The sequence below is a fragment of the Mesoplodon densirostris genome, chromosome 1 (genome assembly GCF_025265405.1).
Source record: "Mesoplodon densirostris isolate mMesDen1 chromosome 1, mMesDen1 primary haplotype, whole genome shotgun sequence".
NCBI lineage: Eukaryota > Metazoa > Chordata > Mammalia > Artiodactyla > Ziphiidae > Mesoplodon > Mesoplodon densirostris.
In genome coordinates this window covers 220,413,398-220,701,755 of record NC_082661.1, presented here as the reverse complement: position 1 = coordinate 220,701,755, position 288,358 = coordinate 220,413,398, and the positions used below count along the sequence as shown (strand labels likewise).

The 288,358-nt window shown below is 38.6% G+C and overlaps 4 protein-coding genes, 1 non-coding gene and 2 pseudogenes across 5 annotated transcripts; 4 read left to right on the top strand and 3 right to left on the bottom strand.

Moving 5' to 3' along the window:
* Window positions 1-23,011: 23,011 nt before the first annotated feature.
* On the top strand, window positions 23,012-43,935 carry LOC132489100 (all-trans-retinol dehydrogenase [NAD(+)] ADH4-like). The gene is given in 9 exon segments (XM_060098046.1): window positions 23,012-23,029; window positions 25,761-25,868; window positions 27,055-27,196; window positions 28,720-28,807; window positions 30,473-30,704; window positions 33,331-33,367; window positions 33,370-33,465; window positions 33,957-34,095; window positions 43,911-43,935. Coding segments are annotated over 9 exon segments (885 nt in total).
* On the top strand, window positions 34,476-42,257 carry LOC132483347 (DNA (cytosine-5)-methyltransferase 1-like; annotated as a pseudogene).
* Window positions 43,936-51,067: 7,132 nt separating the features above from the next.
* On the top strand, window positions 51,068-63,347 carry LOC132500330 (alcohol dehydrogenase class-3). The gene is made up of 9 exons (XM_060115296.1): window positions 51,068-51,175; window positions 53,907-54,008; window positions 55,657-55,798; window positions 56,670-56,757; window positions 59,111-59,330; window positions 59,481-59,741; window positions 60,454-60,589; window positions 62,760-62,898; window positions 63,037-63,347. Exons 1-9 carry the CDS (start codon window positions 51,164-51,166, stop codon window positions 63,059-63,061), a joined length of 1,125 nt encoding a protein of 374 aa, XP_059971279.1. The 5' UTR covers window positions 51,068-51,163; the 3' UTR covers window positions 63,062-63,347.
* A 1,298-nt stretch (window positions 63,348-64,645) lies between these two features.
* On the bottom strand, window positions 64,646-65,780 carry LOC132489091 (macrophage migration inhibitory factor-like; annotated as a pseudogene).
* Window positions 65,781-71,323: 5,543 nt separating this feature from the next.
* On the bottom strand, window positions 71,324-136,187 carry METAP1 (methionyl aminopeptidase 1). The gene is made up of 11 exons (XM_060115284.1): window positions 135,999-136,187; window positions 102,193-102,244; window positions 96,448-96,563; window positions 95,056-95,116; window positions 90,808-90,899; window positions 89,991-90,074; window positions 87,173-87,311; window positions 85,504-85,635; window positions 81,623-81,766; window positions 76,609-76,674; window positions 71,324-73,110 (listed from the first exon to the last, which is right to left on the bottom strand). The coding sequence occupies exons 1-11, from the start codon at window positions 136,110-136,112 to the stop codon at window positions 72,947-72,949; spliced, it is 1,164 nt and encodes a 387-aa protein (XP_059971267.1). The 5' UTR covers window positions 136,113-136,187; the 3' UTR covers window positions 71,324-72,946.
* On the top strand, window positions 135,700-232,123 carry EIF4E (eukaryotic translation initiation factor 4E). The gene is given in 9 exon segments (XM_060115320.1): window positions 135,700-135,830; window positions 135,832-135,920; window positions 184,313-184,359; window positions 213,811-213,917; window positions 220,419-220,514; window positions 222,765-222,828; window positions 224,535-224,648; window positions 226,542-226,681; window positions 231,787-232,123. Coding segments are annotated over 9 exon segments (903 nt in total). The 3' UTR covers window positions 231,902-232,123.
* A 47,586-nt stretch (window positions 232,124-279,709) lies between these two features.
* Window positions 279,710-279,816, bottom strand: LOC132501231 (U6 spliceosomal RNA). Its single transcript, XR_009534200.1, has one exon. It is a non-coding gene; the product is annotated as a U6 spliceosomal RNA (small nuclear RNA).
* Between the last annotated feature and the right edge of the window lie 8,542 nt (window positions 279,817-288,358).

The following is a 288,358-nucleotide window of genomic DNA, read 5'->3' as shown; positions in this document are numbered from 1 at the left end:
GTACTCCTAACTTGGCCTGGCTTCACAGAGAAGGTGACATCTAAGAGGAAACTTACAAATGTAAGAATTCACCAGGTAAAGGAGGAGACAATTGTACAGGCAGATGAAACAACATGAGGAGAATCTCCAGAATATTTTTTGTGCCTGGAAGTGACCAGAAATAAGGTTGGAGAGACTGACAGGAAGAAGATCATGGAGAGCCTTGTAGACCATGTCGACAGATTCTGACAAACAACTGGTGGCAATATCATTTTTAGGTAGGGAAAGAGCATGATCAGAATTATAGTTGAGATAGCAATTCTATAGAAGATGGACTTGAAGGTGATGAACCCAAGCCAGGTGAAAGGGAATGAGGACTGGAGCACACAGGAGCAGCAGGAATGGAGAAGGAGGGACAGGTTACAGAAACTTTTAGATTGTGGAGACTGAGGGAAAGAGAAAAATTAAGGCTACTTCCCAGGTTTCTTGCTTGGATGAGTGAGTGGGTTCCATGGCCACTCACTGAAACAGAGAATAAAGTAAAGAGTAAAGAACAGATTGCGTGTTAGGTCCACCACTGGGCAGGGGGAGGGGGGTGGCTGAAGAAAGAAATAATGGTGTGTATATGTTTTACCATGTGGAGTTTGAGGTACCTGTAGGACATTCAAGTAGCTGATGAATAGAATCTAAAGCTTAGGGACAAGTCTATCCATAGATACAGATTGTGAACGTCATCTACATAAAAGTAGTAGCTGAATCTATAAAAATAGGTGAGACCACATAAGAAGAGAATTTATCATGAGAACAGTGGTGGGCTGAAATCAGAACCCCTAAGAACTACCTTACCACCAACAACCTCGTCAATCTCAATCTGCCAGTGACCACCACCATTTGATGAATTGCCACAACTAGATGGTCTCCATCCCTGCCTCCACCCTAAAACTGATTCTCTCCCATACCTAAGATCACAAAAAAACTCCTACACTGCAAAGTCATTTCTACCCTGACACTGGACAACTTCATTCATGGTAAGATCAAAAGTATGACATCTATCCTCTTGGTTGTGTAGCATTATGTAAATATAGTTAGAATTGCAAGACTAATTTGAATACAGAGACTGATAGTACAAGAAAAGTTGAATTGAGGTTCAAGAGGCTACATTCAGCGTATATTTAAGCGATGGTTTCTTTTTTTTTTTTTTGGCTTGAGTGCAGAAGAATTGGATTCAACCTTCAAATAATCATTAATACAGGATTTCTCCAACTCCCAAGCCTAAGGAGTTTCCTTTTCTGCCCCCATATTCTTTTTCCCAGGTTATCAGGTGCAGAGCAGCCATACTCTGGAAGCCTGGTGGACCATTTTCCATTGAGAAGGTAGAAGTGGTTCCACCAAAGGCAAAGGAAGTTCACATAAAGTTCGCATAAAGGTAAAAAAAAAAAAATCCACAACATTTCCACACCAAAATTCAGAGCTGTTCACTGTAAGTTATACATTATTTTCAATGTTCAATTCAAAAAGAAAACTATACACTCTCCTATTTCTTTTTTATTAAAAATTTCCATCCATCTTTAAATCTAGCCAGAGAAAAGTTTAGGGAGGTATGGCATAGGCTACATATCCAAAGGATACCTATTTATAACTATTACTATTTACTAATTAAAAGAAGTTTCTACCCACAAACCATATTTTAATCTGTACTTTCAACTTTCTTTATGATATTCCTCATGATATTTAAGTTATCTTGAAATACAGTCCTCCCTCTGTATCTGCAGGGGATTGGTACCAAGACCACTCCCACTCCATATCAAAATCCTAGGATGCTCAAGTCCCTTATATAAAACGCTGTGGTATTTGCATATAACTACACACATTCTCCCGTATACTTTAAATCATCTCTAGGTTACTTAAAATAGCTAATACAAGATAAATGCTATGTAAATTGTTGTAAATACAATGTAAATGACATGTAAATAGTTGCCAGCATGCAGCAAATTCAAGTTTTGCTTTTGGGGACTTTCTGGAATTTTTAAAAATAATTTCAATCCCTTGCTGGTTGAATCCGTGCATGCGGAACCCACGGATAAGGAAGGCTGACTGTATATTGTATGAAAGTTTGTTTGATTATAGATAAATCAAACAAAGTCTGAATCCTTGGAATTCAGGTTAGAGCTGGAAGGGACTTAGGGATACCTGTTATTTTACAGATGAGAAGATTGAAATCCAGTAAGGTGCAGTAACTGTTCAAACGGCTAAGTAAGAACACAGACTTCAACAGTATTTCTCAACCTTGCTTATACATTTGGAATCACCCAGGAGCTTTGAAAAATGCTGATAACTGAGTCCCATCCTCAGGCATTTTGAATTTGTGATTTAATTGGTGTGGAGTGCAGTCTGGTCATGAGAGTTTTTAAATCTCCCCCAGGTGATTCTAATAAGAGGCTACCAGCCCAGAAGGTAGTTCACCTGACTTCTCATTCAGGTTTTTGAAATTGTCATTATTTAATTTTAACAATGATGAATAAGTACTGTTTATTAATGGATTACAGAGAGTCATTTTCTTGCACAGTTACCTTGCCTGTGCAATCCATGCCCTCTTTTCAGAGGGTCTTCTCTGGTCTATATCCCCTGCTGAGTGCACAGAAGTCCATTTGGCTATCCCCATCCACTCTCCACCCACAGACTCACAACTCATACAACGAGATTTGGACACTAACTCAAAGACATCTCCAACCATTATCTGATAAGCTACAAATCTGAATCTCTCATCCGTGCATTTGAACAAGATACAGAGAGACTGAGCAAGGCAGGGGATGGTGGAAACCAGAGAGGCTGGAGGGGCTCAGGGCTGGTGGCCATTTTAACGATCACGACGAATAAGAGAAAGCCTGTCTGCAAAGAGTAATAGGAAAATGCAGCTATGTACACAATGAATCAAAGTAGAGAGATGAAGACAAAGGCTGCTTGATGGATTTCTAGCTCCATTAGGTCTGACTGCACTTCCTACAATAAAGTTACAAGCAATTTTATGGTATTCTTCCAATAATCCCCCTTTTACATGGGCAAATTTCAATAGATTTCAATTCTTGACTTAGTTCTGTATGTGTGTGTGTGCACATGTGTGACAAACCCATGCCCATTTGACAGATGAAGAAACTGAGACTTGGAAGGATAATTTATCCCCAGGTCACACAGCTAAGAAGGAGGGGTGGGGACAGAGCCAGGATTCCAGCTTTGAACTCTTTCTTAACCACTGCTTTGAGAGTCTCCACTTTAAACTATCTGCCTGATTTACAACAAAAAATGGGACTATGACTTGTACCAATAACACAACTATAAAGCCCTAATGTGAAATAAATTAAGGCCTCAATTATAATAGGAGACATTATCCTTTTCCTTCTGGTGTTCCAATTCCTTCATTTCTATAACTGGTCCTTCTCCTCCACACTCCCACCCACAAGCTCCAATGAAGCACAAAGTGAGACCTTTGATGTCACACTGTGGTTTTACAACCGTCTCTTCTGAACTCATCCTGCCCTCTCCAGTAGGTTTTCTTTTTCTTTTTTTTTTTTTGCGGTATGTGGGCCTCTCATTGTTGTGGCCTCTCCCGTTGCGAAGCACAGGTTCCAGACGCGCAGGCTCAGCAGCCATGGCTCACAGGCCCAGCCGCTCCGCGGCATGCGGGATCCTCCCAGACCGGGGCACGAACCCGTGTCCCCCGCATCGGCAGGCGGACTCTCAACCACTGCGCCACCAGGGAAGCCCCCCCAGTAGGTTTTAAAACCATCATTTTGATTCCAAAAGTAGCTAATGAAAAACACTGCATTGCTTTAAACAAATTACTGACCCCTGTCTGAATTAAAAGTAAGAAATGAATGCATTAATATTAATGCAGCATATGAAATTAGCAAAAAGGTTTAAAACATTAACAATTCTAGAACACGTTTATCTGAGACAGAGAAAACTATATTACTTTTGCCTCCCATACAGATCGTGGTCACGGGGCTCTGTGGTACAGAGATGAAAATGTTGAAGGATTAAAAGGATTAAAACCCTTCACCACCATCATTATTCTATCATGGTGGACCATGAAGGGGCTGGAAATAGTCGAGAGTGTGGGAGAAGGAGTGAGCACAGTGAAAACAGGTATGAATTGGCACCTGCAGTTAGGAAATAGCAGCGACTTAGAACCCACCTCAGGAAATTTAAAAAAGCATCCCTTAAATATGTTAAGATTAAGTGAAATAAAAGGTAAAATGTTGCCCATTTCTTAGAAAAGGAGGGATAATTATTCATAAGTTACACAAAAATACTAAATGTATTCTTTGCATTTATATTTGATATTAATAAGAACAAAAAATAGAATGCACTGAAACTGAACCTGAAAGTGCAAACGAGACAACAATTTCCCAAAAAAAAGGTCAACCAAGGGAAGCTGTTGAACAATTATTTAAATGAAGCATATGATAAATAGTTGAACACATTAGTGGAACCAAATAGGGAAGGAGTCTAGAACTGGACCAAATATATACAGGAATGTACTATAGGATTAGGTTTACCTTTCTAATTTGAGGGGGAAACATTGATTATTCAATATATGATGTTGAAACAACTGGATAGTTATCTGGGGAAAAAAGGTAAGTTGAGTTGCTATTGCATTCTTTATACAAAAAAAAAATTCTATATGAATCCAAGAATTAAATGTGAAAAGTGAAATCACAGAAGTGCTATAAAGTACCATAAGAGAACATTGTAGGAATGGAAGGAAAGGAAGGAAAGGAGAAGGAAAGGAAATTTTAACCAATAAAAAATCCGTAAGATGTAAAATAACATATAGAATAAATTTGAAAAGTCTTTTAAAATTCAGAGAAGGAAAGGAAATTTTAACCAATACAAAAATCCATAAGATATAAAATAACATATAGATAAATTTGAAAAGTTTTTTAAAATTCAGAGAAGGAAATTTTAACCAATACAAAAATCCATAAGATATAAAACATATAGATAAATTTGAAAAGTTTTTAAAAATTCCATATATAAAAAATATCCCCCCAAAAATCAACAAAACAATATGACAATAGGCAAATTTCCTCACTATATAAAGAATTCTTTAAAAGCAATTTACAAAAATTGGCAAAGAGGGCCTCCCTGGTGGCGCAAGTGGTTGAGAGTCCGCCTGCTGATGCAGGGGATACGGGTTCGTGCCCCGGTCTGGGAGGATCCCATATGCCGCGGAGCGGCTGGGCCCGTGAGCCATGGCCGCTGAGCCTGCGCGTCCGGAGCCTGCGTGTCCGGAGCCTGTGCTCCGCAACGGGGGAGGCCACAACAGTGAGAGGCCCGCATACCGCAAAAAAAAAAAAAAAAAAAAAAAAAAAAAAAAAAAAATTGGCAAAGAAAATACATATCTAGTTTGGAGGGAAATATACAGATAGATAGATACAGATATATACACACACACACAAATGCTTTTAAGCATGTGAGAAGATGCCCAACCTCAAACCCTCAAATGTTAAATAAATAAGTGGGGGAGGGATGGATTGGGAGTTAGGTATTAGCAGATGCAAACTATTATATATAGAATGGATAAACAACAAGGTCCTATTATATAGCACACCAAACTATATTCAATATCCTGTGATAAACCATAGTGGAAAAGAATATGAGAAAGAATGTATATATATATATATGTGTGTGTGTGTAAACGAATCACTTTGCTGTACAGTAGAAATTAACACAACATTGTAAATCAACTATACTTCAATAAAATAAAATTTTTTAAAAATATAGTGGAAAAACACTGTTTACCTAAGAGATTAGCAAAGACTTAAAAGTATGATAATATATAGGGCTTACGAGCCTTGAGGTTGTAGGACTGGAGTTCTCAACCTCAGCTGATGGGCTGTCAGCTGGGGCTGCTGCCCTTAGCTCCTTGAAGCTGCTCACATTTCTTCTCACGGGGCTCCTTCACCCCCTTCCAGCTTCAAAGCAGCAGTGACACGTCAAATCCTTCCTGTCCTTTGAATCACTATATCTTTCTCATCTGCTTTCCTCTTGTCTCCTTTCAAGGGCTCCTTTCATGAACTTTTGGTCTACCTAAATAATCCAAGATAATCTCCTATTTTTAATGTTAATTGATTAGTAACCTTAATTACATCTGCAAAGCCCCTCTTCTTTCCATGTAATGTATTCACAGGCATGATAACTTGACATATTCTGTTTCTGAGGACTAGGATAGGACATCTTCGGGGAGCCATTTTAGAAATTCTGCCTAACACAGCCCATGTGCGCCCAAAATATTCATTTCATTGTTGTTTTTCATGTCAGGGAGAAAAAAATCATAAAAACAGGAAACAACCTAAATGTCTACTGGTGTCCAGGGGACTGGTTAAATAAATTATGATATATTTATACAACAGAATACTATGCAACTATTAAACAAAATGATAGAATGCTACATGTACTAAAATGAGAGATCTCCAGAATCTATTGTTAAGTAAAAAAGCAAGGCCTAAGACAGGGTAAATAATATGCAGCCTTTGTATTTTTAAAGGGGTTATATCTCTGAAAGATACTGACAAGAGTAATTGTCTCTAGGGTGGGGTAAGGAAGACTGGAGACTAAGATGTCGGTTTTCACTTGTGCAGTTTAAATTTTTACCGTATGCGTATGTGTTACTTTTTAAAAAATGAAAATAAGTGAAACAGAAGAGTCTAAATCCTACAAAGATGCTTTTAACTGAAAATATGAAGAAAATTGCTCTGGTTTACAGCAGTAGACAATGGGACAGTCAGTAAGTCCATCACAGGCAAGTTATTCTAATGTTCTCCTTACACTTTGAACATTACTAGAGAAAAACATTACTAGAGAAAACTGCCTACCACTGGTCTCCATGGCCAAAGAGAAAGGGCTGGTGTAAAACCCAGAAGACAGCATGGAGACAATCCTTTCTCCCTGATGATTTTTTAAAAGAAGAGTAGAACCAGGAGTAAGACCTCTAGAGTGAGGTTTTTCAAAGGTACTTGTATATTGTAAATATTTGAGTAAATATTTGAGGAGGGCACAAAAGGAGACAGATGCAGACCTGGGACTGCAGGAGCTAAAGGGCCTCTCTAAAGAAACTTTCATAAAGAGCTTTCCCTTTGGCTCTTTAGAAATATTTTCCATTTCTTCACATTTTCTTAACCCCTCTGAAAATATTTTGATAATAAATGAAACTGTATTAACAAAACAGAAAGAGAACTCTAGCAAACAGCAGAACCCATGGAGCACTGCCTCGTTTATATTGCTTAAAATCATGACAAGATTTAACTTACAATAAAAACAAAAGACTTCTTTGGTAGAAAAAGAAACCTCGGATTTTATCTGTGTAGTCCAGATATTTGTCGTGCGTGTGTGTCCCCACATTCCATTCACTATCCCCCCTCCAAAAAAATGGCTGGGGTCCCCATGACAATTACTGAAGTACATACTCCCTCCATGTTTTCTGAGCATCCCCAGGAGCTAACATTCATGTGGTCTGAATTCCTGCTCCTGCTGAATTGTTTTTGAATCATCCCACTGGTCAGTTGTCTTCCTGGAGCTACTGTTACCTGGGCTACTTCACTATATGCTGCACTTTCCCTCTTCCTGTAGTTCCCAAAGCACTACCAACACAAAGCCCTAATGGAGAGCAGACTTTGCTGATGATTTAGGAAAGATAGATTATAGTACAATGTGACATGAACAGACAACATGAAGTTTAATGTTAGGCTCTGCTGCCCTCATGTCCTCTGGCCACCCCCACTCATGGAATTTTACATGAGCTGTCTCTTTTCTCACTCATATCTCATACAAGCTGATTCTTGCCCTTCTCTACACTCTTCCTCCAAGAACCGGTACTTCTGTTGTACCCACCCACAAGCTAAAGACCCAAAATTCCTCCTATTTTATTACTTACACTAATATAATTCTTATTTGTCTATACCTCTTCCACCTAAGCTCTAACCAGAACCCTTGCCCTACGTTACCACCCACACCATTAAGGCATTTTCCCCATACCAATCTGAAACTTTCATTTTCCCTTGGCCAATTGTCACAAACTGTAGCCAGATTCTAAAATAACACTTTTTCAGGAGAGGGATCAACATGGCAGAGCAGGAGGACACGGAGCTCACTGTCCCTGAAAAACACATCAAAAATACATCTACATGTGGAGCAATTCTCACTGAAAACAAACTGGAGACTGGCGAACAGACTCTTGTACAGCCAAGGCTGTATGAAAGACCCACACAGAATCAGGTAGGAAGGGAAGAGAAGTGGTCAGGTCAGGACCTGCACATCTAGGAGGGGACACAGAAGAGGAGGAGGATTACATGGGATCAGAGATCTTCCCTGTGGAGTGAGCAGTGCGAGCCACATACTGGGCACCCCAGCTTGCAGGGGCAAGTCCCCTTAGCTGGTTTGAAAACCAGTGGGACTGACAGTGGAGCTGCAAGAAACCTAGACTCTGCTCATGAAGAACGTGCACACACACTTGCTCACTCCTGAAACAAGGTAGAGGAAGCAAAATGAGATTGTCTGGGACTCTGACAAGTTCCCTACAACTGCCCCAGCACGCGCCCCAGCCTGAGCCCCAGCCTGAGCCAAGTGTCCGCTCCAGGCCCTCTTGTTCCATGGCACAGCTCCACACTAGTGCAAGGGCTGATGGAACCAGGGGGAGTGCACGGTTGTGCAGGATGGAGCCGACTCGGACCCAACATGGCATCATAACAGGGTGACGGTGGCCATTGCTGGCACCCATGGGAGCAACAGATCTAGAACTCTGACTGGGTCCAGGACTGCCACAGCCCATTCCCTGACCCATGTTGAACATCCACACCAGCCTCTCTTGCTCAAGCACTGCTCCTCTCTGGGGCGAGGGTGCAGGCGCTGGGAGTGGGGAAAGCACACAATTAGAGGGATTGGAACCAGCTCAGATCCGACCCTTAGAGCTTTTGCTCCAGCAACTAAGGACCTGACCCCACTCCCAAAAGAGTCCTGTTGGCCACTGAGCAGTAGAGAAGCCCCAGCTCACGCCTGGCTCTGGTACTAGCCCCTCTCTCTCCAGCCCCACCTCCTACCAAGGTGACAGCTGCCAGCACACCCTTGGGGAAGATATGACTCATGCTCATGTCAGATACAGCTCTCCCCCCAAAGCCACTGGGCACACACAGACTGTACAGGGATGTTCCCACACAAGCACACCCCTTCAAGACCAGAATAGGTAACTGTTTCACATAATATCATAGAGACAAGAAAGTTAAGCAAAATGAAAACACAGAGGAATTTATTTCAAATGAAAGAACAAGAGAAAACCCCTGAAAAAGCAACTAATGAAACAGAAATAATTTACCAGATAAAGAGTTCAAAGCATTTGTAATAAGACTGCTAACTGAATTAAGGAAAAGAATCAATGAACATAATGAGAATTTTAACAAGGAACTAGAAAATATAAAAAGAACCAGTCATAACTGAACACAATAACTGAAATAACTAGGAATTAACAGCAAACTAGGTGATACAGAAGAATGTATAAGTGATCTGGAAGACAGAATAATGAAAATCACCTAATCAGAACAGCAAAAAACAAACAAAAATTTTAATGAGAACAGTTTAAGGGACCTCTGGAACAACATCAAGTATACCAGCATTTTCATTAAAGGGGTCCTGGAATGAGAAGAAAGAGAAAAAGGTAGAAAATATAGTTGATGAAATTATGACTGAAAACTTCCCAAACATGAAGAAGGAAACAGATATCCAGGTACACAAAGCACAGATAATCCCAGATGAGATGAACCCAAACAGGCCCACACCAAGACATATCATAATTAAGATGGAAAAAGTTAGAGATAAAGAGAGGATTCTAAAGGCAGCAAGAGAAAAACAAAGAGTCATATACAAGAGAATCCTGATAAGGCTATCAGCTGATTTCTCTGCAGAAACTTTGTAGGACACAAGGGAGCGGCATGATATATTTAAAGTGTTGCATGATATACTTAAAATGCTAAAAGGGAAAAACCTGCAACCTAGGATACTCTACCAAGCAAGATTATCATTTAGATAAAGAACTTCTCAGACAAGCAAAAACTAAGAGTTCATCAATACTAAACCTACCCTAAAAGCAATGTTTAAAAGTCTTCTCTAAGTAGAAAAGAAAAAGCTACAGCAATCAAGAAGTAAGAATCCCTAGGAAAGGAAAAAATAATCCCACTAGTAAAGGCAAATATGTAGTAAAGACTATGGATCAACCGCTTAAATAAACTAGTACAAAGATAAAAAGACAAAAAACTGTAAAATAAACTATAACTAGAATAAACAGTGAAGAGATAAACATGAAGATGTGAAATATGACATCAAAAACAAAACATGGGAGAGAGGAGTAAAAGAATGCAGCTCTTTTAGAATATGTTTGAACTTAAATGACTACCAGTTTAAAACAAGTAGGTAAAGTTATACCTCAACATATATAAACCCCATGGTGACCACAAATCAAAAACCTACAACAGATACATAAAAAGTAGAGAGAAAGGAACACAGGCATATCACTAAAGAAAATCATCAACCCACAAGGGAAGAAACTAAGAAACTAAAAGAACAGAGAAGAACTACAAAAACAACAGAAAACAAGTAACGAAATGGCGATAAGTACATACCTATCAATAATCACTTTAAATGTCAAAGGACTAAATGCTCCAATCAAAACACCTAGGGTTATACACTGATGTGTATAAAATGGATGACTAATAAGAACCTGCTGTATAAAAAATAAATAAAATTAAATTAAAAAAAAAACCACCTAGGGTGGCTGATTGGATAAAAAAAAAATCCATCTATATGCTGCTTACAAGAGACTCACTTCAGAGTTAAATACACATAGAAACTAAATTGAGGAGATGGAAAAAAGATATTTCATGCAAATGGAAATGACAAGAAAGCTGGGGTAGCAATACTCATATCAGACAAAATAGACCTTAAAACAAAGTCTGTAACAATAAAATAACACTTTTTCTTTCTGTTATATAAGTATATATTTGTCTAAATAATGTATATAAATGCACCTAAGGAAACTGCATCTGAAGCAAAAAGTCATGATTCCTTAACAAGGAGTGATAAAGACTCTCTCCTTGACTGAACTTGAGTCAGGCTGTTCCGAGCCCTCTTCTGACTAGGCTCTGACCTTGGGTTCTGTCCTTAGCCTGCTTAGTCTAGTTTTACCAATAAACCTGCTGGGTCAGTTTAGCAAAACTCCTCCACCCTCAATAACTGATCAAAGTCCTCCACCCGCAATAACTGATCAAAGTCCTCAACCCTCACCCTTTACATCTTATCACCCTAGCATGACTCCATCAAGAATCTATTGAATTGGTCTAGCAAGAATCACCCTTATCTTAATGTTTCCTTGACTATAAATCTCCACATGTCCTTGCTGTATTCAGAGTTGAGCCAGATCTCTCTCCCCATTGCAAAACCTCCATTGCAGCAGTACCTCTTGAATAGTCTTCCTTACCATCTTTAATTAGTGTCATGAATAATTTTTTCTTTAATAGGAGTCAACTGCAACTGAAGGTGATTAGAAAGTGAAAGCAGCCCAAGAAAATGACTTGTGTGTTTTCATTGAATCATCAAAATATTCTTAGTTTTTAAAAAAACATGAAAGAACATAAAGTTTGTTGGACTTAAATTCAGTATTTAAAGAGAAATTAAGACAAGAATTAATGGCATGTTGTTCTTCAAAAAAGTTAATGTCATGAAAGATAAAGCCTAAGAAACTGTTCACAATTAAAGGAGACAAATGAGATATAGCAACTAAATGCAATACATGATCCTGGGCTGGATTTTGCACTCATAGGGGAAAACATGCCATAAACGGCATTATTGGAAAATGGTTAAAACTAGAATATGGACTGTAGTTTTTTTCTTATACTTTAAAAAAAAATTGCTATTTTGAAACAACCCCAACTTACAAAAAAGTAGCAAGTACAGAACAAAGAATTTATCTTTCTGAACTATTCAAGAATAAGTTGACAATATAATATCCCACAGTCCCCAAATACTTTAATGCATATTTTGTACACATTCTTACAGTAAAAAAAATATAAATCAGGAAATTAATATTGATATTTTATGACCATTTAATCCTCAGACCTATTTTAATTTCTTTTTTTAAATTAATTTTTATTGGAGTATAGTTGATTTACAATGTTGTGTTAGTTTTTGCTGTAGAGCAAAGTGAATCAGTTATACATTTACATAGACATGTATCCACTCTTTTTTAGATTCTTTTCCGGTATAGGTCATTACAGAGTACTAAGTAGAGTTCCCTGTGCTATACAGTAGGTCCTTATTAGTTATCTGTTTTATATATAGCAGTGTGTATATGTCAATCCCAATCTCCCAATCCCTCCACGCTTCCTCCCTTGGTAACACTAAGTTTGTTTTCTATTTCTATTTGAGTTTCTTAACTCTCCCAATAATGTCCTTAGAGCAAAAGGATCCAATTTGGAATCACAAGTTGCATTTAGTTATCGTGTCTCTTTAGTTTCTTAACTCCTCCATCTTTCCTTGACTTTTATGGCCTTGGTACTTTTCTGTAACTTAAAAATGTTTTTTAGGGCCTCCCTGGTGGCGCAAGTGGTTGAGAGTCCGCCTGCCGATGCAGGGGATACGGGTTCGTGCCCCAGTCTGGGAGGATCCCATATGCTGCGGAGCGGCTGGGCCCGTGAGCCATGGCCGCTGAGCCTGCGCGTCCGGAGCCTGCGCGTCCGGAGCCTGTGCTCCGCAACGGGGGAGGCCACAACAGTGAGAGGCCCGCATACCGCAAAAAAAAAAAAAAAAAAAAGTTTTTTAAAAGAACAAGGTTTTAAAAAAAAAATCAATGGCATTACTAGAAATTTTGTGACCTTAGGCAAAATTTCATTAAGAGCTCCCTCTTCAAGTTTGAGAGGATGTAACTAAAGCAGCAATTACATATAGTCACAGTGTTTTATAGAACCATTGAGAGTTCTGTAATAATCTATAAAAAGTAGATTAGGTATCAAACTTCTGTTTTATAGTTACCCTTACTAATTAACCCAGGCCTTGCATAGGTGGTTCCTACTGGATGCCTTTCCCATACTGGGATTTCTAAATTGATTTCTTAGGACTGGTTTATGAGCTCCATGCAAGGCTCGGGTTCAGAAACCAGTGCTAGGATATCAATTTGTAAGCTTCAAATGAAACTAACTCCATAATAGACAACAACAAAGAAAAACCAAGGAGCGTAAAAAGAAAAACTTCTAATTAGAGACACCAGTGGTATACATTTTGGGATTTCAGAACGAAATTATAAAAGGAAATAAATGTCTAAAGTTTAAAAATATGCCACGAGTGGAAAAATTCAAATGAAAACAGCTCCGTAGTTGGATATGTTAACTACATTATAATATGTAAATGTTCTTTCCAGCTTCAAATTGTTGAAATAACAAAAGATCAGAAAGTAAGGATTCTTGTAGTATCAACCCAAGAATCTGGGATTTCTACCCAGATGGTTGGTTCTACCAGATGAAACCCAGATGGTTGGTTCTACCAGATGAAACATTTCTTCTTCCAACATAGTTTCTTAAATTACCTGGCTTTAGAACTGGAAGGGATATTTAAAAGACAAGATCTAGTTCAAGTCCTTCACTTTAAAGATGATGAAATCTAGGCACATGGGTAACAATTTTTGCTCAAGAGTACATAATAAATGGCTGAGTCAGGACTTGATCCAAGGTCTCCTGACTCTCAGTACAGTACTTTACCCCTACACAGAAAATTAAGTCATTGATTTTGTGATGGAAAGGGAAATCCTATCCCCATGTAAATATAGGAATGAAAATTATTTGAGCAATTTACTATAGGTCAACTTAAAAGAATGAACATCTACGAGATTATGTATCTAGTTCATCTCTTCACTAGGTTCTGCCTCTTCCTTAAATTTCTAAGATCCTAGGAGTCATCCTTGTTGATGGGACCAGGTTTGGTCACAAAACTCCCTGGAAATTGAGAATCTAGACCAAAGAAATTGTGCTGATTCAGGCTCTTTCTAAGAGTCTGGCCTAGGAATATGTGACCTGGGGAAACAGTAATCATAATTTCAACCAAATGAACAGCGATCAAAAGAAAGCCAGTCTGCAGCAAGAGGAACGAAGATGCACAGAAAGAAGCAGAGAAGAGAAATGGAGAAGTTCTTGGGGAGGTCTAGTGCCTAGTTCCAGTTCCTTCCTGAGGCCAATATGCCTCTGCTTTGGGATTCCATGATACGTCCCTGTATATTTATAAATAAATCTCTGGCCAAAAGCCAGCTCAAGTGAGATACTGCAACCAAACACTCCCAAATAATTCTATAGCCTTTGCAATACAAAGTAAAGTACACTTCAAGTAGCCCTTTATCTGTGTAAGGTGATATGCACCAAAGCAAACCCATCTTTTTTCTCATTAGCCGTAATATATTTACTTTGATCTATTAATATTTTCTCATCCAATCCTCTTTGTAATGCTTTGAGACAAACATTAGCAATTTAACAATTTGCTCTAAAATCCTGGAACAGAGAAAATCTAATTAACCCACAGGAGTTGAACAAATGACGGTGACATAGCACAGTTACTCAACCTACTGGCTAACAGAGAGAAGCATGTGTAATTGATACACACATGAAATATATACACATGGAAGAGGAAAATCATAAAAGTAGAAGGTGCCAATGTTTTTCCATGTCTATTCATGGGAGATATTGTTTTGACTTTAAGCCATTAATTTTCTTTAAGTAAATATGTACCTAGAGTAGAGAGTAAAGAGCATTCATTCAGGTTGTGATACTGTTTGGTTCCCCAACATTAGTCTTCTCCCAGATGATGAAACTAAGCCTAACAGCAGTTTTTAACATTTTCCCTTGCAATTGTTATTGGCTTAGAAATGAGCATGTGATTTGAGTTGGCCTAATTAGTTTATAATCTCCCATGAGTTTAAATGGGTTATATCTGGCTTTGTTTGTTTTTCAGGACCACCTCACCCTGGGTGAGATGACATTTTTTTTTTCTGGAACTGCAAATCTAGTAATCAAATTCAAACCAGTTTCTTCTCTCTCCCTCTTCCTTCTTCCCTCTCCCCATCTCTCAATCTCATGTGAACAAGGAAGCATGTAGTACCAATCAGGGACTGTCATCAAAAGGAGAAACAGCCCTTGATGAATTCAAGTGACCGCAGAGCAGAGAACAAGATAAAATCGGGGTTCTTACTAACATCACTGAACCGCTAAGTCAACCAACTCCAGAGCCAGTCCTGCCCCTGGAAATCTGATTAAAGCCATAATGATCTCATGAAGCTAGTTTGAGTCAGAGATTTCTATCATTTTCTGCCAAAAACGTCTTAAATAATTTAAACTCCACTTAGTCTATTCAAAATAACCCAACTTTCTTTCGAGTTCTCAAAAGCCATCTGACTTGTCTGAACTCTGAATTCTAATTTGAGTTTCATAAATGGACCTACTGATCAGAAAGGAATGCATTTCTGACAGGCCGTATATCTCCTATGATAAATGAACTATTTGGCATTACAGTGTGCAGTCACCTATGAGTTTAATTTTATGCCTCTTTTCTTGGAACTATCTTATCCTTGGACAAAGAAAGTTCCTGTTTTTTAGAACTTTAAAATTACTAAGAGGGGCTTCCCTGGTGGCGCAGTGGTTGAGAGTCCACCTGCTGATGCAGGGGACACGGGTTCGTGCCCCGGTCCGGGAAGATCCCACATGCGGCGGAGCGGCTAGGCCCGTGAGCCATGGCCGCTGAGCCTGTGCGTCCAGAGCCTGTGCTCCGCAACAGGAGAGGCCACAACAGTGAGAGGCCTGTGTACCGCAAAAAAAAAAAAAATTACTAAGAGAATCATGGGCCAGAGGTTTATGACATGCTGTATGAATATATTAATCTGTATTCCAAAATATACTTTAAAAAGATGAATCACATAAACTTAAAGTGTAAGAGTAATCATCTCTGGAAATACACAAATCACTAATTTTCAGTAATTTTTACAACTTTCTAATTATTCTATCCCACCACCACCCCTACCCTCAATCAAGAAAAAAATGAAACAGTTAATATGCTTTCAAAAAACACATTGACCTCAGAGAGTAACTCTTCTGTCTTAACCCAAACTATCTCAGAAGTATCTTTCTTTTTATTCAATAGCCTTGACTGTAACATTATGAGAAAAACTGCAGCAGTGCAGAGCAACAGTGGTCTGGGGCTGGGAGAGCTCCCCCATTCCTCCTGGGGAGTGTCCCAATCTCCCCTTGGCAAAAGAATCAGGGAATCAGCCACACACGCACATCTTGTTAGCCAGATTCACTGCCCTCAGAAAAGGTCACCCTTTCACGGCAAAACTGCTTTCACCACCAGCAAATGCTCTGTCATTTGGTTGTTATTACTTTAGTATCTTAATTTAGTATCTCTCACTGGCATAAAATTAAACTATCTTTATAAAATCATCACCTCAGCCCTGCCTGCTCTGTAAAACCCCTCTGGGAAAACAAAAGTCTCTTAACAACGTGGGTCATTGAATTTCTAAGCCACTTAACAGATGACATTGGAAACACAGGTGAACAAAATTATAATCAACTAATAAGACATTTGCTAAACTTGAAACAATTTACTAGATTTACTGCAGAAACTGTCTTTTTTCTATTGTGCTCCAGCTCTCCCAAATAATACTGTCCTTTAAATTACTGTTTCAGGTCAACTTCCAGGAATCTGCTCTTATTCCACCCACCGTTTTTCCAATTCATCAGCACAATTCCTCCCTTTCTTTTTTGGCTGCGCTGGGCCTTCATTGCTGTGTGCAGGTTTTCTCTAGTTGCGGCGAGCGGGGGCTACTCTTCGTTGCGGTCCACAGGATTTTCATTGTGGTGACTTCTCTTGTGGAGCACGGGCTCTAGGCACGTGGGCTTCCTTAGTTGCAGCATGCAGGCTCAGTAATTGCGTCACGTGGGCCCCAGAGTACACAGGCTTCAGTAGTTGTGGTGCACAGGCTTAGCTGCCCTGCGACATGTGGGATCTTCCCAGACCAGGGATGGAACCCATGTCTCTTGCATTGGTTGGTGGATTCCTAACCACTGGACCACCAGGGAAGTCTTGATTCCTCCCTTTCAAGCCAGGTTTAAAATTATTATATTCATGGATACATATTTCTATAGGTTTCATATGTCAGTCCTGTTTCTCTGATTAGATTGAAGACAGGGTGATTCTCTTTTCCCTAATACATAACCCAAGTACACAGTACTGTAACCAGAAGTGGGGTCCAGCTGCTCACCGCTCAAAAGCCAATAAAGAGGCAAGGCTGATGGAAAGGAAAGTTTGCTTTATTTTGGATGCTGGCAACCAGGGCAGGGGGGCAGGGGGGAGCAACTCCCCACCCCCAATGACAACCAGTGGGCAAGAGCTTTTATAGACGGAGGGAGGGGGCTACATGCAGAAACAGCACAGCCAGCTCTGAAAGTCATCTTGAAATTGGTCAGCAGTGGTCTGACCAGCATCATCTTGATTGTTTTAAGTACAGTTAATCTTTAGTTCCAGGGTTGTTCCCATTTCTTTGAGGCCAATTCTCAGAATTGTAGCAGCTTATGTCATGGCTTCAGTCTGGTCATCATGTACTTAACGTCTTCCACCTGGTGGAGGTTTCAGTATGGATAAGACAGCTCACAGGATATGGCTCAGAACATTACCTATGACCCTTGAGGAGAAACTAAATGTCCTTAACTATGCTTAATGACTAAACTATTAGTATTTAGTCTTGTTGGACTGTTTTTCTTTGTTTCTGCATTTTCTCACTTCTCTGATTAAACTTATTCTTTGGCTAAAGCTTTTCCACAGAAAAAGGCAGGCAGAGGACATGGGGGGAAAGCACCATAGGGTCCTGCTCCATTTCAGTACCACACAGCACACTATACCTCAAAAAGTTAATCTGCTATCTGTGAATATTTGAATAATTTCAAATTCAAATTAGTTAATAATTTTTAAATAGTTTGTAAGGCACTGCAGGGACACAAGATGAGTAAGGAGGAAAGTCAAGAAAAGAACTCAGTGTTTCAGATTACAAGGCAGAATAAGATGGATGATATAAAAAACATACCAATTTCTCTGGATGCTCAAAAGAAGGAAAATAATGGAAGGATGGAAGAATCAGGAGAGGCTTCACTTGGAAGAAGATTTCTGAGATGAACCCTGAATGAAAAGGAGTAATTTCACCTGTGGAAGTGGAGGTATAGGAAACAAAATTAACAAAGGCAGGTAAAAGGATAGTATAAGAGAGAGTCTAGTGACAGCTGAATTTTCCAGATTTGTTGAAACCTAACGCCCCAGTAGTGAAGGAGTGAAATACTAGCAAGCAAAATGTATGGAGAGATAGATTAAAAATCCTTGAGTTCCAGTATAACAAATTCATACCTAATTTGACAGGTTTGATATGGAAACATTGAAGATTTTTTAATAGGAAAGTATATGACTTTAACTTCCCTTTGGAAATCTATTCTGAAAAAGGAAGAGACCAGAAGGTCAATGAGGAAGTTATGAGAGAAATACCATTTAAGAAACAGTGAGGACTCAGGGCTTCCCTGGTGGCGCAGTGGTTGAGAGTCCGCCTGCTGATGCAGGGGACACGGGTTCGTGCCCCAGTCCAGGAAGATCCCACATGCCGCGGAGCGGCTGGGCCCGTGAGCCATGGCCGCTGAGCCTGCGCGTCCGGAGCCTGTGCTCTGCAACGGGAGAGGCCACAACAGTGAGAGGCCCGCGTACCGCAAAAAAAAAAAAAAAAGAAAGAAACAGTGAGGACTCAACCAGGCATAATTTCACCCCTCAGAGGAGAGCTGGCAATGCCTGGAGACTCTTTAGATGGTCACCACTGTAGCGGGGAGTGTGACTGGCCAGGGGTGCTGCCAAATATCCTACAATAGACAGAACAGCCTCTCCAACAGAGAGTTATCCAGTTTAAAATATCAGCTGTTCTAAGGTTGAGAAACTGTAATTAAGACAAATTAATTTACAGAAAAGTTTACATAGTACAATTTTTTTAAAAAATAAAGTTTTCTACTTAAAAAAAAAACAGTGAGAATACCATTTCACACCTTCTAGTATGGCTGTAATGAAAGAACAAAAAAAGGAGAATAGCAAGTGTTGATGAAGAGTAGAGAAAATGGAAGCCTCATACATTGCTAATAAAAAAGTAAAATGGTACAACCACGTAGAAAAATTTGGCAGTTCCTCAAAAGTTAAACAAAGAGTTATCACAATTTAGCAATTTCATTCCTAGTTATATATTCAAAAGAATTGAAAAGATGTTTTCTACACAAAAATTTGCACATGAATATTTATAGCAGCATTATTCATAATAGCCAAGAAGTGAAAAAAAAATTCATTAACTGAAAAAATATAAACGAATTGTGGTATATTCATACAATATAATATTACTTGGCAATAAAAAGGAATGATGTACTGATGCATGTTATAATATGGATGAACCTTGAAAATGTTATAAGTGAAAACACAAAAGGCCATACACTACATGATTCCATTTAAATAAAATTTCCAGCATAGGCAAATCCACAGAGACAGAAAGTGGATTACTGGTTGCCAGAAGATAGGCAAAGGGAGAAATTGGGAAGTATGGGGTTTCTTTTTGGGGTGAGAGAAATATTCTGAAATTAACATTGGTGATGGTTGCATAATATTGTGAATATATTTAACAGTCACTAAACCGTATACTTTAAAATGGTCAAAATATTGAATTTTATGCTAAGTGAATTTATCTCAATTTTTAACAAAACAAACCAAAAAAGAAATAGTGAAGAAAAGAAGTACAATGGTGGTCATGTGACTAGAAAGACAAATGAGGGAAATTTTAAGGAATTACAATCTACATGTTTTTACAACTAACATATTTCATCAGAACTAAGACACCATCAATTTTAAGATACACCATAGGGGCTTCCCTGGTGGCGCAGTGGTTGGGAATCTACCTGCCAATGCAAGGAACATGGGTTCAAGCCCTGGTCCAGGAAGATCCCACATGCTGCAGAGCAACTAAGCTCATGCGCCACAACTACTGAGCCTGCACTCTAGAGCCCACGAGCCACAACTACTGAAGCCCACACGCCTAGAGCCCGTGCTCTGCAACAAGAGAAGCCACTGCAATGAGAAGCCCACTCACCACAACTAGAGAAAGCCCATGCGCAGCAACCAAGACCCAACGCAGCCTAAAATAAATTTAAAAAAATTTTTAATAAAAAAAGATACACCATAATTTTATATACCGCTAAGAAAGAAAAACACAGCCAATTAAACTATAAAATCCCAAAGATGGCAAGAAGCAACTGATATCAGAGATTTTAACTTGTAAAAAAAGTGCTTTAGAATCAAAGAAATGTGTAATTGGATATAGGAAATAAAGGAAACATGCAGTTAAAAACAAGATGATCTAGTTTGTGCAGAAACACAATGAATTCAGTTTGAAGCACCATGGGTCCCAAATATGTTGTTTGGGTATTTATACTGAGAATAATGAATTATTATTTAAAATACTGTATATACTAATTCAATGGGTGGGAAATTATACCTTTAAACATATATAACATTGGGAATTTTAAGAACAACTACAAGCCTGAAAATCAACAGTCAGAAAAGGTAAAGCCATTCTCATGGAAAGACTCCATGACCTTATTTTTAGCATTAGGAGACACCCTCACATTCAAAAGCCCAGGGTTCCACCATTCTGAAATCTCTTCTCCAGCTTTCTCTCAAAACACTTCTTAGCAGGTTGTTTATGAAAGAAAATAAAAGACAGCCCCTATTTTTAAAGAAGCTCATCAAAATGCACCACAGAAAGAAAGGCAGAAAGAAGGCACATACCAAGCATTCAGAAGAATGTTAATGCGTATTGTTTCCAAGGTACTCAATTTGACCATCATTTATTAAGCACTTAGTATCTTTCAGGACTATGAAGTGCTCTCTGCAGGATACAAAATGAAAGTAAATACAATCATTATTGTAAGGAGGCTGGAGGTTGGAGCGGGGGTGTCAAAAAAGGACACAAATAATAGATATGAGACAGAATAAGTTTTGCTTCATGTAGCTATCTATGTGTGAGGAGTAAGGGGATGGAAACACAGTGAGTGCTGTGGGGATTCAAAGACGGTAAAGATCATCCTGGATATAAGAGCTGGAAATGGCAAGATAGGTATCCGAAAATGGACCTTAAGAATATGTTAGTTTAGTAGGCAGAACAGGCAGCAGTAGGTGTTCTAATCAGGGGAAACAATTCAAATAAAGCATGGAGGCAGGAAGGCACACAGTGCATTGGAGAAAGGTCTATCTTAGGTTGATATGAGACCACAAATAGGGAAACCTGGAAGATAAGGTTTGAAACACAGGTTGGGTTGTAGATAAATGGTCTTGAATGCCAGAGTGAGCTCAGTAGGGATTAGAGAGTTCTTAATGGTTTTAGACTAAGAGAATAATACAATAAAAGCTGTTAAGAATACTAATCTAACAACATTTTGAAACACTGACTGGCAGAGGGAGCTCTGCAAATAGGAAAACTAGTAAAAAGGCTACTGTGAGTGTTAGCAAGTAGTAAGAAGGTGACTACACTTATCTACAGTGTAATAATAAAAACAGAAGGAAGGAAATGAAAGGCACATGGCAGGTAGAATACACAAAGCTTGTAAACAATGCAAAAAGCAAGGTAAAGGGAGGTTTCAGAACAATAAAAAAAGAATGGAGATGCTAGTGTCAAAACAGGGAAGTCCAAGAAAGGAGTCTGGAGCTGTGAAAGAAGATGAGGTTGTTCTGTGAACATGAACACTATTAAAATAGAAACGTCTAGGAGCAAATGGAAACTCCTGCCTAAAGTTTGGATTAAAGGGAAAGAAATCATAAAAATATGATAAGAAAGCCTAGAAAATCAAATGCTAGATGGAAATTTTTTAAAGGTCATTTTTTAAAAAATTAGGCCACTAACAACTTTCCAAAAAAGTTTCAATTAAAAGATAGAGATGGAAACCAGACAAGTAAAGAAGTGAAATGTGGGTAGTGAGAAAGTGGAAACAGAGTATAAATCATACTTCTAAAAAGTGTAATAGAACAACTTAAATATTCAATAATAAAATATTAGTTAAAGCCTGGAGGAGATAATAGAATACTATGGCTTTTTACCAACAGGATCAGAAGTATTTCAATATTTTAACAATTGGCATCACCTTAATAGGGTGTATTAGCTGCATATAAGCCCTGAATTTTCCCTAAGGAAAAGCACAAGTACAAAAGGATACATGAAAAGACTTTTTATGCAATTCTGATTCATCACAAAACAGAAAATGGATGAAAAAAAATGTGGTCAATTCATACAATGGAATACTCCACGGTAATGAAAATAAACAAAGTACAGCTACAGGCAATGTGGATGAATCTCACAAAAATAGAGTTGAGAGGATAAAAAGACATGAAAGAACACATACACTATGACTCCATTTGTATAAAGCTTTTAATCAGTAAAACTAAACTATATTGTGTAGAGAAGCATAAATCATAAAAGAAATGCAAGGAAATTATTATTAGGATTGTGAAAGAGACGGATGGATATAGGAGGGATTCTGGGTCAGTGGAAATGTCCTTCACTTTATAATTATTTGTTAACTTGTCTAATAGGTTTAATGACCTTTTCTCTGTTACCTTATATTTTGCAATAACAAAACAAGTAAACAGAAATCCCCAAATAGCAGTTGGAAGCAATGAGGGTTTGCAGCTGAAATATGACACCACAAATGATGATGTGGAGAGAGATGGGCAAAGTTGCAGATTACGGCAACAAAAAAGGAGAGAAAATAACTGGAGAATAGAAGAGCAGAAATGGTATTTATTCAACGACAATTCTACACAGGACACAGAGCACCCTGGATAGAAGAAGAAGAACTTCTTAAATCAGAAAGAAACTTCCAAGGCAAGTTTCCCAAAGAAAATGGGCACCAAGGGCAAAGTAAGCAAATATACTGTTTCTTTGTTCAATTCGTGTTTTGTGTGTGTGTGTCTTTATACATTTGTTAAAAGAAGCGTCCTTGGGAATTACTCTCAGAAAGCAGCAGTTTAAAGTTGATCAAAAGCTAAGTCCCCATCAACAGATGTATGGATAAAGAAGACATGGTATATATATACTCATATAGGTACTTCCCTGGTGGTGCAGTGGTTAAGAATCCACCTGCCAATGCAGGGGACATGGGTTCAAGCCCTGGTCTGGGAAGATCCCACATGCCTCGGAGCAACCAAGCCCGTGTGCCACAACTACTGAGCCTGTGCTCTAGAGCCCGTGAGCCACAACTACTGAAGCCCGCGTGCCTAGAGCCCGTGCTCCACAAGAGAAGCCACCGCAATGAGAAGCCCCCGCACCGCAACAAAGAGTAGCTCCCGCTCGCCGCAACTAGAGAAAAGCCCACGCTCAGCAGCGAAGACCCAACACAGCCAAAAATAAAATGAATAAAATTTAAAAATATATATATATACACATATGTACATACACACTCACAACGAAATATTACTCAGTCATAAAAAAGAATGAAATCTTGCCATTTGTGACAACATCGGTAGACCTAGAGGGTATTAAGCTAAGTGAAATAAGTCATACAGAGAAAGACAAATATTGTATGATTTCACTTATATGTGGACTCTAAAAAACAAAAACAGATGAACAAACATAACAAAACAGAAACAAAATCACAGATACAGAGAACAGGTGATTGCCCGGGGGTGGGGGTGGGGAGCTGGGAAGATGAGAGAAATAAGTGAGGGAAATTAAGGGATACAAACTACCAGTTATAAAATAAACGAGTCACAAGTATGAAATGTACAGCATAGGGAATATAGTCAATAATTAGTACCTTTATATGGTGACAGATGATAACTAGACTTTTCATGATGAGCATTTGAAATGTATGGAATTAGCGAATCACTATGTTGTGTGCCAGAAACTAACATAGTGCTGTAGGCCAATTATACTTCAAAAACAAACGAACTCATAGAAAAAGAGATTGGGTTTAGTAGTTACCAGAGGCGGGAGGGCGGGGCAGGGAGGAATTGCATGAAGTTAGTCATAAGGTACAAACTTCCAGTTATAAGACAGATAAGTAGTAGGGATGTAACGTACAACATGGTAAATATAACCAACACTGCTGTATGTTATATATGAAAGTTGTTAAGAGAGTAAATCCTGAGTTCTCATCACAAGGAAAAACATTCTTTTTCTATTTCTTTAATTTTATGTCTATATGAGATGATGGATGTTCACTAAACTTATTGTGGTAATCATTTCATGATGTATTTAAGTCAAATCATTATTCTATACACTCCTTAAACTTATACAGGGCTGTATATCAATTATATCTTAATAAAACTAGAAGACAAAATAAAGATGATCAAAAGGATATGAGTGACCCTCATGCTAGTTATTTACTCTAGGAAATAACTGTGAATTTGCCAAAATGCTTACTACAAAGGTGATCAATTAAATATTATTTATAATGGCTAAAAAAAAAGAGACATTTGAGTAACTGTGCCATAATCATAAAATAAAATTTGTATTCATTAGAAATAATGTTAGAGAATATGGAAAATATTCATTGTATATTAATAAGTAGAAAAAAGTAGATTATAAAATATTACATACAATATGGTCCCATGTGAAAAAAACTCAAATGATTTACCTCAAAATCCTAAAGTGGGAGATAAAATTACAGATGGGTTTTGTTTCTTTTTTCATATTTTCATTTTGAAACTTTCCATAATTAGCCCATGTTGCATCTATAAGACATGATATTTAAAATACAATTCAAAACTGCATAACAGGTATCAAAAAATATGTATTCATGTGGAAAAAGACTGGGAAAATCTTACCAAAAGTAAAAATAGTAGCACTAGAATGAAGGAGTATAGGTTTGTTTCTTCCCACTTTCCTTCAATGTTACTTACATTTAAATTAAAAATATAATTTTAAGAGGCTAAAAGTTTTTAAATCTGGGGATTATAAAATTTTTAATGCTTAATTTCTTTTCGTACATCTTTACCCAAATTCTTTCAAAGGGACAAAATTTTTATTTAATGTATATTCTACTGATAAATTTAATAATTATGTAAGCCTCACTTCTCAAACTTTTATGTGCATATGAATCACATGGGGATCTTGTTCAAACACAGATTTTGATTCAGTGGATTTTGGACAGGGCTTATAGCTCTAGCAAATTCTCAGGTGATGTCGATAACTGCTGGTGGCAGGGAGGTCCACATTTTGAGCAGTGAAGATGTAAAACGCATCTGCTCTAGCAATAAGGATTCAGGTAATGCAGAGCTGATAACAAATCGTTCGATCAACAAACACATACTGGCCAGCTACCCTGCCCAAATCCTGTAAATTTATCCTCTTTATTCTGGAGAGAAAAAAATCAAGGCTTTATAATAAGGTAAACTTTAATACACCTGTTCTTTTCGAAAAGTAAAAGTGCAATGACTACAATGTAGAATTTGACTTCTTATTTTCAATTAAGGTCCCTTGTCTTTAGAATAATATAATTATATATAACATCCAGCCACAAACTCCAAAACTCTCTTTCATGAAATAATAGTATCAACACGTTCGTTCATTTTTTTTCCATGATATTCTTTCTTTCTCTCTCCTTCTCTCTTCCTCCCTCCTATCCTTTCCCCCTCTCCCTCTTTCTCAGGTTATTAAATGCAAAGCAGCTATCGCCTGGAAAGCAAACAAGCCCCTCAGCGTTGAAGAGGTTGAGGGAGCTCCCCTCAAGGCTCATGAAGTTCGAATTCAGTTGTGTGTGGACTTTCCCATGGCGGGACAGGCAAGACACCAAATGCAGACTCGGCTTCGGTCAGGTCAAGCCTATGTAGTGTATCTGGGAGTCCCAGGAGTTCTCACTATGGGGGAATTACATATTTAGGTTCACATTAAAAACAGGTATTATCCCCAGGAGGGGTAAATTGTAAGAATCAGACAAAGGAATTCCTTTTAGATTAGAATTAGGTAGGTTTTCTTTTTGTTTTCCAGTTGCCAGTTATTGAAAAGGGTTATTAAAAGAAAGATTGAGAGTTTGGTTCAAAGCAAGGAAAGATCTGATGCTAAGGGTCCTGGGTGCCCAGAGGAGGGCACAGAAGTGAGACAGCAGGGAGAAGACATGGCACTGAGCAGAGAGGGATCACAGGCGACAAGTTGAGTCCATTTCTCCATTTTCTCTGCAGCTGACCTGGCTTATGTTTTTCCTCAGGATCACCACAGTAAGAGTTTATGCATGAGAATGAATGAGATATCCTCACGAACAGAATCCTGAAAAATAATACTGGGACACTTCGTAATTAATTAAGACAATCCTTTATTTGATAGCTCTCTTTTAACTATAAAAGTTTTATTACCTCTATTGTATTTCATATAGTTTCAACAAAATTTGAACAAGCCCTAGAAACCTGTGTTCCCCCTCCACTCCCTCTAACAGAGTTTAACTTTTCCCTGTTACCTTTGATTTCTCCTCTCCTAGAGACAGTGACTGCCAATTCTCTCTCTTTGTGTGATTTTTCAGTGACAGTGAAAGGAAGAAAATAAAGATGCATTAAGAGGAAAGAATATATCGTAACTTTTTTTTTTTTTTTTTGCGGTACGTGGGCCTCTCACCGTTGTGGCCTCTCCCGTTGCGGAGCACAGGCTCCAGACGCGCAGGCTCAGCGGCCATGGCTCACGGGCCCAGCCGCTCCACGGCATGTGGGATCTTCCCGGACCGGGGCACGAACCCGTGTCCCCTGCATCAGCAGGCGGACCCTCAACCACTGCACCACCAGGGAAGCCCCGTAACGTATTTTTAATTGTTCTTTTTTTTTTCAAAATACAATTCTTTTATTGAGCTCAATGAGTGTTGTTAAGTTTCAAGGTGTCATTGGGCCTAAAATTATCCTCCTAACTACCCCAATGATATAATTACAGAAACAGGACTCAAGTCTGCGGTTGCTTTGTAGATAATCACCACCACCTTGTGCCATACTGATGCCCATGTCATCCATCCTCAATTTGAGGAGGCTTTTTTCCCAGTGATCCTTGGCCATGAGGCTGCAGGACTGGTGGAAAGTGTCGGGCCAGGAGTGACCAACTTCAAACCAGGTATTTTAATTTCTGATTCCAACTCAATGGAAATGTCAGGATATTTCAGGGATAATACCTGATACAGTCCTGGCTTTGCATGCTATAACTGATCTCTGTTTACATAAGGGGACCATGTTTTCCAAAGCAAAACTGAAACACACAGTCTATCAGAGTCTAGCAATGAGACACAATATTTCCAATGAGAACTACCTAGAGACTTCCCTGGCAGTCCAGTGGTTAAGACTCTGCACTTCCACTGCAGGGGGTGCAAGTTTGATCCCTGGTCTGGGAAATAAAAAAAAAAAGAACTGTCTAATAAAACCTGGGAAATACGGTCACTTTATTGACATATAGCACTGCGAAACTGTCCTATGATGCAAAGGTACAAGGTGAGCTTACACTGAGCTTCCAAGGGGGAACAGATGACAATTTAAACCTCCTCTAAATAAAACAGAAAACTATTTTAATATTATAAAGAATTTAAAGAATGATGACTTATAGGTAGCTTAAGCGAGAAATATTATGCATATGTCAATGTTAGCTTAAATGTCTTCTTGGAAGTTTGTAAGATAAACATGTATATGAAGCATGCCAATAGTCGAATTATTTACTTTACATTTTGTAACAGATCCATCAAATACTGCAATATGAGCTATGCAATTGCCACTTATCAGACAGGATGAACTGTATCATTCTTTCCTCCTTTAATGAGGATGCTCCAAAGTGAGAAGTATATTAGTATCTTTCCATTCAAAACAAGATTATAGAAACAAATTGCTCTCCAAAATTTGGCATCCACAAACAAGTCTGGCCAATGTAGTCCCAGCTCTACCACTTACTGGCTGTGTGACCTTAACCAGTTAAGTCACTTTTCTGTGACTCAGCTCAGATTTCCATTTTCTAACATGGGGACAATAACAGTACCCATCTCAAAGGGTTGTCCTGAGAATTAAATGAGATAATACATGCAAGCAGTTAGAATGGTGGCTGACACGTACTAAATGTTGAACAAACGTTAATCATCATTATTGGACCTTGGTCATCAGAGGATAGAAATCATTATTGAAATTGAATAAAAAGCAGAAAATGTGGAATTTGAGAGTGAACTAAATGATGAAACTTGAAGATGATATATAGTTTACTCTCCACATCTAGCCTATTGCCCACCTCCCCTATTATATAAGGATGTTCTGTTCCATGCAGGATGTTTAGAAATGTAATAAATAAAGTCATTATGTAATAAATAATAGTCATAATGCAGAGTGTTGCAATGACAGCAGAGTCTCATAAAGGACTCTGCACCTGATAGTATAATACAGATGTGTTGCTTGACTGCCCAGCAGAGAAAAAATGAAAAAGAAAAAAAGACAGTATATACAATACTTGGGAGAATCAGCAATCTTGTAGGTTAATAAAATACTGTAGCCACCTATACTTCCTACTGAACATAAAATGTATACCATAAAGAATGGTGTTTTCCACCAATTCACCTGGTAGAAACTATAAGTACACATCATCTAACACATGGTCTTTTTTTCTAGGTAACAAAGTAATTCCACTCTACACAACTCAATGTGGAAAATGCAAGTTCTGTCTGAGTTCACGCACAAATTTTTGTGGAAAAATCAAGTAAGCTCTATAAACTATTAGTAAGAGTATAAATTGTTACAAATATTTTGGGCAGTACATTGGCATACCTAAATGGAGTTGAAGATGTGGATACTTTGTACCCACCAATTCTAGATGTGTACAAGAAACTTGTAAAATCACCCAAACAGACATGCACGATAATGATCATTGCAACATTGTAATAACAAGCAATTGAAAATAGGGTAAATGTCCTTCAATAAGAAATAGATTAACAAATTGCTATGTAGTAACACAATGGAATTACTATATAACAATGAGAATGGCTAAACTTGCTCTAAATGTATCAACATAGAATAATCTCACACATATAATGTTAAGGGAAAGAAGCAAGTTTCTCACAGATAAATTTAGTCATATACAATAACAATACCATATATTGTTTATGGTTCATGTGTATGTAGTAAAGGGAATGATAAATGCCACATTCAGAATAATAGCTACTTCTACAGAGGATGAGAGAGGAATGCAATGAGTCACAGTAATTTATTCAAAGACCACACAGATATAAGTCTTGGAGCTAGATTTTGAACCTAGGCAGTCTGGCTCCAGAGTCAAAAATTTTAATTGCCTTATTCTCTACTGAGACTATAGAAAGATCTGTTTATGCTTAATGCTAATTTAAACTAGTTATTTTAGAAGCTAAAATTTTACTATTCTTACATAGATTACCGTGCCTCAATTTCCTCATCTATAAAATGGGGACAATAATAATGCCTACTTCACAGGGTTTTGCAGATATTTAAAGAATGAATACACTCTTTTGCAAACCTTTAATAATAGATTTTGACAATGACCATCAATTCTTTCTAACATCACAAAAACAGAGATAAGGTATTATATGCCTCCAGATGAAAATACATAACACTATTTTAGCAATATTCCTACAAAAAACAAAACCTGAATCAGATCAAGCACTTAGATCAAAAATACTAGTTTAGAGGAAATACAGTGATGGAGAAACATGTTAAACCAGATTACAAGAGTGTAATCAGAAAAATCTAGAGTGAAGAATTCTGTAGGCCAAATGACTGTTTCTTCAACAAATAAATGGCAGGGAAAAAACAAGGGGTGGGGCGAGAACCTATAAATTAAAAGAGACTTAAGAGACATATCAACCAAATGCAATGTGTGGAACTAAAAGAATCTTTATCTTTTAGAGACACATACTGAAATATTTACAGATGAAATAGCGATGTCTAGGATTTACTTCAAAATGGTCCAAAGTTGGGAGGATAGGTGCTGGTGTTGGGGAAGCAGGTAGGTAATAGATGAAACTAGATCAGTCATGAATTGATAATTGCCAAAGCTGGGAGATGGTTACATGAGGATTCATTTTGCTATTCTTTCTACTTTTATATGTGCTTGAGTTTTCCATAATACAATTTTTTTAAAGAAATACATGTAAAGCCCTTAAAAGAGTTTCTGGCACATAAGAAGTATACAATCCAAAGTGTATTATTATTATCATTATTACCTTTAGACCGCTTCTGACTATATATTTAGGTGAAAATTCTCAAGCCATTTTTTTTCAATTTTTCCATCTAATAAAATTATCACAACGAATACACAACGCCTAATTTTTTTCTTCAGGAAAGTAATCAGTGGTCCATCTACTTTCTCTTTTTTGGTATCTTTTTCCCCTAGGCATTTCAAAAATCCTATGGGTGATAAAAAATTAATGGAAGACAAAACTAGCAGGTTTACCTGCAGAGGAAAACCAATTTACCATTTCATGGGAACAAGTACCTTCAGTCAGTACACTGTAGTGTCAGATGTTAACCTTGCCAAAGTTGATGATGATGCCAATTTAGAGAGAGTTTGTCTGCTTGGATGTGCATTGTCAACTGGCTGTGGTGCTGTAGTCAACATTGCCAAGGTAAAATAGTTAATCACCAGGTGGTGTAAAATAGACATTACTAGGAGGCAGCATGATAAAGCAGCCAGGTTTATCTTCAAAACCTGCCTCTGCCATTTATTACCTCTGTGATTTTAGGCAAGTTATTTAACCTGTCTACTCCTATCTCTCTACCATAATATCTACTACAAATAGTTGTGGGGATAATTAAATCATATTACATATGTAAGACATCTGGCCCAGAGGCTAGCATATAGCTGGCACCCAGTTCATGTTCATTTCTTTTCCTTTACTCATATGTTAGATTGTAGACTGTCCCTGATTTAAATACAGTCTGCTAAATATGTCCCCTAAATACGAATGCTGTCCTGGGACAGCAGACCCAGTCAAGAGACAACAGAAACCTCCACCCATCTCCATAGAGCTACCCTACTTTCTCCCTGACAGCAGATTCCTCTCTCTCAAACTGTAGTAATTCATCTCTGCTTCTCACCCTGTGCCTTTGTGGCTTCAGGGGAAGGTCTCAGATGGCAGCCCTGATGATGGTAAGATGCGTCCCTGGAATTCCATGTTAGAATTTAGAAGCTTTTACAAAGCTCTTCAACTGAGAGATTAGAGAGATGTCAATATCACTTGGACGCTTCACACAACCTCCTTATTTGAACCTGCTTGACATCAATCGTTTTCCCTTGACTCTAAACTGCAAAATGCAACCAGAGTGATCTTCCTAAACAAAAAACTAAAGATTTTATTCCCCTTTAATTATTCCCCTTTTCTTTCAATATGCTATAGTCATTCTTTCTCTTTCTTCCTTTTGTGGCTCTCTGTTCTCCTGGGCCTGACCCTCAGTCTCTGGGCTCTGGACTGTGCCTCTGGACTTTTCACACCTGGCTCCCACCAACACTGCCTGGAAAGCTCCCCCACTTCTGGCTGACTCCATTTATTTATCCCTTCCTGTTGGAAGCCTACTCCACCCTCCCAGGCATGCATGAGGTACCCCTCCCTCCCACTTTCCCCTAAAGTTTCTGTATTTAACCCTGTCTTCCTTCTTATCACACTATGAAGAAATTTCCCATTTATTTCTCCTTCCTATTAGATGATTTGCTCTGTAAAGGCAAGAATTCTCTCTTCTTCATTGTGATAGCTCCAGAGCCTAGCCCTGTGCCTGGCACATAATATGAGCTTGATAATTTTTCAGCAAATGAATGAATAAAGCCAGGTTCATGTGAAACACCTAAAATGCCTTGGTGAGGCTTGGTCCTCAGCTTTGCCATCCAAATATTCTTTTTTATCAGATTACTTAGAGTTGTTCAGTGCCAAGGAAACAAAGGCAACCTAACCAAAATAAGAGGCTGATCTAGAGCTGCTATTTAGAAATGTTAGAAATTCTCAAAACTATAAATAAACACATATTCAAATAAAGATTTCAAAACACATTCTAAAAGTTCTAGGTCATTGCATTGTCCATCCCCAGTAAGACAGACAGAGAGAAGAGGGAAAGAATTTACTGTACTTCAGATTGCTTCTTTCATATAATGATCAGTGATGAACAGGAATGGTATTCCTATTGGGACTTCTGTAGAAGTAAAAGTTGCCTCAACAGGTGAGAACCAAGTTAACCACTGGCTATGGCAAACGATATGATGGGGCAAGTTTATATTTTTCTTGTATAATATTAGTCTCAAAAGATTTTAAATGTTCAACTATAACATAGGGCTTCTATGTGGAATGGCCATCCACAAGTTTATATCTTTCTTAAACTTATTTACATTTTCAATCTTGGCATTTTTATATTAACTCCAAACCTGCAGTAGGTTAAGGTAATATTTTCTCTTTCTCTCATGCAAAGATCAATGCAAATCCCCTGGGCCCCTGCCTTCCAAGTGGTGACTCAGCAATGAAGGAAGTTCAAATTTGTGGCTTTACAATCTCGACATGAGGTCCTCTTGGTTGTTAGAGCAGAAGGGACAGCTGACGGGTTGTACACTGGCTTTTTTATTTGGGCTAGGAAATGGCACACGTCACTCCTGCCCATAGCCCAGAACTAGTCACATGACTCTACTTAACTGCAAGAGAGCTAAAAAATATAGGGAAGCAGATGAAATGTTTGATGAGCAGCAGCCACTGTTATTTTCTGTTTAACTGTTTTGCCTTCTGTTTTAAATAGCATTTCTTTTAAATTATCCTACATTGAGATCTGCTAAGTTTACAGTTATATGCCTCATTTTTAGACTCTAGTGAATACTCATTCGCCCTCTGTTTGTGACTTAATTTTGATCCTATGTCCCTAGAATTGCAAATATCTTCATATATACCATTGTACCTGGTCAAAAACTTGTTGACTAGAGTTTATAATATCTTCTATAGATCTTTCTTTACCTTCATGTATGTATATAACAGAGTAAAATATGTTTTGTTTATTTTCAATATCTTTTTTGATGACATTCAAAATTTTATTGGATGTTCTATCTGAAATAGAACACTGGTGCCTCAAGTCTCAATCTACAATATTACAACCTTATTAGCTGGAATCCCATTATCTTGTATGCAGAGTTGTGTAAATTTTCCCTAAACTATTGTACAAACCCACATTGGAGGTCATGTTCTACTTATCTTACTCAGCTAATCTTTCTGTTTGACCTTCCAGAGAGCAGCCCTTGACAGCATAACAGTAGGTTGGGGAGTACGTACATCATTGGAGTAAACGTTGGTGACAACAGATTGAATGTTTCTGCAGTGGAGCTAATAATGGGCCATACTCTAAATGGAACAAGCTTTGGTGGTCAGTTTTTTTTTTCTTTTAATTTTCTTCATAGTAGTACTCAAATTATCATAATTAGGATTATTGAAAGGAAAGGAAAATAATTTATTTTTTGAATATTGAGTGCCTAGAATATACCTGAAGACTACATGAAAGCTGTTTATTCTATTAGTTACTTGAAAGTAAACAGAGTTTCTTTATAGAAGGATAACTATAATTTGCAAATTGAAATTCAGTTTGCATTAAAATGGACCAACATAGGGGAACAAAAGGTAGACGGTGATCAAATTGAGATACTTCCTTATGTAGAAATAGAAAATAATCTTGAATTTTTCTTTTGAAGAAAAAAAATTTAACAGATAAAAGTACAAAAAATTAAAGATGGCAGGGAGATAACCTATTTGAAGCAACCCAAATCTGACCTGATAATTTCATTCATTCGACAAACACTGGTTAAACTACCTTTTCATGTCAAGCACCATGTCTTTATTTGGCATTTTGGCCAATTACAGTCTGGAAAGGTATCGATTCTGTCCCAAAGCTGGCTGCTGACTACAAGAATTAGAAATTCGATCTGGATGCATTGGTGTCCCATACCCGTGCTTTTGACAAAGTTAATGAGGCATTTGACCTAATGTACCAAGGAAAAAGGTAAATTACCAAAGAGATGAGTGAGCAGTTTGAAAAACCTTTATGATGATTCTATTTTCATTTGATGTTGAAAACTAACCAGTGTGTCTTTTCTGACACTTTCCACATCATCAGAAGCACCCGATGTCCTTAAAAGATTAAATAGTGGCCATTTGCAAAAAAGAAAAGTTCCTACTCTATTTCCATAATGTACATGGACATACACTGTTCCAACATAGAGTGGTGATATAAACTGACACATATTTTCCCCTTCACAAACAATTGTTAACTCAGTTGGGGCTGCTCCATAGAAAGAGAGTTTTCTAGAGTATAATGGCAGGCTCAATATAGTACAATATAGCCCTGAGTCTGGAATCATTGTGGTCTGCAACTGACACAGAATGCCCACTCCAGGCCTTTCATTATCAGGCTCAGGTGAAAACCATGAAGATGTGAGTAGTGAGTGGCAGGTAACAGATACTTAAAGCGTTCCCCGCTTGCCTCATTCTCTTGCTTTGTCATGGTTGTCTTATAAGTGATTCAAGTCTACAATTTTAGCTACATTGTGCTCTCTTGGCATAGACCCTGAGAAATGATTTATAAAAATGTCCCAATCAGGGGATCCCTGGTAACTGGGGAGTGGGTAAGACTAGGATCAATGATTTTGGTTAAAATAGTCAACCACAGTGTTGGTCAATAGAAGCAAAGGCCAAAACATCAGGAACAGTGTTACACAGAAGAGATGCAAAAAGGCAACAAAAAGAATTGAAAGGGGGAAACTATATAGTTAAATGACAGAACTTTGAAGCAGAGAACAAATGTTGCAAAAGAAGAAAATAGGTCCACAGTGTGAGGACCAAGGATACTTCCTGGGAAAGAAATCTGAGAAAATATCCCTACTCATATTAACTCCCTAATTTGCAAAAGTGTTAACTGCAACATATCAAAAAGAGGTTCAATAAAAAGAAAAGAACAATTAAGAAAATGGTAATAGGAACATACATATCGATAATTACCTTAAATGTAAATGGATTAAATGCTCCCACCAAAAGACATAAAATGGTTGAATGGATACAAAAACAAGACCCATAAATATGCTGTCTGTAGAGACCCACCTCAGACCTAGGGACACATACAGACTGAAAGTGAGGGGATGGAAAAAGATATTCCATGCAAAAGGGAATCAAAAGAAAGCTGGAGTAGCAATTCTCATATCAGACAAAATAGACTTTAAAATAAAGACTATTACAAGAGACAAAAAAGGACACTACATAATGATCAAGGGATTAATCCAAGAAGAAGTTATAACAATCCTAAATATTTATGTACCCAACATAGGAGCACCTCAATACACAAGGCAAATGCTAACAGCCATAAAAGGGGAAATCGACAGTAACACAATCATAGTAGGGGACTTTAACACCCCACCTTCACCAATGGACAGATCATCCAAAATAAAAATAAATAAGGAAACACAAGCTTTAAATGATACATTAAACAAGATGGACTTAACTGATATTTATAGGACATTTCATCCAAAAAAAACAGAATACACTTTCTCCTCAAGTGCTCAGGGAACAGTCTCCAAGATAGATTATATCTTGGGTCACACATCACGCCTTGGTAAATTTAAGAAAATTGAAATTGTATCAAGTATCTTCTCTGACCACAGCGCTATGAGACAAGATATCAATTACAGGAAAAAATCTGTAAAAAATACAAACACATGGAGGCTAAACAATACACTACTTAATAACCAAGAGATCACTGAAGAGATAAAACAGAAAATCAAAAAATACCTAGAAACAAATGACAATGCAAACACAACAACCCAAAACCTATGGGATGCAGCAAAAGCAGTTCAAAGAGGCAAGTTTATAGCAATACAATCCTAACTCAAGAAACAAGAAACATCTCAAAAAAACAACCTAACCTTACACCTAAAGCAATCAGAGAAAGAAGAACAAAAAACCCCAAGTTGGCAGAAGGAAAGAAATCATAAAGATCAGATCAGTTGTAAATGAAAAAGAAATGAAGGAAACGATTGCAAAGGTCAATAAAACTAAAAGCTGGTTCGTTGAGATGATAAACAAAATTGATAAACCATTAGCCAGACTCATCAACAAAAAAGGGAAAAGACTCAAAACAATAGAATTAGAAATGAAAAAGGAGAAGTAACAAGTGACACTGCAGAAATACAAAGGATCATGAGAGATTACTACAAGCAACTATATGCCAATAAAATGGACAACCTGGAAGAAATTTTTAGAAAAGCACAACCTTCTGAGACTGAACCAGGAAGAAACAGAAAATATGAACAGACCATTCACAAGGACTGAAATTGAGACTGTGATTAAAAATCTTCCAACAAACAAAAGCCCAGGATGAGATGGCTTCACAGGCGAATTCCAACAAACATTTAGAGAAGAGCTAACACCTAACCTTCTCCAACTCTTCCAAAATATAGCAGAGAGAGAAACACTCCCAAACTCATTCTACGACCCACCATCACTCTGATACCAAAACCAGACAAAGATGTCACAAAAGAAGAAAACTACAGACCAATATCACTGATGAATATAGAGGCAAAAATCCTCAACAAAATACTAGCAAACAATCCAACAACACATTAAGAGGATCATACACCATGATCAAGTGGGGTTTATCCCAGGAATGCAAGGATTCTTCAATATATGGAAATCAATCAATGTGATACACCATATTAACAAATGGAAGGAGAAAAACCATATGATCGCCTCAATAGATGCAGAAAAAGCTTTTGAGAAAATTCAGCACCCATTTATGATAAAAACCCTCCAGAAAGTAGGCATAGAGGGAACTTACCTCTACATAATAAAGGCCGTATATGACAAACCCACAGCCAACATCATTCTCAATGGTGAAAAACTGAAACCATTCCCACTAAGATCAGTAGCAAGACAAGGTTGTCCCCTCTCACCATTATTACTGAACATAGTTTTGGAAGTTTTAGCCACAGCAATCAGAGAAGAAAAAGAAATAAAAGGAATACAAATCGGAAAAGAAGAAGTAAAGCTGTTACTGTTTGCAGATTACATGAGACTATACATAGAGAATCCTAAAGATGCTACCAGAAAACTACTAGAGCTAATCAATGAATTTGGTAAAGTAGCAGGATACAATATTAACACACAGAAATCTCTTGCATACCTATAAACTAATGATGAAAAATCTGAAAGAGAAATTAAGGAAACACTCCCATTTACCACTGCAACAAAAAGAATAAAATACCTAGGAATAAACCTACCTAAGGAGACAAAAGACCTGTATGCAGAAAACTATAAGACACTGATGGAAGAAATTAAAGATGATACAAACAGATGGAGAGATATACCATGTTCTTGGATTGGAAGAATCAACATTGTGAAAATGACTATACTACCCAAAGCAATCTATAGATTCAATGCAATCCCTATCAAACAACCAATGGCATTTTTCACAGAACTAGAACAAAAGATTTCACAAGTTGTATGGAAACACAAAACACCAGGAATAGCCAAAGCAATCTTGAGAAGGAAAAATGGAGCTGGAGGAATCAGGCTCCCTGACTTCAGAATATACTACAAAGCTACAGTAATCAAGACAGTATGGTACTGACACAAAAACAGAAATATAGATCAATGGAACAGGATAGAAAGCCCAGAGATAAACCCATGCACATATGGTCACCTAATATATGACAAAGTAGGCAAGAACATACATTGGAGAAACATAGCCTCTTCCATAAGTGGTGCTGGGAAAACTGGACAGCTACATGTAAAGGAATGAAATTAGAACACTCCCTAACACCATACACAAATATAAACTCAAAATGGATTAAAGACCTAAATGTAAGGCCAGTCACTATAAAACTCTTAGAGGAAAACATAGGCAGAACACTCTATGACATACATCACAGCAAGATTCTTTTTGACCCACCTCCCAGAGAAATGGAAATAAAAACAAAAATAAACAAATGGAACCTAATGAAACTTAAAAGCTTTTGCACAGCAAAGGAAACCATAAACAAGATGAAAAGACAACCCTCAGAATGGGAGAAAATATTTGCAAATGAAGCAACTGACAAAGGATTAATCTCCAAAATTTACAAGCAGCTCATGCAGCTCAATATCAAAAAAACAAACAACCCAATCCAAAAATGGGAAGAATACCTAAATAGACATTTCTCCAAAGAAGATATACAGATAGCCAACAAACACATGAAAGAATGCTCAACATCACTAATCATTAGAGAAATGCAAATCAAAACTACAATGAGGTATCACCTCACACCAGTCAGAATGGCCATCAAAAAATCTACAAACAGTAAATGCTAGAGAGGGTGTGGAGAAAAGGGAACCCTCCTGCACTGTTGGTGGGAATGTAAATTGATACAGCCACTATGGAGAACAGTATGGAGGTTCCTTAAAAAACTAAAAATAGAACTACCATATGACCCAGCAATCCCACTACTGGGCATATACCCTGAGAAAACCATACTTCAAAAAGAGTCATGTACCACAATGTTCATTGCAGCTCTATTTACAATAGCCAGGACGTGGAAGCAACCGAAGTGTCCATCAACAGATGAATGGATAAAGAAGATGTGGCACATATATACAATGGAATATTACTCAGCCATAAAAAGAAACAAAATTGAGTTATTTGTAGTGACATGGATGGACCTAGAGTCTGTTATACAGTGTGAAGTTAGTCAGAAAGAGAAAAACAAATACCGTATGCTAACACATATATATGGAATCTGAAAAAAAAAAAGGTTCTGAAGAACCTAGGGGCAGGACAGGAATAAAGACACAGACGTAGAGAATGGACTTGAGGACACGGGGAGGGGGAAGGGTAAGCTGGGACGAAGTGAGAGAGTGGCATGGACATATATACACTACCAAATGTAAAACAGATAGCTAGTGGGATGCAGCCACATAGCACGGGGAGATCAGCTCGTTTTTTTGTGACCACCTAGAGGGGTGGGATAAGGAGGGTGGGAGAGAGAAGCAAGAGGGAGGGGATATGGGGATATATGTATACGTATAGCTGATTCACTTTGTTATAAAGCAGAAACTAACACACCATTGTAAAGCAATTATACTCCAATAAAGATGTTTAAAAAAAAAAAGAAGAAAAGAAATGATCCCTGCTCATTGTGGTGAGGATGATTTTCTTTGCAGTTCAGGAGCAGACTCCATGTGTTTTCAGATAGCTTAACAGAAAGGGAATGTGTGAAGGAGAAATTGAACCCCTTGCATGAATTTCTGCAAACAAAATTAAAAAATCAGTTGTGTGACTTTATATAAAATACATAAAGAAGAATTATCAGTGGAGGGCTACCTGGCTAAAATCAAATCCCTTTAAGTAAAGATTTATCCTTGGAGAACAGATCTCAGGCTTTCAGTTGGGAAGTGAATGGATGTCTAGAAAACAAGTGGTAAGGACCACAGTGTGGGAATGGTAGAGGAAAACAAGTGTCCCAAACCCGTTTCTAAACTTCGCATACCCAGAAGATGCAAGTCTGATGGAGAAACAAAGTCTGAAGTCTCATCTAGGCCCAGGATTATAAAGGCAAACTACCAGTCAGACCACCGTCACATCTCATTTCGCAAGGAAATCTGAGGAAGAACTTGAAAGACCGAAATTGGATGACTCTATCAATGAAGAAGAAAAAGACTAGGAGGAAAAGAGACATAAAGTCACATCCAGAGAACCAGTTGCTAGACCACTCCCTGCAGAAGAACCAGAAAGAGTAAAACCATAAACACACACAGAGGAAGAAGAACAAAGAGATGAAAAAGAAGAGATTCAGAGGTCAAACTAAAGAACAAGCACCTAAACAGAAATCTAAGGAGCCAGGCAGAACAGGGAGTTCAAGATAAAATTCAGGATGAAGGAGATAAGAAAGATGAAAAGAGGCACAGAAGACAACCCAAAGATTCTAGCTGCCAGAGACGTGAGGAAAAAGAACCTGAAAGAGTAATATCACAAGTTTCCGATTAGAAAGAGAAGGATGAAAAGTTTGGAGACGGAAAGTCCAAGATTAAAGTGCCAGCAGGGAGAAGAGGTGCAAAACTATATCCAAGGACCCAACTGAGAAAAAAGTTGCTCAAACCAAAATAGTTGTGTCCTCCAAGACCCATCCTCCAAGGTGCATTCAATGCAGACAGTACCTGGATGACACTGAACTAGGATATGAAGAGCATCCTCCTGATGCAGTGGATGAGATGCAGTTGCTAACAAATGGGAGAATGTCTATCTTCAAAGCCAATGAACCTGGCTTTGAGAGGCTCTTCCCCAACCAAACTGACATGCTTCAGCATGTACTGTAAAAGTGGTCACCTGTGCCCGATCAACACCTGCCTAATTAAGAAGAATGTCAAACTCTTCTTTTCTGATTCAGCAAAATCAATATAAAATGATGACCGATCTCTTGAAAGTGGTGTTAATGGCAAAATTCTTGGCCCCATAAGTGAATGGTGGATCACTGGCTTTGACAGAGGTGAAAAGGCTCTCATGAGCTTCAGCACCTCATTTGTCAAATGTATTATGATGGCTCCCAAAGCAGAGAATGCACTGATGTTCAGCATGATGCAAGAGAAGATCTACACAAGTAAGGCAGTAGTTGAGTTCCTGCAGAACAACCTGACTCAGCCTATGAAGACCGGATCAATAAGACTGAAGTTACTGTTTCTCCTCTGTGCTCAACCTAAGTCAATTCACTGCCCAGTTTGTGGTGGAACAAGTAGAGAATTATGATGAGACTGGGGATAGTGACAAGCAGCCCATCTTCCTGACCCACTACATGAGGGACCTGATCAAGTCGGCAGGGGTCATTCTGGGAAAAAGGCAAGCTGAAAGATGTCAGACCATTGGGCATTCTACCAAGAAGAAGGACAAAGGCCTCACTAAAGCCACCACTACCAAGCTGCTCTACCAGACCTCTGACACTTTCTTCACAGAGCAAATTGAAAAGGATGACAAAGACAAGAAGAATGCTTTTAAACGCCGACTGTGTGGCATTTGCAAGATTTGTCAACAGCCCAAATGTGGAAAGTGTAAAGCCTGTAAGGATACGGTTAAATTTGGTGGTAGGGAATGGAGCAAACAGGCTTGCCAACAGAGGTGTCCCAATATGGTCGTGAAGGAGGCAGATCACAACAATGTCAATGGCAATATCCTGGAGATGCCATCACTCCAAAAAAATGTATCAGGAGAAAAGAAAGTACAAGAATTTGATCTATTGGGTTGGAGAAGCCATCAAGACTGCTGGGAAGAAGAGTTACCATAAGAAAGTATACATTGCCTCAGAAACCCTGCAAGTGGGGAACTGTGTCTCTGTTAGTCCAGATAATTCCTCAAAACCACTGTCATGGCACTGTGGGAGGACAGCAGCAAAGGCAGAGCTTGCATACCCACTGGTTCTGTGTTGGGACACACAACGTCCTCGGGGCCACATCAGACCCCTTGGAGCTGTTCCTGGTGGACAAATGTGAGAACATGCAGCTTTTCATACACTCACAGCAAAGTGAAGGTCTATAAAGTTCTGTCATAAAACTGGGCCTTGGAGGGAGGCGTGGATTCTGAGGCCCTGATGGCAGAGGATGATGGGATGGGAAGTCCTATCTCTACCAGCTGTGGTATGATCAAAACAATGTGAGATTTAAGTCCCCTCCAAAAACTCAGCCAATGGAGGAAAAGTATAAACTCTGCACAAGCTATGTTCATCTGGCTGGAATGAGGCAAAAAGAAATTCCCAGGACCACAGAGCAGCTCAAGGATCTGGATGGCCGGGTTCTCTACAGCTCAGCCACCAAGAATGGCATCCAGTATCGAGTGGGAGATGGTGTGTACCTCCTCCCTAAGGCCTTCAAGCTGTCCAGTCCTGTAAAACACCCACAGAAGGAGCCTATCAATGAAGATCTGAATCCAGAACACTACCAGAAATACTCCAACTACATCAAAGGCAGCAACCTGGATGCCTGTGAGCCACACCAAATTGGCCGCATAAGAGATCTTCTGTATCAAGAAGAGTAATGGCAGGCCCTGTGAGACAGATATCAAGATCAGACAACAAGTTCTACAGGTTGGCAAAGGCCTCTGCTCTGCCAGGAGGCAGCAGACTCTTCCAGAAAACTGTGCCTGAAGTGGGGTTGTAACACACGGTGGTGTTTTAAGAGTTAGGTAGAGGTGGCTGTTTTTCCAAGTGTTTCTGATTTTCTGTGGGTACTGACAATGACTATAACTATGTCATAGTCCTTGCTTTTAGACCTCTATTTTAAAGTTGCAGCGTTTCAGAATTCTCCAAAAGAAATCCATGAGCGGAAGTCCAGGGTGTGACAAAAACAGGGGTGGAGTGCTGTGGGCTCTGCCTGAGGCACCCCCAGAGATCCTTGGGTTCTGTTTACGACGGTCTGCATTCTGCTCCTTCCCAGGAGTCCCTCCCCACTCCCGATCCTCCTGTTCTTCATGGGCACCCCCTTTCCTCCCTTTTTCTAGGGTTTCTCTCTGTCCACACTTTTCCCAAGGTCTTGGCTTCACTCAGTCTTTTTCTGGGATCCTAACAGTAGTTAGGAGCTAACCTGAAACTATACAGATAGGTATAAAGTTGCTTCACTTCTTAGCTATTGCACATCAAAGATTTTCTAAAGAAAACAAGAAAAGCAAAAGTAAACATTATTTTTTAAGCTACACAAAGTAACTTAGTGTGTAAGCCCTAAAATATCTTGTACAATCTCAATATTCCCATAAGCAGTATTCCTCAAGTTAGGAGTCAGGTTAGGGTTTACGGCCTTAGACCCTGGCGCTCATAGCTCCTCCACAACTACCCTTTTTCTCATTCACGGAATATACCCACAACGGCTGCTAAGTGGCAGCCAAATGGAAAATGCTGCACTACTTTATTAATAGCTGGGCAAGTCTTTCATACTATCCCATGTAGGCCTGGTAGTCAGTGGTAGAATGGAGGCTTAAGGGTAGACACCTGAATGAGGCCTCCCACTTCCCCCTGGCCTACTGAGAAGACCACCTGACTGCCCACACACCTGGAAAGGTGGCAGCAGAGAAGGCAGAGGATGGACCTCCCCAGGGATGCTGACCATACGGGAACATGAAGCACAACTGAGGGTAGGCCCTCCTGCCATACCAACTGCACAGAAGCAAGGAACTGGAGGGAACAAAACACGCAGGTGGCCTGTTAAGGTGTAGTGACCCTGACTCATGGTGAGGAAAGGCCACAGAAGTTCTCCCTCCATAGGTAGGTGTAGCTCCAGGTCCTGGGTGAAGAAAATATTTGTGCATGGCAACCTGCTGATGCCAGGGATTCCACAGCTCCAGCAGTAAGGTCCAAGATTCTCTGCCTTTGAGGCTTATCCCCCTCCTTGCTTCCACATGTTGAAGGAGTAGGAATTTTTGAGTTCTCCGGAAGCAGTATTGCAACACACCAACCACCCCTTCTTTCGATGCCCAATTTTCCCTAAGCTACAGGAGAGCCAAGAGCAGTGACTATTCCAAGACGAAAATCTCACGACAACCTCAACATGCTCTACTTCTCTATAACACCACTGGGCCACAAGGATCTTGCCCAGAATCAAGTGAGGGTCCCCAATTTTTCCCCAGCTTACTAACACCATGAATAAAGTATTAGTAATGTCATGAATGGAAGTGGATGACAAGATAAAAGAAATTAGACTTAGCAAAGTGGGTATCTATAAAGAAATATTAAGACAAATCTTGAAACAAAAATTATTCACGGGTTTTGGTGAAATTTGTCATGCAAATTATACTGATTGTTGTTTTATTATTATTAACAGCATTAGGACAGTCCTGCTCTTTTGACAACACCAGGAACGATTTGTAATACTAGCTGACTAAATCTGAACCTGTCTGGTTAATTCATTATCTAATATGATGAACAATGATAACTGTGAAGTTAAACAGATATTTAGTTAATATGTCAATATCAAACAGCTATAGAGATTACAGCATTTTTATCCATAAAATATGTTAGTATTTCCTATGCTATTACTATGATCATTTATGTGTTTATGGAATCATAAGATGTTTGGGCATTGTTTAAAACTAGTTCTGGAGAGGTGGGAGTGGGGAATGAAGGGATCATAAATAAAACTAGATTGCCTATATGTTTATAATTTTTTAGGTGGGGTGATAAATATATGGGGTTTCATTAAACTGCTCTGTCTACTATTGTATACATTTAAACTTTTCCATAATAAAAAGCTTTTTAACAGAAAAAATCACTATTAATATGTAGAATGTAATAAGATACATATATCTTTAAATCTTGTGTTACATATATATGTAACACAAGCTACAATAAGTTACAAGCTACTCTTCTTTAACAAGCTGCTAAATAATTTCCTTTTTAACATTTGTTCATTTCTCTTACCCCCACTTTACTACTGTGAACTATAATCACTAGTACTGGGATATCAGAAACTGTATAAATGAATATATACACATATATATAAAGATTTTTTAAAAGAAAATACATCTACTCCCAAATTTCCATTTTTATTAAATAATTGCCCTTTTCATCTTTGATAATTATCGCAATGTATAATGTTTAGAGATTAACAGAGCTAAACATCTGTAATTTGCACTAAGTAATCTATTTTCTATATTCAACTAGAAATGACAAAGAACAATGTACCTATAATAAATGTAGTAAGTAAAACTATTTATAGTTGCAAGATATAACAGACAATAAGATTTATATGAAAAGCAAAATGAGCATTTTCAAACTATTATACTAATAGATGCTACAATGGGCAGTTTAAGAATAAGACATAATAATTTAGATTAGAGTAACAAAGACTAGATCTCGGTTTAGCATAATTTCTGAAATCCACCAGTTTGGGGTTATTTTTAATGTTTACCACATGTCTAACTCTGAGAGAAGATAAACTCTGAAACTTTGGCTGAGGAAGGTAGTAATATCTCAAAGCAGAAACTTATATTCCTGCTTATTTAAGATTCTCTTTCATTAGAAATGGAAGCCAGTTAATCCATCTGTAAAGGCTTCCTTTGTTGGCACTGTGGGGAATAGGACGCACCCCTCAGGTGGTTGGCCTTTCTCATGTTATTCTCTATATCAGTTGGGTTCTTTCTCTTCATGCCCTCCCCACCTCTCCTTGGGTTCCTCAATCCTTCCCAGGTCCAGCTTGAGACCCACCTCCTTTTCAGATCTTGGCAACCATAAAGCTGTTTTCCTTCCCTGATATCCTTTGGCTCTTAGTATCTTTACCACAATCTTAGGACATGCTGTTTCCATTGCTAGTTTTTCAAGTATATGTTTGTAAGTTCCTTGAAGGCAGAACAATCCTTGAATCCACCCTTCTGTCTGTTAGAGATGCTCAATAGATATGTGTTGTCTGATACCAACGTTTACCTTCACAAGTGTCCAAATAGTTTATATCAGCCTTTTTTTTTTTTTTTGGCGGTACGCGGGCCTCTCACTGTTGTGGCCTCTCCCGTTGCGGAGCACAGGCTCCGGATGCACAGGCTCAGCGGCCATGGCTCACGGGCCTAGCTGCTCCATGGCATGTGGGATCTTCCCGGACCGGGGCATGAACCCGTGTCCCCTGCATTGGCCAGCGGATTCTCAACCACTGCGCCACCAGGGAAGCCCTGTATCAGCCCTTTTGAGTGAAATTTTTCCAAAATATTCCTATACTCCTCTTTTTTCCTATATAATCACAAATCTAATCCTAATAACTCAGAATAGTCATTACGAGCATTATTTTTATTAATAACATTAATCAATAAAAACTATTAATTAGTAAAATTAATAACTAAGTTAATACTAAATTATTAACTAAGTTGTGAGGCAGTAGTTTCCCTCTCTCCCCCTCTCCTTTGAATCTGCTTTGAATCTCCTTTGACTCTGCTTTGAATCTGCTGTCTGAAATTAATACAGCTGCTCTTTCTTTGGAGTAGCGTTAGCATGGTATATCTTTCTCCATCCTCTTACTTTTAACCTATATGTATCTTTATATTTAAAGTTGGTTTTTTGTATATAAAATATATTTGGGACTTGTTTTTTGATTCATACTGACAGTCTCTATCTTTTAATTGGTTCATTTAGACTACTGACATTTTTTTTTTTTTTTTTTTTTTGCAGTACGTGGGCCTCTCCTGTTGTGGAGCACAGGCTCCAGACGTGCAGGCTCAGCAGCCATGGCTCACGGGCCCAGCCGCTCCGTGGCATGGGGGATCTTCCTGGACCGGGACCCGAACCTGTGTCCCCTGCATCGGCAGGTGGACTCTCAACCACTGCGCCACCGGGGAAGCCCTAGACTACTGACATTTAAAGTGATTACTGATATAGGTGGATTACTATCTATCATATTTGTTACTGTTTCCTATTTGTTGTCCTTCTTCTTTGTTACCGTTTTTGTCTTCTCCTTTTCTACCTTCTCTGGTGTTAATCCAGTATATTACATGATTCCATGTTTCCTTCTCAGCATGTCACCTATACTTCTTTATTATTTTTTTACATCTTTATTGGAATATAATTGCTTTACAATGGTGTGTTAGTTTCTGCTTTATAACAAAGTGAATCAGTTATACATATACATATGGTCCCATATACTTCTTAAAAAAATTTAGTGGTTGCCCTAGAGTTTGCAATACATATTTACAGCTAATCCAAGTTCACTTTCAGATAGCACTATATGGATTCATTGGTAGTACTAATACTTTACAATAACAATATAATCCTAATTCCGCCCTCTAATCCCTTGTATCATTGCTGTCATCCACTTCAATTATACATAACTATAATCATCAAATGTTTTTGCTGTTATTACTTTTTTTAATGAGAAGATGGAATTGGAGCTAGGTTATTTTCTGCATTATTTTTAACTATTTATTTATTCGGCTGCATCGGGTCTTAGTTGCAGCCCGCGGGATCTTTTGTTGCCGCATGCAGAATCTTTCATTGCGGCACACAGGCTCTTCATTGCAGTGAACGGGCTTCTTTCTAGTTGTGGCGCATGGGCTCCAGAATGTGTGGGCTCAGTAGCTGCAGCGCACAGGCTCTCCAGTTGTGGCATGCAGGCTCCAGAGTGTGCGGGCTCAGTAGTTGAGGCTCACAGGCTCTCTAGTTGTGGCACACGAGCTTAGCTGCCCTGCAGCATGTGGGATATTAGCTCCCTGTCCAGGGATCGAACCTGTGTCCCCTGCATTGGAAGGCAGATTCTTAACCACTGGACCACCAGGGAAATCCCACTATTATTATTTCGAACAAACTGTTATCTGTTAAATCAATAAAGAAAAATAAAAGTTTTTATTCTACCTTCACTTATTCATTCCCTATTGCCCTTCCTTCTCTATTTGGATCTGAGTTTCTGACCTGACTCACTTTCCTTCTCTCTGAAGAACTTCTTTTAACACTTGTAAGACAGGTCTTCTGGCAACAAATTTCCTCAATGGTTCTCTGTCTAAGAAAGTCTTTATCTCTCCTTCACTTTTAAAGGATAAAGTCACAGGACACAGAATTCTAGATTGGAAGGTTTTTTCCCTCAACACTTATATACTTCAGTTCACTATGTTTTTGCATAGGTGATTTCTGAGGAGAAATTGGTTGTAATTCTTATCTTTGCTCCTCTTTTGGTAAGGTGTTTTTTTCCCTCCGGCTTCTTTCAAGATTTTTTCATCTCTGATTTTCTGTCATTTGAATATGTTATGCTTAGGTGTAGTTTTTTTGTTTGTTTATTTTTGTTTTGTTTTTTGGCATTAGCCTCCTTGGTGTTCTCTGAGCTTCTTCAATCTGTGGTTCAGTGTTTGACATTAACTTGAGGAAATTATCAATCATTATTGCTCTAAATATTGCTTCTGTTTCTTTCTCTTCCTTCTTCTGGCATTCTCATTATGTACACGTTATGCCTTTTGTAGTTATCTCATAGCTCCTAGATATTCTTTTCCATTTATTTCAGTTTTTTTTTCTCTTTGCTTTTCAGTTTAGCAAGTTTCTACTGACATATCTTCAACCTCGAACATCTTTTCCTCAGCTATGTACAATCTACAAATAAACCCACTGGCACTTCCCTGGTGGCTCAGTGGTTAAGAATCCGCCTGCCAATGTAGGGGACACGGGTTCAACCCCTGTTCTGGGAAGATCCCACATGCTGCGGAGCAACTAAGCCCTTGCAGCACAACTACTGAGCCTGCACTCTAGAGCCCATGAGCCACAACTACTGAGCCCGTGTGCCGCAACTACTGAAGCCGTGTGCCTAGAGCCCGTGCTCCGCAAGAGAAGCCACTGCAATGAGGAGCCCATGCACTGTAACGAAGAGTAGCCCCCACTCACCGCAACTAGGGAAAAGCCTGTGTGCAGCAACAAAGACCCAATGCAGCCAAAATTAATTAATTAATTAATTTTTTTTTTAAAGAAAGGGCTTCCCTGGTGGCGCAGTGGTTGAGAGTCCACCTGCCGATGCGGGGGACGCGGGTTCGTGCCCCGGTCCGGGAAGATCCCACATGCCGCGGAGAGGCTAGGCCCGTGAGCCATGGCCACTGAGCCTGCGCGTCCGGAGCCTGTGCTCCACAACGGGAGAGGCCATGACAGTGAGAGACCCGCGTACCGCAAAAAAACAAACAAACAAAAAAAAGCCCACCAAAGACATTCTTCATTTCCATTTCAGTGATTTTAATTTCTAGCATTTCTTTTTGTTTCTTTCTTAGAATTTCCATCTTTCTGCTTACATTATCCATCTGTTCTTGCATACTGTCTATTTTTTCCATTAGCGCCCTTAGCATATTAATCATAGTTATTTTAAATTCCTGATAATGTCAACATCACTGCGATATCAAAGTCTGGTTCTAATGCTTGCTCTGTCTCTTCAAACTGTGTTTTTTGCCTTTTAGTACACCTTGTTATTTTTTGTTGAAAGGCACATATGATATACTTATTGGGTAAAAAGGTGGTAAATAGGCCTTTAGTAACGTAATGGTAAGGTGTAGGAGAAGGGGAAGGTTTCTGTAGTCTTATGATTAGATCTCAGTCCTTCAGTGATCCACACAAAGACAGAAAAAAGAGCACCTTTAAGGAAAAAGGATGACAGGATGAGTTTGGGACAAGTTGAGTCTGAGATAATTGTGAGATATCCTAATGGAGGCAGAGGTCTAGAAGGCAGTTGTGTGCCCAAGTCTGGAGTTTACTGGGAGCCATCCTGATTCATAATCTAGAAGTGGTCCTTATATAAATAGAAGTTAAAAGCCATGGTGTAGATGAGTGGGTGGAGTGAAAGGAAAGACTTCGGACAAACTTTTTGGGAGCACTAACCCTTAAGGTATATACTGAGGGAAAGGAGCCATTAAAAAGCCATTAAAGGGCTTCCCTGATGGCGCAGTGGTTGAGAGTCCGTCTGCCGATGCAGGGAACACAGGTTCGTGCCCCGGTCCGGGAAGATCCCACAGGCCACGGAGCGGCTGGGCCTGTGAGCCATGGCTGCTGAGCCTGCGTGTCCGGAGCCTGTGCTCCGCAAGGGGAGAGGCCACAACAGTGAGAGGCCCGCGTACCGCAAAAAAAAAAAAAAAAAAAAAAAGCCATTAAAAAGACTGAGCAGCAAGGAAGAAGAGTGGTCTGTTCAGTAGAGCCATTTTAATAAAACTCAGCATCCATAACAGAGTTTAAGAGTAAACTGGCAAACACCTCAGCCTCCCTCTCTCTACACTCTGGTCCACTCTTAAAACACATCAAATGCATCCATGTTTCAGAGGTTTTTCCCTGCCCCCTTCTCCTCGCAGTTCTCTCCCATGTCCTATCGACCACCATCAGAAATCCTACTCACCCCTCAGCAGCAGCTGGCATAGGAGCCTGGTGTAAAATGAAGGATGTTGCCCACCATCCAGTTCTGCAAGGACTGAGTCACTGGCCACTGCAGTCTCTGACCTACAGTGCACCCTGAAAGGAATTAGGGTGAAGATCAGGAAAGCGGCACTCCGTGCTCTGGGAAAACAGGAGAAACAGGCCCTTAGATAGTGAGAAATATTTTTCAAGAGAAACTTTTTTATGAACCTGGATTCTCACACCTTCCCATGCACGAAAATCATTCACTTAAGATACCTGGGGCTTCCCTGGTGGCGCAGTGGTTAGGAGTCCGCCTGCCGAAGCAGGGGACACGGTTTCGTGCCCCGGTCCAGGAAGATCCCACGTGCCGCGGAGCGGCTGGGCCCGTGAGCCATGGCCGCTGAGCCTGCGCATCCGGAGCCTGTGCTCCGCAACGGGAGAGGCCACAACAGTGAGAGGCCCGAAAAAAGATACCTGTTCCTCGGGACTAGCAATAACCTTCTAGGAGATAACACGCTGGATTACATGGACCTCCCTCCTCCAAATCACATATCTACTGGCCTCCCAAGACAACTCTTCTGAGCTATCTGAGAGGCTGTCTCCCACGCCACAGTCCCCAGCAGGACACTGAATAAAGTCACTGGTCATCCCTTGCGCGTTTTTTTCAAGTTGATGCTGGGAAGTTTCCTGAAGGAGCCTCCGTTTGGGGGGGTGCCCTTTATCCTTCGCACAGCTCAGCTGACGGAGACTCCCTCGAACAACTGCACCTTGCTCGCCTTGCGCCCTCAAGATGTGCCCACAAAGTGTGTAGAAGGAGCACAAAGACACTGCAGTCCTCTCACGGTTTCTCACATGCTTCCAGAGAACTTTAATTCCTGGGTCCTCACCTTCCACAACTCTCCTTTATAAGCTTTATCGACGCTGCCTGGGCTACAGTCACACGGGGAAACCCTTTCCTGACAGATATAGTGCAGGGAGCCTGTCACGTGGCTCACGAAGCGGCCGCCGCCAACCAGCCTCCTTGAAACCCCTGCAGCTCCCCGCGAGACCACCTGGGCCTCCGCTGGCGCGTTGGCCGGGCCGCACCGCAGGCCCCGCCCCTCACGTCCCGACCCCCGCAAACCCCGCCTTCACGCTCTCCCCGGCGCAGTCGGGACCCAGCCGGACGCACGCCCCGCCTACATCCTCGATCTTTCGTTGTGGTGGGACCCCTCCCGAGTCCTCGCTTCGCGCTGACCGGAATCCGAGGAGATGGCGAGCCAGGTATTGTCAGTTGCTACGCTGGCTGAGTCCAGAAAAGGAAGGGAGGGAGGGAAACCATGGAGCAGGACCGGGCCTCTGGCCGGGGGTGGGGGGTCGGGGGTCGGGGGGGCCGGGGTGGGTAGGCAGGAGGTGAGGGGGAGACGCGCGGGGCTTGGCCCGGAGACGGCCTCCGGCTGCCGGAGCTGAAACGGGGCTTCGGGCGAGCGGTTCAGCAAGAAGGGAGGGAGGAAGCTTTGTTTCGGCTCCGTTCGTGGGAGGGTTTTTGCTGCTTCTTTCTGGGGCAGCCCAAGCGGGGTGGAGGTGGGGAGAACCGGAGAGTGGAGGTGGGGGGGGAGTCGGTCTCTAGCCTGGTGTCCTGGGGGTGGCTTAGGGGCCGCCACGCCTTGCGTACACAAAAATAAGTAACTTGCCCGGGGCCATACTTTCGGGTGGCAAAGCTGCAGCCAGAGCCCGTGCTCCTAACCACTACGTTGCCTGTTTTTCACGATAGTTGTTCATAATTGAGCTATTACTGTGCCCCCAAGGAATGTATTTTTGGAAGGCTCCTAAGGGCCCTTTCGGTAACGTTTTGGAGCACTTGGGCACCAGAGCTTTATACATACCCTACTTTAATCCTCACATAACAGCTGTGCAAGGTAGTAGCCCATTTTACAGACCAAAAACTTGAGGCTTAGTGGTTGGTCGTGCTTAGTGATAACACTAAACATAGTGAGCCGGGGTTCCGAACCCTGTGCCACAGGCAATTATTGCAAGTTCCGGAGATACACATTAGACAATAAAGGCAGAAATATATGAGTAATATGATTAATCCATCTAAAGTTGCTGATTGTTTTAATGCTTTGCAAACAAGAGATTTTCTAAAAAGACTTGTACTTGAATAGAAATGGTAAATTCTAAACTATCTTTCAGATTTAACAAGTTGGCAGGTTTTTTGCCTTATTACCAAGTGTCTTCAGCGGAGAATGTGAAAAATTATAATTCCTGTGATAGTTCAGATGTTGAAGGAGAGCAATTGCGTGTGGATTTAGCGTGGGGCTTTGCTTTGTTTAGAATTGTCGTTGACAGGAAAAGGTTAAACTCCTTTCACATTGCTTTAAAAGGGTGGAGGAGGGACTTAAAAGATTAGATTATGGATGATTTATTCTTGTTGCTTCAGATCTCTAGAATATATGACTTCGTTGTTAGTATTCTGAATTTTACCTTCGGAGTTTTGTTTTGAGATTTATGGTACATTGAGGTGAAAAAAGATTCTAATGCAGTGTATGAATTTTTTTTACCAGATTGATTGATTGATTGATCAGATTTAATATCTACATTTTAATTTTAAAAGTGATCATTTCCAGCCTCGCCAATTAACACAAGCCACTCATCCTTCTACATAGTTCAGTTCTTTTCCTCTACTCTATGTTCTCTTGCTACTAATAACTACCACCTTATTTCTGCAGAGCTACACTGTGTCAAGGACTATATAAGGGGCTTCATATTCACCATTCACAGTCACTCTATATGTAGATATTTTATCTTTATGTAACTAACTCTTTCTCATCTTTCCGCATCCCAGTTAAAAGTGACGCTTTCCTAAACCCACCAACCAAAGTTACACTCTGTCTGCACATTTTGCATTCTGTAGCACTTTGTGCCTATCCCTTTAAATCACACTTTTTGTAATTGTTGGCTTTTGAGTCTGTCTCCTATAAACCCAGTGCAATCTTTATTCTGTGAACATGTTTCATAAGGATTATGTGAACGAATCAAAACCTTCCTCGTTACACTTCATTCTCTGGTAAAGGAGGAGTGTACTGACTAGACTCTGAAGTAGCACTATACTATAGAAATACAGTATGAGTCACATAGATAATTTTAAGTTTTCTATTAGCCACAATAAAACGGTATTAAATTGGATTAAAACTTAACCCAATGTAGTCAAAATACTATCGCAACATGTAATCAATATTTTTTTAATATTATTGAAATATTTTAATTTTTTTATACTAACTCTTCAAAATCTGGGTATATTTTCTACTTACAGCTTATCTCAGTTCAGACTGGCCATTTTTCAAGCGCTCAAAAGCCACACGTGGCAAGTGGCTACTGTGTTGGATAGCACAATTGAAAGGGATAGATGTAGGTTTTTTAAATTCCCCCATTCTGATACTTTTCCTTACGCTCCTTCCCACCGTGCAGTTTTGCACTAAACCAGTGTTACTTAAACCGGCCTGAGCAAAAGAATTTCGTAGGGCACATCTTAAGCATTCAGATTCCTTGGACCCTGTACCCAGACTGCTGAATCAGATTTTCTTGGAACCTGTATTGTTAACCAGCTCCTGTTTATGCATTGTAGAGGGTCATTAAATATTTGATGAGTGAAACTTTATTTTTTTTATGGGGGGGGGGTGCCATGCGGTTTGCAGGGATCTTAGTTTCCCTGGAACAGGGATTGAACCTGGGCCCCAGCAGTGAAAGCGCCGAGTTCTAACCACGGGACTTTCAGGGAATTCCCGAATTAAACTTCTTCATGTGGTCATCTCAATTAAATCTTTATAATGAATATCATTTATACGAAGTATAAACACGTGCCAGACAGTGCTCCATATCACTTAGAGTTATATGTATCTTTGTGAATTGTGATATACTTTCTAAGATTAGCATTCACCAGCATCTAAATTAACTAATAAGTAGTTTGTTACTAGTTCAGGAGGATAAACATCTTGCTCTGTTTTCCCCATTTCAGGTTATCAAATGCAAGGCTGCGGTTGCCTGGGAGGCTAGAAAGCCTCTCTCCATAGAGGAGATAGAGGTGGCACCCCCAAAGGCTCATGAAGTTCGAATAAAGGTAATGAAACATCTAAGGCACTGGGGAAAAAAGGCTTACAATTAGGTCTCTGGATAGATGAGTCCTCTGAGGTCTGCAGAAGAGAAATCCCAAAGGACAGTGTCAAGGAGAAGTTACTAAAAGTCATCCAACCTTGGAATCACAGCCTCTTATTTTATCCCTCTCACCTTTGCAGCACTCTTCTCCATCTTTTTAGCTTTGGTGTTGCGCTGAGCAGCCTTCTCCATGGATCATTGGATTACTGCAGTTTATCTTCTGTAGCCTGGGTTTAAGGTGGCTTTGTAGGATGCTCCCCCTTTCTGTTGATCCCATGAGTTAAAATGTATGATGACACATTAGAAACAAAAAAAGAAAGAAATGGCCTTTGGATTGTTAGAAGAAACTTCAAATAAGATTTGGGAAGAGGTTCCTAATTGATTAGACCAACAAGCAAGTGAAGTAAGCTTGCTAAGAGAGCTTTAAAATGTACTGAACCTTGCAGACAAGGCCAGGGTTCAGGGGATTCATTATTCCAGTGCTTCTCAACCTCTGCTGTGGCAGAGAAATTGAAGTTACCCCTGGAGAGAGTCATATTGCACAAGGCAGCCAGCTGCATATTCTGGCATTCTCCTCTGTACTTGTTCTGATATAAAATCAGTGCTTTAAAGTAGTGAACATTGAATAAAACTAACCTCTAGAAAAAAATAAGCGTTTTTTGCTGTGAATTGGAGTATACTTCCCCCATCCCACCTCCAATTCTCATGTTCCCAGGAGTCACACTTAACAGGTCGAGAAGCCAGAGCCAAATAACTTTTTCAGATCCTTTCAACCCAGGCCCAGGAATCTGAAATCTTAGACTAGTGTGTATGTTTTTCTTTAAGTTCAGAAATCAGCCTGATTGTGATTTTGCTACTAAAAAAGAAAATGTTGGTCCTGGATCTACTAAAATGAGACGTATGGGGCACACTGAGTTCAGCAGTCTTTCTTGGGAAACTGCTAACAAACAGCTAAGAATGTTACATTGTAATCGGATGTATTTGTGAGAAGCATAGAAGCATAAATACAGACACCCCCAAGACTTTTCCTTTCTATGCTTTTGGTAGTTTGGAAAACTGAGAGATGCTTGAAGGCTAGAGAAATCGGGATAAAGGGCTTATTTAAGTAGACATTGTGTGTGGCTGCTAAAAGGGGAGTTGGTTCCAATGAAAGCTCTGAGTTTTGGCCCAGACCAAGCAGGCTGACTTATTTCAGAAATAGCGAATACCTTTTTAGAAATCGCATTCCCCAACAGTTAGGAGGAGGCCAGCAGTGAGATGGGCTCCACCTGCTTTTGCACACAGGTGGTGTTCCTCTCCACACCAGAAGGCACAGTGCCCGAAACATCACCTTGTTTACCTTCTCCTGCTAACATGCACTGAAAAGGAGAATAGATGTACCATGTTTCATTGCCTATAAATGCACTGTTACTTTTAAGTACCACTAAGAAAATGCTGCCAGTTCTAATTAAGATGCCAGAGTATAAGCATATGCTGATTTTAGAGAGGTTAAAATATGAAAGAATTGTATCTTCTAATCAATAAAATATGTTATTAAAGTAAAAGTGCCTCCACCTATGCCTCACTCTGAATCGCATGCACACACACTTAGACACTCTTTAATACCCTGTTAGATTATTGCCACTGCAGTTTGCCACACTGATGCCTATACCCTGAGTGGGGCTGATCCTGAAGGGAGTTTTCCAGTGATCTTGGGACATGAAGGTGCTGGAATTGTGGAAAGTGTTGGTGAAGGAGTTACTAAGCTGAAGGCAGGTAAGGAGAGTATTTGAATCACTTATTTTACAATTTTGGCTTATTTCTCTAGGGAAATTATGTTTCTGATAAATTATACATTGTTTAGTTGTGAATAAGTTATCGCCTAAGTAAGTTGTCAAGATTGATTTTATACACCTCATCTGGAAAGCACAAATATTTCAGAGTTTCTTTCTCTCTGATTATGCAGACTGCTGTTTATCTGAAATGGTTTAAGTACATCTCCAAAGCAAATTTTGCCCAATTAAGCGAGAATTTTTGAAGATGCATTGAGTCAGTGTTTTGAAGCACATGACCTCCTTGTTCTCCACTTACTGTTTTAAAAGTTTCACTTAGACAAAAATTTGAAGCTTGTATTTTTTGCATAGTCAGGCAGTGTCTGAATGATGTCATGTAGGTAAAGTTCTAGGTCCTAAAGTTGTTAACTTTGCAAAGCTGCAAATGGGAATTTGGGGGACTTCCCTGGTGGAGCAGTGGTTAAGAATCTGCCTGCCAGTGCAAGGGACAAGGGTTCGAGCCCTGGTCCAGGAAGATCCCACATGCTGCAGAGCAGCTAAGCCTGTGTGCCACAACTACTGAGCCTGTGCTCTAGAGCCCGCGAGCCACAACTACTGAAACCCGCGGGCCTAGAGCCCATGCTCCACAACAAGAAACGCCACCACGATGAGAAGCCCATGCACCGCAACGAAGAGTAGTCCCCGCTAGTCACTATTAGAGAAAGCCTGCACACAGCAACCAAGACCCAACGCAGCCAAAAATAAAAAAATAATTTTTTTAAATTAAAAAAAAGTGGGAATTTACAGGGGCTGATAGATTCATTTAGAATCAGATGCTACCTATTCAGGATAATGTCATTGCATTTGTTCTCCAGGTGATACTGTCATCCCACTTTACATCCCACAGTGTGGAGAGTGCAAATTTTGTCTAAATCCTAAAACGAACCTTTGCCAGAAGATAAGGTTAGTATCTTTTTGTTTTATTCTTAAAACAAGAGGTAACACTAATCATGATCATATCATGAAAATAAGTAATTACGTGGCAATTTATACAGGGCATTTTACATGAATTATTTCATTCCATCTTAAGGGCAACCTGTCATTATCACTGCTATCACTATATTCATAGATGAGAAAATTTAGACCCAGAAATTAAGTGGTGTGCTCAGCATCATCAGCTGTTAAGAGGTACCTCACAAATTTCTGAACCCGTTCTCTTTCCATAACACTAGGCTAAATTTGCCAAAATACATAGTAAGGAGGGACATGCTTATGAAATTAAATGAAGTCATTTTTATGAGCCATTTTATTGTCCATGAAATCGAAGTAATAAAACTTAGCTCATAAGGTTTGGGGACGACTACAAGAGATAACCTTTTGACACAGAAAAGGTGGTTATTTGATTGTAGCAAGGTAACTTAAAGAACTTCGAGGCATTTAAGATCTTGTGTCTGTTCGCCCCTTTTTTGTCTTTTTTATTGAAGTAGAACATATAATGAAGTAATTAAAGTATACAAAATCTTAAGTGTACAGCTCCATGAATTTTTATACATATACACACCTAATAGTTATAACCATCACCCAGATCAAGATAGAGAACGCTTCCAGCAGCCCACAAAGTTCTTCATGTCCCATACAAGTCAACACCTGCCTCCCTCAAAGCTCACCACTATTTTGGTATCTTTCACTGTAGAGCTTCGTATGAACAGAATTACGCAATATGTGCTCTTTCGTCAGGCTTCCTTCATTCATAGTGTCTGTGCAATGTATCCAGGTTGCTCTGTGCATCAGTGGTTTTCTTTTGTTTCTTTCACATTCCATTCCAAATAATCACTGTTAATCCATTCTCCTGTTCATGGACATTTTACGTTGCTGCCAGTTTGGACCTGTTGTGATTAATGCCACTCTAAGCATTCATATGTGTCTCTTGATGGACACATACACAACTTTCTCTTGGGTATTTCCCTAGGATTGAAATTGCTGTGTCATGGGATATACTCCCACCAGCAGTGTTTGGGAGATCTGTTTTTGCATTTTTTTGTAATGCCATTGACAAAATTAGTTTCTATTTTTGGAAATAAGGTTCCATTTATTTTATCACGTAAATCCAGTTAAAAAGCTAGAACCAAAAAAAGAAAAAAAAACTAGTCATTTTGAAAGGGAATTCCAAACACGGTCTGAAAAAATTTTGACACGTCAGATATATAATAACAGTAATAGGTTTTTTTGTGGCTGTCTGTAACCTTTTAGAAGGACAAGTCCTTTCAAAGCTTAAAATACATCCCATATCACCTTTTGTTCAAGAAACTCTTCTGGGACAGGAGCAATTTCTCACATTCAGAGCTAAACAAACTTAACTTGCTCTCATAAAGATACAGGTTATTTATGGTAGAGCTTTGTCACTATTTGTTCTTTGTTTCGGATCATATTTTTGTTTTTGTCTCAAAGGAAATGTACTTATTCTTGAATCCAGAGGCAATCCATTTTTCTTCATCTATATATATTTATTTATTCACGTATATTCCAAAGGATTTGTCCAAGAATGTACATCAAATTGTAGTGTTTATTTTTGTTAAAATAACATACATATTAAGCACTCTGTGCCAGGCACAGTGCTAATGCTTTACATAACCTCATTTGATCTTTATAGCAATGTCTAAGAAAGATAGGTTTCTCTGATTTTCTGGTGAGGAAACTAAGGCACAAAAGTTAATTCACTTGCCCAGGAGCACGTGGGATTTGAGCACAAGTGTGTCTGCCTTTAGGGCCCATGTTCCTAAGCAAGATGCTACATCACCTATTTAGGATATCAAAAATAATTTTTGTTACCATGTATCATATCAGTGGTGAGAGCTACACTTTTGAAATAGGCCTCCTGAAAGATCTAAATCAGCCAGTGTGGACATCTACTTTCATCAGCTGATGTGGATAGTTGCTTGTAATCTTTGCTGTGTAGATGCTGGTTTTGGCTTTATGAAGTTATATTTGCTCACAGAGTTTTATGATGGAATTTTAAAATCATTTCATCTGATCCATAAATTGTACCTGTTAAAATTATTTCAGTACTCTGACAGTATAATCCAGAAGCATATTGAATGTTGGAAAAGATAGGTAAGATTATAATTCTTTTATAAGTTTTCCTAATAAGTCATTGCTGAAAGGTGCTAAATTATTAATGAATATATTAGAAATTAGACTTTTGGTCTTAGCACATTCTTCTGTTTACTGGTCATTATTTTTAAAATTGATTTCTTTTTCCTGTGCATTTTAGGAAACTTGATTCTACCCTACCTTCTTCCTTTTTTATTTTCTTTAGAGTCACTCAAGGGAAAGGATTAATGCCAGATGGCACTAGCAGATTTACTTGTAAAGGAAAGACAATTTTACATTACATGGGAACCAGCACATTTTCTGAATACACAGTTGTGGCTGATATCTCTGTTGCTAAAATTGATCCTTTAGCCCCTTTGGATAAAGTCTGCCTTCTGGGTTGTGGCATTTCAACTGGTTATGGTGCTGCTGTGAACACTGCCAAGGTAAGTGTTGGCCTGGGTTTTAGCATCCACCTTCTAATTTCATACAAGAAAGCCTTGCTGGAATAGTGAAATTGGCCCAAACAGTAAGAAACCTAATGATTTCCTTGACTCTTGTGAAATGAGTACCTTATAGACTATCTTTACTATTAGGTGGAGCCTGGCTCTACTTGTGCCGTCTTTGGCCTGGGAGGAGTTGGATTGGCAGTTATCATGGGCTGTAAGGTGGCTGGTGCATCCCGGATCATTGGTGTGGACATCAATAAAGATAAATTCACACGGGCTAAGGAGTTTGGGGCCTCTGAGTGTATTAACCCCCAGGACTTCAGTAAACCTATCCAGGAAGTGCTCGTTGAGATGACTGATGGGGGAGTGGACTATTCCTTTGAGTGTATTGGTAACGTTAAAGTCATGGTGAGTATGCTTGGCTTCATTCCAAGTGGGGCGGGAGGGAGGCTGATTTTTTTAATGTAATTTCCTTAATTAAGGTCAAAAATTGTTTTGGAAAGGAAAAGTCTTGAATTCCCTGATAAGAATTATTAGAAGGGAAAATGACTACTTGAACTAGAAATTGGAAATGATACAAGGGAAAGATGAAGGGAAATGTTTCTTTGCCTTTCAGTGTACACTTAAATCTCAGAGTGTGTTTCATTAAATGAAAAGGCAAAATGATGCAGCTGTAGAGAACATGGGCTTTGGAATTAGATATATGTCCATTTACTAACTCAGTGACCTTGAGCAACTACTTAACTTCTCTAAACCTGTTTCCTCGTGTAAAATGCAGATAGTAACCGTAGGTACCTGACATAAAGTAGACACTCAGCAGAAGTATAACTGTTACTTCTCTGCCTGCTGCCTTTAGAATTTTGAGCTAAGATTTACTTTTTAAAATAACAAATGAAAGCTTTAAATTCTTTCAATTTGTGTCAGTGTTGAGCCAAGTTCGTAAATTTTTTTAAATACCTGTTAAAATTGTTCAATAAAATTAAACTTACTAAATACTCACTTTGGTCGTTTTGTTGCCATTTTTCTAATAAAGCTCTGTACCACCACCCTCTCCCCTGGAAGTTTCTGGGGAAGCAGATATTCTCAGCACAATGCACTGACTTCTGTGATTTGCCTGCAGAGAGCAGCACTGGAGGCCTGCCACAAAGGCTGGGGCGTCAGCGTGGTGGTTGGAGTAGCTGCCTCAGGTGAAGAAATTGCCACTCGTCCATTCCAGCTGGTAACAGGCCGCACGTGGAAAGGCACTGCCTTTGGAGGTAATTTGGTGGATGAGATGAGTACATTTTCTCTTTTGTTACTTCCATTGGCAGAATTTTAATCCCACTCAGTATTTACCCCTGGGACGGGGGAGGTGCTCAGCTTCTCCTGAAACACAAGGCTACTTCTTACACATTGAAAAAAATATTAATATTCCGTTAATGAAATAGTTGAGGGTAGGTCAGGAGTGAGAAGCTGCTTACAGGATAAGCAAACAACAGTATCAGCCACCCTGTGCCATGTTGTAGACTTACATAGGTTATTGGCATTTTTTACTCATTTTTCCAGAGAATGCAGTGATCCCTGGATGTGATCATACTTCCGTCTGAATAGTACTGATTTCAGCAGTAACCAATACTAAGTCTTAAACTGAAAATATTAAATTTGACAAAACCTTACAACAAAATTGAAAAGCTGCCAGACTGATAATTTTTCCCTTGTATGATCCTAAAAGTACATGGTTCTTTGGGGTTGCCTAACTACCAGCAGAATGCTGAGAAAGTTTCCACCTTTTTCAAGGTTGCTCAGCTAGAGAAGAGAAAAGACATCAAAACATGTTTGTATATCCCAACTGTTGTGAATAAATGAAATCTAAAGTTTTTCATAGATTTTTTAAAAATATATTTATATCCTTACCATCCTCCTAAGGAAAGAGAATTACATAGCATGAGGTTTTTTTTCCCCAAGAATTTGCCTTTCTTTTTTTTTTAACATCTTTATTGGAGTATAATTGCTTTACAATGCTGTGTTAGTTTCTGCTGTATAACAAAGTGAATCAGCTATGCATATACATATATCCCCACCCTCTTTCGTCTCCCTCCCACCCTCCCTATCCCACCCCTCTAGTTGGTCACAAAGCACGGAGCTGATCTCCTGTGCTATGCGGCTGCTTCCACTAGCTATCTACTTTACATTTGGTAGTGTGTATATGTCCATGCCACTCTCTCACTTCGTCCCAGCTTACCCTTCCCCCTCCCCGTGTCCTCAAGTCCGTTCTCTAATAGCATGAGTTTTTAATGATCTATGTTTAACAAAGTGTCCCCTGCCTCATATTATGCCAGCTTTTTTTTCAAGGCCAGAAGAAAAGATTAGGAAAGTATGAAAAATGAGGGGTTTGGCCACAGTTCTCCTTCTTTATACGACAGAATTTGTCAAGGCAAATGTCAAGCTGACTAAACCCCTCTTTTCCAAAGTGCTACACGTATGCCGCACTTGGGTATTTTAGAACAGACTTTCAGAGCCATACATGTAGCTCAGGGGCATCATCTCAGGGTCCATAGCTGTATTTGAAAGGGTGTTCTTCATCCGGGAGACTGAGCCAGGGGGGTTGGTAGTCACCTCTCACTGAAGCCTCATCCAAGCACATGCTTGTTGGGAAATAAGCTGGAGCCTTGGGGCCCCCTGGGTGTTGCTAAAATATGAATCACAAATGTAAACAGAAGTTTTAGTTTAGGGAATGGCAGTGGCTGTGGTTGTCTCAGTTACCAGGAGATTTAAAGGAGAAAAAAAAAGCACTGCAGTTTGGAAGGAAAGGGTAACTGGTAGAGGACACAAGAAGGGAGATTTGGGAAAGGCTCAAAAGAGGTTTGAAATGTAGTCCAAAGACTCCCTGGTTTAAAAGGTGGGAAGGCTTCTTTGTTGGTTTACTGCTGCTTTCAATACAAGTGAGAAATTGAAGGATCTGATTTTGTTTAAAATCGTAACCTGTAACTAAAGATCACCTACTTTGCTTTTCAATTTCAGTTTTCTCTTCTGAGATGGTATCCTTATTGTTGAAATTAAAACCACAGAAATAGTCATGTATCACATCAGTTTTTTTCTTCCTTGAATTTCACGATTACAGAAATCTTTGCTGTTGTGGACTTAAATAAGCTTATTCTGAGACTTCTAGAGTTCTATCCTGTATGGTTTAAAAATCTCCATTAAGATTTAATGAGATTTTAGTAAACCTTAATACAGAAAAAGGCAAGTGCTCAAAAGGCATTTACTTTTTTCTTAATTAAAGATGTGCATTTCTTCTTCCTCTCTATGCTGATTTTGAAGTTTTTCATTCCTCTTTAGTTCGTGAAAAAATTCATTCTCTTAAATGTCTTTGTCACCCACTAAGTAATAAGCATACTGTAGAGATTTGTTGGAAAAATTAATGAATAGATGTATGATTTCTTTTAGGATGGAAGAGTGTAGAAAGCATCCCAAAGTTGGTGTCTGAATATATGTCCAAAAAAATAAAGATTGATGAATTTGTGACTCACAATTTGCCTTTTGACCAAATTAACAAAGCCTTTGAACTGTTGCATGCAGGAAAGAGGTGAGCTTTCTCTTTAGCTGTGTAGTGTAGAATGTGGTAATGATTTGGGGCTTATGGAGGGAGAAGGGTAAAAAAAACAGTTTTAGTGGTCTTCAAAGAAATCATTCAGAACCTGTTTATTGCTTTCTTCTCTTACAGCATCCGAACTGTTTTAAAGCTTTAAATTCAAAAGAGAAAAATTCTTCCATCCTTGTAACTTAAGTCTTGTGGTCTGATTGGAGCAGCCAGATAAGCAGGAAGGAGCTCTTTCAAGTTCACAGCTTCTTAGACCTTCATTAACTGACTGGGGAATAATGTTTTCTGTATAAATTCATAAATGTCTAATCAAGGACAAGGCTAATACTGTCATAAGTCTGTTTTCTGGACTCTTCGCATAAATAATTGCTGGCTCATTAAGGAATATTTTTAACCTAATAAAAGGAACTTCTGCATATGTGTGGAAGTTGTCAGCTCTGTTGTATGTCAAATTCTTTCTCATGGTTTCTCTCCCCATTATCTTCATTCTTTTAAGGAAAGATGGAGGAAGAAGGGTGGTGGTGAGTATCTGAACCTTGTCTTCTACTGTCCTTGGTAACTTTCGCTTAACTTTTAAGGGTCTCAGGCCCATTTACTGAAGAACAGGTTCCTCCAGTCAGCAGTGGCACAGTTAATCAGAACCCAGATCTGCTTCTGTGAGATTATCTTCTTGTGGGCGGTACCATGCATTGTTCAGACTTAGACTCCTAATTCCTAGTATGACATCTGGCCCACAAATTCATCATTGAAACTACCTTCCGAGCTTAAGTAGGTATATATGTGTTGTTGGTCACTCTGAACTATTTCAAGCATATGGAAAATATTTATATACTGAATACCCGAATTTCCAGCACTTTGTCAAATCTTAACATCTTACTCTTCCAGACCACTTTGCCTTTCCTCTCCTGCGGTATAGTCGCATCCAGAATCGGGTGTTTATCACTCCCATGCACATTGCCATACTTTGTCTACACGTATCCGTAAACCCTTTAGTCTTCAGTGTCGTCATACGTGTTTTAAACCTGATACTGTCTCATTCTGAAGCTTTCATTTTTCACTCATTATTTTGTGATTAATCCCTGTTGTAGGTGATGCTCCCATACATTAATTTTAGTACTGTGCAGTAGTAGTCAATTATACGAACTACCATAATTTATCTGTCTCCAGTTGATGGCATATAGTAGTTGCCCAAATTGTTTCTGTATTGCCAACAACACTGTGGTGGAACATCCTTGTACATTGTGCTCAGTGCGTTAGTTACGGAGGATGTGTACCATAGGATAAACACATTTTAAACCTTACTAGAAATTGTCAAATTGCTCTTAAATGTGGTTGGACATTTTTGCAAATCAGATGGGTGTGAAATGACCTTAATTTGCATTTCCCTTAATGACTAAAGTCTTTTTTTTTTTTTTTTTTTGGCCGTGGCACACAGCATGGTGGGATCTTAGTTCCCCGACCAGGGGTGGAACCTGAGCCCCCTGCACTGGGAGTGCAGAGTCTTAACCACTGGACCGCCAGGGAGGTCCCAAGTCTTTCATTCTTTTGGCCATTTGTATTTCCTTTTTTGTGAGGCATCTGTTCACATCCTTTGCCCATTTTTCTGTTGGATTACTTCTCATTTTCTGAGTAATTTTTAGGGGTTCTTTATTCTAGATGCCAATCCTTTGTAAGTTTTATATTTTAATATATTTTATATTTCTTAATTTTTATTTTAATATAGTCAAATCTATCAGCCTTTTCCTGGTGCTGTTGTTAAGTAACACTTAGGTTTCTTTACCCTGAGCAGAATAAAGAAGCAAACGAAAATGATGCATAGTCTTACCATCCAGGTGATCCATTAACACAAAAATAAATACATGAAGGCAATACATCCAAGAGTTAGAACATTCAAATAGAGAAAATTGCATGAGAAAGGAAAGCTACACTTCCCTCTCCCCCCAAAAAATAGGTGACCACTATTCAGTTTATGTATCTTCCCAGAAGTTTCTATGAATAGCATTTATACATATACTTTAAATTAACACAAAGGAATACTATTAACACTATTCTGTGCCTTTTTTTTTTTTTTTTTTTTTTTTTTTTTTCCCTTCTCTATACCGTTTATTTCTCCGTCCCGGGAGGTGGGGTCGCTGGGGGCGGGGTGCGCGGGCTGCGGGCCTGGGGCAGGGGAGTCCGGAGCACGACGTGCAGATGAAGGTGGTGCCGTTCCTGCCCACGTTGCCCGCGTTCATGTAGTAGTTGATGTAGATGCTGCCCGGGCTGACGCGCAGGCGTCACAGCAGCTTGCTGTCGGAGCGGTTCTGCGCTCCGCCGATCTTGCCAATGCTATGCAGGCTGCAGAGCGCGCACGGCTCGCTGGAGCCCCCGAAAGCCAGGAGCTGGTCCGGGACCACGTGCACCGCGATGTACTGCGCCGGCTTGCCCGTGCCCTGCGCCAGCTGCTGGGTGAGATCGGAGAGGAGCCCGTCCGGCACAGAGGCGCGGGGCACGTAGGTGTTCTCCAGGAATATCGACAGGACGGCGAGGAAGGCGGGGACAGGGATACAGGAACCAACCGACTCTCGTGTGAACGGCGCCCCGCCTATTCTGTGCTTTTCTTCTTTCTACATCATAGCATAGTTTAGACTGTTTTTGTATCAGGACATCAGATATGCCATGCACATATCTTTTGGTTGGATTGAAACCATGTGCTTTTTTCTTGTTTTAATTCTTTTGACTGATGTAGCTTAATTACTCCCAAAGTTTGTGTTCCTGAGCAATTTTAGTTGACTGAAAACCGGAAAAGTGGCAGTTATGGTCAGGACTTCTTTTTTGGATCTCTGGTGCATCTGAAGGACTAGGCAGTATGACCTAGCTTCTCTCATTTTACCGAGAGGGCTGGAGACCCAGTCGGAGCCCAGATGGCTCCAACCTATTGTTCTGGGTGAACTGGAAGAACAGGAGAACAAAAATAGCTTCTACCCTAGCTGTAGGAAGTGTGCTTTAATCTGGTTTGTTTTAGCTCAGCCTTCCAGGAACAAAGTATATTATTGCCGTAACAGAATAGGTATATAGGGTAATAATGGAGGAGAACTAATAATTTTTCCCCTTTATTTTTCTTCTCATACATGAGTTATACTTGAATGAGAATGGCAAACATTATGTTCGCCAATAATGAGAAAATAATTTTAAGATAGTAAAGTAATGTAACTCCAATTCTTGTAGCTGGCCAATTAGGGAGTTTACTTTTCTGTCACAGTCATGTACATAGTCTTGAGCCAGCTAATTCAGTTTAACAAGTATGAGCATTTCCTGGCTGAAAACACAATTGTCTCTTTCAAAGAACCAGTATTAAGAATCAATTTTACAAGATCCTTAATATAAAGATTCTTGGAACATGGAACTATAGGTATAAAGTATTTCTTGTTAAGATACTTTTAATACATCCTCTTGGATGGCATCTAGGTTGTTATGTATATTGCAGAACCAAATATTTTTTGGAAGAACATACACAACATAGGGCTAAAAAACATTCACTATGTGCGTGTCAGCAAATCTATCCTGGTTGTCCAAAATTAGGACTCTACCACCTTAGAAGTATTGTCGGGAATTTTTTGAAGTTATGTTTAAACTGCTTTCTTGGATAAAAGGTATATAATTTTAACACAAGTCGCTAACCTCTGCTGTATATTTCATGAAAGGTAGTAAAAAAAAAATTTTTAAGGATCCAAAATTTTGCAATATTAGGATGCATCTTTTAACAGCTTTTTGTTTTTCATTGAAAATGCTGGTATACTTGGCATTTTTCAAATCTTTCCTGCTTTTCCATTTTCAGCATGTTGGGCTATTCTGCTTTCTATTTAACCCACCTAGTGATGTTCACTGTAAAAAGACAGTCCATATACAGGCTGACTTGGAATTCCATGTCTGACTTGGAATGAGTTCTTTATTACATGCACAGAGAACTAACATAAGGTAGAACCTGTGGAATGATGAGGTTATTGAGATGAGGGGAAAAACTGCATTATATCCAAACTTTGTTACAGTGGAGCCAGTTAATGTGTATACAGCTTAAACAAAAACAGCTCCAAAAGATAAACACGATGCTACTTCCATTTATCCCACTTCAAAGCAAAATTAAATGTAGCTCATGATTCTCAAAATGTTTCGTTGATCTGGGAAAGAGGGAACATATTTTTACATGCACAGATGCTTCAGAACATTTTCTGCATGGCTACCAATCTCCCAAGTAGGTTGATGATCAAAGTTCTAAAGCAACTGACAGTTCTTTGGGCCTAGAGATACTTTGTGACCCAGGAAAAAACCAACTTTGCACTCAGCCAATTTTGTTTCAATTAACATGCAAGATCAGATTCTCTGTCAGCAAATACCCTGTAGAAAAAACAGACAGAAAACACATTTGGAAAACATTAAGTATATTTAAACAGTTACTTAGATAATAAGTACATAGAACTATACCAAGGAAGTCATATCTTTAAAGAAACAACTAGGAAGTAAACCAGCACAGTGAACCGGTACGTACAAAGTCCTCCATTATACAAACTTCTTTTGGTGGAACTTTATAGGAACAGAGCAAGTAGGATGGGCTTTTAAGCAGATTGATTTTTATCAAACTGGACATCATAACAGAATTCATTAAGAGGTAATATGTACATGCTCCCTTCAGGAAAGGAGCGCTAATCCACCACAGAACTACCCAGAGTTTAGACATGGACTGAAATATTCCTGACTACCAAAAATATCTAGATGTTAAACAAGATAAAACAGTGGAAATTTGCTTTAAAATACCTGTTGTTCTCTTTCTTAAATCTACATCTTAATACTAAAAGTTCTTATCCTTGGCTATTTTGTTTTCTCAGAATCACCCAGGGCTCAGATTTACTGGTAAAGTTTGAAAAATTCTATTCTGAATTTTCTGTTGATGTCTGACCCAAGTACTGAAATAAAGCAAATTCGCTTTATAGTCACATTATATATAGAATAAAACAGTTGATAAGTTGTGGTGTCATTACACAAATAGGATACCTCCATAGAGAAATACGGTGATTTGTCCAAGCCATTCAACTAGTTTAAAAAAATCAGAGAACTCAGAGCCCTAGTGTCCTGATTGTTGATCTCGTGATCGTCTCATGACACCACAGTGCAAATGTGCCTACAAGTTTGGCATGTGTTTGTTGTTGGGAGTTGAATGAGGAGGCTGGAGTAATAGTAAAAGGGCCAAGCACCCAGGAGATGGAAACAATTATTCTACTAAAAGCTTCGCAATAGTAAAAAGGCTGGACACTCGCAAGAAAAATTATTAAAATACTTTGAACTCCAACAAACATCAGTGGTAAGTGAAAATCTTTCCAGGAAGCCCTTCTTGAATGCTCCGCATATTGACTTTTGGGCACACTTTAGTGAGATAAAAACCAGTGTTGACACATTTTAATGTAATCACAGAATTACCATATACAGACAGTTCTGTTGTTGCTCACCACAGTCCCCAAAATGAAAAGCAGCAGGTAACAGGTAGCCAAGGCCATCTGACTCCTGGCTTTTTTTTTTTTTGCAAAATAACCAAATGCAAACCACTGTTTTTCTTTTTCATACTTAGCACCAAAAGGAAAAAGAGGTAAGGAAGGAGGCTGCCACCAAAGGCTGCTTGTGAGTTCAAACACAGTGGGACCACAGAATTTCGATGCATGGAACCTGTGCTGCCTTTCTTTAGATGTTCATTTTTTAAATGAAGCAAAACACATTAATAACTTTTAGAATATCAGCATAATGCAGCCTATGTTGTGAAACAATCTGTTCCTAAAACAATGTCCAGATGTTTTTTCCTACTCTATACTGAAAATAGGCTACACACCCACATTACAAGTGGTATAATTTGCTCCTCTGGTAGCTAGAGAACTTGGTAGAAGCCACACACCATCAAATGTAGACAGAATCACATCACACTATCTCAATTGATTCCAGTATTTCTAACTCCCAGACCGCTAAAACATCTTCCCCACCTGTATAGCATGCTTTGCCCCCAAGATTCACTGCATTTACTGTTGAAAAGTAACTTCCTGGTTTATGAAATTTAGAATACTGCAGGATCAAAATTAATTACTTCAAATAGCTTTTAAACCAATACTCTGTACCCCCTTAGTGAAATATGTTCCAAGAATAAGAACAATCACAACTTTTACACTTAAATTTTTGGTAGTGATTTTAGTAATTTAGTATTTAGTAATAATAGTAATTCTAAAATAATTTTACACATCATGTAGAATCAAGCAAATCAGTAAATATTAATGTTCAGAACCAAAGTTCTCACCATGGGAGAAGGAAGATACAAATATGGAACAGGGAAGGGTGAGGAAGATTAGTGTTAAATTTGAAATCAAAGTATCAGAATGAATTCATGATTTATAAAAAATGCATTTGCTGGCTCTGTTCCCTGAACGGCCCTAGGAGCAATGACACCCCAGCAGCACCCAGATCTTGATTTCCAAATACCATTCCCCATGAAAAGAAACTAGGGCTCCTTGGAGAAGTAGCCAATTCCCAGGCTGGGGCAGGAAAAGTGTATGATAAATCTAGAACATCTTGATATGGCAAAAAGCAAGAATGTGCTCAAAGACTAATAGGCACAGAACAAAATGACCCATAAATAAGCTTAAAGGTGCTTCCACTGGCCAAATACAGACCATTTAGAGTAATTAATTGAATTTTTAAAAACAATGAGCCCACACTGATACTCAAAAAAGTGCTTCTTAGTAAAAGAGTGCCAGCCAATAAATGCAGACAGAATGCTAGATTTAGAAAGTCCCAATTTGCAGCCACCAATGTAACAAAATAATGGATTCCGGCAAGGATTATTAATGAATGCTAAAATCATTAAGTGAACAGGATATCCAAATGGTCTCCAAGTATCTCCTCCCAAATTATTTGCTTAAGAAAGGGATCTTGAAATAGAACATCTGAGAGAAACCTAGTGAGCAAACATATTGGCAATAATGTGACAATGACAGTATGTGCCTTGTGATGTGATGCGATGCGATGCGATGAATGGGACACACCACATGCCATCTATGGAGTCTTCTGCCAAAACATTTATCCTGAACCTACTCATGAGGAACAATCAGGGAAACACAGAATTCTACAAGCTAACTGGCCTGCTTTTTCAAGTCAGTTTCATAAAAGATAAAAAAAGGTGGAAGGATTGTTCTAGAGTTAAAAAAAAACCTACAGATGACAACCAAATGCCATGGGTTTGGATTCTGCATTTTAAACAAGACGAACGCTTTAAAGTACACTTGGGGGGAAACTGAGCCTCAGGTTTGAATGTATACTATACATTAGATAACTCTATGAATATTCAATTCCTTGGGTGTGACAAGAGTATTATGATTGTGTAGGAAATGTCCTTATGTTTTAAGAGAGACACACTGCAACAGTAGCAGGTGAAGTACGACAATGCCATTTCTCTCAAAAGAAAAATGCTTTTTATATAGAGAGATGTGACGCAATAACAATTGCTGAATACAGGGAAAGGATATATGGTTATTTCACTGTACCATCAACTTTTCTGTAAATTTGAAATTTTCAAAATTAAAAGTTGGAAGTAAAAAAAAAAAAAAAAAAAAAAAAAAAACGGGGGGTGGGTGGGTAGGACAGAAATAGCTTACAGATACCAGGAGGGTGCATTTGGGAGCTTTAGCAAACTGGAGCATCCCACTCTCAAATTGAACCAAACTCAATGAAAAGCCAGAAGTGGTGACAGGACAAACTGAGGAATCAAGCTAAGATGGCAAATTCCTGAACACCCTCTTCCTGTTAATTTAGACATGTGGATGGCAAGTAATATAAAGGTGTTGGTGAACGGGTTCTAATGTACCTTTATACATTTTACCAGCAAAAGACATAAAATGAAAATAAAAGGCAAACACCTTTCCCTTCTAAATTATAATTCCAAGGGGGATGAATGACTGTCAGGGGAAAAAAAGGATTATTTTAAAGTTAATACAAAAAATAAAAAGTTAACACACTGACACTTTTGAGAAGTTGCCAGAATGATGAAACTACCCTAGATGTTTTCTCATCTAAACCTGGTAAACAAACATTTGTAATCAGACATATACAATTAGACTAGAGGACATATTGTTTTAAAATCTCCCAAACCGAGAAAAGCACCATCACCAGTGTGGTGTTTATCTTTTAACAGCAACAACAAAAAAAACTACCCACCAAGACTTTTTTTCCTTGAGCTTATTTTCTAATAGTAGACACTGAGTAAGCCCACACTGTTAATTCCACTATCACTACATAAAATGCTGCCTTACATATGCAGCAATCTCCGCCTTAAACTATCTCAGAAATATGGTTGCATCTCAAATACTGCTGGTAGACTGCTGAAATAAACACAGTACTGGAATTTGTATATAGACATTCAACTTAAAAAAGTATTTTTACTCAAATTTTATTTTAGATTATGAAATTAGCCTCCCCATTCCCACCACTTCCTTCTGAAATCCCCAACAAATGCAGCAAAGTTAACGACTACATGGTGGGATAGTCATTCAAACTTTTTAATCTCCCTTTACACATTATATTAACATTCATATTGCAAGGCATTCCATTCACAAATATTACAGTTTGATAAAAAACTTCACACACATACCAGATTCAGCCACTTTACTAAATCATTAAAATAATAAAAGTAATGAAAACATTATCATAATTCCTTTAAAGCAATAAAGGTCTGAGGCACTCTGGGAAAGATGTTCTCATACAAATGTAACATGTCAGTGGTATCAAATTATCTTAGAATAAACTTACCAGATACCTAGTAATCAAGTACACTCTAATGACAATGACTTTGATCTGATATGTCTTCACTGGATGCACTCCCATTTGGACTGAACTACTGAAAGGAACACAGGTGTTGGGCAGCTGAGGTCATTTCTAATGAGGTTCCCAACTACGTAAAGGAGAATTGTGGTAGCACACCAAGGACAGCTGCATCCCTGCAAGGCAACAGTCCAATTTCAAAGAAGCTCCTTTCTCATCCCCACCAGGTTTATTAAACATTAGAACTTCCAGACTCTGCTCACTGCTGGAGAGATTTCAGAACTGTCTTTCCCCATCAGCCTCCACAGTGCAGCCTCCACCCTTCTCTGAATATCTCCAAGGTATGCCTTTGAAATAAGAGAGAGCGGGGAAGGGAGTGTTTTTCCTACCATTATGACCAAACAGAGGTCTGAAATAGCAACGTATTACACAAATCCCCTTCTCTGCAACAGCCAGCTCCCGCTTGGAGTGTGGCTATTTTTGCCATAAACCAGATTTTTTAAAACCTGATCATCTTTTTCCAAAGTGAATTTCGCCATAGCCATTCACGCACACAGAGTCCACACTGGAAAGTCTCACTGACCGAGTGCTTCCTTACACACAATTACGAGGGTAAATTAGCAGGGGAGGAGGGAGGCTGATTCCCAGCTGGGAATTAAATCACTGCAAATGATGGGTCCATTTACGACAGCATAGAACCCTGTCAGAATCAACACAAACCCCAGGTCACATAGTGTTTGGTAATTACATATATGGAATTTAAAATGTGTACATATATATTTCCATACATATATAATTTAAAAAAATCGGGAACAAAATATGTTGCTAAAGTTTCAGGGATTCTCATCTCCAACATTCACCTGGAAAGCAGGTGGCTCTGACGGCCCGGTTGTGGCAGTGATAAAAGCAACCAGAAGCAGGTTTACGTAAAAGTGCTCAAAGGGCAAATGAGAAAACAGGGGTGCAGAGATTTTTTTGTGTGGGGAGAGGGGAGCATTGAAAGGAGTTGAGAAAGCGTCCTTTATTCTTCTTGGCTTTTTCAGACCCAAGACAAGTTCTTGAGGACACACATCAAATGCTGTAGTCCTTCCTTATCTATAGTCGAAACAAAACAAGTTATAAAAAATTTCCTCTTCCATCCTGTACTCTCAATAAAATGCAGAGTACAGCCAGAAGGTATCACTGAGATGCGCCATCTCGGGAGAAATTAAAATTGGGACATGAAGTGAGGCCGCGCGCTATCGAGTCGCCGGGTTAGGATTTCGCAGCCAGTGTCCGTGACCAGCAGGGTGTGCTCGAACTGGGCAGACCGTTTCCCATCTCTCGTCACTGCTGTCCAGCCATCCGGCCAGGTTTCATCCTGCCATCCGCCTTAAACAAACAAACACCAGTTCTTAATTCTATCACTCAGCTTGTTTTCTTAATAAACTCTCTAGGCAAGTGTACTGGCCTGTACGCCTATATCCTTGGATATCTCAGAAAACTAATTTTAAAATTCACTATTAAGATTCCTATTTACACTTCAACTGTTTAAGCTAAAGCCTTTTCAATTTCATTTTGGTCTGTAGTCCAACGAAGTAATAATAATGTTTAAATTTTAAAACTTCACATTTTGTATGCTTCCCAAATATTAAATCAAGTTGGTATTTCCAAAAGAAAGGCACTCAGTTTCATTTTCAGAAACGTTAACTGATAACCACTCATCACAGAACGACAAATAAGAAACTGAATTAATGAATTTAGCTCTCTCCTGGTATAACTTTGGAATCTGACTGAACTATAGCCGATGTATATTGTGAAGGAAATAGAGTAACTTCTTATACTTTTATTATAGCATTTAACTCCTGATATAATTTTTAAATGGCAGGCACAAAGATGGTGAGAACAGATTATACTGTGAAACTTTTATAGGCCACACCCCGAAAGAGGGCAGAAAGAGGGCAGAGAAAAAGAGAGATTGGTGAGAAAATTTAAAAATTACTGGGAGTTCCCCGGTGGCCCGGTGGTTAGGATTCCAGGCTTTCACTGCTGTGGCCCAGGTTCAATCCCTGGTTGAGGAACTGAGATCCTCAAGCTGTGCAGCGTGGCCAAAAAAAAAAAAAAATTTATGATGAGGGAGAATGGGTTAGAGAGAGGCTTAGAAAGGAAATGAAGGGACAATGAAAAAAGCTGGGAGACGACACAGGAAAAAGAGAATGGGGGGAGGAGTGGGGCAGGGGAGGAGAGGCAACAGTGGAATGACAAAGTTCTGCAATTCCAGATACTGCTATAAAAATGTGTTTGCAGAGACTTTCTTATCTCCAAATTAGATGTAAAAAAAAAATCAATATCCTTCATTCTGAATAATCTTTTTTGCCTTGAGGATGGGGGGCCCACACCTCACAGCTTGTAGGACCTTAGTTCCCTGACCAGGGATGGAACCCAGGCCCATGGCAGTGAAAGCGCCGAGTCCTAACCACTGGACCGCCAGGGAATTCCCATTTTGAGTAATCTTTACCAAAGATTAGGTCTTACTGCCTCAGACACATCCCAGAGTACAAAGTCTGCAGTGAAGTAACCTACTTTTGCAATATTAAACCCCAGTCTAAAAAGAAAATATGAGGTAGCTTAAACAAAGTTAACTCATGCTTTGTCAACCATCTAAAGATGAGTAAACAGATATTTCTCAATGTAACGAATGATCTTTTCACAAACGGATTTAAGATATAATACATCTTTTTTTATATATAAATTTATTTTTATTTATTTTGGGGCTGCGTTGGGTCTTTGTTGCTGTGCGTGGGCTTTCTCTAGTTGCGGCGAGCGGGGGCTACTCTTTGTTGTGGTGCGCGGGCTTCTCATTGCGGTGGCCTCTCTTGTTGTGGAGCATGGGCTCTAGAGCACGCAGGCTTCAGCAGATGCGGTGTGTGGGCTCAGTAGTTGTGGTGCACGGGCTTAGTTGCTCCACAGCATGTGGGATCTTCCCAGAGCAGGGCTCAAACCCGTGTCCCCTGCATTGGCAGGTGGATTCTCAACCACTGCACCACCAGGGAAGCCCGACATAAATACATCTTTAATTTTATCGTCATCTGCTAAAACAGATACTTTACTAATGTCAAGTTAAATACATTAGACTACTATTCTAAGGAAATTCAAATTCTTCTTTGGATTAGAGACTTTCCACTAAGAAGCTGGGATTTAACCTAGCTGAGTTACACTGAAGTATATTTGTTATAATCTGACAGTTATCTGAACCAGCTCAACACTGTGTTATTTGCTTACTCCCGAAATACCACTTCATGTCTCACCAACTAAGTGCCAGTTAATGGAAATAGGTATGTAACCAAAATGACACTTTCCTCTCACTGTCTTGCCTTTCTCTGCTAATATACTCAATGCTCTTGCAATTGGTTACATATGATCATTATTCTTATTCCAGGGAATGACAAAACAATACCTTACATTTGTACAGCCCTTTAAAGGTACTTTGTGTTACTACAAATCATCTCACTTAATTCTTACAGCAGCCCTGGGGATTCAGCGGGATAAAGATTGTAACTTCCATTTTACAGAAAAGGGAACGAAGGACCAGGTTAAGAAGGCAGCCTCTAAAACCACCTCCAGTGGTCCTCTCCCCCTGAGTGTGGGCTGGATTTAGGGACTCACTTCTAAGGAAGAAAATCTGGTAGAAGTGATGGGATAACACTCCGAAGATTAGGTTATAAAAAAGACTGGAAGGATCCCAAGGGGATGCAGCCTGTGACACAGGGACCAGGACACAAGAGCCCTACTACTGTTGCCCCACTCTGCATCCCCTAATCCCAGCGAAGAACTGGCAGAAAGCAAAGGTGAAGGCCTCATGAAGGAGGCCCCAGTGATTACCCTGACAGCCTCAGTGGGGGGCTCCAATCATGACACCAACCATTACTGCCACGTGCCCGTCAGAGTGACCAACAACAGCGAGGTCATAAAACTGCCAGTGCTAAGCGTGTCTATGCTGTGCTTTTTCCATAGTAGTTGTATGACACCACCTGACGGTATGAGTGCAGACCCTCAAGCGGCAGAATGGCTCATGAGTTTAGAGTCCCACAAATTCTGCCACATAACTAGCTAAGTGACTTTGGGCAAGTTACTTAACCTCTTCAAAAATCAGTTTGCTCTCCTGTATAATGGGGATAGCACCTACCTCATAAGTTGTGGAGAATTAAATTATATAACTCTGCCGCAAAACGAATAGCTCGGACTTCCCTGGTGGCGCAGTGGTTAAGAATCTGCCTGCCAATGCAGGGGACACGGGTTCGAGCCCTGGTCCAGGAAGATTCCACATGCTGCAGAGCAACTAAGCCCGTGCGCCACAACTACTGAGCCTGCATGCCTAGAGCCCATGCTCCGCAACAAGAGAAGCCACCGCAATCAGAAGCCCACTCACTGCAACGAAGACCCAATGCAGCCAAAAAATAAATAAATAAAAATTAATCAATTAATTTAAAAAACAAAAAGACAAAAAAAAAAAAAAACCAAATAGCTCTAACTTCTTTTTTCCTCCTCTTCCTCACCCCCATCAAGACAAGCAAGAATTTCTACACAGGCTTCAGGGAGGCACCTAATTATTACAATGCACCCTTTGACAGGATCTTTATGAAAAGGGACCAGGATTCAAGTACTTCAGCATCTACTGACAGCAGGCAAATTACCGTGGAGAAGGTATTGCTTTCTTGCCAACCCTTACAATTTTCAGTTCTCTAACATGATACTGAATCAAGTTAGAGATAAGACGGGGAGTGGAAATGAAGCAAAAAGAAAGTAGAGCAGACTACTAATCTGATCATGAGTAACCAAAAGTATAGAAAAATTCAATTAAAGAATGTTACAGCATCCCTTTTTCCTCACCTTCACAAATCATTGGCTCAATTGTAAATACGTGGCCGGCCTTCATCACTCCAACTGCTTTATTTTCTGAAATTAAAGAAAAAAATCTCAGAACACAGCAAAAAACCTACAGCATGTTGTTAAGCAGCTCCCTGGGAAAAGTACACAACTTATATTCCCATGAGTGATTCTTAAATTAGTGACTTTCTCCCCTCCTGATTACCCTTTCTTAAAGCAGATCATTCAACAAACAGGGATTTTACTGAAAACCACCTACTCTGGGGCAGATATTGTCCTAAGCATATTTCATTTTGTTTACGTCTTCCCTAGGAAAATACAGAGATGCCCTAGGCTGGATCTCAGATGTGGTTATCACTTCTATAAAAGGAAAAGTGCCCCCATTTATGTTATAGCAGGGTTAGAATTGCAATCATGCAACCAAGCAAAGTGCCACACTCATGGAGGTATGACGCTTTAAAGAAGAAGACATTTCAAATCCCACCAGAAGCCTCCTACCTCTTGGGTGCATGTAGGGGTGTGGATGCGGGTGGAGATGCGGGCACAGCCCAGAGAAACAACTGCACCATTTTTAAAAAGTTTTGTAAATTGTCTTATTTTCGGAGGGGAACAAAGCCCCACACACTAACCTACTTTTCTTTAATGCTGACACGATTATTCCTTTCTATTGGAAACAAAAATTCCATTTCTCCCTCCAAAGACTTTTTGTCCAAGTTCACCAATACAAAAGTATTTTTCAGGATCATTGTGAGAAACTCAACTATCAGTGCCCAGACGTGCCATCTCCCCAAGAAGGCCAAAAATTTTAAACAGGGATAGGCCTTTTTAGAGAATCTCAGACGAAAATGGAGAACCAGTTTAAAGTTCAAACTGTCAATAAAAACCAAAAACTGATAAGAGCATCGGTAAACAGGTGACTGCACTTTCTCTGTCTGACCACCAGGTGGCGAAAGCACCGGCTTTCAGGGGTTTTCTGCGTAAGGCTGCGGTTCTTCCGGATGGCAACCCATGTGTCGACGGAGACAGACCCTGCTCAAGCTGCCCTGTCTATGTATGGTCTAACCTCACCGGCACGTTTACACTCCTGCAAGCCCTTCCTTGTGAATAGCTATCACGTTGCTTTCCGCTATCTTAGGTATTGCCAAAATACACTTATTCTACAGATTCCAAATCAGGAGTTTCTAAATTATTATAAAACTCTGAGGGGCAAAAATAATCTTTACTTTTTATTTCTAATTTCATGAACTTTCTCTCCAAATGACATTCAATTTACTACATATATAGACTGGTCATATTCCCTTGCGGATATCAAACAGAAAATGTCAAAGAGAGTCAGTGTGGCGTCATGGAAAGAAAAAAGGATAAAGGAATTGATAGCTGTGCTGTCCAGTACGGCAGCAACTGGGTGCATGAAGCTAAGCACTTGAAAAATGGCAAGTCAGAATGTACATATAAAAAATATGCCGATTTCAAAGACAAAAAAAGCATGTAATATATCACAATGTTTTTTTACACTGATTAAATGCTGAAATGCTAATATTTCTAATGTAATGGATTAAATAAAATATAAAATTAACTCCATCTGTCTCTTTTTACTTTTTCAATATGACCACTAGAAATCTTAGTATTACATATGTGCCTCATATATATTTCCACTGGACAGCTCAATACAGAGAATCCAAGTTCCACTCCTGTTTCTGCCATTGATTCATTGTTGTAGAAGTTACAACTCCCAGCTAACCTTGACTCATAGTTTCAGCTTCTCAACAAGGCTCACTCGAACAAACATACATCGTCGTCTAGCGACTACACTATAGCAGATACTACTGCTGAGTGCTTTTACAGAAGTGTGTACCTGCTCTACCGTCTGGCTCCCAGAATTACCGTGATATATATTCTAAAGATAGGGTAGTATCACCTTTACTTCTGAACCATAATGACAAAGAAGCACACTAAACTCTCATCCAACAAGGACTTCTCTTACACGGAAGGAGGTGGAGGGAATTGTTGTTACACAACAATTTCCTGGTTCCGTGCTCAGGTGCTCAGGAATATGAAGTTACAAGCCAAAGCAGGGATCGTTTACATTTCAAAAGGCCTCTGCAGTACAGAGACTCAGCAGCTTCCTTGAACACGTCCCTAAAGGGACCACACATATTTTGTTTTATCTAAACCCGATTAACACTTGACTTTTCAAAAACATATCAATTGGATGAAATGAAGTATACCTGGGTCCTTGTTTCTTTTTTCAGAATTCTTATTTCTAATTAAATAGTTTAACATGAAACTCAAGTGCCATCTCTTGTGTATGGGTGGTATGGCATTTTGCTGACACCATCATCACTGACCCGTATCTCCGTCTCCCATAAATTCTATTTCCTTCAAAAAAATCTCTCTTTATGACATATGCACACTACTGTGTATTGATATAAAATAGATAACTCCTAAGAGCCTACTGAATAGCACAGGGAACTCTACTCAATACTCTGTAATGGCCTATATGAGAAAAGAATCTAAAAAAGAGTGGATATATGTATATGTATAACTGATTCACTTTGCTGCACAGCAGAAACACAACAATGTAAGTCAACTCCACTCCAATAAAAATTAATAGACATAGACAGACAAAAAGTCTCTATCTAGTCCATACCTAAACCTAAGTTTGTTACCTCTGCAAGTTAAGGGTGCTTTTTTCATTCCCTCCCTTGCACACTCTTGTTCCACACACAAAACACACACACGTACACGTGTGGCATATGCCAGTGTCATCAGAATAGCTACTTCCATTCTGTTAAAGGCAATGCACATCAGGTGATCACAGGGCCTACCAGGAAGGAATGAAGTTGGCTACCCATCTTCTATTGCTAGCTTTTATTTCAAGCACAATTCCAGCTGAAATAAAAAGGACTATGTGGTCTGCTAATAAACGCTTATTGATTTATGTCAAATGCTGTGCCTTAAGTGACTTCTCTAGCTTCTGTTGAGACGTTTCTCACTCATTTCCCTTTCTCTTCACAACTACTGACGTCTTAGATTTTACCACCTCACATGTGGATTACGACAACTGTGCATCAGGCTGACTGACAAGTCTGGCTAACTCACATCGGCAATACATTCTAGACACCACTGCTAAATTTTCTTCCCCAAATGGCAATTTCACCTTGCCATTCTTCTGCCAAAAAATGTTCCACAAATGCCTAAAATGAAGTCAAATATCCTCGATCTGGCACTGCCCATTTCTAGTCCTTAACACATAATTCTCAGCCCAAGCTTATCTTGTCTCTGTTCAGTCTCAACTTGAAGCACCTATTTATGCTTCCCCACCGCCTGGAATGCTCTTCCTCATCTCTCCAGCAAACCAAAATCTCAATCTTTATTTCTCCCACAGGACCCAGCGCCAAACTGCTTCAGTCCTTCCTAGGCAGCACGGGAAAGACTGACTCTAGAAAGCCAGACAGAACCTAGGTATCAATCCTACACCTGACGTTTATTTACTAGTTTGTGTGGACTTGAATAAATACATCACTTCCCTAAACACAGAATCTGCTTTTTAAAAATAGGGCTAAGAGGGCTTCCCTGGTGGCGCAGTGGTTGAGAGTCCACCTGCCGATGCAGGGGACATGGGTTCATGCCCCGGTCCGGGAAGATCCCACATGCCGCGGAGCGGCTGGGCCAGTGAGCCATGGCCGCTGAGCCTGCACGTCCGGAGCCTGGGCTCCGCAACGGGAGAGGCCAGAACACTGAGAGGCCCGCGTACCGCAAAAAAAAAAAAAAAAAAAAAAAAAATAGGGCTAAGAAATTATTCATAGAGTTGTGATGATCAAATGAGATAATGTATATCACACCATCATCATTACCATCACTCTAAAAGTTACCATGCATTATCTCACTTAATCCTAGTAACAGTTCTAGGGTAGGTACCATTCCCTGCTATTGTGCATATGAGGAAAAACGTAAGCACAAGGAGGTACATGAAAGTGTCTACGTAGCAGTGGCTCCTATATATTTGTTAAATTCCTTCTTAGGTCACTTATTGTGGACGGCTTTCCTTTCTAGCACTAAATAACAGACTCACCCCTGCATGTCTTAACTCTCCAAGAGAAAGGTTTCTGTAAGACATTAATCGCCTAAAACTTCCTTTGTTAATCTATCAGACAGCACTCAATTTGAGAAAAGGTACTTTTTTTTTTTTTTTTTTTTTTTTGCGGTACGCAAGCCTCTTATTGTTGTGGCCTCTCCCGTTGCGGAGCACAGGCTCCGGACATGCAGGCTCAGCGGCCATGGCTCACGGGCCCAGCCGCTCCGCGGCATGTGGGATCTTCCCTGACCGGGGCACGAACCCGAGTCCCCTGCATCAGCAGGCAGACTCTCAACCACTGCGCCACCAGGGAAGCCCGAGAAAAGGTACTTTGTCGATTCCCGTCTATACCAACAAAGAATACAGTAGCTGACACGTACTGAGAATTCAAATCAAACCCAGCTGAACCAATTTCATTTAAGGAATCAGAATACATGTGGCAGAGAGTATTGGCTGTTCACCAAAATTACTAGTCTCCTTTTCTTCCCGAGTACTCAGCTGGATTACAGTTCCCCACCTCCCTTTCAGTTAGTGTAGCCATGTGACTGAATTCCTGCCAATGAAAAGTAAATGTAAGTGACTTATGCCAAGTCCAGGATAGCCCATTAAAACCTCCCAAGCATACCCCTCCATGCTTCTCCCCTCGTCCCCAGTATCTGTACGACTAGGAGGGGAACCCCCAAAGTGACCTTGAAAGCTACAGGTTGAAAGTGACAAGAGCCTGCGTCAAAGAATAACTGTCCCACCCCACCACCCCAGAGTGACCAAACACATATGCTGTGGACTGTTATGTAACTTGTGTATACATTTTGGGGGGTCTATTTATAACAGCTAATAGATTACTCTAATAAATACAAAATAGTAGGTCCTGTTAAATGTTTGAATAAATATTTGTTGAATAAATAGTTAGCAAATACCAAATCTTTGGACAGTACTTACTGGCATAGTGGGGTACATTGGGGGCCGTATGAAAAAGCTTGTGGATTCCATGCCCACAATAGCTTCGAACAACTGAAAATCCATTTGCTTGGGCATGCTTCTGAATAATGTTTCCCAATTCTCTGTATCGAACACCAGGTTTCACTGAAAGGAAAAGAGAAGACTCATGACAAAGAGAAAGAAAAACTAATAATTACTAAGCAATCACTGTCTATGCCAGGAACCTTTCTGAAGGCTTTACACACCTACATTCTGAGACTTTCAAGATGAGGAAACTGAAGCACAAAGAGGCTATACTGCCAGGAAACGGCAAAGCTGAGATCCAAGCCAGCAGCACCTGGGTTTCCTCCTTTGCTGCAGAAGAAGAAGGCATGTGCAGCGGTAAGGGGTTGGGAGAGGCACCGCTTGCTCTCTGAATAAACAAGAGAATGGAACACACACTTCTCTTCCTCGCCTTCCCTAAGGTCAGCATGCTTTCCATTAAAGCGAGCAGAAGAGATAAGAGCATCAGGAGAAAAAGGAATGTCCAAAAAAGGAACTTGACTTGTCCTCACAGTTTTAGTCTGGTCAATTTCTCAAAGAATTACTTCCCCTGGGCTTCTTTATCCCCATAAAAGTGGTTCTCAAATTATTCATAGTTGCCTCTGCAGAAGGTCTTAGGAGTAGGATGTAGAAAGGTACTTCTCACTGTATACTTCCAGCCCTGTTTAATCTTTATGACTTTTACCACCGTTTAAATAAAAACCCAAAGAAGCGGTTCTTATTGCTGCTACAGCTCTCCTAGCATGGAGACTCCTAGGGAACCCAGCCACGGCTCTGGGGGTCCTCCCACGCCCTACAGTCCTCTACTGTGCCTCTCTCATCTCCAACCTGAGGCGCAGGCACAACACATCCTCTCCAGTCCATCAAATTTCCAGGTGAATGGCTCAAGGCATCATTTTCATAACATTTACTTGCTCTTAACCACATGTTCCAGCTTGACTTTTTTGGGGGGGTGGGAGGTTAATGATTTTTGAGGAACATGTGGACTTGCATAACGATTTTCTTGCATTCCCATCCAAGTTGTCCTATCAGCCCCAGTGAGCAGAGAGGAAAGGAAAATTTTAACCATGGTGCACAACACACAAGAAACTATCCAACAACAAGGACGGAGGGTGAGAAAGGAGACTTGTCCCCTAATTCTCAAGCCAGAGGGAACTCTGGTCCCAGGGAAGTACACTTCATAATATCTGGAGACATTTCTGGTTGTCACAACAAGGAGTGGTGGTGCAAACGGCCTCTAGTGGGTAGAGACCAGGAATGCTGCTAAGCATCCTACAGTACACGGGACAGGCTCCCACAGCAAAGAATTATCAGACTCAAAATGCCATTGGCATGTACACTGAGAAGCCCTATTCTAGAAGGCTAATTCCACAGCTGGTCCAGCTCTCTCATGCTCTGCACCAGGGTGGGCGGCCAAATTACTGGAAAACAAGAGGCAGGAATGATACATACAGAAGTGTTAATAGCACTTTCCAGAGATGAAGCAACTTCTATTCTTTCCTGTCTACTGTAATGAAGACTTTGGTTTCTTGTAGTTTCTTAGCAACTTTTATTCCTGTGTCACTGTAAAACAACATTCCAGCTGTCTGGTTATTTCAATCAACTCACAGAGAAGCAAAAGGGACATAAACATTGAACACAGAAACCCTAAAAATGATTTAAAACTAAAGCTTCCAAAATGAGAAACTAAATATTAAAGTCCTCATCTCACAATACCACAGAGAATATCAAAGTTTTTAAGTATAATCAACAGTGAAAAATAAGGAAAAGAATATCTCACATATTGATATATAAAAAATAATCACATGCTTTCATTTTTCATTCCTCTGACTTCATTAAATGAGTAAAAATTGCATCATATCCTATATGTTTGCCTAAGAACCCTGTCCTGTCCAATACACTGTTGATGATATATCAGATTTATTTAACAGGGGGTGGGGGGGGTGGATAACACACTGAACAATAAGGTTGAAATGCTGTGGATTTTAACTGAAAAGTTATTTGCCCTCAAACTGTCCTTTGTAATAGTCCGTTAACATTTGCAACAAGACTCTCCTTCTCTTTCCTCACAAGATATGGCATAAATTTTTAAAAACCTGGATGAACTGTTGTATGTGAGAAAAATCCCACAGAAATACACCTCTACCCAAATATATTATTCACTGCAATAGCAAGATATATGGAAAACACCAAAATCCAGTAGGGGAATAGTTGTAGAAATTTTTATACTGTGGAATATAATATACAGCCATTAAAAGAATGGAGATCTATGCATGCAGGTACGTACGTATTCTAATATGAAAAGACCTCTAAGGTATTACTGGTTGAAAAGTACCAAATTATAGAGTAGCGCAAATCTTATGATTCCATTTAACCTAACTAAACACATACATACAGTTATGTGTGTTTCTGTATGTGTATTAACGTACTGCAGAGAAAAAAACCTAAATGTTAAAAGTGGACACCTCTGGGGGCTTCCCTTGTGGTGCAGTGGTTAAGAATCCACCTGCCAGGGCCTCCCTGGTGGCGCAGTGGTTGAGAGTCCGCCTGCCGATGCAGGGGATACGGGTTCGTGCCCCGGTCTGGGAGGATCCCATATGCCGCAGAGCGGCTGGGCCCGTGAGCCATGGCCGCTGGGCCTGCGCGTCCGGAGCCTGTGCTCCGCAACGGGAGAGGCCACAACAGTGAGAGGCCCGCATACCGAAAAAAAAAAAAAAAAAAAAAGAATCCACCTGCCAATGCAGGGGACACGGGTTCAAGCCCTGGTCCGGGAAGATCCCACATGACACAGAGCAATTAAGCCCGTGCGCCACAACTACTGAGCCTGCACTCTACAGCCCGCAAGCCACAACTACTGAGCCCGTGTGACTAGAGCCCGTGCTCCTCAACAAGAGAAGCCACCACAATGAGAAGCCCGCGCACCGCAATGAAGAGTAGCCCCCGCTCGCCGCAGCTAGAGAAAGCCTATGTGCAGCAACAGACCCAACGCAGCCAAAAATAAGTAAATTTATTAAAAAAAAAAAAGTGGACACCTCTGGAGAAGAGAGATTAAAAAAAAAAAGGAGAGGCAAGCGTAAAGGAAGATCACTTTTTTCTCTTATAATCTAACGCACTCTTCCACAAAATAATTAAAAAGTAGGAGAAAAGTTGCACTCGAGAACTATCCACAAGTCAGAAAAAGAAAAACAAATACTGTATGTTAACACATATATATGGAATCTAAAAAAAAATGGTTCTGATGAACCTAGGGGCAGGACAGGAATAAAGACGCAGACATAGAGAATGGACTTGAGGACACAGGGAGGGGGAAAGGGAACCTGGGACGAAGTAAGAGAGTAGCACTGACATATATACACTACCAAATGTAAAACAGATAGCTAGTGGGAAGCAGCTGCATAGCACAGGGAGATCAGCTCAGTGCTTTGTGACCACCTAGAGGGGTGGGAGGGAGACGCAAGAGGGAGGAGATACGGGGATATATGTATATGTATAGCTGATTCACTTTGTTTTACAGCAGAAACTAATACAACATTGTAAAGCAATTATATTCCAATAAAGATGTTAAAAAAAAGTATCCAAGCGTTCCTCCTCATTTATCAGCCAGAGAAAAGGAAGATAAATCATAGAAGAGTCAAAGGAATAAGCAATAATCCAGTCCATCCTCATCAAGGGATTCCCAAATCATCCTTAAACCTACTACTGCCAAACCCAAAGCTAACTCAGGCAGGGTAGAGTCACAGCTGGGAGGGATGAGGCATGCACAGCATAGTGATACTGACAGGCCACTCAAGGCCCACACCACACAGTAGCTCCACCGGGTGCCCAGCACTGAGCCTGACCTGCATCAATGGCTTGCATCAGGCACTCATACGTGGTCTGAACCAGTTTCCGAGCTCCCTCATCCACGTCTCCAACAAAAAACGTCTCATTCAGGTCCCCATGATAACCATTGCGATAAAGAGTGATGTCCACTGCAAAAGAATGTGCAAACATAAAGACCACACTTGTTTTTTTATTTCAAAATTGAAGTTAACTTTCGCCAACATGACAGAATCAAGCAGCTTAATGAGAAAGATAACTTCTGCATTCGCAAGTGACACCAATGAATACACACTTAATGCCCAAGAGACACTTCTTGTCTGTAATGCAACTGAACTCACTGTGGAAAACAGGTCCGTGGTCTCGCAGCACAAGCCAGACGGTGGGCTTTAATACTCTTACAGCAGTGGTTAGATCATTTATGGCAGAAGAAAAATGTATCCCCGGATACATTCATCCAAGATCAATGACCCAAGTTAAGAACATTAAGTGAAGGACTTTGCCACATTTTGACATTAAACAGGAAATACTGCTTTCATTCGTTATCTTTAACGACTTTTTCCTCATCCTAGTGCATCAATAAATAGAAATATTTACACTATTCTACACTTATTTTTCAAAGACTCATTTGTCTTTCACTTATTTGTGACTATTCCCATGTTTAAAAATAGAGATTACCACTACACCACTACACTACACTAAATGTATCCTACGGAGCACATTAAATGAGTATTCTTAAACCATGAATTTTCAATCCATTTAAAATATCGCAATATAGGTGTGTTGGCTCTAGCACAACACTCACGTTCCTGAAAAACCTCACACATTATGTGTGTAATAAAAATAATAAGGCTTATATATGAAAAACAGCATTGGGCAGCCCCCTCAAAACTTATGGAACTTTATAAACAGATACTCTAACTGAAGCAAAAACAATTCATATAAAAACAGTGTTGGTCAAGTCCCCACTACCATTCACAGCCAGCATCACAGTTGGTCCATTCTCTGTAGCCTTTAACACCTGGGCTCAGGCTTCCTTGTTTGATATATAGATCCTTGAAGATATCTGATTACTAAAGAGACCAAGTTCATCAATATTAAAAATACCATCGAGGGGAGCCTAATTCATCAACATTTTTTCAGTCACAGAGGAAAATGTTTTTTGCAGCTTCTTTCTCTGCACTTGGAGTTTCCCAAAATAGCTTAACACAGGGGCCCCTAAAGTCACTTTCTGAACTCCTTACATCAAGGACAACACTTCTGCAGAATTTTTAGCTTTTTTTCTTAATAGCTTCATATATTACTAATGATTTCTCTTTATCTGTAAGAAAGCCTGCCCTGATTTCTTCAAAACCAATAGTGGACTAAAAGGAATAAGAAAAAAAAAATCCCACTTGAATCAACATTACTTCCACACTTCACTGACATCTTTCCCTATTTACCAATCACATAATGATCATCTGCATTAAAGAACCTGTATCAAGCCCATCATACTAGAAGCCCCTTGAAAGCAGTTAAATATCTTAAAACTATAAAATAGGTTTCCAGAGATTTTCAATTTATTTTAAGTTTTAAATATGAAAAAAGTAAAAGACAGGAAGCAAGTGAAGAAAATGCAAGTCACTATTAGACTCCCAAAGCCTTGCTGTTTCTTTGCTAACAGTGACAAAAGTCACACTTATTTCTTACCATTAACAATATCACCTTCTTGCAAGGGCCGTCTGTCTGGAATTCCATGGCAGATCACTTCATTCACTGAAGTACAACAAGACTTTGGGAAATTATAATAATTCAGGGGAGAAGGATAGCAATTTCTTGCAATGCATGCCTATAATAAATTAAAAATACGGAGAGAATAATCTGGAATGTGCAAAAGAAAAAGTTAATCTGTATACAATTAATCAGATTTTCAAATTTGAAAAATGTGGAAAATTTTGTTGTACAAATGCTCCCAATGAAGAACTTATTTAAGATTTTACTTTAGAAATACTAGTAGCTATTACCTTAAACAGTAGATAAATAGTAGGGTTTGTAAGTCAGACCACAGGCAAACCAATTTACTTGATAATCGCAAAGGAAAAGAAAATTCACATATTTCATATAATTACAAACAAATACAGACGTCACTATATGAAGATTTTATTTTAGAATTACCTACTCCTTATGAAAAACATATTATTTAAATTTAAAATTAATGTGCACATTTAATGTAATTATAATTTCTTACATAGAAACAAGCCTCTATCCCTAATAATAAAATAAAAGTAATAAAAACAAAAATAAATACTAGTAATAATTAAGAGATGGTAAAGTATTCCCTGAGACATTTTAACCACTACATTCATGTGGAACAACAAAGGAACCTCTAAGAAAATGATCTGGTTCTCCAAAAATAAGTCTTATTTTACTTGGATGTTTTTATACAGTGGTAGTCATAGCATACACAATTTCTCTTTCCACATTGCCACAGTCTTCATACTAATAATTTTAAAATAGTTGCCTAAAATACAATTTGTGGAATGTACTATAATTTTATTGGCAATTCTAATATTGAAAATTTATATTAGTTTCCTCAATTACAAAAAAAATTATGATCAATAACTACATGCCTATCATTTTTCCTTATATTTAACGATATGCTTCTGTATTTCTTACAGCAGTATAAATACTAGTTAAGAGCACACAGAAGCAGATTGTATTGACTGAAAACGCCAACTCCATTACTTACAAGTTGTGTAACCCTGGGCAACTTAACCTCTCTCTGCCTCAGTTTCCTTATCTATAAGATGGAGATGACAGTAGCTTCTATCTCATTGAGTTGCTGGGGAAATTAAATGAGTTAATAAAAGAAGCACGTAAAAGAGCACCTGGCCTATAGGAAGCATTCAAACTGCTATTAATGCATACCACATACAGCTGACACTTGAACAACCTGGGGCCACAGGGGGTGGGGGAGGGGGGAGGAGGAGGGAGAGGGGCACTGACCCCCTGCGCAGTCCAAATTCCACATATAACTTGACTTCCCCAAAACTTTACTAATACCCTACTGTTGACCTTACTAATACAGACAGTTTAACACATATTTTGTATGTGTTATATACTGTATTCTTTATATTATATAATTCTTTGTATTATATACTGTACTCTTACAATAAAGTAAGCTAGAGAAAAGAAAATACTATTCTAAAAATCATAAGAAAAAAAAGAATGCTACGTGGTGAGGCCAAAGAATTTTTTTTAATTTTTAATTAAATTTTAAAAAATCGAAAGGAAGAGAAAATACATTTACAGTAGATATATATATTTATTGAAAAAAATTCACACATGAGAAGATCCATGCAGGGACTTCCCTGGTGGCACAGTGGATAAGACTCTACACTCCCAATGTAGGCAGCCCAGGCTCGATCCCTGGTCAGGGAACTAGATCCCACATACATGCCACAACTAAGGAGCTCACCTGCCACAACTAAGGAGCTGGTGAGCAGCAACTAAGGAGCCCTGGAACTGCAACTAAGGAGCCCACTGCAACTAAGACCTGGTGCAACCAAATAAATAAATACTAAAAAAAAAAAAAAGATCCATGCAGTTCAAACCTGTGTTGTTCAAGGGTCAACTATACTTTATAACATGGAACAATACCCAAAAATCAGGATTTATAAAATTCCAAATAAAAAAAGTTCTAAACATTTTTATAGCTCAAGACACTGTCAAATTTTCTTCCAAAAGGATAGCTCCAATTTACAATACCACCACCAGGCAAAGGAGTACCAATTTCACCATCTTCTCGTAGGCAATGGACATAAACATCTTTAAAATACTTACTAATTTAGTAGGCCTTTATGACTTGCATTTGTTTGATTACCAGAGCAGGTTTAATTAGTTTTCCATGTGATTTATTAACTAATTATTGCTCTTCTACTGTGAACAATCTAATCATATCATATGTTGTACTCATCTACTGTAGGGTATTTTTTTTTGTTTTTTTTTATGATCATGAATATTTATTTACTAAAGGGTTTTAAGGTCTCTCTTTGGTGGATAAGCAATCTTTATTTTAAAAGTATACCTATACCATATTTACTACAAACATGTATCTGGTCTGTTCGTGGCCTTGTTATTACAGATATAAAAAGGAAGATTTTTTCCTACTAATCTAGTTTCAGAAGTTATATTCTTTTTTATTTCAAATTATTTGATGCATGTGGTAGCATGCGTTACTTAAAGCGCTAATAAGCTAATCATCTTATAAAAGCTAAACTAAAATGTTATGAAATGTGAGGTTTCAGAAACAAGGTATTTCAAGCTTACCTCAGACCCCAATATCACAGATACTTAAAGACGGGAATAATGACTGTTGAATACTTTCTATATTTGAAACAAAGTGAAAACTTTGCTTTCAAATTAGCCAAGTGTAGATATTCAGAACTTAGTTTTACTTAATTCTTAGAAGTCTAAAACATATAACAGTATGAAAAATTTTTTCAAAGCATAAAATTAAAATTCTTACTAAGTGTACAGCATGATCTATTTCTTCAGTAGTTACACCTGGTTTAATCATATTAGCAGCAATGTCCAGTACTTCTCTGGCAAGCTGTAAGAGAAACACTTCACACATTCAAGAAGAAATGAAATAGAAATAGAAATAGAAATCTGTACTGTTTGGACTAATAGATTTTGTAGGATATTGATAAGACGAACCTCACCTTGCATATTATAATCCTGAATTTTCATTTTACAACCATTTGTATGTATTTCTAACACCCATTAATAAAAGTGTATGCATGTGTGTGTAAACATATAAATACAATTGGGCTAACTAGAAAATAGCTTAATAAGTACGTCTGACTGATTTCTATGTGAAAATGTACATCCTAAGTAATCTAAACAATAATGAACTGATGAAGTTTGAGGCTTCTCACAATTCTACAATGGGGAAGGGAAGGGAGGGAAATAAAAGAAGAGATGAATGATTTTCCTCAAAGAACCACAGAAAATAACTATTACACGTAGAATGGATAAACAACAAGGTCCTACTGTACAGCACAGGGAACTATATTTAATATCCTGGAATAAACCATAATGGAAAAGAATATAAAAAAGAATGTATGTATAACTGAGTCACTTTGCTGTACAGCAGAAATTAACACAACATTGTAAATCAACTATACTTCAAAAAGTAAATAAATTTAAAAATAAAGTAAATATGGCTAGTCACAGTTTTACTATGTAACATTTGCTACCTTTATAAATGAGCAAATCATTGACTTCATGTGTTATAACTACTTAAACATGTTCTATCCCTTGGGGGGAGAAAAAACTCTTACCCTACATACGAGTCGCATCCCTTCTATATCTTCAGATGAGAGTAACTTAATTTGAGAAGTACCTTTAAGAGCCTGCTCAGATTCAGACATTCCTGGTAAAGAAAATCAGTAAGTAAAACCAAAATGAACAAAAAGATGTAGTATGTATTAGCATAATTATTCCCTTGATGATATAATAATAGTCAGGTCTCACTATTTCACACAATGGTATTTCATAATATGGGAGGGTCCAGGTCAGGTTTTCTGAAAAAATACTTTCAACATGAAATTTGCTACACAAACTGAAAGAACAATTTTAAAGAACAAATTTCCAAATCTATGAGAAATCATTCAAGATGGAGTACTTATTATTTGACAGGGAGTGTGTTAATAAGGTCAGTAAATGATTCACATTTGAAGAGCACCATACAATTTCTAACTGTTTTCATGATCACCATCTCATGAAGCAAGTATATTATCAACAACTGATAAATTAATTACATTCATTTATTTTTTGAAACTGGAACCTAAGTCAGTGTTTTTTAAACAGCAGCTTGTGACCCTTTAGCGGCTATTAGTGGGCTATGACTAATATTTTTTTATAGTAAATAAATGGAATAGAAAATAATAGACTATATCATACAGGGTAAGTAAGTAAGCAAGTAAGTGCTGTTGTAAAATGTTTGACTGTTAATTTATACACACACACATATACACAGATCATGTTATAAAATACAGTTCTCTGGGTCACAGTCAAAAAAGTTTGAAAAATACTGCCCTAAGAATTTTCCCTAATAAAATTAGCTTAATTGAAGTTATTCATACATTTAAAAGCATTAAAGCCAGTATAATAATTATTTCAAAATCTGACAAAAAGAATATAACCATAAACTACTCTTTTTATAAATGCTGATATAACAATACCAAATAAAATATTATCAAACAGAATCCAAAAAACATAGTACACCATGACTTCAGTGAGATCCATATTGGAAAGGCAAGGATAGTTCAATATTAAACTATTAATATAACTCATCATAGCCACAGATTAAGTAATGAAAAATAAATGATCATCTAGAAAGATAATTCTGATGACATAGCCAGCTACCACTTTTACATGATAAATATAAATCTCAAGCCAAGAACCAACATCATGGAATGCCCACTATCAGCACTAGTATTTTTAGCACTGTTCTGACAATACTAGCAGATGTATTAAATGAGAGAAAGAAACAAGACATATAAAATTAGAAAGAAAAGGAAAAAGTCCTTATCAATTTCAGAGATTATATATTCCTATAACAAGGGAATACCTGGTAAATGACTAGAAATAAGAATTCGGCAAGTTGGCAGATAAGAAAAATACATAAAAATCAATAACTTTCCCATATACAAACAAGCAAAAAATATAGAAGATACTATATGCACAAGAATAACTTAAAAAGATAAAGTATCCAGGAATAACTTAACATTAAAAGGCCTAATGAAGGAAAGAAAAACATACCCTGTTCTTGGATAGGAAGACTCAATATTGTAAAGGTGTCAATTCTTCCAAAATTAGTCTATAAATTTAATACTATCCCAATAAAAAATGGCAACAGGACATTTTGGGAGCCAGACAAGCTGATTCTAAATTTCACATGGAAAAACAAACATACAAGAATAGCCAGGAAAATTCTGAAAAAGAGGAAAGGCGGGGGCAACAAGGCCTATCAAGTATTAAACATGATATAGCTGTAATAATTGAGAGTTTGGCAATGGCATATGATTAGACAGATGGGTTAATGAAATAGAACAGAATCCAAAAACCTAAAGACGTGAAGATTTAATATAGTGATACAGGTTGCATTTTAAATCAGTAAGAAAAAGACTAATTTTTAAAAATAACTCGTGATGCGACAACCAGATATTCTGCTGGGAAAAAAATTAAGTTGCATCCCTACTTAACTCCTAAAGATAAATAAGTTTCAGATGGACCAAAAATTTTATCACACACACAAGAAGAGTAAAACCATAGAAATAGAAAAAAACATGGGAAAATATTTTTTATAATCTCTGAACCCAAAAGGTCTTTCTAGGTCATAAAGCCATAGGCACCTTATAAGAAAACACTGATAAATTTTACTACAGAAGAATGTTGAAAGTTTGTCATAAACGTAATGTTACAAAGACAAAAATATAACTGCTTGGTTGGGAGAAAACATTTTATAGTACATACATCAAGAGATTATTTTCCTTAATATAGAAAAAGCATTTATAAGTCAGTATGGAAAAAACTAAGTTATCTAACTGGGGGGGAAAAATGTCTAAGGATATGAATAGACAGTTCAAAAGGAAAAAAAATACAAATGATTTTTAAAAATATAGAGATGCTCAACCTTACTCGTAACTTAAAAATGCAAATTAAAAAAACTGCAAAATACCATCTTTCATCTTTCAAATTAGCACAGATCGCAAAACTTGATAACATTCTAAGCCACTTCCCAGGTGGCTCAGTGGTTAAAAATCCGCCTGCCAATGCAGGGGACATGGGTTTGAGCCCTGGTCTGTGAAGATCCACATGCCAGGGAGCAACTAAGCCCATGTGCCACAACTACTGAAGCTGCGCTCTAAAGCCCGCGAGCCACAACTACTGAGCCCGCGTGCCACAACTACTGAAACCCACGTGCCTAGAGCCTGTGCTCCGCAACAGAAGCCACCGCAATGAGAAGCCCACGCACTGCAATGAAGAGTAGCCCCTGCTCACAGCAACTAGAGAAAGCCCGTGTGCAGCAACGAAGACCCAATGTAGCCAAAAATAAATAAATTTACTTAAAAAAGAAAAAAAGATACAGGGAAAGCAACTCTCATATGTTTTTATCTGGCAAAAAAAATCTCTGAGATTTGTAATACCTCTCAAAATTTTTAAAAATGCATGTATCCTGTGATTTAGCTATTTCACTTTAGGCAATTAACCTACAGAAATACTCTCAACATGTGCACAAATATGTAATTATAAGAACAGTTCCTGCAGTCAAATTGTTAGAGGTAAAAACCTGGAAATAATCTAAACATACATTAGTAGGAGTCTGATTTAATAAATTATAACATGTCCACATAATGGAATACTTCAGTCATTAAAAAGAAAGAAACGGTTTTATATCGGATTATATGGAATATTTACAACATAAAATATAACAGAGCAAGGTGAAAAGGTGTATATAGTTTGTTCGTTTTGTGTATAATTGGGTGGGGGGGTGTTAATGTGTGTACACACAACAAATATCTCTGAAAAGTTCTACAAGAAATCATTAATAGTGATTACTTCCGGGGAAAAGTACTCACTTTTCACTGTGCAACATTTTATCCTATTAAAATTTACCTTATCTATGTACTCTTTAAAAATACAATTTAAAACTATGTTCAAGAATATTAAATACAGTGTAATTAAATTATACATCCTCAACAGTATTCTATCATTCAGACTCTTTTCCTTCAATTTATCTGAAATAGTGGAGTTTAACTAAATTTTCAAATTACATTCGTAAGGACTTAATACAGTTACCTATTTTTCTTCAAGAAAAAAGCAAAGGTAGCTTAGCTCAGTAGATTAAACCACATTCAACCATTTTTGACAAGCAAACTCAGTAATTTCACATAATCCAACTTTAGCCTATGCTGTAAAGTACCTATCTTCTCTGCATGTCTCACTATCATTAACCATAAAGGGAAAAGACAATAGAACCCACCTCAGGAGTGTTGAAAGTATTAAATGGAGTAATACATGTAAAGAGGTTGGCACAGTGCCTGACACACAGTTATGAAAAAATATCAGTTATAGAATCATCAGCATCACCATTACTACTATTATCATCACCATTACTACTATTTCTATTACCGCTACAGTCCAGTCTTTAGTTAGGCATGCATTCAAGGCCTCCACCATCTGTTTTTCCCTAAATGGATATTATTTAATTAAGGTTGGAGAACATGCTAAAATCAAAACTTTTTTTAAAATCTAGAATTTGATATAACAACACAAAATACAATATTATGTTGAATGTAGCCTTTAACAGCCACATAAACAATGTTTTCAGAACTGATTAGATTTCTAATGAGAGGAAAGAATCTTTAATTCTCTCAAATGTTCTAGTGTGCCTTGAAAAAACATATTTACATTTATTAGAAATCCAGCACTGAAACTTTTCTACTAAAAAAGCACTCTTTTCCTCTGTAGTAGTCATCAAGCCCACAAATTGAAATATGAAGAAACAGCATAGCAGAATTTACCTAAAGGGTGATCAGCATAATCTGGTCTTTGAATATAACTTGGCACTGGCCTTGTTGGCATCTGAAAAAAACAAAGAGGTTAGATGGATCCGATTCAAACAAGAAAGTAACTATCATTATTAAAATCTACTAACAAAGAAAATAAAAGTGGGGGAATAAACACCAAATTCAAAAGTTCATTCATTTCATTTAAATCAGGGGTCCCCAACACCTGGCCACAGACCCGTACTGCACAGCAGGAGGTGAGCGGTGAAGCTTCACCTGCCGCTCCCCATCACTCACAGAAGCGCCTGAACCACCCCCAGACCCCGTACCATGGAAAAACTGTCTTCCATGAAACCAGTCCCTGGTGCCAAAAAGGCTGGGGACCGCTGACTTAAATGAAAAGTTTTAAATGACATCTTAAATATCACAACATATCTGTTTTGTGAAGATCGAGCCTAGTGCTAATGCCACCCCCTTTCCCAGGATATGTAAGGAATGGGGAGAGTGACAGAAGCCATTAAAGATTTAAGATTACACGCAGACAAGGAAGGTGCCCGTGTTGTCCCAAACAAATTGGTGAACCACGATCAGTAACAAAATGATGTCTCAAAGTAAATGTACACCAATATGTTCCTGGACATTATCTCTGGGAGCTACAATTAAACTTTCTTATATTTTTGATATTTTGCCAAATTTTAAAAATTAAAGATGTATCTCTTTTATAAAAAGAAAACAACAGTCAAAAGAATTTAAGTATTTGAGAATGACAAATAAATTTCAACTTAAGTCAATTCCTAGGTTAAGACTCTGAAGTCAGTCTGCCAAGAACGCAGGAAGGAACAGGAGTGGCAGAAAAGCCATATCAAACTTAAGGTAGGACTTCCCTGGTGGCGCAGTGGTTGGGAATCTGCCTGCCGATGCAGGGGACACGGGTTCGTGCCCCGGTTGAGGAAGATCCCACATGCCGCGGAGCGGCTGGACCCGTGAGCCATGGCCGCTGAGCCTGCGCGTCTGGAGCCTGTGCTCCACAACGGGAGAGGCCACAACAGTGAGAGGCCCGCGTACCGCAAAAAAAAAAACAAAAAAACTTAAGGTAGAAGAATATCACACTGAAAAAATTTTGGAGAAGTAGTAATATACACTACCATTATGTTGGCCTAAAAATATCTATTCTACCTCATTCTTTTTTAAATATTAAAGAATCCTTCATCTAAAATTTTTCTACTTCATCCATGATTGCCAATTATCCCGACTAACTTCTAAATAATGTACCATAAAAGTTAAAAAGCTAGAATGTAAACTTAATCCTGATCACATGATTCATAATTGGAATTCATTTTTAGGAAAGTGAAAATTATGAAAATTGGTTTAAAAGAACGTTAAATTTTTATTACCTTATTTACTCACCAGTGGATAATGTGGTCTGAGTTTACCAGTATATCGATAACCTGCCCATGGGTCAGTGTTGATATCACCTTCCACAGTCCAGGGAGACACAGATTCTCGCTTGGCCTTTTCATCTTCTGGAAGATGGACAGATGAACGAGAGAAAGAAACGCCTCAGTGATCAAGCTACTGAGCAGCAGCATACTTTAACTATCACTATTTGAAAGCCAAACCAAAGAGCCCAGGCACAAAATCCAGCAAACTTCTACCCTAAGCTAAGTCACCAAAGCTACCGCTTTCTTGCCATGTCCACAGCCCTTTGACTCCTCAAAGATCTAAGTGTCTTGGGAGAAAAAGCCCAAACTAAACACATTCTCATTTTTTACACAATGTTGAATAGGAACAGCTCATAGCTGAACTCCTTTTCTCAGGTAAATACTAAATGTATTCTCTCTACAATGTCAATTTATAGGAAGCCTGTTTTTTGAAATACAAAATTTGAGCCTGGGGAAAACTTCCCAACTGAGAGCAGATATTACAAATGGATTCTGTGCTTTTACTAAAAGAACATATTCTAAATAATCCCAAAGCAAATTTAAAGTAAAAAACAAAAACTTCTCACTTAGCTGATGAATGACTTTCAAGTCAACATTTTAAGTTGCTTAGAAAAGTTTATGAGTATCATTTGCCTTTTTTCAGGAAGGAGGTAACAGAAAGAAGTAGATAATAGAAGGAAGTAGGAAAAGGCAAAGATAAGGGGAGGGAACAATCAATTGAAAGTTACTGAAAATTCATTAGAAAAATTAAGAATCAAACACACACCTTACTACCAGGTTAGTTAATAATATATAATGTTGTATTTACTGAAATACACCTAAAAATCTTCACACAGAACCTACCCTTGATGGTATCTGAGCACATTAACTGCAGTTCTTATCCAAAAACCAAAATAAAACTACTAACCTAAGACTTTAAATAGCAGGAATTCAAATCCCTCCTACACCAAGTAGCAGCCTATACACCTCCCAATGCACACCAGCGTTTTCCTGATTATTGTAATGCTATCACAGGTTTTAAAAGGCAAGCTTCAAATAATTTTAGAAGTGTACAAGGAAAAAACTCCCCCCTTTAAGCAATCTATTTAAAATTGATTTTGGACAGATGGAATTATATCATCTTAAGCTAAAGAGGAATGGTGAAATGGGTGAAGGTGATCAAAAGGTACAAAATTCCAGTCATATGATAAATAAGTCCAGGGGATATAAAGTACAGCATGGTGACTAAAGTTATCAACAACAAGAAAAAGACAATCTAATCTCATTTTCTCATTTTACACATGAGGAAACTGAGGCAATGTGGTTCACATGGGCACAGAAATGTGGAAATGCTGCTTCCCAGTCCAGTACTCTCTCCAAAGAGCATGTGGTCAACTTGGGATTGAAAGGCCCTTGAGGGGCAATTGAAAAGAATGCAAAAATACAACCAATCCATTCACATTATTTTGGAAGAAAATACAATTATAATATTACATATCAAGTAAAGGAATATAGGGGACTTCCCTGGTGGTCCAGTGGTTAAGACTCTGAACTCCCAATCAGGGGGCATGGGTTCAAACCCTGGTCGGGGAACTAATAAGATTCCCTCATGCCACATGGCGCAGCCAAAAGAAAAAAAAGTAAAGGAATAGAAAAAGAGAAAGGAAAGCTCTACTACACTGCTAAATTTTAGATATCTTTCTCCCCTATGAAATTCAGGAAAGTTTTCCTATTGACATTAACATTCACACGAAGCTGTTTCTCATTCCATGACAGAAATGGACTCCATTCACCGCCACTAGGGTCAAACATGATAGAAAATAGTTTAAAATGCAGGCCAACTTACACCTGCTTTAGCTGTGATTGCATCAAGTGCTTCTGTCTGAATCATGAACTTCAAGAATAATGTTCACCAGAAACAGGACAGAACAGCAATCAAGATACAGGCTTTTTGCTTTAACATAATCCAAGGGAGGGCGCAGGGAAAACGAAGGATGTAAAATCTTTCAGAGCTTCCTACTGCTCTGGATTCTGAACCTTCCACAATCGAGTTTCAAGAGAATTGAAAGCAGACCTCCAACAAATAATATAACCCAAAAGATATCTAAATAAGAATGAAATATGGCAAGCTCTTTTCTAGTATCTAGGTATCATTTACTTAGGGAAAGTTTCTCTTCCGAAGTAAGTTTTACTTAATGTAAACTATTTACGGATCAATTGATCTAAGCCCCTAAGTCCCAGACACATACGTAATAGAAACCTAATAAATATGAATTGGACTGGGGGTCGGTAACAAAATTGCATACTAACAGGTCTTTTTCAAATGACCGTGAAAGCATAGGACAGCATAAACAAACATTTGTAAGCTGTCTTTCAAACATCACAATGTAACAGGGCCAGGTAAGCTGCAGGTGGTGTCAAAGAGTACCTGATATGTGCAAGATCAGGTACCAAGTACAGCACACCTTTCTTTCTTTCCTCTTTAAAAGGTTTTGTGCAGGTAGCCTCAGCTGCCACAAAAGAACTGCCCATATCTAAGCTTTGCCTGGAACAGAATTTTCTGATCACAATCTTGACTCAGTTCTCCCTGAGGTGATTATTAAATGGCTACTGAGCACTTACTATGCACTGTACACACGCCAAGCACTTTACATAGATTTGTTTATTTAACACTCACAATAAATGCATGATTTCGGCCGTTTGGAAGTGAGGCTTAAAGTAATCCGTGCTCACAAAGCTTGGTGGAACCAGTTCTGAAATATTATCTAGTACCTTCCCTCCGCAATCCAAAACTCAAGCACACTAATTTGTAAGGGTAGAAGAGTAGAATAAAAAGTATTATTTAGAGTTGTGGTGGTTTTTTTTTTTTGGCCACGCTGCGCGGCTTGTAGGATCTTATTTCCCTGACCAGGGATTGAATCCGGTCCACGGCAGTGAAAGCGCCAAGTCCTAACCACTGGACTGCCAGGAAATCCCACAAAGGTTTTTCTTTCGTGTGGTTTTTTTTTTAATGAGTTTTTATATCATATCTTTGGCTATTCAAAAGATACTTGTCAACCATGTCCACCTTTTACTTTAGGAAAATGGGAGGCAAAGAAACACACTGAGTATATCAGTGGTGAGTGTAAAAAGTGTAGAATAATATAGTATTGAGATGTGAAGTGCTACAACTTTTACAGATCAAAGGCAATGGTACTGTGTAAACTCTGGCAGTAGATATGTGTAAGAAATATGCACCCAAGCATCAGCATTACATGCATTTAAGGGCTTGACAATCTAACTGGTCTTCTTTACTATGACACATAAAACGTAAATTCTGCTCTTGAGTCATTTAACTCACACTTGAAATATTCCTAAGGCCTGATTAGCTTCTGCAACCAAGAAAACTCCAGGTCCAAATGATTTCACTGGTGAATTCTACCAAACATTTACAGAAGAAAAAATACCAATTCTACACAACCTCTTCCAGAAAATAGAAGCGGAGGAAATGTTTCCCATTCTGTGAGTCCAGGATTACTCTAATGCCAGATCCAGTCAAAGACATTAAAAGCAAATTACAGACCAATATCCCTCATGAACATAAATATAAATCAGTCATCTTTAATTAGAGATCAGTTCACATGAACTGTGTGCTACATTAGTTCACTATTATTTCTTGGAATGAGGTGCTATCTTTTAAGATGCCCTGGTTCCTTCCCAGCCCAACATTCTTTTCCCCTAATCCCTTTCTCAATACTCTTCTTAGCCCTGGAGATCACCTTTCCCCACACCATTCCCTCCTCTAGGACTGTCATCCACAATGGGAGTTGGGGTCAATTTATTAGGGCATGAAAGACACAGGGCTGGCAGCTGAGGGCTGACTCTACCTAACACAGCCCAAAGTGATCAAGAATATTAAGCTCACCCACTGAAGAAATCATCCCCTAAGATCCAAGAGGGCACAATCTGAAACATGGCACCATACTAAACTCTAGAGGTATAAGTAAAACACAAACCGTCTTAGTCCAATGCAGTAACAACTACTTAGGAAACACGAGCTGTTTAATTCTCTTGCAGTGTAAGTCATAATGAAATAGCTCTATCCTTAGAAACCCAATATTGAAGAAACAAGCACACTTCAATGAGTTGGCAAACACTTGCAGTAGAGACCCATTCTTTCTTTCTTTCTTTCTTTATGGCTGCATTGGGTCTTCGTTGCTACACGTGGGCTTTCTCTAGTTGCCTCAAGTGGGAGCTACTCTTCATTGCGGTGCATGGGCTTCTCATTGCAGTGGCTTCTCTTGTTGCGGAGCACAGGCTCTAGGCACACAGGCTTCAGTAGTGTGGTACGTGGGCTCAGCAGTTGTGGCTTGCGGGCTCTAGAGCACAGGCTCAGTAGTTGTGGCACACGGGCTTAGCTGCTCTGTGGCACGTGGGATGTTCCCAGACCAGGGCTCGAACCCGTGTCCCCTGCATTGGCAGGCAGATTCTTAACCACTGCACCACCAGGGAAGCCCCAAGTTCTTTTAGTAACATACTCTTTCACCTCAATTCTTCAGTTCCCTGTGCTTTAAGTTCCTGAATATAAAATGTTAATAACTGGCTCAAAGAGCTCTAAAAATACCTAGCACATTTGATATACAGTATTTAAAGTATAAGTGACTAAAATAAAATGGCATATTTAAACCTATCTCTATACTTTGGAGGTAGCAAATCCTGTCATTTATGCTTTTTAAACTCATTTATTCACATCATTTTTCCTCATCTCTAACCACATTTCCTCCCACAATAGCCTAGCATTTCCATTAAATGTAGACTTCGCTATATACAACCACAGAATATATGTCTTTTTAAATTTTTATTTCCTTTTCCTTGAAATGGTAGTTAAACTGACCTCAATGAGATTTTTAAGGTATATACACATATAAAACAATCTACCAAACTTTATTAAATCAGCAAATTCCTTAAAAATATATAAAGTAGATGAACTAAAAATACCAAGATCAGTAAGTTGAAAGAAAACCTTATACCAAGAACCATGTACTATCTGCCAATCCACCCATAAGGATGGCAATGCTATAAGAAAAAAAGCCCTTTTCAATTTTCAAGTAATTGTGACGAGTTGTCGTGAGCTAGCCACACTAACGGCTTGAATTTATAGGATGAGTCGCGAAAGCAGGAAAGACCATTCGAATCAGCAATAGATCAGTGTGGTTGACAGCAATAGCTAAAAAGCAGCCAATAGTTTCACTTTGTGGTGTCTCAAAAAGGAAAATTAAACATTAGACTGTAAGTAATAACATTAAAACACCCAAAAAACAAAGCGATATAATTTTGAGTTAGACAAAGCAACTGAAATTGAAACTAAACAAGAACAAAAGCGATTTGATTAAATGAAGCCAGATAGCTCGTGCGCCCTTGCCTACAACACAGAAACGCTTCTAGCAAAGGAAAGAGGGTGCCAGATGCCAAAAGTTTAGGACGTCCTCTGGTACTGCTCAAGCCAGATCCCACTCGTGGCAGCCATCTCATGTTTTCATGTTACATATGTGAAACAAGATTAACAGAGATATTAGCCACGTTTTATTTAAATGATTACATACCACAAAGAACAAAAAATGTCCTAATTCTAGCTTTTGGGATTATACTGTCAGAACACTCAAATATACGCTTTCAGAGCTGGAAGAATTCTTGTCTTCTACACAAAGCCACTTCTAAGAAAAATGGTATAGAGATGTGTGACTTTACTTACTTGCTTTCTTATGTAGTAACTTGTGAGTAGCCCAGCTTCCTTTAAAACATTCCTAAGAGGAAAAACATGAAAATTAGTGTCAGGCTTTCCTTTTTTTTTTTTTTTTTTAAATAAATTTATTATTTTATTTATTTATTTTTGGCTGTGCTGGGTCTTCGTTGCTGAACACGGGCTTTCTCTAGTTGCGGTGAGCGAGGGCTACACTTCATTGCGGGCTTCACATTGCGGTGGCTTCTCTCGTTGTGGAGCACGGGCTTCAGTAGTTGCGGCACGCGGGCTCAGCAGTTGTAGCTCACGGGCTCTAGAGCACAGGCTCAGTAGTTGTGGCGCACGGGCTTACTTGCTCCACGGCATGTGGTATCTTCCCGGACTAGGGATCGAACCCGTGTCCCCTGCATTAGAAGGCAGATTCTCAACCACTGCATCACCAGGGAAGCCCCCAGGCTTTCCTTAATTAGAAATATTTTAAAGAACGTTATATATAAGAAATAGTTATTGGAAACTTTATTTGCAAAAATCAACATCTGTAACTTCACTACATTAAATATTTGGAAAAGCTTAAAAATGATAATGCCTATTTTAAAACTCATCTCATAAAGCAGCCTAATGGATTAGAGACCTAAATGTAAGACCAGACACTATAAAACTCTTAGAGGAAAACACAGGAAGAACACTCTTTGACATAAATCACAGCAAGATCTTTTTTGATCCACCTCCTAGAGTAATGGATATAAAAACAAAAATAAACAAATGGGACCTAAAGAAACTTAAAAGCTTTTGCAAAGTAAAGGAAACTGCAAACAAGCTGAAAAGATAACCCTCAGAATGGGAGAACATATTTACAAATGAATCAACGGACAAAGGATTAATCTCCAAAATTTACAAGCAGCTCATGCAGCTCAATAACAAAAAAACAAACAACCCAATCCAAAAATGGGCAGAAGACCTAAATAGACATTTCTCCAAAGAAGACATACAGATGGCTAAGAAGTACATGAAAAGCTGCTCAACATCACTAATTATTAGAGAAATGCAAATCAAAATGACAATGAGGTATCACCTCACAACAGTTAGAAAAGGCATCATCAGAAAATCTATAAACAACAAATGCTGGAGAGGGTGTGGAGAAAAGGGAACCCTCTTGCACTGTTGGTGGGAATGTAAACTGATACAGCCACTATGGAGAACAGTATGGAGGTTCCTTAAAAAACTAAAAATAGAATTACCACATGATCCAGCAATCCCACTACTGGGCATATACCTTAAGAAAAACCATAATTCAAAAAGACACATGCACCCCAATGTTCATTGCAGCACTATTTACAATAGCCAGGTCATGGAAGCAACCTAAATGCCCATCGACAGATGAATGGATAAAGAAGATGTGGTACATATATACAATGGAATATTACTCAGCCATAAAAAGGAACAAAATTGGATCATTTGTAGAGATGTGGATGGATCTAGAGACTGTCCTACAGAGTGAAGTAAGTCAGAAAGAGAAAAACAAGTATTGTATATTAACACATATATGTGGAACCTAGAAAAATGGTACAGGTGTACGAGTTTGCAGGCCGGAAATTGAGACACAGATGTAGAGAACAAATGTATGGACACCAAAGGGGGTAAGTGGTGGGTGTTGGTGGGTGGTGGTGTGATGAATTGGGAGACTGGGATTGACATATATATACTAATATGTATAAAATAGATAACTAATAAGAACCTGCTGTATAAAGAAATAAATAAAATAAAATTCAAAAAAAAAATAAATTAAATAAAGCAACCTAAACTTCAGATTACATACTTCAAACAAGCCAAAAAACATTAGTCAATATTGTAAATAGTAGCCAAGGTTATATTTCAATTTTATGTCATCAAATCATTTTGAAGTAGTTGAAAAGAACTCTGAACCAATGAAGTAATCATACACTGGGGGAAATAAAAATAAGGAAAATTTTGCAGATTCTTCCATGATTTATAGCAGTTTGACTCCCAGTTAGTCATATCCACTTTGTTTACTATGTGCTGACAGCCCTACTAGACTAGACTGTAAGCTCCGTGAGGGAAGGGACTATGTCAAGTTTACCACTATATCTCCAGAGCCAAGCAGAGCGCCTGGCACATGGAGGAGTTTCAGTGAACACCTGCATATTGATCAGAATGGATAAATAAATAACTAGAAAGACTAGACTTTTCAGTTGGGAAAATACGTTCGTGTGACATAATTCAGACACCAGTAAGTAGTACTGAATTGGGAAAATGAATTCAAGTAATGAACTCAAGTAATAAATTAGAAAAATGAATTCAACCATAGATTTTATTTATAGAAACTGAAAAGAGCAAATAACAGATTCTCCTAGAGTCTCCAGAAAGGAATGCCAACCTGCCAACACCTGCTTTTAGCCCTGAGACCTGTGTCAGACATACTGAACTGCAAGATAACAAATCTGTTGTTTTAAGCCACCAAGTTTGTTGTAATTTGTTTTGGCAGCTATAGAAAACTAATCCAGGAAGGAAACTAGAGTTACCCCTATCTGTTGTCACTGCAAAAACCACTCACAACTGGCACAAAAATCAATTCCTCCCCACCATGGAGTTATAGGAAATTGGTAGAAAAACAAATATTTTTCTATGATTTTACCACAAAAGAGGATTATTAAGATTAATCAAAAAGTCCCAAGAACTAAAAAGGAATAAATTATTTCTTCAGTATTAACCTATTACATCAGGGGTCGCCAAGCCCCGAGCCACGGACCAGTACTGGTCTGTGGCCTGTTAGGAACCAGGCTGCACAGCAGGAGGTGAGCAGGGGGCGGGTGAGCGAATGAAGCTTCATCTGTATTTACAGCCGCTCCCCATCGCTCGCATTACCGCCTGAGCTCCACCTCCTGTCAGATCAGTAGCATTAGACTCTCACATGAGCGCGAACGCTACTGTGAACTGCGCATGCAAGGGATCTAGGTTGTGCGCTCATGAGAATCTGATGCCTGATGATCTGAGGTAGAGCTGAAGAGACGAGGCTAGGCTAGCGCTGGGGAGCGGCTGCTAATACAGATTGTCATTAGCAGAGAGGTTTGACTGCACAGAGACCGTAATCAATCAATTGCTTGCAGACTCACATCAAAACCCTATCAGTGAGTGGCAAGTGAAAATGAGCTCAGGGCTCCCACTGATTCTGCATTATGGGGAGTTGTATAATTACTTCATTATATATTACAATGTAATAATAATAGAAATAAAGTGCACAATAGACGTAACATGCTTGAATCATCCCAAAACCATACCCCCCACCCCCCCCGTCCATGGAAAAATTGTCTTCCACGAAAGCAATCCCTGGTGCCAACAAGGTTGGAGACCGCTGCATTCCATAAGAAAGGAGAAGTCAATGTTGAATTATAATAGGAAGACAACCATAGTAAAAACTGTAAATTATCATTTACTAAATATATGTGCACTATACACCTATATCTCATTTCATCCTCACAAAAACCCTGCGAGGAAGACGGCACTGTCCCCATTTTACAAATGATAAAACTGAAGCACAGATAAACTAGATAATTTGTCTATCACATAACAGAACCGTACCTGGCCAAAGGAGGACTCAAAACCAGGATTACCTGACTACAGGTCATGCTTTCTCACTGGTTTACAGTGTGTGAATGGGCTGGGCGGGGCGGGGGGAGGGGTGTTTTGCGCATACTCAATGCAAAGCACTGATTTAGCACCAAACCTGGAACTAGAAAACACAGGTGTGATTAAGCTATACCATGTATTAGCTATACCATTATAAGCTCTAAAATTTTACCTTTAAATCTAGGAAATGATGATACTTACTACCAGTTTAATGGATCCTCAGTTGCTCCACCTATAAAGTGGGTTGATTTTCTCCAGGAGAAGATCACATAGCGGATTAAAGGAGATAATGCAACTAACATATATAAAAGTAGTTAAAGTGTCTAGCACATAGCAAGTATCAACATATGACATCTTAATGCTTACCAACATACCCAGCATTAAGCAGGTTTTCTCCACAACCGTTAGGGAAGAAACAAAGATAATGTGATCATATACACAAAAGCCTTCTAGGGGATTCCCTGGCGGCCCAGTGGTTAGGTCTCCACGCCCTTTCACTGCCGAGGGCCTGGGTTCAATCCCTGGTTAGGGAACTAAGATCCCTCATGCTGCACAGTGCAGCCAAAAAAAAAAAAAAAAAAAGCCTTGTAGCTGTAGAAGGAAATGTGAACTGGTTTCATCACTTTCCAGGACAGACTGCAAGCTGCCTGCTTCATAGCCATCCTCCCCTTTCCCCAACAGCCAAAGAACCCTGCTAGAGTGGAGTTGTGGGAACACTGCTAAAAACATTCCCAGCCTCCTTGAAGCTGCAGGTGGACACGTGACCCAGTCTGGCCAACCAAGTGTAAGCCCAGTTGTTGGGTGGGGCTTCTGCAAAGCTTCTGAGAAAAGAAACACCTATCTGTTACTCTTTGCCCTTTCCCCTCTTCAAACCCGGAGATGTTGCCTGAAGTGAAGTAGCAGTGCTGTGCCTGCAAAACGACAAGCACACCTCAAGAAGCCTGGGTCCCTAATGACTTTGTGGAGCTGCTGTTCCAAGTCTCAACACATCCACCTCCAGACTCCTCATCATAGTAGAAAAACAATAACAGAGATGTCAGTAAAAAAACTCCACAACTTTAGTTTTGGTGGATATACTGGTTAGAAATTGCATTGGATTATGAGGTACGAAAACTCAAAGAACACTGGGATAAACAATCACTCACCTGTTTAATAAAAGACAAAAAGGAGGCTGGAGGAGTGATGGGTGAAAGCAGCAATAATAAAATCCCTGGAACCTGTAAAATGTTACCTTATTCGGGAAAGGGGCTGCTGCATATGTGATTAAATTAAGGATTTCATGAAAGGGAAATTATCCTGGATTATGCAGGTTGGCCCTAAATGCCATCATCACGAGTGTCCTTGTAAGAAGGAGGAAGGGGGGGGCGGTCCACACACAGAGAAAAGGAAAAAGGAATGTGCCTAGGAGGGCAGAGATCAGAGTGATGTGGTAGAGCCCCTGGAGGGAGCGCAGCCCTGCCAGCACCTTGATTTAGGTTCAGTGAAACTGATTTTGGACTTCTGGCCTCCAGAACTAAAAGAGGATAAATGTCTGTTGTTTTAAGCCACTCAGTTTGGGGGATTTGTTACAGTGGCCACAGGAAACTAATACAGTGACTTAACAAGACATCAGGGCACACACTAAAACAGGGTGAGGGACTTACTCCAGTCTTTCTGAAGCTTTTTCCACTTACATGTACTTATTTATGGACTCAACTCCCAATCATCCACGGTAATTTTTAAATGGGGCAAGCAAAGGCACATGACGGTACTTTAAGAAACCTAACTTCAGTCAGCAATTTCAACCTCTTCTCTTCCTTCCCTGCAAACTATTCCTCCTCACAGACATGATTGGCGAGAGTGACGAGACAGACCGGAGCTTCTTGTTTTCCTTCCTCCAGTCTAGCCTACGGCAGAGATGTTTACGGTAGTGAGACTGTCAGCAAGGAAAAGGTCAGGGATGGAAGGAAGGGAGTGAGGGGAGAAGTTCAGGGCAGGTCCTAGGACCGCAGTCTGAGTCCACCAAGCCCAGAGGCGAAAACCCCACCATGGCAGCATGGCAGGCATGCTACGGCCACCCTTCACTTCCAGGCCTTAACTCCAATGTCTCCTTAACACCAGGCCAACCATCTGCATACCAACTGTGCTTTGTACAATGTTCAATTCATTTTAATTACGGCAGCTCAGAATAAAGCAACTGAATGTCTGCCCAATGAGAACTAAGTATGGCTAAAGTGGCTTACATGTCTCCTAGGTACTGATATAGCCAATACTACAGCAATACTGTGAATAGTCTTCCCTGAAAAAAATCAAAGATTCCAGCTAAATAAACCCCTTTAAAGAACCTTAAGATATAACTGAATCAGGATCCAAAAAAAAAAAAAAATCAACAGGTAATTTGAAAAGGAAAACAGTTTGAAAACTAGAAGAAGTTTACAATTTTCTAGAAGATGAAATCTGCCAAGCAGCCGATTTCCCACCCAATAGCAACTCTACTCTGTCTTATATCTTATGTAAAATTGATAGAGATTTTTAAAATGCTATTATATTAATATATCCCAACACAAATAACCATTTTTAAAATGAATTTTGTCTTCTACAATGTAATAATTTTAAATGCTTGCTCAGGGCCATATATAATATCTTGTATGTCCAAATATTCAAATGCAGATTGGAAAGTGAACATCTTTAATGTTTAATGATACCATCTAGGCTTGAGTATACATTTCACTGTATCAATTCCTATAGTACAATACTTAACATTTTCAGACCACTGAAGCCTTTGAGAATCTTGGGAAAGCAATCATTCCCCTCCACAGAAAAAAAAATATATCCATGCACATATAAAATACAGAGTGCCATGTGGTTGTAACGTGCACTCTGTACTTGTATGTATGAATGAATGAATGAACAGACTTGTATGCACATGTTTACATGCGTATAGGTGCTGGGCATTCAGCAGTGAACAATATAGGCCTATTCTAGACAAATATTACATGGCTAATCACACAATTTACTACATAGTTTAAGTCATAAGGGCTAAACAGAAAAAATACACAGTGCTGTGAGAAGAGGTGGAAGACAAGAGCTAAAGACAGAGGCAGAGATCAGAGCCTGTTAAAAATTCTGGTCTATTCTAATGACAACAGAAAAAGCCATTAAAGGGTTTTAAATGAAGAAACAACCTGATGGAGACTTGAGTTTATAGCATCCCTGATCTCCATCCACAAACCCCAAATTAAAACTTTAATACACAGAATGGTCCTGAAGAACTCCATAAAACTGATTTTTAATACAGGCAGTCCTTGCTTTGCATAGTAGTAAACAACCATACAAGCTGTAACCGTAAAAAGCAATCCTCATAATCAACAGGGAAAATCACAATTGTTCCATGACCTTTAAAACTTTTTATCAAAATATTAAAAATTCTCTTGGGCTTCCCTGGTCGTGCAGTGGTTAAGAATCCGCCTGCTAATGCAGGGAACATGGGTTCAATCCCTGGTCCGGGAAGATCCCACATGCCGTAGAGCAATTAAGCCCATGTGCCACAACTACTGAGCCTGCAGTCTAGAGCTCACGAGCCACAACTACTGAGCCCACGTGCCACAACTACTGAAGCCCGCGTGCGTAGAGCCCGTGCTCTGCAACAAGAGAAGCCACTGCAGTGAGAAGCCCACGCACCGCAACGAAGAGCAGCCCCGACTCGCTGCAACTAGAGGAGCCTGTGCACAGCAACGAAGACCCGACACAGTCAAAAATAAATAAATAATTAAACAAGATGTTTAAAAAAAATTCTCATACTATAGGTTATAAATGTACAGGAAACTGAAAAAGTAAAACTAATATTTGTTTAGTATACTGTAATTTAAAACATTAGATGTATTGAAAATTAGAGTATTTTATTTCTTCATTTAAAAACTTATCAAGACTAATTTGAACACGTGTGCCTTCTTCCCACTGTATAACTCAGTAAACAGAGTGAATATCTTTGTTAGGCTTGGCAGATTGTCATACTCCTTTTTAGGTTTAAAACAGCTTCCAAATTTTATCCTTGGCACTCTCAATACCTCTGAGAGTTCTTTTAATGTAAAGTTTTTTGTTGGTGTCACTTCCCCTGAGACACCATCAATCTTTTCATCACAACCATTTTCCTCATCTATGTCAACAAGTCTGTCCGACTTCCTCTGGCTGCACATCTATAGAGTCTCTAGAAAGGTGGGCAATGTCAACATTCCCCTGGGTCAGCTGTCTCTTCCACAACTCCAGTTATGTTCCATTTAGATTTCACTTCCAGCATTAACACTTAGCACTTCTTTGTTGCACTTCCATCTGTTAGCCAATTCCTTCTTTCAATGATCCATTTTTGTAAAATGTCACATAAGTTTATCATTGGGAAACAAGAAAGCTAGACAACTACAGGCTCTGCTGTCTGCAAGAGAACCGAGTGACAGATGCACAGGCACCAGTCACTGACAGGCTTTGAAAGAAGCGGAGGGACTGGTCACTCACTGATCAAGACGCACAGCTGTGATTTACGCAGTGATCTGAGGACTGAAGAGCTAGCAGTGAAGTCTTATGAACTTCATGTCATTACTCATGTTGTTGGGAGACTGGTTTAACTACTCTGTGGTAACTAGATTCATGCATATCAAAATTGCAAAATAAGATCTGCCTTTATATAGTTGGCAACCCGACACAACCTATTTATAAAACTTTTCTAAATAGGTTATGTGAACACAATACTTTTGCCTCACCCAGCATCTCTTTTTACCCTCACAGAAGCTGACACATATTTCCTTAAACAAAATAACATCTCTATCCCAACTGATTCATTTAGAGAACGCGGAAGTTCACACACCAATTTAAATCAAGAAGGGGAAGGGGAAGAACGAACCATCAGCGAGGAGAGATAAAAGGAGCATTTAAAATGTTAAAGAAGGGCTTCCCTGGTGGCGCAGTGGTTGAGAGTCCGCCTGCCGATGCAGGGGACACGGGTTCGTGCCCCGGTCTGGGAAGATCCCACATGCCATGGAGCGGCTGGGCCCGTGAGCCATGGCCGCTGAGCCTGAGCGTCCGAAGCCTGTGCTCCGCAACGGGAGAGGCCACAACAGTGAGAGGCCCGCGTACCGCAAAAAATAAATAAATAAATAAAATAAAATAAAAATGTTAAAGAAAATTAATATTTTCACCTAATTTTTTAACACTACAAAAAAATCCATTGCCTACTTACTACTAAGGATAATTCATAATTCATAAAGGGTTTATAGGTAGGGACAACTCAAAACTCACATGATTTTCTAAATTAAGTTTAGGACAGCAGCTAAAATCATGGACTTTGAAGTCAGACAGACTTGTCCCATAGCTTGATCATTTATTAGCTGTAAGGGGAAAAAAATCTTAATATCTCTACGTTCCACTTTCCTCAACTGCAATGTAGGGAAAACTGTAAAAATGTGTGGCCAATAACAGTTTTATCAATTTTATTATTTTTTTAATAAATTTATTTATTTTTGGCTGTGTTGGGTCTTCATTGCTGCGCGCGGGGCTTTCTCTAGTTGCGGCGAGCGGGGGCTACTCTTCGTTGAGGCGTGCGGGCTTCTCATTGCGGTGGCTTCTCTTGTTGCGGAGCACAGGCTCTACGTGCACGGGCTTCAGTAGTTGTGGCTCGCAGGCTCAGTAGTTGTGGCTCACGGGCTCTAGAGCGCAGGCTCAGTAGTTGTGGCGCACGGGCTTAGCTGCTCCGCGGCATGTGGGATCCTCCCAGACCAGGGATTGAACCCATGTTCCCTGCACTGGCAGGCGGATTCTTAACAACTGCACCACCAGGAAAGTCCCTCAATCTTATTATTTTTAAAAGCAATTTAAACTTGAAATTTGAAAAGATGATGCACCTGTATATTTTTAACATGTCTGTGTCAACCCTGCCCTGAATTCTTAGCTTATGAAAGCTTATGGCAGTTAGGCAGCTAGTGTTGACTGTGGCCTTTGTAGCTGACTAGTATCACTGTCCACAGAACCTGCGCATTGGGGAAGGGGATGCAAGAGGCGGGAAGAGGGACTTCCCTGGTGGCACTGTGGTTAAGCATCTGCCTGCCAGTGCAGGGGACACGGGTTCGATCCCTGGTCCGGGAAGATCCCACACATGCCTCAGAGTAACTAAGCCCATGCACACTGCAACTACTGAGCCCGCATGCTGCAACTACTGAAGCCCACTCACCTAGAGCCCATGCCCCTCAACAAGAGAAGCCACCGCAATGAGAAGCCCATGCACCGCAACGAAGAGTAGCCCCCGCTTGCCGCAACTAGAGAAAGCCCACGCACAGCAACGAAGACCCAAGGCAGCCAAAAATAAATAAAATTAAAAAAAAAAAAAGAGTCGGGAAGAACCTTAGGTTTGAACAGGCTCTCCAGCCAACACAGAGACCATCACAGAGAACAGCGTGCCAGCTCAAGGTGTGTGATCACAACCTGTGACTAACCTTTGGCAGAATTCTAAGCTATTCAGACAAAAAAGCAAACCTTAGGAAGCCAGGTTTTAGGGTTGTTTTTTTTTTAATTTTTTAAATTAAAGAAACATTGAGCAGAGACATCAGTAGCCACTGTAAAGGGGACAAAAATCAGAGGTTCACTGATTTAGTCCAACTACAAAACCCAAACAGAATGTATGGCACAGCTATTTGAGGAACCACTGAACTGGTGATGAGTCTACCATCCTCCCCCACCAAAATCACCAGGGGCAACATGGAAGTGACCACCAGGGCACAAACACAGAGCAGTCCAGAAGCCCTCTAATTCTGGCTCAAGGAACAGGAAAGGGAACTCCTAGTGCTCAGAATACAGTCCACCTTCTTTTCTCGTTTCTCTCTTCTCACACCGCAAACCCCAAGTGATCCTGAGGCGACCCACAACGTGAGCTCATAGGAGTCAAAGTTCTGAGGAAGAGGCATCTCCTCTCTCATCAGTGAAGCTGTGGTTCAGCGAGGGGGGGGCCAAACCCCCTTACTTTCTTCTCTCTGTGTCCTCCTGTCATTTGGCCCAGACAAAGGCACCGTCATGAAGTATGCAGCAAAGCAGGTAACTAAACCCCAGCTTTCTGGCCAGAGGACCAAAAATGAGGATTCCCAAGGAACCGTAAAGTACCAGGAAGGAGCTCCAGAAAGTGACCCCATAAAGTTGCTCATAATACAATACTGATGTGTGTGAGAACAGAATAGAGAGACCATCGTCCAGGTCTCAGGGACAGATCTGAATGGCACTGCTAGGTTTTGAAAACTGAACTGACACTGGACCCAAAGAAGGCATGTTAGAACTTGCAGGCTGAACCTAACCAGATTAGTAGCCAGCGAAAATTTAAAATATCAACATTCTTCACAAGATTTAAACAAGACTCAAGATCTCATAATATTCAAAATCTCTAGGATACAATCTAAAATTATTCAGCATATAAAGAACCTAGACAATTTCAATTTACAAGGGAAGTGAGTCAACAGACACCAATGCTAAGATGACAGCAATGCTGGCATTAACTGACAAAGACTTTAAAGCAGCTATTATTAAAACATTCCAACAATCAAAACACTCTTCAATCAATGGAAAAAAACAAAATCTTCACAAAGAAGATGTAAAGAAAAACCAAATGAAAATTTTAAAATTGAAAAATACAATGCCAAACTAAAAAAGTAATTGGATGTACTCAATAGCATAATGAAGATGTCAAAGGAAAGATGCAGTGAACTAAAAGACTGAAAGAAATTATCCCATTTGAACGCAGAAATTTAAAAAAAAATGAACAGAGCCTCAGGACCTATATGACATAACAAAGAAAATTATTAAGGGCAAAGAGGAAAATTACAGAATTTTTTTTAAAGGTCAATTAACTAAGATGATGTAACAGTCTAAATTGTATATATCAAACAACAGAGCTTCAAAATACATGAAGCAGAAAGTAACAGAAGTGCAAGAAGAAAAAGAAGAATCCACAATATAGTTGGAAACAAAAATCAACAACCATTCATGATAAAAACTCTCAGTAAACTAGAAGAGAATTTCCTCAACTTGATAACGATCATCTACAAAAAGTCTACAGATTATATCATATTTAATGTGAAAGACACAGTGCTTTCTCCCTAAGATCAGAACCAGACAAGGATGTCCACTTTCAACATGCATATTTCAACATCACACTGGAAGTCTTACAATGCAACAAGGTAAGAAAAATATAAAATGCATACAGACCGGAAAGGAAGAAATTAAACTGTCCCCATTCAAAGCTGACATAATTACCTATATAAAAATACCAAGGGAGGGCTTCCCTGGTGGCGCAGTGGTTGAGAGTCCGCCTGCCGATGCAGGGGACACGGGTTCGTGCCCCGGTCCGGGAAGATCCCACATGCCGCGGAGCAGCTGGGCCCGTGAGCCATGGCCGCTGAGCCTGAGTGTCCGCTCCGCAACGGGAGAGGCCACAACAGTGAGAGGCCCGCATACCGCAAAAAAAAAAAAAAAAAATACCAAAGGAAAAAAATCTCCCAGAACTAAAATATCAGTTTAGCAAGGCCACAAACACAAGATCAACACACAAAAACTCACCATATTTCTATATACTGGCCATGTGTAATTGGAAATACACAATGTAACACCATTTACAATCACTCCTCCCAATATTAAATAAATAGTATAAATATAACAAAAGATGTACAGGAGCTGTATGCTGAAAACTAAGAAACAATGATAAAAGAAATCAAGTAAGAATTAAATAGACATCCTGTGCTCTTGAAGTAGAAGACTAAATACAGGAAAGATGTTAATTCTCCCCAAATTCATTTATAAGTTTCAAGCAATTCCAATCAAAATCCCAACAGGAGGGGACTTCCCTGGCGGTCCAGTGGTTAAGACTCCACACTCCCCATGCAGGGGGCTCAGGTTCAATCCCTGGTCAGGGAACAAGATCCCACATGCCGCAACTAAAAATCCCGCATGCCACAAGGAAGATCCTGCGTGCTGCAACTAAGACCCGGCACAGCCAAATAAATAAATAATAAATAAATAATTTTTTTTTTAAATCCCAACAGGATTTTTTTAACATAGAAAGGCATGATTCTAAAGTTTATATGCAAAGGCAAACTAGAATAGCTAAAACAATTTTGAAAAAGAATAAAACTGGGGCCTCCCTGGTGGCGCAAGTGGTTGGGAGTCCGTCTGCCAATGCAGGGGATACGGGTTCGTGCCCCGGTCTGGGAGGATCCCATATGCCGCGGAGCGGCTGGGCCCGTGAGCCGTGGCCGCTGGGCCTGCGCGTCCGGAGCCTGCGCGTCCGGAGCCTGTGCTCCGCAGCAGGGGAGGCCACAACAGTGAGAGGCCCGCATACCGCAAAAAAAAAAAAAAAAAAAAAGAATAAAACTGGAGGTATCTTATACTTTTTCTTATATTAAGGACATAATTTTTTCTATTTCTACTCTTAAAATAATGTTATTAGGAACTGGTATTGAATCCTATCAAATTCATTTTAAGCATCTTCATAAGCAATTTTTTGTATCTGATGTAATGATTTGATGTATTATATTAATAGCTTCACTTATTATTTAATGATTTCTACCTCCCTGAAATAAACTAGCTGACTATGGTGGATTATTCCTTTACATACTGCATAATGCAACTTAGTAATATTTGTTATACAAAGTTGTAGGCATTTTATGTCTCTCGATATATACTGCTGGATATTTTAATCCAGGGTTTTCTTGCTGCTCTTTCTTCCCTTTCCTGTCTACCTGCCATTTCACTATTACTACCAACCCTTATTATTACTGGCCAACAGATAATAGGGAAGGATAATACTCTGCTTCAAAATCTTGTCTCAAAAATAAAAATAGCTCTGTCATCATCTTAATGAGTAAAAAGGACCAAGTGGTGAGTATCTATAAAGGAAGGTTCCCATCAAGCTGGGTTAGCACGACATCACCTTCCATTATAGATAAAATCCTGTCCAGCCTTGACATTTGCTAATGGAAACTACCATTTGGCGAGGACCTTTTTCATGCCAGCACCTTACATGTACTATATCACTAAAACTTCACACTAATCCTAGGAACTGCATATTAATATTCCCATTTTACAGATGGGGAAACTAAAGCAGGAAAGGGGTAAATAATATGAGCCAGTTCAAACAGCTGTTGGGTGGCAGAGCTGGAACTGCAACACAGGGCTCTCTGGCTCCAAAGTCTACTACTCTCTATCTAGCTACGAGGCTCACAGGACAGTGCTCTGAAGAAGCAACGGCTCAGTAAAAGGGATAAGATACAGCTCTGCACCACAATCTCCCACCCCAACCCCTTGCCCTATGCATCTCCTCCATCTGGCTGTCCCTGAGTTGTATCCTCTATAATAAACTGGTAAACATAAATAAAAGCAAAAACAATCTAGCAGCGTATAGAGGAGAGAGGAAGAAGCAGGTGAGATCTGGGTAAAAGGAAACAGATTAAAGAAAAAAGGTTAAATGAAAATTTTTAACTTAAAAAATTTTTTTATACAAATATGAAAAATACATCAACATTTCTTAGTGTATACTAAGAATTGGCAAAGGACAAAGACAAAGAAGAAATGAAAGACTGGTCTCAAACAGAATCATACTTACCACTTATTAAACATTCTATAATGAAATGTTTTCATCCACAGAGCTTATATTACTGTATGTTAATTCTCTTACCGTTAGTAATTATTTTCCTACTAGACAGTATAATAAACCATGTTATCAAGAAAGTTTCTTATTGAATTCTGTTGACCAATATGCTGATTAAGAGATGCACCACGTTCTTTGAAAACACCTTGGGATACATAGCAAACTGTTAAGATTTAATAGAGATCCTGGGGATTTAGAGATAAATTTGGGGAGAAGGCACCCATCACTTTAAATTCTCTACAACTACCATGTATTATCATTTTTAATAAACAAAATATAATATTACTATAATAAAATAATTTCTGAGATTTTCATGGAATTAAAATCATCAAAGCTTCTTGAATTCTAAATAAAGATCTTCGATTCTATTTGTTAATGCTTGCCATCTGGAGTGTATCAGAGTAGATGCCAAGTTTTTCTTTTTACCATTACTGATCACAGAACTCTTGTAAAAAGAAATCTAGAGCAACCTTTAGTATTTAAAACAGAACAAAGAGCTGCTCTGAGACAGGAGCAGCGAGGGGGAGCCACTCTCACCTGTGCCCCATTTCATATCTTCTCTTTCAAAGCAATTAAGCTTAAATAATCAGATGCCCTCCTCTCCTCCATCCAAAACTTACCTTCCTGCAAGAGTTCAGAAGATAACAAATGATTTTAAATACCACCTTCTCTGTAAAACTCCTCCTGTCCCCCAGTGACAAATGACACTTCTTCTAAACCCTTTAGCAACTATTGCCTCTACAATTGAATTAATAATCTATTTCATTGTAATCTCTGTTGATTTGATCTCGGGTAAACTTTGAACAAACTAAAAGCAGTATAAGTTTTTTAAAGGAACTATATTTCACAACGCTTCTCCTCTACTGTCACTTCAAAGTAAAAAGCCCAAGATAACGTGTAAAGACCAACATTTGAGTATTGGTACACACCTTAAGTTAAGGTACACACCATAAGAATTCATGGTAAACTATTTTTTTCATATCTATTCTAAAAAGTCATAAGCTATGGAGCAATTACCAAGATTTTAAAATAATCCTCCTTGATTCTATTTCAGCAAAAAAAAAAAACACTTTCAACAAGATTATGAACATACTCTTAGAAAAGCAGAACATGCTTCACATTTTTCAGACTACTTGGTATTCTGAAGAAGTTTACAATACACTGGGAATCAACGCTATACCACATCGATTTTTCTCCCAACTATATTTTCAATGTAGCTATCATCACTAACCTTTTGAAATTCATCACATTCATTGAAAAGTAGCTATCCAAATAAATAGCCTTGTACTTCCCTCAGAGGATTTCATAGTGTTTTATACTTGGTTCATGAAACTTACATCAAATCCCAGCTTTAATAAGAGGACTAATAGGATTATTCTCATTAAATAAACTGAGGAACTGTCTCACAAAACAGCTTACTTAGCTAAAGGCTTGTATTTCAAAATACATGAAGATTTGAGTAAATGAAGAAACCAAAGTATTCATAATAAATATCTCTCACCTGTATAAAGACACCCACCTTCCTCTTACTTGCTGAGGCCATGAAGCAATCAGGTCATGGTCTTCAAAATCCCTGATGGCATCAAGAACATTCCTGGATCTCCTGATAACTCTTGAAGACTGAACAGTGCTCCTTCCTTACACCACAATCTCATTCTTTTTCTTCCCCATTCATTACCTGATGAGCACCACTCAAAAACCTGAGTGACTTATTCTCCACACCCTGCAGAATCAACCCCTGACTCTTAGCTGGGCAATCTTTCTTTCCCTAACCCTGAAAAATGTACCAACGACCTAACTAAACTAGGGCTGGAGTTTCCCAGAGAACACCGTGCTCTCCTTTCCCTTGCACATCCTGGTCTACCTGCTCCGGACACTCACACCGTTACCTCTTGTCCTCAGAAGCTTTACCTATCCCTTCAGGTCTGCTACAAACGCCACCTTCTCCATAAAGCATCCACACCATGCCCCAACCCACTTGAAGCTGAATAGGACACATGTACTTACTCAGTACTCCTTTGAGAGCACTTTGTCTCATTGCCCTACTTTCCACCTATTTTGCTGCACCAAAGCACTGTCTATTGATAACCTACTATAACTAGTAGGTAAAGCTTGAGTTTTCAGCCCAAGAGAACACACTTTTTCTTTAGCACCAACGTATGTCTACCAGTTTTAGGGGCTGATATGGGGTAGTATGGTTCTCATTCCCGAACAGGTTTTAGAATCACCTGGAAAGCTTTGCTTTAAAAATACTCATGCTATTCCCCACCTCAAATTAAGTAGAATGGTGGTTATCAGGGCTGGATGGAGTTGTTTAATAAGTTGTTTCAGGGGCTTCCCTGGTGACGTAGTGGTTGAGCATCGACCTGCCAATGCAGGGGACACGGGTTCGAGCCCTGGTCCAGGAAGATCCCATATGCCGTGGAGCAACTAGGCCCGTGCGCCACAACTACTGACCCTGCGCTCTGGAGCCTTCGAGCCACAACTACTGAGGCCGACACACCTAGAGGCCGTGCTCCGCAACAAGAGCAGCCAACACAATGAGAGGCCCATGCACTGCAGCGAAGAGTGGCCCCCACTTGCCACAACTAGAGAAAAGCCCGCATGCAGCAACGAAGACCCAATGCAGCCAAAAGTAGAAATAAAATAATTAATTAATTTAAAAAAAAATAAGTTCTTTCACTTCTGCAAGATTAAAAAAGTTCTGGAGATTTGTTCCACAACAATGTAAAAATAATAAACACCACTGAACTGTACCTTAAAAATGCTTAAGATGGGGCTTCCCTAGTGGCGCAGTGGTTGAGAGCCCACCTGCTGATGCAGGGGACATGGGTTCGCACCCCAGTCCGGGAAGATCCCACATGCCACGGAGCAGCTAGGCCTGTGAGCCATGGCTGCTGAGCTTGTGCATCCAGAGCCTGTGCTCCACGACAGGAGAGGCCACAACAGTGAGAGGCCCGTGTACCACAAAAAAAAAAAAAAAAAAAAAAAAAGCTTAAGGTGGTAACGCCTCTCTGTCTTTTTTAACCACAGTAAGAAAGAAATTCATTTTTTTAAAAATTACAAAACTGTATACCTGTATATAATAAAGAACAATGATCCTGTTTTTGTTTTCAAAAGATAAAAACAACAGGTAACATTTAAATGTGTACTACATGCCAAGCACTGATTTAGTGATTTACTATGCATTAACTGTTAATCCTTACAACTCTAAAGGGTAGGTACTATTATTTCCCATTCTACAGATGAGGAAACTGAAGCACAGAGATTAGTTAACATGTAAAAGAACCACACAGCTAATTAATCACAAAGCCAGGATTTAAATGCAGGCCCTCTGGACACAGTATCCGTGCTCTAACCTCTATGTAATATATACATAAAAGTCTGAAAAGACAATAAACTAAACTGTTAACACTCTTAGTATATAATCATGACACAGTTTTCACTTTATACACTTCTGTTTTAAATTTATGCAAAGATCATGTACTGCTTTTTATACTGAAAATACAAATGAAGGTATTTACATTTTGAAAAAATACACTCAATGGAACAGCAAGGTCTCTACCCTGCTAACAATCATTTTATTTCCTTATATTTCTGTACTGAGACTCTTTACCACCGTAAAGCTAATCTACCTGCCATAACACACGTCTCGGCTTGCTCCTGCTTCCATAAACAAATCCTTCCCCTGGAGAGAATGTCCTCTCCTTTGCAGTGATACACACCTTTTCACTTACCTTTTTTTTTTTTTCTTTCAATTTATCCAAAGCCAGTTTTTTTTTCTTTTACATTTTTATTGGAGTATAATTGCTTTACAATGCCGTGTTACTTTCTGCTGTAGAACAAAGTGAATCAGCTATACATATACATATATCCCCATATCCCCTCCCTCTTGAGACTCCCTCCCACCCTCCCTATCTTCCACCTCTAGGTGGTCACAAAGCACCGAGCTGATTTCCCTGTGCTATGCAGCTACTTCTCACTAGCTATTTTACATGTGGTAGTGTATATGTCAATACTACCCTCTTGCTTCATCCCAGCTTCCCATTCCCCACACCATCTCAAGTCCATTCTCTAATGTCTGCGTCTTTATTCCTGTCCTGCCCCTAGGTTCATCAGAACCATTTTATTTTGAATTCCATATATATGTATTAGCACACGGTAATTGTTTTTCTCTGACTTACTTCCCTCTGCATGACTGACAGACTCTAGGTTCATCTACCTCAGTTCAAATAACACAATTCCGTTTCATTTTATGGCTGAGTAATATTCCACTGTATGTATGTGCCACATCTTCTTTATCCATTCATCTGTCGATGCATACTTAGGTTACTTCCATGTCCTGGCTATGGTAAACAGTGCTGCAATGAACATTGTGGTACATGTCACTTTTTGAATTTCTTAGGGTATATGCCCAGTAGTGGGATTGCTGAGTCATATGGTACTACTATTTTTAGTTCGTTAAGGAACCTCCATACTGTTCTCCATAGTGGCTGTATCAATTTACATTCCCACCAACAGTGCAAGAGAGTTCTCTTATCTCCACACGCTCTTCAGCATTTATTGTTTCTAGATTTTTTTATGATGACCATTCTGACCAGGGTGAGGTGATACCTCATCGTGGTTTTGACTTGCATTTCTCTAATGATTACTGATGTTGAGCATCCTTTCATGTGTTTGTTGGCAATCTGTATATCTTCGTTGGAGAAAAGTCTATCTAGGTCTTCCACCCATTTTTGGACTGTTTTTTTGATATTGAGCTGCCTGAGCTGCTTATAAATTTTGGAGATTAATCCTTTGTCAGTTGCTTCATTTGCAAATATTTTCTCTCATTCTGAGGGTTATCTTTTCGTCTTGTTTGTGGTCTCTTTGCTGTGCAAAAGCTTTTAAGTTTTATTAGGTCCCATTTGTTTATTTTTGATCTTATTTCCATTTCTCTAGGAGATGGGTCAAAGAGGATCTTGCTGTGATTTATGTCATAGAATGTTCTGCCTATGTTTTCCTCTAAGAGTTTTATAGTGTCTGGCCTTAAGTTTAGGTCTTTAATCCATTTTGAGTTTATTTTTGTGTATGGTGTTAGGAAGTGTTCTAATTTCATTCTTTTATATATAGCTGTCCAGTTTTACCAGCACCACTTATAGAAGAGGCTGTCTTTTCACCATCATATATTCTTGCCTCCTTTGTCAAAGATAAGGCAACCATATGTGAGTGGGTTTATCTCTAGGCTTTCTATCCTGTTTCATTGATCTACATTTCTGTTTTTGTGCCAGTACCATACTGTCTTGATTACTGTAGCTCTGCAGTATAGTCTAAAGTCAGTGAGCCTGGTTCCTCCAGCTCCATTTTTCATTCTCAAGATTGCTTTGACTATCAGGGTCTTTTCTGTTTCCACACAAACTGTACAATTTTTTGTTCTAGTTCTGTGAAAAATGCCAGTGGTAGTTTGATAGGGATTGCACTGAATCTGTAGATTGCTTTGGGTAGTAGAGTCATTTTCACAATGTTGATTCTTCCAATCCAAGAACATGCTATATCTCTACATCTGTTTGTATCATCTTTGATTTCTTTCATCAGTGTCTTATAGTTTTCTGCATACAGGTTTTTGTCTCCTTAGGTTGGTTTATTCATAGGTTGGTTTATTTTATTCTATTTGTTGCAATGGTAAATGGGAGCTTCCTTAATTTCTATTTCAGCTTTTTGTTGTTAGTAATAGGAATGCAAGGGATTTCTGTGTGTTAGTACTGTATCCTGCTACTTTACCAAATTCATTGATTAGCTCTAGTAGTTTTCTGGTAGCATCTTTAGGATTCTCTATGTATAGTATCATGTCATCTGCAAACAGTGACAGTTTTACTTCTTCTTTTCCGATTTGTATTCCTTTTATTTCTTTTTCTTCTCTGATTGCTGTGGCTAAAACTTCCAAAACTATGTTGAGTAATAGTGGTGAGAGAGTGGGCAACCTTGTCTTGTTCCTGATCTTACAGAAAACGGTTTCAGTTTTTCACCACTGAAAATGATGTTGGCTGTGGGGTTTTCTTATATGGCCTTTATTATGTTGAGGTAGGTTTCCTCTATGCCCACTTTCTGGAGAGTTTTTATCATAAATGGGTGTTGAATTTTATCAAAAGCTTTTTCTGCATCTATTGAAATTATCACATGGTTTTTATCCTTCAATTTGTTAATATGGTTTTTCACATTGATTGATTTGTGTATATTGAAGAATCCTTGCATTCCTGGGATAAACCCCACTTGATCGTGGTGTATGATCCTTTTAATGTGTTGTTGGATTCTGTTTGCTAGTGTTTGGTTGAGGATTTCTGTATATTTATCAGTGATTGGCCTGTAGTTTTCTTTTTTGTAACATCTTTGTCTGGTTTTGGTATCAGGGTGATGGTGGCCTCGTAGAATGAGTTTGGGAGTGTTCCTCCCTCTGCTATATTTTGGAAGAGTTTGAGAAGGACAGGGGTTAACTCTTCTCTAAATGTTGATAGAATTCACTTGTGAAGCCATCCAGTCCTGGGCTTTTGTTTGTTGGAAGATTTTTAATCAAGTTTCAATTTCAGTGCTTGTAACTGGTCTGTTCACATTTCCTATTTCTTCCTGGTTCAGTCTTGGAAGGTTGTGCTTTTCTAAGAATTTGTCCATTTCTTCCAGGTTGTCCATTTTATTGGCATACAGTTGCTTGTAGTAGTCTCTCATGATCCTTTGTATTTCTGCAGTGTCAGTTGTTACTTCTCCTTTTTCATTTCTAATTCTGTAGATTTAAGTCTTCTCCCTTTTTTTCTTGATGAGTCTAATGGTTTATCAATTTTGTTTAACTCACAAGAAACTAGCTTTTGGTTTTATTGATCTTTGCCACTGTTTCCTTCATTTCTTTTTCATTTATTTCTGATCTGATCTTTATGATTTCTTCCCTTCTGCCAACTTTGGGTTTTTCTTGTTCTTCTTTCTCTAATTGCTTCAGGTGTAAGGTTAGGTTGTTTATTTGAGATTTTTCTTGTTTCTTGAGGTAGGATTGTATTGCTATAAACTTCCATCTTAAAACTGCTTTTGCTGCATGCCATAAGCTTTCAGTCATTGTGTTTTCATTGTCATCTGTTTCTAGGTATTTTTTTATTTCCTCTTTGGTTTCTTCAATAATCTCTTGGTTATTTAGTAGTGTATTGTTTAGCTTCCATATGTTTGTATTTTTTACAGATTTTTTCCTGTAATTGATATCTAGTCTCATAGCGTTGCGGTCAGAAAAGATACTTGATACGATTTCAATTTTCTTAAATTTACCAAGGCTGATTTGTGACCCAAGATATGATCTATCCTGGAGTATGTTCCACGTACACTTAAGAAAGTGTATTCTGTTGTTTTTGGATGGAATGTCCTATAAATATCAATTAAGCCCATCTACTCTAATGTGTCATTTAAAGCTGGTGTTTCCACATTTATTTTCATTTTGGATGATCTCTGTCCATTGGTGAAAGTGGGGTGTTAAAGTCCCCTACTATTATTGTGATCCTGTGACTGTCCCCTTTTATGGCTGTTAGTATTTGCCTTATGTATTGAGGTGCTCCTATGTTGGGGGCATGAATATTTACAATTGTTGTATTCTCTTCTTGGATTGATCCCTTGATCATTATGTAGTGTCCTTGTTTGTCTCTTGTAATAGTCTTTATTTTAAAGTCTATTTTATCTGATATGATTATTTCTACTCAGCTTTTTTTTGATTTCCATTTGCAAGGAATATCTTTTTCCATCCCCTCACTTTCAGTCTGTATGTGTCCCTAGGTCTGAAGTGGGTCTCTTGTAGACAGCATATATACGGGTCTTGTTTTTGTATCCATTCAGTCAGTCTGTGTCTTTTGGTTGGAGCTTTTAATCCATTCACATTTAAGGTAATTATCGATATGTGTGTTCCTATTACCATTTTCTTAATTGTTTTTGTTTTGGTTTTGTAGGCCTTTTCCTTCTTTTGTGTTTCCTGCCTAGAGAAGTTCCTTTAGCATTTTTTGTAAAGCTGGTTTGGTGGTGCTGAATTCTCTTAGCTTTTGCTTGTCTGAAAAGCTTTTGATTTCTCCGTCGAATCTGAGTGAGATCCTTGCTGGGTACAGTAATCTTGGTTGTAGGTTTTTCTCTTTCATCACTTTAAGTATATCCTGCCACTCCCTTCTGGCCTACAGAGTTTCTGCTGAAAACTGAGCTGATAACTTTGTGGGGACTCCTTTGTATATTATTTGTTACTTTTCCCTTGCTGCTTTTAATACTTTTTCTTTGAATTTAATTTTTGTTAGTTTGATTAATATGTGTCTTGATGTGTTTCTCCTATGGTTTATCCTGTATGGGATTCTCTGTGCTTACTAGACTTGGGTGACTATTTCCTTTCCCATGTTAGGGAAGTTTCTGACTATAATCTCTTCAAATATTTTCTCAGACCCTTTCTTTTTCTCTTCTTCTTCTGGGACTCCTGTAATTTGAATGTTGGTGCATTTAGTGTTGTCCCAGAGGTCTCTGAGATTGTCTTCAAGTTTTTTCATTCTTTTTTCTTTATTCTGCTCCTCGGCTGTTATTTCCACCATTTTGTCTTCCAGCTCATTTATTTGTTCTTCTGCCTCAGTTATTCTGTTATTGATTCCTTCTAGTGTATTTTTCATTTCAGTTATTGTTGTTCATCTCTGTTTGTTTGCTCTTTAGTTCTTCTAGGTCCTTGTTAAACGTTTCTTGTATTTTCTCCATTCTTTTTCCAAGATTTTGGATCATCTTTACTATCATTACTCTGAATTCTTTTTCAGGAAGACTATTTCCTCTTCATTTGTTTGGTCTGTTGGGTTTTTACCTTGCTCCATCACCTGCTGCGTATTTCTCTGTCTTCTCATTTTTTTAAATTTACTGTGCTTGGGGTCTCCTTTTCGTAGGCTGCATGTTCATAGTTCCTATTATTTCTGGTGTCTGCCCCCAGTGGGTGAAGTTGGTTCAGTGGCTTGTGTAGGCTTCCTGGTTAGGGGGACTGGTGCCTGTGTTCTGGTAGATGGGGCTGGATTTTGTCCCTCTGGTGGGCAGGGCCACGTCAGGTGGTGTGTTTTGGGGTGTCTGTAAACTAAGTATGACTTTAGGCAGCCTCTCTGCTAATGGGTGGGGTTGTGTTCCCGTCTTGCTAGTTGTTTGGCATGGGTCATCCAGCACTAGAGCTTGCTGGCCGTTGGGTGGAGGTGGGTCTTAGTGTTGAGACGGAGATCTTTGGGAGAGCTCTTGCTGATTAATACTACATGGGGCTGGGAGGCCTCTGGTCGTCCAACATCCTGGACTCGGCTCTCCCACCTTGGAAGGTCAGGCCCGAATCCCAGCCTGAGCACCAAGACCCTGCCAGCCACACGGCTCGGAAGAAAAGGAGAAAAAGTAAATAAATAAATAAATAAACGAACAGGGCTTCCGTGGTGGCACAGTGGTTAAGAATCCACCTGACAATGCAGGGGACATGGGTTCAAGCCCTTGTCCAGGAAGCTACCACATGCCACGGAGCAACTAAGCCCGTGAGCCACAACTACTGAGCCTGAGCTCTAGAGCCCACGAGCCACAACTACTGAAGCCTGCGTGCCGAGAGCCCGTGCTCTGCAATGAGAAGCCATCACAGTGAGAAGCCACGCACCACAACGAAGAGTAGCCCCCACTCGCTGCAACTAGAGAAAGCCCATGAGCAGCAATGAAGACCCAATGCAGCCAAAAGTAAATAAATAAATAAATTTATTTATTTAAAAAAAAATGGACAGAGCCTCAAAACAAATGGTAAAAGCAGATGAAATCACACAAAGAAAGATACACACACGCACACTCACAAAAAGAGGAGAAAGAAAAAAAAAGGAAGAGAGCAACCAAATATATAAACAAATCCACCAATGATAACAAGCACTTAAAACTAAACTAAAATAAAACCAAAAAGCAAAATAGACATAAAACCAAAAACAAATTTGACACAGAAAGCAAACTCCAAGTCTACAGCTGCTCCCCAAAGTCCGCCTTTTTTGGGGAGCATTCATTGTCTATTCAGGTATTCCACATATACAGGGTTTACCAAGCCAATTGCAGGCATTTAGTCCGCTGCTCCTGAGGCTACACAGAGAAATTTCCCTTTCTATTCTTTGTTTGCACAGCTCCTGGGGTTCAGCTTTAGTTTTGGTCCCACCTCTGCGTGTAGGCCGCCCTCAGGCATCTGTTTCCTGCCCAGATAGGAGGGGGTTAAAGCAGTGGCTGATTAGAGCTCTCTTGCTCACTCAGGCCGAGGAGAGGGAGGAGGAGAGGGAGGGGTACGGCAGTCACAGATGGAATGCGGGGCGTGTCTGTGGCAGCAAAGGCCAGAGTGACACTGCAACAGCCTGAGGTGCACCATGTGTTCTCCTGGGGAAGTTGTCCCTGAATCACAGGACCCTGGCAGTGGCGAGCTGCACAGGCTCCCAGGAGGGTGTGGGTAGTGACCTGCGCTTGCAAACAGGATCCTTGGTGGCAGCAGCAGCCCGTGCCTGCCTCTGGGGTCCGAGGTGATAGCCGCAGCTCGTGCCCATCTCTGGAGCTCACTTAGGTGGTGCTCTGTCACCTGTGGGAACACAGAGCAGGAAGCCCCTCTCCTCGCGCACTCCAAGACAATGGTCTTTTGCCTCTTCAGCAGGTCCAGACTTTTTCCCAGACTCCCTCCCTGCTAGCTGTGGTGCACTAGCCCCCTTCAGGCTGTGTTCACGCAGCCAACCCCAGTCCTCTCCCTGGGGTCTGACCACCAAAGCCTGAGCCTCAGCTCCCAGCCCCCCCACTATGTTGCACTCCTAGGTGCAAGACAGGAGCACCTCAATACATAAAGCAAGTTTTAGAAGAATACTTGCAGTGATTTCATTTATAAAAATCTCAAAAACATCAAAACTAAACAATGTATTATCTAAGGAATCAAACATGGAAAAGCAAATGAATGATAAACACAAAATTCAGAATAGGGAGTTCCACTTGGGTGAGAGACACATAAGAGCCTTCTGGTTTTACTTGCTTTACTAATAATGTTCTTTTTAATAACTTAGGTGGTTAAGTGTAGAGGCATTTACTGTATCATGTTTCTTTAGATCCTACGGATGACTTACTGTTAGTTTTTTATTCTATTCAACATCTAATAAAAACAAATGAGTAAAAAAAAAAAAAACAACTTATAAATCCTGACTTTAAGGTACTTAAAAACCTCAATTCAAAAGCAATACTAAATCACATAACTGCATTTATATTTTTCTCTACATATTAGTAGTGAAAAAGGCAGAGTTATCAGTATTCAAATAGTTAAACCCATTACTAGCACCAATTAGTGAAATAATCAGTAAGAAAATAAATCCCCATTCAGAGGAGGGAAAAAAAAAAAGCCATGCCATGTCTAAAACCTAATGGCACTTACATTTACCTATTTTACTGAATGATTTGAGCTCATAGCTTGATCGATAAAGCAGGATAACCTTCAGAATCTGATGCAAAGGGCTGCCCTTTTGTTCCTTTTATCAAGGCAGAACAAATAAATACAAGTTCAAAATATGGAAAAGTCTCTGTTGCCTCCTACTATATGATGATAAGGAAACTGTTAAAGTCACAAAATTTCACTTATACCCAAACCACTCTTTAGAGGCCTGAGCCTATGACCCAGATAAATGTCACACTAGCCAACTCCAGCTGACAGGGATTTTAGGAATGCTTTCCAACAGACATGGCACAGCCCTGGTGTATCAGGAAGAAGTCCCCACTGAACTTAACTATAAAACAGATAGGTTACTAGAGACAAAAACAGGAAAGAACTTTTTTTTTTTTAATGGTAAGAAGACTTTAACATGAGATCTACCCTCTTAACAATTGTTAAGTGTCAATAATAATTTACATTGGGACTTCCCTGGCAGTCCAGTGGTTAAGGCTCCACACTTCCAATGCAGGGGGCACGGGTTCAAGCCATGGTTGGGGAACTAAGATCCCACATGCCAGAGGGCACAGCGAAAAAATTTATATATATATATATATATAATTTACATTGTTGTGGGTACAATGGTAAAGAGCAGATCTCTAGAGCTTATCCATCTTACTTGACTGAAATTTTATGCCTACTGATTAGTAACTCCCCATTTCCCCCTTCACCCAACCCCTGGCAACCACCCTTTGAGTGTCTGATTTTGACTATTTCAGGTACCTTTTGTAAGTGGAATCACACAGTACTTGTCTTTCCGTGACTGACTTATTTCACTCTGCACAATGTCCTCCAGATGCATCCATGTTGTGGCACATTGCAAAATTCCCTTCTTTGTTAACATTGAATAGTATTCTGTTATATATTTATACCACATTTTGTTTATTCATTCATCCATCCATGGATATGTAGGTTGTTTCCACAACTTAGCTATTGTGAATGGTGCACAAAGAGAAAACTCATTTGCAATGAATAATTGAGGGGAATTTTCAGAGGGCCCCCTTTCCTAGGTTCAACTATAGCTGCTAAATACACACATTGAGAAAGGCAGGCCTAGCTTACAGGGTGTGTTGAATTGTTCTTTATTCAAAGCCAGATCCGAGACTGATATCAATCAAAGAAAAAAAAGATTTATAATTGTTGAGCTGCCCAAGCATGAATAAGCAAATGCTTCATGTTAAAACTGTGAGGTCAAGAGAAGTTCAGGATCAAGCAGAAAGGATAATTATATTTATATTTGGTTACATTAAAACTTTAATATGGAGAGAATCCCAATGGTTGCTCTATAGAGTATTCCTGCCTATATTACATCAACTAAATGGATTTGCTATTAATACCAAAGACAATTCTTCATTTATAGAGAAGGAGCTACCATGCTAAAGCTCCTCCCTCCTGGCTAGAGCTGAGTATGTGTTTAGCAATGGGCTTATGTGTCTGTCATCCCCACCAAATTACTAAGACCAAACTAAAAATGTTGTAAGTATGCCAAATCTGAAACAGACTCACCCCCCCCCAAAAAAAGTGACTAAAACTTCTACCACAAGCTATATGAATAGTATAAGATCACATATACTTCCAATAGTCCTTCAATCTCTAAAACAGTAATTCAGAGTTAAAGATTTGTTCAACTTTTGATTATCTACCAACCAAATGTTGCTTGCTTTTCACAAGTTCTACTGGAATAAAAGTATAATTCATGACAAGCACTCATAATACAAACATGTCAATAAAAGGAGATCTCCATTCACCACCAGAAGTTTCTCAAACTAGTAACAATCCATTGACTACACTGTGAGAACTACTAGCAGCTTGGGGTGGTTCAATCCTTGGTTCCTGGGTTCCTGTACTAGTCTTACTATTATCCTATACTCCCGAGTAAATCAAAATGATTTAAATTTCACAAGAACATTTATTGAAGAGCAGTTAAACAGTAGCTAAAAAAATTGAAAAGAAAGTAAATTCAACCATAAGTGAGTAAATAAAGGACGGTACACCTATCACGTTGTATATGAGTCCAGCCACTACAAAGGATAATGTAAATGTAGCTATTACGGACATTCCCAATGTATTAGTTGAGACATAAAAGTAAGCAAATCCCCTAAGATTATGTATATTATGGTACCATTCTGACAAAAACACATACAAGTATATGCACATAAATGTATATAAGAAAATATAAATGTGTTTGTAAGAATACCCATCAAAAACCTCACAGAAATAATCACTGGGTAACTTTTCACCTGCATTTTCTAATTTTTTCTACAGCGAAAGTTATTTTTCCTTAAAAAAAATCACAACCTCTCTAGACCTTCATCCTATTCATTTTTTAATAAGAAGCTAAGACAGTTGTACCCAAACACCTATCTTACAGCAATATCTAGGCATAGTGTGAGGTAATGTGAGGAATTTAAAGAAAATCCCTAGAAATAAAAAGTATAATATGGTAATACCTCCAAGGAGGATGAAGATGAGTTCCAGAAACACTCTGCATTCTCAGGAACTTAGTTACCAAAGGAGAAAGCGTTTTAGAGGGCAGGTCTGCATTTCAAAGATGCTACATGTTGGAAGGGCAATTCCTTCCTCACTTTCCAACTCCAACATACAAGATGCCCACCCACTCACTTTCTTACTGAAGACCCAATCAGTCACCTTACATCACCACTGCTTCCTTGAAAGAAGCTATTGCAAGAATTTGTTCAAAATGTTCATAACAAACGATGCTTCTCCTTAAACACTTTTTCTGTATTTCATAGAATATGTTTATTTACTGCTTATATTTTTATTTTTTTAAATACATCTTTATTGGAGTATAATTGCTTCACAATGCTGGGTTAGTTTCTGTTGTACAACAAAGTGAATCAGCCATATGCATACATATATCCCCATATCCCCTCCCTCTTGAGCCTCCCTCCCACCCTCCCTATCCCACCCCTCTAGGTGGTGCAAAGCAAAGAGCTGATCTCCCTGTGCTATGCTGCTGCTTCCCACTAGCTAGCTATTTTACATTTGGTAGTGTATATATGTCAATGCTACTCTCACTTTCTCCCAGCTTCCCCCTCTCCCCACACCATGTCAAATCCATTCTCTATATCTACGTCTTTATTCCTGCCCTGCCACTAGGTTCATCAGTACCATTTCTATTTTTTTTTAGATTCCATATATATGCGTTAGCACATGGTATTTGTTTTTCTTTCTGACTTACTTCCCTCTGCATGACAGACTCTAGGTCCATCCACCTCACTACAAATAACTCAATTTCATTTCTTTTTATGGCTGAGTAATTGCGTTAGCACATGGTATTTGTTTTTCTTTCTGACTTACTTCCCTCTGCATGACAGACTCTAGGTCCATCCACCTCACTACAAATAACTCAATTTCATTTCTTTTTATGGCTGAGTAATATTACATTGTATATTTGTGCCACATCTTTATCCATTCATCTGTTGATGGACATTTAGGTTGCTTCCATGTCCTGGCTATTGTAAATAGTGCTGCAATGAACATTGTGGTACATGTCTCTTTTTGAATTATGGTTTTCTCAGGGTATATGCCCAGTAGTGGGATTGCTGGGTCATATGGCACTTCTGTTTTTGGTTTTTTAAGGAACCTCCATACTGTTCTCCATAGTGGTTGTATCAATTCACATTCCCACCAAGAGTGCAGCATTCCACCACACCCTTTCCAGCATTTATTGTTTCTAGATTTTTTGATAATGGCCATTCTGACCAGTGTGAGCTGATACCTCACTGTAGTTTTGATTTGCATTTCTCTAATGATTAGTAATGTTGAGCACCTTTTCATGTGCCTCTTGGCCATCTGTATGTCTTCTTTGGTGAAATGTCTATTTAGGTCTTCTACCCATTTTTTGATTGGGTTGCTTATTTTTTTTGATATTGAGCTCCATGAGCAGTTTGTATATTTTGGAGATTAATCCTTTATCCGATGTTTCATTTGCAAATATTATCTCCCATTCTGAGGGTTGTCTTTTCATCTTGTTTATGGTTTCTTTTGCTATGCAAAAGCTTTTAAGTTTAATTAGGGCCCATTTGTTTATTTTTATTTTCATCACTCTAGGAGTCCTTAAAACCTTTTAAACCTTCCTTATATCTGACTGTAATAGTATTAGACATAAGGTTATATGTGTAATAAAACTATTTACTGAACACTGTGTGAGGAACTTCACATGCTCTTATTCACCTTCACCTCAGCTCCATAAAGAGGGTGTACCATTAGCCCTCTCATAAAATAGGAGATGGCTTACCCAAGGACATGGTCACAAAAATTTTAAACGCAGGTCAGACTCCAAACCCAGGCAGGCTCCTTCCACTTATACTATACTACCTTTTAAGTTCTTATGCCTTATAAAGGGCTGCAAATCACTCAGGTCCTTCTCAGCAGATCCTTCAACTAAGGACAAGATAGCATCTGCCCTGGGGTGTTCACTAAGGGCTTGATTGCTCTTTGCTTTTCCTTCTCAGGCCCAATGACCTTTCTTCTTTCATTTAATGAACTGAGTGCCTGTGTACAAGGCACCTAAAAGAAATACAAAAATGAGTACAGCACAGCCTCCATCCTCAAAAAACTCTTACGAACTGTTAGGGACTACAAGTAAACTCCTGAACTACTATTAAAATTGGTCAACTAGGGTTTCCCTGGTGGCGCAGTGGTTGAGAGTCCGCCTGCCGATGCAGGGGACACAGGTTCGTGTCCCGGTCCGGGAGGATCCCACATGCCGCAGAGCGGCTGGGCCCGTGAGCCATGGCTGCTGAGCCTGCGCGTCTGAAGCCTGTGCTCCGCAACGGGAGAGGCCACAACAGTGAGAGGCCCGTGTACCACAAAAAAAGGAAAAAAAAAAAAAATTGGTCAACTACTATTGAATAAGATGGATATATCTATAAAGAAATACCATCAAACATCAAGAACTCCTGAAAAGCTCGATTTCAAGTAAAACGGGTTTTACTCATTAAAGGACCAAAATTTTTCTTAAAATTAAGCATCCTAAATAAAAATATTTCTATCTTCTTAAGCATAAACTCAGTATAACAATTAAAAGAGCTAACACTGATGAAATGCACTGCTATGCTAAGTGTTTTACATACACTTAGTATTTAGTCTTTAGTATTTAGTACCAACCCTGAGGTTGGTACTATTCATAGACCCATTTTAAAAGGCTATAACAAAAAACAAAGGTTATCTACCTAAAGCACACAGCTAGTAAGTAATGGAGCTGTGATTCAAATGCAGTAGTCTACCTCTTTATTCTGCCTTTTGATACAATGACTCAAGCATTTATCAACCACCTATTGCATAGAGCATTGTGTTGAGAAATGAGCATAGGGAAGTGAACAAGAGAGCTTCTTCATGACCTCACCTTCTGATTAAAAGATAAACAAGAACAAAAATGAAATAATTACAGATTGTATAAAATATTATAAAGGGAATAAGGTGGTGTGACAGGGTAACCGGGAAAGGCTTACTTCTGTTACGGCTCTTGTAGTTTTGTTCGGTTTGTTCCCAAAGACAAGCTGGCCAGATAGGCAGGCTGGGGACCAGAGGAGCAAGGAGAAGAGAAAAGACAGACCACTGCTAGTGAAGATGATCAGAGAAGTGGCACGAAGCCCTAGTTTCATCACAAATGTGGAAACTGGCTTAGGAGGAGTTAATGATTGATCAAGGTCTCAAGCTGGGACTGAAAGAATAGCTGTGATTTCAGAAGACAGGTGACATTCTGGGTAAAGGAAAGAGTATAAATACAGCCTCTGGTTAGAGCAAGAGAATAAAGGTGGACTCAGAAGAGGTGCCCTGACTATGGGGCTAGAATCCTGCAAGTAATGGTAACTCCATTTGTTATAGGTGGTGGTAAGCATAGTCAGACTGTGCTATGCTAGGGGAGAAATAACTTCTGTACAAAAGGTTTTCTTCCTTTGATTTTTTTTTGTGTGGGTGTGGGTGTTTATTTGCAAGGTGGGAAACTACAGCAGGGAAATGAACTAAGAGAAACTGGTGAGAAATTTTTTAAACTGACTAAAGGAGGTAGTAACAGAAATGAAGAAAGAGACAGCTTCGAGTACCAGTCAGGATATGTTTGACTACAGGTATAACAATGGGACTAGAAATATACCTGCAGAACCCAACATGAAATACCTACCGTACTGAATAAACCCTGCGTGTTTTCACAAATGTGTTGTCATTTTTCCATAAACCCCAATGAGCCAATGTTCTTTCTACTGAATAATACCATGCCTAAGAGAATATCACCCATCCCTGATGAATATGGCTTCATAGTATCTTTTAAAAATCCCAGCAGGTAAGTCTGTGTACATATTAATTCACTTAACATTACCAAATGCCAACTAAATTTAAGCACAACATAAACCACATTAGTCTACTCATGCGGTACACAATTTCCAAAGATAAACTACTGTTTTTTTGTTTTAAGTCCAGGTCCCACACAGGCCTCAACAAATTATAGAATTTGAAAATTATTTTAAAGAAACAAAAGGACTCAGACCAGTTTTAGCATGTTGAGTAGTCCCAATGCTATTTTTAAAATGAGCAACACTTCTCCATATGCAACTTTTTCCAAATAATACTAACAAGGCCAAGGATCATATCCTATCTGAAAACAGCACCTGTACAACATAGCTAGGATCTCTTCCAACAGCTTATCTACAAGTGCCAGACCTTAAGGGTTTTATTTATACGTTAATTTTACATACATCTTTATGTTTACACAGTTTATATTTGAAATATTTATATTATTGCTCTTATATATTTGTGTTCCTTCTATTCGTTTATATTTTTATATATAACAGTGCTACAGTGTACTGACGGCCTTTAAAAAGAACCTCCTTAGGTTTTACCAAGATTTCACATTCATTGGATAATTTGGGCCTCAGAACAACCTTGTGAAATATGCAAGTAAAAGTATCATCTTCCCCTCTGCACAGAGGTGCTCAAAAAGATTAAGTAACTTGACTACTTCAAGATCTCACAGTCGGCGGCAAGGGCAGGGCCCTGACCGTGCCTTCAGACTCTTTGTTCATGCTCTCCTCCCCGCGGGACACTACCGATTTAGTACCTGAATATTCACGTGCCTCTCTTCAACAAATCCGGACTGTAACTAAAAGCCGTACCAATGCCGCCGGGCCAATACTCCGGGCGTCTAAATGCAGCCGGAACACTAGTGCTCTTCAGTAAACATAAACACCAGCACACGTTGCAGTCCGGACCCCATTCAGTGCTGGCTTTGCTCCACCGCACAAAACTTGTTAAAATACACTACGGCTTTAAAGCATAACTCTTAATGGAACTGTCTTTTTCACTCAGTGGTAAATTCAGTAAATCAGAGGTGACTCATACTGTTAACTTATGGTTTTGTAAATTAATAATTTTGGATGCCAAAGGAAAAGAATGAATTACACAGATCCCTCTCCATCCCCAACCCCAAAGTTGCCGAAGTGTCAATGCGCAGCAGTAAAAGCTACGGACAGAGGTGGGTGGGGCTGGAGCTAGTATACCTCCTCTCTGCGACCCCCACCGTCCCAGGTAACTCACTCTTCAAAGGCCAACGGGTCTCTTCCGACCCCCAATTCCGTAGGGACCAGAGTGACTACCCGGCCCCGCAGCCCCCAGCGACCAAGACCAGAGCCCTGCCGGGAGCTGCAGCTGTGACGACTCGCACAGCTGGGGCTGCCCCCTTCCCCCGGCGTCCCCACCTGTCCCGGGTAGCCCGCACACCTGGCAGCCCCAGCCCAGGCAGAGGATGCGCGGTGAGAACCGGCCCCTCAACGCGGGGCCCCAGCGCGGCCGAGCGACCCAGGGCAAGTCCGCTTCCGCCCCCAGCCCACATGGCCGCGGCCGCCCGCGCCCGTACCCAGCGTGCGCCCCGCGCGGCCGTCCCCCGGAGGAGAGAGGGGGCGGCGGCGCTTCAGACTGTGGAGAGGAGGAAGCGCGGCCGGCGCGACCGCGGGGGGAAGAGGAGGAGCGTGTCCCGACCGGCCGCGAGGTCAGGCGGAGAGGGGAGGGGGGCGGCGGCGGCGCCGCTGGGAAGCGGGAGTCTACCTGCGAGCAGAAGTACGAGCCCTGTATCCCCAGCTTGATGCAGGTGGGACACTGGAGCTTGGCCTCACTGCTGCAACCGTCCGTCTCACACACACGCGTCTCCACGGCCGCCATGCTGGCTGGCTGATGGAGGAGCACCTCACCGAGGAAGAGGGGGAGGAGGGAAGGAGGAACTGCTGGGCAGAAGGAGGGCAGGGGTGGGGAGAGAGGCCGAGCCAGGGGAGGAGCTCGGCCCGCCAGGCCTGGGCGCGGGAGGAGGAGGAGCGCCGGACCTGCCCAGACCACGCTGCGCGCCCCGCCCCCGCCCCGCGCGCGCAGCTGGAGCCCCGCCCCACGGCCTTGGCCCCGCCCCCGCCCGAGGCCCCAGCCTTTTCGCGGCCCGCGTGCACGTGGGGGCCGTAAGGGTACCAGGCAGAGCGTTCGGCTCCTCCGTGCTGTCCTGCTTGTAGCCGCGGCCAGCGCGACCTCTCGGCGCCCGGCGGAGAAGGCCCGGTGCGGCCAACTGGGAGAGGCCCTCTCAGTGCCTAGAGAGCTCCCCAGTCGTCCCTTACTGACTGGATCCCAGGGTCTTGAACGTCTCCCATACTCTCAGGCGGTTGGAAAGGGCGCTCCATTCCTCTGTGTTGGTCCACCTGGCAACTCCTTGGAAAAGGAAAGTAATTCCCTTTTTAAAGTTCTGTTTCTCGCGGATAGTGTCTGATCTGAGGCCTGAGGACCACCGCTCATTCACAAAAAAAGGAAGCCAGGGAACTGTCAATGGAGAGGTGGGCTGGGACTTGCGTCTGGCTTCCCTCGTGCCGGATTTTTTTTCACGCCACCGCCCCTCCATTCACAATGTACAGTGCTACTGTTGGTAACACAACTACTAGGTAGTCAATACAAACCGTAGTTTTTTGTATTATCCCAGTTGATAGTTTAAGAGGTAAATAGGGGAAAATTGTGTTTATCATGAAATATCAGAGTTGAAGGGAGCTTTAGAGTTCATCTAATGCTAACCTCTTGCCTAAATCTCTTCAACTACATCCCGGATCTGCCATTTTCTAATTTGTGCTTGAATACCTCCTGTCACCAGGGAAGAGAGAGGAACTAGTATTTTTTTTCTGATAAATTTTTGTAATAATTTTTATTGAAGTTTAGTTGCTTTACGATGTTTTGTTAGTTTCAGCTGTACCGTAAAATGAATCAGTTATATGTATACATATATCCACTCTTTTTTAGATTTTCTTCCCATTTAGGAAGTATTTATTGATTATCAACTTGTTAGGGCAAGTTCGTGTACCCAACGCACAGTGAGGAGGAACAAACCAAAACGTGGGCGTTTGGAGCAGAGAAAGGTTTATTGCAGGGCCACTAAGGAGACAGGTGACTCATTGCTCTAAAAAAAAAACCCAGGGCTTCCCTGGTGGCGCAGTGGTTGAGAGTCCGCCTGCCGATGCAGGGGACACGGGTTCGTGCCCCGGTCTGGGAAGCTCCCACATGCCGCGGAGTGGCTGGGCCCGTGAGCCATGGCCGCTGAGCCTGCGCGTCCGGAGCCTGTGCTCCGCAACGGGAGAGGCCACAACAGTGAGAGGCCCGCGTACCGGAAAAAAAAAAACAACAAAAAAAACCCCAAACTCCTTGAAGGGTTTCAGCAAAGCATTTTTTTAAAAGCCAGGTGGGGGGGGGGCTGGGGGAGGAGTTGCAAGGTATGTGATCAGCTCATGCACAATTCTCTGATTGGCTGAAGGTGCAGGCAACAGGGAGGTGTCACAGGGATTAACATTATCAGTCCTTAGGCTATGGGGAGGCCTGGGGCTATGTGCTCATGGTCATCAAGTAGTTAATACCTTCCTTTCAGTGGGGGGTTTTCACATCTGTAAAACAACTCCGAAAATGTGCATGAAATGCTGTTATCTAGGTACTTCAGAGAGGAACTAAAGAAGAGGATATGAGAAAAGGCCTGTCCCAGGAAGGCCCCATAGGGTCCTGCTCCATTACAAACTAAGTGCTGTGAACTTTGTGTTATCTAATCCATATTTTTAAAAAACTTTCCATATGTGATAGATGAGAAAAGCTCTTTTTTTTGTTTGTTTTGGGTTTTTTTTGGCTGTGTTGGGTCTTCGTTGCTGTGCGCAAGCTTTCTCTAGTTGCGGTGAGCAGGAGCTACTCTTCATTGCGGTGCGTGGGCTTCTCATTGTCGTGGCTTCTCTTGTTGCAGAGCACAGGCTCTAGGCGCGTAGGCTTCAGTAGTTGTGGCACGTGGGCTCAGTAGTTGTAGCTTGTGGGCTGTAGAGTGCAGGCTCAGTAGTTGTGGCGCACGGGCTTAGTTGCTCCGCGGCATGTGGGATCTTCCCGGACCAGGGCTCGAACCCGTGTCCCCTGCATTGGCAGGCAGATTCTTAACCAGTGCATCACCAGGGGAGCCCTCATATTTTATTTTTAATTGCTTTGTTTTGTTATATAAGCAATAAAATAATGTAATAAAATCAAATAATAAATTTTAAAATGTTATATACACATAAGCAAAAAAGAAATCAAGCACCAAATATATGTATATATGTATATGTATGTGTATATGCTATGTGTATATGCACATATAGTACATATATATAGAATATTTTTAAACAAAAACTGGACCGTACTATGCAGAGTATTTAGTTACCTGTTTGTTCAAGTTGTGAACTTCCTTTATTGCCATCAGATATACATTTTTCCAGGGAATTCCCTGGTGGTCCAGTGGTTAGGACTCCACACTTCCACTGCAGGGGTCATGGTTTGATCCCTGGTTGGGGAACTAAGACCCCATATGCTGCGCAGTGCTACCAAATATATATATATATGTACTTTCTGCACATAATTTTAATTTCTGCATAATAGTCTATTGTATAATTTACTGAGCCAGATTAACTAATAATAGACATTTAGGTTATTTTTATTTGTTATGGATTATAAACAAGGCCTCTGTGAGTACCTTTTTAGTTCGAACTTTACATAAATCTTTACTTACTTAGGATATAGTCTTAAAAGTGGAATTGCTGCATCAAAAGATTGTCACTGTTGTTTATTCTTTTTTATATAGTTTGCCAAATTTTTCCTCAGAAAGTGTGTACAAATTTACACTCTGGTCAGAACTGTATTAGAGATCTTATTTCCTGAGACCTTACTAGTGCTAGGTATTATCTATTTTTAATGTTTTTCATTTTGATAAATATGTAAATCTATTTGTTTTTAGATTATAGTAAGGCTGAACATTTTTCTATGATTATAGCACTTCCATTTCTTCTTTTATGTGTTTGCTTTTATTTGTTAAAATTTCTTTTTTGCAGAACAATACTAAAAAAAGAGTCGACACAAATTGACCACAGTACCATCACCTAAACACATCAATGTTTCATCTGTCCTAGTTACCTTCAATCCTTATTCACTTGCATATTAAATGTTTACATATTTGCAGTCATTGATGGAATATTTTGCTCTGCATTTTCACATAGCACTATGCCATGGATTACTCTTAGATTTAGAGAAACAGTAAGTCCCATTCCTTTTCTATACGATAGCTCTTTATGTATTTGGTACATCATGTCTTATGGTTTGTTAGTTCTTACAATATTCCCTTGTATTTTATAGTATGTTTAGATCCCTTGTAATCTTTGTCCATCTACTCTGGAGGAATTCCAGTTTGTTGACCTCTGATGGGTTGTGTCCAGGACTGAGCTAATCAAATAGAGGAACAGGAATTTCTGAAAATTCTAGTTCAAAAGACCCTCAGGGTTCTTCGCAGGCACAGAGAGACTAGAAACTCTCCTGTTCTTGCTGGCCATCTCCTCTGGAGGCTGCTGCTTCCTTGCATCTTTAGGAAAGCAGTGTTTGGGGCAGTTAAGAGCCCAGATGTTGTATTAAGATAGGCACATCTGGGTTGAAACCTCTACCTACATACCCCCATCCTTAGTCATGTTTCCATGGGCCACTTGTTTAACCTCGTTTTCCATATCAGAAAAATACAGATTAGAGTACCTACCTCATAGAGTTTTGTCATAATTAATTTGGAAAGACTTTCTGAAGTGCTTAAGAGACCAATAAGTTATAATTATTATCAATACTAGTTAGCCTTGCCATCAGCTCCTCTTTCTTTGGTCCCCTTCACCCCCACAAGACAAGCTATTGAGTGTTATAAACTTCTTAAGACCACCTTTATGGCTGGTTTTGGTTTTGGGTTGGGTTTTTTTTTTTGAGTTTTTTTGGCTGTGTTGGGTCTCTTTGCTGTGCGCGGGCTTTCTCTAGTTGCGTTGAGCGGGGGCTACTCTTTGTTGCAGTGCGCGAGCTTCTCATTTCGGTGGCTTCTCTTGTTGCAGAGCACGGGCTCTAGGCACACGGCTTCAGTAGTTGTGTCACATGGGCTCAGTAGTTGTGGCTCGTGGGCTCTAGAGCACAGGCTCAGTAGTTACGGCACACGGGCTTAGTTGCTCCACGGCATGTGGGATCTTCCCAGACCAGGGCTTGAACCCGTTGTCCCCTGCATTGGCAGGTGGATTCTTAACCACTGTGCCTCCAGGGAAGTCCCTGGCTGTTCTTAAGATCAGCAATTTTATGCTTTTGTTTAAGCCTGAAAAAGTGACAAAACATAGATTTTTATAAAATCATGTCAGACATGGTCCTATTTTATTCTTCTCTTCCTCCTTCTTCTGAGATTTTTAAGTCAAAATCCCCATGGACATCGGTTTCTGTTTTAATTTCCTTGGGCAAAGTTCAGCAAACCCACTTACAGGCAGCAGAATGGACTTCAGAGTCTCAGATGGGAATTTGGCATTTCTGAGAGTCCTTTGGCCCTGGAGGCACTTGTTTCCCTGGACTTTTGTGCAGAGAAAAAGCATTTTTCAGGTAGTATCTAAGCACATGCCCAAAGCCATCTGCCCAATTTGCTATTCTGCTTCAAGTGTCCACGGACAGTTCACGTTCAACCTGGTCAAAAATAAACAATTGTCCTCTATTTGGCGCTTTTGCCACCCCCTTTAAATCTGCTTTTTCTCCTGAATTTCCTATTTTGTTCAGTGACATCCTTTCTACTGTTATCTCCCAAGTTAAAAATTAGGCTCTCTCAGGAGTTCCCTGGTGGTCTAGTGGTTAGGATTTGGTACTTTCACTGCCATGGCCTGGGTTCAATCCCGGGTCGGGGAACTGAGATCCTGCAAGCCATGCAGTGTGGCCAAAATAAAAAATTAGGCTCTCTCTCCTTCCGTATGCCCCTACATCAAATTAATTACTCAATCCTATAGGTTTTATCTTCTAAAGATTTGTTTTATGTGTTCTCTCTATACTTTGGCTTTAGTTTTAGTTGAGGCCGTTTTAAGCCTAAGCTTTACAGTAGCCTCTTAACTACCTCTAATTCCATTGAATCTGATCCCTGCCATCAAACTGATTGTTCTGAGACACATCTGATCATGCCTTTCCCCTGCTTAACATCTTTCACTAATATGGGGCCTATGGAGCTGGAGCCAGGGTCAGAGAGGTGACCAGAGCTTGCAGAATTGGGGCCAATGAAACAGTCAGAGCTAAGGGGATCTGTGGGACCACCAAGGCCAAAGCTAAGGAGATAATCAAGGATCAGAGGCTTGGTACATAAAGGGGAAATAAGAAAATAAGTAATTAAATTAAAGATACTGAGAGTCAAATTTTTCACTGTCTAAGGAGGGAGTTCAAAATATGGAATGGCTGAAGGTTAGAATGAATCATGTAGTGTTGTACTGGAATTAGAAGTATCAGTGTGAACTCAAATTTTGATAGATAGATAATATAGACGTGTGTGTGTGTGTGTGTGTGTGTGTGTGTGTGTGTGTGTGTGTTTGTAAGTAACGCTTTACCCACTGAGAGGGCCTAATGGTAATGAGCACATCTGATTTCCAGATCTTGGTTTCTAAATACCATTCCCCACTAAAAGTAATCAGAGCTCCTTGGACAACTGGCTCATTCCAGGAGCAGGGGAAGTACAAGATAAGTCTGTAAAGTCTCATTGTACCAGAACATAAACTAAAGCTCAAAAATTATGGAGACCCCTGCAACTAAGACCCAATGCAGCCAAAAATGTAAATTAACAAATAAATATTTTTTTAATAAATAAAAATAAATAAATGATGGAAAGTATAAAAAAGACATAGTAGCCAATTTGAAGGAGCTCCCACTGGCCAAACTGGAGACAATCTGAGCATCAGAATAAATAATGATAGTATCAGATTATAACCCATTTAAAAAATGGTCATCCATGAGCCCATACTGATAAAAACATGTAAATAAACACATAAATGAGGGGCAAAAGTAAGCACTTCTTTATAATAGAATGTCAGATAATAAGTGTGGAAGAAATGAAGTCATTTGAAAATCACTGTTTGGCAACCATTATAGTAATACTTTTTTTAGGCAGGAGCCATCAATGGGTGCTAAAACGATTGGGGGGGAATTTGTTAAGGAACAGGATATTTACATAGCCTCAGTGTAACTCCCTACAAAATATTTATCATTTAAGAAGGCAAAATGGTAACTTCACAGCTGAGAAACATTGCAGGTGCTTTCTTAACTATGTTATCAAAGTTAAAATCACCAGGAAGAGGACAAATCAACTTTGTGCACATCCTAATATGAAACACTGAGAACATGGTATATCTTTTGTGGTGTTCTTGCCAGAAATGCATAATTGATTCTAATCATGAGGAAACATAAGACAAATCCAAACAGAAGACAATCAACAGTATAATTGACCTGTACTCTTCAAAATGCCAATGACCCAACAGGGAAAGATTTGAGGAACTATTCCAGATCAAAAGAGACTAAAGAGACATAACAATTAAATGTAACACTTGAAACTGGGTTGGATCTTGGACCAAAAGAAAAAAAAAATGTTTTTGCTGTAAAGGAAATGGGTTATGTTTGATCCCTATTTGATCTCTTGGTGAAATTATGATTCTGTTTCTTCGAGATCCAGCTCAGATATCACTTTACCCATTAAATTTTTGCCGACCTCCACAGCTCTAGTTAATCAGTGGCTTCCACTGTGCTACCTCTAAACCAGGTACAAGGTGCTATTGTTGCCATTAAGGATAATTTTAAGTAACATTTATTAAGAACTTACTATATGCTAAGCATATGCTCATATGCTTATAAGAAAATACAGATACTAATGGGTTTACTTTTAACCCACATAAGGACCCTATGAGGAAGGTACTAGTCCTAATCCCATTTTTATCTCTCTAGCGCAAGTTCACATAACCAGTAGGTGGCTGAGCCTGGACTTGAGTTCAAGTCTGTCTGACTACAAATCCCATGCTCTTAACCACTGTACTCATTACCTTTAATCTTTCACCTGTCTCTCCTACTAGACTGTAACTTTCTGTGACAAGAGGGTTATATCTTATTTTTCTCTCTATTCCCAACCATTAACCCTATCACAATTCTTGACATATAAGTGCTCAGTAAATGTTTTTCCTTCTTAAGTTTTTTGCAAATATGAATTATGTCAAATGTTCAAAAAAGAAGAAAGATATGTGTACATGTTGATTGAAAGAGAGAGAGAGTTGGGGGTGATGGGGAGAATACCTGTTCTATCAGAATGCAGAAAGAAGTAGAAGACACTCTCAAGCTGGGTAATTTGAGAAGAGTGAAGAATTTAATAAAGGAACTAGGGACTTCCCTGGTGGTCCAGTGGTTAAGACTCCGAGCTTCCACTGCAGGAGACACAGGTTCAGTCCCTGGTCAGGGAAGTTTCACAAGCCACAGGCGCTGCCCAAAAAAGAGACAGACTGTATACTAAGGCATGGACAGTGTCTTGGAAAACCAAAAGAAATACTACAATAACTGAGAGTTAACAATGAGGCAATATTTACATTTCTTGGTCTGAAGGAATAAAGGGAATGGACAGTAAGTTGCAACTGCCCTCGAAAATCAAAGCCACAAGTTTCTGTATTCAGATTCAGTGGAAAATGGAGCAACTATATTTCCTCTTTCTGTAGTAGCATTTTCACTGATGGATGCTAAAGAATGCTTTGTGCCTGCTGAAGAAATATTTCTAGCCAAAATTGAGAAGTTTATTAACATTCAGCAAGATAGTTTTTTGGTTCTGTCTGCTACCCTACATGGGGCCCGAGGAATGGAAACTGATGTTCAGGATTCAGCGGAGACTTCTGGGTGGTAACTTATTGGATACTTCCAGTACACTACACAATAAATGCAAATAAATGCAAAACCCGGAGTCAGCTGAGAGGAGAGGGCCTCCTAGCAGGAGCTGTGGCTTTTGGTTAAGAGACCTAGCCAACCCAAAGCCACCCCAAAATCAGGAATCTGGGACCTCATTCTCCTCCTCCCTTTCAATCCTCTAAAAGCTACAAGGATAAGGAGCCCATTGATCTACAGTGAAGCATACAAGTCAGCCTCAAAGGGCAGAGGGCCAGATTGAGAAGGGTGGAAAATGGATCCAGAGGGGCAAATAGAAGATCACCCAGAATAATGCTGTACCCACCACCTCTCTTAAGAAATGGAATACGGCCAATACGGTTGAAGTCCTCAGTGTACCCCTCCCCAGTCACATCCCTCTACTTCCTCTCCTCCAGTGCTGCCATAAAGATTCTTAGACTTTTGCATAATATGTTATTTTTAAAATAAAATTGAAAAAAAGAATTTTCTGAAAAGGACTAACACCTTCCTTGCTCTGTCATATTTTTATACTTGAGAAGCATCATGGTATTATCAATGGGCTGGGAGTCAGAAAACTCTGATCCATGTGTCTAGTTCCAAACCCTTTGTCTTGTGCAAAGCAATTAAAATCTTTCAGCTTTTGTTTCCTCATCTATAGAACATTGTTATGAAAATCAAATGAATTGGTGCCTATGAAATCATTTCGTAAACTGGAAAGCACCAATGAAAGTAAACGATCGCTGTGTATGTCTGCCCCCCTTCTATATATAACATATCCTGTAAGAGCAAGAACCTTGTCTCTCTTGTTTGTTTGCTGTTGTGTCCCTAGTACCCAGAATGGGGGCTGGCACAGTATAGGCATTGCATTAGTATTAACCAGGGAAGGCTGACTGCTGTAACAGACAATCCCAAAACACTCAGTGGCTTAAGAAAATCAGAATTTATATCTCCCTATGTCAGCATCAGTTGTAGGTCAGTCAGGGAAGCCTTGCTCTCTTAGTCAATCAGAGATTCCGGATCAATCATTTATCTCTACCACATCCTAGGTCCTTGAAATCCTTACCCAAGGATAGGCTGGCACAGGAGCTTTCCTGTGCATGAGATTTAACAGGCCACTGCTGGGAGTGGTGTAGTTCACTTTAGCCCATCCCATCGGCCAGAAGTCAGTCACTGGCCACATCCAAGGGATCCTAAAAAAACATAGTTTACCTGTAGCTTCAAAATAAGAGAAAATGAGTTTGATCAGCATCTAGCCAGTCATTGCTATGGCTTTCACTAAATATCTGTAGAATAAATACATGAAAAATTAATGAAATATATACAAATGAATGTAGCCTAAGATCCACTTTTGTTTTTTAGCTTCTCAGTAATGGCTTAATTTTTTTAAATTGAGATATAGTTGATTAACAATGTTGTGTTAGTTCAGGTATACAGCAAAGTGATTCATATATGTGTGTGTGTGTGTGTATATATACACACACACATGTATATACACATATATATATTCTTTTTCAGATTCTTTTCCATTATAGGTTATTACAAGGTATTGAATATAGTTCCCTGTGCTATACAGTAGGTCCTTGTTTTTTATCTATTTTATCTATAATAGTGTATATCTGTTAATCCCAAACTCCTAATTTATCCCTCCCCCAACCCCTTTCCCCTTTGGTAACCATAAATTTGTTTTCTATGTCTGTGAGTCTGTTTCTGTTTTGGAAATAAGTTCACTTGTATCATTTTTTTAGATTCCACATATGTGATATCATATGTTTGTCTTTCTCTGTCTGACTTACTTCAGCTAGAATGATGATCTCTAGGTCCATCCATGTTGCAGCAAATGGCATTATTTCATTCTTTTATGGTTGAGTAGTATTCCATTGTATATGTCTTCTTTATCCATTCACCTGTCGGTGGATATTTAGGTTGCTTCTGTGTCTTGGCAATTGTAAATAGTGCTGCTATTGAACATTGGGGTGCATGTATCTTTTCAAATTAGAGTTTTCATCTTTTTCAGATCTATGCCCAGGAGTGGGATTGCTGGATCATATGGTAGTTCTATTTTTAGTTTATTAAGAAACCTCCATACTGTTCTCCATAGTGGCTGCACCAATTTACATCCCCACCAGCAATGTAGGAGGGTTCCCTTTTCTCCACACCCTCTCCAGCATTTGTTATTTGTAGAATTTTTATGATGGCCATTCTGACAGGTGTGAGGTGAAATGTCATTGTAGTTTTGATTTGCATTTCCCTGATGATTAGAGATGTTGAGCATCTTTTCATGTGCCTGTTGCCCATCTCAATTTCCTTTTTGGAAAAGTACCTGTTTGGGTCTGCTGTCCATTTTTTGATTGGGTTGTTTGGTTTTGTTTGTTTCTTTTAATACTGAGCTCTATGAGCTGTTTGTATATTTTGGAAATTATGCCCTTGTTGGTCGCATTGTTGGCAAATAATTTCTCCCAGTCCCTAAGTTGTCTTTTTGTTTTGTTTACAGTTTCCTTTGCTGTGCAAAAGCTTTGAAGTTTAGTTAGGTCCCATTTGTTTATTTTTGTTTTTACTTCCATTATTCTAGGAGATGGATCTAAAAAAGTATTGCTTCTATTTATATCAAAGAGTGTTCTGCCTATGTTTTCCTCTAGGTTTTATAGTATACGGTCTTACATTTAGGTCTTTAATCCATTTTGAGTTTATTTTTGTATATAGTGTTAGAAAATGTTCTAATTTCATTCTTTTACATGTAGCTGCCCAGTTTTCCCAGCACCACCTTTTTTTTTTTTTTGCCGCACAGCATGCAGGATCTTAGTTCCCTGACCAGAGATCAAACCCGTGCCCCATGCAGTGGAAGCGCAGATTCTTAACCACTGAACCACCAGGACAGTCACCAGCACCACTTATTGAAGAGACTGTCTTTTCTCCACTGTGTGTTCTTCCCTTCTTTGCTGTAGATTGACCATAAGCGTGTGGGTTTTTTTCTGGGCTTTGATCTATGTGTTCATAGATCTGTTCCATTGATCTATGTGTCTGTTTTTGTGCCAGTACCATGCTGTTTTGATTACTGTAGCTTTGCTAGTTAATTTTTCTAATGCATAGTATGATAAATTTTTTTTTTAGTTATAGGCAGAGCCACTGCTTGACCTACAGGTATTTTAAAAATTGCCTGACCTATTTTGAGGAGACAGCTTGACCTTTATTACAATGCTTTAATTTTAGCATGTACACATTTTAATTCTACTAGAAAGTGCTTTCTACAATTAATATTAATATTGTACACACTTGTGTGTGTTTTTATGTGTATATGTACACAGAGTAGCAAAATAACAGAAGGACGAGGTTACACAAATTCACATTTCAGCCAAGAATGACGTAAAACATATCCCTGGGGCTTCCCTGGTGGTGCAGTGGTTGAGAGTCCACCTGCCGATGCAGGGGGCATGGGTTCGTGCCCCGGTCCGAGAAGATCCCACATGCCACGGAGCGGCTGGGCCCGTGAGGCATGGCCGCTGGGCCCGCACGTCCAGAGCCTGTGCTCCACAACAGGAGGGGCCACAACAGTGAGAGGCCCACGTACTGCAAAAAAAAGAAAAAGAAACCTATCCCTGTGTGCTTCTATACAATATGTATGTGTTCATCAGATGATATTGTAAATTATATCTCCAATAATGATTTTTATTCATGAAATGAAATAGAATTAGCATGTTTTGCTAAAAACCTCTCTAAAAGTCAGTATATTCTTTACTGTGTTGCTGTAGATAGCTTTTCTGCAATATTCTTTTTCAATTTATAAATAACCAGATTATAACAGGCTGTTTACAATTCTAAGCAATGACATCTTTTCCTTCTTATTAAATTATAAACCACCCAATGCATTTTAATAGTTGCTTCGATTAAGTTATGAGTATGAATAACAAAATTTCTGTTAGTCCTGGTTTGCAACCAATCAGGATGGGGGAAAAATTCCCACACCTACCTTGTACGTAAATACAGAGGCTCTTAAAATATTAAAAATGAGACATTTGTATTTAAAACCGTATTTTAAATAGACACAATAAATATTATTTGATAAATATTTGTTAATACTTTTAAGAGGGTGTTTTTCTCACTTTATCAATAAACCTACTAGAGATAAACTAGAAAATATAATTAAAATATTTCTTTTATAAACCCAGTTTTAAAACTACCAGCAAGTAGCTTACTGAGAAAAGTGTTAATATCAACAGGAAGAAATTTAGAAAATTTTATTGAGAGACATAAATAAATATAAAGACAATATTTATATATAGGAAGACAAACTTGTTTTTAATTGACATATAGTTGATTTACGATTTGTGTTAGTTTCAAGTGTACAAACTTTTTTTTTAAATGTCAGTTTATCCCAAGTTAATATATAAGTTAGTTATCATTACAGTTAAAATCAGTGAGATGTTATTATTGTTTTGTTAATTGTTGAAATGATTTTTAATTTTATTTATTTATTTTAAAACAGTCAAGGATAGGCACAAGATTATGGAAGAGAAATAATAAATTAAAAGGGAAGCCTAATTTTACCATATATAAAACAACATATGGTACCAGTATAATAATATAGTCCCATGGGACAAAATAGTCTAGAGAGTAGAATGATAGAGTCCAAAAAATAAGAATAACTGAGTTCAAATTCTGATTAATCACTTTTCTAGTTAGTTTCTCCTTGCCTGCCTTTTACATAAGAGAATTTATTCACATATGATGGATGAAAGTATTACAAATCAATATAAAGGGGAAGAATATTTGACTAAATAATCTAAGGAAAATTAGGTGGCAATTTGGAAAAAAAATTTTTAATGATAAATCAAGAACAAAAGTAAAGGGCTTGCCTGGTGGCACAGTGGTTAAGAATCCACCTGCCAATTTAGGGGACATGGGTTCGAGCCATGGTCCAAGAAGATCCCACATGCCATGGGGCAACTAAGCCCGTGTGCCACAACTACTGAAGCCCACACACCTAGAGCCCGTGCTCCACAACAAGAGAAGCCACCACAATGAGAAGCCCAAGCACTGCAACGAAGAGTAGCCCCCACTCACCACAACTAGAGAAAATCCCGCACGCAGAAACAAAGACCCAACTCAACCAAAAATAAAATTATAAAATAATAATAAAATAAATTAAACAACAAAAGTAAAAAATTAAAGGTAATAAAATTAGCCAAAGAATAACTGAAAGAAACAAAATTGGATATTTAGAAAACCTCTGAGAGATTTTCTATGTCTATGTTTAGAAATTATTTAAAAAAGAAGACTAAGTCCATATTCAACTCTATCATGTACTTATTGAGCACCTACCATATCCTAAGCATTATTATAGAATCTCAGGCTAGATCAGTAAGCAGCAGACAACACAGAGTTTGTATTCTTGAAGATTCCAGCAAGAATCAAATAAATATCAAGGATAAACAACTTCTTTCAAGAAAAATAAAGAACTGTGTGGTTACTGGCTACAGACAGATGTATAAATCAGTGGAATAGAATTGAGAGTCCAGAAAAAAACCCATACATTTATCTTCCAAAAAGTTGGAAACCACACAAATGTCCACCTACTGCTGAAGGAATTTTTTAATGTGTTGTATCTGTATAATGGGATAGTATTCAGCCATAAAAAGAGTGAAGTACATGCTACAACATGGGTGAGCCTCAAAAGCATTATGCTAAGTGAAAGAAGACAAACACAAAAAGCCACATATTGTATGATTTCATTTATATGAAATGTCCAGAATAGGCAAAACCATAGAGATAGAAATTAAGTTAGTGGTTTCCAGGGGACAGGGACAAGAGAGAATGGGGAGTGACTGAGTGTTTCTTTTCAGGTGATGAAAATGTTCTGGAATTAGTGGTGATAGTCTTATTGTTGTTCTTTTGAAAGTGATTTTTTTTTCCCTGTGAATGCTTTTAAGATTTCCCTCTTTGTCTTTGGTGTTCATTGGCTTTGCTATGATGTGCCAGACATGATTTTCTTTCTGTTTGCTAGAGTCTAGAGTTTATTGACTGTATGCCTTGATATCTCTTGTTGGATTTTGAAAATTCTTAGTATCTCATTACACATATGTTAAAAGTAAATTTCAGTTACACATATATTCAGTTCCTTATCAGTGTCCCATATGATTCTTACGCTCATTTTAATATTTTCTATTCTTCCTCTTCTCTAACTTTCTGTCTGAATACAAGCCAACCCTTGTGCTAGGAACCCAAAATGTTATTATTTGGTGGTTTTTTTCTCCTGATCTTAAATCATTCAAGAAAATTGTCCTCCTATCTCCTGCCAAAGAGGTGTGTATATCTGACTGCCTCAATGCCCAGGAAAGAGTCGTCATATTTTCAATTTTTTTAACATCTTTACTGGAGTATAATTGCTTTACAATGTTGTATTACTTTCTACTGTATATGCATATTTTCACTTTTTTCTCCCAGTCAGCTCCTCGAGGCACAGCTTCCTCTTGTGCAAATCTCATGTTTTCTTTCCCATTTTCTTTGATCTTGTGGGTTTTGATATATATTTTATGCTTTTACTGCCCCTTTAATGAAGCTTTGAGTAAAAGAAAAAATAAGGGGTCACTCTGCCATGTTGAACAGGAAGTCATATGTACAGTACTATTCATTGCTGGCGAGAGTGTCATAAAACAAAGCATTCTAATAGATTTCTGATGCTAGTGTCCTTTTCAAAAAAGGTCTTTAAATCTGATCTCTCTTCTGAGAAGAAAACCTAAATAAATCGCCTAAAATTCAAAATTAAGAATATTTTCTATGCAGAAGGATATTCACAGTAGCATACTTACTGAAAGATAAAATCTAGATTAACCTAAATATCTAATGATCTGGTAAATAGATAGATAAATTAAAAAACTAGATAAATAAATCATGGAGTCTACATTTAATAGGAAATTGTACAGCCCTTTAAAATTGTTTATAAAGATACATGTTAACATAGATAAATGCTATTACATTATGTTAACTGAAAAGGACAGAATTTTTTAAAACTTTACAGAAACAAGCACAACTCAAAACAGAAGCATAGGGACTTCCCTAGTGGCACAGTAGTTAAGAATCCACCTACCAAAGCAGGGAACATGGGTTCGAGTCCTGAGCCATGAAGATACCACATGCCACGGAGCAACTAAGCCCGTGCACCACAACTACTGAGCCTGCACTCTAGAGCCCGCAAGCCACAACTGCTGAAGCCCATGTGCCACAACTACGGAAGCCTGTGTGCTTAGAGCCCGTGCTCCACAACAAGAGAAGCCACCTCAATGAGAAGCCCGTGCACCTCAACGAAGAGTAGCCCCCACTCACTGCAACTAGAGAGAGCCCGCACTCAGCAACGAAGACCCAAAGCAGCCAAAAATAAATAAATAAATAGATAGATAAATAAACAAATAAATTTTTTTAAAAACAACTACAGTTCTGCAGCCTGTAGAAGGAAAACCACATTCAAAGAAAGATAGACAAAATGTAAAGGCAGAAGACTTTGTACCAGATGAAGGAACACGATAAGAAGAACAACTAAATGAAGTGGAGATAGGCAACCTTCCAGAAAAAGAATTCAGAATAATGATAGTGAAGATGGTCCAGGACCTTGGAAAAAGAATGGAGGCAAAGATCGAGAAGATGCAAAAAATATTTGACAAAGACCCAGAAGAATTAAAGAACAAACACCTAGAAAAATTAAACAACAAACACCTGGAAGAATTAAAGAACAAACAAAGAGAGATGAACAATACAATAACTGAAATGAAAAATACACTAGAAGGAATCAATAGCAGAATAACTGAGGCAGAAGAACAGATAAGTGACATAGAAGACAATGATGGAATTCACTGCCACGAAACAGAATAAAGAAAAAAGAATGAAAAGAAATGAAGGCAGCCTAAGACACCTCTGGGACAACAATAAGCACAGCAACATTTGCATTATAGGGGTCCCAGAAGGAGAAGAGAGAAAGAAAGGACCTGAGAAAATGTTTGAAGAGATTATTGTCGAAAACTTCCCTAACATGGGAAAGGAAATAGCCACCCAAGTCCAGGAAGTGTAGACAGTCCCAGGCAGAATAAACCCAAGGAGAAACACACCAAGACACATAGTAATCAAACTGACAAACATTAAAAACAAAGAAAAAATATTGAAAGCAGCAAGGGAAAAATGACAAATAACATACAAAGGAATGCCCATAAGGTTAACAGCTGATTTCTCAACAGAAACTCTACAAGCCAGAAGGGAGTGGCACGATATACTTAAAGTGATGAAACGGAAGAACCTACAACCAAGATTACTCTACCCTGCAAGGATCTCATTCAGATTCGATGGAGAAATCGAAAATTTTATAGACAAGCAAAAGCTAAGAGAATTCAGCACCCCCAAACCAGCTCTACAACAAATGCTAAAGGAACTTCTCTAAATGGGAAACACAAGAGAAGAATAGGACCTACAAAAACAAACCCATAACAATTAAGACAATGGTAATAGGAACATACATATCAATAATTACCTTAAATGTGAATGGATTAAATGCTCCAACCAAAGGACACAGGCTCGCTGAATGTATACAGAAACAAGACCCATATATATGCTGTCTACAAGAGACTGACTTCAGACTTAGGGACACATACAGACTGAAAATGAGAGGGTGGAAAAAGATATTCCATGCAAATCTAAATCAAAAGCAAGCTTGGAGTAGCAATATTCATATCAGATAAAATAGACTTTAAAATAAAGAATGTTACAAGAGACAAGGAAGGACACTACATAATGATCAAGGGATCAATCCAAGAAGAAGATATAACAATTATAAATATATACGCTCCCAACATAGGAGCACCTTAATACATAAGGCAACTGCTAACAGCTAAAAAAGAGGAAATCAACAGTAACACAATAATAGTGGGGGACTTTAACACCTCACTTACACCAATGGGCTGATCATCCAGACAGAAAACTAGTAAGGAAACACAAACTTTAAATGACACAATAGACCAGATAGATTTAATTGATATTTATAGGACATTCCATCCAAAAACAGCAGATTACACTTCCTTCTCAAGTGCTCACAGAACATTCTCCAGGATAGTTCACATCCTGGGTCACAAATCAAGCCTCAGTAAATTTAAGGAAATTGAAATCATATCAAGCATCTTTTTTGACCACAGCACTATGAGACTAGAAATGAATTACCGGGAAAAAATGTAAAAAACACAAACACATGTAGGCTAAACAATATGTTACTAAATAACCAAGAGATCACTGAAGAAATCAAAAAGGAAATAAAAAAATACCTAGAGACAAATTGCAATGAAAACACAACCATCCAAAACCTATGGGATGCATCAAAAGCAGTTCTAAGAGGGAAGTTTATAGCAATACAAGCCTACCTCAAGAAACAAGAAAAATCTCAAATAAATAATCTAACCTTACACCTAAAGGAACTAGAGAAAGAAGAACAAACAAAACCCAAAGTTAGCAGAAGGAAAGAAATCATAAAGATCAGAGCTGGAATAAATGAAATAGAAACAAAGAACACAATAGCAAAGATCAATAAAACTAAAAGCTGATTCTTTGAGAAGATAAACAAAATTGATAAACCTTTAGCCAGACTCATCAAGAAGAGGGAGAGGACTCAAATCAATGAAATTAGAAACAAAAAAGGAAAAGTTTCAACAGACACTGCAGAAATGCAAAGCATCATAATAGACTACTACAAGCAACTCTATGCCGATAAAATGGACAATCTGGAAGAAATGGACAAATTCTTAGAAAAGAACGTTACAAGACTCAACCAGGAAGAAATAGAAAAAATGAACAGAGCTATCACAAGTAATGAAATTGAAACTGTGTTTTAAAATTTTCCAACGGGGCCTCCCTGGTGGCACAGTGGTTGAGAGTCCGCCTGCCGATGCAGGGGACACGGGTTCGTGCCCTGGTCCGGGAAGATCCCACATGCCGCGGAGCGGCTGGGCCCGTGAGCCATGGCCACTGAGCCTGCACGTCCGTCCGGAGCCTGTGCTCCACAACGGGAGAGGCCACGGCAGTGAGAGGCCTGCGTACCGCAAAAAAAAAAAAAAAAAAAAAAAAAAATTTCCAACGAACAAAAGCACAGGACCATATGGCTTCACAGTTGAATTCTATCAAACATTTAGAGAAGAGCTAACACCCATCCTTCTCAAACTCTTCCAAAAAATTGCAGAGGAAGAAACTCTCCCAAACTCATTCTATGAGGCCACCATCACCCTGACACCAAAACCAGACAAAGGTACTACAAAAAAAGAAAATTACAGACCAATGTCACTGATGAATATAGATGCAAAAATCCTCAACAAAATACTAGCAAACAGAATCCAACAACACATTAAAAGAATCATACACCATGATGAAGTGGGATTTATCCCAGGGATGCAAGTATTCTTCAATATACACAAATCAATCAATGTGATACACCATATTAACAAATTGAAGAATGAAAACCATATGATCATCTGAATAGATTCAGAAAAAGCTTTTGACAAAATTCAACTCCCATTTATGATAAAATCTCTACAGAAAGTGGGAATAGAGGGAACCTACCTCAACATAATAAAGGCCATATATAACAAACCCACAGCAAACATCATTCTCAATGGTGAAAAACTGAAATCATTTCCTCTAAGATCAGGAACAAGATAAGGATGTCCACTCTCACTATTATTATTCAACCTAATTTTGGCCATGGCAATCAGAGAAGAAAAAGAAATAAAAGGAATACAGGTTGAAAAGAAGAAATAATACTGTCATTGTTTGCAGATGACATGATACTATACATAGAGAATCCTAAAGATGCCACCAGAAAACTCCTAGAGCTAATCAATGAATTTGGTAAAGTTGCAGGATACAAAATTAATGCACAGAAATCTCTTGCATTCCTATACACTAACAACAAAAGATCAGAAAGAGAAATTAAGGAAATGATTTCATTCACCATTGCAACAAAAAGAATAAAATACCTGCAAATAAACCTACCTAAGGAGGTAAAAGCCCTGTACTCAGAAAACTATAAGACACTGATGAAAGAAAGCAAAGATGACACAAACAGATGGAGAGATCTACCATGTTCTTAGATTGGAAGGAACAATATTGTGAAAATGACTATACTACCCAAAACAATCTACCGATTCAATGCAATCCCTATCAAATTACCAGTGGCATTTTTTACATAACTGGAACAAAAAAGTTTAAAATTTGTATGGAGACACAAAAGAACCCATATAGCCAAAGCAGTCTTGAGGGGAAAAAAATGGAGCTGGGGGAATCAGACTCCCTGACTTCAGACTTATTACAAAGCTACAGTAATCAAGACAACATGGTACTGGCACAAAAACAGAAATATAGATCAATGGAACAGGATAGAAAGCCCAGAGATAAATCCATGCACCTATGGTCAACTAATCTATGGTCAACTAATCTAAAGGAGGCAAAGATATACAATGGAGAAAAGACAGTCTCTTCAATAAGTGGTGCTGGGAAAACTGGACAGCTACATGTAAAAGAATGAAATTAGAACACTCTCTAACACCATACACAAAAATAAACTCAAAATGGATTAGAGACCTATATGTAAGCCTGGACGCTATAAAACTCTTAGAGGAAAACATAGGAAGAACACTCTTTGACATAAATCACAGCAAGATCTTTTTTGATCCACCTCCTAGAGTAATGGAAATAAAAACAAAAATAAGCAGATGGGACCTAATGAAACTTAAAACTTTTGCAAAGGAAAGGAAACTACAAACAAGACGAAAAGACAACCCTCAGAATGGGAGAAAATATTTGCAAATGAATCAACAGAAAAAGGATTAATCTCCAAAATATATAAACAACTCATGCAGCTCAATACTAAAAAAAACAAACAACCTAATCAAAAACTCGGGGGAAGATCTAAATAGACGTTTCCAAAGAAGACATACAGATGGCCAAGAAGCACATGAAGAGCTGCTCAACATCACTAATTATTAGAGAAATGCAAATGAAAACTACAATGAGGTATCACCTCACACCAGTTAGAATGGGCATCATCAGAAAATCTACAAACAACAAATGCTGGAGAGGGTGTGGAGAAAAGGGAACCTCTTGCCCTGTTGGTGGAAATGTAAATTGATACAGCCACTATGGAGAACTGTATGGAGATTCCTTAAAAAACTAAAAATAGAACTACCATATGACCCAGCAATCCAACTATTCGGCATATACCCATAGAAAACCGTAATTCAAAAAGACACATGCACCCCTATGTTCATTGCAGCACTATTTACAATAGCCAGGTTGGAAGCAACCTAAGTGCCCATTGACAGACAAATGGATAAAGAAGATGTGGTACATATATACAATGGAATATTACTCAGCCATTAAAAGGAACAAAACTGGGTCATTTGTAGCAACGTGGGTGGATCTAGAGACTGTCATCCAGGGTGAAGTCCGAAAGAGAAAAACAAATATCATATTTTAACGCATATATGTGGAACCTAGAAAAATGGTACAGATGTACTGGTTTGCAGGGCAGAAATAGAGACACCGATGTAGAGAACAAACGTATGGACACCAAGGGGGAAAGCAGCGGGGGATGGGGGTGGGGTTGTGATGAATTGGGTGATTGGGATTAACATGTATACACTGATGTGTGTAAAATTGATGACTAATAAGGACCTGCTGTATAAAAAATAAATAAAATAAAATTCAGAAAAAAAGAAAAGTATAGAAGAAACATATCCAAATATGGACAATACTTACCTTAGGATGGTGGAATAATGACAAATAGATTTTTTTTCTATATACTTTTATATTTTTCCCAGTATGCCTAATGAATGTGTGCTTTCTTAGAATAAGGAAAATGGGGAAACAGTATTTTAAAATGAAGAAACATTATTTCTTTAACTTACATACTATACTATTTATAATAATATGAAACCCACATTATTTGTCCAAAATCTCCTATTTCCTTTTAATTCATTATAAGTTCTGGACTTCAGTTCAGTTATAATGATGGGAAGTTTTCAACATGAATTTCTTAAAAATAGTGTTTAAGAAAGAATTCTGGACTCACAAGCCTAAGAAACCCCTGGACCATCTTCTGTACATTTCATAGAAAACACGTTTCATTTACAGTTCAGCCTCAGAATTAATTGAGTTAAATTCTGTGCTAATACAACTTTAAAATTCAGTGCCTCAGGGCCTCCCTGGTGGCGCAAGTGGTTGAGAGTCCGCCTGCCGATGCAGGGGATGCGGGTTCGTGCCCCGGTCTGGGAGGATCCCATGTGCCGCGGGGCGGCTGGGCCCGTGAGCCATGGCCGCTGAGCCTGCGCGTCCGGAGCCTGTGCTCCGCGACGGGGGAGGCCACAACAGTGAGAGGCCCGCATACCGCAAAAAAAAAAAAAAAAAAAAAATTCAGTGCCTCAGATAAATATCAACCAAGCACTACAAAGTTTAATTTGAAATATGTGTTCCACATTACAATCTGATCTCCCTCCTTACTGTTTAACAAATTAAAATGGCAAGTGGAATCATCCGTTTTGAGGCAGCAAGAGATATTGAAGAGTTGCTTGAATTTATCTCTGCTGAAATATTCTACAATGTGTTACAAGACTGTTCTAAGATTGATTACACATACAAGTTGAAGTAAAAGTTAAAAAAATTTTTTTAGTGGATATAGAGATGTGGTGTAAAATAAGCACCATTCTGGTTTTCTGTTTTGAGTGCTTATGATAAATTTAAAAGAAGTGAAATATTTGAGTAATTAGAATTAGGCAACTATCCATAAATTGTGGAACATTTGACATATACATTAACACCAAAGCCACATTGCAGATTCTGAACTTTATTTCTCATACGAACTGTGAAAATAATGCACAGGCTAGCAAGATCTAAAAGATGAAAACTTGATTACCAAGGAACATAACATTTATATGCAGGAAAATAGCCTTTCACATTCTGTTTATGTTCACAGCAACCCTTTTAGCAAAGAGAGAGCCCCAGGAAAGAAGCAAAGTGAAGTACAATTCTTTCATATCTTTCCCTTTGGGCTCAAATTACACAGAATGGTTTGTTTGCTTTCCAATAGTTGGCGGGAAAGACAACTGTAGTCCACCAAACCAGTTTAGAAATGAAAGACAAGCATCTGTTTGTTTTACAAATTTATCAGCTTCTTTTCTGGTAGCTCAGCCAAGCTTCTTAGGAGGCCCTCTACAGCTGCCATTTTGCACCACTTGGTGGTCACTCACAAGAAATGAGCTTACTGATTCCTATGGCTTCCTTTCTTAGCAAAATGGTCCTTTTCTATCAGTGCTTTCCAAGTTACTCTATTTGCATAGCTTTGTGACTCTCAAAGGAACACATACCATGTAGCATATAAATTAGGAAATTTATAGCATCCATTCATGGATCTTGATTTATGGCAGGACTCCCATTTCAGCTCTATCCTGGGCATATCTGAAAGCAGTGCAAGAAGTGAGATCTACAGGGGCTAGCAGGAAAGGCTCAAAGGAGAGGTCAGACATGCTACCAAGGTCAATGTTTTTGTGGGAAAGCTACTTCATCTAGCTGTGAGTATAGCTGCTGTTGTGAGAATAACCAGTGTAACTGTGTGATGCTACTTAATTATCTCTTGATAATTCAAAAGTATCAATATACAACCTGGGATTGCATAATCTATCTACTTTGCTTCATTCCAATGTCATCAGCATCAAAATGAATAATGCAACTGAATGATGCAATTCACTCTTTCCCTATCTTACAGTTAAACCATTATTTCTTCTCAAGTACTTGGTACATTTAGGCAAGTTTTTTGTTTCAATAATAGTATTTACAGGGACTTCCCTGGTGGTCCACTGGATAAGACTCTGTGCTCCCAATGCAGGGGGCCTGGGTTCTATCCCTGGTCAGGGAACTGGATCCCACATGCATGCTTCAACTAAGAGTTCACATGCCACAATTAAGGAGCCTGCATGCCGCAACCAAGGAGCCAGTGAGCCGCAACTAAGGAAGCCCACAAGCCTCAACTAAGGAGCCTGCCTGCCGCAACTAAGACCCAGTTCAACTAAATAAATAAATAATAAATAAATAAATAAATAAATATAAAGAAAGTATGCCTTACCATCTTGGCTATACAAATATAATAATAACAAGAATATTAGTAATGCATCTCTAAGGAATCTCAAGTAATTTTATAATCATTACCGTTTTACCCATGTATTCTGATATATTTTACAAAGATGAAGAAGATATGTTTTCAATGCCTTATGTCATTTCATCTTATTTAAAGCATTGATATTATCTGTAAGTACTTGATTCTATAATTTATAAAAACTGAATAAGACATGACCATAAAATACTTTTGGAGGGTTCTCTGAAGTCTGATATTAGTGAGCCTGCATTTTTAAGGCTTCCATCCTCTTTTAAAATAAAAATAGAGGTCCCCAACAAAATCATGTTATGTTCCTGAGAGTCTCAAATATTGAAGGAAAACATATTTGCCATAAGATCTCTCTCTTCGGGACTTCCCTGGTGGTCCAGTAGGTAAGACTCCATGCTGCCAATGCAGGGGGGCCCGGGTTCGATCCCTGGTCAGGGAACTAGATCCTGCATGCATGCCGCAACTAAGTCCACATACCACAATTAAAGATCCCACATGCGCAACTAAGACCCGACGCAGCCTAAATAAATAAATATTTTTTTTACAAAAAGATCTCTCTCTTCTATTTCACTTAGGATGAAAGATTTTGATGAACTTATGAAATTGTTGAAAGAATCTAACACTTAGTGATATTCAAAGATTGAAATGCAGTCAGCAGCTTAGTGGGGATATTTCTACTTATCTGAAGAGCTGGATTATTTGTCTCAACTCAGAAAATAAAGGATCAGCTTCTAATATACAGAGGTTTCATCGGATGCAAGAAGAGAACTCTTGCCTATGGAATTAGCGAAGTAAAAACTTTGTTTTACAAATTTAAAGATTGGCTCATGTATAAAGAATCCTGCCCACACTGTATAAGATTACACTTGTGATGACTTAGGAGATTTCAAGAAGCAGAATGCTGATTCTGAGGTCGTAGGGCCTTTTGGGATGTATTAGTTTGCTAGGGCCACCATAACAAAATACCATGGACTGGGTGGCTTAAACAACAGCTTATTTTCTCAGAGTTCTGGAGGCTAGAAGCCCGAGATCAAGTTGTCGACACATTTGTTTCCTTCTGAGGCCACTCTCCTTGGCTTGTACATGTCCACCTTCTTGCCGTGTCCACATGTGGTCATCCCTTGTGTTGTCTCTGTCCTAATATAAGAATACCAGTCATACTAGATTAGGGCCTATCCACATGGTCTCATTTTACCTTAATTACCTCTTTAAAGGCCCTATCTCCAAACAGTCACATTCTGAGGTGCTGGGGGTTAGAATTTCAATAAATGAATTTGAGGGGGCACAATTCAGCCGATGACATTGGGAAATATGCTACCCTGGATGTGTCAGAATCTAGATCTAGGAAATGTGGAAGCAGTTCACAGTATTTCCCAATGTATGATCTTGATTATTCACATGATAATGCTAGAAGACCCAGGAGAAGATGCCTCAGCATACAACAATATTTGCATACCTGGTCACACATTCAGAATAGAAGAGGAGTCAGTTACTGCTGTTATGTTTTAATTTTTCATAAAGATCAGTAAAGAGTTACAACATTTTCTTCCCAGAACCTTTGTCAAAATTGTTTACATCATCTCACTTAATATCAGTGTCCAAAACATCTGTTTGGTTAGAACATCTCAACCATGTATTTATCAACAAATTTATAAGTTTTATCCAAGAAGTGGGTGTTTATATGATGTATTTGTCAGAATAGGCTAACTGCTGTAACAAACAACCCTCACATCTCAGCACATTAAAGTTTATTTCTCCTTCATACAAAGTCTAGTCGGTATTCCTGATTGTGCAGCTCTCCTAGGCAATTTTTCTCCAAGTGGTTACTCAGAGGACTGGGCACATTCCATCTTATAGCACTACCATCTTAAATAGATGGGTTCCAAGGTTTCCATGGGAGGGGAATAGAACATGCAGAAGGCACTCCAGATACTTCCTTCCTTGACCTGAATGTGAAAGTACATCACTTCTGTTCACGTTGGCTAGAACCAGTCATATGCTCCTACTTAGATTCAGAGAGACTGGGAAATATAGTCTTTGGCTGGACAGCTGCTTCCCAATAACAGCTCTCCACTACGAACACAGAATTTGAATATTTAGTTGTCACTAGCCCCCTCTGCTATGCACAGCAACTCCAATGTAGGTTTCTTCAAATTCAGTTACATTGCAAATGTGGCTAAAAGCCAGACTACCCAGCTAGAATCCTGGCTCTGCTGCTTATTGGCTGTGTGACCTTAGAAATACTGCTCACCTCTAACCACCTCAGCTTTCTCATCTGTAAAATGGGGATTTTATTCAGAGGTTTGACCTAACTGTAAAGCACTTGGAATAATGCCTGGCCCATAGCACTCTATAAATGTTACCTATTATTATTATTTACATGTCTGTTCCCACCACACTCCTTGTGAGATAGGCTCAGAAAGTTTCAAGAACCCATAGCCCTAAGTGCAGCAGAGATGGCCCAGGTGGCCAACAGAGGTGGCCATGACTGAATGAATGGACCAATATTCTCTCTTGCAAAGGCTGAGCGTTTAACACACAGAGTAAGTCAGCAGTTTATTACAGGAGTGGAATTCAAAAAATGAAAAGAACAAAACCAAACACCCAGAGAAAAGGCAATGATCAGAAGCCATGAGACAATAAAAGCCAAGAGCTGTCACACACCATGAACGGGAAAAGCTAGGAAAGACAATGGAGAGAATGGAGTAGCGGGAATAGCGGCTGCAGAGAGTAGCTGTGTCACCAGAATGGTATAGGACTGCAGCAGGGACCCGTGGCATCATGAGAGCACAATGGCATGAACTGCTAATATCCCAAACGACCTTCCAGATTCATTCCAGTGGGACAAGGGTCTGACTGTAAGACAGACATTTGTCTTCCTTGTTTTACAGCCCCATCACTTAAGATTTCCTAGCATGTCATTTTGGCTTGGGATTTGAAAAAGCCTAACTGTCGGCATAGCCACTGTGATTAATTTGAAACTTAGAAGTGATCTTGGTACTCCTTTCTGATAATACAAGTATTAGTGGCTGTGAATCTCAGTTCACAGATACAGATGTACAAAAAATGTTCTACAGCAAGATGCTTCCTGATTCTGAGCCCCACCACCCCCTTCCACTGGTGTGTGGAAATTTAACCTTGTTCATTGTTAGAGCTTGACCCCAGCTTACCCAGGATTGTTCACAGTTCTGGAGTCTAATGCGGTGCCAAGGCATCCAGCAGGTCGGTCATCTCTTCACAGCCCTTGACCACGGTCTGTCCACATCATCCCTTCAGGTCCAGCAGCTCTGAGCTGCTTCTGCTCCAAGTTTGCAGCACGGATATTTTTACCAAGGCTGAGAATTCCATGCCTGGGGACTCATGTACCCTGCAGTTGTTCCTTTCTAGGGTCCGTCTTGCTCCCTCCCTAGCAGTACTACCCGAAAGTATGATCCAGATTCCCATGTCCAAAACCCAAGTCCTCTGGCCATTATTGACCCTAAGGAATCTTTTTTCCTTTTCTTTTCTTTTTTAAAAATATTTATTTATTTATTTGGCTGCGCCGGGTCTTAGTTGCAGCACGTGGGATCTTCGTTGTGGCATGAGAGATCTTTTAGTTGCGGCATGCAGGCTCTTACTTGCGGCATGTGGGATCTAGTTCCCTGACCAGGGATGGAACCCGGGCCCCCTGCATTGGGAGCACAGAGTCTTAACCACTGGACCACCAGGGAGATCCCAAGAATCTTTTTCTTAACAGAGAGAAGTTCTTTTACTTCAACTTTCTCCAAGCCATTTTGTCCCTACCTGCACTTTCTCTCTTCTACAGAGAATTAGCCTTTTGAAATAAAAGCCAGAAAGTTTTCCAGGCGACTTCCATTTCCATCCTTACTACACGCACTTCATCTTGATGAAGAAAGCACAGACCTGGCCACCTACTTATATGAGAGGACAGGGAAGGGGGAAAAAAAGAGGTAAAAGTTAAATATCTCCAAATATTTTGTGTTCTTCCTTTATTTCTTTTTGCCATAGATACCTGGAAGCTCAGGTTCAAATTTTATGGTTAGTACATGTAACAATTATAGACCCTTGGAATGAGGATATTTACTAGTTTATTTTTCTTATATTCTGATTTCTGGTTGTTCGTTCTCATTTTATTATTTGGTATACCTTGTAAACAAATACATTTACCTACCTATTTAAATCCGCATATTGATTTTTTTTAACTAATAAAATTCATTGCAGCAGTGTGGAGTGTAGCTACAGTCTAGCAGGTTACAGTAATAGAGACATACTCAAGCTACCAGAACTCAAGAAGACAGAATATGGCCTGGGAAGAATATGGCAAGGTCCATCATGATGTCCAGCAGTTCTAGTGACTCAGTAAGCTTCCAATGGCCTCCATTGTCTGCTCGACCATAACAGAGACTCAGTTACTCTCTGTGTCTGATTGTCCTGCTCCAGATGCCACCAATTAACTGACCATCTTCTTTCTCTCAGCATAATGGCATTTATTTATTTTAGCTTCTCCTTATTGTTGACTTCTCCTACTTAAAGACTTCTACTAGTTACCTTTTCTCAGTCTTGATCTTTCAGTTTTTGCCTTTGCTACCATTTGAACACCTCCCAAAGAAAGGTGATGTTTATCAGACTAATTAACTGCAATTATTCCCAATCGAGTTTTCGTGATACATGAACTCATAATTTTTTTTCTCACTAGGTTACTAATTTATTATAAAAGGATATTAAAGGATACTAATCAACAGCCAGATGAAGAAATACGTAGGGCAAGATCCCAAACAAATGAGCATCTGTCCTTGGGGAGCTTGGGGCCCAGCATGGTGGCCTGAGGAACCCATGTGGAAACCAGTTTCCCCACATGGAAACTCTGTCCATTGGTGAAAGTGGGGTGTTAAAGTCCCCTACTATGATTGTGTTACTGTCAATTTCCCCTTTTATGGCTGTTAGTATTTGCCTTATGTATTGAGGTGCTCCTATGTTGCGTGCATAGATATTTACAATTGTTATATCTTCTTCTTGGATCGATCCCTTGATCATTATGTAGTGTCCTTCTTTGTCTCTTGTAATTTTCTTTATTTTAAAGTCTATTTTGTCAAGTTTATACACATCAGTGTATACATGGCAATCCCAATTGCCCAATTCAGCACACCACCATCACCACCCCACCGTGGCTTTCCCCGCTTGGTGTCCATACGTTTGTTCTCTACATCTGTGTCTCAATTTCTGCCCTGCAATCCGGTTCATCTGTACCATTTTTCTAGGGTCCACATATATGTGTTAATAAACAATATTTGTTTTTCTCTTTCTGACTTACTTCACTCTGTATGACAGACTCTAGATCCATCCACGTCTCAACAAATGACCCAATTTCGTTCCTTTTTATGGCTGAGTAATATTCCATTCTATATATGTACCACAACTTCTTTATCCATTCATCTGTCAATGGGCATTTAGGTTGCTTCCATGACCTGGTTATTGTAAATAGTGCTGAAATGAATATTGGGGTGCATGCATGTGTCTTTTTGAATTATGGTTTTCTCTGGGTATATGCCCAGTAGTGGGATTGCTGGGTCATATGGTAATGCTATTTTTAGTTTTTTAAGGAACCTCCATACTGTTCTCCATAGTGGCTGTGTCAGTTTACATACCCACCAACAGGGCAGGAGAGTTCCCTTTTCTCCACACCTTCTCCAGCATTTGTTGTTTGTAGATTTTCCGATGATGCCCATTCTAACTGGTGTGACGTCATACCTCATTGTAGTTTTAATTTGCGTTTCTCTAATAATTAGTGATGTTGAGCAGCTTTTCATGTGCTTCTTGGCCATCTGTATGTCTTCTTTGGAGAAGTGTCTATTTAGGTCTTCTGCCCATTTTTGGATTGGGTTGTTTATTCTTTTAATATTGAGCTGCATGAGCTGTTTCTATATTTTGGTGATTAATCCTTTGTCCGTTGATTCGTTTGCAAATATTTTCTCCCATTCTGAGGGTTGTCTTTTCGTCTTTTTTATTGTTTCCTTTGCTGTGCAAAAGCTTTGAAGTTTCATTAGGTCCCATTTGTTTCTTTTTGTTTTTATTTCCGTTACTCTAGGAGGTGGATCAAAAAAGATCTTCCTGTGATGTTGCAGTTGTTCAGTCAGGGATGAAAATGAGTCCAACACACAAGATGTATGCGTTAAAGCACAGTGGTAGAGGGCTGTTGCTCGCTCAGGCAAAACAGCAAAGCCCTCAGTCCACTATGGCGTATTTATTTAAGCTTTATCTAATACAAAAAGGTTCTTTTTAGCACAGGCTGTGTCGTCCTTGAACAACTAAGCAATGCACCTCCTTATTTTCTTATGTTCCCAATTATACCAAGGACATGCGTGGATCAGTGCCCAGAACAATCAGTACTGCTTGCAGTCCTGAAACATTCACATGCACCCAGCTTGCTAGGTGAGCCGATTCTTGGGTCACGTCTCTTCCCTTGTCCTCAGTTACCCTTCTACACTGTGATTTATGTCAAAGAGTATTCTTCCTATGTTTTCCTCTAAGAGTTTTATTGTGTCTGGTCTTCCATTTAGGTCTCTAATCCATTTTGAGTTTATTTTTGTGTATGGTGTTAGGGAGTATTCTAATTTCATTTTTTTACATGTAGCTGTCCAGTTTTCCCAGCACCACTTATTGAAGAGGCTCTTTTTTCTCCACTGTATATCCTTAACCCCTTTGTCATAGATTAGTTGACCATAGGTGCATGGGTGTACCTCTGGGCTTTCTATCTTGTTCCATTGATCTATGTTTCTGTTTTTGTGCCAGTACCATACTCTCTTGATTACTTTAGCTTTGTAGTGTAGTCTGAAGTCAGGGAGCCTGATTCCTCCAGCTCCACTTTTCTCTCTCAAGATTGGTTTGGCTATTCAGAGTCTTTTGTGTTTCCTTGCAAATTGTGAAATGTTTTGTTCTGGTTCTGTGAAAAATGCCAGTGGTAGTTTGATAGGGATTGCATTGAATCTATAGATTCCTTTGGGTAGTATAGTCATTTTCACAATGTTGATTCTTCCAATCCAAGAACATGGTATATCTCTCCATCTGTTTGTATCACCTTTAATTTCTTTCATCAGTGTCTTACAGTTTTCTTCATACAGGTCTTTTGTCTCCTTAGGTAGGTTTATGCCTGGGTATTTTATTCTTTTTGTTGCAAAGGTAAATGGGGGTGTTTCCTGAATTTCACTTTCAGATTTTTCATCATTAGTGTATAGGAAAGCAAGAGATTTCTGTGCATTAATTTTGTATCCTGCAACTTTACCAAATTCATTGATTGGCTCTGGTAGTTTTGTGGTAGCATCTTTAGGATTCTCTATGTATAATATCATGTCATCTGCAAACTGTGACAGCTTTACTTCCTCTTTTCCGATTTGGATTCCTTTAATTTCTTTTTCTTCTGTGATTGCTGTGCCTAAAACTTCCCAACCAATGTTGAATAATAGTGGTGAGCGTGGGCAACCTTTTCTTGTTCCTGATCTTAGTGGAAACGGTTTCAGTTTTTCACCATTGAGGACCATGTTGGCTGTGGGCTTCTCATATATGGCCTTTATTATGTTGAGGAAAGTTCCCTGTATGCCTACTTTCTGGAGGGTTTTTATCATAAATGGGTGTTGAATTTTGTCGAAAGCTTTTTCTGCATCTATTGAGATGATCATATGGTTTTTATTCTTCAGTTTTTTAATATGGTGTATCACGTTGATTGATTTGCGTATATTGAAGAATCCTTGCATTCCTGGGATAAACCCCACTTGATCATGGTGTATGATCCTTTTAATGTGCTGTTGGATTCTGTTTGCTAGTATTTGGTTGAGGATTTTTGCATCTATGTTCATCAGTGATATTGGCCTGTAGTTTTCTTTCTTTGTGACATCTTTGTCTGGTTTTAGTATCAGGGTGATGGTGGCCTCATAGAATGAGTTTGGGAGTGTTCCTCCCTCTGCTATATTTTGGAAGAGTTTGAGAAGGATAGGTGTTAGCTCTTCTCTCAATGTTTGATAGAATTCGCCTGTGAAGCCATCTGGTCCTGGGCTTTTGTTTGTTGGAAGATTTTTAATCACAGTTTCAATTACAGTGCTTGTGATTGGTCTGTTTATATTTTCTATTTCTTCCTGGTTCAGTCTCAGCAGGTTGTGCATTTCTAAGAATTTGTCCATTTCTTCCATGTTGTCCATTTTATTGGCATATAGTTGCTTGTAGTAATCTCTGATGATTCTTTGTATTTCTGCAGTGTCAGTTGTTACTTCTCCTTTTTCTTTTCTAATTCTATTGATTTGAGTCTTCTCCCTTTTTTTTCTTGATGAGTCTGGCTAATGGTTTATCAATTTTGTTTATCATCTCAAAGAACCAGCTTTTAGTTTTATCTTTGCTATTGTTTCCTTCATTTCTTTTTTTTTCCTTCATTTCTTTTTCATTTATTTCTGACCTGATCTTTATGATTTCTTTCCTTCTACTAACTTTGGGGGATTTTTGTTCTTCTTTCTCTATTTTCCCTAGGTGTAAATTTAGGTTGTTTATTTGAGACGTTCCTTGTTTCTTAAGGTAGGATTGTATTTCTGTAAACCTCCCTCTTAGAACTGCTTTTGCTTCATCCCATAGGTTTTGGGTCCTTGTGTTTTCATTTCATTTGTTTCTAGGTATTTTTTGATTTCTTCTTTGATTTCTTCAGTGATCTCTTGGTTATTAAATAGTGTATTGTTTAGCCTCCCTTTGTTTGTATTTTATACAGATTTTTTTCCTGTAGTTGATATGTAGTCTCATAGTGTTGTGGTCAGAAAAGATACTTGATATGATTTCAATTTTAACAATTATTCATTTAAAAAACTAAAACAGGACTTCCCTGGTGGCACCGTGGTTAAGAATCCGCCTGCCAGTGCAGGGGATATGGGTTCAAGCCCTGGTCCAGGAATTTCCCACATGCTGCAGAGTATCTAAGCCCATGCGCCACAACTACTGAGCCTGCGCTCTGGAGCCCGCAAGCCACAACTATTGAGCCTGCACGCCTAGAGCCCATGCTCCCAACAAGAGAAGCCAGCACAATGAGAAGCCTGCGCACCACAACAAACAGTAGCCCCTGTGCACCACAACTAGAGAAAGCCCGTGTGTAGCAACAAAGACCCAACGCAGCCAAAAATTAATTAATTAATTAATTAATTTTTTAAAAACTAAAACATCTGGCTAACTTTGGAAGAGACTGTTTGAGTAAAACTCTAAGTCTACCTTAAGCTGGTGAGTCCTAGATATTACTTTTGGATTGCTATTCTAGTGTCACTGTGATGATTAATTTTATGTGTCAACTTGTAAATCATACCAATGTTTTCTTAGGTCAAGACAATAGAAGTAAAAACAAAAATAAACAAATGGGACCTAATCAGACTTACAAGCTTTTGCACAGCAAAGGAAACCATAAGAAATATTTAATAAAAGAAGACCACCTACTGAATGGGAGAAAATATTTGCAAATGATGAGATTGACAAGGGCTTAATCACCAAAATATACAAACAGCTCATACAACTCAACAGCAAAAAAAACAACCAACCCAACTGAAAAATGGGCAGAAGTCCTTTTTTTTATAGTCTTTTTTTTTTTTTTTTTTCTGTGCTGGCTCTTCGTTGTGGCACACAGGCTTCTGTAGTTGCAGTGCATGGGCTCTCTCTAGTTGTGGCATGTGGGCTCTAAGCCTGGTGCACAGGCTTAGTTGCAGTATGTGGGATCTTAGTTCCCCGACCAGAGATTGAACCTGGGCCCCCTGCATTGGGAGTGCAGAGTGTTAACCAATGGACTGCCAGGGAAGTCCCTGGGAAGAAGACCTTAATAGACATTTCCCCAAAGGAAACATACAGATCACCAGTAGGCACATGAAAAGATGCTCAACAGCACTAATTATTAGAGAAATGCAAATCAAAACTACAATGAGATACCACCTCATACTGGTCAGAATGGCCATCATTAAAAAGTCTACAAATAACAAATGCTGGAGAGGGTATGGAGGAAAAGGGAACCCACCTACACTGTTGGTGGGAATTTAAGTTGTTGTAGCCACTATGAAAAACAGTATGGAGGTTCCTCAGAAAAGTAAAAATAGAATTACCGTATGATCCAGCAATCCCACTACTGGACGTATACCTGGACAAAGCTATAATTCAAAAAGATAGATGCACCACTATGTTCATAACAGCACTATCACAATAATCAAAACATGGAAACAACCTAAATGTCCATCAAGATAAATGGACAAAGAAGATGTGGTACATATATACAATGGAATACTACTCAGCCATAAAAAAGAACAAAATAATGCCATTTGCAGCAACATGGATGCAACTAGAGATTATCATACTAAGTGAAATAAGTCAGAAAGAGAAAGATGAATACCGTATGATTTCACTTACATGTGGAATCTAAGATATTGTACAAATAAACCTATCTACAAAACAGAAACAGAGGGAGCAACTAAGCCTGTGCGCCACAACTACTGAGCCTGTGCTCCACAGCCCACGAACTACAACTACTGAAGCCCCCGCACCTAGAGCCTGTGCCCTGCAACAAGAGAAGCCACCACAATGAGAAGCCTGAGCAAAGCAATGAAGAGTAGCCCCTGCTCGCCACAACTAGAGAAAAGCCCGCATGCAGCAATGTAAACTCACTGCAGCCAAAAATTAATTAATTAATTAATTAATTATTTTAAAAAGAGAGAAACAGACTCACAGATGTAGAGAACAGACTTGTGGTTGCCAAGGGAGTAGGGGGAGGAAAAGGGATGGACTGGGAGTTTGGGATTAGTAGATGCAAACCATTATGTTTAGACTGGATAAACAAAAAAGTCCCACTGTATAGCACAGGGAACTATATCCAATCTCATGGGATAAACCATAATGGGAAAGAATATTTTTAAAAAACAAAAAAAAATGTATACATGTGTGTAAATTTTTTTTTTTTTTTGGCTGTGCCATGCAGCTTGCGAGGAATCTTCGTTCCCCAACTAGGGATCGAAACTGCTCCCTGCAGCAGAAGCGGGAGTCCTAACCACTGGACCACCAGGGACGTCCCTATAACTGAGTCACTTTGCTGCACAGCAGAGATTGGCACAACATTGTAAAACAACTAAACTTGAATTTAAAACAAAATTATGCGTCAACTTGACTAGGCTTAGGGATTCCCAGATAGCTGGTAAAGCATTATTTCTTGGAATTTCTGTGAGGGTGCTTCTGGAAGAGTTTAATGTTTGAATGGTACACGAAGTATGATAGCCCTCATCAATGTGCGTTGGCATCATTGTTCAGGGACTGAATAGAAGAAAAAGATGGAGAAAGGGTAAATTTGCTCTCTCCTTGGTTTGGGACATCCATCTTCTCCTGCTCTTGGACATTGGTGCTCCTGGTTCTCCAGCCTTTGGACCAAGACCCGGACTTACACCATCAGCTTCTCAATTCTTGGGCCTTTGGACACGGACTGGAACACCCAACATTTGCTCCTCTGGTTCTCAGGCCTTCAGACTCAGACTGAATTACACCAGTGGCTTTCCTAGTTTTTCAGCTTGCAGACCACAGATTGTGGGTCTTCTTGGCCTCCATAATTGTGTGAGCCAATTCCTACAAGCCATATATATATATATATATATATATATTATTATGTCTCCCGTTGATTCTATTTCTCTGGAGAACCCTGGCTGATACAATCACGTAACATCACTCAGTGGGAAGGTCTTGCCCTCACAACCAGGGGCTAGAATTTGGTATTGGAGATTGGAGACTATAAGTTCAGTTTGTTTGAATGCTGAATTTTTACCTATTCTCAATCCAAGCAAAAATAGCAGGGACATTAGACATAACATTTCAGGATTTTAGCATTTCTAAATATAGAAATGAGTAAGCTATCCATCTAAGTATAATAACATTCAGCCACATTCTCAAAGTGTATTATCCTAAATGGTGATAATAATCCTTTAGGTCATGACATATGAATTATTTACATAGCAATTTTTTAAAAATATGTAAATCACAGTTAAGTTGCCAGATGTGTCATATTGCAACTTAATATTTTTCATTCTTTGATTTACATATTCAGCTTAATATATGTACTCAGTTTTATGACAAGTTACACCATTATATGTTTTCTAATTTGTTCATAAATTATAAATTAAATCATAAGCTTCTCCAGGTCAGTTCAAATGCTAGTACATATTCTTTTAAATTTTTAAAAAATATACTAAATATAGGTGTTCTTCTATACCTATGTATTAAAATATGATTATTCAAAATTTTAAACTGTCATCTATGTATATTTATTGTTACTGGTTGGGTTCCCTGGGAAGCAGACTCTGACACAGAGCTTGCAGCAATAAGCCATTCATTAAAGATGAACCTTGGGGGCTTCCCTGGTGGTGCAGTGGTTAAGAATCCACCTGTCAATTCAGGGGACAAGGGTTCGAGTCCTGGTCCAGGAAGATCCCACATGCCACAGAGCAACTAAGCCTGTGCACCACAACTACTGAGCCTGAGCTCTAGGGCCCGCGAGCCACAACTACTGAAGCCTGCACGCCTAGAGCCCGTGCTCCACAACAAGAGAAGCCACTGCAATGAGAAGCCCGTGCACCGCAGCGAAGAGTAGCCCCTGCTTGCCGCAACTAGAGAAAGCCTGAGTGCAGCAACGAAGACCCAACATAGCCAAAAAATAAATAAATAAAATAAAAATTAAAAAAAAAAGAACCTTGCTGGCTCACCATTGTGTTGACAGCAATTTACCCCTTGTGCTGCTTAGATCCACTTTTAAAAAATATAAATTTATTTATTTTTTTCTGAGTTGGGTCTTTGCTGCTGCGTGCGGGCTTTCTCTAGTTGCAGAGACTGGAGACTACACTTCGTTTCAGTGCACAGGCTTCTCATCGCGGTGGCTTCTCTTGTTGCAGAGCACTGGCTCTAGGTGTGCGGGCTTCAGTAGTTGTGGCTCGTGAGCTCTAGAGCGCGGGCTCAGTAGTTGTGGCGCACGGGCTTAAGTGCTCCTCAGCATGTGGGATCTTCCCGGACCAGGGCTCGAACCCGTGTCCCCTGCATTGGCAGGCGGATTCTTAACTACTGCGCCACCAGGGAATCCCAGATCCACTTCTTCACGTACATTCCAGAACACCTCCTCCCAGATCCAGTACACCTGTTTTCTAGGGGAAATTTAGAAGTGGAAGATGAGTGAAAAGAATTACAGCCCTGGTACTTCCCTGGTGGTCCAGCGGTTAAGACTCCACTCCCAATGCAGGGGGCCCAGGTTTGATCTCTGGTCAGGGAACTAGAGCCTTCATGCCTCAACTAAGAGTCCACATGCTGCAATGAAGATCCCGCACGCAGCAATGAAGAACCCGCATGCCGCAACTAAGACCCGGCGCAACCTAAATAAATAAATAAATAAATATCAAAAAAAAAAAAAAAGAATTAGAGGGCTGTGGCTGAGTTCATCTTGTCCCCCCTCTACTATACACTCAAGATTCTTATCACCCTCAGAGAACACCTGTGCTGGTCTTGGTAGCTTGCCCCATGGTTTGGTCCAGGTCCTTAACCTACAGGTCTGAGTCACAGGGTACCATGCCCTTCTTTGGTACCTAATAGTTTATATACTTGTCCATTTGCCATCAAAATTGGGTAAGAAGTATCAAGAGGTACCCAAGTGGATCTTCTGGGCACCAAGCATATCCTCCCAGCAGGCTGGATATGAGGGTCAATTATTTCTGACAGAGTGATGATTCCTCTCTTTGTCTCCTAAGTTGCCAATGACAGTAGCTCGATCAGCCTTGGTAAGTGAAATTCATCTTTTGGGGCCCATGTGCAGTCACCATGGATATTCTATTCATGCACCCACTGGTCAAGCACTGAAGTGGCTGATAACACAGGCTGGGTACCATCAAGTGGCCAAGTCATTTTGTTTTCTTGGTTGTTTATATTTCTTCCAAGATCAGTGCTGTCTGGTGGACATTAACATGGGATACAAAGATCCTAATATTTTGTGTTCACTCTCATCTGTTTATCCACTCTACTCCAGACCTACCTGACTCGAATTTTGTAATCTTCCCTCAGGTCCCTGTCCAGATGGCCAAGCCACTCACCAGTGGCATGAGTTTATACATGTTCTAACCCTGAGCCACTTATCTTTCCACATAAAGTGGAGGACCCAGGGCACAGTGTACCCTTTGGGAGGAAATTCACTCACCAGCTTTTTTTTTTTTGGCTGCGCTGTGTCTTTGTTGCTGCGTGGGCTTTCTCTAGTTGCAGCGAGTAGGGGCTGCTCTTCGTTGTGGTGCGCGGGCTTCTCATTGTGGTGGCTTCTCTTGTTGCAGAGCATGGGCTCTAAGTGCGTGGGCTTCAGTACTTGCAGCACGTGGGCTCAGTAGTTGTGGCTCAAAGGCTCTAGAGTGCAGGTTCAGTAATTGTGGCACACGGGCTTAGTTGCCCAGTGGCATGTGGGATCTTCCCTGACCAGGGATCGAACCTGGGTCCCCTGCATTGGCAGGCGGATTCTTAAGCACTGTACCACCAGGGAAGTCCACTCACCAGCTTTTTTTTTTAAGGCCACATCTGTATGGGGCTGTAGTGACTCTTTTTAGCTTGCATCCACGTATTGAGGTAACCCAGCCATGATTCAAGCTTGAACTTTTCTTTTCCATCAGCTGTTCCTGAGAAATTTCCCATATAACCATAGTGCAAATTGAAGGAGAGGTGCTGATGCCACCTGCTTGTGCCCACTGGTCCTGCTTATGCTGAATCCCAAATGTACCACTTTCATCTCATAACGAATCATTGCTAGGCTGCCTAACCTTGTGACTTGGTGAAATAGGTCTGAGAGAACCCACCTCATCGGTGTAGTTACCAACATATGGTTACTTGGTGTCCAATGGTCACATACTTTTCTTCTACAGGGGTCTAATAGCATGCCAGAAATTATTTTTCAAGAGTAAAATTCTCTACTGCAAATGTTATGGCCTTGCTCTAGAACCCCAGAGACCTGCATTGTGATTATCCCACTGGGGTTTGACAAAAACTCCACATAGCATTTTTTACCACCATTGATACTTCTAACATCATAGATCTTCCAGGTAATACAGCCCAAGGGTCAGATTGCACCACAGTCTGATACTACTTCAAAGCCCTTTCTCCTCTGGGCCCTACTCAAAGCTAGCAGCCTTTCTTATCACTTGATCCCAGATGTAAAATATGCTGCCTTTATAACCTAAAGAGGCATATTTGATGTTGGGCCTCCTTTTTCACTGTGGGGTATGTGAGAGGCAATAGTTGGTCCTTTAGTTTGGATGGGATATCCTGACATGCTCTTGACTATTGGACCCCCCCAAAATTGTATTTTTGTGGCAGGCTCCTGAATCTTAGTAGGACTTCTCTTCCACCCTCTGGTGCACATATGTCCTGCCAAGGTCTCCAATGTTGTAGCCCTTTTCCAAAGTATGCAATTACCCAAAGAAATGACCAGAGATTGATTTGGAAAAGAATTGGGAAAATTATTTCCCCATTACTGGCCAGAGTTCCTTTCTCCTGGGCACCCAACTCCTTCAGCTTATGGATTTTGAGTCTGAAAACTGGCTCAGATCCAGGAACTGGGCAAAAGATTGTGATGTTTTATTGGCACAACTGCCTTCAGCTTCCTTATCATCCATCATTGATTTTTTGATGGTGTAAGTTGAATAGTACCCTTGTTGGCTACCCGTCTATTTTACACCTAAAGACTTTATGTCCTATTATCTATTCACGATTTTGAGGGACAGGTCCCATTGACTGCTATACACTTTTCAATTATCATGTATATTCTTATCAATCCTTACTGATTCAAAGATTAACAACTAGAGAATCTAGATGAAGGTTTACAGGTGTTTAGTGTACTGTTTCAACATTTTGTAGATTTAAAAATTTCCAAAATAAAAGTAGGGGAACAAAGGTAAAGACTCTGAATAAACAAATACAGAAACTAGTGACAAAAGTCATCAACTATATATATATATATATATATATTTTAGTTTTATGGGATTTTTCTTCCTTTACAATATTAGAATCTCTTTTTTTTTTGGCCATGCCGTGCAGCACACAGGATCCTAGTTCCCTGACCAGGGATCAAACACGTGCCCCCTGCAGTGGAAGTGCAGAGTCTTAACCACTGGACCACCAGAGAAGTCCCCAACAATATATTCGTATAATATAATTTTAAAAAATTTTAATTCCTTTAAGACCAAATGCTGATGCTTGTTAGGTTGATACAACATTTTTGGAGAGCAATATGAATTCCAATATGTATAAAAAGTGAAAGTTTTGTTGTATTCTATAAACCATTTAATTCCATTGCTGAAAATTTATCCTGAAGTAATTATCTAAAATATGAAAATAAATTTCTCATGAATGTATGCATTAGAGCATTATTCATAATAGAAGAAAACTGGAAATAAGCTGAATATGTAGCCATGGAGAATTAGGTATTGTAATATATCTACTTAGTGAAATATTCTGAGGCCACTAATGCTACCAATGTTGATGTGATGCTCTAGGATGGACACAATATTACATAGAATTTCTGCCAAAAATGTACAAGTTTAAAAGTGTTGTATCAACATAACAAGTCCACAATTATCCTAACAGCATCGAGTTTTAAACTGTCATAAGAAACAATCAGATAAACCAAATTAAGGGAGATTCTTCAAAACAACTGTCCTTTACTTTTGAGTGTCAGTGTCTCAAAAGACAAGTTGAGGAACCGTTTCAGATTAAACATGCAATGCATGATCCTAGATTGGAAAATAAAATTTTATAAAACTAATTATTTGAACAACTGGCAAAATTTGAATATTGATTCGATGATTATATTTTAGATAAAACTGTTGAATATTACATTTCCTGATTTAATTGTGTCATGGCTCTGTAAGAAAATATTTTCATACTTAGGAGGAACATGTTGAAGTATTTAGAGCTCATTATGTCTGCAACTTGCTCTCAAATGGCTCGGAAATAATGAAAGATTGAGAGACAAGGCAACATGTTAACGACTGCTTAGTTTAGAAGGGTTTGTGGAAGTTACTATTGCAACTATTCTGTAAGTTTGATAATTTTTCAAAATAAAATGTTTAAAAAGTATTATCCAGCCTACAATGTACAAAATATTCTCAATGAGAGATCATGTGAAAAATACAGTTCAGAACTGTATGTGACCTATAATTGTAAGAGCATAAAATGTTGGCATATTGATGTACTAGGGTAGTAGGGAAGATTTTCCTTTTTAAAAAAAAATTTCTTTAATGACGTTTGTTATATTGTGTTTAAAATGAAACCATTATATAAGATTAAATTCATTTTAAAAATCACTGAGGGGCTTCCCTGGTGGCACAGTGGTTGAGAGTCCGCCTGCCGATGCAGGGGACACGGGTTCGTGCCCCGGTCTGGGAAGATCCCACATGCCGCGGAGCGGCTGGGCCCGTGAGCCATGGCAGCTGAGCCTGCGCATCTGGAGCCTGTGCTCTGCAACGGGAGAGGCCACGACAGTGAGAGCCCGCAAGCCAGAACTACAGAAGCCTGTGCACATAGAGCCCGTGCTCTGCAAAAAAAAAAAAAAAAAAAAAAAATCACCAAGGGGCAAAAAAAAAAAAAGAAAAGAAAAAATTCACCAAGGGGAAGAACAGTATAAAAACAATAAGAATAATAAAATAATTTTTAAAATTCCAATTCTACTCCAGGGTTCCTTAAACATGTTTTGTTTGTTTGTTTGTTTTTTCGTGTTTTTTTTTTTTTTTTTTTTTGGCCACGCGGCTTGCAGGATCTTAGTTCCCCAACCAGGGATCCAACCCGGGCCCCTGGCAGTGAAAGTGTGGAGTCCTAATCACTGGAACGCCAGGGAATTCCCTCCTTACATTTTGAAAAACGAAAGTTTAATTTATAGATCCAAACCAATTTAAGCTGTTGTCCCATCCCCCAACATGAAATCTTTTGCTAAAGTCCAGCTCCAACTTAAAAAGCAAATAAATAACAAATTCCTCTCTGGGTGTGAGTGTGATTTCTTTTTTTTTTTTCTTTTGATGGAGCTGAACACAAAGCTTTTAAGTAATATTATCTTCTATCAGATATCTGGTTTAATCTCCCAAAATAAGAACATAGTTCCAAGTTTCTTTATGAGTACTTTAAATACTTTTACCCCCTAGGCAGTTTCAGAAAATAGCATGAATTTCCTATATTTAACATTCCCTTTTTTCAGCTCTTTGAAAAAAAAGTTTTATTGTGGTACAGTTGACATGCAATGTAACATTCCTTTTTTTTTTTTTTTTTTTGGCTGCGTTGGGTCTTTGTTGCTGCACGCGGGCTTTCTCTAGTTGCAGTGAGCGGGGGCTACTTCCTTGCGTTGCGTAGGCTTCTCATTGCGATGGCTTCTCTTGTTGAGGAGCACGGGCTCTATGCGCACAGGCTTCTGTAGTTCTGGCTTGCAGGCTCTAGAGCGCAGGCTCAGTAGTTGTAGCGCACGGGCTTAGTTGCTCCGTGGCATGTGGGATCTTCCCGGACCAGGGCTCGAACCCATGTCCCCTTCATTGGCAGGTGGATTCTCAACCACTGAGCCACCAGAGAAGCCCAACATTCCTTTTTAAGACAAAAAAATAGACAAAAGTTAATAAGTTAAAATATTTAAATATTTTCACTTAAATATTTTCAGTCAAGTATCGCTTTGCTCTTCAAGTATTAATTACATTTAGCTAATCCTTTTTGTAACTAACAAAACAATAATTTCCCTTTAGTTTTTAAATTTCAACAATGACTGCTGACATTTTCCTATATATTGCCAAAATCTCTTTCAGAATGTAAAAATTAAGCTCTAATAATGGGATAAGATCATGTTTACTTATCTTGCCATCTTATTTTACTGTAAAATAAAATAGGTATTTAACTCTCATGTGAACCTATTCTCTTACCTTTCAGGGAGGAAAAGCATATAAGCCTATATGGAAAAACTTTTAAGCAAGGTCAGGTTTTTTTTTTAAGGTTCTGTTTCCATAAATTGCCTGGCAATTAAACTAACAGTTTGTTTCATAAATCTGCCCAGCATAGTAAGTTTTTTTCATTTTCCAGAAGTCACTTTTTATAAGCTAAGTACATCCAGTCTGCTAATATGCATATCTAGATCAAACCCTTTTCCCCTTCTTAAAACCTGATAATCTCAGGCACTGATATGATAAAGTATGGACCCCTGTTTCCTAACTTTCCATTTCAGAGCTGTGAATGCTGTTGGTCAGTTTGTACTAAATGCATCCACAGACCTGACAAAAGCTCTCCCCAAATAATAAGTCTTTAATAGTGATTTGTCATTTTTTTCAAAAGATATAAATGGCTCTCTTGAGAGTATTATTACCATTATTTTATTGTTTATTTTTAACAAAACAATAATCGCGGTTTTCCATTAGCTACTTGAAACACATATGGTGATATCTGAGAATTTTTAGTACATCCCATGTTTCTAAGCAATGTCCTGAATGAGGATTGGTATCTCTCAAACTCTGAACTTAAAATAAGAGTTTAGAGGCAGGTGAATCAAAAATTTCGAATTCACAGGTCTCCAAAGATGCTGTTGGAGTAGAAAGGCACATGGCAAGTCCTGGGGAAGGTAGCCATCCAGGCCATTCCTGTAGATTGGTGTTTCCTCAGAGAATCATCACAATCTGAGGACACAGAGAAAATCCAGTCCACAGGGGTAGCTTTCTTTTAGCCAAGCTCATAGAGAGTAAGTAAAACAAACTAAAAAATTTAGTGCCAGTTAAGATGGACTCTGAGCAATATAACTAGTCTATAGACATTCATGTATCCATATCAGCCCTACATATATACAAATCAATACCAGAAGATATGTTCATCATATGGTTGCTTGGTAAACATGGAACCAAACAAGGAGAATTAGTTGTGGTGTCCTCAAGAAACCGTTCCCAATGAGGGCCAAATGGACCAGAGATCCATATTTTTGCACCAGGGCACTCTGTCCCCAGAACAAAACTAGATGGTCAAATATTGTCATTCTGGATTCCTCTTTTATAGTTGGTAAGCAGACCAGCTCCCACCCATTAACATATTTCTTTAGACAAGTTCAATGTAAGCACTTACTCATGTATGTAGCAATGAAAATTCAGTCATGCTTCCCTGAAGTTCCACCCAAATCTCTGAATTTTGGGTGTTTACAATCTTGTGGGTTATTTCTAAATAACCCACTGATCTCATCCCACTACATTTAAATTTTTTTCTAATTTCAATTTTAAAAGGTAAATTACATTTATTTATACTATCTTATTGTTGACCCAGCATACTCCTTACATGAATTTTTCACATACTTTGCAGATTATTTCTCAGTATTTCAGACAATTATCTTTCTATTAGGCAGTCCAATTACAATCTAGTCAATATTATATAGTGTTAAGAGCCCTGAAGACAGAACTGTGTTCTTGGGAAAGTTATTTAACCTCAGTTTCCTTATCTATCTCAGAATGTTGTTTTGAATATAAAATGAGGTATTATCAATGCACATAAACTGCTTAACATGATACCTGGTATATAGTAATTTTCCTATTACATTGTTAGTCCTAAGGCTAGAATTCTGTGAAGTTTTAAAAATTTTGGTTTTTCCCAAATATTTGTTAGCATTCTACCTACAAATCATCAAGGACCTAACATTTTGCTAGTGGAGGCAACCAATGATTAATTAAATAATATTTAATATAATACCGGGTTTAGAGCTAGAGTTATAAAGTGGCCTGAATAAAAATAAAGCAGGGTAAGGAGATAAAGAATAATGAGCATGATAATTTAGATAGGGTGGTCAAGGAAGCCTTCCCTCAGGAGATGGCATTGGAACAGAGATCTGAATGAAACAAGGGAAGAAATAAAGTCAATCGTTAGGTGAATGAGTGCTTGTTTTGGCTTGTTAGCTGCACCCTTTCTGTTCTTAGTCACACTTCTTTATATGGGTAGTGAACTATTTATATATCTATGACTTAGGATGCCAAACAGATTTAACAGTCCAGAAAGGAAGTGCCTGGGCTTCCCATGTCCTTTAAATATCCTTCAAATATTACACATTTCCCATTACTAACTTAGTACTCCTTGAATTGTCAGTTTTGTAAATGAACGTAGTATTAGAAGTCCTTCAAAGAGATACAGGCATTTTGGAAGACCCTATCAGAGGAAAGCAGCTCTGGTATGGAAGAAAGAATCTTGGAGTCAAGAGAACTGGGTTTGAATTCCAGCTCACCCATTGACTGTGTGGACTTGCCTGTGTCCCCTACTTTACTGAGTCTCTTTCTTTATCTATAAGATGGGGGTGATAATTTTTAATTCACATATTTGTTATAAAGGTCAAATGAATTAATTGATGTGAAAAATATGTGGTATGTTATAAGAAATCAATAGTTGACTCTGAAAGCTTGGAATATCCTTAAAGATAATGGGCGTGGGTTGGTTCTCTGCATAGAAGAATTCTTAAGCATATTACACTATACAAAAATAGAAATAATAAATTTATGTTAATATAATATTAATCATGGTAATTATAGTTAACATTGAGTGCTTACTATATTCTAAGAACTATTCTAAATAAGTTACATGGATTAACTCATTTCTCACACTAACCATGCAAGATAAGTACTGTTATTGTGCCTATCTAACTCATGACAAAATGAAGCACAAAGAGACTAAATAATCTGCATGTGGTCACAGTAAAGGGGAGAATTGGGATTATGAACCAAGAAAATTTGACATTGGAGCTCATGCTCTCAAATACTAAACTATATAATTGTAATATAAAGGATTATTTATCCTGTTTGAAGCCATCATTTTAGGTCTTTCCTAAAGTAACATCACTGTAGAAAATGACAATAACAATTTAAAAAATAGACTATAGTATAACCAAGTTTAAAAAGAGAGTGAAAAAGGTTTTTAAAAAAGTTAGTGTTAACTAGAGGTTGGTTTAGATTATATCTAAAGTTAATACCCAAAATTAAAATATTAAGGATCATTTACTTTATTATGCGATTTCATATCTTCAGTCTCAAAACCTATTCATTTTAAGAAAAAACGATTGCTTAGTACTAATCCAAGTCTAAGAAAGGCAACTAATTTAAACAGAATGTCTAAAATTCCAAGGCCTGTTTTTTTTTTAAATCCTAGACAGTGTAGCAGTAATATTTTTGAGGGATTGATCATAGCAGATGTGATCAGTTTGAACCATAGTTGAACAATGCCCAGCAAAACAATGACTTTGATTACCTAGAAAACCTAAATAAAATTCCAATGACAAAATACATGATAAAAATGATGTGCTGTTTTTATTATAATGTGTTCTATTAAATTATTTAAAGTCTCTTTTCCATGAGTTAGATCTATAAAGACTAGTAATATACCAGCTTCAGGATTATATTATGTAGAGAAAAGATCATGACTATTTACAGGTGCTAAATGATAACCAATCATTCCAGGCATTTATTTATTTATTTATTTATTTATTTTCCAGGATTTTAAATAATAGTTACCATGATACTATGCTGGGCCATTAATTACGTATTAACTAGATAACTCCAACAAGTAGAATAGTGTTTCAATACCATATCCCATTTCGAATATCTTTTTTATTACTCTTTCCTTTAAGTACAAGCACAAATATGGTAGTAATGTAACAAATGTACTTTTTTGTGCATTAATAGATTAATAAAGAATAAAATATTTCAGATTGGCAAAAGCAAAACAACCATATACACACATAGATAAAAACCTAATCACCAAGTCTTTGACATGGTAGAGTCTAATGGTAATATTAGGAAAAGACACATGAATGTGTCATAAAACACATGCAACAAAGCTCATAGAAAATGGAGAGAAATTAAGCTCCAAAGAAGAGGAGTATATATATATATACTTCTACTATACATGTATAGTAGAAGTACTAGGATGATTGACAAAAGTGAGGTGTGTTTTGATCAAGAGAAAAGTTTAAAAAATGGAAGCTATTATTAAAAGGAAGTTTTAAGAACATCACTGGTTTTCAGTCCCACTGAAATTTCTTTAAATTTTAAATCTCTTTTGTTCTATTTTCTAGCAGCATTGGGAAAATAATACATATATACTATCTCGTCAAAGAAGATAAGATACTACTTTTAAACAACAGAAAGTATCACTGAGATCGACTATAATTACTTTGGATAGGTTAACTAAGAGTAGATAGTCTAAATAGAAATCCATTTATCCATTTATTTTATGTTTTCAGAATTCTTTCTACTTTAAACCTACTAGAGCTAAGTTGACTGGTCAGATGCTTCTATTAATCCTGTCTGACATCCAGGTAAACCAAAGCATACGATCAGGCAATGGTTTTGAGTTATTACAGCCTCCATTATGTGTTAGCCAACTCAAGCGACCATTATGTAGTCAATAATAGGTTATGACACAGCTCTGGACATCAGCAACACTGTAAGCCGGCAGGCACAGGTAACCTGCTTATACTGATTTTTCTGGTGTTAACATTCTTAAGAAGCATGGAAAATAGTAATCATATGTCGTCCTCATTAAAACCTTACAGTAGCGCTCTACTAGATTTCTTTACCTCTGTTTTTTGTATTAATAACCGTGCAGAATAACACTGTCTTGAGAAATGACAGGGAAAGGAAATATAGGATGCCACTGTAGGGATAAATTTCTAATTACCAGTGATTATTGTGAATATAACACTATTTTCCTGAACATTAAAGTCTCCATGGAGGGTAGCTACAGTTAAAAAAAAAATTGTTTTGAAACTTTAAAATTGCATTGGTGTACACGATAATGTAACAAAGTGCACAGAAGAAAAAATTTAAACATTGCTTAAAAAAAAACGGGAAGCCGCTGATCCTTAGGAAGGCACGAGGTTGACTATTATGAAGCATTTAGGGAGTCCGATTCATTTTCAAAGCTGGTTACAATCATTGGCATAGCACACCCTTGTGAGGGAAGTGTATTATCATCTGTGGTTCATAAATGAAAAAGCTAGGGCACTGAATGATTAAGTCACTTGCCTAAGGAGAATGAGTCAACGTTAAGAGTCATAGTTGACCCGGCCTAACGACTCCCGACAGTCAGTCCAGGGCTTAGTCAGCGGGGGCCGGAGTGGCTTCCCTGGCTGGCACCCGGACTTGGGCTATTTCCGATCACGTTAAAGCAGAACAGTGGAAGCGAGAGGACCCACCTTGCAAATGATTTTTACTTCCACGCAAGCCTTAGCCCTGAGGTCTTAATCTCAGGAGTTGGAACAGCAAACGCTGTCGGGTGCACTCCCCCTCCCCCAACCTGTGGCAAGTGGGTACTGTGGGCGGCTCCGCCATCCCTTTTGGCAGTGGTGGCCATGAGTGACCACCAGCGTTAGCGGAGCCGGGGGACCGGGGTGGGTTGCCTGCTTAAACAACGATTCTCCATCGCCGCCTCTTTTTGAAACTAAGAGAAAATGGTGTGCAGTCAAAAGAAAATTAAATAAACACACAGGCAACTTGTCCTAGGACCTCAACTAAGCAAATGAAGCCTTATTGTGCGTGCTGAGCCTTCGGTTCTCAACCTTTCGGGAAAGATGGGAGGACAGGGCGACAAAGGGTACAGTAGGCATGCCTGGCAGTAAGTGCGACAGCAGCTATCCAGGCGGAAGAGCAGAGGACTGAAAACCACCCTCCAGAACGCGTGTGTCCGCCGCGCCGAGAACCGCGCACCGTACCCATCGACCACGTGACCAGTCCTTTTTTTTTTTTTTTAAACTTCTATGCCTGAAAGAAAAAAAAGAAAACGAGAGAAAGACAGAAGGAGAGAGACTCCACTTCCCAGAAGCCTCTCGTTAAACACGCCACCGCAGTCTTGCGCAGGCGCCACCAGGGCCAAACGGACACGTCCGTCACGTGAACAGAAGCCGGCCAATCCGGTTTGAATCTCATTTTTTTCCTCTCACCGCCCCCCCCTTCAGGAGCGGTTGTGCGATCAGATCGATCTAAGATGGCGACTGTGGAACCGGTGAGTATTGCTTTTGGCCCCCACCCCCACCGGCCCGCACGCTTCGTCTCCCTTCGGACTCTGGAACCCCGCGGGACGGCGTTCCCGGCGCGCACGCTATCCCTTGCCGCCCCCTCCCCCTCTTCGTGGGCCTGACCTCCCCGCGGACAACTGGGGGCGCCTCAGAGGTTGGCCGCGACGGCGTGTAGAGCCCACGTTCTGGTGGGGGCCCGAGAGCTCGCGGAGAGGTGTGGGGGAGGGGCGGCGCCTCAGGCGGAGCCGCGAGGGGGTTCGAGGGTGGAGGGTGACCTGGGCCCTGGGCTAGGTGTGTGGGAATTGTGTCTTCGGGATAGGAGGGCGCTGGGCCGTCTCCGAGCTGGCGCCCGGATCCGCAGGGAAGGTGGGCGGCGAGCCGGCCTGGAATGAGATGGAGGGAGCCCCGGGGCAGCCTTTCCGTGTCTCCCTCCCTCGCTCTAGCCCAGGGGCTCGGGTGCGGGGCGCGCGCCGGGACTCCTTAGACTGGTGGGCCAGGGAGCCGGTGGGCGCGCGTTGCCCTAGGGTGAGTTGGGCGGGGGTGGTGCCGCGGCGTGCGCGGAGAAGCTTCGACCTCGCCTAGGAGAGCCGAGAGCGGCCAGCGCATGTTACGCCGGCGCTTCCGAGAGTTGCCGGGGTGGGCTGCAGGGGAGGCGAGAAAGGTTTGGAGTGGGGAGGAGAACCCTCTGTCACGCGGGAAAGCTCTGCGAGTAGGATGAAGGGTGGTGGTGGTGGTTAGCAGGGGGATCACATTGTCCTCGCCCCTCCATGCTGGAGGCTGGGCTGTCATGGAGGAGGGAAGGGGGAGGAGCGAGGCCTACGGATAGCTGCTGCCGGTCTGGTTGCCGGCCGGACCTGCTGCATTTCACACGCGCCCGTCTCCCATTCATTCATCCTTTCCGCGCAGTGCGCACGCCTCAGAGAATGCGAGTGGGTGTAGATCCGTCTGTTCTTCCGAGTCTGTCTTTATCGTCTGGAAGGTTCCTCAGGCACAGTTTATTGGAAATAGGAACTTTTAAAGTTACTGTTCCATTTGATTTTCTCTTTATCCGTTCTACCGGTTTCCCTCCCAGTTTGGGCACCATCTTAAAACTTCTTTCAAGCAAGCTGATCACAGAGCACCAAGTTGATTGTTAACCGTCCAAAGGAGGGAGTATCTTTGTCATAGTTTGGGTTTGCCGGCAGTGGCTCACTGAAACTTCTAGGCCTGTGTTGCCGTTTCAGGAATGTCACATCTAAGTGATATTTTAGAGGCATAATACATTAACCAGAAAACCTTTGATACTCTGGAACCAGTTCCGGACCTTGGTTGCCAGATATTTTCATATATCTTTAATGGTAGTTTGTGATTTTGATAATGGCTTCCCAATTTGCTTTGACTTTTTAAAGACTTTTATAACTATTAAAAATTAGTTATGAAAAGGTCTATAGAATACAAAAATGCTTATTTTTCATTACATTGACGTAAACTATCCTTACTTTGTTGCCAGAACTTAAGGCAGATTTTCTGCTTGGTTACTTATTCTTTTATTGGTACCAGTGTTTATTTATATTCCTGGAAATTAGATTGACTACAGAACTTTCTTAAGTTGCTGATACAGTTAAATGATTTTTAGAACATTAATGTTAAATAGATAAAAGATAATATGTAAAACTTGAACTTAAAACCCTTTGATGGGCTCTGATATTACTTCTGACTGGATCAGCTCTCCTACCAGCATCAGTAAAAGCATTACAGCTGGTAATAAGGGCAAGGTAAAACCTCTAAACAATAAAACAATAATGTAGTCTGAAGTTTCAGTAACTAGGGCCTTTGGGTTTTGCGGGCTGTGCTGTTTTGTTTCAATAACAGGGAACAAAACTACAAAGTGTTGAAGGACTGTTTTGAGTCAGTAAATATTTATAGCTCCTGATACGTTTAGGTCCTTGTACCAAGTGTTCTATAGGATACAGAGTTATACAAAATGTGATTTTATACCTTGTTCAGTGTAAATTTTAGGAGCTTAATTTCCAGTGATCTGGTTAATGATGCAGTATAGCATTCCTTCTAGTGGTGACCCCAGGGAGATTTCAATACTGCATTTAAATTTGGGGAGTAGGGAACCTAAAAACTTAGTGTGTGAAAGTCAAAAGCTAGATTGAAACTATAATAGATTGAGGATGCATGTAAAATAATTTTAAGTGTTTATTTTTAGTGAAAAATGCAACTTTAAAGTACTTTTAATGCACCTTTGTCCCCAGGTTAGTCATTTAGAATTCTTTTTGACAATTTTAAATAGTGGTTTTTTTTTTTTAAGCAGCTGATTAGTATTTGCTGCAATTGAGGTATCCCTGTAAAAGCCTACAAAAAGCATATTTGTTCATTGCTATTTCAGCTAGCTTGTGAGTTTCCTTATTTTTTGCTGGGCATAATCAGAAGCATTTAGAGTCAAGGGTTTTTTCTGCTTGTCCCACCTTTGTAGGCATTCAGGGAATTTTTATCTATGGAAATTAAGTAAAATATAAGTCATTTTCAGTTTGATATTGTGTGCTTCTCAAGTGTGTGTGTATGAGATCATTTAGATTAAGAAGTGGCTTACATGGAATCTAAAAAAATGATACAAATGAACTTATTTACAAAACAGGAATAGATTCACAGACATAGAAAACAAATTTATGGTTACCAAAGGGGAAAGGAAGGAGGAAGGGATAAATTAGGAGTTTGGGATTAACAGATACACACTGTATAAAATAGATAAACAACAGGGACCTACTATAGAGCACAGGGGACTATATTAAGTATCTTGTAATAACCTATAATGGAAAAGAATCTGAAAAAGAATATACATACATATATACACACGTGTGTGTGTGTGTATATATATATATATATAATTGAATTACTTTGCTAATACACCTGAAACTAACACAACATTGTAAATCAACTATACTTCCAAAAAAAAACCAAAAAAACCCACAACAGAACACACACAGACACATAAAAGCAGTGGCTTACAGATATTAAACTTGTTGACAAGCTTGATAGGTATATTAAAGGAAGCATTTTACCTCTTAACAGGTAATATGGCAAAGTTTTGAACATTGGGATAAACAATACTCTCCTGTTATTCTGTTGGCATTTGAATTGTGGTTAGGTCAAAATTAGACTTCGTGGGTAGATCAAAGTTAGACTTAATATTAGTTGGCGAAGGTGGCAGGCCATCTTGCCTCCAGTGGGTCGTGGTTTTTGGCAGCTTTTATCTTCATTCTGCATTCTTCATTATTGGGGATTTTTTGACTTGTAGTTCTTTTAAAGGTAAGAGATTTTGGTTTCTTTAGTTAAACTGAAGGTATATAATTTTACTTGTTTTTACATTGTATCTCTTGAATTTTTTAAACTGTACATTAGTTTCATAAACAGAATCAACTTGGACGGCCAGCTGATCTAATGTTTCCTTTTTTATCATTTAGAAACATATTTTGTATTGCAAAGAGTTTATTAAAAGTAAATAAGTCTTAAATACGTGTTGAGAAATATGTTGTTATATAATGCCATGTATTTTTGCTAACCAAAGACTATTGATTAACAAGCAGACCTTGCAAATTAATATGCATATTTTTGCTTTAAGAAAGAACCCAGTATATCAAAGTTCATTCATAAACCAAACAAATTTAGTTCTGGTGTTTATATTTTAGATTTCACTTTGTTTTTTACTCTGAATTAAAATTATGCCTAATTATTTGACTTAGAGAAGTCCAGTTTAGAAATAGACATAGTTTTACACACCAAAGTTGCAGAGAATAAAATGTTTAAAATGTTTAATGAATTATGTAACCGTAATCCAATTTGGGCAGAAAATTCAATGCAAAAATTTTTGTAAAGTATTCTATTTAATTTATATAAGGTTAAGAATATAGGAGAAGTACCAGCAGTCCTGGATGTAACAAGGAACCTGTGAAGTAGTTGTTCTAGTAATGGTAATTTCTTCTTTTCCTTCTCTGCTACTATTAGAAATTTCCTTGCTCTTCTGGTACCTCTGAGTTGCTCCATTTTTGTCATAGAGAATTTTTTGAAAAGTGGAAATGAGCCTGAATTATAGTCTAATTTTAATATCTGTGAGACCTTGAAGACTGAAATTTCTAGGTCTAGCTGAAAAATGGGAATAAGATATAGTGGTTTTGATTTTCAAATGCACTATTCAGGGGTGAAAATTTGTCAGTTATGAAGAACTAGATAGGGGACTTCCCTGGTGGCACAGTGGTTAAGAATCTGCCTGCCAATGCAGGGGACATGGGTTCGAGCCCTGGTCTGGGAAGATTCTACATGTTGCGGAGCAACTAAGCCTGTGTGCCACAACTACTGAGCCTGCACTCTAGAGCCTGTGAGCCACAACTACTGAAGCCCACGTGCCACGACTACTGAAGCCCACGTGCCACGACTACTAAAGCCCATGTGCCACGACTACTGAAGCCTGCGTGCCACTACTACTGAAGCCCGTGTGCCACAACTACTTAAGCCCGTGTGCCACAACTGCTGAAGCCTGCGTGCCACAACTACTGAAGCTCACGTGCCATAGCTACTGAAGGCCGTGCGCCTAGAGACCATGCTTTTCAACAAGAGAAGCCACCTCAATGAGAAGCCAGTGCACTGCAATGAAGAGTAGCCCCGCTCACAGCAGTGAAGACCCAACACAGCCAAAAATAAATAAATAAATAAATAAATTTATTTTTTAAAAAAGAACTAGATAAAGTTAATATTCCGTAGGTGTGCTGCATGTAGGTGTATCCATGCAAAGTTGTACTCACCTTTTCCTCTCTTTGCTAGGAGATTTACATAGCCGACTTTATCATTTCTTTGCCATTGTTAAGAAATACAAGCATTATGACCCATAACCCACAGGTACTCTTCCCACTTCTTACTGTAAAAATCACTAGTGTTTCTTTAAAAGTTCCTATATGTGCCTAGAGAAAAAAGAAAGGATGGCTTTTGTCTCTTAAGTACTAAGTAGTCCCTTCTAGAACCTGAGAACGTGGTCAGAAAAATAAGATTGTTTTTCCCAGTTGGAACTTTTGATACATTTTCCATAGAAACAATAGGAAGATGTAGTTTTGGCTCACTGTGTTCAGTAAGTTTCTATGGAATTACGACAAGTCTACCCAGCATTGAATTTCCAGGGCTGTAGATTTAGAGTTCTAAACAACTGAATGAAAATGATCTTTTAAACACAGTCTGTAACAGTGATTTTTAATGTAGGTGATCTTTATATCTTAATAATAACTAACACAAAGCACTTACTGTATGTCAGGCACCTTACTAAGTGTTTTACATATATTTATTCATTTAATTTTTAACAGCAAACCGATGAGGTAGGTATTATTCTTATTTCACAGTTGAGGAAACCAAGGCACGGAGAGATTAAGTAACTTTGTGTGACTAACTTGCCCAAGATCACAGAGCTAATAAGTGGCGGGGTGGAGTTCAAGCTAAAGCAACCAAGTTCCAGAGTGTGTGTTCTTAACCATGACACTGTCTTTCCCATAGGCATTTAACGTGTGTTCCTTGTGTGACTTGGAAAGATTAATTTGATAAACTTAATAGATATTTTGCTACAGCTCTAAAAGAAAATATGTGGACATTTATTTTTAGTTTCTGTTGTACTACAGTGTTTGCTAACTGATATCCAAAGTATAGAATCTTAAGAAAATATCACCAAGAAGAAAATATCACCTTGGTGTCTAAATTTGAGGACTAAACAAGTAGTTATACTGGCAGTACTGGTCCAGAACTTTGTGCGTTGATTTCTAAAGAAAGTGAATGGTCACTCTTCTCCCCCTTTTCATTTGATTTCTGGACCTGTCAATTCATATGATTTGCCAGTTAAATTATTTTGCTAGTGAAAACAGTGTAGTGAAATTGAAAAAAAATTTGCAAACGTGGAATTTACTCTCATCTACCTTTGTACTTTTTTTTTTTTTTGCTGTATGCGGGCCTCTCACTGCTGTGGCCTCTCCCGTTGCAGAGCACAGGCTCCGGACGCGCAGGCTCAGCGGCCATGGCTCACGGGCCCAGATGCTCCACGGCATGTGGGATCCTCCCAGACCGGGGCACGAACCCGCGTCCCCTGCATCGGCAGGCGGACTCTCAACCACTGCACCACCAGGGAAGCCCTACCTTTGTACTTCCAGTAATTTTGGTGAAAGGTCTGGCAAAGAGTTAAGCAGTTGTTTTGAAAAAGTTTCAGTTGTAGTATGTTGCTAGTCTTAAAAGCTAAATTATTTGGGGAAGGTAGAAGTAATAAGACCATAAGATTTCTCTGAAACCCATGTCTTTGCAGTAATCTTTACTTTTATTTATTTTTATAAATTTATTTAGTTTTGGCTGCGTTGGGTCTTCGTTGCTGTGTGCAGTTTTTCTCTATTTGCAGCGAGCGGGGCTACTCTTCGTTGTGGTTTGCAGACTTCTCATTGCGGTGGCTTCTCTAGTTGCAGAGCACGGGCTCTAGGTGCGCAGGCTCAGTAGTTGTGGCTCGTGGGCTCTAGAGCACAGGCTCAGTAGTTGTGGCGCATAAGCTAAGTTCAGTTGCTCCGCGTGTGGGATCTTCCAGGACCAGGGCTTGAACCTGTGTCCCCTGCATTGGTAGGCGGATTCTTAACCACTGCACCACCAGGGAAGCCCTGCAGTAATCTTTAAAGCTAAAATGTCTTTAGTTACATATTTTAAATGTGTTCATACAAAATGCTATACAGAAATTAGAAATTACAGAAATCTTTCTGTGCTTTGCTTATTACAGTGACAGTCAATAAGTTTTAGTATTTATGTGAACTAATATTAGTATTGCTATAAAAAATTCTTTCGGGGTTTTACATGGGTCATCTTAGGGCAACAGCTTATGTAACCACAGAGTCTGATAACTTAAGGTATTAACTAAGGTCAATATTTTAATGGAAAGATAAAATATCATAGTTTTTTAAAAATCTTAGTATTGTGGGATAAATACTTTTTATAGGTGAGAAATTCATATTTCAAGTGATTTTTTTTTTAATTTTAAAACTTTTTAAAATTTAAAATTAAATTTAAAAAAAGTTTCTACCAAGGTCACATAGTTCCTTAAGTGAGAGAGGTAGAACTCCAACCCAGGTCCTATCTTCAAGCTTTATTACTATACTTTAAAAAAACCTAAAATTCAACCAAAACTAAAATGTCCAACTCTTTGCCTTCAGCAAAACTCTTACCTTATGGATAAAATTGATGCATAGGTCATCATTATACACAAATAAACATAAAATCATATCTGAAAGGATGTATCAGATGGTTTACGGGTGGTGGCATGATGAGATTAGGAGCAATACATTTTATTTTTTCTTTTGAACTTGTGTGACGTATTTTTAAATAATATTTAGTAAAATCTCTTTTGGGTTTTGGTTTATAGATAATGGTGTTTTAGCTTTTCTGAATGGCTTTTTTCTTGAAGATGAGTAATAAATGCTCATGGTCCAAAATTCAGATGGATCCTTTTAGCAAACAGCCTGAGCCTGTGACCTCATTTTCAGAATAATGTTTTTAAATTAAATAAAATACATAGGATTACAAAGGAAGCTAATTATATTGAAGTACAGTAAGGATTAAGTGAGTTAACATGAAACATTAAGGGTGCTGCCTGGCACAGGCAGAGTCCTGTCTTATTGGTGTGAAAAACCTATCTCCTGTCTATTTTCTTCAGTCACCTAGTTCTCCTCTCCAAAGCATCCAATGTTAACTAGTTTTTTTGAGGATTCTTCTTAAAAAAGACTGTCCAAGAGAACTTTCTGTGATGATGGAAGTGTTCTATATTTGTGCTGACCAATACAGTAGCCACTTAGCGGCACTATTGAGCACTTGAAATAAGACTAATCCAACCCAGGAGATGAATTTTAAACTTGAATTAATTGTAATTTTTAATTAATTGAAATTTAATTCCATATGTATCTAGTGGATACCAAATTGGACAATGTGGCTCTAGAATCTAGACATATCCTGCTGTGTACAAACACATGTTGTATTATAACTTTGTAAGGTACAACTGAATATGACAAAGACCAGTTTGGTTGGACAAGTTATTTTTTAATTTTATTCTAGAAAATGTCTCTCTGTATTTTATTTTTAAATTTTTTTCTCTATATATTTTATTTTATTTTTTTTTCTTTTTGCGGTATGTGGGCCTCTCACTGTTGTGGCCTCTCCCGTTGCGGAGCACAGGCTCCGGATGCGCAGGCCCAGCGGCCATGGCTCACGGGCCCAGCCGCTCCGCGGCATATGGGATCCTCCCAGACCGGGGCACGAACCCGTATCCCCTGCATCGGCAGGCGGACTCTCAACCACTGCGCCACCAGGGAGGCCCTCTCTATATATTTTAAACTTTCAAAGATAATTATTTGGTCTTGTATGGACAATTAAAATTGTCCTTAAATTACAATTGTCCTGTGACCTTGTTTTGCTGTTTAAGAAAATGTGTGTGTGAATAGCCCATTGTATACGTGGTCCACAACTCAAATTTTGTACAAAAGAGTATACAATGAGGTCTTCTCAAGCTCATCCCATCCAGGTGCATCACTTATAGGGGCAACCACCATGGTCAGTTCATATCTTTCTCTAGAGATTTGTACTCAGTTGGCCCCCCCATCCACGGATATCCATCTGAGGATTCAACCAACTGTGGATCAAATTTTGGAGAGCTGTCTGTACTATGCCATGTTATATAAGGGACTTGAACATCTATAGATTTTGGTATCTGAGAGGATCCTAGAACCAGTCCCCCAGAGATGTCGAGGGACAACTATATATACAAGCAAATATGATTTGCAATTGACTCTTGAACAACATGGGTTTGAACTGCATGGCTCCACTTATACATACATGGATTTTTTTTCACTTAATACGTACTGAAGTACTACGTGATCTGTGGTTGTTTGAATCTGCAAATGTGGGACCTTGGATGAGGAGGGCTGGCTGTAAAGTTATGTGTGGATTTAAGACTGTATAGAGGGTCAGTGTTCCTAACCCCTACGTTGTTCAAGGGTCAACTGTATATTCTTTCAAAAAAATAAATGGTAGCCAACTCTGTACACTATTCTGGCACATTGTGTTTTTCACTTAGTAATATATTTTTTAGAGCATTACATATAAACACAAAGCTTTCACTTTTTTTCTGATGGTATGTATTGCATGGTTTGGTCTTAAAACATTTTTATTTCTATACTGATGAACATTTAGTAGGGTTCAATTAAGGCATATAAGTATATTGGAGTTTATAATATTCCTGTATAGATTGTAAAAGAGAATGTGATTGTTAATTTGGGGATGAATTATAGTACCGTTTGTGTTTATTGGTGTGGTTATGTGATCCATACCAGATGAGCCAAGGACTAGGTGATAAATTGAACAATTAGAAAGATTGGTAACTACTATTATTATTTGAGAAAAGCAATAGAAAATTTACAGGTATGGAAGATTGTTAGTTATGCCCCCTAAAGAATCTTACCTCCCTGTATCCGTACCTTTGAGTAGTCTACAGCCCCCCCACCCCGCCCCCACCGGGCTTAGCTATATAACTTGCTTTGGAACCATGTGCTATTTCAGTGCTGTGATGAATAACCCTTTACCTGTGTCATTCTACACATGGGGTAGTATATCTGTAAGGTGAATGTTTTGGCAACAAATTGAAAATTTAAAAAGTACTGGTCAAATAAAACACTTCTGTGACTGTCATTGTCCATCATGCTACAATTGTTTTTTTTTGTTGTTGTTGTTAGAGATCCTCTCTTTTCTAATAGCGAGATGCTTATATGTAGAAAAAATGTGAAATACATTTGTACATAAGTTTTAGAGTAATTAACTGAAGACCCATGTACCCATCACATAAGACAACATCAGTACCTCAATTTTTTTTCTTAATTGTTAAAAATTTTATTTATTTTTGGCTGTGTTGGGTCTTTGTTGCTGCGCACGGCCTTTCTCTAGTTGCGGGGAGCAGGGGCTACTCTTTGTTGCGGTGCGTGGGCTTCTCATTGCAGTGGCTTCTCTTGTTGCAGAGCACGGGCTCTAGAGCGCAGGCTCAGTAGTTGTGGCGACGGACTTAGTTGCTCCGCGGCATGTGGGATCTTCCCGGAACAGGGCTCGAACCCGTATCCCCTGCATTGGCAGGCAGATTCTTAACCACTGCACCACCAGGGAAACCCCAGTACCTTAATCTTATACTCTGTGGTGACATTTTCATTTCTTTGCCTCCTTTCCTACTTGCTATCCTGACTTTGATGTTAGTCATTCCCTTGAATTTTTTTCTTTTAAAGTATAATTATCTTTAGAGTTTAATCTCCAGTGTGTATATCTTTCAGCTGAGTATTTTAGTTTTGAAAAACTAAAAAACTTAGATGATGTGTAGGGAAAGCACAGTATTGCTACTGTTAGAGGTAGGTTCCTAAGATAAGCTGAACACCATTTCTGGGTTATAGTTTGGCTTCAGCTTCCTGGAATTTCTACTAGAGCCCATCTTGGGAAAACGAATGGGCAAGATCATGAACATGTTCTGGGAAACAAAAGACTCTACAGTTATCTGCTGGGGCTGTGGTGTGGGCCAGGCAGAGCCTTCAGTTAGGAGAGTGGTCTCTTCAAGTGAGCTGCTCTGTATCTTGTTTAAGAATAGGTTAATTCTGGTGTGAAATTCTGAGCTGTTCCAGGGAGCAGGGCACAAAAGAGGAAAAGGGAGCTTTGTTAACATATCTTTAAGCTGAGTTACCGGTACATAAATGTTCAGGCCAGGGACTTCCCTGGTAGTGCAGTAGTTAAGAATCCGCCTGCCAATGCAGGGGACACGGGTTCGATCCCTGGTCCGGGAAGATCCCACATGCTGCGGAGCAACTAAGCCTGTGTGCCACAACTACTGAGCCTGTGCTCTAGGGCTCCGCGAGCCACAGCTACCGAGGCCTGTGCGCCTAGAGCCCATTCTCCACAACAAGAGAAGCACCACAATGAGAAGCCCGAGCACCGCAACGAAGACTCAATGCAGCCATAGATAAATAAATAAATTTAAAAAATAATAAATTTACAATTTAAAAAATACCAAAAAAAAAATGTCCAGGCCAGACACACGGCAGTTGTTTTTTAATAAAAGGTACAATAGTAAGCCTCTTGGTCATAACAGCACATGAATGTAGCCTGAATCACATTGCTCCAGTCTAGACCGTTGGCTCTCTATATCTGGTGCACACCTGTCTTTTTTGGATCTCTTTTGACTGTGTTCCTTATTTGCTCTCATATGATTTCTGTGTTGCACCCCTCTGTTTGCTGTATCTCTTGTTTTTCTCTTATTTGGTTACTTGTTTCACTTTGGTGGATCACATCTTCCAGAACTTTTTTGAGAAAAGGTACATGAGGGTTATTAAAGATTTCTGAGACCATGCCTATTGAACAATATCATATCTGTAGTTTGGCTGGGTGTAGAATTCTTTTCTTCAGAATTTTGAAGTTTCATGGTCATCTTCTCTTGTAACTGTTGATAACTCAGGAATTATTCTGATGACTCTTATTTCTTTTTTTTTAATGTGACCAATTCCCTTCTACTCACCAGAAATTTAGAGTCTTTCCTTGTCCCCGTTTCACAATGACATGCTCTAGTATGAGTGTTGTCATCCATTGTTCTGGGTACTTGTTGGACTTTAATATAGCAACTCCTATCCATCATTTCTGAGAGATTTATTGGTGATTTTCCTCTCCCGTTTCTCTTTGAAACAGTTATTCAGATATTGGATCTAGTGCAGTGGTTCGTTAGTGTCTGCAAGCTCTGATGCACTCTCACTCTCATTTAAATTTTGCTCTCATTTTCCATCTCTTTTTGTTTGGTTTTCTGGGAAATTTATTTTCCAAACTTTTCTGTCTCATAATTTTAATTTCCAGATGTTCTCTCTCTCTGGTCTTCTGAATGTTCATTTTTATAGCTTCCTGTAATTGTGTGCACGCAAAATCTTAACTTATCCTTTTGAGGATATATAGGTACATATTTTTAAAGGCATTTTCTAGTCCCTGCCTGTCTGTTTCCTCCGAATTGCTTATTTTCTTTTTATTTTTGAACTCATGGCAGCAAGCCTAGGGACTTGGAGTAGGGGGAGGGGATGGAGGGATCTAGTTATCTCCCGAACAACTTTCACTGGATTCTTTTTAATTTACTCCCTTCCTTCACTCCCAGTTCTGAAAGGTGCTGCCAGGAGACTTTAAGGTGTATATTGATTACTTAGCCCTTTCCATCTACATTCCAGTTCTTCTTTTTTTTTCTGCTCTTCCCATGGTTGTGGGCTTTTTTTTTTTTTTTTTTTTTTTTTGGTAAATTACTATAGTTTTAGTGGGGTTTTGAGAGGGAACAGAATTAGAACCATTTATTTATTGAAACATTTGAGTGTCTATCATGTGCCACGCACTCTTGAGTGCTTAACCCACCTCTCTCTTAACCGAAGAGTTACTGGATTACTGAATAGAAAAGAAATAAAGAACTAACACTTATTACCACATTTAAAAAGTAACTTTTTGTTGCATTCTAGTGTTAGTTTTTTTTAGTTTTTCTTTAGGCAAAAAATGCCAGGAATAATAAACCTAGCAAGTTCTTTGCAGCATTCATATACCCAAATGCCAGAGCCTTCAAGTGCCCAGGAATTATAAACCCTAACAGTTAGTTTGCAGGCTTCATAAATAAAAGCAGTACAGCTCTGAGAACTACAGTGGAGGACTTTAATAAGTGAAGAATCACTTAATCACATAATTTGCATTTAAAAGAGTTAATGTTGGAAAGATGTTAATTTTTCCTGAATTTTATGTGTAAATTCAGTATAAACTGAGTCAAAATGCCAAAATCTTTGCCAGTGGGGTGGGAAGCTACGCTTTATTTTTATTTTTTTTGAATTTTTTAATTTAATTTATTTTTTTATACAGCAGGTTCTTTTTGGGAAGCTACACTTTATGCTGGGGTTCTCAAGCCGGCCTTAGGGCTGCTTTTGTGTGGCCTGCTAGCTAAGTTTTTTGGGTTTTTTTTTTGTTTGTTTGTTTTTGTTTTGTTTTGTTTTTTGTGCGGTACGCGGGCCTCTCACTGCCATGGCCTCTCCCGTTGCGGAGCACAGGCTCCGCGGCCATGGCTCACGGGCCCAGCCGCTCCACGGCACGTGGGATCTTCCTGGACCGGGGCACGAACCCATGCCCCTTGCATCGGTAGGCGAGCCCCCAACCACTGCGCCATCAGGGAAGCCCTTTTTTTTTTTTTTAATTTATTTTGGTTGCATTGGGTCATGGGCTTTCTCTAGTTGCGGCAGGCGGGGGCTACTCTTCGTTGCGGTACAGGGACTTATTGCGGTGGCTTCTCTTGTTTCGGAGCACAGGCTCTAGGCGCGTGGGCTTCAGTCATTGTGGCACGCGGGTTCAGTAGTTGTGGCTCTAGAGCGCAGGCTCAGTAGTTGTGGCGACGAGCTTAGTTGTTCCGTGGCATGTGGGATCTTCCCGGAGCAGGGCTCAAACCTGTGTCCCCTGCATCAGCAGGTGGATTCTTAACCACTGCGCCACCACGGAAACCCAGTAGATAGCCTCTTAAGCCTCCTTTCATTTAGTAATATGTGTTTAAGATTCCTCCATGTCTTTTCACAGCTTGTTAGCTTCTTAGTGCAGAATAATATTCTATTGTCTGGATGTACCACGTTTATTTGGGTCTGGTTAAATTAAAAATAAAGTGCCCTCCCCCACAAAAGTAAAGTTCTCATTATTCAGTCCTGAAATCTTTTTTCTCTTTTATGTTAACATTTTATTATTTTTTAATTTTTTAATTTTTTTATTTTTTTTTGCGGTTCTCGGGCCTCTCACTGCTGTGGCCTCTCCCGTTGCGGAGCATAGGCTCCAGACGCGTAGGATCAGCGGCCATGGCTCACGGGCCCAGCCGCTCCGCGGCATGTGGGATCTTCCCAGTCCGGGGCACGAACCCCCGTCCCCTGCATCAGCAGGCGGACTCTCAACAACTGCGCCACCAGGGAAGCCCTTATGTTAACATTTTAAAATGATTTTTCCAAACATCACTTCTAGTGCCTATATCATAAACACCATGATTTATCTGTTGCCTTTTGTTTGTATCTTTTAATATATATATTGCCTCTAGTTTTGCTTCCTGATATAAAATATATAAAGCTTCTTTGTCCTGACAGTTCCTTTGGAGAAATCTCTTAAAAGTATAACTGGGTTAAAGAATATAGATGTTTTTATATTTGGAAGTTTCGATGGTTCATTAACTTAGGTGAAAGGATATAGTCATATTCTATAAACCTGGGGACATTTGAAACAGTGACTGTAGTACCTGGTTTTCTAATTTTTAAAGAAATATTGGTTGATTTCTTTTGAAAGATGGTTTAAATACGTGGAGAATAAAAGGATAAATCTAATTTTCTTATTAAACCATAGTTTACATTGAAATTTTAACTTTTAACATTACAGAACTTTGAAAAAACTAACACATAGAATTTAAAAAGAATTCAACTGCTTATTTGTTTAACTGACATGTTAAAATTAACTTTTAAAAATATTTATTTTTTTAATTGTTTGGTTGCGCCGGGTCTTAGTTGTGGCAGGCAGACTCCTTAGTTGTGGCATGCGAACTCTTAGTTGCGGCATGCACGTGGGATCTAGTTCCCTGACCAGGGATCGAACCTGGGTCCCCTGCATTGGGAGCGTGGAGTCTTAACCACTGTGCCACCAGGGAAGTCCCTAAAATTGATTTTTTTAAACTAATATTTAACCAGTATCATTAAATTTTAGTTATGCTTTTCAAAGTTTTAAAAGGAATAAATTTTAAAAGAAGCAGCAGTTAAAGTCTTTAAAATGTTTGTCTTTCAAATTGTAATTATAAATCTTTAAAGAATGAATGAAATAGAAATCATCATGTTACGGGAACCAATATAATTTTGTGCAATGTAAATGCTTGTCCTAACATCATTTTGATGTTATTTTGAAGCACTAATTTTTACTTTTGTATAATGTTCAACTTATATAAATTTCTCCTTAGTTATTTAAAAAATGAATCTTCTGGTAGCCTTTGGTTTAAGTAGTATTGATGTTTAAATTTTATTGTTAACCTCATCATTCTTGATCATACATGTTGGTTATTTCTTATGTCTCTGTCACATTTCCTGAATTTGTAGTCTTGCCCTAAGCTACATTAAGATGTGCAGAGTAATTTGGTTGACAGATATTAGTGTTCCTTTAGGAATTAGATTATTTTAAATGTAACAAGATGCCTACAAGTCTTTCTAGTTTTAAAATTACATTCTAGAAGATAAGAAATTCAAATGTGACCTATAGGAATTTTTTTATTAGTAGAATGTGGTTAAGTGTAATTTGCTGACTATCCAGAAGTACAAATTTTTAGCTATAGCATAGCAAATTTAACAATGTTCACTTAAAAGTCTAGGGCTAGTCACCAATTTTAGTCAGATAATTACATTATTATTACTTAAATAACAAATTGAACAGCTATTAAATTTTGTAGTAATTTTTAGACACAACACAATTTATGCAGATGGTCAAAGCTCTTCCCTCTGTACCTCAGCTTTCAGTATTATTGTTTAGGTGTCATATTATATTAGTAAAAAGGAATATTAAAAAGTACTGTCTTGAATCAGAATTGATACATGGGATCTCACAGTTCTTTACATGAAAAATAAATTCTCCATTTGAGCAGCGTTCTAAACTTAAAAGGTTTGTAGTTTGCTAAATCTACATATGTTGTTTATCTACTTTGGCTTTTTAGTTTATGGCACAAAGGTCACCAATTTGATCCTTTATTACAAGGAAGAAGACCTGCAAAGTCCACAGCTGCACTTTTCCTGATGAGTGATGCCAGATTAGCTGGTATTCCTTTACTATAAGTATATATTTGAAAACTGACACTGAAAACAGTTGCTTTAATTATTTGTGGTAATTTTCACTGTTTACACCAGATTTTTTTTTCATTCCTTACAAGGCAGGTGGTGAGGCTTTATTTGTTTTTGTGTACTAGTTAATTAATTATACTAATTTATATATGGGAGTGTGCTGGGGGAAATGTATCTCTACTAAAAAGACCTGGGAACTGAATGTTTGGATACTAAAAGGAAGAGTAAAGTATCCTGAAGTCTATTTACATATGTTGTATTAAAAAATAATCTTCTTAGAGTTAATTATTTATATCCATAAAAGATAGCTTTTATATATGCTTTCCTGTATTTCTAAGATATTTTGATCACATAGGCATTTAGTACACTGTCTTGCATAATATAAAATCAGTATAATCAATCATTGGTATTTATTTGCTTTTTCCCCTAGTAGTGGGATTGTGTGTGTGTGTGTTTGTGTGTGTTTGAAGAGTGAAGTGTACCATTCATGCCTTTCTTCTAATTTATTGGCAGTGGCATGCCCTTGGAAGATAGTGAAAATGTTAAGCCTGAGGCGGTGGTAGAAAGCATAGTACATAATGTAGGGTTATGCTGCCTGGAAAGAGTACCTTGGTAACAATATATAATTTATTATCCAATTTTGGGCACTTGTGAGAGTGAACCAGGGTTTTAGTAATAATAATTATGCTGAAACAACAAACAGGTAAAATTTGGACACATAGTATTTCTAGCTATGAATCTTGACAGTCTTGTAATAAAATGTAGGATATAGATAGGACTTGTTAACTTCCCAGGGCTTAAATTTGAAGAGCGGAGAGAGTAGTAGTTTCACAGTATTGTGAAGATTGAATATACTGAATAACGTATATAAAAACATGCAGCCCATTGCTTGTTAGTAACTGCTTAGTAAATGTTACGTATCAAGTAAAAACTCATAGTTTGATAGAAGTGTGAGGATTGGTGTTAACCACTTTAAAAATCATAAAACACTACCATCTTTTTCTCTTCTTACTTTTCTCACCCTTCTGTTCATTATCTCATATCTTTATTTAATGCCTTCAGTTTACTGAAATGTTGGGTTAGTAACTGGTAGAGATCATTATAGCTGCCTTGGCCATAATAGCATTTACATTTTTATTAAAGCCACAAATGGTCTTTGCCATTCAGCTAAAAAATATTGAAGCAAGGAAGGGGAAATATAAGGAAGTGCTACTGGAGATGGGTTACCAATAATATTGTTATCTGTTATTTGGTACTATGGTGTTTTGCCCCGTATCTGTGAATGGCAGAGTTGGGATTCCAACCTGGGTAACATGGCTCCAGAGTGTGTAATCTAAACCAGTGTCTCTCATACTCTGGTAGAAAACTAGTTTTTGTTTTTAAACAATTTCCAATCTAATGTTTTGTAAAATGATAACAATAGGATAAAGAGATAAAAAAAAAAGGCATACAAGATGTAAGCCTGAATTTTATATTATTAGTTTGAACAGACAAATATACTGTCAGATTACCATAAAATTTCTAAATGTTTACTTTCCATTTCTATACTTAACTTTGTTGTAGACTAGAACCTGCAGAAGGTCTGATTTTGAGTGCTTTAAACCATTTTTAGTGCCAGGGAACTATTGATATTTGTGTACTTTTTTGTTTTTGGCTGTGCCGTACAGCTTGCCAGATCTCAGTTCCCCAACCAGGGATTGAACCCGGGTCAAGGCAGTGAAAACCCAGAATCTTAACCACTAGGCCACCAGGGAACTCCCAATATTTGTGCATTTCAAATGAAGGCTTAGGTGATTGGTTGTCGTGAGGGGAAGGCTCCTTATATTTCTACAAGAGATAGTTTGTAAGTGTGTTAGGGCTGAGGGTTGCTAAGAAATCTTGAATGTTCATAGCCATGGAAAAAGTGCACCTTGGTTTTGGAATTTAAGCAGTGTAGATTTGAACATGGCTAGAAGGGATAATCTAAATTTTGTAGTCAGATTAGAGAAAACCCCACAGAACTGATGCTAGGTCCGGGAAATATCTAGCTTTATACTCTTAAGATTGTACCACATGGTTAATAATTGTGACTGATACATTTGCTGATTTTTGCAGAATGCAGTAAAACTACTTGAAATTTTTTGCAGCTAATTGTTAGACTTGTCCCACCCTTGCTCGACTTTATTTCTTCCCCTTCAACTTTACTTTCTTCTATTGGTGTGACAGCTACTTAGCCCTGGGACCACGAAATTATACTTTACATTAAAAAATTTTTTTTAATTGAGATTCACTTTATTTACAGCGTTGTGTTAGATTCTGGTGTATAGCACAGTGATTCAGTTTAATATATGTATGTATGTATGTACTTCTCCATACTCTTTTCCGTTATAGATTATTACAAGATATTAAATATAGTTCCCTGTGCTATACAGTAGGACCTTGTTGTTTATCTGTTTTATGTCTAGTAGTTTGTATTTGCTAATCGCAAGCTCTTAATTTATTCTCCCCCTCCATACATTTTTATTTGAATCTCATAAACTCAGCAAATCCAAAACCAGGTTTAATAACTTGTACTTAAACTGGTTGTCTCTTCTATTCCCTTACTTGTTATTTGTATTTAATCACTTTGACCTGTCAGTTAGTGGCTTCCATTGCTTACATGTGGAAAGGTACAGTTTTAGCCTGACCTTTGAGGCCTTTTACAGTCTTGCTCCAGCCTACCATTCTAGCTCTGTCTTTGGTTTCATGAACCCTCACTTTCAGACTCCCTGGTTCATTACTGCCGTCTAGGTAAACACTGTACCATCTCATGGCTTTACTTGCCATTCTACCCACTTGAAAAGCAGTGGTTTTTCACTTGCAGATTGTTTTTTAGGTTAAAATTGTATTTGATTACTTTGAGAGTAGTCATAGTCTTTTTTTAAATTAATCTTTTTCTCAATTCACTTTTTCAAAAAATATATTTATTTGTTTATTTTTGGCTGCATTGGGTCTGCTGTGCGCGGGCTTTCTCTAGTTGTGGCATGGGGGAGCCTATTCTTTGTTGCGGTGCGTGGGCTTCTCCTTGTGGTGGCTTGAGAGTAGCCATAGTCTTTTAAAGTAGCCTTTCCTGGTTTGGGTAATTTTCGAACCTAGAAGTATTGATAAAACATGGATATTTTAAATGTAACTTCCAAAGAAAATTGCTTATGGGGGAGACCACCAAGCTGAGAGAGTAGGTAGAGGGATGTGTGGGACTTTCCAGTAGAGAATTTTGTTTTTAAAGTGGGTGTAGGGAATTCCCTGGCGGTCCAGTGGTTAGGACTCTGCGATTTCACTGTGGAGGGCACTGGTTCAATCCCTGGTCGGGGACTGAAATCCCGCAAGTCGCCTGGCATGGCCAAAAACAAACAACAAAAAAACCCAAAAAAAAAAAACAATGTAAATTTAAAACTATTTTACTGTCTGCTCTGTAGGAAGCAACCATAAAAATGACAAGTTTATAAAAAGTTCCCATATAGATAATTTGATAATCTTGTTTATTGCTTCTTTGATGATCTCGTATAATTTAAAAATATCTAATTAAATCCATTTTAAACATATCCCGTGAAAACACCTGTTAAGGATTTTTAGGGAGAATTTTGTGAAGTTGGTGCTACAAGTATCCCATAGTACTCCTGTACCGACCTGTTTTTTGGTGATCCTAAGTCTTAGATACCTAACTAGTTAATAGCCTTACAAAGAATTTTAAGAGGAGATATAATTTCAAAATAATTTTATTTTTAAAGTCAATTTATATTAAAAATACTTAGCAGGGCTTCCCTCGTGGCACAGTAGTTAAGAATCCTGTCAGTACAGGGGACACTGGTTCGAGCCCTGGCCTGGTAAGATCTCACGTGCTGCGGAGCAACTAAGCCCTTGTGCCACAACTGCTGAGCCTGTGCTCTAGAGCCCACGAGCCACAACTACTGAGCCTGTTTGCTATAACTACTGAAGCCCGCACACCTAGAGCCCGTGCTCCGCAACAAGAGAAGCCCGCTCACCGCAACAAAGAGTAGCCCCCGCTCGCTGCAACTAGAGAAAGCCTGCGTGCAGCAACGAAGACTCAATGCACCCAAAAACAAATAAGTAAATAAATAAATACGTATTTAGCAAATTAAGACAAATAATGAATAATTTGAACATCTATTGTAGTTAATTGAGGTTTATGCTTAACTCGGGATTGACCTGAAAGTTTTGTTTTTGTTTTTTTGCCACACCGAGTGGCTTGCGGGACTTCAGCTCCCGGACCAGGGATTGAACCTAGGCCATAGCAATAAACACGCCAAGTCCTAACTACAAGACTGTCAGAGAATTCCTCTTTTTAGGGTTCTTTTAAAAATGTATTTCATCATTCTTATTTGGCATATGTCCATAATTATAAGTCATTTTTGATCAAAGAATTTCATTTATTTGTTTGGCTAAACCAGGTCTTAGTTGTGGCACACAGGATCTTCGATGTGGCGTGAGGGATCTTTCATTGTGGCATGCTGGATCTAGTTCCCTGACTAGGGATTGAACCTGGTCCCCCTGCATTGGGAGCGCGGAGTCTTAACCACTGGACCACCAGGGAAGTCCCTGATCGAAGAATTTAATATAGCACGGCCATCATTCTGGATATTACTTCTTATTGTATATACTACCATGGATTCAAAAGGTATAGGGGATTGGAATTTCCCCATAGAATAGACCACACCCATAGAATTAATCTGAAAGTTTAAAATAACATCCTACATGGCTATTACTTTTGTTTTGCTTTATCTAAGTTGAAAATAAGAAAAAAACCATCCTGATTATTTCAAAGTTAAGAGATTTTAAACAAAAAAATAAAACAAGTTGAAAGAAATGACATAAAATGATTTTATAATAAGGCGTGTTTGAGTAGTCTCAAACAAAAATAATGTTTTCCTTTTCAGTAATTTGCAACATAGTTGCAGACTCAAGAAGCTTACAGGGTGGCGGACTTCAGGTTGTGCAGTGGTTAAGAATCCAGTGGTTAAGAATCTGCCTGTCAATGCAGGGAACATGGGTTCAAGCCCTGGTCTGGGAAGATCCCACATGCTGCGGAACAACTAGGTCTGTGCACCACAATTACTGAGCCTGCACTTTAGAGCCCACAAGCCACAACTGCTGAGCCCATGTGCCACAACTACTGAAGCCCATGTGCCTAGAGCTCGTGCTCTGCAACAAGGGAAGCCACTGCAATGAGAAGCCTGCTCAGCGCAATGAAGAGTAGCCGCCCCCCAGCGCTCGCGGCAACTAGAGAAAAGTCCGTGCACAGCAACGAAGACCCAACACAGCCAAAAACAAAATTTTTTTAAAAAAGTTTACAGGGTGGGGACTTCTCTAGCAGTCCAGTGGTTAAGACTTCGCCTACCAATGCAGGGGGGTTCGATCCCTGGTCAGGGAGCTAAAATCCCACATGCTGCAGGGCAACTAAGCCCACATGCCACAGCTAGAGAGAAGCCCGCACAGTGCAACGAAAGATCCTGCATGCTGCAACTAAGACTCAATGCAGCCAAAAAATAAATATTAAAAAGTATATGCATTAAAAAAATTTCTATTGATTATAAATGGATTGTTGTGATAAGTACATGACTGTAGCAAAATACGACCTGAGAAAATTTGTATTGAGAAAATATGCCCTTTTAATACGTGATTTTTAATATTAATGTTTTCATAAGTAATCATGAAAATGATTTCTGAATCTTACTAGATTTGGTCTGTGCCATGTGAATGAGTATTTTTGTAGAGTATTTGAGTATTTTTTATTCTGTCATGAAAACAATTGGCTATTAATCACTTTTGCTTTATTAAGAGGAATTAAGAAATTCAAATAAGTTTAAAAATTTAAACATCTGTTAAACTCTAGATAATAATTTTAAAGGCCCCAAAAGATGGGAATTCCTGGCGGTCCAGTGGTTAGGACTCTGCGCATGCCACTGCAGGGGGCACAGGTTCAATTCCTGGTTAGGGAACTAAGATCCTGCGTGCCTCACGGTGTGGCCAAGGGAAAAAAAAAAGTCTAAAAAAGAAACATCAATACTACGCTTACATTAAAAAAGGGTTTCAAATACTGAAAAGATTGTTTATGGTTAATAAACATTTTTTTCAAAGTGTTTTAGAGCATTTGTCTTAATCTAGCACGTTTATATAATATTAAAAGCAAAGACTGAAAGTTTTTAAACTAGTATACTTATTCATACATCTACACAATCATTTAAAGATGAGTAGCTATATTTTAGTTACAGGAAAAGCCCAAAATTATATATTATTAATATAAAGGTTATTTCAGCTAATGTAGAATGTAAAATTCAAAGGAATGCTTTTTAAGGAAGTGAACATATTTTTTTCTGAGTTATTACCTGCTTTTAGTTCTTATATATCTAGAGACTTTTGATACCATCTAAGGTTTCCATCATTCTCCTAATGGTGAAGAGAGCAGAATAAGAGAAAAGAAAGTACTAAAGGAGTTAGGAAGTGACATTTTGTACTGTATGAAACTTGTAATTATACTGTGATTGCTTGTCTTTTACATGCTGCTGAGGTAAAAGGTGTAAATAAGTGCTGTGAAAGTATGATTTGTAATGAGGATTGTGAACTTATGAGTATGTTTTACTTACCATTTGTCTTTTTTTTTTTAAGATGGTAGCCAATTCTTTTAAATTTTATTTATTTACTTTTTGGCTGCGTTGGGTCTTCATTGCTGCGCGCGGGCTTTCTCTAGTTGTGGTGAGCGGGGGCTACTCTTCGTTGCAGTGCACGGGCTTCTCACTGCAGTGGCTTCTCTTGTTGCAGAGCATGGGCTCTAGGTGCGCAGGCTTCAGTAGTTGCGGCACATGGGCTCAGTAGTTGTCACGCACGGGCTCTAGAGCGCAGGCTCAGCAGTTGTGGCACACGGGCTTAGTTGCTTCGCGGCATGTGGGATCTTCCCGGACCAGGGCTCGAACCTGTGTCCCCTGCATTGGCAGGCAGATTCTTAACCACTGCGCCACCAGGGAAGCCCTGTCTTTTAATTTAGGTAAATAAGAGAATTTGCAGTATTTCTTAAGTTTGGAAGGAAGAGTATCTTTTTTCTTTTTTGACCACCCCACGAGGCATGTGGGATTCCAGTTCCCCGACCAGGGATCAAACCCATGTGCTCTGCAGTGGCAGCTCAGAGTCCCAACCACTGAACCGCCAGGGATGTCCCAGGAAGAGTATCTTTTATTCACACATCCAACCTCACAAATCCATATATACCTAGTCCTTTGGTAGGACCATCGTTACTATGTTAAACTCCACAAGGCATCATTATTATTATTCCTTTAAACTGTTAATAGTCTTTCATATGTTTACCCACGCATTTACCTTTTCCAGTGCTTTTCATTCTTTTTTGCACTTCCATTCTCTCGTCTGGGAACTTTTCCCTCTAGCCTGAAACTTTCCTTTGGTGTTCCTCTTACTTTGGACCTCGGGTGTGAGAGTGTGTTTCTGTATGTGTCTGTGTGAGTCTGACTTGAGTTCTCTATTTCTGAAGGATATTTTTCCTAGGCACTGAATTCTTTTTTCTTTTTTAAAATATTTATTTATTTATTTGGCTGTGCCAGGTCTTAGTTGTGGCATGTGGGGTCTTTGATGTGGCTGGTGGGATCCTTAGTTGCAGCATTCGAACTTTTTTTTTTTTTTTTTAGAGAAAGTGAACAGTTTTATTTACGACACTATTTATAGTCACATTTCAGCATCTCAATATTCTAAGATAGTATATAATGATTTACATAATTTCTCTCTATAACATCATAATTTGCTTCAAAAATCTTGCTTCCAGAAGAAAATTCTTATTACTTAACATGAATCCCTATAATATTTATTGTAAAAATGCCAAATCTACTATTAATAATAGAGTAATAAAGTCAGTAATATGTCTGTGTAATAATATGCAGTGAATAACAGTTTATCTTGTCATCAACTTAATAAAGTCCAAACATTCCCAAAGCAACAAGGATTTTGAGAATTACAGAGTCTGGACATCAATGCTTCCAATTACCCAGTTGTCCCCTAGACAGCTGGTACAACCTGGTACTAACATTTTTAAGTGACTTTAACATATAAAAAATTCAATTAAAAATATCACAGAAAAATATATGTGTTCCAAGTATTGTTCTTTATAATATTTCGACTTTTTGCATTGATTAAAATACAGTTGGAGACAGTAAAACTGTGTGCAACAATTTCCAGAAATACATATAGTATCCATACATATGAAAAGACCCACCTCAATAAAACAAGATAATATTTAATATTTCAAACATTCAGAAGCATATGAATGCATTAGAAAAGGTCTTTAAAAGCTACATAATAAACCAGTAGTTAAGTCAGGAGAGGGATCCTAGGTTTCAGTAAGGTCAGAGGTGAGTTTTTAATTTCTCTTGATTTCTTTTTTCAAAAATCAAATATATATATATTTTTTAGACAGTAAACATGATCTATTTTTGCTTTTTTCCAATAGTATACATTTGATCACTTTTTTTTTATAGAGCAGGTTCTTATTAGTCATCGGTTTTATACACATCCGTGTATACATGTCAATCCCAATCCCCCAATTCATCACACCACCACCACCCCCCCCATGGCTTTCCCCCCTTGCTGTCCATACATTTGTTCTCTACATCTGTGTCTCAATTTCTGCCCTGAAAACCAGTTCATCTGTACGATTTTTCTAGGTTCCACATATATGTGTTAATATACAATATTTGTTTTTCTCTTTCTGACTTACTTTACTTTGTATGACAGTCTCTAGATCCATCCACATCTCAAAAAATGACCCAGTTTCGTTCCTTTTTATGGCTGAGTAATATTCCATTGTATATATACCACATTTTCTTTATCCGTTCATCTGTCAGTGGGCATTTAGGTTGCTTCCACGACCTGACTATTGTAAATAGTGCTGCAGTGAACATTGGGGTGCATGTGTCTTTTTGAATTGTGGTTTTCTTTGGGTATATGCCCAGTAATGGGATTGCTAGATCATATGGTAATTCTATTTTTAATTTTTAAGGAACCTCCATACTGTTGTCCATAGTGGCTGTATCAGTTTACATTCCCACCAGCAGTGCAAGAGGGTTCCCTTTTCTCCACACCCTCTCCAGCATTTGTTGTTTGTAGATTTTCTGATGAAACCCATTCTAACTGGTGTGAGTTGATACCTCATTGTAGTTTTGATTTGCATTTCTCTAATAATTAGTGATGTTGAGCAGTTTTTCATGTGCTTCTTGGCCATCTATATGTCTTCTTTGGAGAAATGTCTACTTAAGTCTTCTGCCCATTTTTTGATTGGGTTGTTTGTTTCTTTAATATTGAGCTGCATGAGCTGTTTATATATTTTGGAGATTAATCCTTTGTCCGTTGATTCATTTGCAAATATTTTCTCCCATTCTGAGGGTTGTCTTTTCATTTTGTTTAAGGTTTCCTTTGCTGTGCAAAAGCTTTGAAGCTTCATTAGGTCCCATTTATTTCTTTTTGTTTTTATTTCCATTACTCTAGGAGGTGGATCAAAAAAGATCCTGCTGTGATTTATGTCAAAGAGTGTTCTTCCTATGTTTTCCTCTAAGAGTTTTATTTTTTATAGCGTCCGGTCTTCCATTTAGGTCTCTAATCCATTTTGAGTGTATTCTTGTGCATGGTGTTAGGGAGTGTTTTAACTTCATTCTTTTACATGTAGCTGTCCAGTTTTCCCAGCACCACTTATGGAAGAGACTGTCTTTTCTCCATTGTATATCATTGCCTTCCGTGTCATAGTTTAGTTGACCATAGGTGCGTGGGTTTACCTCTGGGCTTTCTATCTTGTTCCATTGATCTGTGTTTCTGCTTTTGTGCCAGTACCATATTGTCTTGATTACTGTAGCTTTTTAGTATAGTCTGAAGTCAGGGAGTCTGTTTCCTCAAGCTCCGTTTGTTTCCCTCAAGACTGCTTTGGCTATTGGGGTCTTTTGTGTCTCAATACAAATTTTAAGATTTTTTGTTCTAGTTCCATAAAAAGGACATTGGTAATCTGATAGGGATTGCATTGAATCTGTAGGTTGCTTTGGGTAATATAGTCATTTTCACAATATTGATTCTTCCAATCCCAAAACATGCTATATCTCTCCATCTCTTGGTATCAACTTTAATTTCTTTCATCAGTGTCTTATAGTTCTCTGCATACTGGTCTTTTGTCTCCCTAGGTAGGTTTATTCCTAGGTATTTTATTCTTTTTGTTGCAATGCTAAATGAGAGTGTTTCCTTAATTTCTCTTTCAGATGTTTCATCATTAGTGTTTAGGAATGCAAGAGATTTCTGTGCATTAATTTTGTATCCTGCAACTTTACCAAATGCATTGATTAGCTCTAGTAGTTTTCTTGTGGCATTTTTCGGATTCTCTGTATAGTATCATGTCATCTGCAGACAGTGACAGTTTTACTTCTTCTTTTCCAATTTGTATTCCTTTTATTTCTTTTTCTTTGATTGCCGAGGCTAGGACTTCCAAAACTATGTTGAATAATAGTGGTGAGAGTGGACATCCTTGTCTTGTTCCTGATCTTAGAGGAAATCCTTTCAGTTTTTCACCATGGAGAATGATGTTTGCTATGGGTTTGTCATATATGGCCTTTATTATGTTGAGATAGGTTCCCTCTATGTCCACTTTCTGGAGAGTTTTTATCATAAATGGGTGTTGAAAGAAAGGTTTTTCTGCATCTATTGAGATGATCATATGGTTTTCATTCTTCAATTTCTTAATATGGTGTATCACATTGTTGATTTGCGTATATTGAAGAATCCTTGCATCCCTGGGATAAATCCCACTTGACCATGGTGTATGATCCTTTTAATGTGGTGTTGGATTCTCTTTGCTAGTATTTTGTTGAGGATTTTTGCATCTGTATTCATCAGTGATATTGGTCTCTAATTTTCTTTTTTTTGTAGTATCTTTGTCTGGTTTCGGTATCAGGGTGATGGTGGCCTCAGAATGAGTTTGGGAGTGTTCCTTCCTCTGCTGTATTTTGGAAGAGTTTGAGAAGGATGGGTGTTAGCTCTTCTCTAAATGTTTGATAGAATTCACCTGTGAAGCCATCTGGTCCTGGGCTTTTGTTTGTTGGAGGATTTTGAATCACAGTTTTAATTTCATTACTTGTGATTGGTCTGTTCATATTTTCTATTTCTTCGTGGTTCAGTCTTGGAAGGTTATACCTTTCTAAGAATTTGTCCATTTCTTCCAGGTTGTCCATTTTATTGGCATAGATTTGCTTGTAGTAGTCTCTTAGGATGCTTTGTATTTCTGTGGTGTCTGTTGTAACTTCTCCTTTCTCATTTCTAATTTTATTGATTTGAGTCATCTCCATCTTTTTCTTGATGAGTCTGGCTAATGGTTTATCAATTTTGTGTATCTTCTCAAAGAACCAGCTTTTAGTTTTATTGATCTTTGCTATTGTTTTCTTTGTTTCTATTTCATTTATTTCTGCTCTGATCTTTATGATTTCTTTCCTTCTGCTAACTTTGGGTTTTGTTTCTTCTTCTTTCTCTAGTTCCTTTAGGTGTAAGGTTAGATTATTTATTTGAGATTTTTCCTGTTTTGAGGTAGGCTTGTATAGCTATAAACTTCCCACTTAGCACTGGTTTTGCTGCATCCCATAGGTTTTGGATTGTTGTGTTTTCATTGTCATTTGTCTCTAGGTATTTTTTGATTTCCTCTTTGATTTTTTCAGTGATCTCTTGGTTATTTAGTAATGTATTGTTTAGTCTCCATGTGTTTGTGTTTTTTACGTTTTTTTCCCTGTCATTCATTTCTAATCTCTTAGCTTTGTCATGTGGGATCTAGTTCCCTGACCCCAAGGACTTCAGGGATTTTTACATAGATTTTTGAGGCTCACTCCTCTGCAGCTCACTTTTCTCTGGTACCCTGTCCTCCAAACCCACCTGCCTTATCAGTCCCTAACTGTTGGCTGTTTTCTCTGTTCACTCAGACTGCCTGTGTCTGGAGACCATCATTAATTTTAAGCTAGTAGAGTAAGGAATGGCATTTGGTAATGATCATCTATTTGAAGATGTAAATTGATTGTGATGAGGAAATGCTGGTAAAAATGATTGGTGCTCTGGTGCTATTAAGGCATTGGCTACTCTGTGTAAATTTTAGGGCCTTAACTACTCTGTGTAAACATTTAAATTTATTCAGTTAAGTAATCAAGCCAGTAAGTTCCTATTGGTGTAGCGTTGTGATCATTAGCATTACAGTTGTGAGCAAAATCAAGATAAAGCCCTTGCTATGAGTGACTTCATAGGCTAGTAAAAAGTAGTTACTGGAGGTGTCTTGTTGATAAGAAAAATGTATTTTATTTTGTAAAATGTGTATCACTTCTCTGCTCCTGAAGTCTTTTTTTAGATCATACATCTCTGATTTACAGAATGTTGTTAATGTGAACATATATCTGTATTGTTTTGCTAGTTGGATTTAAATCTGATATTCAAACCCTTGTTGCAGTGCCCTCCTTTTTTGTATCAGCTTTTGTTTCAGCTTCTGGTCCCTTTTCTTAGCTATCGGTTGATACCAATTTTCAGTAGGGTGAAGAGTTATATGGATTAATGTGGAGAACACTTATTATTCCCAGCCTCCTTTTTTCCCTGACATTTTTAGATGACAATTATGTCTAGCCTAGAAGAATTTAAGTTCAAGCCAATGTCCAGCTTTTTTGCTTAGGGCCAATTGAAAATTACAGAAGTTGCTGAACTTTGTCACCATATATAATAACAGTGTAACATGAAAGCAAGGACCTGTGTAGTATTGCCTTGATCACTTTATAAAGATTTTTGTGTTTGTGTCATTGTGATATAGTTAATATACTCTCCAAACTTTAGTTGTATCTCCCCCACTCCCACTGTGCACCATGTTTGGTATGTTAAGAAAGGTACTTGATTTTCCCAACTTTTTTCCATGGTCTCTAACAATCTTATATTAAAATGTGTAAGTGGAAGATAACAGTATACAAAATCATTATTATTATGTTTTTAAATCTGAGAAACCTTTTGCTCATAATGAAGAGATGCTAGAATGAAGAGTCTGGTGCTTAGAGTTTGATCTGTGGTCTATTTTATCCAGTGCTTCTGCTGTTAATTCATTCTCCTTTAAAAAAATGTGGACAGGGCTTCCCTGGTGGCGCAGTGGTTGAGAGTCCGCCTGCCGATGCAGGGGACGCGGGTTCATGCCCCAGTCCGGGAGGATCCCACATGCCGCGGAGCGGCTGGGCCTGTGGGCCATGGCCGCTGAGCCTGTGCGTCCGGAGCCTGTGCTCCGCAACGGGAGAGGCCACAACAGGGAGAGGCCCGTGTACTGCAAAAAAAAAAAAAAGAAAAAAAAAATGTGGACAACATTGGTTCAAATTTATTTAGAGTATTGCTGTCATAGGAATTAATTTTTCACAGCCTTGTGAATTAACTATATTGCAATAAAATTTTAAAAATAAAGAAATTTCTTAATGTTATTTCTTCATGTTAAGAAGTTCATAATGTTTAATTATTTTCCACTAGGAAACCACCCCTACTCCTAATCCCCCACCTACAGAAGAAGAGAAAACAGAATCTAATCAGGAGGTTGCTAACCCAGAACACTATATTAAACATCCTTTACAGAACAGGTAAGCTTTCTGACACATAGGTGTTCTGACTTAGGCAGCAAGGTAAATGGTGAATGGGACAGGTTTGGAGCAAAAAGTTAGATGAGACTAGTTTTAGATAGGTGAAGGATTCCGTTTTCATTTGGATGACCCATGTCTACAAGCAGTTTTATGTGTGAATCTTGAGCTCAGATAGTAGAACTTTGAAAGAGTGGTTTGAAATTCATTGGTAATTGATGGTAATTGAAACCACAGTAGTAAATGAGTTCTCAAAACAGAGGCTTGGAATATTAGCACACGGGTGATTTTTTTGAGTAAGAATGCCTATGAAGAGAACAGTCTTGTGGTTGCCAAGTGGGAGGGGTGTGGGGGAGGGATGGGCTGGGAGTTTGGGATTAGCAGATGCAAACTGGTGCATCTAGAATGGATAAACAGCAAGGTCCTACTGTATAGCACAGGGAACTATGTTCAATATCCTGTGATAAACCATAATGGAAAAGAATATGAAAAAGAATATATGTATAACTGGGTCACTTTGCTGTATAGCAGAAATTAACATAACATTGTAAATCAACTGTACTTCAGTAAAATTTTTTAAAAAAAGAATACCTTTGAAGGGTATAGACATATAAACTGTATAAACTAGGAAAGAGTGCTTGGTCATGGAAACCAAGCAGATGGTTTATTTTAAGGACAAGATAAGCATATATGCCACAGAAAGGTCAGATGTTCATTGGATTGAACAATAAGTCCTTGCTAACATTGGAGAAAGTTTAGTAAAGCAGGTGATGGGAAAAGATTGGCATATTTTGAAGAGTGAATAGAAAGTATACAAATGTATAGAGCAGGAATAGGCAATTTGAAGTTGGTCTGTGAAGGAGAAAAGAGAGCTAAGGGATGTGGAGTCGAGATTGGTTGGTTGTATTTAAGAGAAGTTAGGTGAGGAAAAGAGGAGAGTTTAGGATGAGTTAAGTTTTCATAGTTACTGTGTAGTAGTTTAATAGTTCAGTATATGGTTTTTCCTATCTCTACCCTACCACTTCCCAGTATGTTTGTGTTTTTTACTTAATTGTCTTTCTGGCTTACATGATGAAAATTAACACAGATTCCCTGAGAGCTGATGGTGGGAAGAAAATGGCAACTCAGAAACATTGTAAGAATCTGGAGGAAAGTAAATTGGAATTAACTTTTGAGGGTCTTTAATTCCTTTCATTAAAGGAATTAACTTCTGAGGATCTTCAGTTCCTTTCATTCCCCCCACTCCCAGGCCTTTTACTCTCTTTATCTTAAAGATCCCACAAGACTGTCTATAATTTAGTTTCATTTATCTGAAAAATGTGTTGTCCCTTTATTTTTTAGCATTTTTTCGTTATCATGGTAGACCTATTGAAATAATAGTCCAAACACATTCAGTAGTTTTTTCGTAGGAGACCTGTGGTTCAGCAGTTCTCTAGACAATGGGAATTGTCAGCTCGTGAGTGAGATGTCAGAAGTCAGATAGTCCATAAAGGGTAAAAATTCTTCCTCAGGAAAGCATTGTGCCAAAGATAATAGTTGAACAGTTGATTAGTGGCAATTTCATTTAGCTAACCTAGCAGCAGTACCAAAACTTTTAAAGTATGTTTTTTCATCTTTTCAGTGGTGTATAAAAAGCTAGCTCTGTCTTCTGACTGTGAACACAGTTCTTAGTGTTGCTGTTTTGTGGGGAGAAGTAACCAAGGCATGTATCCCTCATAGCTTAAGTGAAATCTGCAAAGAGATTCCTGTCCTATCAGTGAACAAACTGATTAAATCCTAAAATGAAGTTTGTGAGGATTTCAATTTCTCTTATCAATTCTATTTCTTGTGTAAAATAGTATCCTATGGAAAACTATTTTAAGACATTTTTGGTTCCAATTTTGGTAGTTTCTTCATTATTTACTTCTTGTAAATATTGCAGAATTATGTTTTCTTTTTAAAAAAAAACACTATAATTATTATAAGAAAGATTAAATCATTGGGGTACAAAGTATATAAAGTAAAAGTTCTCTGCTGTTTTCTGATACCTTCTTCCCCATTTTGCTTTTCTCCATTCCCCAGAATAGTCAATGTTAAAAATTTGGTTTGTATTTTTCCGAAACCTTTCAATATGCATATATATACTTTTTTTATATAGATGGCCATACTGTTGAGTTTTTTTGTTTGTATATGCAGGTTTTGACTCATTATTTTAAACCACTGTCTTGTATTAAATGAATATATAGTCATGTATTTTATCAGGCTTACATTAATGTGTATATAGAATTTTTTTCTATTTACAAACAGTGCTATAACATATACGTCCTTATATATTTTTTTGCAGTTGTGTGAATATATCTAGGGTAAAATTTCAGAGTTCTTAGATTAAAGACTACCCTTTAACTACTTTTGTAGATATTGCCAAATTATCCTCCTTTATCAGCTTAGACTCTTAACAGTTTAAGAGTTACTGGTTTCTACATCCTTGCCAACACCATCAATCTTAAATTTAATTGCCTGTCAGATTGGTTCTAGTCTGATTTGTGAAAACAGTGTCTTATTGTTTTAAATTTGCATTTCTTTTATTGAAATTTCGAAACATTTTTGTTGAAAACAATCGCTTATTTATGTTTTTACCTGTGAGCAGTCTGTTCATTTCTTTTGTCTATTATTTTCTTTTGAGTTATCTTCTCAAGTTTATTTCCAAGCATTGTGTATTAGGGATGTTGACCCATTCAAGGGGGGGATTAGGTTGAAAATGCATTTCCAAATCATTTGTCTTTTAACATTGTCTAAGGAGTTATGTTATTTTAGAGGTTTTTGATTTTCATGTAATCAAATACCAGCTTTCTTCCATGGTTTCTGGGTTTCATGTCAGGCTTTGGAGAATTTTACTCACACAATTATCCTATTTAATAGCCACCTAGCAGTCTCTTGCATGTACTATATTATATTATATTATATTTAAATCTTACTTCTTTGGGCTCATGACCCCTTTACATTCTTAAAAATTATTGAGGATTCCACAGTGCTTTAGTTATATAGATTTTTATCTATTTTCATTTGTTATATTAGAAAATAAACGTTTAAAAATGTAAAATTATATATGTACTTAACCCATTGCATGTTAATTTAAATAATTTTTATGAAAAAAATTTATTCAAAATAAAAAATACGTTGTGGGAAGAATACATTAAAAATACATAATGGGAAGTATTTTTGTAAATCTTTTTAAGTGCCTGACTTAATAGAAGTCAGCTGGATTTTCATAGTTGCTTCTGCATTGTCTTTGGAGATAAGTTGTTTCAGAGAAAGTATGAGAATAAAATATAGCCTCAGACAGGTACATGGTTGGAAAAGGGAGGAGAAATTTTAACAGCCTTTTAAAATAATTATGACTATCTTCTTCCTTTGATGCTAGGTTTCCTATATGTTAGTTGCATTGTAGAATCTGAAACCATATCCAAGAACTTTTTCTTTTTTTACATTAAAATCCATTGGTCTATCTTACATTTGGAATGTATCCTTCACCCATGCACGCCACTGGTCATTTGGAAAATATTGGTTCAGTGAGTTTGCAAATCTTCCAGATATTGGCAGTTTTCATTATATGATATCAAAACAATAACATAAATTATTATCACTACCTAAACTCATCAGAAATATCGTCAAGTTTCATTAAGTTGTTAAGCTCACAGTGACACATGCAGGCTTTCCAAAATTCTGATTTTCTCCTGAAAGCTCAAATTTTAGCAGCTGGCTCAATCTGTTCATTTTTCAAGAAATAATCATGGTTGATCAGCCAATCTTCTTCCAAGTAAAAGTGGTGTTCTTTGAAAAAAGTAACTAGTTCACCTCACAACTCAATTGCCTAAGCATTGTATTGATATTTGGTATGCAGAAATATTTTTTGTGCAGAAAAAGACATGTACACAGATTCAAATTTAATGAAACCAGTAGTTTTTACTGCTGGTTTCCATTCAGTGGCATTCTTAACTGAAACTGACATTATTAGTGTGAGAGTTGATGATAATAAAGGATACAGTGACTACTAGTACAAATTGGTGCCACTGTATAATTCTTGCTGCGTACGGCACCAGTAGGTTTACCAACCATTGCTTTTGCATCATCAGTGCAAATATCAACACAGTGAAAAATAAAATCTTAGCATTTTTATGAAATAGTTTTTACTCATCAGCGCTCCTTGAAAGGACCTTAGGATCCCCTAGGGGGCTGTAAACCACATTTTGAGAACTGTTGGTAGGCACTCAAAATGTTTCCAAAATTTTCCAAAATTAAGAACATTCCTGTACAAACATTTTTGCTTAGTTATCCATTTATTTTCTTAGGGTGTACCTTTATATGTTTAATGGCTGAATGCAATTTTTTTTAAAGATGGAATTAAATTTTATTATTTATTTTATTATTTTTAATTGAGGTGTAACAGTTTCAGATGTACAACATGATTCAATATTTGTATGTATTGTGAAATGATCACAGTAAGTCAACATCTGTCACAATACATATTTATAAACTTTTTTTTTCTTGTGTTGAGAACTTTTAAGATTTAGTCCCTTAGCAACTTTCAAATTTGCAATGCAGTATTATCACCATGTTGTACTTTACATCCCCATGACTTATTTATTTTACAACTGGAAGTGTGTATCATTTGACCCCCTTCATGCATTCCCCCACCCTTGTGCCTCTGGGAACCACCAACCTGTTCTCTGTATCAGTGAGCTTGGGGTGGTTTTTTGGGGGGTAGTTTGTTTTTTTTAAGTTTTTTTTTAAGATTGCACATATCAGTGAGATCATACAGTATTTGTTTTTCCTGTCTAGTGTCTGATTTGTTTAACTTAGCACAAAGTCCTCAGGGTCCATCCATGTTGCAAACAGCAAGATTTCCTTCATTTTTATGATGGAATAATCCACTGAAAAAATATATATATATATACACCATATTTTCCTTATTCATGCCTTGATGGACACTTAAGTTGCTTCCATGTCTTTGTTTATCATGGGGGTGCACATATCTTTTTTAAGTTAGTGTTTTCATTTTCTTCTGATAAATGCCCAGAAGTGGAATTGCTGGATCCAGTGGTAGTTGTATTTTTAAATTTTTGAGGAAAGACTGAATTAATTTTAGAAATCCAGAGTACGATACTTGACACTGTGTGTGTATGTTTAATAGTTTTTCTGCCTTTGCTTTTAAAAAAAAATTTTTTTCCTTGAGAGTGGGTTGGCAAATACAAATTATCAAGTAGGTGCTGAAATGCATCTCATTTTTGTGTCTGAGATTATCAAGCATTAACCATAAAGTTATGAAATATATGTCCACTTGGAAACCTGTCTTCAGACAACATTTTTGTCAATGAGTAAGTGAAATTCCCTTAGAGATGGTATAGTAATTCAGAAAATACAATTTTACTAAAGATGAATCATATTGGGATGATAATATTCAAGCATAACTTTTATGTGACATGAGTTTGTCTTCAAAGTATTAGAATAAAACTTTTTTAGACAAAGTATATGCAGATATATAGAAACTAGTATGCATTATTTCAGAATATATCTGTGGTAACATTACTCAATGAATCCCTTTATTATATTCCCGTTTGTATGAGTTCCCCCCCTCGCCCCATTCCTAGTGCTCTCATCTCTCTCTTGTTTCTCTGTAAATTCAGCTTCCCTCTTCCCCACTTACCTTTCCATTTAAGTGCTCCTGGTCTGTTTTTCTTAAATAACTGTGCTTAATTATCTCTGTCATAGCACTTAGGACATTGTAATTGTCTCTGTACAACATTTCTGTGAATTCTCTGTGGGATGAGCCTCAGTGGATCTCTAAGTATAGCAGAGAATCTGTTACATAGTAGGTACAAAACACATACTTTTCATTTTATTTATATATTTATTTATTTATTAGCCGCACCACACGGCTTGCAGGATCTCAGTTCCCCAAAGCCCCAAATCCTAACCACTAGGCCACCAGGGAACTCCCAAAATAAATACTTTTTAAATGAAAGAAATAGAGAAAACTACTCATTTGCTACTCTAAATAAAATTTCTATTTATTTTATTTATTTTTAATTGTGGTAAAACACATATATAAAATTTACTATCTTAACCATTTTTAAATGTACAGTTCAATAGTGTTAATAAGTACACCCCCATTGTTGTGCAACCAATCTCCCAGAACTCTCTTTATCTTGCAGAAAAACTTAAACTCTCTACCCATTAAACAACTCCTCTCCATTCCCCTTCCCTTTTAGCCCCTGGCAACCACCGTTCTACTTTATTACTCTAGGTGCCTCATACAAGTGGATCATACAGTATTTGTCTTCTTTGATGGACTCTTTTCACTTTCCTTCCTTTTTAAGGCTTTCTAATATTCCACACTACATTTTGTTCATTTATCTGACAGTAGACACTTCCCCCTTTTGGCTGTTGTGAATAATGCTGCTTTGAACGTGGATGTAAAGCTACCTCTTTTTTTTTTTTTTTTTGACACTGACTTTCTGTTTTTAGATGGGCACTCTGGTTTTTTAAAAATGATAAAAGCAAAACTTGGCAAGCAAACCTTCGGCTGATCTCTAAGTTTGATACTGTTGAAGACTTTTGGGCGTAAGTAACCATTCATTTTAGGATGTTTGTTGTCTTATTAGTTGTGTAATTTTTCATTTTAAGTTGCATTCACAAAATGAAGGGTAAGGTGTGAACAGTTAATATTCACCTTTTTGTTTGTCCATCTTCTCCCAACTGTTTGAATTGGTGATTATTCCTCATCAGTTTTAGAAAGCTTCCGTCTTGTCGTCTTTTAGCTCTGCCTATTTTCTGTTCTTTGTCTTGAGATCTCTTTTGTTGAGAATCCTTTATTGTTCCTAGAATTTCCAACAACTTTTAGGAGCTTGTCCCCTTTCTTGGTTGCCTAGATACATTTGCCCTATTCTTAGGTATTCCAGAGCTTTCTTAGGCCCTCATTTCTGCACATTCCAGTATAATATCTGGATTTCCTATGATAGAGAGTCCAATATTTCAAAGGCTGAACTGCTCATAATTCAGGGTTTGTCAAAGAATGACAATATCTCTGATGATCGTTTATTAATTTCATTATACTTCGTGATCAACATCAAGAAGAATGTTGAAATATTTTTGAGATTTTGTTTCAGATTTAGCAAAAAGTTAAGATTTCGGGGTCTTAAATCTTTGCATGACTTCAAAATATAATTTAAAATTATAAAGTTCTTTTCAGGAAGTTTTGGAATATTGATTCTTTAAAAACAAAGTTGATTTAGCATATCTTATTTGCTTGAAAAATGTATGGGGAGAAACTACTTGAGAACATGAAAGATACAACTTGTTGAAAACATTTTTAAGAGCTGTAAATTACCTAGCAGTTATCTAAGTATTCTAATTTGTTCAGCTGGTGTATTTTGGATCATATCAGTGATGTGATTCTTAAGTTTTAATGTTAACTCCCTGAGTGTAGCACACAGACTAACAGATTGTGATTAGAAAACTTATGCATGTAATGTATACTTTCTCCAGGGCAGAAACAATTTTCTGTATATTTCTAGTGCTTTGCCCATATTACGCATTTAGTATGCATTTGAATCACTGAAAACAAAGCATAGAATAATTAGAGAAAACTGTATATTGAGACCCTTTTGAGTGGTCACTTTTAATTGAAAACATTCTTTAAGAAATTTTTTTAAATTTAATTTAGATATTTCACTAGCCTGAAGGTAGAAGCCTAGATCATTTGATCTCCTAAAGTCTGTCACGGCAAAATTATTATAAAACTGGCAACAGAGTAAGAATGCTTTGCCTGTCTCCAATATTTTATATAGAAGTGATGATCTTAGCTATGTGACTAGTGACCGTGGATGGTGTTATTACCCTTAGTTAGGTATTACTATTTGGGAAGTAGTTTAAAAATACAGATTCTATGGTTCCATCCTATATTTAAGGAATTAAAATCTCAAGAAGTAGGGTAAGGAACTGTTTTTAATTTTTTTTTTGGTTGCTATTTTAATAAATTTATTTATTTTTGGCTGCATTGGGTCTTGCTGTGCGTGGGCTTTCTCTAATTGCGGTGAGCGGGGCCTACTCTTAGTTGCGGTGCATGGGCTTCTCATTGCAGAGGCTTCTCTTGTTGCAGAGCATGGGCTCTAGACAGGCAGGCTTCAGTAATTGTGGCACACGGGCTCAGTAGTTGTGGTGCATGGGCTTAATTGCTCTGTGACATGTACGATATTCCCGGACCAGGGCTCAAACCTGTGTCCCCTGCATTGGCAGGCAGATTCTTAACCACTGCACCACCAGGGAAGTCCTGTTTTGTTTTTAAAAGCTCCCCAAAAGATTATTATGCTGACTTAAACTAGTAATGGTGTGTGGTGTTTGGGAACCATTGATCTGTTCCACTCTTGGATACTTTCAAGGATAATAATGTTGACTTATTTTAGTCGTGCAATCCTGATGGTCAGGGAGTTTGTCTTGCTTTCTCTTGATTTGTCTTTTTGTGTGTTTAAAACTGTTCATTCGTCTCACGGATTCTTTCATCTACTTAAAGCCACCTCATACCTCTATTTTCAGTTTCTTGTGTATACATATGTATGTATTAAGTTAACTAATACATCAAACTTGTCAGAATAAAATTATTAAAAATATTTTCTTGAAAATCATCAGATGTTGATTCTTAAGGCTGACTGTTACTAAGATCTGTTTGGTCCATTTCAGAAATTGACTTCATGGGGGCGGGAAGTAAACATGAGTTTTTATCTTATTTTTATCATATTCTCTGAATGTATATGTATGCACCTAAACTTTGCATTACATATGCTATGTTTATAATTGTTCTTTTCTTTTATCTAGTCTGTACAACCATATCCAGTTGTCTAGTAATTTAATGCCTGGCTGTGACTATTCACTTTTTAAGGTATGTTTAGTTGGTGATTTCATATATTTATTATAAGACTGGACCATTCAGGTATTCATTAAAAAATCTTGCCATGAACATAGGAATAGTTAATGTTGTGATGCTTGGAGAATAATTAAATTAGCTTTACCAGGTTTTAGCGTAAATATATTTTGCCCTATTTTAGTATAAACATTGGGTTGGCCAAATAGTGCCTTTTTGGTAAAAATAAAAGACATTTTTTAAAGTAAAAATAAAAGACACATTTAATTTAGTTAAAACATGTTTTAAAGTAATAGAACTACATTTGAAGCCCCGTAACTCATAGGTCTAGTTGTCTAATTAAATTAGCGTTGTTCTGTTTTGCCCTTCATCAAAACGTCTAGTGTTTTTCTTCTCTAATTGTTTTTGTTTTTCTTCTCTAATTGTATTTATTCAAGGCATGTTTTTCATTTTCTTCAAGAACTTTATTGAACAACGTATTCAGCCTTTGGTGTGGTTGATGGTGGTTCATTTAGCTTGCCCAGGATCTCCTGTTCCACATTATTGTACAGTATCCACTTTTCATCACCTGTCACAATTTGTTTTAAAAACGGAAAGTTTTCCTTACGTTTAAGTAGAGAATTGCATGCTTGAATACGTTCAAGAAGGTTTTTTTCACTTATGTGGAACCTAAACATAAAAGCAATTCATATAACCAAGCTGGTGCAAATGATGGTCAGCACTTGATTTTGGTATTTTGAGTATGCTGGCTCTCTCCTGTATGGTATTATGTTGATTGTTCTCAGTTAGTGTCTCGATTTGATTGCTATCGACTTCAGCTGGTCTGCCTGACTGTGGAGCATCGTCCAGCGAGAAATCTCCAGCACAAAACTTTGCAAACCATTTTAGACACGTTCAGTCAGTCACAGCACCTTCTCCATACACAGCACCTCTTTTTTTTGCATAAATGTTGCATTTTTACCTTTCTTGAAATAATAAAGCTGAAAATGTCGCTTTTTTTCTTCCATTTTCAATATTAAAATGGCTACATGAAAATTCACCAATTCTGATAAGTCTTTTTTTAAATGCACTCTGATATGACAGCTGTCACATACAATCTAACGAAATTGTTTTGAATGAAGTTAAAGACAGCTGAGTGCTACTAGATGCATCTTACAGAAAAAACCAAATGAACCTTTTGGCCAACCCAGTTATTGAAATTAAGTGAGAGTCAGACTGTATGGGCACATACTGTGATTGATTTTGAGGAGAGCTTTGATCATCCAAATGGATCATCCAGTCTGTTTCTTCTTTATATATTTGAGTAGACTGAAGTCCAGAGTTTGTCAGGAATTCTTAACCTGGAGTGTGTGGGTCCTTGAGATATTTATGAGTTTTGTCAGCTGGTAGTGGGTGGGACAGTCATTAGCTCTCTAAAATTGTGTAAGTTTTTTATATATTTTCTAGGTATAGAAATGTATATAGCTTCTCAAAGGTATCTGTTACTCAGAATGTTTTAGAGCCTCCAAATTAAGTGAAACCCAAGGTTTGATAGTTAATAAGTGCCCAAGTCAGGACTCTAATTTTGCTTTAAGTCTTGTGTGCTTTTTTCCCCACTACATCAATTAACAGTTTTTATGGGTATAAAGTAAATAGTTAATAGGGTTGTTGCTTGCTGTTTCTAATGGTGATCTCAAGTTAAAGTAACAGTATTGTCTCATATTGTTGTCTCCCTAACCTTGTAGGATGGTATTGAGCCTATGTGGGAAGATGAGAAAAACAAACGAGGAGGACGATGGCTAATTACATTGAACAAACAGCAGAGACGAAGTGACCTCGATCGCTTTTGGCTAGAGACAGTAAGGTTTTAAAATTATAAAGCTGTTTCAGAATACTAAAACTTAACTTATGTTACATTTTACATTGGTTACTTAATTCAAGACGAGATAAGGATTCCCACTTTAGCTAAGCCAGCACTTAATTTTGTTCTGTCCTGTGAATCTTGTATACTTCTTACATACTAACACAGTGAAACTCCCTACCACATATTACACATCCAGAAAGTGATTGGCCGTTGACTCACCTTCCAGAATAAGGTAATCCTGGTCATTTCATTAAATTCAAAATTATAGAACGTCTCACATTCTGTATGATGTAAGTTTTTTTACAATCCTCTTAAGTATTGCTCTATATACTAAACTTTTTAGATCAATGAAGGAAACAGTGAAATTGTAGCTTGATATTATTCAGCTTATATGTTGTGATGTAACTTGGAACTTTTGGCTTCATATGACATTTATTAAATATGAGATAATAGGCATTTTCTCTAGTGAAAGTTTTCAAACCCCAAGCTTTTAGGAGCAGGGATTATAGTCTCTTTTGTATCCCTATCACTTGACAGTGTCTGGTTTATGGTTAGCCCTTACTAAGTTGAGCAATAATAAACATTTCAGTGAATGGCTTTTTAAAGAAGAAACTTAATTTTGCGGGAATTCCCTGGCAGTGCAGTGGTTAAGACTCCCAGCTCCCAATGCAGGGGGCCCGGATTTGATACCTGGTCAGGGAACTAGTTCCCACATGCATGCCACAACTAAGAGTTCACATGCCGCAACTAAGGAGCTGGCAAGCTGCAACTAGGGAGCCCGAGAACTGCAACTAAGACCCGATGCAACCAAATAAATAAATAAATAAGTTTAAAAAAAAAAGAAAAAGAAAGAAAGAAACTGGGCTTCCCTGGTGGCACAGTGGCTGAGAGTCCGCCTGCCGATACAGGGGATACGGGTTCATGCCCAGGTCCGGGAGGATCCCACATGCCGCGGAGTGGCTGGGCCCGTGAGCCATGGCTGCCGAGCCTGCGCGTCCGGAGCCTGTGCTCTGCAACGGAAGAGGCCACAACAGTGAGAGGCCCGCGTACCGCAAAAAAAAAAAGAAAAGAAACTTAATTTTGCTTTTGGGAGAGATTATCAGTAATTACTATTTTAGAATTCTGCATTAAAAAGTCATTTCAGTTTTGCAGGATGACAAAAGTTCTGGAGATTGTTGGTGGTACAGTGTGAATATACTTAATGCCACTGAACCATACACTTAAAAATGGTTAATATGGTAAATTTATGTCATGTATTTACTACAGCTTTTTTTAAAGTTAGAAAATGTTCATGAAAAACAAGAACAAGAGGCAATTAAGCAGCTTTTTCAGTTATTCCATTAATATTTGCTGGCAAGTGTAAGCAGCAGCAGAGCAAAGTGAATATTAATAAAATAATTCACCTTTTATGTGCCTGGACATCAGTTGCCCAATTTGCTAAAAAAGTTAACAAAACTGATCATGTTCTTGGTATTAAAGAATCAAATTAACAAAATTTTTAAAGGCCAGGACAAAAAACTATATATAAATATAATTTAGGCATTCAGAAAGTCGACTCTCGGGCTTCCCTGGTGGCGCAGTGGTTGAGAGTCCGCCTGCCGATGCAGGGAACACGGGGTCGTGCTCTAGTCCGGGAAGATCCCACATGCCGTGGAGCGGCTGGGCCCATGAGCCATGGCCGCTGGGCCTGCTCATCCAGAGCCTGTGCTCTGCAACGGGAGAGGCCACAACAGTGAGAGGCCCGCGTTAAAAAAAAAAAAAAAAGTCGACTCTTGATTTAAAAACTTTTTCAGTTTTGTATATATACAGATATTTGAGACATTTGCAGCTTAATAAGCTGTTTATCATCTATTGAATGTAATTTGAGATTTGGGTTTTTTCTTTTAAGCTGCTGTGCCTTATTGGAGAGTCTTTTGATGACTACAGTGATGATGTATGTGGAGCTGTGGTTAATGTTAGAGCTAAAGGTGATAAAATAGCAATATGGACTACTGAATGTGAAAACAGAGAAGCAGTTACACATATAGGGTAAGTTTTGCTTTTTGTGTGCTTCTTTTAAAATAGATAACTAAAAGCAGAAGTACTTTTTAAATTAAAAGTATTTATGTAGATCATTATTTTCCTAGTTTTCATGAACACTTATAATCTTGAATCTGCTGTGTATTGGTATTCGGTGTCTTATTCATATTTTTTTCACTTCTGTAAAATTTCTTTTTCCTAGCAATGGGGTATATAATCACTGTTTTACCATGTAGCATTTTATTATTTAGCATATGAGAATGTCTTTTTTGCCCTACTTTAAAACCATAATGCTAATGTATAATACTCAATAATTTGGTGAATATTGGCATTTGCCATTGAAGTTTAAGTGACAGTAGCTTGAGTTTGTCCATATTTAAAACCAACGTGTGTAAATTTTAAAACTTTTTTTTTAAAACAAATTTAATCAGTTATACATATACATATGTTCCCATATCCCCTCCCTTTTGCGTCTCCCTCCCGCCATCCCTATCCCACCCCGCCAGGCGGTCACAAAGCACCGAGCTGATCCCCCTGTGCTATGCGGCTGCTTCTCACTAGCTATCTACCTTACATTTGGTAGTGTATATATGTCCATGCCGCTCTTTCGCTTTGTCACAGCTTACCCTTCGCCCTCCCCATATCCTCAAGTCCATTCTCTAGTAGATCTGTGTCTTTATTCCTGTCTTACCCCTATGTTCTTCATGACATTTTTTTTCTTAAATTCCATATATATGTGTCAGCATACAGTATTTGTCTTTCTCTTTCTGACTTACTTCGCTCTGTATGACAGACTCTAGGTCCATCCACCTCATTACAAATAGCTCAATTTCGTTTCTTTTTATGGCTGAGTAATATTCCCTTGTATATATGTGCCACATCTTCTTTATCCATTCATCCGATGATGGACACTTAGGTTGTTTCCATCTCCGGGCTATTGTAAATAGGGCTGCTATGAACATTTTGGTACATGACTCTTTTTGAATTATGGTTTTCTCAGGGTATATGCCCAGTAGTGGGATTGCTGGGTCATATGGTAGTTCTATTTGTAGTTTTTTAAGGAACCTCCATACTGTTCTCCATAGTGGCTGTACCAATTCACATTCCCACCAGCAGTGCAAGAGGGTTCCCTTTTCTCCACACCCTCTCCAGCATTTATTGTTTCTAGATTTTTTGATGATGGCCATTCTGACTGGTGTGAGATGATATCTCATTGTAGTTTTGATTTGCATTTCTCTAATAAGTAAAGATGTTGAGCATCCTTTCACGTGTTTGTTGGCAGTCTGTATATCTTCTGTGGAGAAATGTCTATTTAGGTCTTCTGCCCATTTTTGGATTGGGTTGTTTGTTTTTTTGTTATTGAGCTGCACGAGCTGCTTATAAATTTTGGAGATTAATCCTTTGTCTGTTGCTTCATTTGCAAATATTTTCTCCCATTCTGAGGGTTGTCTTTTGGTCTTGTTTATGGTTTCCTTTTCTGTGCAAAAGCTTTAAAGTTTCATTAGGTCCCATGTGTTTATTTTTGTCTTTATTTCCATTTCTCTAGGAGGTGGGTCAAAAAGGATCTTGCTGTGATTTATGTCATAGAGTGTTCTGCCTATGTTTTCCTCTAAGAGTTTGATAGTGTCTGGCCTTACATTTAGGTCTTTAATCCATTTTGAGCTTATTTTTGTGTATGGTGTTAGGGAGTGATCTAATCTCATACTTTTACATGTCCCTGTCCAGTTTTCCCAGCACCACTTATTGAAGAGACTGTCCTTTCTCCACTGTACATTCCTGCCTCCTTTATCAAAGATAAGGTGACCATATGTGCTTGGCTTTCTATCCTGTTCCATTGATCTATCTTTCTGTTTTTGTGCCAGTACCACACTGTCTTGATTACTGTAGCTTTGTAGTATAGTCTGAAGTCAGGGAGCCTGATTCCTCCAGCTCCGTTTTTCGTTCTCAAGATTGCTTTGGCTATTCGGGGTCTTTTGTTTTTCCAAACAAATTTTGAAATTTTTTGTTCTAGTTCTGTGAAAAATGCCAGTGGTAGTTTGATAGGGATTGCATTGAATCTGTAGATTGCTTTGGGTAGTAGAGTCATTTTCACAATATTGATTCTTCCAATCCAGGAGCATGGTATATCTCTCCATCTATTTGTATCATCTTTAATTTCTTTCATCAGTGTCTTATAATTTTCTGCATACAGGTCTTTTGTCTCCTTAGGTAGGTTTATTCCTAGATATTTTATTCTTTTTGTTGCAATGGTAAATGGGAGTGTTTTCTTGATTTCACTTTCAGATTTTTCATCATTAGTGTACAGGAATGCCAGAGATTTCTGTGCATTAATTTTGTATCCTGCTACTTTACCAAATTCATTGATTAGCTCTAGTAGTTTTCTGGTAGCATCTTTAGGATTCTCTATGTATAGTATCATGTCATCTGCAAACAGTGACAGCTTTACTTCTTCTTTTCCGATTTGGATTCCTTTTATTTCCTTTTATTTCCTTTTCTTCTCTGATTGCTGTGGCTAAAATTTCCAAAACTATGTTGAATAAGAGTGGTGAGAGTGGGCAACCTTGTCTTGTTCCTGATCTTAGTGGAAATGGTTTCAGTTTTTCACCATTGAGGACGATGCTGGCTGTGGGTTTGTCATATATGGCCTTTATTATGTTGAAGAAAGTTCCCTCTATGTCTACTTCCTGCAGGGTTTTTATCATAAATGGGTGTTGAATTTTGTCGAAAGCTTTCTCTGCATCTGTTGAGATGATCATATGGTTTTTCTTCAATTTGTTAATATGGTGTATCATGTTGATTGATTTGCGTATATTGAAGAATCCTTGCATTCCTGGAATAAACCCCACTTGATTGATCATGGTGTATGATCCTTTTAATGTGCTGTTGGATTCTGTTTGCTAGTATTTTGTTGAGGATTTTTGCATCTATGTTCATCAGTGATATTGGCCTGTAGTTTTCTTTCTTTGTGACATCCTTGTCTGGTTTTGGTATCAAGGTGATGGTGGCCTCATAGAATGAGTTTGGGAGTGTTCCTCCCTCTGCTATATTTTGGAAGAGTTTGAGAAGGATAGGTGTTAGCTCTTCTCTAAATGCTTGATAGAATTCGCCTGTGAAGCCATCTGGTCCTGGGCTTTTGTTTGTTGGAAGATTTTTTATCACAGTTTCAATTTCAGTGCTTGTGATTGGTCTGTTCATATTTTCTATTTCTTCCTGATTCAGTCTTGGCAGGTTGTGCATTTCTAAGAATTTGTCCATTTCTTCCAGGTTGTCCATTTTATTGGCATAGAGTTGCTTGTAATAATCTCTCATGATCTTTTGTATTTCTGCAGTGTCAGTTGTTACTTCTCCTTTTTCATTTCTAATTCTATTGATTTGAGTCTTCTCCCTTTTTTTCTTGATGAGTCTGGCTAATGATTTATCAATATTTGGGGCAAATATTACTATTTGCAAAAGTTGCCTGTCATCCCTGCCCCCGCTCCCCGCAAGTGTCAGTCAGTGTTGACTAGGATTTTCTTTTTACTATATTTAAATTAGTAAAATTGGACTTTAAATTTTGTGTTAAAAGTAAGTACCAGTCATAAGTCACAATATGTTTAGTTTGCCTCTTTGAATGTTGATTTTTCAAACATTATGAATTCTCCTATGAACATAATTCCCTTCTGGATTAACAGGTGTGGGGATTTTCCAGGTTTCATTCTCCATGGGGTTTCTTGTAAGAGAAGGTTGATTGTTGTTTCGTCACCATATTCCTGATCTTTCTGTCTGCCTTAAAACTTACTGACTGTGGGAGTCTCCTATTTCTTTGAAAATGTGTTAAAGAAACTAAGTATGAACTTCTTTCCTCGGAAAGTTTTTTATTTGTGTCAATATTAAACATTTTTGAAATCTCTATAAAACTTTTGGCCTCACTTTTTCAAGGAAAAATTTTTTTTCACCCTTTTAAGTTGCATGGCTCAGTGCTCTTTCTGGGATTTTTAGTGATTAAGTATAATTGAAGGTAATACATTATATCCTAATGTAAATCTGATAATAGTTTTAATTTTAGTTATCATAAAATTATTTTTAAATACCCTATTCGAAGGAAGGTAGTAAAGTCTTCTGAAGGGTAGAGTGTGAATAAAATTTCCTGGTATCATACTGCTGGAGTATTTAGCTCCATGAAAATGTATATCTCTTTATTTTTGTTTCATTTTGGTGCCTATTTTTAAAATTTTGCTATTTTTTCTCAGATACCAAATTCCTAACTTGACCTATGATGTTCTCATAAGATCGTATGATCTGTCCCCAATTTTACCTTGTCAGCCTTCTCTCTCATATTTACCTTTCTTGTGAGCTGTAGCCACACAGCCTTATTTTTGTTCCTTGGCCTTGAGATGTGCTTCATTCTCTTAGCATTATACTTTGACCTCATGAGTTTTTAAAAGGAGAGATTTCTCTGATTTCAAAGAGGAGATTAGATCCTCCTTGTTAATAATATCACAACCTCTGTGCTTACCCTCTTTGATACTCAGTCACATCTTATTTGAAAATTAGGTTGTAGATTTAATATATAAGGCAGAAATCATGTTATGTTCTAAATTATCCTTAAAATATCATAAATCGCCTTCACAGTGTTTAATTTTTGTGTGTGCATTCTTGTCGGTAATAGGTAAGGTAAATGTAATTGCAGTAACATACAATATTTATTAAGGTTTATATGTAAAATATAATTGAAGCATTTGAGATCAGAAAATTAAGACGTGCGTGTAATTGATTTTGAATACATTAATTAGGTATGTGATACACCTCCACCATATGTATTTGTGAGTTTGTAAATAATCAAATACTCTAAACTATAAACACCATGAGCCTAGAGACTGTCCTTGCTTTGCTTATTATTAATTTACTGATAATTATCACAGTACCTGATACATAGTAGACTCAAGTATTGGTTAAGTGATTAACCAAGATTGTTGTGAAAATGAAGAGTAAATTTTGCTAAAAGGAAAAAGGTGTGCAATTTCCTATTTCACTCTCTAGGTATTATTTTTTAATGTAAAGAATAATAATACTGGATTTGGGGTGTACGTTTGAATAAAAATTAATGGCTACTTTTCTTCTTTTTCATTTTCTAGGAGGGTATACAAGGAAAGGTTAGGACTTCCTCCAAAGATAGTGATTGGTTATCAGTCCCATGCAGACACAGCTACTAAGAGCGGCTCCACCACTAAAAATAGGTTTGTTGTTTAAGAAGACACCTTCTGAGTATTCTCATAGGAGACTGCGTCAAGCAATCGAGATTTGGGAGCTGAACCAAAGCCTCTTCAAAAGCAGAGTGGACTGCGTTTAAATTTGATTTCCATCTAAATGTTGCTAAGATATAAGAGAAGTCTCATTCGCCTTTGTCTTGTACTTCTGTGTTCATAGTTTTTTTTTTTTTTTTTTTTTTTTTAATTTTGGCTAGAGTGTCCACTATCCCAATCAAAGAATTATAGTACACATCGTCCCCAGAATCAATAAATGTGTTCCTGGCCCACTCTGTAATAGCTTAAAAGAATTAACGATTACAAACACATTTGACCCATCTACAATATTAAAGCAAAGAATTTGCATTTCTATACCTTACAAGAGAACAATTCTGTTTATGTTCCATTGTATGCAGGAGCATATTTTGCTGGTTTGAAAGAGTATGTTGCATACAGTTTTCTAACAATTTTCTTTGTTTCTTTTTACAGCATTGTCTGTGCTGTACTCTTGCTGATGGCTGCTAGATTTTAATTTATTTGTTTCCCTACTTGATAACATTAGTGATTCTGATTTCAGTTTTTCATTTGTTTTGCTTTTGTTTTTTTCCTCATGTAACATTGGTGAAGGATCCAGGAATATGACACAGAGGTGGAATAAACATTAATTTTGTGCATTCTTTGGTAATTTTTTTGTTTTTTTGTAACTACAAAGCTTTGCTACAAATTTATGCATTTCATTCAAATCAGTGATCTATGTTTGTGTGATTTCCTAAACATAATTGTGGATTATAAAAAATGTAACATCATAATTACATTCCTAATTAGAATTAGTATGTCTGTTTTTGTATCTTTATGCTGTATTTTAACACTTTGTTATACTTAGGTTATTTTGCTTTGGTTAAAAAATGGCTCAAGTAGAAAAGCGGTCCCATTCATATTAAGACAGTGTACAAAACTGTAAATAAAATGTGTACAGTGAATTGTCTTTTAGACAACTAGATTTGTCCTTCCTTTTATTTCTCCATCTCTATAGAAGGAATTTGTACTTCTTATTGCAAGGCAGTCTCTATGGTGTCTTCTCTTGTAGTGTCTTCCACGTGAATAGCGTAAGTTTGGAGCATTAGTTTGATTATTACGTTTATTTTAATTTTTAATTGAACAGGTAGCATCATATATATATGGAATTAAATTGATGTGGCTATCTTTTTTTTTTTTAATAAAGTAAGAGGCACAGCCCTTCAGTCTTAGGTAAATAATGTACTCTTAATATGTTAAAACTCATGAGAATTGTGACCTTGGTGCATCACCATCTGATTGGTAGGAATAGCAGTTGTAAAACTTGGTTGCTGAATTGAGATGTTATTTTTCAAGTGTCCAAATGACACCATAGGGAAAGAGTTACAGGTGGTGGGGGGCGTATGCATTAAGAATTTTGTTAGTGTTGCTGTCTAAATAGAATTAGAATAAATAGGTTATGAATGCTTGTATTTATAATGATGAATTGGTGTAGTATAGATTTATGTAAACTTAAAAACTTGATCTCTTTATAGGCATCATTTGAAAGCAAATTTGAAAACAGTTTGTTTATAATAATTGTATATTTCAGATCCCGTAAAATGAAATATGGCTATATTGTAGACAAAAGGGTAAGTTGAACTGTAGGTAGAATGAGAACCATTAATTGAGAGGAAATTTTGTCTTTAGATGGTGATTATGAATTACTCATTTTAAAGCTGCTAAGTTTGACAAAAATCCTATATAAAATAAACATGAAATTAATAGTATTGATTTTATTGAGGAATTAAAACAGTTTAAAGGGTACCACAAGCTACCACCTGAGTACCCGTAATACCACAAACACCCCTTGTTCAGTATTCTAGAAATAACTGAGTCTTTTGTGTTTATAATCTCAATATACTGTACCTAGTAATATCTGTTGTTTAAGGTTGGGTGATTGTTTAAGGTGATTTATTGTCTTTGTTGATAAACGAAGTTGTGAGCACTTCAAGAGCTTGCTTAAAAGTGACCGTGGAGGTGGTAGTGTGTGGGCAATGGGTGGCATTGGAAGAATATATCTATTAGAAATTAATGCTTAATTTCCTTAATTCTAGGATGCAGTCCGTTTTAAGAAGTATCAGCTTTGGCGGGTAGAGGAGGAATAATGCATTAAATGTACACAGTTCTAAATTTTTTTAAATCCTAATTTATAACATTTGATTGTCCTCATTATTACCATCTGAGCATCACATTCGGTTTTAAGTCTTTTTCCCAGTATGGGTGGGGAGGAATGATTCTGAGTCACTTTTGGCAAATGCCACTTAAGTACCACAATGACTTGCAAATTTCCTAACTTTATTAGCATCTTTTCTAAATATAAGATTAGATTGTACATGATTTTCTAAGTTACTTTTCCCTCTCTAACAAGATATTATAAATAAATATATTTTCATAGTAGATTATTAAAACAATCTTTAATGGGTAAATAGTAGTTCATTGTAGGATGTGCCATATTTCATTTAACCAATTTTGTTAATAATTCCAGTTCTACAGAAGGATTTGAGGCATACTATGTAAGAATCAAAAAGTTAAAATCCTTACTTAGTACTTATGTGCCAGGCAGTGTTCTAAGCACTTCACATGCACTTTAACCTGCACAGTAATCCTTTGATGTAGGTGCTGTTATCCCCCTTTTACAGATGAAGAATTGAGCAGTGAGGATTTAAGTCGCTTAGTATGGATTTGAATCATGGAAATTTGGTTTCGGAGATCCTGTAAAGCACATTATACAGTCTCAGTGGTATAGAGCCTACCTGATGGGCTGTAATAAATTGCACCAGATTGTAGTAAGTTTATAGGTCAGGACATTTTAAATTTTACTTCCTTTGGTAATGAAATGTATAATAGATGGAGCGTCCCCCGAGGCCACTCTGTTCGCAGTCAGCTAAACTAATCATTTGGGGGTGTTTTGAGAACAAGGAGACAAAGGTACAGGAGTTTAGAGGTGCATAGATTAAGTGAATATTTTCATATACAGTTTTAAGTGTCTATATCCTGTTATCTTCTAAGATAAATGACAAAATAAAGCAAAGTTTTCAAGTTGAGCTGAGATTCTTAAATGCTGAAGTTTGCATTCAAAAGTATAATTTTAATTTACTAAGGCAGTGTGATAATGTGATGTTTTACATTTTAAAATTAAAACAAGTTAATGACAAGTCTCTGTGCTACTTTTTATCTCTTAATTGTTATGGATTGTCTTCATTATCGAGTAGAGGAAAAAAAAGAGCTGAATTTTCTCACTCAGAGTTCGACCCTCTGGGCAAATGCAAAATTTCAGGTCAGATTGACGTTAAAAAACAAAACCGTAGGGCAGTGCTATCTGGTGTCTCTGGACCAGTATAGAAATTAAAGAATGTCTAGAAACTTCTACGGAAATTTGATATTGCTGTGACATTAAAGTATGTGATCATTTCTCTACTAACGGATTTTTAAAAATATTTTTGTGACAAGAGTGCAGTTTGGGGTTTAAAAGTGGTCCTTCATCACATATAATTTGAGAGACACTACTCTTAGGTTGTTTTCCTCAGTAGCCAAGACCAGCTCATTTGCCCATCAGTCTCTAAAAACAACCAGCTTACTATCTCTTCACTCCTCATCTCACAACTAATGGACTTGGTGTCAAAGTTTCCGCCCTAGTCTGTAGTGTCTTTCAATAATACTTTCTGGTATCTTGCTTATTGTGAATTTCAAAGTAGAAATTTCTAGCACCTCGGATAGTTTTAGACTTTAATAGTCTTGTGATTATTTCTTCCACTGCTAGAAACAAACAAAAAAAAAGAAATTGTGGGCGTGAGATCACATGTGCTATGTCTTTCCCAATTCAGAGGAACCAGTTTCCACATTTTAATCTTGCCCCCTTTTCTTTTACTTCAGAACTTACAAATTCCTCATAGTTTTGCACAGAAGTTATATACCTATGTTTCCTCCAAAAAAATACATATTGAGTACCTCCGTTTACTGTGCTCTAGGTGCTGGGGTATACAGCAGAAAACAAAAGACTGGTCCCTGCTGTAAAATTTTAAAAGCAGACATCTATTCAAAATAAATAAATCTTTCCACGGGGTTCTGCAAATAGTTTATGTTATTGAAATAGAAACTCCTAGGGTCTCTATTAGTGGGGATTAGTAGTCTAGAGGTAAATATAAAGTGAAGTTGTTTGCTCTGAACACCCTTCCAGCTCTAACATTGAGTCTAAACAGATCACACTCTATAGGAGGACTCGACCAAACCCTCACATGTAAATTACAGCTTTTGCAAGATTTAATTTCTACTTTATATTACTGAAATCTGTATGATTGTGCAAGTAAAGTTTTGTGGGCGTGGCTCTTTTTTGGTTATGAGATTGTACTTTTAAAAAATTTCGTCATTTATTTAACATACTTCTGAATTTGTTGAAGCATTTTAAATGATTGTGTCTGTATTGGTGTGGTTTTATACATAGCAGTTCCTCCTTTATTCACCTAAAATACTGATTTTTTTTTCTTTAATGTTTGACATAAAACACAAACATAACACATGCCTATTTTGTTTTGACTGTAGAAGGGTAGAAGGTGACAATTTCCTGCCTCCTTCAATCCTACCCTTCTTTTTCAAGGTACCACTCAAATTTCTTGTATGTCTAAATTTTCTGTGCATACACCAGATGTATGTGTGTGCACATGTGTGTAACTTTTTTCTTTGGACACATCATTTTATTGACAATATCAATAGCATTGTTCTCTCATTTAATAATCTTGGACAGTTTTACACATCATAACGCATATAGGACATTTTTAATTGCCTAGTGATCCATTATATGAACGTATGCCTTATTGGAGGACTGCCTGCCTGCCTTCTTTCCTCGTAATTTTTGCCTTTACAGTCTCCCAATGTAAGTTGTAGTGTTATCTTTGTATAGTGTAGTTTTTTGATATGTGTAAGTTTGCTTTTCTTTAGCAGTACTATATGGCCCTATTCTCTTCCCATTCCACACCCAGACTGTTCTAATCCACATGCAAGCATCATCATCAATTTTGTAATTGTGTTCTACAGAATGCTGCTTTGCAAGTTTTGCAGTTTTGGTCCTCATGATATTTTTCTGATTGATTTTTAATTGTTTTATTTTCTTCTAGTGAGCCAACATTGTTTTAAAATACAAATAGTTTATTTGCTAGATTGTACTTTTTCCAAAAAACAAGCATTACGCTAGCAATTCTATTTTAGACCTGTAAATATTAAAAAAGCTTGAATCAGGTAACACTGATATAGGACCTAGTTTTGTTTTCAAGCCTTGTAGTGAAGTTTAACTTCACAATTTTTGAACTGAGAGCATTTCCCAAACACATCTTTATATTGTCATAACAAGTTTCTTTTGACATTTGTTTTTAAGGGTTTTTTGTTTGGGGCTTTTTTTTTTTTTTTTTTTTTTTGTCTTCAACCTTTAACTCAATTTTGGGTAAGTGGTTTGTGCATGATGCTTGACATTTTGTTTTTGGTGTAAGATAATTTATAAGGTATGTGAGGCATAAGATTTTGTCCCAACTTGACCGTGCTTTGCATTGTCTTGTTATGTCAGTGTTAATTAGGTGTATTCCATATACATTTGGGGCTTTTTCTGTGTTCTAGCAGTGCCTTCTAGATAATAACCATAGTTAAATATTGCAGTGTTCTGTGCTTTTCCAAGCATACGGGATTTGTATTGAGCCAGAATGATATTTAAGGGAATCATAAGTTCCTATTTCATGCAACTTTTCTCCTTTTATTAATTATTAATTATTTACCATTAATTATTTACCTCCTCTTCATGTTTTTTTAAGTGTTGCTATTTTATAAGGGTTCTATCTTTAAATGTTCATATCTTCCATCTCTACTATTCTTAGGTTATCCATACTGTTAGTGGCTTTCAAATCTCTGTCCTTATCCATGACCACCTTCTTGTGCTTCAGATCATGTTTCTCCCTGCCTATTGGACTTCTCTGTCAGGGGTCAGCAAACTATAGCTCATAGGTCATATTTCACCTGCATTCTGTTTTATAAATAAATTTTTATTAAAACATGGACTTAATGTTTGTTCACATGTCTGTGATTTTTGTGTGTGTGTGTCCTATAATGGCAGAGTTGACTAGTTGTGACTGAGACAGCCCTGCAAAGTGTAAGATATTTATTACTCTGGGCCTTTGTAGAAGTTTGCTGATCCTTACTCTAAATGTTTTGTAGTGACAGTGTCAGCAAAACCAAATGTTTTTAGTGACAGTGTCAGCAAAACCAAATGTCTTATCCTATTTTCTTTTCCTTTTCACTTCCAGCAAGCCCCTAACCCCATTCCCACCTGATGGCTTTACCATTAATCCAGTCAACAGAGTGTGATTTGCATCATTATTTTCTTCTCTCTCCTCTACTTAGACAATGTCCTTGAGTCCACTGCAGTTTCTCCTGATTGTCCCTGGTACTATCTGGGTTCTTATGCTAAAAGACATCCCAGCTGACCTCCCTGCTTTTTTCCCCATGTCCTCAAATGCTCATTGTTTGTCTGCACGTTAAGATTTCTTCTTCTATTTAGAAAGCTGCCAAGGTAATCAAGTTCTCTAACTGGGAAATACTGGAGCTTATGTACTTACTCTCAAAGTGATAGTTGGTGTTTTTAACTACAAAAATGATTGCATGGTGGTTTATAAATGATCAAGCAAAGCTTGTACTCACTCTACAGGAGTGTCTTAATATATTTTTTGTATTACCTAAAGCAGCAAGTGGTATGCCTCTGTTTGTTTCTTGCTTTATTATAGGAAGTAAAAAAAAGCGGGGGGGGGGATGTGAGAAAAGATTAAGCCAGAAGTGAGGTTAGCATGCAAAATCCATTCCATAAAGCCCATTTTAGTAACCAAATAAAATGGAGAAGCAAGTTATTCAAAGATGCTAATGTCATGCTTGGGCAGTTGCCATTTCTGGGACACAATTTTTGTTTTTAAGTATACAGCTGGCTATGTCAAAGGAAGATGGGATTCAGTACATACTCCACAGTACGATTAAAGAATAAATAGCAACCTGCTCCAGAAAAACACACACGTGCTTTGGTGTCAGAGAGCCTCAGTTCAAATTCTAGTTCTGCCATCTATTCAATGTATGAACCTAGTCAAGTTAGTTGAGCTCTCTAAGCCAGTTTTGTCATCTGTGAAACAATGAGTGATACCTATGTCAGAGGGCAATGGTGAGACTTAAACGACATCATTGGTATAAAGTATAGTGCAGTACCAGGTGCAGAGCAAATGTGTAATGAATTTTAGCCTTCTTCCATGGGTCTTCATAAAAAAAACCTGTAGTATATGTAATGCAGTGGCTGACATTCTATAGTAATTCTAGCTTTTATGGGGTTGGGTTTTTTTTTAACATCTTTATTGGAGTATAATTGCTTTATAATGGTGTTAGTTTCTGCTGTATAGCAGTGAATCAGCTATACATATACATATATCCCCATATCTCCTCCCTCTTGCATCACTGTCCCTATCCCACCCCTTTAGGTGGTCACAAAGCACCCAGCTGATCTCCCTGCGCTATGCAGCCGCTTCCCACTAGCTATTTTGGTAGTGTATATATGTCAGTGCCACTCTCTCACTTCTTCCCAGCTTACCCTACCCCCTCCCCGTGTCCTCAATTCCGTTCTCTACGTATGCATCTTTATTCCTGCCCTGCCCCTAGGTTCTTCGTAACCTTTTTTTTTTTTAAGATTCCATATATATGTGTTAGCATACAGTATTCGTTTCTTTACGGCTGAGTAATATACCATTGTATATATGTCCCACATCTTCTTTATCCATTCATCTGTCGATGGACACTAAGGTTGCTTCCACGTCCTGGCTATTGTAAATAGAGCTGCAGTGAACATTGTGGTACATGACTCTTTTTGAATGCTGGTTTTCTCAGGGTATATGCCCAGTAGTGGGGATTGCTGGTTCACATGGTAGTTCTGTTTTTAGTTTTTTAAGGAACCTCCTTACTGTTCTCCATAGTGGCTGTATCAGTTTACATTCCCATCAACAGTGCAAGAGGATTCCCTTTTATCCACACCCTCTCCAGCATTTATTGTTTGTAGATTTTTTTGATGATGGCCATTCTGAGTGGTGTGAGGTGATACCTCATTATAGTTTTAATTTGCATTTCTCTAATGATTAGTGATGTTGAGCATTCTTTCATGTGTTTGTTGTCTATCTGTATATCTTCTTTGGAAAAATGTCTGTTTAGGTCTTCTCCCCATTTTTGGATTAGGTTGTTTGCTTTTTTGATATTGAGCTGCATGAGCTGCTTGTAAACTTTGGAGGTTAATCCTTTGTCAGGATTAATAGCCTAGTGTAGGCTGATGAAGTGATGAAATTGCAGTTCCATAAATGTAATTGGGTGTGGGGCTTGACCACATTTTGAGATCCAAGTTTATAATCTAGCCCAGCATATATAGTCTCAGGGTGTAATGTAATGGTACATAAGCTAATAGTTTTGGATGGAACAAAGTTATATTGTTAACCCCCCAAGGTTGCTATACATATATATCAAATTGTACGTATTATTTAGGATTTCCTTTGTTCTGAAGCCACTCCGTGGATTCCTTAGGCTGAGTGTCCTTGTATTCCCAAATGAAGGGCCCCTGATCTAGGGGGATGGTGACGGCCACATAAATCCTTAAACCAGTGATTTTTAAGGATCACTGTCAGACACAGCACCCCATATGTCAGACATAGCACCCCATATGTATAAACAAATGTATCAGTGCATGCTCTTATTATCCTGAAGTGAAATTGCTTACTGCTTGTTAAAAAATAAATTCCCTATCTAGAGAATAATAGATAATAAGAATAATCAGAGGGGAAATTAGAGGGAAGTTTTTAGTACAGTTATTTTAGCCCAAACAACTATATAATGAAAATAGTCTGGTAATTGAACACATACCTAGTGTCAGTGTGAATGTGACAACTCTAAATGCAAGTTGTTAAGTTACTCTGAAGTGAACAATGCTTAGTACTAAGTTCTGGACAAAACTATACATTTTTTTTAACTTAAGGTATTTCTGGAAAATTCAGAGTATATTAAAATTGTGCAAAAATTGCTTGGTGATAGATGTTAGGTAATATAGTTAGATTCAAATTTTCAGTATTAAAAGTAGATTTTTAGGGCTTCCCTGGTGGCGCAGTGGTTGAGAGTCCGCCTGCCGATGCAGGGGACACGGGTTCGTGCCCCAGTCCGGGAAGATCCCACATGCTGTGGAACGGCTAGGCCTGTGAGCCATAGCCGCTGAGCCTGCGCGTCTGGAGCCTGTGCTCCGCAACGGGAGAGGCCACAACAGTGAGAGGCCTGCATACAGCAAAAAAAAAAAAAGTAGATTTTAAAAAAATTTACATGAATGTCTGGCAGGATAGTTGAATGTCATTTGGGATACCAGCTCTTAGGTGTACATCTGTGTATTGCTCATCCCTAATAATGCCAGATGCACCTCACCTATACTTGTTATAATCAAAGTGTAACAAATTTCTACTGGTTATGGTAATAGTGGTACTGTGTCCCTTGAGAACCAGTCCTTTTCAAATTTCATTGTGCCTGATCCTAAGTGATTCTTGTGATCTTGTGATGATTATTGTGACCCAGGGACCATACTTTAAGGCATAATGATCTGTATCTGCAGTGTCCAGAACAGTAGCTCAGATATCGGACATTCTGTCATTGCAGAAAGTTCTAGTAGGCAGCTGTGCTGTATAAATAGTTTCTGAAATGAGCTTTTTAATTAGTTTCAAATAGCAGTGAGTTTTAGTTTTAGACCGGTATCGGAAGAACTAGTTATGTGTGCAGTCATATGCTTTAGAAGCAGTTTCACGTTCTTTTTGTGAAAGTTGAGCTTGATAAACACATGTGCCAGAATGGAATGTCACCAAATCTGCAGAGATGGGTCTAGGCTCTACTGAAAGAGTTCTAAAGCATAAAACAGCATTTTTCAGTATATTTCTTACTGCAGCCTGTAAGAAGAACATTTTATATTGTGGCTCTGTTTATATATGTATACACCAAAAGTTTCACTCAGCTGTGCTCAGCTACCATTGGTAACGAATGTATTAAGAGATTTTTCCATGCTAGTCTATTTCTTTTTTAAATTTTGGTATCTGCAGTTTGAAAAAATACCATGAAAAGTAACCCTGGTAATGTGAGCCTATTAAATTTATAAAGCAGTTTATATCAGTTGGCATTTTTAAAAAGTGTCTAAATCCTCCATTGTTTTTTTACACTTGGTTAATTTAACTTTAATTAGATACAGCATAAATACACACTGTATTCCTAGATAACTGAATGAATTATCTTGCCACATGGCATTGTTAACTCTTAATCAGTTAAATAGTTAAGACATTGTCCAAAATGGTAATGCTGGTTTTGTGCTTATAGGTACTCTGTGGAATATGAGGAGAGGGGGCGGTTTTGGGGGGGGAAGAAGGTAAGGCAATAATTATGTTACAAGACTAACCCATTTAAGATCACATGATTCATGATTGGTAAACCAGTCATCTGCAACAACATGAATACTTACCATATAGCCAAAGAGTGTATATTCATCTTACCCAAGTGTGGTATCAACTTCTTAAGTTACCAGTTAGAAAGAAGGTGGAGGGGATTTGCACATTAGTTTTTTATCTTACTGTAATTCTTTTTCAGCTGCTTAAAAATTTCTTTATTAAATGTACTCAACATATATCTTTTCTGCTCTAAAAGCTGAGCACTGTGCTGGATTCTTTTTTTTTATTATTCAAACAAAGTCACAAAATTTATAATCATCGTCATCAGTTCACTCAGTCCCATGTAATTAATTTTTTTATCTTAATCTTTTGTTAGCACTTTTATGAATTCATCAGTTTTCCATTAGAGTTCTGAAAATGCTTATTCATTCAGTTCAGCAGTATAGTCAGTTACCAGAAACCTGTACTTGTCAGTCTTTTCCATGACTTCTTGAAGATAAAACCCTTCATAGGAACATTTTTGCAAAAGCATCAGAGTACACCCAAAACTGTACATGACTTAAAAAATGACCACGGTTAAAGATTTGATGAAAGTTCATAATAATGCAATTGACAAGGAAATTTAGTTATTTCTGAGCTATACATCTTAAAGTAATAACTAGAATTATGACTATAACATTATTCAAGAACATATAAGATTTTTAGAAATTTCATGTAATGGCTGAAACACTTATATTAACATATTTCCATACAAATAACCCAAAGAAAGTTTAGTATGTTTTTATTTCTTTGTATTTTTATACTGCAGGTTCTTATTAGTCATCAATTTTATACACATCAGTGTATACATGGCAATCCCAATTGTCCAATTCAGCACACCACCATCCCCACCCCACCACGGTTTTCCCCCCTTGGTATCCATACGTTTGTTCTCTACATCTGTGTCTCAACTTCTGCCCTGCAAACCGGTTCATCATTTCTAGGTTCCACATACATGCGTTAATATACGATATTTGTTTTTCTCTTTCTGACTTACTTCACTCTGTATGACAGTCTCTAGATCCATCCGCGTCTCAACAAATGACTCAATTTCATTCCTTTTTATGGCTGAGTAATATTCCATTGTATATATTTACCACAACTTTTTTATCCATTTGTCTGTCGATGGGCATTTAGGTTGCTCCCATTTCCTGGCTATTGTAAATAGTGCTGCAGGGAACATTGGGGTGCATGTGTCTTTTTGCATTATGGTCTTCTCTGGGTATATGCCCTGTAGTGAGATTGCTGGATCATATGGTAATTCTATTTTTACTTTTATAAGGAGCCTCCATACTATTCTCCAAAGTGGCTGTATCAATTTACATTCCCACCAACAGTGCAAGAGGGTTCCCTTTTCTCCACACCCTCTCCAGCATTTGTTGTTTGTAGATTTTCTGATGATGCCCATTCTAACTGGTGTGAGGTGATACCTCATTGTAGTTTTAATTTGCATTTCTCTAATAATTAGTGATGTGGAGCAGCTTTTCATGTGCTTCTTGGCCATCTGTATATCTTCTTTGAAGGAACGTCTATTTAGGTCTTCTGCCCATTTTTGGATTGGGTTGTTTGTTTTTTTAATATTGAGCTGCATGAGCTGTTTCTGTATTTTGGAGATTAATCCTTTGTCCGTTGATTCGTTTGCAAATTTTTCTCCTGAGGGTTCTCTTTTTTTCTTGTTTATGGTTTCCTTTGCTGTGCAAAAGCTTTGATGTTTCATTAGGTCCCAATTGTTTATTTTTGTTTTTATTTCCATTACTCTAGGAGGTAGATCAAAAAAGATCTTGCTGTGATTTATGTCAAAGAGTGTTCTTCCTATGTCTTCCTCTAAGAGTTTTATAGTGTCCAGTCTTACATTTAGGTCTCAAATCCATTTTGAGTTTATTCTTGTGCATGGTGTTCGGGAATGTTCTAATTTCATTGTTTTACCTGTAGCTGTCCAGTTTTCCCAGCACCACTTATTGAAGAGACTGTCTTTTCTCCATTGTATATCTGCCTCCTTTGTCATAGTTGACCATAGGTTCGTGGGTTTATCTCTGGGCTTTCTATCTTGTTACATTGATCTATGTTTCTGTTTTTGTGCCAGTACCATATTGTCTTGATTACTGTAGCTTTGTAGTATAGTCTGAAGTCAGAGAGTCTGATTCCTCCAGCTCCATTTTTCTCCATCAAGACTGCTTTGGCTATTCGGGGTCTTTTGTGTCTCCATACAAAATTTTTTTTTTCATGGTACGCAGGCCTCTCACTGTTGTGGCGTCTCCTGTTGCGGAGCACAGGCTCCGGACGCGAAAGCTCAGCAGCCATGGCTCATGGGCCCAGCCGCTCTGCAGCATGTAGGATCTTCCCATACTGGGGCACGAACCCGTGTCCCCTGCATCAGCAGGCGGACTCTCAACCACTGTGCCACCAGGGAAGCCCCCATACAAATTTTAAGATGATTTGTCCTAGTTCCGTAAAACATGCCATTGGTAATTTGATAGGGATTGCATTGAATCTGTAGATTGCTTTGGGTAGTATAGTCATTTTTCACAATATTGATTCTTCCAATCCAAGAACATGGCATATCTCTCCATCTGTTGGTATCATCTTTAATTTCTTTCATCAGTGTCTTATAGTTTTCTGCATACAGGTCTTTTGTCTCCCTAGGTAGGTTTATTCCTAGGTATTTTATGCTTTTTGTTGCAGTGGTAAATGGGAGTGTTTCCTTGATTTCTCTTTCAGATTTTTCATCATTAGAGTATAGGAATGCAAGAGATTTCTGTGCATTAATTTTGTATCCTGCAACTTTACCAAATTCACTGATTAGCTCTAGTAGTTTTCTGGTGGCATCTTTAGGATTCTCTATGTATATTATCATGTCATCTGCAGACAGTGACAGTTTTACTTCTTCTTTTCCAATTTGTATTCCTTTTATTTCTTTTTCTTCTCTGATTGCTGAGGCTAGGACTTCCAAAACTATGTTGAATAATAGTGGTGAGAGTGGACATCCTTGTCTTCTTCCTGATCTTACAGGAAATGCATTCAGTTTTTCACCATTGAGAATGATGTTTGCTGTGGGTTTGTCATATATGGCCTTTATTATATTGAGGTAGGTTCCCTCTATGCCCACTTTCTGGAGAGTTTTTAACATAAATGGGTGTTGAATTTTGTCAAAAGGTTTTTCTGCATCTATTTGAGATGATCATATGGTTTTTATTCTTCGGTTTGTTAATATGGTATATCACATTGATTGATTTGTGTATATTGAAGAATCCTTGCATCCCTGGGATAAATCCCACTTGATAATGGTGTATGATCCTTTTAATGTGGTGTTGGATTCTCTTTGCTAGTATTTTGTTGAGGATTTTTGCGTTGAGATTCATCAGTGATATTGGTCTGTAATTTTCTTTTTTTATAGTATCTTTGTCAGGTTTCGGTATCAGGGTGATGGTGGCCTCATAGAATGAGTTTGGGAGTGTTCCTTCCTCTGCTGTATTTTGGAAGAGTTTGAGAAGGATGGGTGTTAGCTCTTCTCTAAATGTTTGATAGAATTCACCTGTGAAGCCATCTGGTCCTGGACTTTTGTTTGTTGGAAGATTTTTAATCACAGTTTCAATTTGATAACTTGTGATTGGTCTGTTCATATTTTCTATTTCTTCGTGATTCAGTCTTGCAAGGTTATACCTTTCTAAGAATTTGTCCATTTCTTCCAGGTTGTCCATTTTATTGGCATAGATTTGCTTGTAGTAGTCTCTTAGGATGCTTTGTACTTCTGTGGTGTCTGTTGTCACTTCTTTTTCATTTCTAATTTTATTGATTTGAGTCCTCTCTTTTTCTTGATGAGTCTGGCTAATGGTTTATCAGTTTTGTGTATCTTCTCAGAGAACCAGCTTTTAGTTTTATTGATCTTTGCTATTGTTTTCTTTGTTTCTATTTCATTTATTTGTATTCTGATCTTTATGATTTCTTTCCTTTTGCTAACTTTGGGTTTTGTTTGTTCTTTTTTCTCTAGTTCCTTTAGGTGTAAGGTTAGATTGTTTACTTGAGATTTTCTTGTTTCTTGAGGTAGGCTTGTATAGCTATGAACTTCCCTCTTAGAACTGCTTTTGCTGCATCCCATACGTTTTGGATTGTCGTGTTTTCATTGTCATTTGTCTCTAGGTATTTTTTGATTTCCTCTTTGATTTCTTCACTGGTATCTTGATTATTTAGTAACATAGTGTTTAACCTCCATGTGTTTGTGCTTTTTACGTTTTTTTCCCTGTCATTCATTTCTAATCTCATAGTGTTGTGGTCAGAAAAGATGCTTGATATGATTTCAGTTTTATTAAATTTACAGAGGCTTGATTTGTGACCCAAGATGTGTTCTATCCTGGAGAATGTTCCGTGCGCACTTGAGAAGAAAGTGTAATCTGCTGTTTTTGGATGGAATGTCCTATAAATATCAATTAAATCTATCTGGTCTATTGTGTCACTTAAAGCTTGTCCTTCCTTATTCATATTCTGTTTGGATGATCTGTTCATTGGTGTAAGTAAGGTGTTAAAGTCCCCCACTATTATTGTGTTACTGTCGATTTCCTCTTTTATAGCTGTTAGCAGTTGCCTTATGTATTGAGGTGTTCCTATGATGGGTGCATATGTATTTATAATTGTTATATGTTCTTCTTGGATTGATCCCTTGATCATTATGTAGTGTCCTTCCTTTTCTCTTGTAACATTCTTTATTATAATGTCTATTTTATCTGATATGAGTATAGTTACTTAGCTTTCTTTTAATTTCCATTTGCATGGAATATCTTTTTCCATCCCCTCACTTTCAGTCTGTATATGTCCCTAGGTCTGAAGTGGGTGTCTTGTAGACAGCATATATATGGGTCTTGTTTTTGTATCCATTCAGCAAGCCTTTGTCTTTTGGTTGGAGTATTTAATCCATTCACATTTAAGGTAAGTATCGATATGTATATTCCTATGACTGTTTTCTTAATTGTTTGGGGTTTTTTTTTTGTAGGTCCTTTTCTTCTCTTTTGTTTTCCACTTAGAGAAGTTCCTTTAGCATTTGTTTTAGAGCTGGTTTGATGGTGCTGAATTCTCTTAGCTTTTCCTTGTCTATAAAATTTTTGGTTTTTCCATCAAATCTGAATGAGATCCTTGCAGGGTAGAGTGATCTTGGTTGTAGGTTCTTCTCTTTCATCACTTTAAGTATATTATGCCACTCCCTTCTGGCTTGTAGAGTTTCTGTTGAGAAATCCGCTTTTAACCTCGGAATTCCCTTGTACGTTATTTTTCATTTTTCCCTTGCTGCTTTCAGTAATTTTTCTTTGTCTTAAATTTTTGCCTATTTGATTACTGTGTGTCTCAGCGTGTTTCTCCTTGGGTTTATCCGGTATGGGACTCTGTGCGCTTCATGGACTGTGTGGCTATTCCGTTTCCCACGTTAGGGAAGTTTTCGACTATAATCTCTTCAGATATTTTCTCTGGTCCTTTCTCTCTCTCTTCTCCTTCTGAGACCCCTATAATACGAATGTTGTTGCATTTAATGTTGTCCCAGAGGTCTCTTAAGCTGTCTTCATTTCTTTTCATTCTTTTTTCTTTATGCTGTTCTGCAGCAGTGAATTCCAACGTTCTGTCTTCCAAGTTACTTTTCCATTCTTCTGCCTCAGTTATTCTGCTATTGATTCCTTCTAGTGTAGTTTTCATTTCAGTTATTGTATTGTTCATCTCTGTTTCTTTGTTCTTTCATTCTTCTGGGTCTTTTTTAAACATTTCTTGCATCTTCTCGATCTTTGCCTCCATTCTTTTTCTGAGGTCCTGGATCATCTTCACTATCATTTTTCTGAATTCTTTTTCTGGATGTTTGCCTATCTCCACTTCATTTAGTTGTTTTTCTGGGGTTTTATCTTGTTCCTTCATCTGGTACATAGCCCTCTGCCTTTTCATCTTGTCTATCTTTCTGTGAATTTGGTTTTTGTTCCACAGGCTGCAGGATTGTAGTTCTTCTTGCTTCTGCTGTCTGCCCTCTGGTGGATGAGGCTATCTAAGAGGCTTGATGCGAAGGACTGTTGGTGGGTAGAGCTGACTGTTTCTTTGGTGGGCAGAGCTCAGTAAAACTTTAATCCGCTTGACTGTTGATGGGTGGGGCTGGGTTCCCTCCCTATTGCTTGTTTGGCCAGAGGCAACCCCACACCGGAGCCTACCTGGGCTCTTTGGTGGTGCTAATGACAGACTCAGGAAGGGCTCACGCCAAGGAGTATTTCCCAGAACTTCTGCTGCCAGTGTCCTTGTCCCCATCGCCTCTGCAGGAGACCCTCCAACACTAGCAGGTAGGTCTGGTTCAGTCTCCTATGGGGTCACTGCTCCTTCCCCTGGGTTCCGATGCACACACTAGTTGGTGTGTACCCTCCAAGAGTGGAGTCTCTGTTTCCCCCAGTCCTGTTGAAGTCCTGCAATGAAATCCCGCTAGCCTTCAAAGTCTGATTCTCTAGGATTTCCTCCTCCCGTTACCGGACGCTCAGGTTGGGAAGCCTGACGGGGGGCTCAGAACCTTCACTCCAGTGGGTGCACTTCTGTGGAATAAGTGTTCTCCAGTCTGTGAGTCACCCACCCAGCAGTTAAGGGATTTGATTTTACTGTGATTGCACCCCTCCTACTGTCTCATTGTGACTTCTTCTTTGTCTTTGGATGTGGGGTATCTTTTTTTGTGAGTTCCAGTGTCTTCCTGTTGATGATTGTCCTGCAGCTAGTTGTGATCTGTAATTCTAATCTATTAAAGATGTTTCTTATTACTCAATCTCCCACAAGTATTAAAGTGCAGATTCAGTGATTAGTCGTTAAACAAATATTCATTGAGTACCTATTATGTGCCAGCCATTGCTAAGTGTTGAATAGACCGAGGAGAACAAAATAGACATGATTCCACACTAATCATTATTATAATCTGTGAGTTTATATAATGTAAATGTGTGAAAATACACTTATTAAATGGTTCCTATGTGCCAGGCTAGTTTACACTAATAAAGCAGAACAGAAAATCACCTAACGAAGCTTTTGCTCCCATGGATTTGTAGATATGTTCGTTTTCTCCATGTATTTCTAACAGCTTTTGCTGTATACAATTCAATACAATGTTATTTGATGCTAGAAGATGACAATTTTCACTGTTAATTGAATGCTTTATCATATAGAGAAATGGCTATTTTTCCATTGCAGTAGACATCACTGGTGTTACCTGCCCTGAACCCTTTGCTTCTAGGAACTATTGCCTCTTTCTACTCCCTGAGGTCCATGTGGCTTTGTGTCTGACTCTTAAATGAATAGGTTTCATTTCAGACCAGTAAGAGTTATCTATGTGTGAACTCCAGATAGGCATTTTTAAAGTTTTAATTTTGACCTAATTTCAAAGTTACAGAAAATTTGTAAGAATAATACAAAGAATTTCCATATACCCTTCATCCAGACTCATCATATGTTAACGTTTTGCCCATTTTATTTTTATTTTGTTTTTTTGGCCGCACTGTGCGGCATGCGGTATCTTAGTTCCCCAACCAGAGTGCAAACCCGTGCCCCCTGCAGTGGAAATGCGCAATGTTAACCACCATGGAATTCCCGCCATTTGTTTTATTTTAAAATATGTTTCTAAAGTATCTGAGAATAGGCCAACGTTCCCCCTCTGACCTAAACACTTCAGTGTGTTTCCTAAAATTTTTGGTGTATATTTTCTAAAAGCAAGGACATACAATGATCAAATCAGACAATTAGCATTAATATAGTAATAGCGATAAATTTTATTCAGATTTTACCATCATTATTTTACTGGACAGTTTCCTTGATAGCAAATGAAAGCCTACATTTATACCTTGCTTACAGCTGTCTTATCCCTTTAGTCTCTAATTTGGAACAAGTCCTCAGTCTTCTGTGTTTATGGACATAACATTTTCGAAGAGTATATGCCAGTTATCTTGTAGAATATTTCTCAATTTGGGTTTGAATAATGTTTCCACGTGATTAGAATCAGGTTATGAACTTATGGCAAGTATACAACAGAAGTCATTTGTGTTTCTCAGGGCATTTTACCAGGGAATACATGATACAAATTTTTTCCATTACTGGTGATGTTAACTTTGATCGCTTGATTAAGGTGATCTCTGTGGGTGTCTCCATTATAAACTTGCTGATTTTTACTTTGTAGTAGTTAAGTATCATATAGCACAACTTCCTGTTTCTCCATAACTATTACCCACAGAGTTTTAGTACCTATTGATGGTCTCACTTTCAGTTATGATCAGTAAATGGTGATTTTTCTACTTCCAGTTGGCTTCCTATTGTAAGAAAGAGCTTTCCCTTGTTTAATTAATTAATTTCAGTGTAGACTCAGGTTTCTGTCTTATTCAGTTGATAATCCTTTACTGTCATTATTTTGATGTTCATATTGTCCCAGATTTGGCCAGTGGGAACCCCTTCAAGCTGGCTCTTTATCCTTTGACATGCTCACATCATTGTTTTCGATGCAAAAGGGTGTCTCAGGCTTATCTTGACTCATCTTGTACTTTCTCTACTTCAGCCCTGAAATTGATGATGTCCCCATGGAGCCCTGATTCTTTTAGTAGAGAATGGAATTTAGTAACCAAGATCTGGGCAGTTGATATACTCATTACTACCAGGGTGTCATTGCTTGTAAGTTCTCACAGCAGGGCTAGGAAATAGAAATTTGTTTGTATACATACCCACAAATACCTTTTTTTTCTATAATCATGTTAATACACACACACACACCCCTTAAATCCATGAGTTCACACTGATATCTCATTCCAACCCAATATCACAGGAGTCTTTTATTCTCTCTTTCCATATATGTTATTCTTTTCTGTGTACAATGAGGAAGCAGGATATCATCCCCAATATATTATTTGTGTAGCCCTAGAAACGACAAAAAATAATTTCATAATTGCTAGCCTATTCCTTTGCAAAAAGGAAACCTAAGAATTCAAGATATGTTTAGAGTTCATTTTTATCTTTAGATTTAGGGCATTTAGTTCAAACACTCTTCAGATCTTCAGTTTTCCCTCCCACCCGTCCCTTCCTTTGGTGTAGCTATGTTACCGTTCAAAATATTTCATGCATTCATTTCTGTTTGTATTCCATTTTAGGACCTCCTGTCCCCATCATTTCTTATTTCTCTCTTCTCCTCCCTTCCCCCTTCTTTCTTTTTCATTTCCTTTTCTTTTTTTCTCTTTTTCCTTACCTCCTTTCCTTTTCCCTTTCCCTTTTTTCCTCCCTCCCTTTACTCCTCCTCCTTTCTCTCTTTCCCCCTCCCCCGTCTTCCCTTTCTTCTTCCTTGCATGTATAAAACATTAACATGGTTCCAAAAGTCAGAATGGTTTATAAAGTTAAACTCACAAAAATTACATCCTTCCTTCCCCCCTAATTCCTTCTGTCCTTTCTACCCCATTCCACCCTTCCTCCTGTAGTTAACCAAATTCATACATCTCTGGGGTATCTTTATTTCTTTGGCACAAAGGAGTAGATGCATGTATATTTTCTTATTTCTACTTTCTTATACAATGAGTAACATATTGCAGATATCTTTTGCACTCTGCTTATTTCACCTGACAGTGTCTGCTGGAAATTGTTCTACATCAATCCACAGAGATCTTATTTACAGCTACAGTGTACTCCATTGTCTGTCCCATAGCTTATTCAACCACCCTCCTATATATGACCATATACTTTTCAGTATATGTAATTACAAACAATGCTGCAATGAACAATCTTGTAGTTAAATTTTCATGCATCTTCAGATTAAACTCCTAGAAATGGGATTGTTTGGTTAAAAGCTAAGTGTATATGTAGTTATGCTAGTCCCTTAAGGTTTTCATCAATGTGCATTGATACATGCAGTGTATGAGGGTGCCTGTTTCTCCACGGCCTCACCAACAGACTATGTTATTAATACTTTAGTGTCTGGGACTTCCCTGGTGGTCCAGTGGGTAAGACTCTGTGCTCCCAGTGGAGGGGGACTGGGTTCAATCCTTGGTCTGGGAACTAGACCCCGCATGCATGCTGCAACTAAGAGTCTGCATGCCGCAACTAAGAGTCTGAATGCCACAACTAAGGAGTCCCCATGCTGTAACAAAGAGCCCATGAGCTGCAACTAAGACCTGGTGCAGCCAAAATAAATAAATTTTAAAAAATACTTTAATATTTGCCAGTGGTAACAGGAGAAATGGTATAGTTTTAATGTTATTTTGAGTGATGTTGAATATATTTTACAGGCTGTGTGTATGTGTTTAAAGTTGTTCATATCTTCCACCCATTTTATTACCAAGTTTTTCCATTCTGACATTTTTGATAGCTCCTCAGGTAGTCACCGGGTAATTAAGTGTGCAGCCAGGATTGAAAATTGCTGCTCTGTTCTTATAAAACTTCTCTACTTTGGCCACATTTGTAGTTCTTTCCCAAGATATATGTGTGTGTGTGTGTGTGTGAATGTGTGTCTCTGTCTGTGTGTGTGCACGCGTGCACATGTGCATGTCCCGGAATCAATAAGGAGAGTCTTGAGAACTGGTGTTTTGGGGTTTCTGATTCCAGTTGTTACTGAAACCCATCTATTTCTCTACTCTTTCTACTTTTCATTTGATAATTTCTGCATTCTGTGAGCAAATAAATCTGCCACCCCTTTTTAAGTTAGTCTGATTTCACTTACTATCAGAATAGCCTAAAGAAAATAACCATTTAATTCTTTTTTACTATAATTTTTCATATTCTCTGGAGGAGTATTCTTCATCTGATGGTTAGTTTTGCTGTTTTTTCACTTTAGTTCTGATAGTATTTTTGATGTGATCATTTTAAAAAGTTAGTGAATTGCAATTTAAGAGTACTTTTCTGGCATTTCTTATATTTTTTTGTTGCTGGGCCTTCTTGATAGCATCTAAGCTTTCCATTCCCCTTTGTCTGTGACAACCCTCACTTCTTGCACTGGTTGTTGTAAAGAAGGAAATGCATCTATGACACAAGTGTATATTTCCTGGTGCTCTCTGAGATCTGCCATCACTGTGCCATCTCTATTCACTTCTGCACAATTGTATGTGCTTTTGGCAGTACTTATCTATGCTTTGGTGTCTGTGGATTACACTCTTCCTATGTTTCATTGAGGAAAGTCACGGTTTCCCTCCTCCTATATTCTTGTTGTTTTTGTTGAGTCTCCAAGAGGAGAAAGGGAAAGATGTTGATTTTGATTCGATCAGCTACTTCACATCAGAAGTCGTTATTCCTCTTCATTGTTATTTCATTATGATTTTGGGAAGGAAGGGAGATAAATTTACCCTCAATCTGTTATCTTCAATTTGAAAACAGATTTTGGTCATTTTTAACCCTTTCTGAGATCATCTGTCTACAGAAGATTAATTTATTGTTATAATTGATAGCTTTGGTGATAGTCATCTTTTTATTTTTTTTAAATGCTTGATTGCTCCTTTTTTCAGTGTTTTGCTTTAAACTATTTTCTTTGCTTTTGTCTTTCTAAAATGTGTATTTTATTTTTGATTCTTGCAGTGGTTAAAGTTTTCAAAGAATTCTTTAACTTGTGTTCTTTGTCAATGTTAACTATTACATCACAGGTAATATTTTTAGCCCTTATTTAAGAAAATGCTTAAACTTTTACAGTTTTCAGTCTTTTTTGGAGGATAGATTATTTTTATTACTTTTATTACACTGTCGATTTTCTCAATGAGTAGTAATTTTGACAATTTACACTGTTTTATAATCACATTTTCAGTATTTAATATTTATCTCTGATCCTGAGGTCATCACTTTTAAAATTAATGAAATCCGCTTCATTATTTTGTTTTTTGTTTGTCCGTTTGTTTGTTCTTTTTTGTGTGTGTGGTACGTGGGCCTCTCACTGTTGTGGCCTCTCCCGTTGCGGAGCACAGGCTCCGGATGCGCAGGCTCAGCGGCCATGGCTCACGGGCCCAGCCGCTCCACAGCATGTGGGATCTTCCCGGACCGGGGCACAAACCCGTGTACCCTGCATCGGCAGGCGGACTCTCAACCACTGCGCCACCAGGGAAGCCCAGCTTCATTATTTTGATCTGACTATATAAATGACAGTTGCTCAGTAAAAATTCAAACAATTTAAACAATTTATAAAAGTATGAGAACTATTGTTAATATTTTGTTGGTCACATTTTAATACATTCATAATACCCACATAAACACAGGGCTGTTTAAGATATTGGGCTATAGTTGACCCAGATATATTGCTAAAAATAATATCAACAGTAGAGGTTTATTAATTAAATATATAACATATAATACAAAAGCTAGAGGTTGACAGTTACAGAATTTATAGCAGTTTACCAAAGTCAGGACTTTGGATTGGCTTCTTTTGATTTTCTTGGCTTTCCTCTCATAGTCACAAGATGGCTCTCACAGCTCTAGCCATAACTTCCTCAGATAAATATGTTTAAAGGTAGGATATAAGGAAATAAGCTGCTTCTCCTTGTGTCTGTCTTTTCAAGGAGCAAAGAAATCTTTCCTAGGAGACCCTAGCAGATTTTTACTTTCCGTTGGTCAGATTACATGGCCATGCCTCAACTGCGAGGGAAGCTGGGAAAGAGTGCTTCTGGGATTTTCTGTTTCTATTGGATTGGCCATAAAGTTTGTTCAGGGTTTTCCATAAGCTGGCAAAACCAAAACGAACTTTTTGGCCAACCCAATATATTTAGAGGTAGACTTTGATAGCACGAAAGAATGGTGGGGAATGGCTGTTGGATAGATAGCCAACAGTATCTGTCACATTTATCATTGTACGTAAGGTGGCCATGTCTTGTGTTTATTTTGGTGTGGACATTTTTTCAAAAGAATTCTTGTTTTCCTTACCACACTCACACCCTACATATTCATTATTAAAAATCTAGGACTTCCTTGTGGCACAGTGGCTAAGAACCCACCTGCCAATGCAGGGGATGCAGGTTCGAGCCCTGATCCGGGAAGATCCCACATGCTGCGGAGCAACAAAGCCCATGAGCCACAACTACTGAGCCCGGGTGCTACAACTACTGAAGCCCGCATGCCTAGAGCCCATGCTCTGCAACAACAGAAGCCACCGCAATGAGAAGCCCACGCACTGCAATGAAGAGTAGCCCCCGCTCGCAACGAAGACCCAATGCAGCCAAAAATAAAATATAAATAAATTTTTAAAAAATCTGTTACCTCACGCTTTATTATGCTTATATATGCACACACATATAGAGTGAAAGGTTAGTCATTGTTTTATAAAATGGGCTCACATTATATACATTTATCTGAATCTTGCTTTTCTTGCTTACTAGTTAGTACAAATCCTCCTAATAGGCACAGATCTAATTTCAGTTATTTTAAAGCTTACATAATCTGTGCTGTGTATGTACTGTGTTATATCCAAACATATGCTTCTTGATAAGCATTCATTCTTATTTATTTATTATTTATTTATTTATTTTTGGCTGAGTTGGGTTTTCGTTGCTGTGCGGGCTCTCTCTAGTTGCAGCAAGCAAGGGCTACTCTGTTGTGGTGTGCTAGCTTCTCGTTGTGGTGGCTTCTCTTGTTGTGGAGCATGGGCTCTAAGCACGCAGGCTTCAGTAGTTGTGGCGCACGGGCTTAGTTGCTCCGCGGCATGTGGGATCTTCCTGGAACAGGGCTCGAACCAGTGTCCCCTGCATTAGCAGGCAGATTCTTAACCACTGTGCCACCAGGGAAGTCCTGAGCATTCATTCTTGGTTTTTTTCCTCTACAAGTAGTACTATTACAGACATTCTTCTTATGCATATGTCCTTATATTTTGGAGCTTTATTTAGATTATGGGGATGGTAACCCATTGCTGGGTTAAAAGGGATGTTGTCATACATGTGCATAATTATACATAAATTAAAAAATGCTATTGTAAATCCACATATCCCCATTTAGAAGAGTTCCATTTTCTTAGCACCTTTACTAGTGGTAGTTGTTTGCTCATTGTATTCTTGTTCATTCCATCAACAAATTCTGAGTATCTCTGCCATGTGTCTGGCACTATTCCAGACATTAGAGTCAAAAGAGTTTCTGCTCTCTTGGACTTTCGAGTCTACTGAGGGAGATAAGTAATAAGCAAATGCAGTACAACCACTAATACGATCTAATAAATATTGCACCAATACAATAAAACAATCAGTTACACTAGGTAACTGATAAGTGTTATAAGGAAGAATAGAGTAGGATAAGATGAGAGGGAGTATTGTGGGAGAAGGATTCTGTATTGGGTGATCAGAGCAAATTTCTGAGCATTGACTTTTGGGCAAAGACCTGATGTATGAAGGAGTAAGCCATGATAATACCTAAGGAGAGCATGTTTTAGGCAGAGGGGGTCGATGTTTCTTGCGTTTGAAGATGAGTTTGAAGCTGGACAGTGTGGTTGAGTGATAGGAGAAGAGTGAAAAGAAATGAGTTCAGAAGGGGTAGTCTAGGCTAGGTTAGGCCTCGTCAGCCATAGTAAGGACTTTGGTAAGGTATTAACTGAGGCTCTTGATTCTTGATGATCTGATAGATGTAAAGTAGTATGTCATTGATACTTTATATTTTTCTGTATAATAGTGTTTTTAAAATATTTTCATATGTGTCTTTGGATTGACTCTTCTGCCTATTAATATTTACTCTTCTGCATATTTATATCCATAGTCCATTTTCCTGTCAAGTTGCTTTTTACTATTGTTTTCTATGAGATTACTTAATTATTTGTTTTGTATTACAAATACTTTTACAAGTATATCATTTAATGACTTGAGTTATGGTATTTTTTCTCAACCACAAATTGTGCCCAGTGTCTCAATTTTAAATAAAATTTAAATAATTTTTTGAAACTTTAATGAAATGTTATTAAATGGTTTTATAAATAAAACTCCTTGCAAGTTTAATGTTCAACGTCCATCTTGTTGCTAAGGTAAAGAATCAGTAACACACTTCACATGTTACTTGTTATTTCTACAACTATTTATACACAACTGTAAGAGTAATAATAAGTTACTTAATATTGCAAAGTGTTTAACTTTATGTACCTGGTGTGAATACCTTACTATTTGTGAATCATTGTGTCATTTAAAAATTTAGTCTTATTTAGTTTCTTTAGAACAGCTCTGCCACTTTTCCCCTTTGACATTGCCATTAGAAGAAACCAGATCACTTGTCTAGTAATATGTCCCACATTCTTGATTTGTCTGATTGTTTAACTTGTTCTTTTAACTCCCATATTCCTATTAACTGGAGGTTTAGCCCAAAGTTTTGGCTGGAAACATGGTAAACATTTTTTGGCAAGAATGCTTCATGGTTAATGATGTATATTTAATATTGCATCCCATCAGTGAGCACAAAGTGTCAAGTTTGTCACTTGGCTAAGATGATAATGCCAGCTCAATCAGTTGTAAGATATCTTTTTCCTTTACAATAAGCAAGTAATCTGTGGGGTGATATTTGGTTCTGTGCCAATATCATCTTCAAAAACCTTTACCCAATGGTTTTAACATCCTGTCTGAATTAATTATTTCAATAAGAACTGCAAAAAGATTTTTCCAATTAAGTAATTCCTCCTACATTTATTAGTTGGCATTTTTCTATAAAGAAGAATTTTTCCTCATCAACAGGAGATAAATAATAGTTCTTCCCCAAAGGCAGAATAAATGTTTAATTCTTTACAGAGTGAAGAAATGTTTACCTAGAAGGGATGAAGAGGCCATGGGAACAAGGAGAAGGATGGGAGCAAGACTTCTCTGAGTATAATTTTTTTCTTTTTTTTAACCATTTAAAAAAATTAAAGTATAGTGCAATGTTGTGTTAGTTTCAGGTGTATAGCATAGTGATTGAATTATACATATGTATATATGAGTGTAATTCTTATAGTTTTGATTTTCTCTTACTAATGTGTTTTATATATTAAAAATTAAGTTTAGAAGGAATATAAAATGTAAATATCCAAATTTAACTCCAACAATCAAAAGGCCTGTTTTTATTTCATTTTGGTAGGATCTATATACAGAGAAAATAATTATTCCAATGAATGTTGAATATAATACTCCATTTATACTTCCTTAATAGGATACATTCTAAGGACGAAAAGAACTGCAAAGAAATCTTGAAACTTCCCTGGTAATTTTATTGCTGATACTAATAGAATTATGAGGACCCAAGACTTTCACTGCCAGAGAAAAGATACACAAATATAAACCCAGAAGTTCATAAAGATCTCTGTAATATCAAATATGTTTATAAATATTAATATGAACTCATTTAAGAATATTTAAGAATATTTCCTAGTTTTGTCCATGGAAAGAACATAGAACTAATGATGCCCCAACTGGTAAAAATAAGATTCCCAGGTATATATGATCTCACTCACAAAATTGGCACTCTATGGCAAAACTGCAAAGCTGGTTAAATCCAGTGCTGTACCCCTCAGGTGCCTGCACCTATGAAGATGGACTTACCTGGAGAAAAACACACCACACTAACTGAATTCATCGCCCTAACCTGAAGTGGGCCTCAATGATACCTCACGGTTGAAGTATAGATTCTTGGTCCATCCACTGTGCTACTCTCTTGATTATTTCACACTTCTCTTTTCCCCTATTTCCAAGTCACTTCCTCTGTCCTCACTCTGCCAGTTTTGCTTCCTAATTCTCTGAGAAGGTGGAAACAATCAGAAAAGAACTTCCTAGGCTCTCATGACATCTATACTATACAATCCGAACCATCACTCACATGTAGTCTAGCATCTTTCCTGCTGTTATAGAACCTCCCTTTCCTCCACATAGGGAGAACATCTCATCCTCTCCCACCTTGCATAGGGACATTACGCCAGCATTCTCCCTCCATCATCATTGTCCCTTGCTACTTAATTATTCCTGTCAGCATATACATATGTTATTTCCCCATCCTTTAGGAAACTTCTAACCCCACTTTCTCTGCCAGCTACTGCCTTGATTCTCTGCTTGGCAGAAAAAAGAGTTATCTGTATGTTCCATAGGGCCCATGAAACCACCGTCCATACAAATTTATGGAATATTTTATCTCTCCAGAAGGTTTCCTCATGCCCCTCCCTAGTCAACACACCCTCAAAAGGTAATCACGGGCTTCCCTGGTGGCGCAGTGGTTGAGAGTCTGCCTGCCGATGTAGGGGACACAGATTCGTGCCCCGGTCCGGGAAGATCCCACATGCCGCGGAGCGGCTGGGCCCGTGAGCCATGGCCGCTGAGCCTGCGCGTCCGGAGCCTGTGCTCTGCAACGGGAGAGGCCACAACAGTGAGAGGCCCGCGTACTGCTAAAAAAAAAAAAAAAAAAAAAAAAAAAAGGTAAACACTTCTGACTTTCATCATTATTTGTTTTGCCTAAACTTCATATAAATGCATCATCAGTATGTACCGTTGTGACTACTTTCACTTGATATATCGTCTGTAATATTCATCTGTTTTTTTGTTGCAAGTATCAATAGGTTTTTTTAAAAATTAAATTACTATGTAGTATTCCATTGAATAGCCTCTTTTGTGACAGACCTCTTCAGGACTTTCGCTCATTTTAAAAAGTTGGATTATTGTCATTTTCTTACTGATGTACAGATGTTGGATGTACGTGTAATGAAGATCTCTCAGTCTGTGATTTGCTTTTTTACTTGCTTAATTGTGTCTTTTGGTGGGTATGGTTCTGAATTTTAATGAAGTCAGTCTTTTATGGTTAGTATTTTTTGTGTTCTATTTAGGACTGTCTTGAGGAAATTTTCCTGTTTTACTGTAAAAACTTTATTGTTTTACACATTTAGAACTGTGATATATCTCAAATTAAATTTGGTATACCCTGTTTCATAGGGGTCAAGTTCCATTTTGTTCCATAAAATATCCACATTTTCCAATACCCCTTATTGCAAAGCTATTCATTCCCTTATAGACTTGCATTGATATCTGTCATAAACTGAGTCTTTTTCTGACTATTCTCTTCCATTGGTCTATTTGTGTATCCTGTGCCAATCCTACACTCTCTTAACTTCTGTAACTTTGTACTATGTCTTGAATTCAAATACGTTCTTCTCAAGCTTGACTGGGTTCTTTTGGTCCTGATTTGTTTTGATACCTCAAAGTAATACATATTTATGCACCCAATGCAAATAAGGCCAATTTTATGTTATCAGCAATCAGTTGATAGGAAAAAAAAATCTATATGGTGCTTGAAGAAATATTTTGAAAAGCCTCAGATGGCAATATCTCACGAATAGTATTTTAAGTGTCCATAGTTCACCTGTTCTCATTCCTTCATTCTCCCCAGTCCAATCATGTGTGGAAATGTACCAGTTTTTAAAGTGAGTGTGAAGTTATTGCTTTATACCAGGTCCATAATGTTCATTTTGAGAATAGTGGTAAGAAGTGGAGGGTTAACAATGATGATCTATGACAAAAGCATAGAATAAAGGTATAGGTAACAAACCCTTAGCTTTATCCCATGTTTTATCATTGACACCACCAGGATCTATTAATAATGTATTGAGAAATTTTACATCTATATCAGTGGTCCTCAACTGGGTGTTGGGGGGTGATTTTTACTTCCTGGGGGACATTTGACAATGTCTGGAACATTCTTTTGGTCACAGCTGGGGCAGGAAGTGGGATAGAGAGGAAGGTGCTTCTGACTTCTAGTGGGTTCAGGACTAGAATGCTGCTCAACACCCTACATTGCACCAGACAGCAAAGGATTATCCAGCCGAAAATGTCAGTCTGCAGAGATTAAGAAACCCTGATCTAGATGGTCACATCTTTCTCCAACAGAAAGATATTCAGGTAAGTAACTCACCCATTTAATTCTGCTATGGTATGTGCAAATAAAGAGAGCAAGCAGACAGCAGATGCCTTGATGGGTCAATATGTTACAGTGGGGTGGAGAGGTAGGATTTAAATGTTAAGATAAATCACATCAGTTTACCAGAGAAGAAAATCAAGAAGTGAAGGAGGTGGTAATGTGAACTAAGGGGTCACAGTACCCCCCCACACACCATGGAGATTAAAGTTAACAAACTATCTCTCACTTCTGTGGGAAACTATTCTCTCCTGACACATAATTTTTATGTGGAAGGGGATGGAGATATGCTACCCTACTCTCAGATGTTCAGAGGGAAATGGGTTTTTGGTAGCTACAATCTGAAGCTAGAGTCTACATGTCTATATATTGTTCTTTAATAGCCCCTTATATTTTTCCTGCCCTTCTGCTCTCTCTGTCAATGGTTCCTTGTCTCTCCTAGAGTTTCGAATCCCAGGTTTTGGAACCACCCATGTTTTTTTTCTATTGGGTCAGTTCCGTTAGTATACAAATATGACACTATTATGTCTACCATCTTAAAACATAAAACCTTTGCTTGAATCATTTCTCTGTTCCCCTTTTCAGCAAAGCTCGAAAAAGCTCTGTTTACTCATTGTATCCAATTTCTTTCTTCCAATTTTTCCTGAAGTCACTTCAATAAGGCTCAGCCTACCTTCTGCCTTGTCTCCCTAATTCCATCTGTGCTCGACATTCTATTCTCAACACAAACAGCCAGAACGAGCTTTTAAAAATGCAATGGCTTTCTTCAAAACACTGCAATAGCTCTTCATTTCTTAAAATAAAAGCCAAAGTTCTTTCGTATCTATACGACCATATGTGATCTGGCCCCATTTACTCCTCTGATTTTCTGTCTCCCAGTCCTCTTCTTACTCATTTTACTTCAGCCACTCTGGTCTTTTTGATATTTCTGGACTATCCCAGACTCAAGATCTTTGTACTGCTTTTTCGTTTGCCTGGAACCCTCTCCCTCCAGATGTTCATATGGTACACTCTGTTATATCCTCAAGTCATTTCTCAGTGAAGTCTATCCTACTATAACTCTTTAAATTATAAATATTCCATGTTGCATTCCCAGATCTATTTCTTCCCATACTGCTCATCAACTTTTACAATTGTTTATTCAACATTTATTGATTACCTACCGTGTGCCAGGCATAGTACTAGTTGCTGGGGATACATCAGTGAACAAAATAGACAAAAATATCTTCCTTCCTAGAGCTTATATTTCAGGGGGAGGAGACAGATAAACATAATAAGGAAATCATATGGTTTTAGTAAAAAAACAAATTAACAGTGGATAATCAACAGAATAATTTTGCAATTAAAAAACCCCACTGGTTCCTGGGTCTCGCTTCAGACATACTGAATCAGAGCCATTAGCGTGAGACCTAGGCGTAGGGCCTGTATTTTATAAAACTCTAGGTTATTCAGAAAGATTGAGATAAATGCTTTAGAGTATAATTATGTCTCAGGACCAAGGATAATGGCACATTTGCTCCTTTCTCTAACAATTTATTCACATTATACTTATATCTCGACAGAGAGGAAAAAAGAGATAACGACGGGGAAATAAGTATTCTAAGATTTAGGTTTCTGGATGATTGTTTTCTGGGCCAGGCTTTTCCCACTGTATGGACATTATTTGGGAAAATAGTCATTAGGGAAATGGTGAGGGCAGACCATCATTCAGAAAGAGGAACTCTCACTTTCACAGCCTGGGTGAGAGGCAATTATCTTTTTTAAAAAAAATTTATTTATTTGGCTGCACTGGGTCTTAGTTGCGGCATGTGGGATCTTTGTTGTGGCATGCGAACTCTTAGTTGCAGCATGTGGGATCTAGTTCCCTGACCAGGGATTGAACCCGGGCCCCTGCATTAGGAGCATGGAGTCTTAGCCACTGGACACCAGGGAAGTCCTGTGAGGCACTGATCTCCTGGTTAAAGTAATGAAAAAGATCCATTATGAGCAGAGAAAGGTTTTGGAGAGGTACCTTTCAGCAATTCTGCTGGGAGGAAACTATATGAAACTTGGTATTAGTTATCTATTGAGTAAAAAAATGACCCCAAAACTCAGTGACTTAAAAAACAAACATTTATTATTGTATAGTTTCTGTGGGTCAGAAATAAAGGCGTGACTTAATTGGATGGTTTAGCTTGGGATGTCTCATGAGGTTGCAGGCAAAACATTGGCTGTGGTTGTGGTCATCTGGAATCTCACTGGGATTTAAGGATCCATTGCCAAGATGGTTCATTCACATGGCTGTTGGTAGGAGACTTTAGCTCTTCATTATGTAAACCTCTCCATAGGGCTGCTTGCATGACCTTACAACATGGCACCTGCCTTCCCCCAGAGCAAGTGATTCGAGAGAGAACAATACAGAAGCTGCAACTGCAACACCTTTTATGACTTAGGCTTAGAAATCACGACCTATTATTTTTTGCAATATCCTATGGCTACCTAATATGGGAGGAGGCTACCCAAGGTCATGTATACCAGGAGGCAGTGATCATTGGGGGCCAGTTTGGAGGCTGGCTATTATACTTGGGGTATTGTCATTATGGATGGCCCCTGCTTGTTGATTACTTTACTTTTCCACATCTGTAATGAACACAGTATTATAACTTATTCTACAGTAGAAAAACAGAAAAAGTGATAAAATAACCTCAGCAGCTGCCTATGCCTTAAGAGAGTTCCTATAGGAGACTGAAGTGAAATTAACCTTCTCTTCTCCTTAAGATTACCCAGGTTGTCCCATAAAGGACAGTTAGAATCCAGTAGCAAATTAATGCAGTAACAGTCTATGCCCTCATTGGATTCATACCAGGAATACAAGGAAAATTACTAAGGCAACAATAATAACTAACCAGATTAATAGATAAAGGAGAGAAATGATAGGAGTATCTTTGCGGATGTGTACAGGCATTTTACAAAATTTGACATTCTTGACTTAAAAAAAAATCTTAATATCATAAGAATTGGTAGAGATTTCTTTAACATATTTTTAAAGAACTCATGTATAGGCTGGACTGGGCTCTTATCTTAGAGGTTCTGGAGAAGAATCCTCTTCCAGCCTTTTCAGGTTGTTGGCAGCATTCTGTTCCTTGTGGTTGTAGGACTGTCATTCCCATTTCCTTGCTGGCTGTCAGCTGGGGGCTGCTCTCAGCTCCCAGAAGCTGTTCATATTCTTTACCACATGGCCCACTCCATCTTCAAAGGCAGAAATGGCATGTCAAATCCTTCACATATTTGGAATCTCTCTGACTCCTACTTCTACTACCAGCTGGAGAAAACTCTATGCTTTTATTGGGCTCATGTGATTAGATTAAGCCCTCCTAGATCCTCTCTCTGGCTTAAGGTCTACGGATTAATACACTTAATTGCACCTGTCAAATCCTTTTGCTATGTAACTTATATAATGATGGGGTAATCATTAGAGGGCAGAGACCATGGAGGACATTAGAATTCTGCCTGCAACAGAAGTTTAGAAGAACAAGGACAGGATTCTGAAGGTGGAGTGTACAATAAACAGAGAAGTGACATGAGGCTATAAAGAAATTTTAACATGTTCTTCCTCTGTAATTTAAATATAGTCTCAGGACTACCCTGGTGGTCCAGTGGCTGAGACTCTGTGCTCCCAATTCGGGGGGGCCCGGGTTTCATCCCTGGTCAGGGAACTAGATCCCACATGCATGCTGCAACTAAGAAGTCTACATGCCATGGTGAGGATCCCGTGTGCCACAACTAAGACCTGGTGCAGACAAAATAAATAAATATTAATAAGTAAATATAGTCTCAGTGGGGGAAAAATTGTTCTCATATAGAAAATTAAAAGAAAAAAAAGGGCTGTAAGTTACGAATATTAAATTGCACATTTTTGAAACAAAGTGTCACTAACCACTTCTGTCATTATATGAATTATATGAAGACCATTCTGAAGTTCTATTCTCTGACCATTACAAGATTTTTATGTGGGTTAATTTGGAGATGTGGTTTGTTTTTTTGTTTTGTTTTGTTTTGTTTTTGCTGTACGTGGGCCTCACTGCCGTGGCCTCTCCCGTTGCGGAGCACAGGCTCCGAACGCGCAGGCTCAGCAGCCATGGCTCACGGGCCCAGCTGCTCCGCGGCACGTGGGATCTTCCCAGACCGGGGCATGAACCCGTGTCCCCTGCATCGGTAGGCGGACTGTCAACCACTGTGCCACCAGGGAAGCCCTGAAGATGTGTTTCTTAAAAACATTTACAACTGGTGAGAACTTACTGTGTAGCACAGGGAACCCTACTCAGTGCTCTGTGGTGACCTAAATGGGAAGGAAATCTAAAAAAGAGGGGATATAGGTGTATGTATAACTGATTCATTTTGCTGTACAGCAGAAACTAACACAACATTGTAAAGCAACTATATTCTAATAAAAGTTAATTAGAAAAAACATTTACAAATCTTTTTTTTGAGTATTTTCTTTTTGAAGTATAGTTGATGTACAATATTATGTAAGTATAGGTGTACGATGTAGTGATTCATAATTTTTAAAGGTTATACTCCATTTATAGTTATTATAGAATATTGGCTATATTCCCTGTGTTGTATACTATATCCTTGTACCTTATTTTATTTTATTTTTTTATTGAAGTATTGTTGATTTACAGTGTTTCAAGTGTATAGCAAAGTGATTCAGTTTTATATGTGTATATATATATATATATTTTCAGATTCTTTTCCATTATAGTTTATTACAAGATACTGAATATAGTTCCCTGTGCTATAGAGTAGGTCCTTGTTCCTTGTAGCTGATTTTATACATAATAGTTTTTATCTCCTAATCCCCTACCACTATACTACCCCTGCCCCCTTACAAATCTTTCTTAATGAATATCTCTTTTAAAAAGTGGTTTTTACACAGAAAAAAAGAACTATGAAACTGGAAGTATGTCTATTTTGCTTTTCTTAACCCACTGGTACAAAATGGATCACTGAGGCCTTTTTCAGGGGACTACTGGAAATCATTCAGGTACACTATAATTAACCATCTCACAATATTCCAAAGTAATAGAAAGTATGTGACTAATTCTATTCTGATAGGAGACAGTAATGCCACATGACAATTATTCAAACATTTAAAAAGTATTTTTTAATGGAGGTTTATTAAATTAAAGTTTAGAAATTTCTAAATGAAAAAAGGTATTAGGGATTACTAAATAAACATGAACAGGTTTTGTGGAGTGCTTGCACTGTATAGGAGGGGTCCTCAACCCCCAGGCCGTGGAAAGGTGCCTTGTCTGTTAGGAACTGGGCTGCACAGCAGGTGAGCAGCCAGTGAGCAAGCAAAGCTTCATCTGCCGCTCCGCATTGCTCCCCATCACTCGTATTACCTCCTGAACCATCCCCCCGCCAACCCCCCGCCAACTCCCGTCCGTGGAAAAATTGTCTTCCACGAAATCGATCTCTGATGCCAAAAAGGTTGGGGACTGCTGTTGTATAGTGTATTATTTTATGTTCTAAGGATCAGTTGTTAGATAAGTGTCCAAAATACATAATCTATGACACAGAGTATCCAAGTTCATACTATCTCAACCTATTATATCTTGATCCTTAGATACAGAGGGCTTCAGTGTGTTACTTAGAAGCTAACATCTTTGTCCTAAATTTTCATACATTCAAACATAATCTGAATAACAGTAGCCTGAAGAAAAAGCAATTTCTCTACACCATTCACCAATTACAAGCCTCCCATTTATGTACACACCTCCAAGTTTTAAAAAATGTTCTGATAACATCAACTGGAAAGGAATGGAAATTGATAAGAATGCACATTGTATCCACCTGGATTTTCTCTGTTTCACTTTCATAACTGGTTTTCCATAATAATTTCCAAAGTTTTTATGAGGCCGAACAAAGGCAGCATGTCATAATAGAATATTGGGGGAACCTGGGTTTCTGGTCCTGATGGCTATTACTTTCTTGGGCAATCCTGAACAAAGTCTCTTAACCTTTCTCTGGTCCTAGTTTTACAACCAATAAAATACCCTGAATTAGATCATTGTTTCTCAAAGTGTGTTCCATTCATGAATGTTAAATGCTAAAGAAAGTTTGGGAAAACTGTATTAAACCAAGCTGAAGAGGTTTTTTTTAGGGCAGGGATTCTTAGAACCCTTAATGTGCCAGTGTGTATTGTGAATTTCCAAGGGAGAAATACATTATTCTGGATCTTCTAAACTTGCATGACTATACAACTCTTTTATTGAAAGCGCTTAATAGAAACACTGTTGAAAAATGCTGAACCAAGAAATTTCTGAAAAATACCATGATTCTATAATGATATCCAGGCCATTGTTCTAATCCTTTAGGGACCATATTCACATCTCGGTATCAGACTTTAAGTCTACTGTCTCAGAAATTTGTCCAGGGAGTAAGAGATGCAGGTAAATGGGCTTACAAATTTTTAGTAATGTAGACTTGAATCCTAAAATATGTCAGAAAAGACACATGGAGACTTATGCCGTTACTGACATTATTACCATTTATGGGTAAAATACAATTTTTCTGACCATAGGAATGAACAATTTTAGACTTTACGTTAATATTTTGCTCTGACTTTACTGAAGTTGTTGAAATAAAAGTAAATTGTTTGGCAAACTTATGGTTACCAGGGGGTGAGGGAGGGATAGATAAATTGGGAGATTGGGATTGACATATATACACTACTATATATAAACTACATAAGTAATAAGGACCCACTATATAGCACAGAGGACTCAACTCAGTACTCTATAATGGCCTATATGAGAAAAGAATCTAAAAAAGAGTGGATATATGTATATATATAACTGATTCACTTTGCTGTACACAACATTGTAAATCAACTATACTCCCATAAGCATTTTTTTAAAAAGTAAATTATTTTTTTAAAATGATGATTGTTAAAACTATTAAAGCAAGAAAAAGATTTATGAGGCCAGCAGTCTTTAATAACAAATAGACTTTTTTTTTTTGGCTGCACCATGGCATGTGGGATCTTAGTTCCCCTACCAGGGATCAAACCCGTGCCCCCTTCATTGGAAGCATGGAGTCTTAACCACTGGACCGCCAGGGAGGTCTCCAGATAATAAATAGATTGTCCATTAACTCTTCCTGCCAAATTTTTTGAGGAGTGACATGTTTGCACATCATTTGCAATTTTAAAGGATTATTTTTATACCTGCTAAGCTGCTCCACTGTTACTTTTTGGTATTCATTTGAAGTACATTGTAACCATAATGATATCTGTTTTGAACACATTTTATTGACACTGGATTCAACTTCCTGTGGTGCTCCTTTGGCAGACATTTTTGATCAGTGTTTCTCAGGTTATTGTATTTAATGGGTCAGTAAGATATATAATTCTAAAATTGCAGAGGGGAGTTTCCCAACCTTTTGTGTGTGTGTGTGTGTGTGTGTGTGTGTGTGTGTGTGTGTGTGTGTGCTATGCGGGCCTCTCACTGTTGTGGCCTCTCCCGTTGCAGAGCACAGGCTCCGGACCTGCAGGCTCAGTGGCCATGGCTCACGGGCCCAGCCACTCCGCGGCATATGGGATCTTCCTGGACCGGGGCACGAACCCGTGTCCCCTGCATCGGCAGGCGGACTCTCAACCACTGCGCCACCAGGGAAGCCCTTCCCAACCTTTTAATTTTGCCAAATGGGGCAAAATGAAAGCAACTAACAAAGATAGTTAATAGAAAAATAGAAAAAAAAAAGTAAATGGAAAAATAGTTTCTATTAAGTGCTTTTCAGTGAAAGAGTTGTATAATCAGGCAAGTGTATAAGATCCTGAATAATGTATTTCCCCCTTGGAAGTTTAAAAGTGACTAGCAAGAAACCCCCCTAAAAACAAGCAAACAAAAAAAGAACTAGTATCTACTATCTCCATAAGGTGAAAAAAAGAACATTTTAACATCACAAATTTAAAAAGGGCATAACATCAGAATAAAAGAGTTATTTCAATTTCAGCTTCATGAAAAGTTAAGTGCGTTGCTCCCTTATTCCTCAGTTTCACATGGACAAGGAACAATTCTATTACAAAACTCGTTTGGTCCAGGGAACGGCCACTGTTTCTGATAGAGTGGGAGGAGCTTTCTTGCCTGGGAGGGTGGGGTCCTGGCAGGTACATGTGCATGGCTGAGGGAGTGCTTCAGAAGCTGCTTCTAAGCTGCAGCGTCTGAGAGAAGATGTGGGTTTAGTTTTGTTTTTTTTTTTAACATTTTATTGGAGTATAATTGCTTTACAATGGTGTGTTAGTTTCTACTTTATAACAAAGTGAATCAGTTATACATATACATATGTTCCCATATCTCTTCCCTCTTGCGTCCCCCTCCCTTCCACCCTGCCTATCCCACCCCTCTAGGTGGTCACAAAGCACCGAGCTGATTTCCCTGTGCTATGCAGCTGCTTCCTACTAGCTAGCTATTTTACGTTTGGTAGTGTATATATGTCCATGCCACTCTCTCACTTTGTCACAGCTTACCCTTCCCCCTCCCCATATCCTCAAGTCCATTCTCAAGTAGGTCTGTGTCTTTATTCCTGTCTTACCCCTAAGTTCGTCATGACATTTATTTTCTTAGATTCTAAGAATCTTAGATTCTTAGATTTCTTAGATTCTTAGATTTCTTAGATTTTCTTATATATGTGTTAGCATACGGTATTTGTCTTTCTCTTTCTGACTTGCTTCACTCTGTATGACAGACTCTAGGTCCATCCACCTCACTACAAATAACTCAATTTCGTTTCTTTTTATGGCTGAGTAATATTCCATTGTATATATCTGCCACATCTTCTTTATCCATTCATCTGATGATGGACACTTAGGTTGCTTCCATCTCCTGGATATTGTAAATAGAGCTGCAATGAACATTTCGGTACATGACTCTTTTTGAATTATGGTTTTCTCAGGGTATATGCCCAGTAGTGGGATTGCTGGGTCATATGGCAGTTCTATTTGTAGTTTTTTAAGGAACCTCCATGCTGTTCTCCATAGTGGCTGTACCAATTCACATTCCCACCAGCAGTGCAAGAGTGTTCCCTTTTCTCCACACCCTCTCCAGCATTTATTGTTTCTAGATTTCTTGATGATGGCCATTCTGACTGGTGTGAGATGATATCTCATTGTAGTTTTGATTTGCATTTCTCTAATGATTAATGATGTTGAGCATTCTTTCATGTGTTTGTTGGCAATCTGTATATCTTCTTTGGAGAAATGTCTGTTTAGGTCTTCTGCCCATTTTTGGATTGGGTTGTTTGTTTTTTTGTTATTGAGCTGCATGAGCTGTTTGTAAATTTAGGAGATTAATCCTTTGTCAGTTGCTTCATTTGCAAATATTTTCTCCCATTCTGAGGGTTGTCTTTTGGTCTTGTTTATGGTTTCCTTTGCTGTGCAAAAGATTTTAAATTTCATTAGGTCCCTTTTGTTTATTTTTGTTTTTATTTCCATTTCTCTAGGAGGTGGGTCAAAAAGGATCTTGCTGTGATTTATGTCATAGAATGTTCTGCCTATGTTTTCCTCTAAGAGTTTGATAGTGTCTGGCCTTACATTTATGTCTTTAATCCATTTTGCGTTTATTTTTGTGTATGGTGTTAGGGAGGGTTCTAATTTCATTCTTTTACATGTAACTGTCCAGTTTTCCCAGCATCACTTATTAAAGAGACTGTCTTTTCTCCACTGTATATTCTTGCCTCCTTTATCAAAGATAAGGTGACCATATCTATGTGGGTTTATCTCCGGGCTTTCTATCCTGTTCCATTGAGCTATATTTCTGTTTTTGTGCCAGTACCATACTGTCTTGATTACTGTAGCTTTGTCGTATAGTCTGAAGTCAGGAAGCCTGATTCCTCCAGCTCTGTTTTTCTTTCTAAAGATTGCTTTGGCTATTCAGGGTCTTTTGTGTTTCCATACAAATTGTGAAATTTTTTGTTCTAATTCTGTGAAAAATTCCAGTGGTAGTTTGATAGGAGTTGCACTGACTCTGTAGATTGCTTTGGGTAATACAGTCATTTTCACAATGTTGATTCTTCCAAACCAAGAACATGGTATATCTCTCCATCTATTTGTATCAGTTTTAATTTATTTTATCAGTGTCTTATAGTTTTCTGCATACAGGTCTTTTGTCTCCTTAGGTAGGTTTATTCCTAGATATTTTATTCTTTTTGTTGCAATGGTAAATGGGAGTGTTTTCTTAATTTCACTTTCAGATTTTTCATCATTAGTATATAGGAATGAAAGATATTTCTGTGCATTAATTTTGTATCCTGCTACTTTACCAAATTCATAGATTAGCTCTAGTAGTTTTCTGGTAGCATCTTTAGGATTCTCTATGTATAGCATCATGTCATCTGCAAACAGTGACAGTTTTACTTCTTCATTTCCGATTTGGATTACTTTTATTTCTTTTTCTTCTCTGATTGCTGTGGCTAAAACTTCAAAAACTATGTTGAATAATAGTGGTGAGAGTGGGCAACCTTGTTTTGTTCCTGATCTTAGTGGAAATGGTTTCAGTTTTTCACCATTGAGGACGATGCTGGCTGTGGGTTTGTCATATATGGCCTTTATTATGTTGAAGAAAGTTCCCTTAATGCCTACTTTCTGCAGGGTTTTTATCATAAATGGGTGTTGAATTTTGTTGAAAGCTTTCTCTGCATCTATTGAGATCATCATATGGTTTTTCTCCTTCAGTTTGTTAATATGGTGTATCACATTGATTGATTTGTGTATATTGAAGAACCCTTGCATTCCTGGGATTAACCCCACTTGATCATAATGTATGATCCTTTTAATGTACTGTTGAATTCTATTTGCTAGTATTTTGTTGAGGAGTTTTGCATCTATGTTAATCAATGATATTGGTCTGTAGTTTTCTTTCTTTGTGACATCTTTGTCTGGTTTTGGTATCAGGGTGATGGTGGCCTCGTAGAATGAGTTTGGGAGTGTTCCTCCCTCTGCTATATTCTGGAAGATTTTGAGAAGGATAGGTGTTAGCTCTTCTCTAAATGTTTGATACAATTCGCCTGTGAAGCCATCTGGTCCTGGGCTGTTGTTTTCTGGAAGATTTTTAATCACAGTTTCAATTTCAGTGCTTGTGATTGGTCTGTTTATATTTTCTATTTCTTCCTGGTTCAGTCTCGGAAGGTTGTGCATTTCTAAGAAATTGTCCATTTCTTCCAGGTTGTCCATTTTATTGACATATAGTTGCTTGTAGTAATCTCCAATGATCCTTTGTATTTCTGCAGTGTCAGTTGTTACTTCTCCTTTTTCATTTCTAATTCTATTGATTTGAGTCTTCTCCCTTTTTTTCTTGATGAGTCTGGCTAATGGTTTATCAATTTTGTTTATCTTCTTAAAGAACCAGCTTTTAGTTTATTGATCTTTGCTACCATTTCCTTATTTCTTTTTCATTTATTTCTGATCTGATCTTTATTATTTCTTTCCTTCTGTGAACTTTGGGTTTTTTTGTTCTTCTTTCTCTAATTGCTTTAGGTGTAAGATTAGGTTGTTTATTTGAGATGTTTCCTGTTTCTTAAGGGACGATTGTATTGCTATAAACCTCCCTCTTAGAACTGCTTTTGCTTCATCCCATAGGTTTTGGGTCATCGTGTTTTCATTGTCATTTGTTTCTAGGTATTTTTTGATTTCCTCTTTGATTTCTTCAGTGATCTCTTGGTTATTAATTAGTGCATTGGTTAGCCTCCATGTGTTTGTATTTTTTACATATTTTTTCCTGTAATTGATATCTAGTCTCCTGGCATTGTGGTCAGAAAAGATACTTCATAGGATTTCAATTTTCTTAAATTTACCAAGGCTTGATTTGTGACCCAAGATATGATCTATCATGCAGAATGTTCCATGAGCACTTGTTGTTTTTGGATGGAATGTCCTATAAATATCAATTAAATATCAATTAAGCCCATCTTGTTTAATGTATCATTTAAAGCTTGTGTTTCCTTATTTATTTTCATTTTGGATGATCTGTCCATTGGTGAAAGTGGGCTGTTAAAGTCCCCTACTATGATTGTGTTACTGTCAATACACCCTTTTATGGCTGTTAGTATTTGCCTTATGTATTGAGGTGCTCCTATGCTGGGTGCATAAATATTTACAATTGTTATATCTTCTTCTTGGATTGATCCCTTGATCATTATGTAGTGTCCTTCTTTGTCTCTTGTAATAGTCTTTGTTTTAAAGTCTATTTTGTCTTATATGAGAATTGCTACTCTAGGTTTCTTTTGATTTCCATTTGCATGGAATATCTTTTTCTATTCCCTCACTTTAAATTTGTATGTGTCCCTAGGTCTGAGGTGGGTCTCTTGTAGACAGCATATATACGGGTCTTGTTTTTGTATCCATTCAGCCAGTCTATGTCTTTTGGTTGGAGCATGTAATCCATTTACATTTAAGGTAATTATTGATATGTATGTTCCTATTACCATTTTCTTAATTGTTTTGGGTTTGTTATTGTAGATCTTTTCCTTCTCTTGTGTTTCTTGCTCAGAGAAGTTCCTTTAGCATTTGTTGTAAAGCTGGTTTGGTGGTGCTGAATTTTCTTAGCTTTTGCTTGTCTGTAGAGGTTTTAATTTCTCCATCGAATCTGAATGAGATCCTTGCTGGGTAGAGTAATCTTGGTTGTAGGTTTTTCTCCTTCGTCACTTTAAATATGTCCTGCTACTCCCTTCTGGCTTGCAGAGTTTCTGCTGAAAGATCAGCTGTTAACCTTGTGGGTATTCCCTTGTGTGTTATTCATTGTTTTCCCTTGCTGCTTTTAATATTTTTTCTTTGTATTTAATTTTTGATAGTTTGATTAATACATGTCTTGGTGTGTTTCTCCTTGGATTTATCCTGTATGGGACTCTCTCTGCTTCCTGGACTTGAGTAACTATTTTCTTTCCCTTGTTAGGGAAGTTTTCAACTATAATCTCTTCAAATATTTTCTCAGTCCCTTTCTTTTTCTCTTCTTCTTCTGGGACCCCTATAATTCAAATGTTGGTGCGTTTAATGTTGTCCCAGAAGTCTCTGAGACTGTCCTCAGTTCTTTTCATTCTTTTTTCTTCCTTCTGCTCTGCAGTAGTTATTTCCACTATTTTATCTTCCACGTCACTTTTCCATTCTTCTGCCTCAGTTATTCTGCTACTGATCCCTTCTAGAGAACTTTAAATTTCATTTATTGTGTTTTTCATCACTGTTTGTTTGCTCTTTAGTTCTTCTAGGTCCTTGTGAAACGTTTACTGTATTTTCTCCCTTCTATTTCCAAGATTTTCGATCATCTTTACTATAATTATTTTGAAGTCTTTTTCAGATAGACTGCCTATTTCCTCTTCATTTGTTAGGTCTGGTGGGTTTTTGCCCTGCTCCTTCATCTGCTGTGTGTTTCTCTTTCTTCTCATTTTGCTTAACTTACTGTGTTTGGGGTCTCCTTTTTGCAGGCTGCACGTTCGTAGTTCCCATTGTTTTTGGTGTCTGTCCCCAGTGGCTAATGTTGGTCAGTGGGTTGTGTAGGCTTCCTGGTGGAGGGGACTAGTGCCTGTGTTCTGGAGGATGAGGCTGGATTTTGTCTTTCTGGTGGGCAGGTCCACGTCTGGTGGTGTGTTTTGGGGTGTCTGTGGCCTTATTATGATTTTAGGCAGCCTCTCTGCTAATGGATGGGGCTGTGTCCCTGTCTTGCTAGTTGTTTGGCATAGGGTGTCCAGCATTGTAGCTTGCTGGTCGTTGAATGAAGCTGGGTGTTGGTGTTGAGATGGAGATCTTTGGGAGGTTTTTGCCTTTTGATATTATGTGGAGCTGGGAGGTCTCTTGTGGACCAGTGTCCTGAAGTTGGCTCTCCCACCTCAGAGGCACATCACTGATTCCTGGCTGGAGCACCAAGAGCCTTTCATCCACATGGCTCAGAATAAAAGGGAGAAAAAGTAGAAAGAAAGAAAGAAAAAAAGAAAGAGGATAAAATAAAATTAAGTAAGATAAAATAAAATTATTAAAATAAAAAATAATGATTAAAAAATTTTTTTAAGTAAAAAAGAACAGATGGACAGAACCCTAGGACAAATGGCGAAAGCAAAGCTATAGACAAAATCTCACACAGAAGCATACACATACACATTCATAAAAATAGGAAAAGGGGAAAAAATAATATATGTTGCTCCCAAAGTCCACCTCCTCAATTTGGGATGATTCGTTGTCTATTCAGGTATTCCACAGATGCAGGGTACGTCAAGTTGATTGTGGAGCTTTAATCCGCTGCTCCTGTTGCTGCTTGGAGAGATTTCCCTTTCTTTTCTTGGTTAGCACAGCTCCTGGTGTTCAGCTTTGCATTTGGCCCCGCCTCTGCGTGTAGGTTGCCTGAGGGCGTCTGTTCTTCACTCAGACAGGACGGGCTTAAAGGAGCCGCTGATTCGGGGGCTCTGGCTCACTCAGGCCGGCGGGGGGGGAGGGAGGGGCACGGAGGCGGGGCGAGCCTGCGGCGGCAGAGGCCTGCGTGATGTTGCACCAGCCCGAGGCGCACCGTGCGCTCTCCTGGGGAAGCCGTCCCTGGATCCCGGGACGCCGGCAGTGGCGGGCTGCACAGGCTCCCCGGAAGGTAAGTGTGGACAGTGACCTGTGCTCGCACACAGGCCTCTTGGCAGCAGCAGCAGCAGCCCCAGCGTCCCACGCCCGTCTCTGGGGTCCACGCTTTTAGCCGCGGCTTGCGCCCGTCTCTGGAGCTCCTTTAAGCAGCGCTCTTAATCCCCTCTCCTTGCGTACCAGGAAACAAAGAGGGAAGAAAAAGTCTCTTGCCTCTTCGGCAGGTCCAGACTTTTTCCCGGACTCCCTCCCGGCTAGCTGTGGTGCACTAGCCCCCTTCAGGCTTTGTTCACGCTGCAACCCCCAGTCCTCTCCCTGCAGTCCGACCGAAGCCCGAGCCTCAGCTCCCAGCCCCGCCTGCCCCGGTGGGTGAGCAGACAAGCCTCTCAGGCTGGTGAGTGCTGGTCGGCACCGATCCTCTGTGCGGGAATCTCTCCACTTTGCCCTCCGCACCCCTGTGGCTGCGCTCTCCCCCGTGGCTCCGAAGCTTTCCCCCTCCACCACCCACAGTCTCCGCCCGTGAAGGGGCTTCCTAGTGTGTGGAAACCTTTCCTCCTTAACGGCTCCCTCCCACTGGTGCAGGTCCCATCCCTATTCTTTTGTCTCTGTTTTTTCTTTTTTCTTTTGCACTTCGCAGGTGTGTGGGGGAGTTTCTTGCCTTTTGGGAGGTCTGAGGTCTTCTGCCACCATTCAGTAGGTGTTCTGTAGGGGTTGTTCCACATGTAGATGTATTTCTGATGTATTTGTGGGGAGGAAGGTGATCTCCGCATCTTACTATTCTGCCATCTTGAAGCTCCCCTTATGTTAATTTTTGTATTTTGTATTTTGTGAGGTAATGGTCCAACTTCATTGTTTTGCATTTGGATATCCAGTTGTCCTAGCACCATTTGTTGAAAAGATTATTCTTTCCCCACTGAATTGTCTTGACATCCTTGTCAAAAATGTAAGGATTTGTTTCTGGATTCTCAATTCTTTCCCATTGATCTATATGTCTATCTTTTTTTTTTAATTTATTTATTTTATTTTTGTCTGTGTTGGGTCTTCGTTGTTGTGCGGGGGTTTTCTGTAGTTGTGGCTAATGGGGGTACTATTCATTGCGGTGCTCAGGCTTCTCATTGCGGTGGCTTCTCTTGTTGTGGAGCACGGGCTCTAGGTGCACAGGTTTCAGTAGTTGCAGCACGCGGGCTCAGTAGTTGTGGCTCACGGGCTTAGTTGCTCCGCAGCATGTGGGATCTTCCTGGACCAGGGATCGAACCAGTGTCTCCTGCATTGGCAGGCGGATTATTAACCACTGCGCCACCAGGGAAGTCCCTATATGTCTATCTTTAAGCCTGTACTTCATTGTTTTGATTACTATAGTTTTGTTGTGGCTTGAATCTTTCAGTAATATAATTAACACAGTGCATTTAGTAGTCCTAGTGGTGAGCTGCAAGAGGCTGTCCAGGTGACCTCACGCAGCGTGGTCCAGATTTTTATTTGCTCCAAACTGGACTGGAACATTTATTCACTTGCCACAGCAGGAATGTAGGAGGTGTACACAGGGACTGTGAAATTCCTTTAGGGTGTAATAACATGGTGTGACATTGACCAGACCTGTAAACTGAGCAGCTCTGAATACATACAGACAAAGCCTCTAGCAGGATAAAGGGGGGGTGCTTCACACTTAGTTTGCTGTTTCTTAGAAGCTTTTAGAGATGCTCTTCCCAGACATGCAGCCCAAGGGGCTGCAGTAAAAGCTACCCTTGCTTAGACACTCTGCCTTCCAAGTCACTCCTGCTTGGCTGTCTGCTCCCAAGGCTTGGCTCTGTGAGATCTTCTGTAGGTCTACAGTGGTAGCATGCTCTTGGTGTCCATATAAACTAATCCATTTTAAAGGGATACTTCATAGACACTTTTTAGACAATATGCGTATGCCATGGTTGTGTATCTGAAAAGAAATGGTTTTCTAGATGTGCTAAATCTTTATCTCCTTGGTCCAAATTTTCAGTGACGTTGGTCAATTAAGCATTGTACACTTGCGGAACTGGCAGTGAAGAATACAATGAATACTAGCACAGTTTGGTACCACTGGCTTCATGCTAATGTGCTGTCTATTTTACCTATCATGACTTTTGCACCATGAGTTCTAATGACAATAAATTTTGTAATTCCTTTCTGTCATAATTTCATAGATTATGATTTAATTTTTAGAGAAAACATGTGGCATTTACACATGAGTCAAGAAGCATTAGAAGAACCAGGGATGTAATATACAACATGATAAATATAACACTGCTTGCTGTATGTTATATAGAAAGTTAAGAGACTGAATCCTGAGAGTTCTCATCACAAGAAAAAAACTTTTCTATTTCTTTAATTTTGTACCTATAGGAGATGATGGATGTTCACTAAACTTATTGTGATCATCACTCCTCAGTGTATGTAAATCAAATCTTTATACTATACACCTTAAACTTATGCAGTGCTGTCAATTATATCACATAAATTATAGCATATAAAACTGGAAGAAAAAAAAAGAGAATTGTATACTTGAATGGTAATTTTGAGTGAAATTCCAGAGGCTGAATATGGAGTGTTATGAGTGAGAAACTCCTGGGACCACAGTGTTTGGGGAAAGTCCCCACAGTTTTCTGGTTCTTACTTCCAGGAATGCTACCAGATTTTCATGGTGGAGTTATGTGTGTGAATGGTCTAGATACACCAATTAAAGACAGAGATTGTTAACATGGATTAAGAAAAACAAGACCTCACTATAAGAAACCCATTTTATATATAAAGACTGAGATTATAAATAAAGGGATGGAGAAAGATATACCATGATAACATTAACTAAAGAAAGTTGGAAGTGTCTATATTAATTTCAGATTAAGCTGACTTCTGAACAAGAAAGATTATCAGGAATAAAATGAGGCAGTAGGGCTTCCCTGGTGGCGCAGTGGTTGAGAGTCCACCTGCCGATGCAGGGGACACGGGTTCGTGGTCCGGCCTGGGAGGATCCCACATGCCGCGGAGCAGCTGGGTCCGTGAGCCATGGCCACTGAGCCTGCGCATCTGGAGCCTGTGCTCTGTGATGGGAGAGGCCACAGCAGTGAGACGCCCACGTACCGCAAAAAAAAAAAAAAAAAAAAAAAGAGGCAGTACATCATGATGAAGGGTGTAATTCTCCAAGAAGACATAACAACCCTAAACAAGAATGCACCTAAATATGTACCAAAATACTTGAGTTAAAAACTGAGAGAACTGAAAGGAGTTATAGACGAATCCACTATTTTAGTTAGAGGCTTCAGCATCCCTCTATTAATAGCTGATGGATCAAGCGGGCACTAAATCAGTAAGGATATGGATAACCTGAGTAGCTCTATCAATCAACTGGATCTTGTTTTTATTTTATTTTATTTTTGTTTTATTTTTTTAACATCTTTATTGGAGTATAATTGCTTTACCCTGGTGTGTTAGTTTCTGCTTTATAACAAAGTGAATCAGCTATATGTATACATATATCCCTATATCTCCTCCCTCTTGCATCTCCCTCCCACCCTCCCTAACCCACCCCTCTAGGTGGTCACAAAGCACCGAGCTGGTCTCCCTGTGCTATGCGGCTGCTTCCCACTAGCTATTTATTTTACATTTCATAGTGTATATATGTCAGTGCCACTCTCTCACTTTGTCCCAGCATACCCTTCCCTCTCCCCGTGTCCTCAAGTCCATTCTCTAGTAGGTCTGCGTCTTTATTCCCGTCCTGCCCCTAGGTTCTTCATGACCATTTTTTTTTTTTTAGATTCCATATATGTGTGTTAGCATATGGTATTTGTTTTTCTCTTTCTGATTTACTTCACTCTGTATGACAGACAAAAATATGGAATGCTTCACGAATTTGCATGTCATCCTTGCGCAGGGGCCATGCTAATCTTCTCTGTATCGTTCCAATTTTAGTATATGTGCTGCCGAAGCGAGCACAATCAACTGGATCTTATTGACACCTGCAGACCACTCTATCCAACAACAGCAGAACACACATTCTTCTTAAACTCATGCAACATTCACAAAGATAGGCCACAAAACACACCTTAACAAACTTAGAAATCATACAAAGAATGTTCTCACCACAGTGGAATTAAACTAGAAATCAGTAGCAGAAATATAGCTGGATGGGCCTCCCTGGTGGCGCAGTGGTTAAGAGTCCGCCTGCCGATGCAGGGGACGCGGGTTCGTGCCCCGGTCTGGGAGGATCCCATATGCCGCGGAGCGGCTGGGCCCGTGAGCCATGGCCGATGGGCCTGCGCATCCGGAGCCTGTGCTCCGCAACGGGAGAGGCCACAACAGTGAGAGGCCCGCATACCGCAAAAAAGAAAAAAAAAAAAAAAAAAAAAAAAAAAAGAGAAATATAGCTGGATCATCCTCCAAATATTTGGAAATTAAACAACACACTTCTGAATAACCCATGAGTCAAAGAAGAAGTCTCAAAAAAATCTAGAAATATTTTGACTTCTACTTGAAAGACATCTCAAAAGAAAAGACAGAAAAACTTGACAACAAAAACAATAAAATGTTTGATTGTCAGAAAACATCACCAAGAAAATGGAAAGAAGCAACAATCTGGGAAAAATATTTATAGCAAATATGATAAATACAAATACAACATACATATTTTTTAAAAGAAACAAAAATTTTTCCTATTACATTATCAAATAGGTAAAAAATAATACTATTCCAGTAGCTATACATTTGAGATTAGTGCACTTTACTGAATGCATGCTAAAATCTATTTTTAAAATTTCTATGCAAAGTTGATAGTTTAGTAAGAAAGGCACTTTCCAACTTTGTTAGTGATAATTTGTAGCAACTGTCCTAGAAAACAATATGGCTAGTAATCAAGAGCATTAATAATGTTCAAATACTTTAACCTAGGGTTTCCACTTCTAAAATATGACAAAAGTTTACACACAAAGACATGCCTTATATGAATGAAAACCTGGAGCACAGAAATCCACAGTAAACTAGTGCTTACAAATATCGTGATAAATCTACTTGGTGAGATTTCAAGAAGCTATCAAATATTAGTTTACCAAGTTTTTAAATGATAGAACATGTTTTGAGAATAAACAATATACAAAGTTATAGCTATAGAATAAATACAATTTTATGTTAAAATGAATAGAAAAAGAAAATAAGGAATTATGGCAGAGTAATTATTGCTGCTGTATTGCATCTATATATTAAAGTTATGGGTCATTTTGGTTTTTTTTTTTACTTCTTTATAATTTTTTGGTATATTCCATATTTTCTAAGTGAATCTTCAGTACTTTAATAATCAGTAATAAAACTAGTAAGTAAATAAACAAAAAATTAACTCCCAGTTTCTGGAATCCTCTGTTTCCTGTTATTCCTCCTGCTAGACTCTTAAGCATCTTCCTAGGTGCAGGTCAAAGGTCACCTCCTCTGTGAAGTCTTCCTAGACCCTCAGAGTTAGTCACTCCCTCCTTTGTTTCTGTCAACTCTTTGCCTGCAGCTCTCTCCCTCATGCATCACAGTGACTCATTTATTTGTTGCTCCCACTAGACTGAGGATCAAGGGCCATGTTTTGTCATCTTGTCTCCGTGGTAACCAGGACAGCATCTGGTACAAAATAGACATTTAATTCATCATTATTATGTTATTGACAGGTCAGTTCACAATCCCCCTGATTCTCTTGCTTGCGATACATATCCTTTCCCAGCTGATATTCCTAAGAAACCAGAGAACTAGGAAGGCATGAGGGAAGAGACATTTCTCAGATCCATCAAGGATTGACTTATGTTTTCCTGCTCATGGCCACATGATCCAAGGTGAGTGTCATTTCTCTCCCTGGCAGAAGAAATTACATCATCTTCTGAAACAGAATGATTAATTTGTAGTTGATTCCTGCCACAGCTGAACTCTGATCTTTTGTTTTCTATAGTGAATGGGTTAGACTGTTCTAAATAAAATCAGTCAAAAACTTCTAGGTGAAAACATCCTTATGTCTTAGGTCTCTTCTCTAGCACCCTTAAGACCGGGTCCTGAGAGTAGCCTTTCTTAATTCAGGTCTGTAAAGCAGATGGGACTAGATTTTCTCACTCCATGAATACCTAGTAAGAAAATTTCCCACATGTTTTATGCTAGTGAGATGGTTACAAAATGCATTTGCCAGGTGGCAAAATGAGTCCCAAACCTTGATGATGCTCAAGGCTGCTTTTCCTCCTGAAAATGAAAACCAGGTAAAAAAAAAAAATGAGATAAAGGTGTACACATTACTGAATGACACGAGATGAAAGTGAATAATCTTGAATCCAAAAAGGTGAGCTCTTATTCTATGCATATGTCCAACCCAATGACAGTGGGTTCTTTTTTCCCTGTGTGAAGTTTAATATTCTGGGTCAACTTAGCTAGGTTACAGTATCCAGATACTTGGTCAAACGTTATTCTAGATGTTTCTGTGAAGGTATTTTTTTAGTGAGATTAACATTTGAATGAATGTTTATGTGATATATATATATATATACACACATACACACACAATGGAATAATACTCAGCCATAAAGAGAATGAAATTTTGCCATTTGCAGCAACATGGATAGATTTGGAGGGCATTATGCTAAGTGAAATAAGTCAGACAGAGAAAGACAAATATTGTATGATATCACTTATATGTGGAATCAAAAAAATAAAACAAACTAGTGAACATAATGAAAAAGAAGCAGACTCACAGATTTAGAGAACAAACTAGTGGTTATCAGTGGGGAGAGACAATACAGGGGTAAGGGATTCAGAGGTACAAACTATTAGGTATAAAATAAGCTACAAGGATATATTGTACAAAACAGGGAATATAGCAAACATTTTATAATGACTATAGATGGAATGTAACCTTTAAAAATATGAATCACTATATTGTACACCTGTAACATATAATATTGTATATCAACGATACTTCAGTTAAAAAATTAAAGTATTAAAAAAACTTAAATCTGTAACTTAAGCAGATTACCCTCCATAGTGTAGGTGGATCTTATCAAATCATATAAAGGCCTTAATAGAAAAAGACTGACTTCCCCAAGCAAGAAGGAATTCTGCCTGCAGACTGCTTTTGGACTCAAACTGCAATTCCTCCCTGAGTCTCCAGCCTGCCAGCCTACCCTGCAGATTTTGGACTTGCTAAGCCTCCAAATCATGTGAGCTTATTTCTTAAAATAAATCTCTCTCTATATATATATACACATCCTGTAGCTTCTGTTTCTCTGGATTACCCTGACTAATACACCCTGCTACAGCTGAATTGTTAGATCAAGTGATACCCCTGTGTCATTCTACTACTGGGAAATAAATTTAATAAAGTTGTGTACAAGCATTTCAAGCTGTGGATGAAAGGAGAGTACAATCCTTAATTATTAACAGGGACATCTACCTCTTCAGGAATATTAACTACTTTACTGTTAGCCTTCTTTTTATTTATTTATTTATTTATTTATTTTTTTTTTGCGGTATGCGGGCCTCTCACTGTTGTGGCCTCCCCCGTTGCGGAGCACAGGCTCCGGACGCGCAGGCTCCGGACGCGCAGGCTCAGCGGCCATGGCTCACGGGCCCAGCCGCTCCGCGGCATATGGGATCCTCCCAGACCGGGGCACGAACCCGTATCCCCTGCATCGGCAGGCGGACTCTCAACCACTTGCGCCACCAGGGAGGCCCCTTCTTTTTAAAGATAAAGCCACTTTAACAGTGTACTAGATCTGTGATTTTCCTTGGATCTTCAAGCATGATGATACGGGAAATGTTGAATATCCCCAATCTTGCTTCAATTCATTGGTAATGGAAAGTAGCCAGATATGACAACATCTACTTCTTTTTTATTATTATTAGTTTCTGCTTTATAACAAAGTGAATCAGTTATACATATACATCTGTTCCCATATCCCTTCCCTCTTGCATCTCCCTCCCAACATCTACTTCTTGACCAGCCATCATCTCTACTGTGGTGACTTTAAGTGTTAGGGAATGATTCCGAATTCGTTTCAATGGTTGTAACAAATTTCCATAAACTGAAACAGAAATACTTTCTTCCACAGAAGTTCAAAACAAGCTTCAAGGTGTCAGCAGGTCCATGTTCTCTCCAGAGGCTGTAGGGAACAATTCATTCCTTGCCTCTTCCAGCTTCTGATGGCTGCCAGCGTTCCTTGACGTGTGGCTGCATCCCTCCAAATCTCTGCCTTCCCAGCCACATTAGTTGTCATTTCTCTTTCATCACCTTTAATCTGGAATAGTTTTGAAGTCCTCCCTTGACTCTCATGACCTTGAGAATTTTGGAGATCAGAGGCCAATCATTTTTTATAATATCCCTCAGTTTGAGTTTGTCTGATGCCTCCTCACGAGTAGATTCTGGTTATGTTTCTTTGGCAGGGATATCACAGAAGTGGCCCTGTGTGGCTCACTGCAGCCTGTTAGGGCACACAGTTTATAATACTTTGTTCCATTACTGGTGATACTAACCATGATCACTTGGTTAGGATGGTGGTTGCCAGGCTTCTCCAATGTAAGTTTACTATGTCTTTCTTAATAATTGAGTACTTTGAGGGGTGGTACTTTGAGGTTATGTAAATGCCCTGTTCCTCATCAAACTTTCAATTTCCCCATTTATCTATCTAGATATTTATATAATGAATGCCTATGTTGTTTCCTAGGTTTTAAGTCATTACTCTCGTTATTTATTTTGATGCTCTGACTCAGATATAGCCAGTAGCAGCCTCTTCAAACTGGATTCTGTTTCCTTTTGACATCATTTTTTTTTGAGCACTTCCTTAGTTATGGCAGAATAGGATATTCCAGGCTTATTTCTTACTTTCCCTGACTCAGCTTTGGAATCAGCTCCTTTCCCAAGGATCCCTGATTCCTTTAGTGTAGAATAGTATTTAGAAGCCAAGACCTGGTGCTGGGTGTGGTCATTTCCATTGGGAAGTTGCTACTCCCAAGCCCTTTCAAGAACTAGGCAATTTATATATATACACATGTTTACAATTCTATTTATCTATCTACATATATTGAAAACCATGTGTTCACATTAATATCTCCAATTCCAGTCCAACCAAACAGGGTCTATTCTAATCTTCTCCCTTTCCATATTTGTAACTCCCTTCTTTGATAGTGAGAAACTTGACTCTCACTATCCATAATATATTTACTGATTTGACCAAGCCTCCTGATCTTGCTCAGGCTCTGACACCCTGCTTTGGGTCATGACAGCTCCTCTTCACACCTTTGCCAAATGCCTACCTTCCTCTGCCCCTTATAATGGCTTTTGGACTGAATTGTTTAGAAAAGAAAGGGAAGGGAAATGAAAGAGGAAGAGAAAAATAATATTCAGCCAATTTTTGTTAAATGTGCACCATGGGCAAAGGATTATGCTAGGTGCTCTTTGGGATACAAATAATAATAAAATGCATCAGAGCTTATAGATTTAGCAGTCAGCTGGGCTAGATTATACTGCGATAGCACACGGCTCCTACATCTCAGGGGCTTAAGACCACAAAGGTCTATTTCTCACTCACATTTTATGTCCTTCGTGTCTCTGCTCTATCTCGTCCTTATTCCAGGACCAAGCTAAAGGAACAAACCATTCCTGAGATGTGCTAATCTGGGGATGGTCTTGCAGTAGAGGAAAAACAGCATGGTTGGAACCACATGATAAGTCCTAAAGTTTCTGACTGGAAGTTGCCTATGTCATTTCTGCTCACATTTCACTGACCAATGCAAGTTATAAGACCAAACTTGACATTATTGGGGCAAAGAGGTACAATCTTTCTGCAGAGAGAGGGAGCGAATATTTGAAAAAAATCATGCAATAAACCACATAGATGTGTGGACCTATACACTTAACTACCAGGCACAATATAATAGAGGAAAATGCATACTCCATTTAATCCCACTTTACACTAAGATGGATAGGAAATATATAGCAAACTGAAGGGTATGGCCCTTATGCTCTCAAGACATTTTGTGGTCTTGAAGAAAAAAAGATTTCAGGTAAAAGTGAGAAATAGAAATAGAAATGCTTGCCTGGGTAGGATAAGCAGAGGGAATAAGGAAAGCAGAACGTTCTCTAAGACCTGGAGAAGGAACATAAAATAATATGTAACATTCCTGAGGAGGTCGATGTTCAAGTTAATAATTAAGGTTTGCACCCTCCTCTCACCAACAGCCCTAAAGGGTTTTGTAGAGCTTTATCAGATTCATTTCCCAGCAGTGGAATCCCAGAGGGGTGTTTCTTGGTCTAACAATTTATTTGTAACAGGGGAAGAAAAAACCCACTCTCACTGGACTGGATCTATGGATAGAGTAAAAAACTATATTTCAGATTTTTCCCAATTTAATGATTGAAAAATGGTATCTCAGTGTAGTTTTAATTCAGATTTCACTTATTATGAGTGAAGATGAGCATCTCTTATGTTTTTATGCCTCCATTTCCATTTCAGTGGGCTGTTTTTATTCATGCCCTACACCTATTTTTCTGTTGGGTTTTGAGTCTTTTTCTAATTGATTTCTAAGAAAGGTTGAGAAGGATTTTGTTGGTCCGGGCTGTGATGAGGAATTCTGCCAGAACTGTGCCAGGTGCTAGGGATGGATGGGACGTAGTCCTTGCGCTGGGTATTGCCCAGTATGTAGGGAAGACGGGTTGACAACGGCAAATGGAAAGACTCACCTGTTTCGAGTATTTGGGAAATAGCAACCAGTTCAAGGGTGGGACTTAGGGCTCATGGAGGCCCTGGAAGGAGCACAGTCCCATCCAGGGTAAAGAGAAGTTCTTAGTGTCAGGCTTTCTAGGAGCAGACGCTGAGATGGAGGTTCTTTTTCTTTCTTTCTTTTTTTTTTTTTTTTTTGCGGTACACGGGCCTCTCACCGCCGCGGCCTCTCCCGTCGCAAAGCACAGGCTCCGGACGCGCAGGCGCAGCGGCCATGGCTCACGGGCGCAGCCGCTCCGCGGCACGCGGGATCCTTAAAGACCAGGGCACGAACCAGCATCTCCCGCATCGGCAGGCGGACTCCCAACCAGTGCGCCACCAGGGAAGCCCTGGAAGGTTCTTTTTCAAGCGATTTTTTTCAGAGTCCTCTCAGGAGAAGATGAGTGAGAGAACCAGGACAGGTCAAAGGAGGAAAACTAAGCTGGAATGTGGTCTCCGTGGGAGACTAGCTTCAGCTGTGCCCCATGGGAAGCTCCAGAACATGAACTGCCCCCCAGAGCCGGCTGTCCCTCCCTTGAGAGAAGCAACTTGCTCTTTGTACTCCATTTCGGTAAGTCCTTGGTGGAAAAATGTAATATGGTACCATGAGATCCACAGTAATATATATATTTGGCAAAACCAAAACATTATACATTATTGGAAATCAGGTACCACCTGGTTGCACTGAAATAGTAATTTATGAATGAATGTAAAAGTAAACTCAGATTTCATATCCATCTGCTAGGCAGTTTTGGCTGATATGTTTTATGAGCGGCACAAGAAGTATATACTGTTAACTTTGTTTAAGATTTCACTTTGAAGGATACATACTAACAAATATAGCTCTGTATACATGAGCCCTGCTTCTGGCTCCATTGTGCACTTACAGAAAAATACACGTTAATTTCCATATCTAAGTTGAAACTATTACCACGGTTTGTACAAATCTTACTACCTGACCATTGCAAGACGTGGAGGTGAAATAAATTCAGAATTTAATTTTTTTTTTAAGTGGGGAGGACACGGCTTTCAGGTCAAGGCGGTTTGGGTTAGTTGGAGAGCAGGCCTCCGGAGAAGAGGGCAGCTGTGAGTCATTAGCAATCTCTAGTCACAGCAGCTGAGGGACGGGTGCGCCGGCCCCTGAAGGGCATCTGGGCGGGGCACCGGACAGCTTCCATTACATGTGGTAGGGTCTGGAGTTCCCCCCCAAACCCTGCAGTATCTGCCGATGTACAAGTCCACCTGTGTACTTGAATGTCCCCTAAAAGTGTTCCCAAATAGCAAGTGAAATGGCTTTCAACAAAAGCTAATGGATACAGCCCAGAAACATAATTGAGAAACTCATGAATCAGAGACTTGTAGTTCCATTGTCTAGGATAATCATTTGTTATCTCGAGCAAGATACTCTGCTGGGACCCAAGTGTTAGTTTATGAACGTTTTGATTATTGAGTCCCAGCTGCAAAACGCCGGAAGCTTGACTCTTCAAATATATCATGTGGTTACAGGTGGTAATGGCTCCTATGATGGTGGCAGAGTTTAGCCCAAGCAAATATTTATAATTGACAATGAATGTGTGAGCATGTTGCTAATGAGTGGATGTGCTGATTGCTTTCCCCTGTCACAATCATTAGCTCTTGTTGGGCTTAACTGTCAATCTGACGCTATAGATTAGAAATGACAGAATGCTGGCAAAGATCCACTGTGGGGAAGAATGTTAAGAAAATTTGTAAATTGTATAAGTTTTGATACTTTTATTTCCAAATATGAATTG

Coding starts and splice junctions, on each gene's coding strand:
- LOC132500330 (XM_060115296.1), top strand. Junction 54,009..55,656: donor CTCATGAAGTTCGAATAAAG/GTAATGAAACAT, acceptor ATACCCTGTTAG/ATTATTGCCACTGCAGTTTG. Junction 60,590..62,759: donor GAAAGGCACTGCCTTTGGAG/GTAATTTGGTGG, acceptor GATTTCTTTTAG/GATGGAAGAGTGTAGAAAGC.
- METAP1 (XM_060115284.1), bottom strand. CDS start 136,112: ATGGCGGCCGTGGAGACGCGTGTGTGTGAGACGGACGGTTGCAGCAGT. Junction 76,675..81,622: donor CAATGTACCCCACTATGCCA/GTAAGTACTGTC, acceptor CTTTAATTTCAG/AAAATAAAGCAGTTGGAGTG. Junction 73,111..76,608: donor TGAGCCAATGATTTGTGAAG/GTGAGGAAAAAG, acceptor TGTTTGTTTAAG/GCGGATGGCAGGATGAAACC.